Source organism: Artemia franciscana, chromosome 5 (assembly GCF_032884065.1).
Source record: "Artemia franciscana chromosome 5, ASM3288406v1, whole genome shotgun sequence".
In the NCBI taxonomy this organism is placed as follows: Eukaryota; Metazoa; Arthropoda; class Branchiopoda; order Anostraca; family Artemiidae; genus Artemia; species Artemia franciscana.
The window spans coordinates 33287708-33576065 of NC_088867.1; the positions used below are offsets into that span (position 1 = coordinate 33287708).

The 288358-nt window shown below is 34.4% G+C and overlaps 4 protein-coding genes and 1 long non-coding RNA gene across 14 annotated transcripts in view; 2 read left to right on the forward strand and 3 right to left on the reverse strand.

Moving 5' to 3' along the window:
• Positions 1–12474: 12474 nt before the first annotated feature.
• LOC136027294 (uncharacterized) lies at positions 12475–35154 on the reverse strand. Of its 2 annotated transcripts, none has more exons than XM_065704396.1 (6): positions 34842–35154; positions 31214–31457; positions 28126–28294; positions 22245–22405; positions 17267–17530; positions 12475–13976 (listed from the first exon to the last, which is right to left on the reverse strand). In XM_065704396.1, the coding sequence occupies exons 1-6, from the start codon at positions 34998–35000 to the stop codon at positions 13765–13767; spliced, it is 1209 nt and encodes a 402-aa protein (XP_065560468.1). In that variant the 5' UTR covers positions 35001–35154; the 3' UTR covers positions 12475–13764. The 2 variants fall into 2 exon arrangements, with proteins under 2 accessions (XP_065560468.1, XP_065560469.1); XM_065704397.1 differs by having other exon boundaries at positions 34869–35146.
• A 21239-nt stretch (positions 35155–56393) lies between these two features.
• LOC136027295 (protein trachealess-like) lies at positions 56394–223291 on the forward strand. 5 transcript variants are annotated; one of them, XM_065704399.1, is made up of 13 exons: positions 56394–56575; positions 71763–71970; positions 106313–106360; positions 182690–182928; positions 189846–190009; positions 199051–199216; positions 201424–201551; positions 203778–203977; positions 207091–207345; positions 208551–208660; positions 213158–213285; positions 216479–216850; positions 220824–223291. In XM_065704399.1, exons 2-13 carry the CDS (start codon positions 71864–71866, stop codon positions 221223–221225), a joined length of 2319 nt encoding a protein of 772 aa, XP_065560471.1. In that variant the 5' UTR covers positions 56394–56575; positions 71763–71863; the 3' UTR covers positions 221226–223291. The 5 variants fall into 5 exon arrangements, with proteins under 5 accessions (XP_065560471.1, XP_065560473.1, XP_065560472.1 ...); XM_065704401.1 differs by lacking the exons at positions 56394–56575; positions 71763–71970 and adding an exon at positions 101642–101714; XM_065704400.1 differs by lacking the exons at positions 56394–56575; positions 71763–71970 and adding an exon at positions 101792–101948.
• LOC136027297 (uncharacterized) lies at positions 146366–173916 on the reverse strand. 2 transcript variants are annotated; one of them, XR_010617563.1, is made up of 5 exons: positions 173852–173916; positions 170165–170379; positions 164929–164999; positions 153541–153743; positions 146366–146753 (listed from the first exon to the last, which is right to left on the reverse strand). It is a non-coding gene; the product is annotated as an uncharacterized LOC136027297 (long non-coding RNA). The 2 variants fall into 2 exon arrangements; XR_010617564.1 differs by lacking the exon at positions 170165–170379 and having other exon boundaries at positions 173852–173907.
• Positions 223292–235360: 12069 nt separating the features above from the next.
• The window catches only part of LOC136027298 (angiogenic factor with G patch and FHA domains 1-like), an 88664-nt gene continuing 35666 nt past the window's right edge, over positions 235361–288358 (forward strand). For 2 of the 4 annotated variants that reach the window (XR_010617566.1, XR_010617565.1), the window contains exons 1-11: positions 235361–235462; positions 254185–254346; positions 256405–256623; positions 261653–261736; positions 263884–264145; positions 266246–266406; positions 271054–271194; positions 274750–274861; positions 277397–277583; positions 283096–283192; positions 285418–285602. Coding sequence is in view for 2 of the 4 variants with exons in the window: in XM_065704403.1 (XP_065560475.1) it covers positions 235430–235462; positions 254185–254346; positions 256405–256623; positions 261653–261736; positions 263884–264145; positions 266246–266406; positions 271054–271194; positions 274750–274861; positions 277397–277583; positions 283096–283192; positions 285418–285588 (1629 nt within the window). In the remaining 2 variants the exon portion in view is untranslated. Of the gene's footprint in view, positions 235463–254175; positions 254347–256404; positions 256624–261652; positions 261737–263883; positions 264146–266245; positions 266407–271053; positions 271195–274749; positions 274862–277396; positions 277584–283095; positions 283193–285417; positions 285921–288358 lie in introns of those variants that run through there. The other 2 variants (XM_065704403.1, XM_065704404.1) reach the window with 2 other exon arrangements.
• LOC136027299 (endochitinase-like) overlaps positions 286093–288358 on the reverse strand; it is a 37206-nt gene continuing 34940 nt past the window's right edge. The window contains exon 11 of the mRNA XM_065704406.1: positions 286093–286278. Coding sequence (XP_065560478.1) covers positions 286156–286278 — 123 coding nt within the window. The 3' untranslated portion in view covers positions 286093–286155. The remainder of the gene's footprint in view (positions 286279–288358) is intronic.

Consider the following 288358-nt stretch of genomic DNA (forward strand, 5'->3'; position numbering starts at 1 on the left):
AAACAGTCAATATAGACACAACAGAATGGAATTTCCGTGCAAAAAATTAGTAAATTTTAAAGATAAATTAGTGAAACATTCCTAGAAAGCCGTACACACTTGATCAGAGCTTGAATTTCCATTTCTAATCCAGATTTTTATTTTTTGAGCATTTCATATATTACAATTGTGATGGTTTTACACGATGATCGTCATGGTTTTATAGGTTTTTGCGTTAACCTAGTGTGAAAGGTTATACTTAACGCAAAGTAGCTTAACCAACTAATCATAGAAAATTACGTATGTAGGCCTAATGTGAAAGCTCCTTAAAAAACATCATTAAAGAAAAACGCTCCTTGAAAACACAGCTCAAGAAATAAAAGTCAGTTGAAACTTCTCTTTAGTAGAACATTATACACGACTTAAACTGTAAAAACAGCTCTTGTTATTTTTTGACGGCATTCCCTTATTTTTACGCAACGGGTTGGATTCCGTAGTTACGTAATGAAGTTATAAAAGGCTTGATTTTAACGTAAGCCAAAATTTTTTTGAGATGATATTTATAAAGTTGATTAGTGGGTTCAAAAAGACGACTACAAAAATTCGAACAATTTAACAGAATGGCCAGAAAAGACCCCTGATAGGTTGGTAAGTAAAAAAAGCGAAATGAATCTTTTTTTTTATGTAGGTTGATATTTCATCTTATTTGACCTACTGTTGCCAACAAGCTTTACTACAGTGTAGAAATAACATCCACTACCAATAAGACATTTAAAAAAGAAAAAAGTGATTAGGCCTAGAGAAAATGACTTCAGTAAAACACATTGCACCAAATGTTGAAAAGTATCTTGACTACCTCCCCTTAAACTTAGAAGAAAAGCAAACTATATAGTACGTCAGAACAAAGATGTACAGCTTCTAAGCTGAATTAAGCTAATTCCGTTTCCAAAACGAGCTTTTTAAATCTAACTACGAGTAGTTTCAATGATAGACAGTTTATTTCAAAATAGTTCAATAAACAACAGTTTATTTAAAAATCTAAATTAATCAAATTTTGGGCAGAACTCACAAAGATTTAATTTCCAAATATTTTACAGCGTGACATGAGCGCAATAGCAACATTATTTTTAAAAAGGGATGAGCATTTAAAATGTACATGAACATTGTCGAAGTAGCGTGAGCTACAAAGATTACGGTGCACTATCTTCATGTCAGAAAATTCTCTAATGAACTAAACTAACAGAATGCTCCTTTGGAAATTAAAAAGGGGATATGTAGGGTTGCAACAAATTTTACAGGGGATTGTATATTGGAAAAATAAGGGTACCTATCGGTTATATAATAGACACTCGGAAGTGAAGTTCGATTAATGCTAATGAAATGAAACAAAATATGATGAGTATATAATAGTTTAGAAACAAATGTGGGCTATATATTTTCACATTAGGGGGGTTTGGGGGGAGAAAAGTATAGCATATATTAAATGCGTAAACTAACCACTGCTGTGTTTAATATATGCTATACTTTACCCCCAACCCTCCTAATATGTATATAGCCAAAACTTTTGATAAAGCTAATGAAATAAAACAAAATATAATGAAACTATAATACTTTATTAGGAAAATTGTAAAATTACAACTTAGATTTATGTATCAAGAACGCAGAAACGTTGCCAGTTTTGCATCCATTTTTACCCAAATTGCCATCCAAATGATCGACAGTATAAGGAAGTTACTTGACCAGTTTCTTGTGTCAAAATTTTAGTGTCTATTATATAACCGAAATAAGTTTCAGGCTTTTCCTAGACTATTAATACCAGTAACGAGTTGTATATATATGGAAGGTCTTTCAAGCTTTCAAGAATCAGTGAAAATGTATATCAAAAGCTCTGCCTTTCAAATTTTTCTGCAAGCGAGAAAACGAGATTCATTTTATCCGATGTTTCAAACTTTTAACCATCTTACGTAAAACAGATCCAGCATATCCGTCGAGCCTGTGGAAACGAGAAAACGAAATTCATTTTACCCCATGTTTCAAACTTTCAACCCTCTTACGTAAAACGGATCCAGCATATTTGTCGAACCTGTGGAAACGAGAAAACGAGATTCATTTTACCCCATGTTTCAAACTTTCAACCCTCTTACGTAAAACGGATCCAGCATATTTGTCGAGCCTGTGGAAACGAGAAAACGAGATTCATTTTACCCCATGTTTCAAACTTTCAACCCTCTTACGTAAAACGGATCCAGTAAATCCGTCGAGCTAGTGGATTTTAACCGATTGGGCTAGTGTTAAAGTTACATAAAAACTAGATTTTTTATTTTGATCTTTTTTTACATAATAAAAAATTTATTATTATTCTGCTTCAAATAACTATGCTGTGTTCCCATGGGGTTTACCACCCAAAATAAATAAAAACAAGACAAATTTGTCGGAAAATCTCCTGTTTAAAGACATTGTCTATCGCAAATGATATCTCACTAATAATTCACAGTTTAATAAAAGCTTTATATTTTGAATTAGCATGAAGTAGCTGATTACAACTTTAAGTAAATTAGTCTCACAAAATAAAAAATAAAAATATACATCGTAATGATATATAAAAAACTGGCCCTCTCCCTCAACTTAGAGTTACTTAACATTTTGCAACTTTTGTCCAAAAGAATAGAAAAACATCAAGGGAGGAGTATATATTTTAGAAAAAAGTTTTGTTTTTAGACCTGCAAAAATTCTCGTTTAAAACAATAATGGTTTGTCGCAGCGCCCCACAGTGTATTACTCTGGAGGTTTCAGATTTTCATCTGTTTTTCAGTTAAAAAAAATTAGGTCCTTTTTCATCTTTGCTTTTTAAAATAAATTGTGAGAGTCATGCTACCGCTATGGAATGATACAAGGAAGGAGACAAGGTGAATAATGTTTATTATTAATTCAATTTATTCATTCTTATTTTCAAATAGAAATATTTGTCCTTGTCCTTGCAAAATTTTCATTCATTACAACCGTTTTATGAATAGGCTACTACAGGAAACACTAAGTTAAAACAAATAAAGCAATAGAAGAACTATCATTGAAAACAATAAAAATAAATAATCGTGACTGATCAAAATGTTCTATTTACTCAAACACTATATTCAACGCGCCCGAGAAGCAGAAATGGAGCAAGAAATTGGAAAGTAAAAACAAACATCATTTTCAAAGGGATTCATACAAGCCCCTATGGGAGGTCCTTCCCTAGAATTACAGCGCTCTATCTTCGTGTTTTACTATCAAACAGTTCGTGGTAACGAACTGTAGTAAGGAGCGACCCGGCTCAATAGTAAACGAAACTCTAAAAAAAACGGAATTTTGATGCTAAAATATACATCAAAAGAATCAGATTTTCATGCTGATTTTAAATATATAAGTTTCATTAAATTTAGTCTTTGTCATCAAAAGTTACGAGCCTGGAAAAATTTGCCTTATTTTAGAAAATAGGGGAAAACACCCCCTGAAAGTCACAGAATCTTAACGAAAATCACACCATCGCATTCGGCGTATCAGAGAACCCTATAGCAAAATTTTCAAGCTCCTATCTACAAAAATGTGGAATTTAGTATTTTTTGCCAGAAGACAAATCACGGGTGCGTGTTTATTTGTTTGTTTTTTTTTCCCAGGGGTCATCGTATCGACCAAGTGGTCCTAGAATGTCGCAAGAGGGCTCATTCTAACGGAAATGAAAAGTTCTAGTGCCCTTTTTAAGTGACCAAAAAAATTGGAGGGCACCTACGCCCCCTCCCACGCTCATTTTTCTCCAAAGTCAACAGATCAAAATTTTGAGATAGCCATTTTGTTCCGAATAGTCAAAACCATAATAACTATGTCTTTGGGAATGACTTACTCCCCAACAGCCCCTGGTGGAGGGGCTGCAAGTTACAAACTTCGACCAGTGTTTACATATAATAATGGTTATTGGCAAGTGTACAGTCGTTTTCAGGGGATTTTTTTTTGGTTTTGGGGGTGGGGTTGAGGGGAGGGGGCTATGTGGGAGGATCTTTCCTTGGAAAAATATGTCATGAGGGAACAGAAATTCAATGAAAAGGGCGCAGAATTTTCTAAAATTACTATAAAAAACAATGAAAAAATAAATTTGGAAAAGTTTTTTCAATTGAAAGTAAAGAGTAGTATTGGAACTTAAAACGAACAGAGATTATTACGCATATGAGGGGTTCTAAAAATACTTTAGCATAAAGAGTGAGGTATTTAGGAGGAGATAATACAACAACAAAAGAGATAATAATGAGGACTTTTTTCCCAAGACAGTGAACCAACAAAACCTATTTGAATATTTCGGCCCTATATCTAAGGGCCGTCTTCAGCAAAGAAAAAACAATAAAACACTTACAATAAAAGTTCTCAGTTAAAAATCCATTTGTTTTTATTTTAAAATAGCCTTGGCATCATTACTTCTTAACGAACTTACTTGGCTGAACTTTTCGTTAAGAAGTAATGATGCCAAGGCTATTTTAAAATAAAAACAAATGGATTTTTAACTGAGAACTTTTATTGTAAGTGTTTTATTGTTTTTTATTTTTTATTTGCTGAAGACGGCCCTTAGATATAGGGCCGAAATATTCAAATAGGTTTTGTTGGTTCACTGTCTTGGGAAAAAAGTCCTCATTATTCTCTCTTTTGTTGTTGTATTATGGAAAGGCAGTGTGGTATTCGTCATTATTTAGGAGGAGATAAATACCTCGCTCTTTATGCTATAGTATTTTTAGTAATTTCAACTATTTATTCTACGGCCTTTCTGATTCAGGGGTCATTCTTAAAGAATTGGGACAAAACTTACGATTTAGTGTAAAGAACAAGGTATTAACGAGGGTACAAACCCCCTCATATACATAATAAAAATTAAAGAATATAAAAGTTTGTTACGTAAGTTAATTCTTAAGTTACGTATATTTTTTACTAATAAAAAAATTCGTTAAAAATTAAAATTTATAGTTGCCTTTTTATGTAACCGAAAAAAATTGCATGGCAACTAGGCTTCCTTCCCCATCCCTAATTTCTCAAAATCGTCTGATCAAAACTAAGAGAAAGCCATTTAGCCAAAAAAGGAATTATTATGCAAATTTAATTTTAATAATTTATGTGTGGAGAGCCAAAATCAAACATGCATTAATTCAAAAACGTTCAGAAATTACATAAAAAAAAACTAGTTTTTTAACTGAAAGTAAGGAGCGACGTTAAAACTTAAAACGAACAGAAATTACTCCGTATATGAAATGGGTTGTCCCCTCCGCAATCCCTCGCTCTTTACGCTAAAATTTGACTCTTTGCCACAATTCTGCTTTTTAAAACAATTAAAAGCTTTAGCGTAAAGAGCGAGGGATTGCGGAGGGGACAACCCATTTCATATACGGAGTAATTTCTGTTCGTTTTAAGTTTTAATGTCGCTCCTTACTTTCAGTTAAAAAAACTAGTTTTTTTTATGTAATTTTGAACCAAAGAGAACTGGCGAACACGCCTGGATGCGACTTTTGTCTGTCATGACATTCTAAGTAACTCAGTTTCTTTATTTTCAAGCAAACATATGTGTCTTTATCTTCGGAAAGTTTTCGGTTATATAGGCAGTTCTTCTTTCGGTGTACACGCAATACGAAACGCTGAGTTTAAGAAAAAGAAGTAACAGATAAGTTATTGTTGGAAACAATGAAAAAAAATGTTAATGATCGAATAGGATGGTATAATTTATTCAAAAACCAAACCTAACATGCCTCAGAACTAGAAAAGATGTTCAAATCAGAAAGCCGAAATACATTAATGGATTCCCATAAAATCTGTATTTTAAAACCCAAGAAAACTGTTTATTTTCATAGCTCCCACAAAATAATCGCTCACTTGCGTCAGTTATTCAAGTGGTGAAGTCACCGAGAGAACCTCTTTCAAGAATCACCTCTCTCATGTTAGTACGAAATCGTCTAGAAGCTTAGGACTTTTGAGGATACTAAAATTTTTCTATCTTTGGTAAGATAGATTTTCACTATTCTCATAATGCGGCGGATGGTTTGAATATTTGTGTGCCTAGAGTCAGTCAACCCGTTCTAGCTTTTATATATATATATATATATATATATATATATATATATATATATATATATATATATATATATATATATATATATATATATATATATATATATATATATATATATATATATGTTATTGACAATTGAGCCTAGATAGGATGGTTGCATTGCACCTGCAAAAAAATAGACAAAAAAAAAAACAAAGATAATGTTTTCCAAGGACCAATTTTCGATGAAGAATACGTTTTATTTTTAAAATAAAAAATAGTCCACGAAACGAAGAGACTTCGCTTACAAAAAGAAGGAAATAAAACGAATAAAACAATTATTGCAAAAAGGATTCTGTTTCAGATTTTTGATAGAATCTAGGATTCAGTTTCAGATGTTTAAGATTTCATTATACAGTAATAGAAAAAATCCTTTCTAAAAAAAAGTAGGCCATCATTAAAATATCAAGGTTCCACACTGTAAGTATTAAATTATTTCAACAATTTTCATGTACAAATTAAAATTTCAAATCACGCAAATAACACGCATGAGCATGATCTAATCTAGCTTTAAAAAAGTCCGGTAGTTGGCAGGCGCCAAAGTTTAAAATAAAGAATTTCCGACCACGCAGTTGCTACCGAAAAGAAAACTACTGATAATACTAATTTTATCACAACCGAAAGCTACAGAGTCAACCAACACTATCATTGAGTCCAGTGGCAAATTTAAGAGTCTTGGCTTCATTCACGCCTGGTAAACACACACTCAAGCCTGCGAAAAACGCTGCATAAATCCTATTCCGACAAAATACAATTACCCTCCGGTACCTTTAATAATCTCCATAGATGTAACATTACACCTATATAATTATTCAGAAACAGTTCCAACTTAAAAATGACTAGCGTAGTCTATATTCGACGACGGTGATTAGACGACGTTTAACATTATCCGTCGTCATGTAATCTCACTGCCGCTACAAAAAGAAGGTGATAAAACCCCGTAATTTTGAAATGTATCTCAATTAGTATCTATATGTAGAACCGCCACCAGACTAGTCACGCAAAGACAAATGAATAATAAGGACTTCCAAGATTCGTGATCACAATAGATAAAATAATCGACTACAATGTTATTAATCTTCTCTTTTTGGTCGATTACTTTTCCATGGAACCTTGCCGAGTTTTGCAAAAATAGTAGCCCCAATGAGGAAGATCTCTAATCTCTTGGCAATGTTTGAGCATACTTGGGTTGGCTTTGCACTCATGTGAAGAATGGGATTTCACCACTTATTTATAGGGTTGAAAGGGGAGAAGCGAGGCGATCTGGCTGGACAAGAATCTTTTCACTATTTAAAAATGGCTATTTTCAAAAGCATTCTTGACGCTTTTTGAAAGTTGGAGAGAATTGAGGCTGCCGATCTTCCAAAAACAGTTATCATTAGTAGTCTTGACATTGCTCCTTAATATGAGAATCATATTTAAAGAAAAAAAAAGCCTGGATTTAGAATCCTAAACTGACAAGTATATGCGTATCCAGAAGTAGACTAATTTATCAAGATGAGAAAAAACTGAAGCAGAAGAAAAAACGAGGATATTTCCACCCAGCGAAAAAGCAAGTCTTAATTATTTAAGAATAACTTACGTCATATACATCATAACAATAGTCATTGAATGGACAGGTTGATTTACTTTTTTTTTCACTGCCGCCAATATGTCCGATTTTTTTTAAAACTTATTTTTATCTATGGAGAGCCTGTGCGAAAATATGAGAAATTAAAGTAGATTTAATATTCTCAAGGTCCTATGACCTTGCTTCTTAATCGAACCGACTGGAAAGTTAAAAATAAACATGGCCAGTGTTTGACGTGCTCAAAGGTCCGTCTCTCTCTGTTGTCCAAGTGCCAGAACAGAGTATGCACAGGTTCACCAATTCTGAGTTTACTCTATAATTATGAAAACTCAAGATAGTAGTCTGATAATATTAGGTCTTATTCGAATATTTTCGTTTTCTTATATCCATAAAGAAAAGGCATGCTAGGAGATGAAAAATGTAGGCTACTAGAAAAGTAAGCAATTACCGTTTTCCTCCCAACAACACTTATAACTGGCCTAGGACAACAATGTGTACCTTAACGAGAACATCCTATTGCTATTTGTCACGAAATCCTAGAGGCCTAATAACGGGTAAATCCCCCATCGCTTTATATCAGCGGGATATCTAGCTGATTGTAGACACTCGAAAATGCATACCAATTATTTTTTTTACTCTGCAAAAATTACAGTTTAACAATAAGGTAGAATATTTTGTCGAACAATTGATGTAAAAACTCTTTCTTTGCGGTTTTTCAACACATTATTTTCATAGCGAAGTTCTGGTACAAATTATATTATTACATCGCTTAGCCGCGTCAAAATCGTATCTCGTGGGCGCCTTTACAAGCAGTATATTTCATTTGACTGTTCTTAAACTGTCTCGTATACAGACTATTAGTTACAACTCAGCGCGCTAAATGCTGGTCACTTGATAACTGTTGTTTAGCGGTCGTCGGTCGGCTAAACTTCTACAAAAACATCAAATAAAAACTGCACACCCTCCTATTCGCTAATAGTCTTTGTTACTTGTGTATACAGTGTTGAAAGTAGGATAAATTAATATAAATTGATTGGTGAAAAAAATTTAAAAAACCTTTTTTTAGCAAGGGATGGTATTTAAGCCCAAATATGAAAGGCAAATCTCACAATTTTTTGAAAAGATTGAGAGAGGGATAAAAAATAATATAGTAAATTTTTACCCACCAGAAAAATTGCCAGATAAGTATGTGCTTCACTGAGGCAGGGGAGATAACAATGATTAAAGCAAAATGTTTCAGTTCCTTTATCTAAAAAACTAATTAACATAACAGTCAGGGCCGTATCCAGGTTTTTTTTCAGGGAGGGATTTTTATGGAGGAGTATAAAAAACTTCGAAAAATGCATACAAAATTTGCTCATATTAATTTTTTTAGGTTTTTACAAGTGGGACAAACATTTCGGAGGGGGGGATCAAAGCCCCTAACCCCCTCCTAGATACGGCCTTGGTAACAGTATTCAGCCACAAATTGTATTCCTCCATATTCAAATAAAAAAAGCAGGTAACGCAAAAAGGTCAAAAATCTTATTATCGCACAAAAAGTGGAACTTGAGATATGTCTGTTCCTTTCGGGCCGAAGATATTCCAGTAACACCAATTAACTGCGTAATATTGTTTACAAAAGACAAAAAGGGGTAAGGACATGAAGTTGGAGGAAGAGCTTCCGATTTTCTCCAGGAATACTATTTTACAGACACCAGGGCGTTTTCTGGTAAATAAACAAGATCCCTAGGTCATAAAAAAAAGAATTTCAACCCTATTTTATACATTAAGTTAAATTTTTATTTCTTCAGAGTCTGAAGTCGTTTTTCAGGTGGGTGATAGATGCTCTTGAGATACGAAATATGAATTAGAAGCAGAGATACGACCCAATATCAATACGAATACGGAAGTAGGTATGTGGTGCAAAGACATTCTAAATGTCTAAAATAACATCATTCTTAAGAGAAAGTCGTGTAATTGTTCAAGTAGAAAGGTTGAAAAGCAGCAGAGGTATTCGGAGTCGTTTGTCTGGAGTTTGATTCTTACTCAAAATTAGCATTATGCCAAAACAAAGTCATTAGAACAGAAATTATGTCAATAGGTGACAGGAATCAGCAACGAAGATATGGAGCCAAGAACCTGGAATACAGGCGGGTACAGGGTTCAAATAAAACCCCCGGATTCAAACCCGGTTTGAACAGAGGGGTTCAAATAAAAAAATCCTTAAAACTGACTTTTTTTAAACGATATATGGAAAAAGCAATTAAGTCAATTCTAAATTAATTAATTTGATTTTGGCACAAGAATTGATCATCGTTTTTGTTTCATCGGCATTCGTCCATCACTAACAGTGTCACTTGTTTTTTTTCAAACAGAGTGGAATGTTACGAGAGGTATCATCCGCGGTGAGGTTTAACCTGAATTTATCGCGTTCGGATGAGTCATGATGCTAGTTTCTATAAAAAAAGGAAATAAATTGCTATTTGAAGTTTTAAAACTTTAAGGTTCAACAAACAAACTACTTTAAACCTAGATCATTCAAACTTCATATTTTTTTTTCTTTTCAGACTAAAAAGAAAGGAAAACTAGCCGGACTTTTCTAAAGAACCTTTTTTTTCTTTGTAGGATCCTTTTTATACGTACTGCGGTCAACCCATTTGAATAAACAAGAAGGAATCATTACAAAATCGTTTTGAAAAAAATGTCTTCTACATTAAACCATTTTCTTCAAGGCATTGTCTTGATCGAAAACAAAAGTCCGAAAGTAACACAGACTCAAATTTGAATTATTTTAAGCGTTCAGGTCCTTACCTAAATCAAAATACAACAAGAAGGTTAAGCTTATTCAAAAGGATCCTGAGATGAAATTGCCACCTAAAACTACGACCTCAAAGCTAAAGCAATCTCCAGAAGATGATCCTGTAACTTCTTTAAAAACAGAGAAACGATTATTGTTCAAAAGAGGGTACGTGTTAATTAAACGAAACACACTCAAGAATTACACTCTGCAAGATCTCAGAAAACCGGTTTTATAACCACAAAGACGGGTGACAGAATGCATTGGATTTATATAATTTGGACTATGTATTTGCACATTAGGGAGGGGGGGGGGGGTAAAAAATTTGGGCAGCGGGGAGTGACCAAGCAATTCTTACTTCATAATATGCAGAATTATTGCTGCTACTACGTTTTGCATGCACACCAGCTATGCTTTACCCCCACCCCTAATATACAAATATATAGCCCAAATTATATTAATGCAATGCATTCTGTCACCCGTGTTTGTGGCTATGAAACCGGTTTTACTAGCTCCTGCAGAGCGCAATTCTCGAGTGTATTTTGTTTAATTAACAAGTGCCAAAAAGAGATAATTTCAAAGACTATGGACGCCAAAATTTTTATACTTACAGAGAGGGCTGGAACTAGGCAGGTTTAGGTAGGTCTCAGTAAGCGAATGTAGAACATTATTAGGCCTTGCAAAATCTTTTTAAGCATTTCCTTTTGGTGGATTGGGCCCCTATAAGTAGCATTAAGTTGGTGGCTCCGGTTTCTCAAATACTCCCCATCCCGAAGTTCAGGCTTATGGCTAAAGGTACTGTGATTTTTTTTTTTTTTTCAGAAAACCTTAACCTTGCTATAAGAAATGAAGGTAAGGGTTCTAAACTAAAACTTTGAATGACTTTCAATGGTGTTAAAAGTTTCACTTTTCCTTAAAAGGAAGATAAAGATTAAATAAACGGCTTAAACATACTAACAAAATAAATACAATTTTAGAAAACGCAGTGCCAAACAACACGTCAAATAAATCTTTATAAGTAGTAAGCTAAGCGCTAATTCTTCGAACAGTCTATCACAATCCTGCTCCATGTCATCCTTAAAAATCTTACAGCCCCCCCCCCCTAAAAAAATGTCACATGCATATCCAGTTAGATGCGCATATCTAGCAACGTCCTCGGTCAGTCATTCGTATTTATGCATGGATATATAGCCAAACAAGCAGGTCAACACGGCCTAAGGCAATTTTTTTACGATGCCTTCACTAGTACGTTAAGCTGATGTATCAGCTCTTGCTGACAACCCAAACTGACAAAAAAAATACACAATTTACGACTAAAATAACATTAATTGAAAGATAAATCCAGAATAAATACGTGAGTTGTGTATGCAGGAAATGACGATGGGTGGTACAGACTCGAAAGACCGCTCAAAATGAGCTTTATATATATAGATAGGCTATAGAAAACCATAGAAAAACACTAAGATTATAAGAAACTATTTGTATACTTTCAATAATTGCAGGAAACGTGACAAAAAAGGGAGTACATACCCAAAAGCCCCACCTTCAGTGCGTGTCTATCAGACATCTAGATGTTATGGAAGCGCGAGTGCACAGCTTAAGCTTCCAAAATATTTAACAACTCTTAATAACACTTTTAAGTAATCTTTGCATTCCTTCTTACTCAACATGACAGCTATCTACCTCGGCTGCCTTTACTGGATTTCTTAACCGATTCCTAAACTATCAATATTAATGTTGATCATGACCTATCGATGATCTGACCAATAATGTAGCCGGTTGCTACCATCTTGATTCCGTTCTAAAACCAACCTTTAATCATTCGACAAAAAAGTATGCATCCAGTGATAAACATTAGGCGAAAGGCAACCTGACATTGCGGTACTTACATCCATCAATGTTCTTTTTTTTCAAATTCGATGCTTTCTTACCCTCTACGACATAAGACCGCTTAGAAACAAAAATACTTCAGTTTTCATTTGAAATCATTTTCTGTAGATAAGCGATTAACTACACACAAAAACGTCACAATAGCAGAAAACAACAAATATTGCGGTACTAATCTCTACCACTTTTTTCCATTTGCTACTTTCTGGCCATCTATGTTGTAACGTTGCTAAGAAACGGCACTACTTCTATTTTCATTAGGAAATCATTTTCTGTGGATGAACTATAAACACCAAAAAACGCGTGAAAAAATTTATAACAACAACAACAAAAGTAGTATACAGACTAAAAGGATATTCCTTCCTCCTGCATGATAATTGACTATTATTATAATGGCAAAATAGTTGGCTTTTACAATAAACAAGGCCATTTTTTGGCTTGTAACAACATAACACAGCACCAGTTATTTCCTGCTTGAGACAAAAACAGCCTATGGCTGGTGATAAATAAATGAATTCACCAAGGCTTAAGTCAACTATTTGAGAACTAAATATTTTAAGTAGATTTCTCACAGATAAGATAAAAAAGAAGTTTTCAAAAGATTAAAAATTCTAAATATGAGAATTGGATCGTTAGTCTATGACAATAGCAAAATTCTATATTAAAAAGTATTGATTGTTGTACTTATGCTTTCTTACGTATACACTCATCTAAAATATTACGTATTAAAAGGGTGACTCTTGGAGTGAATCATTGATACAGCTTAGCACTTAAAGCCGCGTTTGGAATCAGGTGGCTTTGTAAAGCGACGATTTACTATTAGAAATTGTGGCAGTATATACCAGTTTTAATCACTTGTTCCGAGTTCAATGAGAGATATATAATCAATTCGACATTTTGAAAAGCCAGCAAAAAATATATGGGACTTATTTTTCTTATTACTGGAAACATTATGCATATTTTAACTCTAAGTGCCATCAATATTAGCGTTCATCTTGACAGGGAACGCGCACCAGATGATGTAAGCCTATATGAAACAAAAACAAAAGTAATTTTAGCAATTTCAAATTTTAGTAACTTTATTTGTCAATTCCCATTTGATTTTGATGTCCATTTTAGTAATTTAATTTTAAAGTAATTCCCATTCCCAACTCGTTGGCTAATTCTCTGCACGTCCTTATTCGATTTATGACTTTGTTATTTTATCATCAGTACTTCTAATGAATCAAAATAGTAATTCTTCCTCCGGTAAAAAAAAGACAGTCTAAAACACTCACTAAAAAGAAGTATCAGTAAAATTTTGTGTTGTTTCGAACAGCACATAATAACAGTTCAAGATCCTTTTCCCACAACTATATCAACTATTACCTAGTACCCTATACAATTTTGATTTTCTGCAAAAATGAAACTCAAATCCAGGATTCCTATTCCATTTCAAAATAGACCTCTCTTAACAAGATTAGACGGTGACTCTACAGGCACTCTTGACAGGACAGTGGATATTGTACCATTAGCAATATTTTTTGCACAGCTATACATGGTAGACGAAACAGCAGAGGCTCCGCCTTTTAATGCTCTTGAAACTATGTCTTTGACGGGAGTAGTACTAGAAGCTCGCTTTCTGGGTGCTGGAAGTGTGGGAGTTCCTGAAAAAGATTTTACCCTGGAGCAATTACTGAAGAAGAGAAACTCGAACAATTATTGCTCCAAATAACATAACGTTTCATGAATGAAACTTACATCTTTAGTCAACTTTGAAAATGAACGGATTTACCATTAGCGTGGCAGGCTAAAATTCAAACAAAATTATGTAATTCAAAAAAAAATCGTGCACTCAATAATAGAAAAGATTCTTACTCTATTTCTAAAAATAACTATTACCAGCATCAAATATGGGATATGAGAAATGTCAGTTTCCCCCAAAAAGAAAATAATATAACTAAGATGCTTGGAATTCAAGTACCATCAAGTAAAACGTTACATGTAAAGTCAATAAGAGTTGAATAAATTCTTGTAAAATTAGCTAGACACACTAAATCGTCCTGCTAGAAAACCCCATTCTTGTAATACAATGGATGGGCCTACACGTGACAAACAAGGGACAGGTCTTATGTGGAAATCCATTGTTCACACTTATCATATTATTATTACTACGTTAGTAACGTACAAGATATCATACATAAGCTGTGATAAGTCAATATCTAATAACTATAAATAGGAACATAAAAAATAAAAACTTTTTTTTTCATATGGTCTTGGGGAAGATAGTCGAAAAGCTTTACAAAGCATCCCCCTCCCTGAAGATCACTGAGGGATGACTTGAGAATTTAAAATTATACTACCAACAAAATGCAATATAATTTGGAATCTACATGGGAAAAAGATTAGGTTCTTTTCTGAAACTTCTTTGGAAAAAATTCCGAATGAATTTTTTTTAAGTATTCCGGAATGAAAAAATTTTATAATTGGAAGAAAGCTCGAGTAGCTTCCAATAAACTTTTCAACCATTTATTTATTAGAAAACCCTTCTACAACAACTGGCGATCCAGGGGTGCCGGTGTGGAGCCCTCCCCCCCCCCAAAGATTTTACCTGGAGTCCTCATTTCGTGTTTAATTCTGTTTTCACTCTTTTTTTTAATAAATTTGTCAATCTTGTCAATTATTACCGCCCTTGTCACATTACCCCTCCTCCCTTGAAAAAATATAATTCCAACTTTGAAGGGTGGAGCCTTAAAGAAAAAGAAAAAAATACACCAACAAGAACCTGAAACAACAACAGACACAACACCAAAAGATAAGAGTATAATGAAAGCAAATGGGACAAAAAAGAAAAGGATGTTAAGCTTATTGTAATGTCTTTTCAGCTAGTACAATTGTATCGAGATGGAAATAGAACACAAAAATTTCCACGATCGCTTTTATCTATAAATCATGAGTGGTCAATCAATGTGGGAAAATACATCTAGGTCACTGAATACAGAATTAGGATTATGGCCAAGTATAGGAACAACAGATATTACAATAAGACAAAAGATAATAAAATAAAAAAGAAAAGAAAAACAAAAACACATAACCAAAAAACAACAAACAAAAAAATGATGGAGATGAGTGAGACAAATTACTGCTTTAGTACTTGCACTCATTCAATTTGGCGAAATCCAACTTTGAGATAATGTTTATTGCAATCCGCCTAGGAACTGAGACCCCCGAGTCCCCTATTTTGAATTTACTAACGATTTTTGATTTCCTATACCACGGGGCAGGCGAAGCAGATACTTAGCAAATCGGAAAACAGCGATTTTATTTTGAGCTGATTAGTTTGTTGTTCTTTTTTTTTAACAAATTCCGAAAGGGAGTGGCATGTGAGGCAGTGCAATAGCATTAGCAAGAAGCTATATAAGGCTAGCGAGAAGCTATTCCCATCTACCTATGTCGCAGTGTAAGAGAGTGTGCACCCAGGGGCGTAATTTGCTATGGGGCAGGGGGCAACTGCCTCCTCCAGACCCAAGTTTGCCCTACAGCTGGAGTTTAGTTTCTGCATAAAAACTTATCAAAACTAAGAAAAGCCTGCATAATTCAAGCATCCAGAGAAAGAAGTCAGCTTCTTTAATACATCTTTGCCTTTGTGGTAATATATGGATAATTTTCAGTTTTCACTGTCATTTTCACTTGATTTGTGAAAACTGGCTCCAACTTTGCCCCCCCTCCCCCTCCCCTCAAAGATTTTGACGAAATTACCCCACTGTGTACACCTCCTGTTTATTGAAGAATTTTTTAGTGTCCATAATTTGTGGTGAGCAAATTTTTCAATTTAAAATGTGCTTAACCGATTTCCTTGTCTACTCGTTGAATTGACATGATAATTTACTCGTAAATTTGAATTATTCTACCTTTCAATATAGTTTATTCCGTTATTCAGCAATTTCTTTTCACAAAAAAATCCACTTTTGATTCCCTGTGCATTCTGATTGAATAACCTCTTATCGTGATTCTCGTTTGAAATTTGAAGCTACCCCCAACAACCTTTGGGGGAGGATGGGCGCTTTCATCAAATCGTATTATTACCCTTCCTTCTCAAACTAATCAGTTATAGAAGGACTTATGTTTATCCAGTACATGGTTTCTAACAGTTTAGTTGTTACCCTTTGTATGAGTCCCCTTGTATCAAGACAGTGCATAGTAGGCATGGAGTTGGAACACCAGAGATCCGCACACATCTTTTATACGAAGCACAGCAAAATATAAATCTAAACTTGCACGTGAGTACCTTCAGCCGATTTTCAAAATTAGTAGAAACCCTTTAAAACCGTAGACACATGACTTATTTGAGCTTCTAAAACATTCAGAGTATCTCATTCTTGAAAATTATGTAATTTTTATCCTTTAAACTCAGAATTTTCAACTTCATTACAAATTGTACGCATAAAACCAGCCTTTACTCACATTTACCTACTAATATATGTCTATGGGATAAAATTACAACCCAACACTGACGTTAAATTACAAATTGTGCATATAAAATTAGCTTTAATTCAAATTCTGGCCAGTTGGAAGCTATTTTTCTAAAGAAAAAACTGGCATTAGGAAAAGTTAAGTTCAAGTTAAGAAATTTATTGCCTTGGTTTAGGCAATAAATACGATTAAAAAATCGCTGTACTCTAAAATAAAAAAAAATGTTTCAGAGACATAAAAAATTTCTGCTGACTAAAAAAAACAATAAAAATAAAAAAGTACTACAGTTTTGCTAATACTACGTAAACATCTATTTATTACAGTAATAATAATTCTTGATATTAATAAATTGGAACAATAATAACTATTAATATCAGCCATCACAACGATAAAAATTTATATCATTAAAAAAAAATTAAAAACATAAATATGAAACGGGAACTTATTATTAAAAATAACGAACAAAAGCCAAATAAGACCTTACCAGACAAAAAGCTTGAAATCGCCATTCCAACCTGTTCGGCATACTGCCAATGAGGAAATCCTTTACAATTTTCTATGATTTTACAGTGAAACTTTTCAACGAACTGTCCAGAGTAGCAGACGTCTTCGAAACTAACAGTACCTTCACTGTCCCCAATTATGAATAGTACTGGGCATGATATCCTTCCAAAATCTAATCTGCTCTCTAGCTGCCTCAACGGATTAGATACGTTTCTGAGGTAATTGATAGTTGAATGATAATAGCCTAGAAAATTAATTGTCGTAGATACTAGTTTAAAGAAAAGAAAACCAAACGTTAACTTTCTTACAAACAGTATAAAAATCTTATCAAACTGTTAACTCTGGTTCAAATTCGTAAAATTGCAGTAGACAATATTTCTTGTTAAAGACTTATTTTCAGATATAACTGTTTTACTCGTTTGGAACCATCGGCAGACTTCTTTGAATGAGTTTCGGCTGCCTTTGAATACTTCGATAAACATTTAACATTTACACTGGAGAAATCTTCTTCCTTTCTTGAACGTCCCCATTGTAAAAAGTATTTCAAGACTTGAATTTACAATCTACCCAAAACCGACATACAATCAGCGTTATCCACACTTTCTACAGTAATAGGAGGTGCTGTTATTTTTTTTAGTTGAGTGAGTTTTAAGAATGTGGTAAGAATATCATTAAGTCACTAAACTGAATACGAAGCGGATAACAGAAAAAAGATTTAAACAGTAAAAAAAAAAAAATGGAAATGGAACTCATTCCCCTTTTCCCATGAATACTACTAGTAGTACTTACACCTAACCACAACAACGAGCCCTCTGATGCCAACACAGTTGCGCGTGGAGAAAAGAGAACTTCACTGTATTGTGCATATTTTGACACTCGGTTATAAACTTCAAATATTTCTGGAACCACAATTTTCTCGTATCTCTCACAAATGAGAATAAAATTGAACTTTATTTTCTAATCCAGGTAGGAACAGAACGCGTTGTATTCTTGGTAGGGATATATATCGGGCTCCATGTTCATTTGGTAAATTTTATGCAGGGCCACCAAGTTTTAGGAGAAATGCTACACGAACACAACGTCTCAATAGATAAATCTCTGAAGTTATACAGTAAACATTATAGTTTTGATTCGACCTTAGTCCTCCGTGCTTTAAATAACCCAAGTCATTTTATCCTTTTTAAGGAGGTAAATTTTTCTCCATAGGAAATGGCTCATCACAATCTATTGAGAAAGATGTTGACTTACTTGACTTAACTTTGACTTAAGTCTCCTGCCGGGCACTGCTCGGCGTAGAGAGTGACGTCTGCCTCCTCCACCCGCTTCGGTCCATGGCGAGTATTTGCTCTTCGCCCTGTCTGATGTTTGCCATCGCCAAGAACTCGGACAGGCTGTCGGACCAACGTTTCTTCGGTCGGTCGCGAGGTCGCTTCCAACCAACTTTGATAGGGTCGAAGTCATAGATCATCTTTGCGGGTAGATGTGGTGGTATTCGAAGCAGATGCCCGAACCATCGTAAGGTTCGCTCGGCTGCTTGAGTCGAAAACCAAGACTGTTTTGTGAGCCGCGGAAGCCTTTCATTGCTGACGAAGTCGGACCATCCTAGGCCCTCAATCCTCCTCAGGCTCTTGGAATGAAATGCGTCTATTTTCTTGAGGGTTGCAGCTGATGCTGGCCATGTCTCAGCTCCGTAAAGCATCACAGAGCCGACTAGAGCGTTGAAGATCCGCAGTTTCGTTGTGCGACTGATATTTGGTTTTCGCCAGAGGTGACGATTCAGTCTAACCATGACAGAAGACGCTTTAGATAATCTTGTCTGCAGCTCGGGAAGAAGTGAGCCATTTGAAGAAATTACGGAGCCCAGGTGCGGTCAAAATCATGATATAATAAAAGAAAATATCACTTTGCGTTCTCGCGATATATTAGATGGCAGCGGAGTTTCTTGAAAACGTATTCACTCAAGTTCCGTGTATTGTTATTACTCTGCGAAAGAATGCATTTCAGGCTTATCATCTTAAATCAAGTACTGAACTTTCCTTTTTGTTTTTCTTGACATTTTTCGTGAGTTTATCAAATTTGTGAGGTTCTCTCACTCTCTCAATAACAAATTTAGAAATTAATAAGTTTATAACATAACCAGGATGCATTTTGATAAACAGCACAAACTATAGAATCCACCCAAAAATAGTTGAAACTCAGGATAGGTAACGGGGACAAACATAAAAGTTGACTTTTATAGAGAACATAGGCGTCGCCACATGATTTCACTACAGCGGCGTATTTATTATTGTGTCTTTCTTGCAGTAATAAATACAAATTTTCAAAAGTCGAATCTTAGCCTTGAAAATTTCCACTTTCTAAGCTGGAGAATTTTACATGGCTCAACTGGCGTTTGCGGACGTTAAAAATCAATGGCAATTTTGTTTGGGTGTAGATAATATAATTTTAAGCAACATCAAATTTTTATGTTTGCTGCTTACATAGTATGTCTTTCGCGGTCCACCCTTTTTCAGGAGAAGACAGGCAAACTTCCATATATTTTGGCAATACATTTTAGTCCTATAAAAAGGAATTTAGAAGATATTGACACTTTAAATGTAAATGCTTCAGAATAAGTCAGACCTCAACACACTTTATGTGTCGATACATCAGATGAGTAAGGTCTGTAGAATATACAGCTCCTGAGCAACACCACTGTTCACGAAACCTTTTATTCAAGCATATAGCATATAGCATATACATATACATATAGCAATATAGCATAGACATATACTTGTATAAGCATATACAAGAATAAATCTAAAAATAAATCATGTTCTTTTTAGAGATAGTGTTTTACGAACAGGATATGAAAGAATCAAACATAAATATTTCCCAGGTGATCCTGAGTGATATGAAAGTAATTCTGTATTTATATAATCAATCAGACAAAAATACTTTCTCCTTTTGCATACTTGTTCACTTGCCAAAAGACTAGGCCAGGAAAAAAGCCTTTATGTTTTATACGCCAAGAGTTTATATATTTTAAAAGGCCAGAGTCTTCATGCCTCTGCCGTCCCCTGATAATTCCCGTGCCATATCATGATCCTGAAAAATCCTGTGCCATATCATGAGTCTGATAAATACATACACGAAGAAAAAGATTTTGGATTTACAATACACAGATCTTAAATAGCATATAATGTATTGCTCCTTATCACAAGATACAAAACTTATTTTTTTAAGATTTACGTCTTCATAATCAAAAAGTTTAGGGTAGCAAGTTCTTTACAAGTTTGTCCCTGGAAGATTAAAGAAAATCATTAATATTTTTTTAAATCTCTGCTTGAAGCATTCAAAGACAAATTCGTCCCTGCAATTTTTGGCTTAATTTGATTTTTGTATCTTTCAGGAATTTTTTTTCTATTTTCTACCTTCAATACATGAATTTCCAAAAATTAAATTTTCTCTCTTTATCACTTACTGTCTATATTCATTAAGAAAGACTTTGACCCGCTTAGTCATGTGAAGTGGCGGAAAGCATACACGATATAAGGGATATATGGGGCAAATAGCGATCAATTTTTCTTCTTTTTTTGTATATAGGCCTAAATGAAAGACAGCCATATTTTTTTCAAGTAACTTATAAGGTTATAAAAAAATAATGGTGTTTGTCATTATTTTTAGAGGGACTAGCTTTTAAAAATCAACCAGTTTTATTCTCTTTGACGCGAAATAAAGGTATTTTTAAGAATATATACCCTAACATTCAAAACAATTTTAAACATCAAGCGTCTATCATTTTCTTTAAATTTTACCGATCGTAGTTTTAACATGAGTGAAATATTGTTCAAATGGGGTATATCTACACTATCTCGACTTCAAAGCTTTTAACTATTTTCATGCCACTTAGATTATTTTATTCAGATGTACTCTATTTTAGTAAATTTTTGCTATGAAGTAAATTTCAGATGATTGAATACAACTTTAACGTCCTGGTTTTTTTGCTTTCAAATCCAACTCTTTTGAAAGCAGGGATAGCTTTTAAAAGAGAATATTTATAATAAAAGAGATCTTTACAAAAATAACATTTATAAATGTCAAAAATCTACTTACAAATTTAGTTTAGTTTTTATATATTATTATTGAAATCCATTGATTACAGTCAAAACATTGTGGTTTACTACTGTGAAGTAGAAATTTCATAAATGGATCACCAATTTAGTCCACAACAAAATAATACCAAAGAATAGCACAAAAGAATTGGTAAATTGCGAACAATATGGATATTGTAGGGGCTTTCAACAACCTGGGTCCCACTAAAATCCTTAAAGGGTTCCACAAACACAGTTGCACAACTTATTGGCAAGAATATATTCGGTGCGATAATTTAAGGTCTTTAATGGCAATTAACTAGATCCAAAAATAAAGCCCCAGCTAATTTATATAGTAGGATTTAAAACATGAAAAAATACGGAAAAGGGATAAGTTAAGAAAATAGAAATGTTAAATAAGAATGAAACTACTTCCTTTATTGGTATTGCATAACAAAAAAGCCCAAGCCAAACAGAACGTCGTTGATTGGGATAGCTGTTGAGAATACAATAAAACAGAAACTTAAATTTGGGAATATTAGCGCACAAAATGCAAGAGAATAATCCAATTGATCACAAATAAAACATAGAAACGGCAATGACACTACAAATAACAAAAAAGGCATAAAGATTAACGTGCTACCATCAGCCTTTATCAGAAGCAGCGCTTTTGCTTTCCTGCCCAAGTCTGGTGCCTAGCTTAGCAAAGATTTTTTGCCAGATTTTGGCAAACTTAAATTTCTACAATGCTACAACAAACAGTTATCTGAACATACAGTCGCTAGATAGTACAATATAAGCTGGTCCAATTCAAAAATTCTGAGGAGTGCAGTTCAACAAATTAAAGGTTAATTATAAAAATATTGCTGAAACAGAGAACACTACCTTTAGAGCCAAGTTGATTTTTCACTTCGACTAGTTGCTCTTCGTCCAGAGAACAATTGGAAATAGTGAGATCACGAAAATATTGCAGGTCCTCAGCAGATAGGAAAGGAAAAATGAAGTCTGAGAAATAAGGCAGGTAACTCAAACATCGATAACGTTGACTTAAACGAAAAGAGAAAATAAGTTGCGTCAAAATAAATAAAATAATCCCTAGATCCAAAAAACTAATCTTAGCTCTCAAAGAGAACATTTTATTGATGCTCTTAATGCTGAAGCAAGAAAAAAAAGGTAAACAGAAAAACACTATTCACGGCAGGCTTCTGTATCCCCAAACGTTATATGCAAAGAGATTCGCTTTAGTTTTCATTGCGCTACGGATTCACAATGACGATTGGTTGCGAGATGTGCTATAGGTTCTACCCGATCTAGATGAGGTCTCCTAGAGAGCTAGCAATCTTGCATTTCTGTATGGATTCTCTTTTCAGATATTTCATACAGAATCAAATTAGCTAATGGAAAGATTACAGATCTGTCTGTCACAAGTTTGATTTTTGGTGTGTGTCTTAATATCTTTTAACTTTGTCTGTATCGATTCATAATTTAATGATGCAGTTTTATATGCTTTACAGTCTAGACGAAGCAAAGCACTACTGCCTCAAGACAATGATTATTGTCCAGTGGTAATAATTATGTTTCCATTCCATTAGTTTACTAATAAAGGCAATTGAAAAAAACATAAATGACCATCATTACTCCAAAAAGCATAGAAAAAAGCTATTCAGGCACTACACTTAATTATGTTATCAAGTAATGTGAGTATTGTGAAATAGTTTTTTTGCTGTTACTAGAAGACAAGAGGAAAAACGAACATGTATCAATTTTCAAATACACAGAAAAGCACGTATCTGCAGTGATATCAATTTACTTAATATCAGCACTAATATGTGCATACCATACATAAAATAAGGCAGAGATTTTTGGCCACTCCCTCTCTCACACTTAGGAGACCAAAACTATTCAAACAGTATTTAAACAGAAAACATGTTACTCTTCTGATGGTCTTGCTTTGATAAATTAAGTTATAATTGAAGAGCTGCCCGAAATATTTTAGCTGCTGCTGAAATGTTATAAAAATATCTAGTCTTATAGCAAAAGAGAACCAAGTCATTTGACTTTCTTTGGGTTTATTGTTCTCAGCTTTAACCAGAGTTTCGTCACACCTTTTCCCGCAATTCGGTATTATATTCAATCACTGCCACTACAAAACTACAGCTAAAGTAAGGGATTCGTCATTAGTTGCACGACTTAAGGAGCCTGAATTAAAAATTAATTGTCCTCGACATTACTCATTTATATGATGGAAACTCCCTTCTTAAAGATCCCGAATAAAATAGATTACAAAAGAATTAAAATGGCTAGCATTACGGACAATATGGTATTACCAAGCTGTATTAGGCAACTGTCAAAAAAGCCAAGATTTCAATTTCTTAAAATTGTGAATCAAAGGACACGGGATCAAATCATTCAAACGTATCTTTTTGAAGACATTTCTATGAATGACTTTAAAATTATCCTGAAGCTTTAACTGGTGATACTCGATAGTGCTAGTGAGTTTTGTTCAAGACTAACTTAAGTTTCCAATCACTAGCTTAAACATTTGTAAGAGTTAGTGAAAGAGAAAAGTTTGATATAAACAAAACAAAAATGAATAACAATTTAGACTGATTGTTCTTCTTGGCTACCATTGTTTTGTTTGAGAATACTGATGAAAGACGTAATCAATTAGTTTGTTTTAAGCTTGATTTATTATATTAATTTATTTCCAGTTCATCATTTTAAGCTGCATTATTACTCTTCACTTTTGTTTGAAAAACTTGTTTTACGAAAACATTTTTGTAGATTAATTTTACTTGTTTTTAAATTGGCAGTTTTATTACGGGACAATTAGTTTTTTTTAGATTTTCTGCATAATAATATAGTAGAGTATAATCATTATTATAATTATATTATAATTATAATTAGAGTATAATTATATTTATATTATATTATGTTCATATTAGGGTATAATTATAGTAGAGTATAGTTGAAATTCTAGGCAAAATTTGAACATTCAGTCAAAATCGTCGATCAATTGAAGTTTTGTGCAATAATTTTTGTACTCTGAAATTTGGTCTGCATTCGACAGGGTACCTTCCCCCATGGAGATTGAAAACGTATACAGTTTCGTGTCATCTATGGGGCTAAAGCAATTCCTTGAAAATAAAGATATTTTAATCTATCGTTTATTAAAATAATCTATGTTCGGTTCGTTGTAACTACAATTGTCTCACTTTAAATGCATGTCTAGGTCATTTATAAAAAAAAATTCTTTAAAAATTTTCGTGAAAAAAATTCAGATATAGCAAACCAAAACAAACAATTTTTTTTCCACCTTTTGTTTTTTGTTTGTTTTTTGTTAAGATTACCCTCGCCTTTTCTACATAGCCAGTAAGTTTCAAGCCAATCAGCTTTAAAAAAAGGGGAAAAATCAAAATTATTGTGTCAGGGATCGATGTACTAAATTCTTTTTTTTTGGAAACTTGTTTGGTGTAGTCTACATACGGTAACCCAAAAGTTCCAAGCAGATTCAGAAAAGTAATTGTTAGCCCATTTATGTGGTGCCTAGAATCGATACAACCCATTACTTCTTTTTAGTGGTCTTTCCTCTTAATTCTGTTTTATCAAATAAGTTACAAGCTGATCAGAGACAACAGAAAATGGATCTATTTTGAACGTCACGAATCAATAAAGCCAAAAATTTATGCTAACTGCCTAGTAACGGTCAAGACAATCAGATTTTCTTATTTTTTCTTTAACATATCCTTGTCATGGCCTGATCAAACCAGTTTTTTATTTTTCTAAAAACGCTTTAGGCCCATTTTTTGGTGTCACGAATCAATACCGCCAAAACTAGTCTCAAATTCGTCTTTTCTGCATTGAGGTTCACTTGATCTGAAGACTTATCGATGCATTGTTAAGCCAATTAATAAAGCAAAATTTATGGGCATGTTTTTCGCGCGTTAAGAATTTTTTTTTCAGTTTTTTCGACATTTTGAGGTCACGTTGAACCAGGGACTCACGGATATAGGTTTCAAGTAGTCCAGACAAAATGATTTTCAAGCCCTTTTTTGGACATTAGGCGACAATTTAATGGCGTAAAAGAAGCACTGCTTCTCCTTGCTGAGGACCCAAGTGGTGCAAGACAAATGAAGTGGGCTGGTCATACTTGAGTCTTCAGTCGGGCACAATTCTTGGATTGCTATGAGGGGACCTCGTGCATTGAATCGTGAGAAAACTGGACGGAGTAGCACCTGCAAGGGACCCCAAGACATCGACTTATCCAAGGAGTTTTCAGGAAAACTATTTTTTTTTTATTTCTTTTCTGTGTACTAGGGTCATGATCCAAGACCTTGCAGGTATAAGTTTCAGACTGACAAGATTATTAATCAGCGTTATCCACACTTTCTACAATAATAGGAGGTGCTGTTATTTTTTTTAGTTGACAGAGTTTTAGAATGTGATAAGAATATCATTAAGTCACTAAACTGAATACGAAGCGGATAATAGAAAAAATTCTATTATACCTTGTAACCCATTTTTGGATCCCATTTTCAGTTAGGGAGATCGTGACCCTAAAACTGATTTTTTAGCCCTTAGACGACATTTTAATAGCTTCGGAGACGCACTGTTTCCCGCTATTGAGGACCAGCAGCGCAACACAAAGGAAGTGTCTTGGTCACACGTAAAAGTCCTCAGTTGGGCCCAAGTCTTGGAATGCTTCAAGAGGACCTCGAGCATTGAATCCCGAGAAAACTGGACCAAGCAGCACCTGCACGGGACCCCAAAACTTTGAATAATTCAAGAAGTTTTCAGGAAAATTATTTTCTTATTTCTTTTTTGTGCACTGGATCTTCATGACCCAAGGCCTTGTAGGTAGAAGTTTCAAACTGACCAGAAAATAACCTTGTAATCCATCTTTGGGTCCCATTTTCAGTAAGTGAGCTTGTGACCCCAAAACCAGAAGTTCTCCTGTACAATGGGATTATTTTGACTCTAAGACTTATGGATACAAGTTTCAAGCATATTGGAAGCAAAAGTTTTTTGGCCCGTTTCAAGGCCTAGACCCTTTTCCTATATTTGAGTCCTCTTAGCCCAAGGACAAAAGAATATAAGTTTCAGGCTAATCAGGGAAATAGTTCCATCATCCTTTTCCAATCCCATTTCTTCTTTTGGGGCGGGGGGGGGGGGAGATTTCATACAAACCAATGAGAAACAAAAACGTGTTTCGTCTATTTTCCTTTTCCCATTCCCGTTAAAATCTAAGGTCCCCCCATCCCAGGAAACAATTCCTGCAAGCTTAAATTTGATGAGAAAGTCTTTGGTCCACTCCGGGTCCAATTTTTGGGGCACCTATGTCCTCAACCTAAAATTCAGTTTCTACATTAGAGCCTCCTTGGGGCCGAGGCCTCCAGATGTACTCTTAAAGCTGTTAGTTAAAAGCATTTTTTGGACGTTTCTCGGATCTTTCACAGGGCGAACCAATATCTTTTTCAGCTTTGTGTTTTATGCTCCCTTTCGCCCAAGGAGTTATAGACACTAGTTTCAAGCCCACAGGAAGAAAACAAGTTTAGGATCCTATTACCGTTGCCTCAGCCTATTTTTTTTTTTTTTTCCTGCATTATACAATCCCATAGGAATTGCAGTGGTCCCCGAGGGGGAAAAAGTCCTGTTCTTGCTCTTTTGATTTCAGTTAGTTTCCCAAATTGGAAAACAGGGTTATAACTCCTATCAAAAACAAAGGTGAAAACAAATGGTTTTAAGGTGGTCGTCCGAATTCTCCGAGTCAGGGTACTATCAAAGACTGCAAGAAACCTTCCTTATTGAGCGGCTTAAGGGAAAAATCCTATCTCCTATTGACCTAAGACAAGGCAGGAATTTCTGATCAACTTCTACATCCCATTACCTTGTCTATCTTCTGACTCCATCAGACAAATATTAGCAAAACCGAGTATTTGACTTGTACCATTTGAAACAATCTTTAAAAGCTTTCAATTCCGTCATTTTTTTAATGATATATTATAACTAAAACAGGTTAACAAATTCAACGTCGACTTGTTCCTTGTTAAGCGGGTTGCCTCGTTCCTATCAAATAGATCACAAGCGGCTAAATATTTGAATTATTAACCCAGTCTCCTCTTTTTCCACAATGGTTTAGACCCGAGGAACCCTACTAGGTCCCTTCCTTTTCTTAAAAATTACGATCAACAGCCTCTTGGGGGATTTCCACTATAGTTTAAAATTTTTTGAAGACTTAATAGTCGAAAAAGCCTGCAATAAAAATGGCAATGAGGAGCCCTATGAGCACCCTTAGTGACACTGCAAGTGATGCTTCAGCTTTAGAGATGAGAATGAAACCATCCAAATACTCTATAAGGCAAATTCATTTTCTTCTCCCAGGATATTCCACAGAAAAAATTAACACTCATCATCATACCCCCATTATTACTTTGTTTCCATCCCTTATCCCTCATTTGAATTATTTTCATCCTTTTTCTAATATTAATACTTATTTTTTGTAAACTCGTTTTTTAAGATTTTTCTATCGTTATATTGATTGATTTGTTCGTTTTAGTTCTTGACATTGCCTTATTTATGTTCACGGACTGTTATTTAAATGTTTTTTTTTATTCATTGTAAATCAAAATTCAAAGTTAGGGCTTGTAATTTCATGCGATGAATCACATTTCGTAAACCGTTTTGTCCTTATAAGAAATAAAATATTGATGAACCTTTCAAAGAGAAAAGAAACTAAGGAGAACTCAGTCACAACTATCAAACTGACCTAGAAAACATAATTCCTTTCCAAGTTAAATCTTGAACTTCTTCGGATAATGAGGGATGCGAAGCAGATATTATAATTAATTTCTGAACTCTTTTTGGATATAACTGTTGAACTTTCCATGCCATATGTATCCCCATGCCATGTGCGACGATGCTGAAGTCTTTAACACCTGTGGATTTTTCATATGTTAGGCGCTTACTATACTTTGATTCAACAATATTACAACTGAACGAGATAGCTATGATTTCAGACTACATCTAATTAATATTACAATAAATCCCAAAATAGATGGAGAGCAAATATAGTAATCCCTCCGAAACTGGATATAAGTACCTCTCTGAAAACTGAATAAAAGGAGTCTAAGAATGCATTTTTCCGATTTCGACACCAATTTGAGCTATCATTGCTCAATCATCCTGTTTGCCAGATTGATTTGTATACAGTTGTTCAGGGTCGGACCTATTTACACCAAATCTTCGATATAAATTTGAATCTTCCGCTGGAAATTAATTGATTCTAGATTTAATATGTTTTAAATATATAAAATCTTGCTGTTTATTTTTGAAATAGGGACACAAAGAAATTACAGCTCAAAGGTCTATTTTGATACAAAATTTTGCCCACTGAAAGAGCCAGCCATTCACCCCTGTTTGAAGTAAAATGAAAATACCTATTCAAATTTAAATATGGTGAATACAAAACAAGGAAATCTTTTGGAGAGACATCTCCAAAAAAAAGGAACCTCCGGCCCACAATATACTCCCGTTCCACTCCGATTTATCGGTATTTTTACCATTGTACCAATATTTTTTTTTGCACTGTAACTTTCTCTCTGTACTGATATACGGAGATTAATCTTGACTGTTAACTAAGCAGTAAGAAAACTGAATCCAAGGGCTTTGAGAACAATTCCCTCAGACACATCCTTAAAATCCATTGGACTGAGAAAATTAAAAACACTTTCAGCCAAGAAAAAAAAAACAGTCACTTGTGACCAATAAAGTTGCAAGTAGTTTCTGGCAATACATGGTGCGCATGTCCAAAGGTTGCCTTCCTCATGACGTGTGGTGCTGTGTTCCCCTGGTATCAGAAGGCGAGGGCGGTAAAAAGCTACAGTATGATTATAATTGGAGAAGGATGCTGCACTGATCAGAACGTCAATTGAAGATCTTTGGTCTACAGCACTCCAGAGGTCATCTTATTCGACAGTCAGCGTGGAAATACCTAAGATAAGCTATTTTTCGTATAATTCCCCCATTTTTTTGCTTTCCGGAGTTGACCCCCTAAAAACATCCTGCGTATATTGCTGATTTGTAATAGCCGTGCATAGAAATTTCAATGTACAGGCAAGGACGTCTCAAGGGCAATTGACACAAACATTAAAATGCATATGAATGTTGATTTCAGTCTCAAAAACATGTTTTTTAAGCATTATATATTTAACAAAATACGGTTCAAAGGACGGGCACAAAACAGAATAATATACGAAAATAGAATTGAAGGATTCTACTGTGAAAAACAATAAATATTTGACAGTTCTTTTGAAAAAAAATTTAACTGAATTAAAAAGTTCTGATATGTCTTTTTGTTATATCTTTCTGAGCTGAGTGTATTGCAATTGCTTTTCAGATCTTTCAATAAATTTCAGAAAAGAAATACAAAGGATATTTCAAGGAAAAGTCGGAACTCAAATAATAAAACGGAACTGGAACTAAAATAACACCACTGATGCATAAAATGTTTCACAATAAATTATTTTTTATACTTTTATCTTAACTGAGTAGGCTACAGTAATGAAGTTGCACCGCCAGTTATCAAACTTAGGTTTTAAAATATCTTTTAAGTAACTTACAATAATCGAAGCTGGTAAAGTTCTTTATCTAAATTAAGTTATTCATATAACCTATGTTCAATCCCTACATCTATCAGAACAATTCATGCAGAGTAAGAAACAAAATATTCTAAATTTGAAAGAAAGACTGCCATAAAAACTGTTAATTTTTTTATTATGCTAAATGTTGGGAAATATAATCTTATCTCAAGCTGCTTTATATTTGGTTCCAAATTCCCCTTCTCTAGAGATATGTTATAATAATACCTTGAGAATCGAAAGAATCTGTAACTATGTTTCTCTGCAAACATTCAAGAGTGGCATAATTCTCCCACAGGAACTGTGGCAAAAATGCTGCTGGGGAAAAAATGCTAATTTGTTCAAAAAACTAGTTTCTCAGATCTATTAAATATATTGTTTTTAATAAAAAAATAAAAAATAAAACATAAATAAGGGATAGAAGTTTAACACTAAAAAAGGGACATAAACACAGGACCAAAAGATAACAAATTGACGAAAGGGGTGTGCTCACTGAGCAATATTGCTGGACGTCCAAGATTAGATTAGTTGAACTTTAGCATTGATTATGCTTTATAACTTGAAAACCGCAATCTTTTCGGGCTATCAGGGTTAAGGATAAGCACCTCTGTACTTTGGACCATCTTGACTTTAAGACTAAAATGTAAACACAAGATAAACAGCCTCTCTCTAAGAGTAGAAATATAAGACTTTTTCAGTTAATACATGTGGAGCAGATGACCCTTTTTAAAAATAATTTTCATGGCTCTTTTTTCAATCGACTCAATTTGATCACTAAGTTCCTCAGGGACGAAGCCCTTAGTGCCAGAATAGTAAGAATAATCTAAAAAGAGGCGTAAAATTGGTGTATAAGCATCCAGGATACCATATTTGAGGCAATTAAACTTGGCATTAACTTCAATTTAGCTGAAAGCAGTATTTGGTTTATTTAGTAATAGTACAAAAGTGTTCATTTGATTTGAGCTTAGATGAAAGAGTAGCACATACATATCAATGATATCAATTTGAAAAATTGATAGATAATAGTCCAAAAGAGAACAGAGTAACAACGAGAAGGTCCATTGTTTAGGAAGTTAACCGTGAGGATTTTGGATTAATTGTCGCCACCTTTAAAAATTCCATTCATTTTATCTGCTGAGGTACTCTTAAAATTATTTTTTAAAAGCTTTAACGCGGTAAAATCATCAACATACAAAACCAAACTAACAAAGATTTTACCCAGAGAAGCTGCAACATCAACACAGTAGTTGGCCAGAGTCTTCAGTTGAAAATTCGTTCTGCTGCTATTTTGATTCCAATGCTTTTCGAAAGTCACAGGAACTACATTGAAGCTATGTGATATAGACTGTTCTAATCTTGACCAGAGTAAAGGAGCATCAGGGCCAACAGATATACATAGGAGCAAAGGCTTTGAGTCAGTCCAGTGAAAATCATACTCGTGAGAGTGTGCCACAAGACTGTCCTGGAAAAAGATTGTACAATTATTTCATGACTTACATTAATTATTAGAATAAGTAGATTCTTCAAAAAGTAGTGAATGCTTATACAAATGGTGTTATCTAAGCATGATCCAAATTAAATACAGATCATTGTGTTCTTTAGGGGGAAGGGTATAAGAAGAATTTTGGCTATCATGTTCTGAATTATTCTTGAAGAATCTAAAGCTTTGAAATAAGAGCTCTCTAGCATTTTCTTCTTTTTTTACAAAAATACAAATAAATACAAATCTCTTGATTTATAGCCCCCCTCCCTACCCAAATTGGTTCGAGGACCCCACCTTTATAAGGGAAATTATGGTATATTGTAGGGCAAGAAATTAAAAGTTTAGTCTAGGCTTATGAATCCTAATTTTCATTCCCTCATTTACTTTCCACTTTATTAGTTTTATGGGTGTTTTTGCCTTTATTTCCTTCCTCTTCATTAGGTACATTATGTTTAATAATATTTAAACCCTACGTTTTTAATTTCATTTTTGGTCATTTGTATCTTTATTCCTGTCTTTATCATTGGGATCTCACAACACAAAAAAGGCCCTAGAAACGCGTTTCTTAAATAAAGAAAAATACTCATATTTTCTTCATTTTTTAATTACTTGCTAGTCAGTGTTGTACCAAGCTCACCTTACATTAACACCATCCATCCTCATATGAGTTCTTGCACTACTAATTTTGATAGCGCATGAAGGAATGTCAGTTATGATAATCTGCTAATCACAGTATCTTTTGTTGAACAATGCACTGGTGTTGTTTGTTGCCATATGCGTTGGTATTACTCAATTATTCTGTACCTTCTGTAATCACTAGCTTGCTTAGTGTCAATGCATTGGTGATCTGGGTTTCCCATCCATCTTTTTCTTCTACTTGGCGTTGACTAATGATTCCTTCAAGTGAGAAGCTGAGACACTATTTGGGTTCATTCTTTTAACATTTTCAATCTTTGTTACATTTAAGATCTTAGAAATTGATTATATTTGAACATAAAACTAGTTGATTGCTTGACTAATTTACCAAGGGAGGATTTTCATACTCTTGAATATATATTGCCACCATTTTGATGCTGTTGGCGTTAATTTGGATGCCAAAAGGTTTTGTTACTCAGCAAATATAATCCACCAGTATTTCCACATCAGCAGTTGTGGGCAGCAGATCTATGTTCTCTATATAGACAAGCTTGGGAATCAGGAATAAATTTTCTCCTATCCATTTCTTTTTTAAAAGTGCATTCTTATGTTTATACCAGTTTATGCAACATTTGCAATATATTACTCTTATCTGAACAATATAATGCAAAATATGATTTCCCATAACTAAACATACTGTGAATGTATAAGAATGTTAAATATTAATGTATAAATGAATGTAAAAAAAAAACAGAAATAGTTGTTTTTACATGAGGAAACATAGATTGCTTTTAAGCAACTAGTCTGAAATTGTTTGAAATTCCTGAATACCTTTTATCACTAAAAAATTAAGTATCAGGAAAAACAGGTAAGAAACAGAACACCTGTTATATATATATATATATATATATATATATATATATATATATATATATATATATATATATATATATATATATATATATATATATATATATATATACAGAACAGGTACTTTAAAAATAAAACAGAAAAAGTGCTGATGCTTACTTGAGACAGCATTGATAATTAGGCTATACTTGGAAAGAGCAGGTTCTGCAATTTGATACATTTTATGTTAGCATAGCCTTGTGAACTAATCAATTTCATAAAACATGGTTGTAATAAATCTGTGCATGTGGAATAGATGACTGTGAACTATCAACTTAGGATGGGATTTTGAGTTGAATGGTGTGTTTTTATCTTTGATTGATTAAACAAAAAATAAGGAACAAATTGTCAATTTAAGTGTCTTTTTTAGAGCTCAATATAGAATTCGCAATGGAAACAATTATTATATTTGGAAAAAGTGTTCAGAGACACATCAAAACATATATTCACCTTCTAGCTATCAAATTAAAAAAAAATTGAATGACTGCTGTCTGTCTCTGTAGTGAAACAAATCTCTAAAAGGTCTTATCAGGGTTGTCATTTGCTATGAGGCAGGTGGGGGGGGCAACTGCTCCCTTCAGACCCAAGTTTGCCACCCTCAGAGCTCAGTTTTCTCCTAGCTGAAATTTAATTTTTGCAAAAGATCTTGTCAAAACTAATATAAGCCTGCATTATTCAAGAATCCAGAGAAACAGATCAATTTTCTTTTGTATATTTTTGCCCTTATGGTAATATATGGATCATTTTTCAGTTGCCACTGTCATTTTCACTTGATTTGGGAAATTGGCTCCAACTTTGCCCCCCCCCCCTGGGATTTTGAAAAAATAATGCCCCTGGGCCTTATCACCTCTAAATTTTTAAAACCACCATATTATTTATATCCTGATTGGATACCCTCCCCTGTTTTGCTAGGTCTGCCACTTTAGACCTTTCTGAATACTGCAGGGTACAAGCTAATGAGGAGAACTGACTAGTCTATGGAAAAATGGCTCTGATACTTCTTGTAAGGCACTGCATTTTCCTTCTAATAAAGGCAGTTTAAGGAAGACATTCAATTTGACTGAATTAGAAATACTATTTTATGGCTTGGATTGAAAAGCAAACAGCATTAGCTACTCAGAGAATGTACAACTATCTATCATACTCTACCTTCTCTGCAAAAAAAAAATAAATACAGAAATATAGTAGTAGCCCTAAATTAAAAACAAAGGTGAAGTTTGTGTGGCTGACTACTTTTAAAGCAATTATGTTAAAAAATAAAATAAAAGTAGCATAATTACATTCCTTATTTTATGCTCTTTCTAGATATCATGGTAACTTTTGCAACAATGCTACCCTACACCACCTCTATAATGGTTCTAGATAGGCTATAGCCTTAAATGATAAACTTATTCTTTGTTTTGATCTCATGATGCACTATGCTTTTTTTGCAAACATTTTTTGTGGATTATTGACTAAATAAAAATCCTTTTGCCTGAGTGATTGCAATAGAATTGTTAAATAGAAATATTATTTGAAATTGAATCAAAATATTGAGCAACATTTGAAAGAAACATGATAATCAAATTAATAGAAGCATGGTCTACCTATGGTAAATATAATTGAGCTGTGGTTTATGACCTAACTGTTTTCTTTCAGTTTTTGCAAATCCTATGGCTGCTTTTGGGATCATCAAAGGGAGGGAGATGCTAAAAAATGACTACAGTACTTGGAAAGAATACAAAATAAGAAATCCAATGGTAGCCTACTACTTGTATTCATTTAACATGTTTCCTGAAGTGATAAGCCACTATAAGTTTACCCAAACAAAATTTAAACCTGGTAATTAGAAGTCTCATTTTTCACCTCTTTGCTCCTTGCATCTCTACCAGCATATTGCTTCCAAACACAATGAAATATTATTAAAGAAGTTTCTGCAAAAAGTGAGATAACAAAAATGCATATTGTCTCTATGTACTTCACAAACTTGTGCATCATAGAAACTTCAAGGAAACGATTATAATATCTCTGCTTGATGTGGACCCAGGTATTCGAAATTCAGGGATGAATTCAATCAAATGGAGTGAATTCCCCTCTGAGACATACACCTTTGGAAACTGGGTCAAAAAATAAAATTTGTAATTGTTGCTTTAAACGCGGTATCTATAATAAAATAAGCTGATCTATTAATGCCATCTTTACAAGAATAGCCATGCAACTCGTAGACCCTGGGCTAAAACTTTTCAATGGGGCCTTAGGTTTTGTGAAATCCGACATATTTCAATATTATATATATATATATATATATATATATATATATATATATATATATATATATATATATATATATATATATATATATATATATATATATATATATATATATATATATATATATATATATATATATATATATATATATATATATATATATATATATATATATATATATATATATATCACCGTGAGCACGGCGACTTCATCGCCGGGCTTCGGCACGTGCCAGGCTTCTATATATGGATTTTCATTCAATGAGAACCTTTCATTTAGAAACCATATAGCCATGATTAGGGTTAAGGTCTCACGGAGTTTGGGTATCACTCGAAAACTTAAGCACACATTTGCTGGATCTATTCTGAAGCTTCGTTTTTTTCTGCCTTGTCCAGTTATAAGTTTCTTATTACCCCATTTTATGGATTTCTGCTTTTTCGTCTTTACTGTGGTCACTTTCTGTCATGCATAATAAAGCAAGGCGTCTGGTTATGGACACCCACCGTTTTTCATCAATACCGCTATTAAGTCTACAGTTTATTTACATTACTTCTTATGCTTCTTTTGTCTTTCTTCAGCTTCACGGCAATCTTCCAAAATCTCTTCAAAAAAAATCCTGTGTTTATTTCTGATTCAGCTCCATATAGCCTTTGTTCTTCATATAATATCTGCATTCCGCACACCCCTACTATTCGATCAGATTTCAATCCCCTCATTGCTTGTCCACAGGTCTGGAATTCACTACCTTCTTCAGTACAGAGATACCACTCGTTTGGGATTTTTAAAAGGATTCTTAACGATCATTTAGTAAAGAATCAAACAGAATAGCATTTTGTTTTTGTTTGTTTTTTTTTATTTTCCTTTTCCTCTGAAGAGTTGATGTCCCCTGATTGTTTATTTATGGTGTATGGTTGTCTACTCTGCGCTTTGACTTCAAACTTCAAGTATGTTCTCTTTTTCATCTTATATGTTGTTTGGCTATTGTTCTCTTTTTTAGGTTGTTGCTTATATTGCATTTTTTTGTATCCCCCTTGTATCCTGGTCATGGAGCCTTTCGAGGGGGAATAAGAGCATTATATTTCTATTCCATATTTATTGGTTAATAAAACTCTAAACTTTGAACTCATTGTTGCTTGTTTTCTAACCTTAGACAATTTGAGTCGTTTCCTAATGTCATGACTTCACCACATGTTCGTTTCAACCACCCCGGGAAAAATATGAGTTTTTCCGTACAGTCCTGATCTATTTAGATTGTTCTTGTGACCTGCAATGCTCTAATTCTCATTCCCATGCCATGCCATGCCATGTCATCCCTTGCCATGTAATCCATGCCATGTAAAAATCAATCGGTTAAAGTCAACTCAGCAAATCTCAACCGATGCAAAATTTAACAGGCGAAAAAATTGAGTCTAGCAAAGCTCACACAAAAGTATATTGGTCAAACTTAATCCCACAAACTCAATCCAATGGAATTCGGCTAAAGCAAAATCGGTAATAAGTAAAATTCAACCCATACAAAATTCAATCCAACAAAACTCAACCGCAACCAGCATCAAATGGACTTATGAAACTTTTATACAACAAGGCTTTGTTGGATCAAAATAAAAGTTGATACAACATAATAAAAAACGATGTCCATAACAAATTGACAATGATGATGAACTTAGAATTAAAAGTTGTTGCTTTAGTTACCAGCATCATCGTTGTCTTTTACACTGTCATTGTCGTCTTAAATGTTCCAAATTTATCTTCAGTACCAATATCATTGCTAGAATCAGCTAGGGCCTTAAAAATGCCCTTTTGAAGTGTTTGAAGTATCAAACAATTTTTTCTCCTTTTACCATTTCCTTCATGAATTTCTTATTACGAACCACACATGAAAAATTATGCGGCATCGAATTTTGTATTGCTTGATATTTGTGAAAGTTAAGTTTTTCTAAGGGTCTGTTTTATTGAAAAAGTCTCATGAAATTCCATTCCCCTTTTTCTACGATTTTTGTGTTTATTTAGTTCACTAAAAAGCAATACGCAAACTTCTCATGTTTTATTTAGGAATGCATTCTTTCTTGTCCGAAAGAGTTAAAAACGGTAAGAACTTCTTACTTTGGCAAACTCTTATCATTCCAAGAGCAGTTGAATATAAAACTGGAGAGTTTTGAAGTTGAAAATGTAAGAGATGGATAGATTTATTTTAGGACAATAGTTTGGTAAGTTAAAAAAGGCATCTCATGGTGGAAAGTTAGAAAGGCGGCTGATAATATTAGCGGAAACACTTCAGGCCTGGTGAAAAAGAGGAAGAGTTTTGACAAGAGTTTTCAGTGTTATATATCTTACTAGAATAAAAGCAAAGTAAGGGATGTAGAGAAGACACTAGAGTATGAATTAAGGATGTATGAAATGGAGGGCATGTTAAAGCAGTCAATTTGTACATTTCCCATTTAAATATAAGAATGGTACCTCAATTAGCAATAAAGAAAGCGACAAAAAGAGATATGCAGAAAATTTTGGCAATGTGTTAAGCCTTGATGCAGTTGTCAAAAAGTGACGTAGAAAAGAATAAAAAAAAATACAATTTGAGAGTTAAGGAAGATTCATTTTGCGAGGAGGGGTTAGGGACAGTGCTAATCAATCAAGGTTTTGATAGCGTGGTAGATGAGTTTTGAAATATGGTGGTTTTGAATTTGTGGTTTTGGTATGAGGGGAAATAGTTGGTGATTTCAGAAGAAATATAACTAAAATTTTTCATAAGAAATGTGATAAAAGTGAATATGACAGTTACTAAAATATTGTCTGGTTGTCTGCAGGAATCAAATTATTTCGAATGATGATGGTTTATTGTACTAAAAGATATTGTAGGTTAAGTAGGTTAGGTTTAAGAAAAGACAGTTGGTTTTAGAATAGGAAGAGGAAGCAGACTACAAAATTTTGGGCTCTTAGATCAATATTTGAGAAGTGTCTCAATTATCCGACCATTCTAGTTTTCAGTTCTATGCAAATCAAGCCTTGTAGATTACGAACAGGCATTTGATTCAACTGACGGTTGAATGCCGTTCTTGCATTATGTACCTGATAAGTATATCACAGTGATTAGTGCTGTATTCTAATATAGAATAATATAGCTTTGGTTTATGGGGAAAATGATGTTAATAGTTGATTCGGTGCAGAATCAGAAGTTAAGCAACACTCTGTCCTGCCCTATTTATATGGATTATTTAAAAGACTTTGTCCGAAGGACCATGGTTAAAGCAATAGGAGACAATTGGAAGGTTAAAATTGCTTTAAATAGGCTTTTATTTATAATATTTCTTTCGACCCGGTTGAACTTCATATTTTGAAAAAAAGGCTTCTGCAAAAAAGAATACATGGGCCTGACCAAAATGAAAAGTCCACAGCCAAAATACTTATGCATTCAGAAACAAAATGTCAGATTTAAAAAGTAAATAAGGCAATTTTTTCCTTTAATTTTTTTAACAAAAACAAAAAAAAGGTATTTTCAATTATAATTGTCAACAACTAGTTTTGAAAATCCAGAGGGAGGGGGGGAGGGAAATAATCTGATTGAGAAAAAATTAGTGTGTGTGGGTAAATAGCCCCTCCTCCCAATTTGCACCATTGAGAAAACCCATTATATATTGTTTCAATACAGATGTTTGCGAATAAACCAAATACATATTTGCAAAAAATTGACTCATTGGTGAGACTCATGCAATAGAGGAATTTTCGAGGAAAACACATAGAGGTCAAAAACACATAGTTTTTACTTTGCCTTAAAATTTTGCAGCAAGATAAGAGGATGGCTTTCGACTGACCTCAGGAACCTCTTACTTCATAAGCTCCCTTCCATGCGTATGTTTATACATTTGCTTTTTTAATGAAAAATTAGGGTTTGCGTGCAAATAGCCCCTCCCCCAGTTTACACCATTGAGGAAACATATTATTTGTTGTTTCGATACAGATTTTGTGTCAATAAACCAAGCACATATTTGCAAAAATTGACTCATTGGTGAGACCTCTGCAATATAGGAATTTCCAGGGAGCTGAGGTAGAGGTCAAATATACAGAGTTTTTACTTTGCCTTAAGATTTTATATCAATGATAAGAGGATGGCTTTCGACTGACCTCAGGAACCTCTTACTTCATAAGCTCCCTTCCATGCGTATGTTTATACATTTGCTTTTTTAATGAAAAATTAGGGTTTGCGTGCCAATAGCCCCTCCCCCAGTTTACACCATTGAGGAAACATATTATTTGTTGTTTCGATACAGATTTTGTGTCAATAAACCAAGCACATATTTGCAAAAATTGACTCATTGGTGAGACCTCTGCAATATAGGAATTTCCAGGGAGCTGAGGTAGAGGTCAAATATACAGAGTTTTTACTTTGCCTTAAGATTTTATATCAATGATAAGAGGATGGCTTTCAACTGGCCTCAGGAGCTCTTATATCCTAAAATCCCTCCCATGTGTATATAAATACATTTACTTTTTAATAAAAAATTTAGGGTGTGTCTAAATAACCCCTCCCCCAAATTTACACCACTGAGGAAACACATCATTTGTTGTTTCAATACAAATTATGTGAAAATAAACAAGCAAATATTTGCAAAAATTAACTCATTGTTGAGACCCATGCAACAAAGGAGTTTTCAGGGAACTGGTGGTAGAGGTCAAAGATACATAATCTTTACTTTGCCCTAAAATTGTGTATTAAGATAGGAGGATGGCTTTTGACTGGCCTAAGGAAATTCTTACACCCTAAAATTTCTCCCATGTGTATATTTATGTGTTTCCTTTTTAACTCACGGACAGTTGCCATATAAGGTTATAACACATTCGTTTGCTGACGGCTGACAGTGCTATTCATACAATAATTAAAAAGCGTGGAGATACGATCATGAAAAGATTTTCCCTAATTTGGCGCGTAGATCCACTCTTAAAATTTTGTTTTCACATAGTGTGGCAATGTTTGTATATAGTGGGAGCGATTATAGATAAAAAAAAATGTCGGCTCCCAAGGCACCCCCAGCTTTTTTTCTAAGCAATTTGGAGCTTAAAAGGATTTCCCAGGGAAAAGGCTAAGATTTGAAAGAAAAAAGGATTTTTACCAGTTCCGTGTACTGAAGAGATGGTGTCGAAGAGATTCAGCAGTGCAATAAATTTAGGTATACCCATCATGTTTTGTATTAAATAATATTGTTCTTGATTTTAACGATTTTCACTACTGATAAAACTTTGAGGAAAGTTATTGGCTTTTGGCTTGTCGCACTTAATTTGCAAGGTAATATAAGGTTCTTAGCTAATGGTTGGATTCCTTTGAATTTCATCATATGAGTAATATATCGTAACTTGTCCCTTTCTCCCTTGACTTTCTTCTGCTTTTACGTTTAGTTCCCTATTTATCCCTGTGGCGGATTTTCGATCCTGCAATTATTTATAATTCGATCATTTAAATTCGAAATGTAAGCAAAGACATTGATAAAAGCTTGTGTCATAGTAACAACAACTATACCTAACCGCATACTGCTTTGCTCCCAAATTTTAGGGCATCTTGACTTAACCTCAACTGTTGTTGCAATAGCATTGTAATTTTAAACCATATAGAACAAAGCTGGTGACCACAGTGGCGGCAATTGGAGAATAGCAGTGGTGTCAACTGGGGAGGGACATGTGCCCGATAGATATTTCCCTCCTTAAAAAGGGCGTCTCAAGATTTTTTTCGGTGTGAGGGCAAACTTGTTTTTTGGAGGGGGGAGGCTTGCACAAGAAAAACTTTACAAAACATATAAAAAATTTTATATGCATTTTTGTAACTTTTTACGAGTCAGAATTTTTTTTTTTTTTTTTGGGGGGGGGGCTCAAAACCAGTAAAACTCTCCTGGATACGGCCTTATCTTTTTGGGCTATTTAGTATACCATTAGGGTATACCTTTTTGAGGTATCTTCATTCAACAATGCGTTTTTTGGTGTTTTAGTTTAAAAAAGTGGAAAAAATGACAAATATACCCCCCTAATTTTCAATTGATATAGGTAGCTGGGTGCAATGGCCCTCAAGAACTTTTCCCCTCTCCCCTATATTTTGGAAATACTTTTTTATTGAAAAATATTGTTTTGGTACTTTTTTTTGAAAAAAAAACAACAATAAACCCCTTGATTTCGAAGAAAACATTCCCATTCTATAAATTTCTGTAAATTGACCCTACTAGGTTTACAGAACATTTTTACAAGGTACCGATCTGTTTCAAGGTTGCTTCGTGGCAGAAAGAAAGCCTGCTAGATGGATGAAGGTTTGATGTTTCTTTAATGTTTTGAACTTTCAGGTATTTTAATATTGGACCAATTATGTCACATCAACAAAGGTGTGACAACGTAGAAAAAAGTTTTCAGCCTTTGACTTCAAGTCTAATATTACAGCTGATTTAAGATTAGGACCGCACAACCACTGCTTAAAAAGGCAAAATAAAAGGTATTATATAATTATATGTATAATTATATATATACAAGTATTATTATATATCTCAATTACTTCTAAAGAGTTTCTGGCATGTCAAGTTCTGTCTTGATGTTGGCCTTGAACTCCATTGGCTAAAAGAAAGAAAAACTTTCCACTTTTCATATTCTATACTCTGATTATCCCCAGGAACCCCAAGTTTTAATTGTAATAATATTCAGCAATCACATTCAAAAAATTCAGCAGAAAAAAACAGGCATAGTAAATTACTTGCAAGCTCTAACTTAGATAATAATTGACAATCTGAGATGTCAAAATCATTTTATAGAGCTCGAACCGTAGTTCCATTTACATTATAAAGAGAAAATGTTTTACCGTTAGAATTTTAAAAACTTCATGAAAATGAGTTTACGCACCATATAAGGCAAAAATACCCCAAAAAGATATATAGATCAAGTACGTAAAACATAGTTATCAAAACCAGGTCTCTCTTGCCCAGACAGAAGCTGAAAGTTTTGGTGTCTAATTAGTGGATACTAATTAGATGCTATCTGGTCCGTTAAGGAATAATTGGACGGGTGAATCCAAACATAGTTATCTCGGCCATCTTCAAAAGTAGAATTAATTGGTAAAACTTTGAGATACCACAGTTAGCAGTATGGATTTGTTTTGATATTAATCTTGAAACCCAGCCTTGTCTATGACTTTGATTATTTGAAATCCAATTAACATTTGGTACAAATCTTTAAACAGGGTGTAATCCTGTATTGATAAGAACTATTTGCTAGTATCGTTCACCTTTAGTAAAATACCCTACTTTTCATTTGGTATTTCTTGTGAGATTTCTCAACATTTGAAATTAATCCTTGGTAAGGAGCTTGGCATTTTGTCAACTGACTACATATTTGTAGTGTCAACGTCAAGCGAAGTCCCACGAAGAACAGGATCAAAAATAGCACTAATTAAACATATACATGCGGAATGAATATTTAAAAAAGACAAAATATTAGATATATATTTGAATCTATGGGATATTCCCAAAAGTCCAGAAATTTCGGGACATGAGAGGGGGCACAGTCTAACAACCTCTACCTCTCTGCGTACGTGTTTTATTTTAGAAACTAAAAAAAACTTTTGGTCAAAGATATGTAGACGTTTTAGCCATACAGGTGCTATTCTAGCTCTAGAGTTATGATTTCACATTTGAACTGTTTTACTAGCATTCCATTGTTTTTTATTTACCACTTTGTAAGAAGGTATATGTCTGGAGCAAATTTTTAACCCTTTTACCATCTTCCGGTTCCTCCAAAATCTGAGCCCCAGCTCAAATCTGGCTAATGACTGAGGCTTAACAACTCTGGCGAGGGCCCTAAATAGCAATTACTTCCACCAATTTGACTCTGTGGTCTATGTTTTTGAAGATCTGCATGTTAGTTTTAACAACAAATGACAATCGTAATTGTAACATTACCCTAAGAAACGGTAATTTTAAGATTGCGTTAAGATTCACTCCAATGACTGAAATAGCATTTATCCTATAATCGGCGTGTTTTAAGTTTAAATAACCTGGCATTCACTGATTAATAAGGAAATGAGAAAAGAACTAAATGAAAAAAAAATAATATTTAAAAGCAATTTTAGAAACTAGCATTTTAACACTTTGCAAAATTACACGAAGAAAGACGTTTCAGTCACCAAGGACTCAACTGACAAAATATGACTATGGTCAAGCTATTGGTTCTAAAGAAAATACAAACTTATTTTTAAGCTCAATCTACAAAATTATGATGTAAAACCTCTATATAAACAGATGGGAATAAAAAAGGCTACATCTAAGCTGCGGGTAATAGAAAAACCAATGTAAATGTGACCATGTGAATCCAATGTAAAAAAAAAAAATTGTGCTAGTGAACTTTTCTTGAAGTTCTCTTGAAGCAAAAAAGCTATTTGCTGGCATTACTATTCTTTTTCATCACTAGGCAATGCAACTATATCAAAGTGAATTCCATGTAGGCTGATAAAAAGATCTTCTGACCCACCTGACCACGTCCTGAAAATTTGTTTGAAATCTAACGCCTCATTTCAATAGATGCTTTCTATGAAACAATTTAAACCCATTCACAGCTTTTGGTATGTGCCCTGATGACTATTATTTTGATGCCCTCTCTGCGCTCAACAGGTTGTAGTTGAGATCGGACAACAAATATTGGTAGATGGCTTGATGGCCAGAAACTAGAAGCCCCTCTCTTCTAAATGGCTTGGAGCACTTCCTCGCCATGAAAAGCAAAACAAGAGCTATGAGTTCGTATGACACTTGTGACGAGGCCGGAAGACCCAAGAGCCCATACGGCATGAGTTCTCGCAAAATTATAAGAATTAATAGATTGATTAAAAAAAAAATCAGAGGCTTAATGCCGGTTGGGATTTAGAATAAGAGTTCGTAGACACAAGGTCCTTCCAAATATAACATTTCATTAAGATCTGATCACCCATCGTAAGTTAAAAATACCTCATTTTTTCCGATTTTTTGTCTCCCTCCAGCCCAGCAGATGGTCGAATCTGGGAAACGACTTTTATCAAGTCAATTTGTGCAGGTCTCTGACATGCATACCAATTTTCATCGTCCTAGCACGTCCAAAAACACTGAACTCGCCAAAGCACTGGAGCGGATCCGTTCTGATTATGTCAATAACGTATTTAGGACTTGTGATTATTCTTCTCACCAAGTTTCATCCCGATCTTTCCACTCTAAGCGTTTTCCAAGATTTCCGGTCCCCCTCTCAACTCCTCCCAATGTCTCCAGATCCAGTCGGGATTTAAAATAAGCACTCTGAAGCACGAGATCATTCTAAATATAAAATTTCGTTAAGATACAATCACCCGTTCGAAAGATAAAAATTCCTCGTTTTTTCTAATTTTTCCGAATTAGCCGTTCTCCCAGCCCCCCCCCCAGATGGTCGAATCGGGGAAGAGACTATTTCTGATTTAATCTCGTCTGGTCTTTGCTAAATTTCATCGTTCTAGCTTATCTGCCCAAACTAGCAAAAGCGGGACCGACAGACAGACAGACCGACAAAAAATTGCGATCGCTATATGTCACTTGGTAAATACAGAGTGCCATGACTAGAACACAAAATATTTCTTCCCTTCGTGTTTGGTGAAGATAAAACGTCTCTTGCTAGAAAATGTACTGGTTGCAAGAATCTCTTTACCTGAACCCCACTGGTTAGAACGGGTTCAGACTCCCTAAAGGGAGTCTTTTACTCTCTTGGCTGAGATTCCTCATCCACGTCTGAAAGATGCTGTAATTACAAAAGTTAATTCAGTTTTCAGTCATTTTCCTTTTCAGTTGATTGAATGTCACGTTTTCAACCAAGTTTGGTTTAGCCCAGACACATCTTTCTGGTAGATATTCGGATAACAAGAATATGTTGACCTCTTCCCTTTCCCTTCCCCATTATAGTCGCATCGATCTAGTGCCGGAACGGCATGACTAAGAAATTAGCAGCAACCTTCGGCTGAGATGCAAAATTCTTTTTCTGTCAGATGTCCTGAAGAGTGAACAAATGCATTTAGCTTATATTCCCTCGTTCTATCTTGTGATTAAATAAAAAAAACAAGTTTTTTCAACTGAAAGTAAGGAGTGACATCAAAACTTAAAACGCACAGAAATTACTTCGTATATGAAAGAGGCTGCTTCCTCATCAACGCCCCGCTCTTTACGCTAAAGTTTGACTCTTTCTCTCAATTCTTCTTTCTAAAACAGTAAAAAACTTTAGCGTAAAGAGCGGGGCGTTGATGAGGAAGCAGCCTCTTTCATATACGAAGTAATTTCTGTGCGTTTTAAGTTTTGATGTCACTCCTTACTTTCAGTTGAAAAAACTTGTTTTTTTTATTTAATTTCTGAACGTTTTTGAATTAATGCCTGTTTTGATTTTGGTTCTCCGCAGAGGAATGATCAAAACGAAATTTGCATATTTTTTTTTTTGGCTCAATAGCTTTCTCATAATTTTGATCGAATGATTTTGAGAAAAAAAGAGCGGGGGACGAAGCCTAGTTGCCCCCCGATTTTTTGGTTAATTAAAAAGGCAACTAGAACTTTTAATTTTTTACGAATCTTTTTATTGGTAAAAGATTTACGTAACTTATAAATTAGCTTATGTAAAGAACTTTTGTATTCTCATGTTTTTATTACATACATGAGGGGATTCGCCCCATCGTCAGTACCTCGCTCTTTACACTAAAGCTTAAATTTTATCCCAATTCATTAAGAATGACCCCCTGAATCACAAAAGCCGTAGAATAAGTAGTTGAAATTACCGAAAATACTTTAGCGTAAAGAGCGAGGTATTAGAAGGAGGTGAGCCCCTCATATGGGTAATAATTTCTGTTTGTTTTCAGTTTTATTGCTGTTCCTTACTTCCAGCTGAAAAAGCTTTTTCACTTTTATTTTTTAATTGTTTTTTTTTTTTAATAATGCTAGTAAATCCTGCTCTCCCTTCATGGAAATTTTCTTCTCCCATTACAAATTCTCGAAGGAAAGTTCCCCCAGCATATACCCCTCTTCTCAACCCCTCCCCCAAACCAAAAAAATCCTCCTGAAAACGCCTGTATACTTCCCAATAACCATTACTATATGTAAGCACAGGTCAAAGTTTGTAACTTATTGCCCCTCCCACGGGGACTGTGGGGGAGTAAGTCGTCCCCAAAGACATAGTTATAAGGTTTTTCGACTACGCTGAATAAAATGGCTATCTCAGAATTTTGATCCGTTGACTTTGGGAAAATAATTAGCGTGGGAGGGGGCCTAGGTGCCCTCCAATTTTTTTGGTCACTTAAAAAGGGCACTAGAACTTTTCATTTCCGTTAGAATGAGCCCTCTTGCAACATTCTAGGACAACTGGGTCGATACGATCACCCCTGGGGAAAAAAAAACAAACAAAAAAACAAAAAAACAAATAAACACGCATCCGTGATCTGCCTTCTGGCAAAAAATGCAAAATTCCACATTTTTGTAGATAGGAGCTCGAAACTTCTACAGTAGGGTTCTCTGATACGCTGAATCTGATGGTGTGATTTTCGTTAAGATTCTATGACTTTTAGGGGGCGTTTCCCCCTATTTTCTAAAATAACGCAAATTTTCTCAGGCTCGTAACTTTTGATGGGTAAGACTAAACTTGATGAAACTTATATATTTAAAACCAGCATTAAAATGCGATTCTTTTGATGTAGCTATTGGTATCAAAATTCCATTTTTTAGAGTTTTGGTTACTATTGAGCCGGGTCGCTCCTTACTACAGTTCGTTACCACGAACTGTTTGAAGAACGAATAATGCTCAGCCACCCTCGAAAGCTAACGAGAGCTGTCTTATTTCCGATAGAAATTGACTCACAGTGTTTTCAGGTAGAAATCCTGATGACAAGAATTTAGGAAACCCTGTCCCTTGAAGAGGTCTAGCTGTACCAAGAATCTCCAAAAACAAAACAGAGACACCAGTTTCTGCTTCCTATCCATGTTGGTTAAAATTTAACAGCCTCTTTGGATGGATATTTAAATGACAGATACAAGACCCCCCCATCTACAAATTGGATCGTTGCTGGATTTTGTTTTAGTCTAGTCCTGGGCCCAAGCTTTATATGCATATGACACTTCGACCAAACAAAGAACATAAGAGAAAATTTTGGAAATCTAGTATATCCAGATTGGCTTGTTCCAAATTATATTGCATAAATCTCGAATTTTTAGTCTCAGATCAGTCCATGCCTTAAAGAGCCCGATAGTATATGATACATAAATAACTTACTTTCGGAGCCGTGACAGTTTTGTTTTGCTTCTTGTTTAAGCTCTTAAAACGGTTGGAAAAATTTTATATCTGTTTTTGCAGGATTGTTAAAAAGTTTTAAAACTAGAGGAATTTTTCTCTTCATTTCACGCATACCCCAATTCTCAGGATCAAGGGCAGGGCTCTAAAGCCTGATTCAATCTTGTACTCGAAGATAGGCTTAGAAACAAAGAAATTTCACTGCTGCTGAAGTTGAATTACGCCAAGTTGAATTCCTACGGGAAAAAAATGTAAAAAAATTTGTCCATTTCAAATTAGCACTCCCCCCTCCACCGTTAGCGTGACCATCCCAAATTCTTAGAATTGAATAAACAACCTCTAACAACTAGCTAAATCATTGATTTCAATTTGAAAAAAAAATCACAGATAAATTGAAATTTTAAAAGGATTAAAGATTAACCACATTTACCTAATTAATCACATGTCTTCTTCATCTTCAATTTGGATCAAAACATATGGAAAACTAGTTCCTTTTCAAGATTTGAATGCAATGTCGTATTCGATGCGATTTTAATGACAGCTGCACCAGTCACTATCACAGGATCTCTTACAACAACACGACGGTGAGAACTTTCTTTGAAGCTGCTGAAAGATGAGGATAGGGTACAGTATGCTGTTATTACGTCTCTATCCCCAATTATCAGGATCAAGGGCAGGTTTCTGAAGCCAAATTCAATCTTGTATTGGAAGATAGGTTTGGAAACAGATAAATTTCGTTGCTGCTGAAGCAGGAGGTAGATCTTGGGGATGGACGAAAGGTTTAGACGTTGCTATTTTATGCTGAGAGACTTGGTGTCGGTAACTGTCAAGATTGTCAGTAGATTTTCCACAGTACAATATAGAAAGGGCAACCTTTCCCGCTGCTTTAGTATCTTCGTTCGAAGCATCAATTCTGGAAAATACTTAAGTATTTTCCCTAAACTGTTCGTTGTCTCTCAGCTGTTTAAGTGTAATCGCCTTACCAATTCCATGTAGATGGGAATTTGTGTCGGAGCCAAGAATTACGTGAGCAAAAGGAAGCAGTTTGTAGGTTTCAGTCACAATCTTCTAAACAATGACTTCGATTTCCAAAGTTGGATCTGAAATGGTTGGTTTAGGCTCACTGTGCAGGTAGACCTTGTGGTGCTCAGGAATACAGTGGTAAAGTAACAACACCAATAAGTAGGTATCATGACCAATAGCTAAATTGTTCCAAGTCTTGAAAAACTCAACTGCTGTAAGCACAATAAGCAATTCAGCATCAGGATTTAACTTGGATGGTTCTGAGACCTTTGCCTCGTAAATGATCCGGAAGTAAATTGACGAAACAAGGTTTATTTTTTTTTTTGCGCGAAAGATATTCCTCTTTTTCGTTGGTCACTCTTATCCCTGTGCTAAACTGTAAATCCTGTCAAGCGACACGATTTTGCTTAAGGTGAGCGCAGCGATGTTGTAGCCATCAAAGACAATAACGGAGTCTGGATATTTGGCCGAAATGCAGTTCGAGTATCGGTCTAAGATGTCCAAATCTGTTTCTTTCTTTGCCCAGTGAATCCTATAAAGCAAAGAACCCCGTCTAAGACGAAGGTGCAATTTAGGTTGTGTTTTCCCAATAGTATCAATTTCCCTTGGTAGCTTTTGCTAGATCTGGTTTATTTGGCTTTGGGAACGTGCCAGAATCATCAAAAGTGACGCAGGATAGGAACACACTTCATATTTAAATGAAAACTCTCCGTCCATATTCAGTCTTTGGGGTATAGTTAGAAGACGCTGAAACAGCAATGAAGGGTCTGGATTTCTCCGCCATTTTTTCGCTTCATCGTCATAAGGATTGCCTGATCCTTCCGTTTAAACGAATGCTCCTTTAGAGATTTCCCTACCATTCAGTCAAGACTCTTCTTCCCGACATCCACTGTTTTGTCAGCGTTCACATTTACTGCAGCAGTTATGCCAGTGGCAAGGCTTGGAACCTTATGCTTCAGTAGTTAAATTAATTAATAATTAATTAATAATTAATAAATTAATAAAGTAATTTAATAAAATTAACTTTAAAGGAACCTTATGCTTCAGTAGTTACTCCCAACGAATTGGACATTAAAATTAACGTTGAAAATTTTCAAACTCATATGGAACTGTCGCACAGGATAACTGTCCCACATATAATGATAACAACAATATATGATATATATGATTATATATGATAAAAAAACAAAAACAAAACAAACAATATGTATAATTAAGCGTGCACAGATGATAATGGCAATAAGGCTATATCTAAAATTATGATTTCCAAATTATGTTTGAGTAATCTCGGGCCCCGGATATATCAACAGTTGACCTCAGTTGGCCATTATTAAGTGAATTGCAGTCACCCTGTGTTAGCCAAATAGAAGTTGCACCCTAGAAGTAGAGGTAAGTTTATAAACAACTAAGAAATCAGTTTAATTCAGCGAACTTTGCCGGAATGGAGTTAAACACTTTCGTTGATGAATTCGTAACATCCCCAAATAATGTAAAGGAGTAAATGTTGTTTTCACAACATTTTGTTGTGAACATTTTTCACAACTATTCAATGCTTTACAACTTCCCCATTTAAAAAATCATAATTTTATTTAAAATTAATGATTTAGGCCTCTTAAAAAAACAATTGAAAAGACTAACACATTAGAAACGTGTTAGAGAACCAAGTTTCACAGGTTGAAGCGGCCATTCACTCTGAATATGAAAATTCTCAATTTTAATGTGAATGCCCATATTTTCTCCATTATGTTCGATATTTGTGTAGCGAATTCAAAATTTATCTATTATTTAAAAAAGCTTAATTCCACGTGAAAACACTGGAGAACATACGCGCACCTGTTTGTGACTGATGAATAATATGTTCAACTCCATTCTGTTGCCCCTCCCCCGCCAACGAGGAGGTGCCGCTGATGGTGATCCTAATTTCATTTCAATTTCCAAATTAAAATTTGAAATGGAATGAATTAAGATGCACCGGGGGATTATTACAGAAATATCCTGTGGGAAAATGAAATTTTCCTCGGAGTGGGAGATGGGTTTAACAAACCCAAGTTTCACAGGTTGACGCGGCCGTTCACTCTGAATATGAAAATTCTAATATAGTAATAATAATTAGTATTATTATTACTATTATTGTGACAATAACTACAATATTACAAGTTTCTACAAGTTTCTTCGATTGCCAAGCAACTAAAGCTCATGGAGAATAGAGCTCCTCAGGAAGTTTAATTCACTCCAACATTATTTATGTAAACTGGATAAAAAAAAGCAGTTGAAATAAAGTGAGATATGTTTTCGATAATTTTTTTTTTCGGGTTGAATGATACCAAAATTAAGACTATTGCTATTTGTTTGAGTTAAACCTAAAACTAATTTAGATTGACCATACTATAGCTCAAAATAGGCCGAAATATCACACCAGACATCCAAAATCCCAAGTTTAACGCAAGTCAAACCCCAAAAGCATAAGAAAGCATCAACAAGTCAAAGCATGAAACTTGACAAATCCTATTTTTTCTGACAACACATCTACGAAAGGCTAAGAAATGTAGCTCATAAGCCCAAAATAGCGATCTTAATGTCCCAAATCCTAAATTTAACGCAAGGCAAAGTCAAACCACGAACAACTAGACAAACCATCTCACATAACAAGCTCGAGACAGCAATACCTACAAAGGCAAAGAAACTTAGCTCAGAATGGGCCAAAATAACAGAGTAAACATTTCAAATCCTAAATTTAACACAAGTCAAACCAAGTAACGTAAGAAAGTATTAATAAGCCAAAGTATGAAAAACAGAAACCAATAAATTTGACCAAAGCCATCTACGAAAACCTAAAGAAAAATAGCTCATAAAAGCCTAAATCATAACTTCCAAACAAGTAAAACCGGAAATATCAAACTAAACATCCCATATCTTAAGTTTCAGGAACCATGGAACTACAAAAGCCCAAGAAACTCAAACCTTTTTCTAAAAAAAAAATGCTCGCCTTTTCAGAGTGCTTACAACCCCTAGTAGGATCAAATAAACAGCAATTAATGGATTTTGGTCCAAAAAACCTAAATGAAGGGTTCAAGTCCTTATGTAGTGGAGGAAGGGACCTTATATGGGTATATAGACTCAGATGATTGTTCCTTAGAAATATAATAATGAAATTGGGCATGTTATACCCTCCTCATTGCGTTCACACTTTCCAAGACTCCTCTCATGCCGTCCATCATCCCCTATCCATTTAACTGATATTAAAAAAATGGAAATCTGAGAAGGAAAATAAAAACGCAAAAAAGGACCATGTATTTCTCTACGCGATGTTGCTGTATTCCTCATAGACACAAGAAAAAGTACCCAACTGTCCACATGCACCCGACAAAACATTAGAATCACGAAAAAGTTAAAAGTAATATAAGACTTGAAATAAAAAAAAACACATTAAAATCTTGAAATTACATTAAAAACACGCATTTATAATTAAGAGAATTCTAAAGTGCCGAATATTTAATATTGGGGGAGGGGGAGAAGCACCAAGTCCATAAGACTTTTCCAAAACTAAAACTTAGCTTTTCAAGCATCCCATAATGTTCCTATTACATAAACGCAACACGGTAATATCGCCCCTTCCACTCACATAACTAGTATTATCACTAGCTAAGAATTTAAAAGTGAATAATAATAAAAAAAAAAAAAAAAATAGGGCGAAGAGGTTTTTCAGGGTAAAGGAGCATATCATAAAATTTTCGGTTAAATAAATATATAATGACATTAAAATGTAAGTATTTTCTGCCTTATAAGGCACTTTTTTCTATATGGGTGTTAAATTTGAAAATAAAATTGGAGTTGAAAATAAGAATACAAAGATGAATAAAAGGAGACATTTTGCCTACTATTGGGGAAGAAACAAGATATCATTAATCTAATAAGTAAAAAGAAAAAGACTACCTACCTTTTTTTTGGGGGGGGGTGTCCAATTAGTGAAATAATTTCAAATTCTCTCACTCTCAAGAATTTCAAAAAGAATGAAAAAATTGGAGAGAGGGAATTTTACTGGGCAGCAAAATGCATCATAAAATTCTAGATGAATAAGTATCAACGAACATTAAAATATGAGTATTCTTTGAACAAAAAAAAAAAAAAAAACACAGTTTCTGGAGCCTTTGTCTAGAATAATGGCCTAATTACTACTGATTTTTGAATGGCCAAAATAAGTCGCAAATCTGAAAAATTCAGTGTTAGAGATTAGACTTCAAAAGGAAAACAGAGTTAAAAATGAGAATTTTCCAAAAGAAAACTCTTCCAAAAAGTAGGCCTGAAGCTCTTTTTTTCTAGCACCCTACATTTTTTTTTTATTATTTATTTTTTTTTACATGAACACAAGCAGGTAATATTTCGCTCCTACTCACGTGAATTATAATTAAATAAATAAGAATTTGAATTTGTATAAAAAATGGGGTAAGGGGATTTTTTGGGGGAAGGGAGCATAGACTACAATTCCAGCAGAAGAAATGTTAAAGGACATTAATATGTCAGTTTTATTGGCTGAAAAGCGCAATTTTCTCCGTACGTGCTTTTTTATGCGATAAAATAAAAATCAATTTTCTGAACAAGCATAAACAACATATCATATGCTGAAGTGGTAATTTTACACCACCAACAATTCTTATCAAAGGGAAACAAGAAATGTTTCACTCGGTGCCGGTTCTGATCTCTCTTCTGCTCGAGGCAAAATTTTGATTAACCCTCACCCCCTCCCCTTTGTTTCCCAAAAGTTTTCAGGCCAAATTAAAAAAAACTCTCTTTATTAACAAAATTTGAATTAAAAATATCCCAAAAACTTTAGGTTTCATTAAATTCGGTTCATTCACTTTTATTTTCAAGGAATGGTGATGAAATTATGGGAAAACGAAAATTTCGGATTCAACACTCTACTTTAGCCTATTATCAACAAAATTAAAATTTTAAAAATTATAAAATGATTATAACTGTTGGATTAATTATAAGAATTTTCGCACCCCTAAAATTTTCGCCTCTGGGGAATGCCTCCTCTGGCCACTAAAACCGCCTCTGGTTTCACTGCACCTGTCAGCTGAGTTTGGTATAAGTACGTGAACACGATGGCTTTAATGCAGGTTTCAGGTGGGCTAACAAGTGGGAATAGCCAATATGCTAGAAAGTGATGGACGCGACTCTTTCCTATAGCCGATGTGGTCGCAAATGACTCATTTTGTAGCAGTTTGTTGTTGGAAGTGACCTTTGTTTGGCATTTCATATAACCCAAGGTTTAATTAAATTAGGTCCCACCTTTCTACTTAAATGAAAGACAAAACAAACAGAAATTCAAATAAAAAAAAAAAATAAAAAATCATGTTAAACATATTGATGAAAGATACAACTACAGATTAATAAATGAATCCTAAAACGAACAGAAATTAAAATGATTGAGCCAACCAAACTTAGAACGAACAGAAATGACTGCAAACAGAAGTGGCGCTGCTTTCCTTTAAGTTTTGTGAAACCCATAGCTTCATTTTCACCTTAGTGAAAACAAAATGTATTTTAAATAAGTAATTATAACTCTGAGAGACTTAAAACTACTGAGATTGCAAGGAATTAATGTCAATATTATTAACCAGTTAGTAGTCTGCTTTCATTAGTTCTTTCCAGTGAATCTTTATCAGTATTTTTTTTTTGCTTATTTTATTAATTAAAACCACATTCCTCAGATTATATACTGTTTTCAATAAAAATAAAATGGTACTAAAGCAGTTTAGAGAGTTTGGGAGTGAGAATGAGTAGTAACACTACTCCTTCCCTCTACAAAAGCTAAATTTGATAACAGTAGACACATAAGAAGAATTGGCTGTTTATACTAATTCCAAATACGTGAAGCCCAGTAAGCTTAATATTACCCATCAAAAGCAACGAACCTGCGAAAATTTGCCTGATTTTCAAAAAGGGAGTAAATGCCCCCCAAAAAGTCAAGTGATCTTATCGAAAATCACATCTTCAGATTCAGAATATCAGAGAATCAAATTTTAGAGGTTTCAAGCTCCTATCTACGAAATGTGGAATTTTTTCAGGGGTGATCGTGTACAACCAATGGTTCTAGAATGTCGGAAGACAGCTCATTTGAACAGATATCAAAGGTTCTAGTAGCATTTTTAAGTGACCAAAAAGATTGGAGAACAACTAGCCCCCCTCCCACGCTCATTTTTCCCCAAAGATATCTGACAAAATTTTAATATAGCCGTTTAATTTAGCATAGTTAAAAGGTGATGACATGGCCCTCCATAGTCCCTGGGGAAAGTTCTGAAGTTACGCAATTTGCCCCATGTAGTATTTGTTATTGGGAAATATATGGAGGGGTAATTTTCTGCAGGAAGTGGGAATTTTCCACGGGAATAATTTTCCGTGGGGAAGAAAGTTTCTGGGGGAGTTTTCCAGGAGATATACTACACGGGGGGTGGTGGAATTTCCTGGCATGATCAGAAAAACAGTAAGAAATTAAGTAAAAAACCAGTTTTTTTCAACTGAAAATAAGGAGCAACAATAAACAAAAGGAACAAAAAATATTCTGCATATGAAGGGGTTATCCCTCCTTCAATCTCGCTTTTGCACAAAAGTTTGGCTTTCTGTCCTGATTCTTTAGGAAAGGCTACTCAAACACAAGGGCCCTTGATTATGAATGAGAAACATTTTTAAACAGCTTTAAGATTTTAGCGTAAAAAGTGAGAGTCGAGGAAGGGGCAATCCCCTCATGTAAAGAACTATTTCTCTTCGTTTTAAGTTTTAATGTTCCTCCTTACTTTCAGTTGAAAAGTTTTTTTTTTTTAATTTAGTTTTGGTCAAGATCCTATTAATGACAAAATTCTATAAAGTCGAAAGGAGAAAAAACTATCGCCAATGCATCTACAATCCAAATCAGGTCCAACCCAACCCTTATCAGAAAAATCTACTTTTTATGTTTATTTTAAATAACTAGAACTCGTTAGTTTCAAATGGTCCACCAAAAGTGTTGGTTACATTTACGCTCATCACATTTATTTATTGTGTACTCACTAGATCTTGATCAGTGTCGTCAACTCACGGAAATACTGTCACGGAGTAAGTTGTTAGTGGTAGTAGCAGTAGTAGTAATATATTGGGATATTCCACTTCTTGTTGTTTATTTAATTTTCTCTAACGGCCTATTATTCCCATAAAAATGCAATAGACTATGATATAAGAGGCGCATCAGTTCACTAAAAAGTAGTGGGGGGGGGGCAACAAGTATTTTTTTCAAAATCTGCGGGGGAAAGGCTAAGTTTATTGTTTTTCAGTATCTCCAATGGAAATACTAGCAAAGGAATTTCTGAAACAAAATACCAAAAAATATACTTTTCAAAACGGAGGAGGCAATTGCTCTCTCCCCTGAAAGTGGCTCCTCTTATTATAAAAACAATTTTAATAATCCTATTTCAGTTAACTAGAAGTAGGTTGCAGTGGGAGATCCAGGAACGCCAAGGAGACTCCATCCCTCTCCCTAAGATTTTTCTGGTGCCCTCATTCCTTGTTTTCCGCTCTTCTTTTAAAATGAATTTGTTAATTTGGTCAATTATTGGCGCTCTTGTCACATTGGACCCCCCTAAGGTTTTGCTTATTGGCGCCCTTGTTATATTGCCCCCTCCCCCAAAAAATTGCTCTACATCCGCCCCTGGTAGATTACTCCTCAATACTAATTTATAACTATCGTAGAATCCACGGAGCTGCAATTCCTGGTACCAATCAGTTTTCATAAGTTTCTTCGGATCCTCCGCAAAAAGGATACAAATACAACAATTAGATCCGTCAATTTCTGTGTTGAGAGATCAGCTACCGGGACCGCCTCTTTCAACAAGTGGTTTGAAGACCTCCCACTGAAGAATTATCTTCAGAAGTAGTGAAACACTTCTAAGTCATCTTTAGACACAGGATGTTAGAGTGCATAAGAAATACGGTGTGTTGATCGAGTTAATGGATGTTTATACCAAGTTCTTTGGGTAAGAATTTTTTTCTGAATATTTGCAACAATTAGTGTAACTTTCGTTCTTTAAAACTGTGATAATGATGCTGCAAATTTTAGGGAAAGTCCTCTTCCAACTAGTAGTACATATATCATTTTTTGCAAGATAAAGCCAGCTATACACCTTTAGTCCTGTCATTATTTTTGCTGCCATGGGGTATATATTTCTCTAAATAAATGATGACAATTGTCATATTTTAAGCCGTAGAATTATCCATGTCGACATTAAAACGTCATCCTAATCAGGTACGTAAATATAAGTTTTTTTACAGGGGAGGGGCAATAATGAGAACAATTTTACTTCATAATTTGAATAAAAAGGGCCCAGAAGAAGTGGTTATAGACCCCTAAACCCTCTCTTCAATAAGTCCCAAATTTGAATTACTAAGGTAAGAAAAAAGATAATTCTTTACCGTTTTGTTCTTATAAAACAGCAAATGACCTATACCCCTCCCTGATATACCTCATCCTAGTTACTTGCTTTTGATCCAATATCCGTTTCAAACTTCTAAAAAACAACTTGAATTCTAGTTTTTTATAGAGGGTTTTGTAAGGGCCTTCGCTATCTTTTGCCAACATTTATGTGTCTTTCTCACTTTTGCCCTGTTTACTCACTCCCATTTTTTAAGCGTAGAGACACGAGGAGCGAAAAACTATTTTCGGAGAGAAAAATTCGAAAAAAAGTGCGTTATAGTCTTCCACAAAATAAATTTGGTTTTGTTGAGTGAGCAAGCAAGGTAGTAAAATTGATAACTAACTAACAGAAACCAATATTATATCGTGGCTCATATAAGAGATTCTAATTCTCGCGATAAATATAAATTGTTTTGAAACTTTGTAAAAATGAAATTTAGGAGCATATTAGTTGAAGTGTAGGCTAAGAAAAAAACATATAACATAATCTTATTTGTATGAGGGCAAACTTGAAAGGAAATATCTCTAAAAGCACTAGCAAGTAACGATCTTAATTTGGCTGCAATCTGTTCTTTAAAACTGTCCGCTCTAACGTCCTTGTCAAATTAAGTATTCCAACCTACAATAGGTCGAGACCCCCTCCTCTTCAGACATGATGAAGGTCATGGAAACCTTAGCTCTTAAACTATCTAAAACAATTGTTTCTTATTTCTGATTCATAACCCAAAATCATAAGTGTCCTTTGACCGCTCACCTTCATTTGTACATCAATCAAATCTCCTTTTCTGAAACGATGTACTATTAGGTGCTTAGGGTGACCACTGCAAGTTTTACAATAATTATCATTTCACCGGCTCGATTGAATATTTGTTTAAAATGAATATACTTAAAATGTGTCTAAATCCAACATTTAAGGTAAGCAGAATTATTTTTAACATATACAGCTTTTTCTTATTGTTAATGCTTTAATATCAATACGAGTAAGTATTTGAAGGCTGCCTATGCACAATATATCAAAATTAATAAGCTTGGTAAAGAACAAATTGGAAAGAACAAATTGTTGAAAGATTGCCTTGTCTTTTTCGACACTTTTTAATCGGATTCTATGAAAGGTTAACGTGCTTTTGCAAATACAAGTGATACGCTGCGTCAAAAATAGAAAGAGTAAAAATTAAACTGAACAGAGAGGGATATCACTTTCTTGAATCTCTGACTCGTAAAGTTTGAGCAGTTACCGTCGTTTTGAAACTTTGAAAAAAACAAAGTTTCTGATATTTTCGTTTAGATCAATCAAATATTTTGTTTTGTGTATATCTAAAAACCTATTGGTACTTGTGTATTATTCAGAACACACTCGATAAGTGAAGTTAGGTTCTTTCGTGAAACAAACAACAATGCAGGTACATTTTATGTTAAAATCCGGTTTCATAGCCACAAAGACAAAACTCAATTTAGTTTGCTAGGCATAGTGATAGAAGATAGTGCTTGACCATGGATTTTGAAATGAAGATTTGGGATTTGCCAAAGAAGGAAACAGAGGCAATTATATTTTTCCAGTATAAGGGGCTGTTGCCCACAACAAAACAGTGCGTCAATGGACATAACATGACTTGACTATATATAACATATATATGACTATGTGTTGACTATATATAACAGTGTGTCAATGGACACCACATGACTATATATTTGCACATTAGGTGGGTGGGGTGCATTGTACCAAATACCTAACTTCTAACCACCTCTATATATAAACTATCTAATTAAAATGTACCTGCATCTTAGTTTGTTTCACGAAAGAACCCAACTTCACTTATTGAGTTTGTTCTGACTAATACACAAATACCAAAATATTTATAGCTACCAACTGGGATTTAATTATATGATAGTAAGCTTTCAGTAAAGGATAAGCAACGAATTGAACTCTTTACTTGTATTTGAAAACGCTTCGTTTTCTTACTTTTAATTAATTTTTTTTTTTAATTTTTAATGTAACTAGGAAATTTTTTTCCTCCCACAAAGAGATAAGTTATCATTTTTCATGGGGACCAATCCTTAAGTCTCAAACCTAATGCGTAATTTTTGCTTTAGTAAAAACAGGTAACAATCTCATCAATGCATTTCTTATATAATGTTTCATGTCAGGAACTTCAACAAGAAATACGACTCATTAGTTATTTTTTTTTATAACTGGAAAAAATGACTCCCTCCGATCAAAAATTCTGGATAGGGCCTTAATATATATATATATATATATATATATATATATATATATATATATATATATATATATATATATATATATATATATATATATATATATATATATATATATATAATATAATATATATTGAAATGTAATACATCAGTAAAAATCTGCAACTACTATTTGGGAATAACTGCTACGTTCTAAATAATTTTTCAGTAAATCGAAAGTTAAATTTTCAAACAGTTCGTAGTAACGAACTGTAGTAAGGAGCGACCCGGCTCAATAGTAACCAAAAGTCTAAAAAATGGAATTTTGATATCAATAGCTACATCAAAAGAATCGCATTTTAATGCTGATTTTAAATATACAAGTTTAATCATGTTTAGTCTTACACATCAAAAGTTACCTGAGAAAATTTGCTTTATTTTAGAAAATAGGAAGATACAACCCCTAAAAGTCATGGAATCTTAACGAAAATCACACCATCAGATTCAGCGTATCAGAGAATCCTTTTGTAGAATTTTCAAGCTCCTATCTACAAAAATGTGGAATTTTGTATTTTTTGCCAGAAGCCAGATCACGGATGCGTGTTTATTTGTTTGTTTTTTTTGTTTTGTTTTTTTTCCCCAGGGGTGATCGTATCGACCCAGTGGTCCTAGAATCTTGCGAGAGGGCTCATTCTAACGGAAATGAAAAGTTCTAGTGCCCTTTTTAAGTGACCAAAAAATTGGAGGACACCTAGGCCCCCTCCCACGCAAATTATTTTCCCAAAGTCACCAAATCAAAATTCTGAGACAGTCATTCTATTCAGCATAGTCAAAAAACCTTATAACTATGTCTGTGGGGACGACTTGCTCCCCCACAGTCCCCGTGGGAGGGGCCACTAGCTACAAACTTTGACCAGTGCTTACATATAGTAATGGTTATTTGGAAGTGTACAGACGTTTTCAGGGGGATTTTTAGGTTGTGGGGGGGGTTGATAAGAAGGGGATATGTTAGAGGAACTTCCCTTGGAGGGAAGGAATTTTGATTTTGAAATTAGAAAATTTTCTAGCATTATTTAAAAAAAAATAATGAAAAAATAAATATGAAAAAGTTTTTTTCAACTGAAAGTAAGTAGAAGCATTAAAGCTTAAAACGAACAGAAATTATTACGCATATGATGGGCTCACCCCCTCCTAATATCTCGCTCTTTACGCTAAATTATTTTTAAGTAATTTCAACTATTTATTCTACGGCTTTTGTGATTCAGGGGTCATTCTTAAGAAATTGGGAAAAATTTAAGCTTTAGTGTAAAGAGCCAGGTACTGACGAGGGGGTGAACCCCTTCATACACGTAATAAAAGCAAGAGAATACAGAAGTTCGTTACGTAAGCTAATTTGTTAGTTACGTATATCTTTTACTAATAAAAAAATTCGTAAAAAATTAAAGTTCTAGTTGCCTTTAAGTAACCGAAAAATCGGAGGGCAACTAGGCCTCCTCCCCCGCTCCTTTTTTTCTCAAAATCATTCTATCAAAACTATGAGAAAGCCACTTAGACAAAAAAATAAATATGCAAATTTTGTTTTAATTATTCATCTGCGGGGAGCCAAAATCAAAACATGCATTGATTCAAAAACGTCAGAAATTTAATAAAAAAAACAAGTTTTTTTCTAACGGGAACTAAGGAGCAACATTAAAACTTAAAACGAACAGAAATTAGTTCGTATATGAAAAGGGCTGCTTCCTCATCAACGCCCCGCTCTTTACGCTAAAGTTTTTTACTGTTTTAAAAAATTAGAGTTAAGAGAAAGAGTCAAACTTTAGCGTAAAGAGCGGGGCGTTGATGAGGGAGCAGCCCCTTTCATATACGAACTAATTTCTGTTCGTTTTAAGTTTTAATGTTGCTCCTTACTTTCCGTTAAAAAAACTTGTTTTTTTATTTAATTTTTTAAAAGACAGAGGGTTAAAGTAATTTATGGGTTTCGATTTTAAAGTCACTCCGTATGAAAACCCAGACTTATAAAATCTGTATTTAATGTGTTAGTGAAATAAGCAAATTAAAGACTGCAGAATCGTGTGCTTAAGACCAAATTACACCACCCACAAGGAGCGTATCTTTAGAAACTGGAAGATCCCCATAAAGTTTTTAATATTATGAAACAATGGTCTATTAAATTATTTGTGATCTAATGATATTTTGGTCCAACTGTAGCCTACAGTGCCGCTTCGGAGTACAAAATGGATTTAGCACTGCTTTATTTAGGCTTAAGTTCTTTTTTTGTTACAAAAAATGTATAAGCATTTAAAAATTTTGTTTATTGTTTTAGAAAATTTCGCTTAAGCTAGAAGTGTCCTTATGGTCTATTCCTGTGATTACCAGCTTGGGGTGCAGGCTCCGTTTGGATGAGAAGGACGTCACATTCATCTGCATTTCAAAAGCAAAAAAGATATACGATAGCATTGCAATGACGACATACATTGTATAAAAGATGTTGTTTTCAGGACAATATTTTTCATTAGTATAAAATGTGCATAGAGGATGACCCGAGAAACGAATAATTTATTGACCTTTTAAGCCCCCTTGAGGTGGATCCACGTAGAACTTCGAATAAAAAAATTTAGATGTCACGAGGGGGGCATGAGGATTTTTAAAATTGGCTTGGTGCAGCCTCAAATTGGCGGGTGCAGACTCCGTTTGGATGAGAAGGACGTCACATTCATCTGCATTTCAAAAGCAAAAAAGATATATGATAGCATTGCAATGACGACATACACTGTATAAAAGATGTTGTTTTCAGGACAATATTTTTCATTAGTATAAAATGTGCATAGAGGATGACCCGAGAAACGACTAATTTATTGGCCTTTTAAGCCCCCTTGAGGTGGATCCAAGTAGAACTTCGAATAACAAAATTTAGATGTCACGAGGGGGGACATGAGGATTTTAAAGATTGGCTTGGTGGGGCATGGCTGAAAATTGGTTGGGACCCATTGGTCTATTCAAACGAGGTTTTGTCGTAGTTATATTCGTGCCTAGGCTCCAGCCATGCATAATAAAAAAAAAAAAAAAAAAAAAATCAGCGGTCCGACTTTTTCAAAATTCAGGCAAATTTTCTCCTGCTCGTAGGTTTTGATGGATAACATTAAACTTAATGAATTCTATATATTTGGAATCAAACAGTTCGTGGTAACGAACTGTAGTAAGGAGCGACCCGGCTCAATAGTAAACGTAACTCTAAAAAACGGAATTTTGATGCTAAAAGATACATCAAAAGAATCGAATTTTTATGCTGATTCTAGATATATAAGTTTCATCTAATTTAATCTTTGTCATCAAAAGTTGACAAAATTTGCCTTATTTTGGAAAATAGGGAGAAACACCCCCTAAAAGTCATAGAATCTTAACGAAAATCACACCATCGTGTTCAGCGTATCAAGTGAACCCTATTGCAAAAATTTCAAGCTCCTATCTACAAAAACGTGGAATTTCGTATTTTTTGCCAGAAGACAGATTACGGGTGCGTGTTTATTTGTTTTTTTTATTTTTATTTTTTTTCCCAGGGGTCATCGTATCGACCAAGTGGTCCTAGAATCTCGCAAGAGGGCTCATTCTAACGGAAATGAAAAGTTCTAGTGCCCTTTTTAAGTGACCAAAAAATTGGAGGGCACCTAGCCCCCCTCCCGCGCTCATTTTCTCCCAAAGTCAACGGATCCAAATTTTGAGATAGCCATTTTGTTCCGCATAGTCGAAAACCATATTAACTATGTCTTGGGAATGACTCACTCCCCCATGGTTATTGGGAAGTGTACAGACGTTTTCAGGGGGATTTTTTTTGGTTTGGGGTGGGGTTGAGGGGAGGAGGCTATGTGGGAGGATCTTCTCTTGGAGGAACATGTAATGGGGGAAGAGAAATTCAATGCAAAGGGCGCGGGATTTTCTAGCATTACTATACACGAAAAAGTTTTTCAACTGAAAGTAAAGAGTAGCATTAAAACTTAAAACTAACAGAGATTATTACGCATATGAGGGGTTCTAAAAATACTTTAGCATAAAGAGCGAGGTATTTAGGAGGAGATAAATACCTTGCTCTTTATGCTAAGTGTTTTTAGTAATTTCAACTACTTATTCCACGGCCTTTCTGATTCAGGGGTCATTCTTAAAGAATTGGGACAAAACTTAAGATTTAGTGTAAAAGGCGAGGTATTAACGAGGGGACAAACCCCCTCATATACATAATAAAAAATATAAGAGCATAAAAGTTTGTTACGCAAGTTAATTCTTAAGTTACGTATATTTTTTACTAATAAAACCTTTCGTTAAAAATTAAAAGTTCTAGTTGCCTTTTTAAGTAACTGAAAAATTTGAGGGCAACTAGGCTTCCTTCCCCACCCCCTATTTCTCAAAATCGTCTGATCAAAACTAAGAGAAAGCCGTTTAGCCAAAAAAAATTAATATGCAAATTTCATTTTCCTAATTAATGTGCGGAGAGCCAAAATCAAAAATGCATTAATTCAAAAACGTTCAGAAATTAAATAAAAAAAACTAGTTTTTTAAACTGAAAGTAAGGAGCGATATTAAAACTTAAAACGGACAGAAATTACTCCGTATATGAAATGGGTTGTCCCCTCCGCAATCCCTTGCTCTTTACGCTAAAGTTTGATTCTTTGTCACAATTCTACTTTTTAAAACAATTAAAAACTTTAGCGTAAAGAGCAAGGGATTGCGGAGGGGACAACCCATTTCATATACGGAGTAATTTCTGTCCGTTTTAAGTTTTAATATCGCTCCTTACTTTCAGTTTAAAAAACTAGTTTTTTTTATTTAATCAGCATAATAAAGCCAATTTTCTTGTGGATGAATTATTACCAAAATACCACTTTTAGAGTTTTGGTCACTTTCGTTGCCATCAACTGTTTGATGAAGAAGTCTTAGGTCGTGTCGTAGGGTTATCGCTTCTCATGGATGAAGATTTCTTAACCTTAGGCGCAACTACAGGTACGATTAAACCACGAATGAATAGACACTAAAGGATAAAAAGACCTTAAAACTCACAAATATTCTTGGATGTAGGGGGAGGGTCGCCTATGGGCCCAAGTTCCCACGGTATCATGATTTTGCAATTTTTTACAAAATTTTCTAAGACCAGCTTATAATTAATCTGTTTAACTCTTTCTAGCAGTCTGTCTTTCCTCCAAAATATAATCGTGCTTATGAACCTTGCCTTCTCATAAACCAAACAATTTTTGAAACGGCAAATAATATTATTTGTTGGAACATCACTTTTTGAGATTCATTCTTAGATATAAAAATGTGCTAATCCCTAAATTAAATTGAGAAGTTCGAGGTGGTCGGCCTCTTTTGGCGGTCTCAAGTTTTCACAAAATTTCACACCATTATGTTAAGTGTAGTCTTGTACACTTTCTTGAGGTAACAAAAAAAAACTTGAGAATTTTAGCGCGTGTGATATCCTTGCTGCAGGAAGACTTGTTTTCTTCGTCTACTTGTTTCTTTTTTAATGAGACCTAATTGAGGCTTAATGAGGCGGAATACTGAATATTTTTAACTCAAGAACGAAAAACGAACTTTAATAGAAATTTAGTTCCGATGAAATATCCCAATCAAGTCAGTACCTTATAGTATACGAAACAGTTTTATTACATAAGGTTAGTCAAGGTTAGAAAAGTACCTTTTTGGACATAAGGTTAGTCGAGAAATTGCCCATCAAAAGTCTAGGTTCAATGACAACAGGTCCTATCAGGTAGCTAATCTTCAATTCCATAACCATCTGATGACCGGAGTTCCCAAGCTTATCATATTATCCTCACATCACATACTGTATCTGATTGGGGTTTTTGCCTTTATTAGTTCATTCTTTTTCTTTTAAAATAAACAATCAGGTTGAATAGATCATCCGTTCGAATAGATATAGCCTGATAAAATCCAACCATATTTCTGTTACAGATTGTTTCTGTTTCTTTTAAAGTAAATTTAGAAACTTACTTTCTTTTATATGAAAATTGTGTATTTATATGTGTATTTATAAATTGTGTATATAAGAATAAATATGTCTCGATAAGAAGCTTCTATACTAATACAACTTTGGAAAAATTTGTTTTCTGAATGTTTCTGTTATACAAGTCAAATATCCACCTGTTAAAAAAAAGCTAAGTTTGTATTCAAGAGCTCGATAATCACTGATGACTTTCCTGTTAGGTATTTGTAACTTCGTTTGAAGATAACCAATACAACAAAATTACAAGCAATTTGTATTACTACAGGTGCAACATGGACCAGTAACGTCAATTTATGGAAATATAAGAGACGGAACAAGAATAAATTTTTCAAAATTTATGACATGGGGGGGGGGGTAATATTTTCAACTCATACTTAATGAACTTCAAAGAATCGCCCCATTTCCTTCATTATAAACATTTGTAGTTTGTGCAGCCAAACTATCTAGATTTGTTCAGGTGGTCTTGCAAGGCTTGTATGAGAGATTTGAATAAACTACAGAAAACTCCCATTTTCTGCCGGAGATAGTAATGTTCAGATTTAATGAAACCTACGTCATTAGAAAGTGTAAGTTTGTTTGCCGATTAAACTGAGTAGTTTAAAGTTCAGGAAAGGGCAGTACCTAAAAAGACTCTGCTAGAATACGTGCTAGAAAATGTTAGAAATTGGCTCAACGGAAATATTATTTAGGCCATTCAACAGCTTTATGCTACCAGTTTTGACTAATAATATTGCCGACACATGGGACGAATTATTTATTCTGCAGGTACATTGTATAGAAATTACTTTACTTAGAAATTAATAAAAGATTATGTTTTTCTTTATTTTAAACTAACCTCACGTTACCTTTTCGAACTATTCAAACAGTTCGTGGGAACGAACTGTAAGGAGCGACCCGGATCAATACCAACAGAAACTCTAAAAATAGAATTTTGATACCAATAGCTACATCAAAAGGATTAGATTTTTATGCTGATTTCAAATAATCGAGTTTAGCCTTACCCATTAAAAGTTAGGAGCCTGAGAAAATTTGACTTTGTTTCGAAAAAAGGGGGAAACACCTATAGTCGTAAAATCTTACTGAGAATCATGTCATTAGATTCAGTGTATTAGAGAACCTTATTATAGAGGTTTCAAGCTCCTATCTGCAAAAATGTGGAATTTTGTATTTTTTGCCAGAAAAAGGATCACGGATGTGATTTTGTTTATTTGTTGTTTTTTTTTCTTCCTAGGGGTGATCGTTTTGACCCAGTGGTCCTAGAATATCACGAGAAAGCTCATTATAACAGAAACTAAAAGTTCTAGTGCCCTTTTTGAGTGACCAAAAAAAATTAATGGCAACTAGGTCCCCTCCCACGCTCATTTTTTTCCGAAGTCACTCGATCAAAATTTTATTCATTTTGTTGAGCATAGTCGAAAAAATCTAATAAATATGTCTTCGAGGATGACTTAATCCCCCGCAGTCCCCAGGGGAAGGGCTGCAAGATGTGAGCTTGGTCCATTGTTTACATATAGTATTGGTTATCGGGAAGCATAAAGACGTTTCCAGTGGATATTTATTCTGGTGGGAGGGGGTCGAGGGATAAAATTACGTGGGAGGATCTTTCCATGGAGGATTTTTCGTAGGGGAAGAGAATATACATGAAGGGGGTGTTGGAGTTTTCAGCATTATTTAAAAAACAATCGTAAATTAAACAAGAAAACTAGTTTTTTCAACTGATAGTAAGGAGCAACATTAAAACTTAAAACGAAAAAATTATTACATATATGACGGGGTTTGTCCCTTCCTTAATACCTCGCTCTTTACCACGAACTGTTTGATTTTTCAAGGCTTTTTTAGCACTACTATCATACACATGAAAATCAAAACAAGGCGAATTTCTATTTAGGTTTTTGTTTCTTCATAAAATTTTGATGCACTAATTGATTGATTCGCTTATTAGCAATAGTTTGCAGAATGTTTATTCTGTTGCTTATTTTAAATTAATTTAGACGAAATTGTAATTGTAGAGGTGCAACCCAATGGAGAGCAACTTTCAGCTCCTAGTAACTTAAAAGCAGTTTGAAAGAAATTATCGAATAAAAAAAGAATTGCAATTTAAATCTCTGAATCGAGACTGGCAGTTATTTTTCAGGTCATATGTAACAATAAAAAATAGTTACAAACAAAATTTTGAAATTCTCGAAAAAAGAACTCTGAACCCGCTTGGGTATTGATTAAAGAAGAACTCAAATTACCTGTGAGCGCTATCATTCTTCCATGCCGACAGTTTTAGTCTTTTAAGACGTGAATTGGAAAATGGAATAATGAACAAGATAAACTTAGCATAGAAGCACCGCTGACATCAGCCACTAACCCAACAAAATTTGTACTGAACAAATAAATTTTTCAAGTGTTTAAACTGACAAAGCTATTGAAGAACAGCTTATATCACTGCTATCCTATTTTTTCAACTAATGTAGATTTAGGTTGTGTTTACTGACTTAAAAATAACCATCCAGGGATTACTTATACGCATAATGGTACAAATTGCTAAAAAAAATACTACATACCGCTATATGTTTGCTGAAATATGATCACAATTCATAGGACAAGGAAGCCATTTTGCGAAGGCCCATCTCCCCCTTCTACACTTAGGTAAAAGGATACGGCATTAGACTTTAGAGTCCGTACCGGTGGTGGTGATCTCTGTTTCTTGGCTCTTCAGCCAGGAAGTGCAATGGGGGGTTGGGGGCTAACCATCCTGTGCTTTCGCACACCCTTCCTGTTTACCTTCCCCAGATTTCTCCAGGTACCCATTTAGAGCTGGGTCGACTCTGGCTAAGCTTACAGAGTCACGCCACTGACCCCCGTCCCAAACCGAAGAATTTGGTACACTGGGATTCGAACCCGCGTCCTCTCAGACAAGGGATCCCGAAGCCAGCGCACCAACCCACACGGCCAGGAACATAGGCCGAGTGGCCTATTCCTACACATAGGTGAGGAACGTCAAACCCTACATGGAAAAGGAGGGCAGCTAAGAGCAAACCTTGTCAGCAGACACAAAAATTGGTAAAAACAACAGAACTTTGACAACAATACATAAATCTAAAAAATCTACTTCTCATGCTGATTACAAACATGTCAAATCTACTAATCTTATATTTATCCATAAGAAATTATTCGCATAAGGAAATTGACATTACTGTCTAAAATAGGGAAACGCCACCAAACGAGGCGATATTGATGACAATTATGCCATATAATATATGGTGTTTAAGAACCCTGGAATTTTTAATGCATGCAAAATGCATAATGTCGAAGTTTAATGTCGAAGGATCATCGACACATATTTGGTCGTTTTTTCTTGTTTATTTTTGCGGGATGGTAATTGTAGCAAACCATGAACCTTAAAATATTAGAAGAAGGCTTATTTGGAAGGGAATTGAAGTTTTTACGTCTTTTTAGGTAGCAAAAAGACCGCCCCACATCAGAGGCGGAAATTATGACATTCTGTGGCACAGAACATCAACTTTGGCCGAAAAATGGTTAAATTGTTGATTTTATCTATTATTATTATCTAAACATTTTTTTTACTGAAAATGTAGAGAGACTCTTAAAACCTGAAATAAACAGAAATTATCTTGTTAATTTGTAACTAGAGGAGTAACGGGTTTGAACTCTTCCCCCTCAAAATTTCTGTACCATTCGTAAAAACGTAATACAATACATGTAACAAAAATTTTTAAACAAATTCCTTCAACTTCGCCACTAAATTACGTTAAAATGCTATATTGAGTTGAAATCGATCAAAAAAATCAGTATTGGTATAATCGGGTGTGTAAGCCATTTTTTTCTCTAAAAAGGAGGTCTCTGTATTTTCACTAATAAAAAACTTTTACTATTGTTGAAATAAGGGGTTTTGATTGTAGTTATCACAAAAGAATCTGATTATTTTGACATGAGAAATAAATCCTTTGGTACCCCAGGAGACCTGAGGTAACTTCTGGTGTATAATGAGCTTTGACTCAAACAAATTGCATGTACTAATGTCATAATCTACTAAAGGGAAGAGGATGTATTACTTGTAACTGTTGTGTGACATTTGTCCTTATGGCAAAATACAGCGACATCCCTTTCGAAGTTCGCAGGGGTTACGCATCACTTTTCAATATGACAAAAACAAAAATTAAGACTCAATTTCTTATTTTATCCGCCAGTGGAACATAAGGCAGATAAAAAAGAAAACAATTTTTCAAAGTCCAGACTATTGACGTGTTACTTTGTAATAATATTTTCTAGTGATTATTCCATCACTGGTTTGACATCATAGTTGTTTTTAACTCAGTTTTCCTGGTCAATTTCAAGACGAACTGGTTGTCCCTTGAAAGGACTCTCTTTGGCCCTTCCAAAGGCCTGATGCAGAACAGACTAACCACCACAAGAAAAACCACTTTCTTCAAACATCTTGAAATTGGAAGTCATGGCAGTGAAGTTGCGTGATATTCCGAATATTTCGCCTGTACAAGAAATTAAAAAGAATATTTTTTTTTTTTTTAATTGAAAGTAGAGACGAATATTAAAACTTAAAACGAAGACACTTTATCATTTATGTGAAGCAGACTCCAACCCTTCAACCCTCACTATTTACGCTAAAGCTTCACTGGTGTTTTCCTGAAAGTATTTAGAGAGCAACAAAGAGTTCATTAATTGTAAATCGTTATTTATCGATTACCTTTCGAAAAACTTGAACTGTAAATTTTGGCGTTTAAAACGAATCCGTATAAATCAGCCCTTTAGTTAAAAAAAACAACAACTGTGAATTAAAAAGCTTTAAACTTGTTCTTACATTACTCTTGTGTTATAAAATTCATTTTTAGACTTTGGGATAAAAGTCAATTCTTTCGCTTCTTAGGCTAAAGTTTATTCCAGCATATTTACCTAAAGGGTCTCTTATGGTAATTTTGGGTGTGAAAGTATATTTTCTAGGTCATTATCCTAGGTTGCTCCCCCCTCATAAAACATTTAATTGGTCCTTCCGAACCGTCTGGGGCTACACGGAAAGCAGGTCGTCCTTGTCTGGGTTGGGAGGATGTCATAAATAAAGATTTAAAGGAAATGGGAACTTCCTGGGAGGGTGTAGAGAGGGAAGCTTTAAACAGATTAGGTTGGAGGAGGAGCGTGCGTAGCTGTGTTGGACTCAGGCGGATTGGTGCTGCAGTGAGTTTATTAGTAGTAGTAGTAGTAGTAATATATCATCTGCACCCGTAGGATGATGTAGAATCGCTAGTATTGCTAGACAACGCTCTTTAACAACCGTTCTTTTTGTTTGAACTCTCTGTAGGTGTATGTTCTTTTTGGGTAATTAAAGACTAAATTCTGTTTCCCACCACTTCGTATCGTACATCTACAATTTTGGTACGGATAGAAACAAGTTGAAACCTAAGAATTTTTTTTATGAAATAGGTAATTGTTAAGAAATTATTAGAAGGCTTAACTTCATTCTCCAGCGAGGAGTTTCTTATGACCAAACTCGATGCGTTTTTTTTTCATTTCACGCGGGGATACTTTTGCGCATGTATTGTTTTAATATATATCAAATATAATTTTTCCATTTTTACAATAGTTTTAATTTTAAAAGGAAGTGGTTATTTGAGAAATTGGAGAATAAGTGAGTTTTGAAAAGAAAAAAGTAATATTTTTAAACATTTTAATTTAATATCTTCTGTTACGACATATTTTCTAATCAATAATTTTAGCCAGAATCCATAACCCAGTTGAACTGAAATCTTGCATGCGCATTGATTTCCGATAATGATGTATGTTCATGACTCCTCCAACATCGATAATCACTGACTCTTCGTAGAAAGGCAGACATGTTAAAAATTTTTGAACTAGGATTATACATGGATTTTCAATATGCATGATGGAAGGACCAGATCCCATCCATGACCCCTCCAACAACCTCAGTCTCCTGTTGTCAACCTTTCGGTGAAAGATATATTGTGGCTTGTTTGACCCAGAAGAAACAAGGATTTCTAATCCGTATGGTCAGGGACTTATGCGTGCCTGTGGGTTGTGACTTCAGTGGAGGGGATATAGGGTTGTTCCTCTGGATTTGGAAAAAATGCACTTTTTGTAGTATTCTCATTGAAAAATTTGAAACTAACGATAAATTTCCCCCTTCCCCTAGGAATGGAGAAACGCAGTCTCTTCCTCCCCTATTTTTTTTTCAATTGACGCCACTGCCTGTAGCCTTTCCTGCAAACCCAGCCTCCCTTTTCTACCAACTTTTGAGCCACAAAGTATGCATGTTGCATTTTGTTTTCACCAGAATCATGCAAAAACTTTCACTTTGTGTTTGCAGATGACCAGAGTTGGCCCTTCCATAACTTCTGTACCTGGGTTTGATATATATTTTGAGCAATAATTCTAAAAAAGGAAATTCTTATGAATAAGTAGGTTTAGGAGTCGTTGAAGGAATGAAAATATTAAATGTCATTGTTCCGTCATTGTATTGTGTTTTTCAGTATGTACTTTTTAATTATTTTTACTTCTTTTTCAGATACTATTAAAAAGTTTTGTGAAGAAAAGTGTTAAGTTTTTAGTGAGGATGGGACTTGTCTAATTGGTTTAGACTACTTTATTGCTGAATCTTGTGGAAGAATGCATCCTAATTTTTCTCAAGATGAGCCGTACTTTCATCAGAATATGATGTCCCACCAGAATTTTGACGTGCATTTTCAGTCGGCTGGATATTTCTACCCGCACAGGTAGTTTAACTTTCAATTGATTTCCATATTCTCATAAGAATGTTACTTTTACCAAATTATTTTCCATCTAAATTTGACGTGCATTTTCAATTAACAGAAAGTTTTTACCCACATATGCATTCTGTAGTGATCCTTCAAATTCTGAGAACTGATTTTTTTTTTTTTGATTAGTCACATATCTTATATATATATATATATATATATATATATATATATATATATATATATATATATATATATATATATATATATATATATATATATATATATATATATATATATATATATATATATATATATATATATATATATATATATATATATATATATATATATATATATATATATATATATATATATATATATATATATATATATATATATATATATATACATATATATATATATATATATATATATATATATATATATATATATATATATATATATATATATATATATATATATATATATATATATATATATATATATATATATATATATATATATATATATATTGTATTCACAGGGTATTTTTGCATAGTTGAGCCGTTCAGAAGCCAAACGATTTTAAATTTACTTTACAAAGAATTTTTTTCATCGAGTATCAAAATCTCTTATTTTCAAAATCTGGTTTAGCTAAACATTCATTCACAGTTACGTTTATTCCAAGATTTAACTGGCATTAACGTGAACCAATCAGATTCTCCATAGAATTTTCTTACAATGAAATATCCATGAAACATCCTGCTTCCCTCAAATTAGTGATAGATGCGGTAATAAAATCACAGTATCATGGTAAAAAAAAAATTCAGTGTGAATGGGCCTTAAGTTCATTCTGAAATGTAACTAAACATGTTCTCTGTGTTTAGGACTAAGAAACAAGAAGGATTTGATTTCATCAACCCAGCGTTTCTGAAGAGGGGGCAGAGCTTCACAAAAGTGCTGAAAACAAGCGTGTTATATAGAATATATAAGGAATTGTTGTAAAAATTATTAAAGCCCCTAAATACCAGGAAAAGGGTACCGCTATAATATGCAACCGTTTCTTTGGAGAGTATGGGAACGAAAAGAAACAATGAATTGAAGATTTCGAATAACTTGTTTTAATTTTTTTTCCGCAATACTGACAGAAAATGTAAAACAAAAGTGAAATTTTTTCATCAAGAAATTAAAAAAAAAAAAAATCAAGTTCAAAATCGCTCAAAATTTGGCTGTTAGTCGTAATTTTTTGGAACAGTAAGAAAAACAACGCTGGTTATGAATTACCATCGTCCTCCTTAACAAATACAGGTTAGACACACAATCATATAGAAAGCACAAAACCAGGATAAAAACAACTTTAAATGCTTGAACCTTTTACGTCCTAATTCAAAGTCCAAGCTCTTTGGACTGAACTACGAACTCGGTTAATCTAATTTAATCTATTGGATTTTGTAGGACCATAATTGTATAGCTTAAAACCCTTTTCCCAGGTAATATAGATTGTCAGGTCATAACCAAAAGTATGGTTATTGGACCTTTCAACTATGCTGAAAAAATTGCTATCTCATAATTCTAATCGGACGACTTTAGGGGAAGTGGGCCTTGGGGAGGGGGGGGGGGTTCTATCTACCCTCCAATATTTTTGGTCACTTTAAAAGGACACTAGCATTTTTAATTTCCGTTCGAATGAGCCATTAAATGTCTCTTTGTGTTGTTCTGGTAACTCGCTAGCCCTGGTTAAAAAAAGGAAAAAAGGACACATCTGTGCTACCCATGCAAAAAAGTAATTTTCTTTGCTGTTCAAGGTTGGGGACACTATTTACCCTATACAAGATTTTGATCATACTGATTCCAATGGTGTAACTTTGGTTTTGATCTGATGCCACTTTCTAGGGGTTTCAGGCTCTCTTTCGTAATTATCTAAAAAAAAATTCATATTTATTGGACCTTATGAACTATATTGAACAAAATAGCTATTTCAAAACTTTTATACGACGACTTTGTGGAGAAGGGGGCTAGCTGTCCTCCATTCTTTTTGGTCACTTAAGAAGGGCTCTAACAAATTTAATTGCCGTTACAATGAGCCATTAAACATCTATACGTGTTCACGGAAAAAATACTAAATAGCGGCATCTTACTTTGTATGCTTCAATTTCTTATCTTCTGCGAGTAAGTTATCATAGGTCTTGTAATAAATTGGTCATATAATTATTCATTGGGCATAGAAGAGTAACTGACAGTAAGAAATCTAGCACTGCTCATTTAACTTTGGGGTGGTGTTTCCACTCTTGTGGTTTTTTCCTTCCTCTTTTGTATGAATTATCGGATTTAAAATGTTTTTGTACTTCAATGTTTTTGAACTTGCAAATATGAAATATCAGTCTTATAACTATGAATCTAACCATCTTGATAGACAAAGAAATATACTAAGTGCCCGTTGTGCAAATTTTAGGGTAGTGGTTGAGGGGTAGAGGATGCGTAGAACGAGTTTTCACTCTTGGATTAATAATCGGAAAGTATCTGAGTAACTAAACTCCTTTAGTCATCAGTTTTATAGATTATGAGCAAGCACTTGATTCAGCTGATTGAAGAGCTCTAGCGAAGGTACTATCCTTGTGTGGTATACCAGACAAATACATTGAAATGATTAGTGTTGTGTACGAGAGTAACATTGCTGCGATAAAGGTAGGACATGAGGTTTGTAGTTGGGTTTTTATTAAGTCAGGAGTTAAACAGGAATGCACTGTGTCCCCGTTTATATGGATCGCTTTCATGGACTTTGTCCAAAGGAACACAGCAGAGGCAATGGGAGAACACAGAATCAAATGGAGAAGTAAAACTATCCTAGACTCAGATTAGGCTGATGTTACAAGCATCTTATATGAAAGTGTTAGCAAAATGAATGAATTCTTGGAGATTTCGGAGACTCAGGATCCAAGAATATGGCTAAAATTAATGTTAAGAAGACTAACTCGCTTATACTAGGAATAAGTGAAGGTGAAGAGGTGAAGCTGGGTTACGAGAAGATCGATCAAGTAGATAGCTTCACTTACCTAAATAGTATTATTAGGAAAGACGACAGGTCTTCCCAAAACCAAAATAAATTACAACATCATTGTTTATGTAAGGCTCCATGGCCCGGAAGTTCTTGATTATAATTCTTATTTGCAGGGAGCTATGCTTCGCAACAAAATTTATTTTGATCACATGATCTAGAAAAATTTTTCCCTTGTGAAAGCAATAAGTCTTTGCTTGGATAGGGGGCAGGGGGGCTAAGGCCTATTCACTAGAACGATGTTATTGAATTAGTTTCAGAATCCTGTTCGCCCTATATCTATGGATAGGACCCTTTCACTATCCTTCATCTCCAATATGTAGATTCTCCAAATAATAAAAACCTGAAAGTCTCGTAGCATTATCCAAATAATGCATAGTAAGACATGGCCTCAAGAACATAATGAACTGCTCTTATGAGATATTTCCTTCCTCTATTACTATTCAAAATACAAGCAATTGCTTTGGCTGGTAATGAGATAATATGAGGGAGTTCATTGTTGAGGAAGAAGTAACCCCCTGCTTGTTTATATATTTCCGTTCTGGATTATGACCTACACCTTTTGAAGACTGACGACTACACGGATTATTAACAATGCCTCCTCTTAATGGGATTTGCTTATCATTCATGATAACCGTGATTCTGGAAAGAAGGGAATTGAATGATGGAAATTGTAAGAAAACTTTAACATCTAAATGGCCCTCAATATGGAAAAGGCCCTACGTAGTTTTCGATGGTTTGGGTCCAGTACTAGAAATAGCGCTATTCTTTGTGTTCTTTTGACCAAAAGGCCTTGAAAAAAGGCCCTATATCTCCTTTCGCGATCCTTTAGTCATTCACCATAATAGGTAAAGCCTTGATAAAAAAAAAAAGTCGAATGTCGTCATAAGGACTCATATAACCAAAAAACTGGGATAAGATTCTATAATAAAAGGTTTACAATGTTTTTAAGGTTCTATTGTCTGGATTTTTATCTCCTTTACTAAAAACACCTAAAATTACCGACAAATTGTCCCATGTTTTCATTACCTTTCCAAAAATGAAAGAGATCTGAATAATTGCCGATTAACAGGTTTTATTGTTTTCCAGCTACTATTTCAAATTATAAATTATTGCTGATGATTATAGGCTTGATCTTTCTTTTATTATCCCAGGCGAAGCATTTACTACTTTGTTTCGGACAATGGGTGACTTTCCTCCGGCCGTAAAACACCATTGAAAAAAGAACTAGATAGATGAATATTCAGGCAACCTGTGATATTATTGAACTTATATTCTGTTGGAAGATTGATAAAAAGATCCTTCCGATTTCTGTCCTGTTAAAAATAACTAAGATAATTAGTGTTCTCAGAACATTTGTTTTTCAGTATTAAGCAAATAAACAAGAGCTAAGAGCTAATATGAGTAGCAAATATGAGTTCTAGAAATGTTGCTTATTGTATTTCCAAATTCAGCATAACAAGTTACCTGTGAAAATCCTTCCTAGACAACTAATTGTTTTGGTGATGACACTTAATTTTGACTTAAAAAATATTTGAACAGTTATACAGAAGTATGGGTAACAGAAATTTTTTCTGCATTTTACAAATCACCAGCAAAATGAAACATTAGGACCTGCACGTGCGGCTCACTAAAGGCAATTCTTTTCAGTTGTCCTCAATTATGGGCAGAAAAATATGAAGCCATATAAGCAGTCTGTAAGCCACAAATTTGAGATGCCTTCTCGATTTTGTAATAGCTCATTTAAATAAATGTTTAGTTTATTTGACTAGACTTCTATATTTGATGTTTGACCCAACGATGATAAGTAGTATTAGTTGTGTTGTGGACCAGCGCTAATCCTTTCGGAAGTTTTTTTCTCTCGTTATCAGGGGTTTGTAGGTTCCAAATGGTAAGAGGAGCAAACTAAAAATTTTGCTAGTTATGGGAATCATAAAATCGGTTATAAAAAGTTTCGATGAAAACTGTAAAATTTCCAGTGGTTTTCCCGAAAAAATAAGAACAATTCTTTTCCTTATGTTGTACATGGTGTTAAGACAAAACTATCCTAGCTAGCAACAACTAGCTCATGTCCTGTGGTGGTGCAGTGGGTTTGACCTTAGCTTGGTCATACGGGACCCAGAGATTGAATCATGCTGCAGCAATGCACTGCAGGGCCGACGCAGGGACCTTAGTAGTCAAGAAGCGTCGTTAATCTAATACAATACAATACTAGCTCTTGAGAACAACTTTATGACGTTTCCCTATAAAATTTTAAATTACCTCTCTGAAAATTGTAGAACAAGACAGTGAACGTTGAAAGAAAAAATAGAATTTTTGTATGCAGATCAAAAAGTTCGTAGTAACGAACTGTAGTAAGGAGTGACCCGGCTCAATAGTAACCAAAACTCTAAAAAATGGAATTTTAATATCAATAGCTACATCAAAAGAATCGAATTTTAATGCTGATTTTAAATATATAAGTTTAGTCAAGTTTAGTCTTACCCATCAAAAGCTACGAGCCTGAGAAAATTTGCATTATTTTAGAAAATAGGGGAAAACAACCCCTAAAAGTCATAGAATCTTAATGAAAATCACACCATCAGATTCAGCGTATCAGAGAACCCTATTGTAGAAGTTTCAAGCTCCTATCTACAAAAATGTGGAATTTTGTATTTTTCGCCAGAAGGCAGATCACGTTCAGAAAACGTTCAGAAATTAAATTAAAAGAAAAGTTTTTTAACGGAAAGTAAGGAGCGACAATAAAACTTAAAACGAACAGAAATTACATCGTATATGAAAGGGACTGCTTCCTCATCAACGCTCCGCTCTTTACGCTAAAGTTTTTTACTGTTTCAAGAAGTAGAGTTAAGAGAAAGAGTCAAACTTTATCGTAAAGAGTGGGGCGTTGATGAGGAAGCAGCCCTTTTATATACGAAGTAATTTCTGTTCGTTTTAAGTTTTAATGTCGCTCCTTACTTTCCGTTAAAAAACTTTTTTTTATTTAATAACTATAGAAGTCCCAATATTTGGGCTTCACAATATCAAAATATGCCTTTATTAAAACGACAGAAAAGAAAAAAAAAATAGATCATGCAAATCAACAAATTTATTTTTAAGGTAAAAGAGTTTAAAACTATTAGGCGTGATAATTTGTGCCAGAAGAGTGTCATCAGGTGCTGGTACATTGTGCCAAGCTGGCCTCAATTGCTAGGAGTCATCAGAAGATATGATAATGGGGATTTTCCCGTTAATTTTAAACGATTGATTCTAGTGTAAATGAATATTTTTGTGGGAAAATGCCCAGTAAATACCATATATATGATAATAGCTGCTAGAGTGTCTCTTGTGTTTGTCATTAAGTGCCACAGACTGGGAATTGAGAGAATTGGCTACTAAGGTTCCCACCTTTCTTTAATTCATGGTTCTTTTGGCTTACATTTTATCCTATGTCAGGTTTTTTCACTTTCTGTTTTTCCATTTATTTAAACTGCTTTTCCTGTGTTTTCATGATTTTATAATATTTTCTATTAACAAAATTTGTATGTAATTCATACAAGTTAATGTATGTAATTTGTATGTAATTAACAAAAAAGCCTTATTTCTTTAGATTACTTGTTCCAGGATAAAACTTCAATACGTAATCATTTACATAATGAAATATCTAAAGCAAATGCTCCCTCCTCGAAGGTCGTTTAATTAGAACGATAAGAAACTTTATCAAAAGTATTAAGAAACTTTGGTGTGAAGAACGAGGTGTTGTGGAGGGGGCAACACCCCTTATATACATAATAATATCTGTTTGTTTTAATTTTTAATGTTGCTCCTTACTTTCAGTTGAAAAAAACTAAAAATTTGTTTTTTTATTTAATTAGGAAAGAATTTAAAGGCAATGCATTCAGTCTGGCATTGAATGAGCTTTGTTGAAAGACTCATGTGGGCGATTCTTTATGCCTATCGGTGCCATAAATTTAAGAGAAGCCGAATCAATGATTAGCAAAATGGATTTCATATTAAGCAATTTCATCAGATGTCAGACACAGCCGAAATTTGGGATTTTAATGGCAAAGGTTAATTTTTCAAATTAAAACGTTTAGTCATCCTTTCATTTATAGTCGGAAGATTTCAAATAAACGTGTAAATTTTAGCAAGAAAACGATGAATATTTTTAGCGTGACTTATCTTTTATAGGGTTGATAAATCAGGAATGTCAGTTGATAAAAGAAGAGACACGAGACTAAACATTTTTGTAGTATCTACAATTTTTCCCAAAATACCGACAAACTGTTTATTATACTTCCCAAAGGACCAGTATTCCAACAGAAAAGTCGGAAAAAAAAATTTAACCAGAAAATAAAGTTATCAGGTTTAATTTGACTGAACATATCTGCATGACCACCTATAGAAACTTTTGCCAGATCAGGGCATGTTCAGACTGAGGCTTGAACTTGTAAACATTTTTTAAATTTATACCTTAAAAACTATGGCTGAGGTAGAACGTGCCAGGACCTTCCACGCCTTTCGAGAGTTGACACAAATCCTTTTTATACGTTATGCAAACTAGCCCTGTATGACGGATACATTTGCTTACTCAGGGCGTCATTCAGGGAGGGGAAGGGGGCAATTGCCTCTAGATTATTCTATTTCCTCCTAGATTTTGGAAAAGACTTTTTTGGTATTTTCATTGAAAAATTTCTTTTTTGTTACCATAATTGAGACAAGTGAAAAAACAACAAATTGACCCCCTCTCATTGTAGATTTTGAAAAATATATTTTGACTCCCCTCACTACGTTTTTATGAGCTAATGTTGCCACAAACAGGACGATTGAAAATAATTCAATCATAAAATCTCATTTTGACTTGAATTTACATATTCACATTTTTCTAATTTGTAATCGGATTCAATGATGCTGGTGCAAAAACACGACCATCTGATAAACTCAGATTTGAACGAAGCATAATCGTCATTAGAGGGGCTTGGCAACGACAGGAACGCCATTCAGCTAACAAAGACAAATCGAATGAAGTAAAAAAGGGGGTCGCCCCCTCCTCGACGCCTCACTCTTTACGCTAAAGTTTTTTTTATTGTTTTAAAAAGTTGAGTTGCGAGAAAGGGTCAGACTTTAGCGTAAAGAGCGAGACGTTGGGGAGGGGCCAACCTCTTTCATATACGGAACAGTTTCTGTTCGTTTTAAGTTTTAATGTCGCTCCTTACAGGCAGTTAAAAAAAACCTATTTTTCTATTTAATATACCTTTCGGGCCTGCTCCTACCATTGCCTAAAATATATTATAAGAAAGTCCCCTACCCTAACTGAAAGTTTGGCAGTAATACTCAAAATGCGTGTGTGTGCTTTTTTCTTCCAATGGATTGTTTATATAAACCAGATTTCTAGATAAGGCTACTCGCCACTGCATCTCGGTTGAGGGAGTGTCATGTTCGCATAAATGATGAATTACCTGATAGAATACATGTTTCTGCAAATTAAACGAAAGTGGGTACTCGTCATTAATCCTGACCAAACTCCAGTTCTTGATCAAACAATTCGTGGTAGCGAAGTGTAGTAGGGAGCGACCCGGCTCAGTAGTAACCAAAAGTCTAAAAAACGGAGATACCAATATATACATCAAAAGAATTGGATTTTTATGCTGATTTTTGATATATAAGTTTCATTAAGTTTAGTCTTAAGTATGAAAAGTTACGACCTTGAGAAAATTTGCCTTATTTTCGAAAAAAAGGGGAAGGACTCCCTAAAGTTCATAGAATCTTAATGAAAATCACACCGTCAGATTCAGCGTATGAGAGAACCGTACTGTAGAGGTTTCAAGCTCTTACCTGCAAAATCTGGAATTTTTTAGTTTTTGCCAAAAGAAAGATCACGGATGCGCGTTTATTTGTTTTTTTTTCCAGGAGTGATAGTATTGACCCAGTGGTCCTAAAATGTCATGAGAGAGTTCATTCTAACGGAATTTAAAGGTTCTAGTGCCTTTTTTAGGGGAACAAGAAAATTGGAGGGCAACTAGACCCCCTCCTTCGCTCATATTTCCCCAGAGTCACCGGATCAAAATTTTGAGATAGCCATTTTGTTTAGCATAGTCAAAAAATCTAATAGCTATGCATTTGAGGACGACTTAATCCCCCATAGTCCCTGGGGGAAGAGCTGCAAGTTATGAACCTTATTAGGAAGTATACAGACGTTTTCAGAGGGATTTTTCTGGTAGTGGAAGGTCGGGGTAAGGGGTGACGTGAAATAATCTGTCCACGGAGGAAATTATCATGGGGGAAGAGAATTTCCATGAAGCGGGTGCTGGATTTACCGGCATTATAAAAAAAAAACAATGAGAAATTGAATAAAAAACGAGTTTTTTTTTAACTGAAAGTAAGGAGCAACATTAAAACTTAAAACGAACAGAAATTATTATGTATGTGAGGGATTTTTCCCCTCCTCAATACCTCAATCTTTACGCTAAAGTATTTTTAGTAGTTTCAAAAGAGCTATTTAGTCCAATTAAACGACCTTTGTGATTCAGGGGTCATTCTTAAAAAAAATCGAACAATATTAAAACTTTAGTGTAAAGAGCGAGGTAATGACGAGGGAGCCAACTCACTCATATACGTAAAAAAATTGAATATAGAAGCTTGTTAGGTAAGTTAATTTGTAAGTTATGTATATTTATTACAAATAAAACCGTTCGTAAATAAAACTGGAAGCTCTAGCGGCCTTTTTAAGTAACCAAAAAACTGGAGGGCAACTATGCTTCCTGTCCGCTCTTTTTTTCTCAAAATTGTCTGATCTAAGACTTTGAGAAAGCCGTTAAGCCGAAAAAAGCCAAAATTTAGCCAAGGTTAGCCAAAATCAAAACCTGCATTAATTCAAAAACGTTCAGAAATTAAAAAAAGACAAGTTTTTTCAACTGAAAGTAAGGAGCAACAATAGAAACCTAAAACGAACATAAATTATTACGTATATCAGGCGGTTTATCCCCTCCTCAATACCTCGCTATTTACGCTAAAATGTTCTTAGTAATTTCAAAAGAACTGTTTATTCTAATCAAACATCATTCGTGATTCAGAGGTAATTCTTAAAGAATTGGAACAAAATTCGAACTTCAGTGTAAAGGGTGAGGTATTGGCGAGGGGGCAAACCCCCTCATATACATAATAAAAATATACGAATATAGAAGTTCGTTACGTAAGTTAATTTGTAAGTTATGTATTTTTATTACTAATAAAAACGTTCGTAAATAAAATTAAAAGTTCTAATGCCTTTTTAAGCAACCAAAACATGGAGGGCACTAGGCCCCCTCCCCCACCCTTTTTCCTCCAAATCGTCTGATGAAAACTTTGAGAAAGCCATTTAGCCAAAAAATAATAAAATTAATATACAAATTTCGTTTTAATTATTCATGTCCGGTAAGCCAAAATCAAAACCTGTTCAGAAATTAAATTGCGCAAAGACACTTTTTTTTCATGAAAGTAAGGAACAACATTAAAAATTGAAACGAACAGAAACAATTCTGTATATGCAAGGGGCTGTCGCCTTTTCAAAGCCCCCCTCTTTACGCTAAAGTTTTACTCTTTCTCACAACTCTACTTAAAAAAAAAACTTTAGCATAAAGGCAGGGGTGTTGAGGAGGGGACAGCCTCTATCATATACGGAATAATTTTTGGTTTTTTAAGTTTTAATATCGCTCCTTACTTTCAGTTAAAAAAGACTTTGAGTAAAACCGGTTTCGGTGTCTGCATTCGTAGATAAATAGCTTAGTTTCAGTGAGATAAACTACTTTACATATATATTTTAATTAAATATTACATATATATTCAGTTAGATTAGGTTAGGCATTTAATAGAATGCGTTCTGGGCAACATTTTTTCCACAATTCTCTGTTGTAGTTTTCATAATTTTGTTTCTAAAGTAATATATTTTCCTCATGTTTTGGTATATTTCTTTTTGAGTAATCTAACTTCATTTCTAGAGTGTGGTTGGGCTAACTGGCAAGTACTCAAAAAAGAAGTTGAGCTGAATTCTTTGAACAAGTTGCTCTCTCTCTAATTATATTTTAGTTATCAGAGCTTCGACACTGTACAGCGATTCAAGCTAATTAAAGGCCTAAAAGGATTGTCACTTCAATTCCTTCTTACACTTGCTTAAATACTTTTAAAACATTCTGTATTTTCTGTCTTAGTTTTAAGAATCATAAAAAGGAAATGCAAAAGCAGTTGAAATTTTCCACAGTTGAATCTGGAGAGGATTAAGGAATTTCAGCGTAAAATATGCATTTTCGTACAAGGAAAACAAAATAAGGAAACTGTTCAGACTTTGTAACGCTCTGATTTAGAAGTATTTGATCTGATTTAGGATGCATAAATTTAAAAAGGCTTGTTTTTACATTCAACTATCTCAATGTTTTAATGGCGGTTTAAGATGATATATTACAGCGTTGCATTCAATTAATGCCCAATTTGAATGACCATGAATATAGAATGACCATGATTCCGTTTTGGATGGGGGCAAACTTATATTAGAGAGAAGGCGTAACATGTTCATGGAAAGGGCCTTTTATTGGCATTTCACAATAAGAAAAGCTTACATCCTAGATTCTTCTTAACATCCCGAGGATACGGTCCACACTCTTCAAATCACTGGTTACGCCACTTTTAATTTTCCCTGGACAGGTAGTTCATCAGAATTATACTCGCTTCCTCTTAGAGCTAGAATACTTCCCCCACTAGCATCTTAGTTTCTTTCATTTGTGGAACCAAAGGTTTGGAATTCCCTATTGGAGGGTTAACAAATGGCACTAAATGTTAACCAGTTCAAGAGTAGGTTGAAAAATTACCTTTTTGGAAGTTAGTGATGATTACATTTTTTTCATAGAAGTTATGTTTTGACTATATACTAGATTGTTAGGATGGAAGCAACCTTAATTAAAAACCCATCGAATTACGTTAATCGTTGTTGAGAGGTTTTTTTTATTTATTTTTTTTGGGGGGGGGGTCATCTTATCCTAGTAGCCACCAATTAGAACACGTGACCTGTAGATATTCAACTCTCTTATTAGGGATTTTGTATTCTTTGTTTGTTTTTTATGTAGTAATTTCTAGCAACTTTTCTGAAAATCGTGTCGCTTAATTGTTGGCGTTTTCCTGAAATTATATTGTAAGTGCAACATTGAAAATAAAACATTTACAAAATGAATGAACTGTAAACAAAGGAAATACTCCTTTGGAAGAATTTTGTTCATTGAAAAAAATTAAAATTCACGGTTTTGCGATTCCAGTTGTCTAATAATCTTCCAAGTGGCATGAAGCATCTTCACTCTTGTGTTACAGTGTTGGTTTGGTGGTTTTGACAAAAAAAAAAAAAAAAAAAAAAAAAATAAAGGCAGAGCTTAGGAAGTTTGCATTTTTACTAGCCAGGTGATTATCGTGTTTCCTTTCCTGCCTTCCCCCAAAGAAAAATTTTATCCAATTTTACGGAATAATAACAACAAATATTTTCGTATAAAGTTTTAGTAATTCCTTAGTGTAATGGATCTTTATTTTCTTTATTGATAAAATGTTTAATATTTCAGTTTAAGTCTTACTTTATACAAATAAAGTTTTCAGCTAGGCAAATCAAACATAATTAATTCTCAGCAACATTTATTAGAACAAGCAATTTAATTTAATATCAAGCATGTTATATTTCTAACGGAACTTAGAAGGGAACAATTAAAAACAACCCTTGAAGTTCTTTTACTACCCTGGTCACGTCTAAAGACAAGGTTTGAAAAAATTAATCTCTCTCTCATCCAGCCTACCGTGTGAACAACGGATGGAGTTCTAAGAAACAGTGACAATCGAAATTGCATTTGCATACCCAGTAATAATTAGTCCCCTGTATTCGCTTCGTGAGACCTTTTTTCTAAGACCTGTCTCATCTGCATAAGGAATTGTTTTTTCATAACACCTACCACCATCTGCATATAGTTTGCATATGAGGAATACCATCACCTATTTAGTTCTATTTTATGCATATGCAAATCATGGGATATCCTAAATGAACAAAAGAGATCTTAACTATTTGCCGTATGATATTGTGGAGTTCTTGCTGGATCATTCTTATTTAAAGTGGAACACTTGGGTATCGACAGGGGAGACTATGGGAAAAAGATAAGAACATAAAAATTTGATCTATTTATTTAAGCATATACGTTTAAATATATTAGTATATTAAGTATACTATTTATTTAAGTATATTAATTACATTGTCTGCTTTAGGATTTTATCACAATTTTAGAACGGGTTCTGGGGAAAGAGGGGGTGTTATCCATTTACTCCGAGAGGGGTCCAACAATGGAAATATTGGTTTATTGCTATATTATAATAAAAAAGGACTGTGTTTAATAAGCTTTAAGTGTAATTAATTAAAAAATAATTCCAAAAAAGCAGTTGTTCAAAGAAAATTATAGAGCCACGTTAAACTTGAGGCCAGCCAAAATAAAATCCTATAATAATTCTAATTCAAAACGACCAGAAATTACAACTAAAAAATCAGTAAAACCCAAAACGAGCGGGAATTAAAATAAGTGTTTATATCAATCAAAAAGATAACATATGCAGATTTAGATGATTAAATACATCTAAAAATGAATAAAGACTAAATTAAATGTTCTAGTCAAACTTAAAACAAACAAAAATTACTTCAAGCAGGAGTTAAGATACTGCCCCCTTTCCTCTCCTTTAACTGTAGAAAGCCTATTGCGTCATTTGCGAATTATTGAAAACTATGTGTATTTTGAACTGTGTTCTTTGTTTTTCAAAACATCGACGACAAATAAAAAATCAATCACAATAATAATTAAGATGACTGGAAAGATAAAATGACAATAAACTGATTATTTAATGTACAATCATGTTAATCTCTAGAAACTTAGAAATTCAATGTTCTTGTTCACTTCAATTTTTTTCATTTTCAAGATTATAAATACAAAACAAAAGATGTGTACATTAAACCTTTTTTTTTTTAGTAAAGCACAAATTACGCATTAGCCTTTCGAACTTTTACGGTTAAAAAAGAGGGAAGGGGATAATAACTAAACTCCTGCTTGAAGTTCTTTTTTTTCGTTATAAGTTTTTTTCGTTATGACTAGAATATTCAAATTAATTTTTAATAAATTTAAGATTTATTTATTCATGTATATCAGTGTCTGTGATATCTATGTTTGAATTCTGTGTTATTTTAAATTCTGTTTCGTTTTGGGTTTCGTTTATTTTCCAATCGTAATTTCTGGTGGTTTTGAGTTTGACTACTTATAAGACTTTAATTTTTGCTGGCCTTAAGTTTAATATGACTCTTTACTTTTCTTTGAGAATCTTTGTTTTCTTAAGTTTTTTAAATTAATATATGTTCGTTTTTGGTTGCCAAAGTTATATAATGAATATGTCTCCAGTTTTCACGTCTTTGGCTTAAGAACTAAAAAATTGTAATCTAATTTATTATTTCTGATCAGTGGTTTTTAATACACTTCAATATTCCCTCAACGATCGCCTGAAAGTTTCAACAAAATGTCTTTTGCCAATCCTGAGATATTGTACATACATTCTTTTGACAACCAAAGTGTAGATGCTGTCCTTTAATCTAGTAGAACACCTACCTCAACATCCTCTGAAAGATACAACTTAATACCTTTAATGTCTCCTAAGAAATTTCACCCATTGCACACACCATTTTGTATAGATGCATGTATATAGTATCTTTTGATTTAGTTTAACACCCTTTAAAGCTTTAACTGAATATCATTAGCTGATCCTGATTTATTGAATCCACGCCTTTTCGACAACCGGGACGCACATAATTATATATTTATTAAGTTCAATATCGCCCTCAATATTCTCCCAAAGTTTCAACTTAATACCCCTCACTAGTCCTGAGACATTACAGACATGTCGTTTTAACACCCTGGATACATGTTGAGTCTTTCGATTTTGTTTAACATCCCCATTAAAATTATATGAAAGTTTCAAGTTAATATCCGTAGCCGTTCCCAAGATCAATATACGTCTAGATGCGCCCTTTTGAACATGTCTTGAAAGTTTCAACTTAATGCCCTCAGCCGTTCCTGAGGTATTGCTGATGAGCCCTTTGGACAATCACCATGCAAATAGTGCGTTTTGATTTTGTTCAACATTCTCCTCAGCATTCCCAAAAAAATGTTTGCTTATTTTCAAAATTGTTATTTGTGCTAGGGAGGGAGCATTTAAATACGGTAAGTTGGGTAGGGGATTGCAACCTTCGCATCGTCTTTCATCATCATCTTCACTGAACATGCCTTGAAAGTTTCAGCTTAATACACTGAGCAATCCTTGAGATATTACTGGTAACCCCAGTGGTTTTGGCAACCAGTACGCAAATGAAGTGTTTTTTTTTCAAAACCCCCCTCAAATTTTCCCTAAACAGTTGGAGATTTTGTGTTTTGATTTTGTTTAATATACCCCTTAGAAAATTCCAGAAAGTAATCGCATGTAAAAGTAGTCACAGTCCTCAGCAGTTGCAGTCGCAGTCACGAGTAGTCGCAGTTGCAGTCAGAGTAGCAGTTACAGCAGTAGTTGCCCTGAAAGATTCAAGTTAATACCCTTACCCGTTCCCAAGATATTTTAGATGTGGCTTTATAATAACTTGAATGCAGATAGTGTCTTTTGATTTAGTTCTACATACCCTTCTACGTTCCCTGAAATTTCGTACCCTAGCCTTTTTGGACACACCCAGGATCCAATATTCCTCCCTTTTTCAATTATAAAGTAAAAACAAATGTAAAAAAAATGAACAAATTGCACAATCCACATTCCTTGCCCCGGTTGCTGTGGGGGTATGGTATCCCTGGAGGCATAGTTGTTAGACCGTTTGACTATATTGAGTAAGATAAAATTTTAAAATTTCTATCAGTTCTAAGAGAGGCATGTAACAGAGAAAGAGGAGGAGCTGGTTGCCCTTTGATCTCTTTTCAACATCCCCTCAACATACACTTAAAGTTTCAACTTAATATTCGTAACCATTCCTCAGATATTGTTGTTGTGCCCCTTTGACAACCCTTCTGCATATAATGTTTGATATTCCTTGACGCCTCCTCAACGTTTTCCAAAAGTTTTACCTCCTTACCCTTAGCCTTTTTAGAGACTCGGGATCAAGCATAACCCCTTTTCCAAATAACCAATGGGTTTTATATATACATATATATATATATATATATATATATATATATATATATATATATATATATATATATATATATATATATATATATATATATATATATATATATATATATATATACCAAATTTTCGATCAGATGTCTTTGGGGAGAGGACAGCTGAAAAGGCAATTAGAAGGGGACTGGTTGCCCTTCGTCAGCTTTTTAAAGTCCTTCAACACGCCCTGAAAGTTTGAACTTAATACCCTCAGCCGTTCTTGAGATGTTGCAGGCACGCCTTTTTGATAAATTGTATATACATAGTATTTTTTGATTTAGTTCAATATACTCCTGAACACTCCAAAAGTTTCTCCTTAGTACCTTTTCCCTTTTCGACCACACCCAGAATCAAACATCCACCATTTTCCTAACGATGAATCCTGTATGTAAAAAAGCGCAAATTGAATATTCAACAACCCTTGCCATGGGGGCTTTAGGGGGTATCGCATCTCCGGATTCATAGTTACTAGACTCATAATATTTCTAAAAACTCGTTTTTTCAAAATGTTTATCAGTGTTGAGGGGAGGAGGCATCTAAATAGGGTAAGGGGTAGGGTAGCTGGTTGACCCCTGATAGATCTTTATCATCTTTCTCAACATACCCTCAAAGTTTCAACTTAATGCCCTGGGCCGTTCCTTAGATATTGCTAATACGCCCTTTTGACAACCAGCATGCACATGTGTGTTTTGATTGTATTTAGTATCCTTCTCAAAAGTTATGGGGCTTAGGTAATCTTCATTGGCATAGTTATTTGGCGTTTAGTTTATTTTAAACATGATGGATATTTCAAAACTTTGATTGAATGGTTTTGAAGGGAGGGCAGCGAAAGAGGGCATGGGAGGGGGACTGACAGTCCTCCAACCACTTTTAAATATCCCACTCAGCATGTGAAAGTTTCTAGTTACTCACATGAATGCCTCATTTGGACAGGGTTTATAGGTCTCCTCTTAACCTATTTTGTTTTCTAGAATAATTAGAAACATATCTTGTACATGCCCATGTCACAGATAAACAGACAAAATATCTTTATTAGTCTATTCTGAATGCAACGATATTTCGAACCATCTCAAATCAGTGTGATAAGTATGAGTCGTCAGTATTGCATCATTCTTCATAAGTGTAGGAGCCACTAAATTTATAAAGTATATGTGTTTTTTTTTACTTCTGTTTTTCTACTGTAATCTATTAACTTTGTCAGTGCAATTAAATTTTGACAAATTTGGATGTTTCATTTTGTTAATGAATGGATTGTGGTTTACTGTTGATAGGGATTTAGATATACCCACTTCAATCAGACATTAATTTTTCATTTTCATACTGTCAAACAAACACAAGTTAGAAATAATAGGGAGATTTTTCAAGACATTGGAATTCAATTCAGTGAATCATTAATGTTACATTTTTAATTTAAAAGACGATGTGGAAAGCAGCAAAAGAACATGCCACAGGTGGCATGCAGCCCCTGGGTAGTCGGTTCACCATAATCGCTAAATATTTTTTTATTTCACATTTTTATGACTGTAGATAGTTGCCAACTTTGACCACTACCATTACTATTCAAATAAAACAGGATTAAAAAATATGGCCCGTGCAAAAAAAAAAATTCCTTCTGTAGATCGACGACAAACCAACAAGAAAGATTCTACCGTTATAAATCAAAACTAAAGCAATATTTATCATACTTACGAGGTGTAATTAGGACTTTCATTTCCATATAGATGGTGGAGACGTAGGGTCATTTCTTAGGTCTGCTTATGGCATTATTTGAGTTTGAAGACTATCTATGTTCAGGATCTAGAATACCCACACTAACTAGTTGTTAATATTTTGTCTGTAAATTACTTGTTTCACAGGTTTATGTGATGCTTATTAATTTAAGATAATACCACCACTAAACTTGTTTCAGAAGCTTACCGTGATAAAAATCACGAATTTCTTTGGAAAAGTCGCTCATTTATAAGAGTCAACGCAATAACGTAGGGCTTAGTTAAGAGCGAAGGGCCTCCCGCATATTCTTGATTTCTCCCCGAGCCATTTCGTACAGAATGGTGGTCGTCGACACTTAGGAGGAAGCTCAATTGAATTGAAATAGAAAGTTCTGGTGTCTTGCTAAGGGGTCGAGAGTCATTGGCGGTTAACTAACACTTCTTTCGTACTCTTTTTTTTGTCTCTAGGTACTCGATTACTCTAAACGGCGTCGGATCGAAATCTCCGAATAGCGCAGAATTGTCGAAAGGTCCAATAAATACGCATCTAACGGAGGCATTGTCACGCATCCTCATGGGCAAGGGTCTAAATTATGCAACTTGATCTTCGTTTACAGATAGCTGGAAAAAGGTGGAAATGTTTGATCCTAGCTGTCCAATGAGCTTGAAACTCAAGGGATCGTTTCCTGGTCAAAAGAGGCCAACCTTTTTGGGGGACAGGAGAGGGTGTTAGGGGTCCAAAATTGACCAAAACATTTTTGTCTCTCAGTTTAAAATTTAGCTGTAAAACCCTGGCTCAATGGAACCCTAATACAAAATTATTTACAAAATTTTTGTCTAAAACATTTTTGGGCCCAAGTCACCAAAAATGGTTTCTTTTTTCAAACGACTTGAAACTTACATATGCCCAAATGGTGGCGACTGAATAGGAAGTCAAAACGCTTTTTGTCCAATTGGCTCAAAAATTGCATCCTTAAGTCCTCATCTCGGGGGACCCAAGTGCAAAAGAAGGATTAAAAAACTAGTTTCCCCAAAAAATACGGGCCAAAGGAGAAGCACAAACTGTTATTTTCTGGAACTAATTTTGTATTTTTTAGAACGACCTAAAAATGGACCAAAACATTTATTTGCAATCACCTGGAAACTTTTATCCTTAAATCCTTTGGTAGAGGAACCTCCCGAAAATGGGTCCCAAGAAAGAAAAAAAAATCTTTTTTTCGGGCGGCTTTAAACTTATATCCGCTGGCTATTTGGACAAAGGGACTGGAATGCACAAAAATCGAAAAATAATATTGGTTCACCAGAAAATGGGGCCAAAGAAAGGGCCAAAGATTTATTTTTTTGCCGAACAGCTTGAAACTTAAATCCACGAGTCCCATAGTCAAAAGAACTCGACTGCAGATAAAAAGAAAGAGAAAAATATTTTAGAAATCAACACTACACCCCTAGAAATGTGCTAAAAAAAATATCTAGTCAGCCAGGTCTCAGGACTAATTCAGACCTAACCCAAAGGAGCTACTGGGCTTGGGGAGTACATCCATACGTTCCTAGGTCAAGTAAATCCAGATGCAATTAAAAAAATGAATTAGTTTTACAGGTTTTACACCTTAACAGTTCTTAACACCTTTCACCTCTTTACGCCTTCAGGGCTGGAAAGGTTCTTTAAATCTGAACATGGGCCCAAAGAGTGGTCATCTTTCATCAGCTTAAGATTACAGAATGCTTTGATAGGCATATGTAAACCTCAAGAAATACAAACATTTAAAAGAAAATTCGGTGGGATCGATTTTTGACGCCGGGAACCGGCCTTATCTAGCGAAAAAATACAAAAAAAAAATGAAGCGAAAGTTGTTTGTATTAATTCATGACACAAGAATATTTGAAATTGAAATTTGTTCGATTGTTTTGAAACGTACGAGGCGTGTAAACAGGAACAAGAGAACCTAAATAAAGACAAATATATAAAAAACAAATATTCTGTTTCTGTTGTTACGCTCGAAGAAGGCCCAATTTTTGTCTCTCTCTTCGAGCAATTTGGAGCTTGCTAGATGCTTAAACTGCGCAAAATTAAACTAACAGGGCAAAATATATCAAACAAATTGTACTTTTGTGGGTGGTGCAGATTTATGAAGCCCCAAAATCGTCCGGAAATGTTTCCTTTAATCGGCTTGAAACTTTCAGTGTATGTTAGACTGGATCACGAGGACCTCACTTAGTACGACAAATTAAAAGGAAATTTTTATTGTATCGATTTGTGCCGTAAAAATTTGAACTTTTCTCGCAGACCCGCTTAAAATTTGATGCAGATATAGACAGAGCGAAAATAAACATTTTGAAAACAAAAATTAGTTGTGACTTCTGATTTTTTTTTCTTTTGAAGACAGCAAAACAGGACTATTTTTATAATTGGCCTAAACGAATGTGTATTCAACACATTACCAGTTACAGCAAAACAAGGTACAAAAAGGTTCTTTCAATTGGGTGATTAAGCTACGTTTATATTCAAGTTTGTCTACAGGTGGGAGGTCAGGATGGCATCACCTCCATACGAGACCAAAACTTATTTATATCTTCTATTCTTATGATTGAAAATCTCACTTGTGATTCACTCCGAATTTCAGAGTAAAGTACTAAAAAAAATATTTTGTAAAACTGCGATTGATCGTATATTTGGAACGAATATTCAAGTTTGGCCCTGAATTGAAATTACAACACAGTACCTTATTTCTTGAGTAGAAAAGCTGAGAAAAAACTACCAATATTCCTAAAATAACGCATATTAACACTATGTGAGGGGTAAACGAACAAATTTAGTTTAAAAAAAGAAGGAAAATATTCGAAGAAAAGTAAAGAACATTAATAAAACCTGAGACGAACAGAGATAAATCCATATATTAAATCAAATTTAAAATGAACAAAGATTACAATGATGAAATAAGTTAAACCTAAAATGAGCATAAACGAATAATCAAGTCAAACTCAAAAACAAGCACAAATTACTGCAAATAAAAGTGGAATTAATATCCCAAAAAAACTCTCCAATGTTTTTTTTTTTAATTAATTTATGCGTGGTTGCAAAAATTGAGATTCACTTTAACCTCATGCAAAGATGAGATTCCCCAAACAAACAAAATAATCAAGGAAGCTTTTTTTGTGGCTTATTTCTAAGAAGAGAAAAAAAATAGGTCCCTCTATCTCCAAGCTTCAGGTGTGGACTATGGGCCCCCTCTAATTGGTGTCACGACTCTGCGGTTTCACTACTGTTATGGATCCTTCGAGGACCCTCACAACTTCTGAATGCACACTTATCGATACACTATTTGAAGAGCCACAGAGTAGGCCCCTCCCCTGGGTCCAAAGTTAATTATTCTTGGGCTGTTATCAAAGCGCTACTTGCTTTCAAAGCGCTGTTGCAGTGAAATGAAACGAAACTGTTTTACTTTACCCAGCCCCGCTCACTAAAGTTACTGAGAAATGATAATCTTGAACAAAACTAAGATTTCGTCGCAGTTTAATTTAATTCAGGTCAATCCTAAGGGCAGAGCTATGCTATTACAATTGAGTGGGGGTACTTATATGGACAAGAGTTAAGTAAATCAATGAAATAGGCATTTGTCTCATTTGTATAATCAGGGATGCTTAAAAAAAGAAATAAAAAAAAATTATTTGATCATTTTGGTAAAGACTAATTAAGGTTAAATAATCTCTATTGAAGTGGTTGAGACTGAAATGAAGCTAATTTGACTTCAAATTGGAATGCTCAGCCCACTGCTCTTTGAAATTTGAAATTTTGCCGTTTATAATGCTAGAGCATAGCGTACTGAAGACATAATGTTGTTGTTTTTTCCTTTTTTTTTTGATTTTAGAATTATCATGGTAGACATAGTACAATTCTTTTTTTAGTGATGATTATTTGCTATGCATAAAACTCCAGGGTATGCAGTCTAAATAGTTCCAGGGATAAAAAACATCCCTGAGAATGGTAATTCACTTTAAAAAAATTTCATGTTCAGTCGTTATTTTTCTAAGGTATGTAAGCAGGTTCATTCCGAAGGCCGGTTTAAGGGGAATATCCTCATTTCTATGAAAAAAAGGATCTAGTGTCAGGAAGCTTGTACTTATCTGAAGACTTTATATTAATTATTGTACTCTTCAGTGGGGGATTACTCGGAAGAATTAATAGCGCTTATTATTCATGACCAATTTCTTACTGTTTTCATAGCCAGTTTTACAAATCCCCAAACTCTATGAAAATATCAAAACAGACACGCGACGCTACGTGTGCCACTTTTCCCCTTTTGATACAAACTCCTGTTATTCTTTTTGAGACTTTCCTGTTTTGTGTGAAGACTTTTCAAGCATAGTCAAAAGCATATCCCTTTTGACGGCAATTCATGCGGAAACCAATAGATGTCCGTGACCAACCGTTCTATTTACTTTATTTAGTCCTAAGGGTTGAACCACAATCCCTAATTTGAAATTAAATAGGACTATTTAACCTGAATATATATATTGTTTAATGCTATCATAGATATAGTAAGTCAGTGCCACAGTAAGTGGCACTCAGTCAATGATATTAATTAATAAATATACATAATTTGCTTGATGTCTTATGAACAGTTCTTTATAATTGCGCATTTCATCCATTATGGCCACACAACCATTATGGAGGAGGGCTGGAAGATAGTTGCTGAGGTTAAGGGAGTCTACTTGAAGCCTCAAAAAGTACGTTTTTATGCCCAAAATTTCTAACTCTCCATAATCCTTCGTATAAATACAGAAGAAGGTTTCTGGAGGGTGGTGAGGGGATAGATATTGATCTTTAATCACCCTCCGTTCCTTTAAATAGTTTTGAAATACGTCTGCAACTGCGAGTTGATAGCACCCCTCTTACTGTAGACAATCTTTTTCTGTGCAGCATAAAAAATCACACCTACATGATTACCGTTACAAAAGGTGGAGATGTGGGCAGCTGGGGCATCAGCAGCGCTGGAAGAACATTTGCAGGGGGGGGTGAATAAGTGCTGCCAGGAGCTTTGTTTTCACTGAGATCTCATTATCCTATGTGTATACATTATTTAATCCCCTGTAGTAAATATTTGTTCAAAAACTTGCCTTTTAAACTAGGAAAATGATGACCCTGCAATTAATTTTAATATTTCAGACCTTTTCCTCCAGATAAATATTTAGAGGGTAATTTCGTTAGAGGATGCATTTCCGTAGGGATGATTATCATTCTCAAGGAATTGTTATACGAATGTTAAAATTGAATGTAAAAACGGGGATCCGTATATGAGAGAGTTGTTTAAACTTTTTTTTTCCAAAATCATCCGATCAAAATTTTGAGATAGCTATTTTGTTCAACACAGCTGAAAGGCCCAATAACTATGCCTTTCGAGATAACTTGACCCCCCACAGCCCCTGGGAAAAGGTCTTTAAATTATAAAATCTGCCAATTGTTTACGTATAGTTCTTGTTACTAGAAATTGTGGATACATTTTTCGGGTGAATGGGGGTACATTTTCTGCTGGAGGGATTTTTCACGGGGAGGATTTTCCACGGAGGAAATGTTTTTTACGTCTGAAAATGTTAAGGTAATTGTCTGGGATAAATTTTCCCCGGGGTTGGATTTTCTAGAGGATCTTTCCTTTAGGGGGAGTAATTTTTCTATGGAGGTGGAGCCAAATTTCCAGGCATTATTTAAATAATAAGCCAGAAATTAAACATAAAAAACAAGCTTTTTCCACTCAAAGTAAGGGGCAACATTAAAACAAAACGAATAGAAATTATTACAAATATGTGGGGAGTTTTCCTCTCCTCAACACCTCGCTCTTTACGCTAAAGTTTGAACATTGTCCAAATTCTTTAATAGAGACTCATGAAACAAAAGGGTCGTTTAATTGGAACAGTGAGACGGTTTTCTAAAAGTACCAAAAAACTTTACCGTGAAGAACGAGGTGTTGAGGAGGGGACAACCTCCTTCATGCACGCAATAATCTCTGTTCGTTTTAAGTTTTAATGCTGCTCCTTACTTTGGGTTGTAAAGACTTGTTTTATATATTTAATTTCAAAAAGGGCTCGAACCAAAAAATTCAGTGTGTTTCTATTAGTGTTGATGGCTTCCCAAGCGTAGCGTACCTAAGACCATTGATTTAAAAATTCAACAATTACTCAAACGTTAGGAGGAGCTTTTAAATCAAACTAAAAATGTTCTGGCCTTACATGTGCTTTTACAACCTACCAATTTACCAAATGACGGTTTTTATGATTGCAAGTTTAATCATTTTGCACATTGCTAACGCCGCGCTGTGGAGACTAATTTAATGCAAATATTGAGCACAAGCTCAGTCTAAAATCTGTGCTTATTTTGGTGCATGTTAGCGTTAAGGATTCAATCACTTCGAATAATTGCTGTTTAACCAATTAGGCAATTAACGAACCACGAGGTATTTGCAAATGCAAATTGCGAAGTTACTCTGCGGGACTGGACAACGTGTTATAAAAAAAAACAAAAAACCCTCGCTTCTTCTTCCTTAAGGCCTAGCTTACTGGTATGTTTTATTTCTAAGAGATATAATGTTTCATTCTAGCGTTTAATAGGTTTGTACTCTGTCTATCTACTTTTGTACTTCCGGCTTTTTTGGTAAACATCTTTAAAACAAAAAGCTAAACATAAATTTTCCTCCCTAAGTTTTTTTTCCTAATCTTCTCTTCAGTTTATCGTAAGGACATTTCTTCTATTATGAGTGAGGTTCACTTTAAAAAGAAATTACCCCCATAGTGAAGCTAAATGCACCTTTTAAAAAAAAAAACACACTTTTTGTAACTTCTAGGACGAAAGCAATTTGTTATTTTTCTAGAAAACATCAAAAGCGTACTCAGAATTTTTGTCCAGGGAGAGGGGTATTTCAGGGGGGTACAAGAAAACTTGAAAACATGCCAAAATTTGATTTTACACATATTTATTAGTTTCTACGAGTCGGAAAAAATTGGGCGTTCAAACCATGAAATTCCCCCTGGATAAGGCCTTGGAAACAGAATATAAGTATAACCAAATCAATTGATCTTTAAATTTTAACTGATCTCTAACCTAAAAAAATATGAAGGTTTCATTCTAATATTGTGGATTTGAAGGAGGGACTTTTAACCCCCCATCCCTTCCAAATTTTTACGTTTTTGGAATTAATTCAATAATATTTTTTATTCTCCTTACATTTTGCCGAAGTATTATATTTTTATCTTGAGCACCCCCCTCTCCTCTAAATAAATTCCTATGAAGGATCTAGTATGAAATTTGCTTAAGAGTTGGAGTCAATAATCACAAAACTGAATTCAATCGAAATATTTTTATGGATTAAATATTCTGATTTACTTTATTGTCGTGACCAAAATCTAGGGGAGTATTTACAATTTTCAGAATTTGACAAGAGAGCAAAAATAAGGTTTCTTAGGTTTTCGTTGGAACAATTGTTGATATTCAAATAAGAAGAAGAATATCTAAGAGTTGTTAGGTTTGATTAATAGTCTGATTTCCTTTTGGCATTATGCTCGGCAGTGAGATACAACTTCAGAAATACAATAGATATTGAGATATTGAGAGAAAACGGAACTCAAAATCCTTGCATATATTAAAAACACAGTTCACGATAGTTGTGCAAACATCTCTTACCCTCTTAATTTCTGCCCATTGTTGTAAGAATCCAGAGTTTTATTTGTCACAGTTTCTTCTTCTTCTTCGGTGGTTCTGTAGAACATTAGGATTTGTTGGAAGGTCTCAGTCTCAATCTAACTTGGAGTTAGGTTAGGCTATCAGCTTTTAACTGGCTGCAATAATCCGTTCCAAAAATCCTCATTTAAGCGGTGGTTTTGAAGAAACTCAGTGAACTCGTCAGAGCATCTTTGTTCACAAAATTATTCTCTTGGTAAAATTTTTATTAAACGAAAACATTCGCTTTGGTATAGTCCTCCATCTGTCATTAGATTAAAAGAAAAATAATATTTATTTTTCTTCTTGAAATCCACTGTTTATTTCAATTAAATCCATAAGGGAGATCAGCACCATTGCCAAATCTGTTTGGATTAGTCCTATTCCCCACTTCTTCAGTATTACTAGTAGTCGCAAACTTTTGAAACGTAATTCTAAATTTAAAGCAAATAATCATGAAAAAAATTAGTCTTCACTAAAATGGTATATTCTAAAGTTTCACATGTCTAGTGTTTCCTTCGCTACATGAATCAGTAGCCAAATTATGGAGCAAGCCATGATGGTGATTAAAGGGGAGCTAAGGGGAATTATTCTTTCCTTTGGTGAACTGTAACGTGTTGAACTGTAATATAGTCAATTCAAATTTATGGAAAGGTCTGTTTTCTTTGACATACTATTGATATTTTTGGAGTTAAGTGTCCCGACGGCGATCTTTGCGGCTATTCAACGTCTATTCCCAGTTCTATCTAAAAAGTGCAATATCTTGTTATGCTTTCGTCTCTGATAGCAAGAGTCACATTACAATCAAAGAACTTAAATCGAAAACAAAACTGCCCAGCAATAAATTTTCCCTGTTGACTCCTATTGATAAAGACTCATAAACATCAACTGACAAAATGTTTTGCGGATGTACTGACAGGCAATTAACTGAAAAGATCTGAAACCATTATTGCTTGATAACGTGGGCAATTGGATATTGCCAGAACCACCCATAAATTATCTCATTTTGTCCATCCAAAAAACTGTTCGTTGGTTACTTTTCCCTTTTTGTAGCCCGTTGTATCAAATTTTGTTTGTAATATATTATAAATTTAAACTGCGCTGTAGTGTCAAGCTCACCGACAGAAGTTAGGTCACAAAACCTCCTAGCAATTGTATTTTACCCCTCCTTTTTCTTTTTTACCACTCCTAATTCAACCACCCCAAGAATGAGCATCACTAAATGCCGTGGAAATAAAATGTATTTGCAGGATATGATTCTCCTTTCACTTATTTCATCTGCACACTGAACAAATTTGTTTTGGATGGATAGCTTGTCTTACCCTTCCGTGCCTTAAAGGTTAAGCTGTACTATTGTTCTATGGTGCTAAATACGGGTATGAGGGCTCTGTAAGGAGCCATAACCCTCCTTGGCAGGTGGTAAATTATAGGTGGCAAATTGGCGTCAAAAAATAATTAATAATATAATTGCCATGCTCACTATTAGAAAGAAAACATAAGCCGAAAGCAAATGAACAGCAAAGACATGGTTTTCTTATGTTTTACAGTTCTGCATAAGAAGGAATAATTGAAAATAATATCTGATTCCTGCATTCACACGAAATACAAATGATAATTAGAGCCCACGAAGAGACCATGCTACCGAAGTAAAATATTTTTACTAATTACTACCTACTTCGGGTATAACTACCTACGATCCGAGACCTCAGAACTTTAGTTGGCTGCGCCAACTTTCAAATGCCATTAGTCACTCGCCTAGCTGTAGTTATCTACATATCTTCATTTTTATCATCAAGGCTTTTGGCTGCGGTAGTAAATTCGAAAAGAACTGGTCAGGGGTCATTATTATACACAAATTAAAATAATTGCCTTGATTCTTAGCATCCACCTTCGATGTTCTAGACTGAAAAACATGCTAATAATCAGCTCTGGAAGTAAAATAACCCATAAGGAAATTATATGTCGGTTGAAAGGTGAGAATAGGAGGGTGCTCAAAAATTGGGACAAAACATTTCATTATGGAAGACTATTGGGGCCTTCTCCATTGGTTTATTCTAGAAATACACAAATTTAGCAAATGGAAAGATCTCACATTAATGACAGGCTGTAATTTGGGGAGTGATTTTTTTTCTTGACGAAAACCATATGTGTTGAAAAAAATTCGCTTTTTTAGGCTTACTTAGATAATACTACAGTCAAATTGGCTTTTAGATTTATTTATTGGTAGTTTCCATATAGTTGCTGCCATTGTGATGGTAATTTAAAATTTGGCAAATTTTTTTTGATATCCATAGACAAAAATGACGATACATCAGTACTGGACTTCAATGAAAACACCGTCACATTTTATATTTTTCATATTTGAAAGCATAAATTGTAATTTATGTTTATCTGACCTCACGTCAGGTTTCTTTTCTGGACTTTCAATCAAACCCTGAGAAAATTGTTGGGAATAATTCTTAGGTTTGAATAAACTCTTGAAGATTTACGGTCGGAAATTGCTTTTCTGGGTCAAAAATGGACGAGAAGGAGCCTAATATTGCACCCTACTGGTTTCCATGGGGGATATCCCCATAAAACAGGTTTATTCGAAGAAATCGCCTTTTTCCCGAAGCCTTGCTGTGCACAAGTTAAATTTTGGCTTAAAGAGTCCTAAGGGTAAGTCTCCTCGCTCTTCTCAAATCAAAGTAAAGAGTGGCATTAAAACTGAAAAAAACAGAAATTAGTCGTATATAAGGGGGTGGGCTTCCTCAACACCCTACTGTTTTCGCCACTGGCTTTGAGGAGGGGACAGTCCCTTTCATATACGAAACAATTTCTGTTCGTTTTAAGCTTTAATATCGCTCCTTACTTTTGAGTTAAAAAAGAAACTTGTTTTTTTTTCAATTAAAAATAAAGTTTGTTCCTTTTATTTCATACTTTATTGTTCAATATCTTGAAGAGGCAAGAATGAAATCATGCTATATGCCCAGCTCTAATAGGTTTAAGAATCGCTTGTGCAATCGGGGTCGTATTGTATGTGTATGTAGTTGATTAAAAAATAAAATGGATCACAGGATTTGGGATGGTTTCAAGATATTTTCTTTATGCAAGCTTGGGAATTACAGCGTATAACAAGCCCAGTATAAATGACAGGGTGCAACATCTTAAAAGAGGAAAAAAACAGCTGTTAAAACAGCTGTTTTCTGTTTTCCAGAAAAAAACAGAAGAGAAGGTAGAAACTGGGCACCTGTTTTCGACAGACTTGTTTCTGTTTATGTTTTGTTTTATTATTATTATTATTATTATTATTATTATTATTATTATTATTATTATTATTATTCTATTAAGCTGAAAAAGAGAAACAGTGAAAAATAGAAAAATATTTAAAAAGATAATATTCTTGTGCTTGTATAATTTAATTCAACAAAGAGTCATGGCATAGGATCCAAATGTAGGTGGATTTTGCCCCGACGGGATGTTTATTCCGTTGGGGATGGAAACCAATTATCAAACTTGAAATTGACGATTTTTCAAATGATTAAATACATCAAATCCAAAACGAACAAAAATTCTAATGAATAATTAATTCAAAGTAAACTGAAAATAGTATATTACCTACATCGCCCGGATGTTCCTAATAAAGGCTAAAACCCTACATGCAAGTATTTGGAAAAATATTCCGGAAGATGCAACATCCTTTATGAATATCCAGGTATTAAGAACCAAGGTTAATAAAATTGACTCTGTAAAGAAATTATTAGTAAAAACTAAAATATTTAGAGCTTGAGATTACAAAAATGATTTTGATTGGTAGCAAAAAGATAATTCAGTAGAACAGCAAATGTATTATAATTGCTCGATTTATCTCAGGTATATTTTTTTGCTAAATGTTTTTTTGTTCAGTAGATACTTTGGTTTTGATATACGATAATATCAGAATCTTTAAAAACATTATTCTTAAATCCCGCCTTCCCAAGTCAGGTTTCGAAAACACGGTTATGATAGCAAACCTTAGGGGCAATGTCCAGTATTGTATAGCTACTGCAATAAGTTTGAAGTGTCTAATATATATTTTGATAGAAGATACTATACATTTGTAGTAAGTCGAAGGTTTAAGCGACTCGGCTTGTTCTTGATTTATTTAAGGGATCCATACTTTGTGTTTTCTTTCGGCGTTTATAGACCATTCTTGTTCAAACGATAAGTTTCTGATAGAACTACTAGCGCTGTTTTAGCAGTAATTTTAGATTAATGAAGTATGCATGCGCTTTGCGTGTCAGAACGTCTTCATCGGATATCTAAGCAGATTCAGTTGTGAGAAAGTTTGGTTTTGGTGAGTAGAACAATTAAAACAATCAGCGCAAGACAGCCTGAAAATTATCATTGACCCATAGTTATGTGGTAAATTTTTCGTTGTTAATATTATTGACTTACGAATAAAGTGAACATACCTCTCGATGCCTTCTTTTTTAGCTCTTTACGAATATAATAATTGCTTCTATCTCAAATTGAAATTCAAGCACTTTTTGAGCTCTTGGAAATGAACAAAATATTCCTAGTTTTGGGGTATAAAAGACTTAAAACATTAGTTTAAAAATTAAAACAAACAACCTAATAACCTTTAAAACAAACAAAATTTGCGATAGAAGCGATTGTTATATTCGCAAAGAGCTTAAAAAAGGGCATCGAGTGGTATATTCACTTTATTCTTAAGTCAATATTAACAACGAAGAATCTACCATTTATTTCTACCATTTCTAAGGCCCAAGGTTTTAATTGTTGTGGTTTTCCTATTATTTGCTTAAGGTTAATTTTGCTTATAAAACAGAATTCAGAGAGAGACAAAAAAGAAGGTTCTATTGGATTCACAATTCGATATTCCCCTGAAATATAATAATCCCTTCCTTCCAAGAACCTGATTCGAACAAGAGGTAACATTTCTACCTTCCACCTAAAAGAGGTTGGATGAAACGAGGGAATTGGGCTCTATCTAGATTTTCCCTTTCCATCTGTTAGATTATCCCGAGAATCTCGAATATCCGGGATTCTAATTTTCAACATAAAATGACATGTTCACCATTTTACCCAATGATAGCCTATTTGTAGAGGTCGCGACAAGTAGTCACAGAGGTAAGCCAACTGAGGCCGAAACCCTGGTATTTCTCATCCATGGTACCTCATTTAAAATTCTGCTCCCAAATCCAGAGAAATCACTGATCATTTTAAGTCAGTTTTTGAAAACTAATCTTTAAAACTGTCGTTAAATAATTTTTTAGACCACACTGGTTGAGCATGAAAAAAGAGAATATGTAACGGAGAAATAAACGTGGAAAATCACAGTCAGTCAAAAAAAGAAAGAACAACGCAAATACTTTGGTCGAGAGACGACTTTCTCTCAACAGTCTTTAGGGAAAAAATATAGAATAAAATTAAAACTTAAAAACAAACAGTGAAACAAAAAAGTCCTCTCTCAAATAGTTTGAGAAAAGTTTTTTTTTATTATATTGTTAATTTTCATGATTGTCTTTTTATATCATCATGTTGACTTTTATCTGTATTTTTTTATATTCTTTATTGGTCTGCGCTAAGGATGGTTGAGTGGAGGTGTCGACGGAAATAAATGTATTGTTCCCTCTTTTTTCACTGGCTGGGATTTTCCTCGTTTTCTTTTCTCTGTTGTGTTTTTACGTCTTATCAAACTATATTCTCATAATGAAAGGGAAGCTGTCAAATCCACAGCATTTACATTAAATCCTTAGTCCAATATGTTCTTCCGATTAATGTGAGGTAAGAGAATAGACCCATTCCATGTTGATTTGATGGTCATCTCATATAAATCTGAAAATTTGGGGCTAAAACTGTTTATTTTTTGTCGTTGTTGTCATTGCCGTTCACGCAATGACAGGCGAGCTGTCATTGCCTTAGCACACACATTGCACGCTCAGTCCAAGTGTTTTCCTCCGAATAATGTATGGCTTGTTGGGTATACCTCTCCATGTACATTCGACGAGCATCCAATGTATAGTTTAAAAAAAACATTTTTGGGAGAATGGGGTTTGGGTGGTTATGAGGAGCCCTCTTCCCCCCATAAAAGTTTACTTACCTCCTTCTGACAGTTACTAAACCGATTTCACTTAGTTAAACCGATGACAGTTGATTAAACTGATTTTGGGCCATGCCCCACCTAGGGATTTTTAAAATCCTGACCCCCCTCCTTGATATTTAAATTTAGTTTTCGACAATTTTATGAGTATTAACCTGAAGGAAGCTTAAAAGGCCTTTAACATGTCATTTCTTTTTTCGGGCTGTCCTATAGGCATATTTTATGCTTAAAAAATAGTGTCTGTACAAAGCCCCTTTTATATGACGTTATTGCAATACTGTCATGTGTCTTCTTTGCTCTTTAAATACATGCGAATGTGACTTTATTCATATGGAAAATGTTTTTGTTTTTCAAAACAAAGGCTCTAAAGTATGGTCAGCTTAAGGGTGCAAGTCCAACTCATGACCCACCAAAATATTGTCATGTCCCACCGGTGGAGCCTTCACCCCACGCTGGGAATCACGGGTCTGAACCGATTAATTTTTCCAGAAATATGCATTTTGCTGTAAAACGATTTCTTTTGCTATTAAAGAATGATACTATTTCTAATTATTTGCTCAAACGAGTGTTCTTGTGATAATCTACGACATCTTTCTCGATAATATTTCCCTTAAAAAAAAGACATCTATAACCATTAAATAAACAATATTACACCTATTCTTCAGTTATTTTTTTCATTAGTTTCGATTCAAAAATGGAAAGACAGAGTGGGTATTTTTGCACTTGCATGACACATAAATAACAGTTCAATTGTGACATTACGTTGAAAAAGATAAGAGCACTAAATGATATATATTTATTTTGTTTCATATAAATATCGATGTTTCAGCTTAATTGTATTATTTAAGTTGATCTGCTGAGGACGGTCACTGTGCATGTGACCGAAATATTCAGAGATTCTGAAATTGTTTTCACTGTCAACTGAAAGGATTTGTCCCTATTAAACTGTTATTTGTACGTATATGCAGTGTAATATAAGCAATTATTAACCATCTGTCCTGGGAAAATATAAAAATATAAGTCCTTGTTTGTATAGACTTGAAACCTCAACTCCGGGGTTCCAGGCCATTTTTAATTTTATCATGTAATTTTCAGTAGGATCAAGGTAAGTCTCTTTGTAGTGCGTTTTCCTTTTTTTCTAAAATAATTATCCAACTTTTCGTCCGCTGCTAAATCTAGGATGGGTTATTTAAGATTAAGGAAGTTTTAGGTCGTATTAAGAATTAGATCAGAAATCATAGCAGATTTTGAATTGTTTGTATGGCTATCAGAATTTTGTAATTGCAAGGATTGTCTTTACTTATCATTTGTGATCATGAACAGCTTTATGGCATTTTTAGTGTTTTTTACAACCAATTCAGAAAGTTTGCTGTCATTTTTTTATTTCTCCAAAATAGGTACAAAAAAACAAAGCTAGATCAAGTTTATATACTAAAGAGTAAAAAAATCACTATAAAATCATGAAAACAAAAAGTCAAAGCTATCTTTCAGATTTAAAGTTTTTTATGTGGCTATTGTGCAGAAAGACAGTGAAGTTCTGGTTATGCACAATACTATGGGGTACTTGTCTGTTTAACAGAACATCCTCAGGAAGTGAAGTTAGGTTAATCCTAATGAAGTATAACCAAAACATGATGATAATATAATACCTTAGAAACAAAATCATAGAAAATGTGACAAAGAAATGTTGAAAGCAGGGCGTGCAAAACGCATTATATTAAATACCTAACCTAACATTAACCTAACCTCTAACTGCCTCTGAATATTAAATGTTTAATTAAAATATAACTACATCGTAGTTTTCTCACTTAAAATGAGCAAATTATAACCGATTCAAACCGGTTTTGTTAGATCTAATACAGCGTAATTCTCGATGATGTTCTGTTAACAGACAAGTACCTAGTGTGATTAACATTTTTTGATATTATTATCCATAGAAAACGTTTCAAGAAACGTCTCAGTTACATTTTTCAAAAACGTTTATATAGCACATACCATATTCCTTTCAAATTTAATAATCCTCGTTCAATTTATTTCTTTGTAGTTCAACGCAGTTCCGTCTTTCTCGCTCAACCCCTTGGGATCTTTGTTGGAACCCTATGATTCTGGGGACCCCTAGCTAAAACTGATTTTGTAACATTTTCTTTTGTAAAAACGCTAAACCTACGTTAGTATTGTTATTCTTAGTTCGTTTTTCAGAAGCTTAAAAAAAAATCAATTTGTAAACATTTCCATCTGGAACTCCAATAAAAAGGATTCGCTGTATTTTTGAAAGTTTTCTGTTTTTGAAAGTGTCGTGAGAACTTGATTAAATATAGTATTTACACAAAGGTTATCTCATGTCGGATAATATGTATATAAAAGCGGAGCGAATCTTCCGCGTGTCAAGAATTTTAAGTTTCCCGGGGGGTCGCGAATTCATCATTAAAAATCTAGTCACGTAGTTAGCACTCTGGTTCGTGCTACTGATTACAGCTTGGCAATTTTTTTCCTTTTGACTCGCTCTATGAAAATCGCAGGGTTTATATTTTGTATTGTTATATTACATTCTAGTGTTCATTTGTGAGCATTTTTGGATACATATATTTTTATAGGAAACCGAGTGAAGAGTTATATCAACAAGTTGGACCTTACAATACAGGGTGAGTATCCTTATATTTGTTATATGGTTTTATCCCCTTATTAGAAAGCGCGGTCGCATATTTGTATGGCAAACTCATTGAATAACATTAGAGCTGGGGGATATCAAATAAATTATATTTACTCTTGGCGGGATTAATGTCACTGGGGAATAATTCGATTGCGTCTCCCTGTATCGTCCCGATCATCAGTCAGTACAAAATCTTTAGAATAAAATCGTAATGTTTTGCGGCAAATGACGATAAAAAGTAATTCTCTGTTTGTAGAAGGCCAATTTCGCATGTTTTGCTCGTCAAGTTTGTCTTTGATGACGCGATTTTCATATAAAAGCTGTGTAGGCCTAATCAGTGAAGATGGTGAGAAAAAGGTTGACTTACAGTAAATAATCCGTAAAATGGCATGAACGGTATCGGACGCTTTCTCAAGTCGTTTTATGTCTGAAACAAAGTCATCTGTAGGAATGAAAAGAGAAAGAAATCGAAGTTTATCAATGACTCCTCCAGCTGTTCACAACCATAACACGTAATGCGTATTTTTTTACTGTTAGGAACGCAAAGGGACAGTGAAAGATTAGAATTGCGACACACTATAGTAATTGCAATAAAGCCAATTATTGAGCCTAAACTATGACCAATGTATTGCTTCTTTTTATAGAAATACTAGCTGTTGGGGTGGCGCTTCGCGCCACCCCAACACCTAGTTGGTGGGGCGCTTCGCGCCCCCCCAAGCCCCCCCGCGCGCGTAAGTCGTTACGCGCCATATTAGTTACGCGCCATTGTAGTTGTGTCCCTGTGTCCCACCTGTGAATATAGATAGATTTATATATGTGTTTCAAACTACGTAAAAATTGCGAATATACAACATTCTTGGCTTTCCCATTGTCTGTCCATATACAAAGCCGTATGTACTAATAATGACGTCATATGCAAACGCTCTTTTTACAAACAAACAAACATGCATACACACAACTCGTTTTTATATAGATAGATAGATAGATAGATACAATACAAATTAACTACGTAAAACTTGTGAATATACAACAGTCTTCGCTGTCCCATTGTCTGTGTTGCAATCTTTTAAATTGAAAAAGCAGATCCGTTGGAATCATGGGAATGCAAGGAATAAGAACAGCCTCACCCTCATAAGGCCCTGTCAAGATTGTGGCCTCTATTAGGTTTTCCATTGTTTTTTTTTACGGCAAGTCGCGTGCCATTGCAAAGCTTTGGTGGGTTGATATTTCTTAAAAGTATTATTGGTACGCCTATTTTTAGTTGTAGCACGTGTGGTGGAAACCCTGAAGGATCTATGGAATTTAAAAATTCAGATGGATAATTAACCGCTTCATTTGGTTCCGAAATACAAATTAACTGCGTAAAACTTGCGAATATACAACATTCTTCGCTGTCCAATTCTCGCTGCATATAAATAGATTGTCAGGTTTACCGACCCTCGAACATGCAACGTACAATTGTCCATGGGAAAAACAATCAGTATTAAGATCAATACCACATTTTTTTAATGATTGACCTTGAGCTTTGTTAATGGTGATTGCAAATGCTAATCGAATTGGGAATTGCAATCTTTTAAATTGAAAAGGCAGATCCGTTGGAATCATGGGAATGCGAGGAATAAGAACAGCCTCACCCTCAAAAGGCCCTGTCAGGATTGTGGCCTCTATTAGGTTTTCCATTGTTTTTTTTACGGCAAGTCGAGTGCCATTGCAAAGCTTTGGTGGGTTTATATTTCTTAAAAGTATTATTGGTACGCCTATTTTTAGTTGTAGCACGTGTGGTGGAAACCCTGAAAGATCTATGGAATTTAAAAATTCAGATGGATAATTAACCGCTTCATTTGGTTCCAAAACTGTGTCGACTGACTTGTAAAGGACTGCCTGGTCTTGAATCTTGGTCAAAACAATATTGTTGATTTCGTGGACGTCTATATTTTTGGGTGCGAGAATCGCTCTTTCACTTAGCCATTTATTATTTTTATAATTTTTTAGAATATTCGGAAATACTTTTTCAATCAATTCATTTTTGGACGTCACTAAATTACAGAAATCAGCAGGTAGTTGTATACGTCCTGAAATTGAGTCTACTGGGAGCTTTCCGTTTCCCATTGCCAGCAATTGATCTGAAAATGTTTGACCAGAGTCATCGTTTTGCAATCGGACACGCATATTTGTAGTTAATTTTAATGTTTTTACGTGTGCCCATAGACTCTTTGAGCATCTTCATCAGTCATTGTAAACTTAAACATTAATAGATTTCTACGCGAACATATGTCTTATATAGCTTGAATGACGTCACCTTCAAAGCAAAAATGACGGCAACTAATTTCATGACGTCAGCCGAAACATGACGTCACCTGATCCACAGATCCACAGACAGACAGACAACTTATTTTTATATATATAGATTATAACTAGTTCGTAACCAATAATGCTAATCTGTGATTAAGGTGCTTTGAGTTAAAGAAGAAAGGGTACTTGTGTAATATAGTGACCACATTCAAGAAGTGAAGTTAGGTTAATCATCTATATATATATATATATTTATATATATATATATATATATATATATATATATATATATATATATATATATATATATATATATATATATATATATATATATATATATATATATATATATATATATATATATATATATATATATATATATATATATATATATATATATATATATATATATAGATAAATAAGTTGTATGCATGTTTGTTTTTTTGTATATTTTTTTTGTAAAAAGAGGGTTTGCATATGACGTCATTATAAGATGACGTTATAGACCGGGACACAAAATGACGATCGGGACACCGGGACACAAGGAAGATAAATGACGACCGGGACACTCAAAGAGAAATTACAGACCGGGACACAAATGACGACCGGGACACCGAGACACAGGGAATATAAATGACGACCGGGACACAGGGACACAACTACAATGGGGACGCCCGGGGGCACAAGGGGTATATATAAATGACGACAGGGAATATTCGATTAGCAATCACCATCAACAAAGCTCAAGGGCAATCATTAAAAAAATGCGGTATAGATCTGAATACGGATTGTTTTTCCCATGGACAATTATACGTTGCATATTCAAGAGTCGGTAAACCTGACAATCTATTACACAACTACAGTGGCGCATTAAAGTGATTTGCGCTATGTACGAGAATAATACTGCTGCGGTTTTGTACTAAACTGGTTTTGTATTATACTTTTATTGTACTTTTGTACAACTGGTTTTGTATTAAATCAGGAGTTAAGCAGGGTTGTGTTCTATCCCCCTTTATATGGATCATTTTGATGGACTTCGTCTTAAGGAGCACAGGAAAGGCAATTGGAGACCATGGAATCAAATGGGGAGGAAGAACGCTCCTGGACTTAGATTATGCTGATGATTTAAGCATATTAGATGAAAGTGTGAGCAAAATGAATGAATTTTTAGAGGTTTTACGAGTTCAGGGTGCTAAAATAGGCTTGAAAATTAATGTTAAGAAGACTAAGTCACTAAGGTTAGGAATAAGTGAAGATGAACAGGTGACCTTAGGTAACGAAAAGATTGATCAGGTTGGGAGCTTCAGTTACCTTGGTAGTATTATTAGTAAAGATGGTGGGAGCAGTGAAGATGTTAAAAGTAGAATAGCTAAAGCTCAGGGTGTTTTTTCACAGTTAAAAAAAGTTTGGAAGAATAGAAAGATAAGCCTACAAACCAAGATTAGAATATTGGAAGCTACAGTGATGACAGTGGTCAAATATGGCTCTGAAGCATGGACACTCCGAAAAGCAGATGAAAATTTACTAGATGTTTTCCAGAGAAATTGCCTACGGATTGTTCTGGGTACCCGGCTGACTGACCGTATTTCAAACAGTAGGTTGTACGAAAAGTGTGGTTCAATCCCGCTTTCTGGGGCTATAATGAAAGAAAGGTTGAGATGGCTAGGCCACGTTCTACGGATGAAGGATGACAGATTACCGAAGATTGTCCTTTTTGGCCAACCGTCTGGGGCTACACGGAAAGCAGGTCGTCCTTGTCTGGGTTGGGAGGATGTCATAAATAAGGATTTAAAGGAAATGGGAACTTCCTGGGAGGGTGTAAAGAGGGAGGCTTTAAATAGATTAGGTTGGAGGAGGAGCGTGCGTAGCTGTGTTGGCCTCAGGCGGCTTGGTGCTGCAGTGAGTTATTAGTAGTAGTAGTAGTAGTAGTGGCGCGTAACTAATACGGTGCGTAATGACTTACGCGCGGGGGAGGGGGGCTTGGGGGCGCGAAGCGCCACACCAACACCTAGTAATGAAATATAACAAAATATGATGAAAATATGATACTTATTTCAAAATTATGGAAACGACAATAGAGAGTTATGGAAAACAGGCCACCCAGAACGCATTATATTAAATACCTAACCTAACCAACTCTAATAATTGAAATTTAATTAAAATGTACCTGCATAGTAATTTATCTCACTCAGTCCAAGCGCACAAATTATCTCGAAGTGTGCACAAAGAAACCAGTTTTACAACAGATCAAGAACAACAGTGTGGTCACTATATTACACAAGTACCAAAAAAAGAAATCAACAATGTGCCCACAACAGGCGCATACAGAATAGTATTTCCGAAGGCCCAATAATAATGAAAAATCAATTAAAGAAAGCGTGATTAAGAAGTGCCCAAAAATTAAGAAAAATTAAGGGTTTTGGGAGTCCATCCCCTAAGTACTTCCCTTGTGTAATGACGCTAAATGGCAAAGATTTTGAATTTAGCCTCACCGATGAGACTGACTGCTACGGTTTCCTATTAAAATTGCAAAGAGTAAAAAGGATGGTATTCACCTACACGCAATGAAATCCGTCCTCTACCTGAACTATGGGTCCCTCTAGAGTTTCTGTATTTCGAATTTAAAATGAATGTAAATGAAAATTAAAAAAATTTGTATAAACCCTAGGAAAATATTGCTAGTTCATCTTGGCTTTTTATCTTTGTTTTCCTTCAGCATATTCCAATTTAACTTGTATTTGACTTAGTGGCGTCAATTGACGAAAATTCAAGGGAGAGGGATGGGCAAGATTTTTTCCCCAAATCTATGGGGAGGCCGAAATTGTAGTTTAAAAAAAAAATCAGTGAAATACCAACGGAAAGCCATGTACAATTTGAGTTATTTTTTTTAACCCAAAAAAAGTGTCTTTGACATCCAGGGTAAAAAAATAAGGGTGCAACGATAAATAATCAATATTTGATTTTACTCTACCGACAACACTGGCTGCTACGGTTTCCTATTAATTAAAATGATGTGATTCAGCGATGCGCAATGAAGTCCAACCCCTATGTGCTATGTTCCTCAAGATCAGAGGCTCCGAAACTTTTTTTTCATGTAGACCACTTTCAAAATTTTGGTGGCTCCAGTGGGCCCCCTGCAACTTAATTTCTACCATGTTCCCAAAACTCGATGAAAAATGTGAAGTTTATGTCTAACTATGGAATTTTTTCCATAGTTAGAGTCCCAACCACAAATTAACTGTATTCCGAAAATAAAATAAGAATAGATTAGTTCATTAATCAATTGATAGTTCTCTGAGTTGATGTAAATAAGCAAAGCTGGTCAATCAAAAAAAATTTCTGCCAAACTTTCCTTTTTTGACATCTACTCATAGCACAGGAAAACCAATCAATTCTCACTTATCTAAATTAGAAAACTTCCTATTGGGAGTGATAAAAATAACAATAAAAATAGTATCTTTTCTAGTGTTGTATTTATTCAAATACTTAGTTATTACTTAGTTACTACGCTATGCAGTTATTACAATTATTATTGTTTTCATATTACCTTGTAATGTGAAAACAGCCAAAATATAATTAAAATTAAACATCAATAACTTAGCATAGCTTCTTAAATGAATTATATAAAAAAACTAGTTTTTTAAACTGAAAGTAAGGAGCGACATTAAAACTTGAAACGAACAGAAATTACTCCGTATATGAAATGGGTTGTCCCCTCCGCAATCCCTCGCTCTTTACGCTAAAGCTTTTAATTGTTTTAAAAAGCAGAATTGTGGCAAAGAGTCAAACTTTAGCGTAAAGAGCGAGGGATTGCGGAGAGGACAAAAAAACAAACAAATAAACACGCACCCGTGATTTGTCTTCTGGCAAAAAATACGAAATTCCACATTTTTGTAGATAGAAGCTTGAAAATTTCGTTTTAGGGTTCTCTGATACGCCGAATATGGTAAATGTTTTCCCCTATTTTCTAAAATAAGGCAAATTTTTTCAGGCTCGTAACTTTTGAAGACAAAGACTAAATTTGACGAAACTTATATATTTAAAATCAGCATGAAAATCTGATTTTTTGATGTATATTTTAGCATCAAAGTTCCGTTTTTTAGAGTTTCGTTTACTATTGAGCCGGGTCGCTCCTTACTGCAGTTCGTTACCAGTTACCACGAACTGTTTGAAATCACAAAATAATCATAATTTTATTGGGTGAGATGTACTTTTGGATAGATAACGACTCATCAATATTTGGCTTCGGTTTTGTTAGAAATAACTGCAAACCTCCCCTTTTCTGGAATATTCAATCTGCTTGAATTCCACATCAAATACAAAATTCCACATTTTTGTAGATAGGAGCTTGAAACTTTTACAGTAGGGTTCTCTGATACGCTGAATCTGATGGTGTCATTTTCAATGGGGTGTTTCCCCCTATTTTCTTTTCAGGGGTGTTTCCCCCTATTTTCTTCACTTTTAAGGGGTGTTTCCCCCTATTTTCTTAAATAATGCAAATTTTCTCAGGCTCGTGACTTCTGATGGGTAAGACTAAACTTGATGAAACTTATATATTTAAAATCAGCATTAAAATGCTATTCTTTTGATGTAGCTATTGATATCAAAATTCAATTTTTTAGAGTTTTGATTACTATTGAGCCGGGTCGCTCCAGTTCGTTACCACGAACTGTTTGATAAACTTGTACGGGAGACTTTGTCTTAATGAGCACAGCAAAGGCTATGGGAGAGCACAGAATCAAATGGGGAAGTAAAAATCTCCAAGACTTAGGTTATGCTGATGACTTGAGCACTTCAGATAAATATACGACCAAAATGAATGAATATTTGGGGATTTTAAGAGTTCAAGGTGCGAGATAGGTGGAACAAGTGAAAGTGAGGAGTTGATGTTGGATAACGAGGATATCAATGAAGGGGACAGCTTCACTTACCTATGTCGTATCAAACGGTTCGTGTTAGAGCACTATAAGCAAGGAGCAACTTGGCTTAATAGTAACCGAAACTCTAAAAACCAAATTTTAATGTTAATTGATGCATTAAAAATAAGTGAATTTTTATGCAGATTCCAAATATATAGGCTTAATTAAGTTTAGTGTTACCCAAAACTGCGAGCCTCAGAAAATTTGGCTGATTTTTGTAAAAGGGAGGAAACTCCCCCATAAAGTCCAGGAGTGTAAATGACACCATCAGACTTGGTGTACAAGATAACCCTGCTCGAGAGGTTTCAAACTACCATCTGCAAAAGTGTTGCGTAGAGGTTTCATATCAAACCAATGGTCCTGGAATATCAATACAGAACTCATTCGAATGAAAATTACAAGTTCTAGTGCTTTTTAAACTTACCAAAAAGATTGGAGGGCAACTAGCCCCCCTCCCACACTCCCTTTTCCCCCAAAGTGATTCGATCCAAATTTTGAGATTGTCATATTGTTCAGCATAGTTCAAGTGTTACAATAAGTTTGCCTTCGGGGATAACATGATCCCCCAAACCCCCTGGGGAAAGGGCTTTAATATATGAAATTTGCCCTTTGTTTAAGTATAGTAATACTTAAACAAATTTTTGGACTATTATTATTTGGACTATAAGGCAATTTGCTGTTGGGGGGATTTTACACGGCGAGAATTTTCCTTAACGAGGGAAATTTTCGGGTTAACTTTCCTGGGAAATTTTTTTATGGGGGATCCCTATACAAAATTCTGTTTTTTGGCTTACTTTGTCTTTACCGATTAAATTTTAAGTGTAGATATATTCCAGGAGAGTTATTCAGAGAAAATTTTCAGCTGGATTTGAATGTCTGGAGGAGTTTTGCTTCGAGAAGGGGAGGGGGTCCGATTGATAAATTTCCATAAGAGAATTTTCAGTGGGAGAATTCTCCTTAGGAGAAATTCGCCATGAGGAATTTTTCCGCGGGAACAACTGTCTACTGAGAAAAGAGTTCGGGAAAACCTTTCAACGGAATTGGGATTTCCAGGGAAACTTTTCAACAGAGAGGGGGGACATATCTGGTATGATTTGAATAATGACCAGAAGTTAAAATTTTTCAAATAGAATTGTATTAAGGAGAATTTTTCAGGCTGAATCGTCCGGAAAAAAAAGTCCCAGGGGGAATTCTCAGCGAGGATGGAATTTTCCGGGGGAATTTTCAGTGGGAAGAAATTTCCATGGAGGTATTTTTCACGAGGGCAGGTAATTTTCCATGTTGGGGGCCTGATTTCCCGACATTATTTGGAAAATAATCAGAAATTAAATAAAAACAAGTTTTTTTTCCTTTTAAAGTAAGGAGTAACACTAAAACTTCAAACGAACGGAAACTATTATGTATATGAGGAGAATTGTTGCCCCCTCTTCAATACTTCAATCTTTACGATAGAGATTGGCTTTTTATCCCAATTCTTTAAGAACGACTCATAAAAAACAAGGGCGGTTAATTAGAATTAGAGGCTTTTTTTTAAAGTAGGAAACCTTAGCTAAAAAAAACTTTAGCGTGATTGAGGAGGAGGCAACCACCCTCACATACTTAGTATGTATGTTTCTCTAATTTTTGATGTTTCTCCTTACTTTCAGTTAAAATAACTTGTTTTTATATTTAATCATTTGTAATAACGGTGAGTGCAGAAAATATGTTAAAGGCTGAATAACCTAGGCCCAATGGGTTTTTTCATAATTGAAAAAAGTTTGGAAGATACGAAGATAAGTTTGTGAACCAGGATATTGGAAGCTATAGTGATGATAGTTGGCAAGTATGACTGAACAGTGGGCGCTCAAAGAACGGAGGAGGATTTACTAGATTTTTTCCAGAGAAATTGTCTACAAATTGCTTTTGGTACCCGTCAGACTGACTCTTTAGATGGCTAAAACACACTCAGCAGATAAAAAATGACAGATTGCCAAAGACCTTCCTTGTCAACCAACCATCTAGAGGGCCAGACAAAAACAAGGTCGTCCCCGAATGGGTTGGGAGGAGGTTGTCAGGAATAGTTTAAAGAAAAATAGAACTTCCTGGGAGGGCGTAAAAAGGAGGCTTTGACTAGATTGGGACGGAAAAAAGTGTGCCCGGCTGTGCTGTCGTGGGTGACTTGGTGCTGCAGTAAGTTTATAGTAGAAGTAGTTTTGAAAGGTGATTTTAAGCCAACATTTTAGTTCTTCACTATCTAAACCAGATAAATTTGTGTAGAACCCCGTTTGCGAATTACGAACCCCTATTTTTTGTTACGCCAATGTAGACTCCTGTCGAGTCTCCCTTGGACTCCTAGGGGTCCGCCTGGACCACTTTGTGAATCACTGCTCTTGATTAATCCGACTTAAATACCAACGTCTCTTTGTGTTCATTAATCTATGTATGTAGTAAATTAATCAATGAATAAGCTCTGAATTTTGAGGTTTAAGGGGTACTTGCGTGTTATAGTGACTGCACTTTGTTCTTTATCTTCAATTAAACCGGTTGTCTTTATCCGCTCGGAGATAATAATCAGCTTAGCCTGAGTAAGATAAACGTTATCTATGCAGGTATACTTTAACATTTAATATATAGAGGTGGTTAGGCATTTAATATAATGTGTTCTGGGTGGACCTACTTTCCATAATCTTCTATGGTATTTTTCCATAATTTTGGTACTAAAGTATTATTTTTTCTTTACATTTTGGGATGTTTTATTAGGTTAACCTAACCTCGCTTCTTTGATGTGGTCGCTATAGCACGCAAAGCATTGTTTAAGGTTTACTTCATTTTCTTGGCAGAAAATTCATTTGACATGATTTCGCCAACACATTTCTTAGCTACCGAAAGAACTTGTAATATTTGACTAATTCTTCCTAAATTAAACTTCTTTGCGCTTTTTTGTTTCTCCAAGTCCCCAACAGTTGAACCCGAAAATGATGGTTCAAAATAGCCTCGATTTTCATTTATATTACACAAGGCTCTTAACACCACGATTATTAATGCTTATTTCAATTCATTGCAATAACAGGCAACAATTCATTCTATTTAACCCAATTATTATTCCTTTTTGGGACAGTCAAATAGAAGTATGCAAATTACCTTTTAAACATTTACAACATTAAATTTAGATGGTTTTTGAAATATTGCTTGATAAAATTGACTGATTTTTATAAAATTAAAATTAATGTTTTTGGTTTAAGCAAAGAATCAGTAAGAGTGGTTCTTTGGGATAGCATAACTGGAGATATCCTGTTATTGCAGCCAGTCTTCTCCGTAAACCAAAAACAAGTAATGCGCTACTTTTCCAGCTGGCAGAATTTGTACTTTTCACCAGAGAAGTAAAGAGCTATTTGATGACAGCAAAACAGAAATAGCACGATCATCGATGAAGCAACCATTATTGTGTAATTATACATAATGCTCAGACAAAGGGAAAATTATTCAAGTCATAACTTGGACATTGTAAATAATATCCCTGTAACATTCATAATTAATGTGTATAGGGGTATCAAAGCCAAATGTGAAGCATTGTAAAGCAGAGTATATTCAATATCATCTTTATTGAATATTGATTATTTACAAAAATAATTAATATTCTGATGGTGTCCTCTGCTGGGCTGTATATTCAGTGGCTGGCCTAAAATAATATGTCCGTAATGGGAGGATATATTGATTGGAGAAAAGTACTGTTTATTAGTTAACAAATTTTAGCTTCCGGATGCAGTTTTTTCTCCCCTTTCTACGGTGTTAAGCTTAAATAAAACTTGTCGAGAAATTCACTCTTAGAAGACGAATTGCATTAACTCCAATTGTCTGCCCAGTTTTCAATAAGGCCAACCTGAAAGATCAAAGGATATTCATTTAAGTCACCTTCGTGAGGAATTCGAACTTGTGTTGTCGTATCATCAGTGAAATTGTAATATCTCATCCATAATATTTGCCGTCGAATCATTGATAAACGCCAATAAGCGGAGTGGGCTTAAAAAGCATCCTTGAGGCACTCCATCTAGCACTGGACGTCTCTTTGAGATAAAACGGTTGAGGACAACTATTAACGTCGGTTGACAGTAGATGCTATTCTACAGCTTTTTAAAGAGTTTTAACTGATTCTCCATATATTCTATGAACTTTTCAGCCCTATTTGGGCCGAATAGTTGTTTTGGGTCACCAAGTAGCAGAAATTGGTGCTAAGCTGTATCAAAACCCATTTTGTTACTTAAAACGTAAACTAGAAGTTGAAATTGTATTCCAAATGCCCTTCTTCCGTTATCTTACAACTACCTCCAATGAAACTAAAAACATCAAGAAAATATATCCTTATTTTTTCTTTTGTCGGAAAAAAGTGAAATCTATTGCGGAAAATTTTAACTAATAACTTTTGGTATGTAATAATGAATGTAATCAAGCTTACAAATTTGGGGTCTCATTGTAGTCCTAAGATTGGAAGCTCCAAAATTGGAATTTGGGCCATAAATCGTCTTTTTGAGTTGCCTCTGTAAGAATCGTTCTAGTTTTTTGGTCCTCCTAAGTAAAATCCTGGCTATGGCATTGTGTCCAGTATCTCTTTCTGGTCTTTTTCGTTTTTTTGTTTTTTTTAACTTACATCGTTTAGCAAAGATAAAGTAAAGCCGGCTAAATATTTTAAATGCTCGTGATGATAATGCCACCAGAAACGTTTGGAATATTCGGCATTAGGTCTAAAGTTTTGGTGGCCATACCACAGTCCTAATTTGCCTCGGTTCGCGACAGGGTGTCACGTTAATTGTGAATCATAAACAGGATTTCGCTACCTAACAAGACAAGATGATTGATGTACCGTGTAAGGAGCTACAATTAGAATGCTATCAAACTAAAATATTAAAGTAATCTAGACATTACTTTTCTATCAAGATGCCATTATACTATAAGTATAATGTAAGATAGTAATTATCAAATTTATTGCAGGGGATGGTAATTAGAAAAAAAGAGTGAGATTAATTGGAAATATCAGCATTTAGCTTGTTGATGATTTACGACTAATTTATTTATAATCAGTTTTTTATGAAAAGGAATTTGTGTATTACCTAAAGCGTATTGAACTTCGCAATAAAGGTGTTTAGTATATGTATTAGAAACAAAATCTATTTATTGATCATCCCCTATCTTCGCAATAAAGCAGCAAGACAAAAATACAAGTCGAGATTGAACCTATATCTTTTTGATCCTGGGCATTGGTTGTTCTGGCCTCTTTTACGCCCCTAGACCCTAAATCTTGATTAGACTCCCCTCCCCCCGTCTCCCGAATTTTCCTACCAAATTTTGACTAAATTTTGATTTATTAACAAAACTGTTTTGAATTCATTTATGAAGTAATAATACATTTTTAATTAGTTCTTAATTTATTATTTAAATTTTTCATTACTATTTTGAAAAAAATCATGCTATCAATTAATTAATATTTTATTAATTATTTTCGTATATTATCTGCGCTGTCTAATTTATTTTAATATAAATTAAATTTCAAAAATTACAAAATGATTATCATAATCAGATTATTTATTTGAAATTTCTGTGCCAGGGGCGACTGCCTCCCCTGTCCCCTCCCCTAAAAACACCTCGATCCTTAGCAATTAACATGGGAAGATAGGTAGTAGAAATTGCTAGCGGCACACAGAATTGGGTCTGGTATTTTCATTACAAAAGAGGAAAATTTCAGAGAAAATTTGATTTTAGATATAATAAATCTGCAATGATGTAGGATTAAAGCTTAATTCTCTCTGTAAGTGATGATTAACCAGTATTTTTGACAATTCTATTATCTATAAAGTAGGCCTAGATGAGCTAGGAAGAATTTGGATATGTTAAGTCAGATAGTTTGAATATAGACTGATAGGCCTAATGGTAACATATGTATGGTCTCTACTCTCTCCAAAGACTCTTAAAAGACATGCAGACAGGTAGTTTAGGGTAGGCTAAAAAAGGGAACAAAATTGCCTGGGATTTTCCTTTTCGAAACTAGTGTATCGAAAAAAAAAATAATGATTTTAGTTCAAAACTTTGCTTTATCAATATGATTTTTGAATAAGCTTGTTTTCTTTTTATTTCTTTTATGTTTTATTCCGCTGGTGACCTCTGTTGAATTCATAACCAAAGTATCTTCATATATTTTATTATTGTGTTATTCACTGTTTTCACAAATTTCCTTGTTATCTCCTCTTGTGTGTATAATATGTATCTCCAACTCTTGGGCCTGTCCACAATGAGAATTTAGTAATAATCAGCTACCACTAATTTTAGGGATCAGCTAATTCTAAGATTTATAATTAAGATTAGCTATAATCAACGCTGAATTTAGCCAAAGTCCAAGTTGGATTTATTGGAATATGTCAGGGGCATTGGTATAAATTTACAAAAAAATCTTGCAGGGGGCTAGCGCATTTCGATGAAACAGCCTGAAGTGGTGTGAACTGGTAAAAATCCGATAGGCGGTAGAATCAAGCCAAATTGAATGACAATTAGCAGTAGGCATCTATCAGACTTTGATATTCTTATTTATTCTAATTTTATATCCTATGCTTCAATGCTGTAGTAAAGCCACTAAAAATTTCACAGAACTTTTCGCAGTCATTTACTGTTAGCTAAACATACATTTTATTAGTAACTATGTAGAAATGTAAGCTATAGAATGAAATTACTATATTTAATATTAAGAGACTCTCGATAGCGCAAATTAGATTTGAAACTCTACTCTGCTAAAAATATAATTATAATTTCTTGTCTTCTGAGAAAATTGTATATGCTCCTATCCTTAGAAAAAGACAAGTAGCCCAAATTAAACCTCAATTTCTCCGAAAAAGCAAGCTAGGATTTCTGGAACACTTAAAAATTTATATTTTCCCTTTAGAGACTTTAGAAAACCAGAGATGCTCGTTAGTGAGTTATTTGATATTTTTTCTCTAATTTTAACAGGTGCGTAATTTCTTATGATGCAGGGGGTGGAAACTGCCCTCCCAGACCCAAGTTTTCCCAACAGACCTCAGTTTCTCCCCTCTCTCATCTGAAATCTGGTTTCTTCAAAAAATCTTATTAATACTAAGATAAGTCTGCATAATTCAGGTATCCAGAGAAAGAGGTCAGTTTTCCTTAGTATATCTTTCCTTTATGGTAATATATGGATCATTTTTAGTTTCCACTGTCATTTTTACTTAATTTGGGAAAATTGGCTCCAACTTTATCCTCCCCCATAATTTGACGAAATTACGTAACTGTGTATTAACTGCTTCTTTTCAAAGTACCTTATGAAATATTGTAACTGAGAAAACAAGGTCTCTTACAAAACTTGAATCTAACAGTTCGTGGTAACGAACTGTAGTAAGGAGCGACCCGGCTCAATAGTAACTGAAACTCTAAAAAATGGAATTTTGATACCAATAGTTACATCAAAAGAACCGCATTTTAATGCTGATTTTGAATATATAAGTTTTATCAAGTTTAGTCTTATCCATCAAAAGTTACGAGCCTGAGAAAATTTGCCTCATTTTAGAAAATAGAGAAAGACACCTCCTAAAAGTAATGGAATCTTAAAGAAATCACACCATCAAATTCAGCGTATCAGAGAACCCTACTAAAGAAGTTTCAAGCTCCTATCTACAAAAATGTAGAATTTTGCATTTTTTGCCAGAAGACCAGATCACGGATGCGTGTTTATTTGTTTGTTTGTTATTTTTTTCCCCAGGGGTGATTGTATCGACCCAGTGGTCCTAGAATGTCGCTAGAGGGCTCATTCTGACGGAAATTAAAAGTTCTAGTGCCCTTTTTAAGTGATCAAAAAATTGATCCCACCCTCATTTTTTCCCCAAAGTCACCGGATCAAAATTCTGAGATAGCCATTTTATTCAGTATAGTTGAAAAATCTAATAACCAAGTCTTTGGGGACGACTTACTCCCCCACAGTTCCCGTGCAAGGGGCTGCAAGTTACATACTTTGACCAGTGTTTACATATAGTAATGGTTGTTGGGAAGCGTACAGACGTTTTCAGAAGGATTTTTTTGGTTGGGGAAGGAGGGGTCTAGGGGAGGGGGTTACACTGGGGGATCTTTCCAGGAAGGAATTTTTCATGATGGAAGAGAATTCCCATGAAGGAAGCGCAGGATTTTCTAGCATTATTTAAAAAAAGGATAAGAAAATAAATAAAAAAAGTTTTTTTCAACTGGAAATAAGGAGCAGCATTAAAACTTAAAACGAAGAGATATTATTACGTACATAATGGTGTTAGTCCTCCTCCTTAATACCTTGCTCTTTACGCTAAAGTATTTTTAGCATTTCAACTATTTTTTTCTACGGCCTTTGTGATTCAGAGGTCATTCTTAAGGAATCGGGACAAAATTTAAGCTTTAGTGTAAAGAGCGAGGTATTGACGAGGGGTCAAATCTCCTCATATACGTAATAAAAACATACGAATATATAAGTTTGTTACGTAAGTCAATTCGTAACTTATGTATATTTTTTACTAATAAAAACGCTCGTAAAAAATTTAAAGTTGTAGTTGCGTTTTTAAGTAACCAAAAAATTGGAGGTCAACTGGGCCTCCTCCCTTGTTCCTTTTTTCTCAAAATTATCCGATCAAAACTATGAGAAAGCCATTTAGCCAAAAAGATAATACTATGCAGATTTCGTTTTAATTATTCATGTGCGGATATCCAAAATCAAAACATGTAACATGTATTAATTCAAAAACGTTCAGAAATTAATTTAAGAAAAACAAGTTTTTTGAAATGAAAATAAGGAGTGACAATAAAGCTTAAAACGAACAGAAATTAATCCGTATATGAAAGGGGCTGTTCCCTCCTCAACGCCCCACTCTTCACGCTAAAGTTTTTTTTTGTTTTTTTTTTAAGTAGAGTTGAGAGGAAGAGTCGAACTTCAGTGTATAGTGCGGGGCCTTGAGGAGGAAACAGCCCCTTTCATATACGGATTAATTTCTGTTCGTTTTAAGTTTTAATGTTGCTCCTCATTTTCAGTTAAAAAATTAGTTTTTTATTTAATTCGTAAAAAAGAAAAAAAGGGTGTGCAAATGAAAATAATTTGAAAAGGAAAAGAAATGATATAAGCAGCTATCAGCTTGATGATTTTGCTCCTTTATTTCTTTAAACTCGGAACCATGAAACATTTCCACCCTGAATTTTCTTTTTCGGTGACCTTCCAAACAAAAATAATAGATGTCTCTTTATACATGAATAAATCTCTCGTAACTTACACAACATTCACGATTAATGTATGCAAGAAAAAACAAATTTCATGTCTTAAACATAATAGATTGAGTTTTGGCCAAATAAAAATGAGTTTTCTTCTCATTATCTGCTGCGAAGTATTTAATCTTATTCAAAATATTTTACAATTTTTGGTGGCAGTGGCGAAATGGGAGACTAATCCAAACTTGTAGCTTTGTGGGGCTGAATATAGACATTTAAATGGAACTCTTATGTATACATTTTTTGCTTAATGAGATTCTGTTCTGCACAGAATTACTAAATGCAGATTTTGTTTTCATAGAAATATGATATCAGTGATTGAATCTGTTATAAACAGCATATCAAGAATAAAAGAACATTGACCAGGCCTGGTGGCCGTGCGATTAGAAGTTCATTTAATTGAAGTACTTTTTTTTAAAGTAAATAATTTTTTTTACTGACAACATTTCGTTGCTAAAATCAAATACAATACGAATTGTATCGGTCTAGCCATTTAGAACACACCGGAATCACTATAAAAGGGGAATACAGTGGTTGCAAAACCAGAGAGAGAAAAGTAATGTAAGGAAAACATAGGACTCTTAATGCCGATAAAAGTATTGTCTGTAAAAATAATACCCAAAAGGGGATTTTCAAAGTCTATAGGGGGGTAAACATTCCGGAGGCGGGCAAAAGCCCTTATATTCCTTCCCCAATTGACCCCGCTGTAATAAAGTTATAAACAACTGAAGACATTAATTGATTCTAGGCAAGATCGGTGCCAATACCCGATTAATTATGATTGGTCCGCTTATTTTTTCACAATCATCAACAATTTACAATATTCAAAATATCATCTTGCCCTTCACACCTTACCATGTAAGAGTATTTTGATACGGCTACAAGATTCCAGTTTTAAGAGCGACTTTGGGAATTTCGGCTTAGAAAATCACAGAAGAATTTTACTAGTAGGAAAATTAAGGGAAAGGATACATGTCCATTTCATATTGGATGGAAATTTCAGAGTCTAATTTAGAAAGAAAACAGGTCATAAAATAGACCTGACCTTCGTTCTTAATTTCAAATTAAATAAAAAAAACATGTTTTTTTAACGGAAAGTAAGGAGCGACATTAAAACTTAAAACGCACAGAAATAACTAAAGTTTGACTCTTTCTCTTAACTCTACCTTTTAAAACAGTAAAATACTTTAGCGTAAAGAGCGGGGCGTTGATGAGGAAGCAGTCCCTTTCATATACGAAGTAATTTCTGTTCGTTTTAAGTTTTAATGTCGCTCCTTACTTTCCATTAAAAAAATTGTTTTATTTAATTTCTGAACGTTTTGAATTAACGCATGTTTTGATTTTGGCTCTGCAGATGAATAATTAAAACAAAATTTGCATATTTTTTTTTGGCTAAATGGCTTTCTCATAGTTTTGATCGAATGATTTTGAGAAAAAAAGGAGCGGGGAGAAGGCCTAGTTGCCCTCCGATTTTTTGGTTACTTAAAAAGGCAACTAGAACTTTTGATTTTTTGAGAATGTTTTTATTAGTCAAAGATATACGTAACTTACCAATTAGCTTACGTAACGAACTTCTGTATTCTCATGTTTTTATTACGTATACGTATATTACGTATATTTAAGCTTTAGTGTAAAGAGCGAGGTACTGACAAGGGGTTACCCCCTTGTCTGTACCTCGCTCTTTACACTTTCCTTCATTTCCTTGTTTGTAGTTTTGTTAATTCTTGTTATATTACAGAATCTACCAAGGATTAAAAAAGCATCAATTTAGGCTGATAATTCCCTTTTTATTTTTTTTCCACAAAAAACAAGTATTTTCAAATTTCTACACTTAAAGTATTTTCCTTTGCCAAAACCTATCCTATTAATAAACTTTGTAGTAGTAGGTACGTTTCTATTTTTTATTGTTCAGTTGGTTGAAATTTGGACACAATGCGTATTCCTTTTGCAGAGGAGAAGAATGTCTTAATTAATATACTAGTTGAAAAAAGGATAGATCGCCCTACCATACCTGAATGGTCACAAATTTGTATTCAAAATTTTCTATTTATCCTCTGGTCGTTTTGCGTCAATATGCCTTTTAATTAACCGGTCTTGTACATAGAACCTCTTCTATTTTCTATTCTGGCGAATTCAGTCTTTGCACTGTATACTACGGTGAAGGTACATTTTTCCTGAAGAAGACAAATCGAACTTCCGGTTCAGTCAAGGGTTTATTTCTTGGGGGGAATATCAACAATCTTCATAGTCACTTTTTAAGTGGTATTCGAAATGCACGAGCTCCAAGAGGACTTGCTGTGTCAAGGAAAATAAAATATTTGCGAATAGGAACATTGTAGATAAACTAAGTGTTCCCTTTAACTCTCATCTGGACAATGAAGAATCAAAGCTGATACTTGACAAATCAAACGAAGAAACTGAATTAATGTTCTATGATTTGAAACCGGCGTCCCACTATTTACGGGCTTAAATAGGTTCGTGTGCATTAATTCATTTCAGAGGAGGCCAATTATTCTAGAGAGGGATACATTTAAAACGAACCGCGGATAAATGAGCTACACAGAAAATATAGAAAACTAACTGAAAACTTCAAGGTTTCTTGGAGAGATAGACCCAAGTCCCCTCGACCCTCGGTTTATTTCCTCCATAGATAGTTGAGCGTTTTGTGCCTCCGTTTGTGCAACCTAAGTATATATATATATATATATATATATATATATATATATATATATATATATATATATTGCTTAGGAATAAACTGTCCTCTTACTGCATAGCCACTCGTAGTTGGCTATGAGATAGACGTCAGCCTATGATTGTTCATCATAGGTTCAGAGTGTTATTAAATAAAAAAAAAAGGCAAGTTTTTTCAACTGAAAGTAAGGATCAACAATGAAAGCGAAAAGAACAAAAATTATTTTTTATATTAGGGGGGCTGCCCCCCTCTCGACCCTTCGCTCATTACAATAAACTTTCTTAGTGTTTTAAAAAACTTCTTGTTCCAATTTAACGACACTTGTCTTTCAAGAGTCGTTCTTACAGAGTTGGGCCAAAAATTCAAATTTTAGCATAAGGAGCGGGATTCAGGAAGGGGTAGTCCCCTCGAATACAAAACATTTTCTGTTCATTGTAAGTTTTCATGTTCATATTCTTGTAGAGAGGAGTTTGAAGCCTTTAAAATAGGGTTCTCTTATGTGCTGGATCTGATGGTGTAAGTCTCACTAAAATTATTTGACTTTTCGGGGGTGTCTCTCCTCTTTTTCAAAATCAGGTGAATTTTTTCAGGCTCGTGATGGGTAACATTAAATTTAATGAATTTCATATATTTGGAATCTACATAAAAGTCCAATTATTTTGATGTATTAATTGTTATCAAAATTCCTTTTTTTTGGAGCTTCGATTACTGTTTGGCTGAGTCACTCCTTTACAGCTTGTTACTATGAACTGCTTGATGGACTCGTGAAAGAGTCATAGTTTTTATTTTTCAGAAGTATAATTTTACAGAAGTGCGAAACTTTACTTTGATGGCATTTTTTTAAGGTCATAATGAGCCTTTTAATAAGGAAAATGAAGCATAGCATAATTTTTCTAGGTTATAGCAGCAAATGTCGAGTCAACTGAAAAAGAATCAAACAGTCAAAAATATACTATATCAGACTGAAGGAATGTTCAATTCATTCCTCTTTGAAGATAGTGACATGTAACCGAAGAAATATAGACAACTGACAATCAATTTATCATAAAACATTTGCATCAAATTGCAAATTTATATATATATATATATATATATATATATATATATATATATATATATATATATATATATAGATACAGTTTCTTTTTAGTTTTTTTTCTTTTTTAGTTTTTTCTTTTCCTAGTTTTTTTCTTTTTTACTTTTTCTTTTTATAGTTTCTTCTTTTTATTGATTTTTTTTCTTCAATTTGTCAATGTTCATTCTAACATTGACACTTGGAAAAATCTTTACGTGCCATGCATGCTAAAGCTCCAGCAATTTATAATAAACCTCAAAATTTTGGGTTTCTGTTTTAAGGTTTTCGAATTACTTTAATCTATTGTCAAAATATATTGAAATATTTGTGCAATTCCCAGTTTTTTTTTAGTTTTTTCTTTTTTTTAGTTTTTTAGCTTTTTTTAGTTTTTTTTTCTTTTTTGTTTTTTACCTTTTTTATTTTTTTTACATTTTTTATTTTTAGGTTTTTTCTTTTTTTAATTTTTTAATTTTTTAGTTTTTTTTAGTTTTTTTTTTAATTTTTTACCATTTTTCTTTTTTCAGTTTTCTTTTTCTTCTTTATTTTTCAGCGTCACTATGAAATACATATCGCCGAACCTTTGTTTTTTTAACTAAAATCTGGTAGGCATTGATGACCTTATCCAAGTCAAAATCCCAAACCCAATCATCATCGCTATCATTTTCAGTTTTGATACGTTTTGACTCTCGCTGTCCAGGTGGATTTTCATCTAACTGCGCGGTTTTGCGTTCTTTAGCCGCAAGCCTTTTGGCATTAACTCTTTGAGCAGATTCCTCTGCTGTTTCTTCTGCCATTGAAGGATTTATACTAAAATTTCTCTTTGAATTAACTATTTGAGCAGCTTCCTCGGCTGTTTCTTCTGTCATTTTAAGATCTATACTAAAAATTCCTCTTCACGTGCCAAGCTTGCTGAAGGTCAACAATTTATAATAAACCTCAATATTTAAGTATCTGTTTCAAGGTTTTCGAATTACTTTAATCTATTGTCAAAATATTTCGAAATATTTATGCAATTCCCAGTTTTTACATTTTAGTTCGTTTTCTTTTTCTTCTTTATTTTTCAGACGTCATATGCAAACCCTCAACACAAAAATAAATACAACTTATTTTTATATATATAGAAGATATAATCTGGCGTAACAGACATTGTGTAACAGACATAACACACAAACAACTTATTTTTATATAGATATAGATATATATACTAGTTGTTGGGTGGTGCTTCGCGCCACCCCAACACCTAGTTGGTGGGGGCGCTTCGCGCCCACCCCCCAAGCCCCCCCGCGCGCGTAAGTCGTTACGCGCCATATTAGTTACGCGCCATAGTAGTTGTGTCCCTGTGTCCCACCTGTGAATATATATATATATATATATATATATATATATATATATATATATATATATATATATATATATATATATATATATATATATATATATATATGTTTTTAACTACATAAAACTTGAGAATATACAACATTCTTCGCTGTCCCATTGTCTGTGCACATAAATAGATTGTCAGGTTTACCGACTCTTGAACATGCAACATATAATTGTCCATGGGAAAAACAATCTGTATTCAGATCTATACCTCATGATTCTAATGATTGCCCTTGAGCTTTGTTGATGGTGATTGCTAATCAAACATTCCCTGTGTCTCCGTCGTCATTTATATATCCCCCTGTGCCCCCCGGCGTCCCCGTTGTAGTTGTGTCCCTGTGTCCCGGTCGTCATTTGTGTCCCGGTGTCCCGGTCTGTATATACATTCGTTTTTGAATTGGTATATGGTGAAATAAATTTTTGTGTTGTTCTCCTTTTTTTTCTTTTTAGTTTTTTTTTTGGTTTTTACCTTATTTTTTAGTTTTCTTAGTTTTTTTTTCTTTTTTCTTTTTAGTTTTTTTTGTAGTTTTTACCTTTTTAGTTTTTTTTATTTTTATTTTTATTTTTTTTAGTTTTATTTTTCTCCTTTATTTTTCAGTTTTTTTCCTTTTTTATTTTTCATTCTTTTTTAGTTTTTTTTTTTAGTTTTTTAGCTTTTTTGGTTTTTTTATTAGTTTTTAGTTTTTTTTTTCTTTTTAGTTTTTTTTTGTAGTTTTTACCTTTTTTTTAGTTTTTTTATTTTTTTTTTTTAGATTTTTCTTTTTAGATTTTTTTCGTAGTTTTTACCTAGCCAAGGTTCGAACCATACCTTTAATGACGTCATCGTCATAACAAACATGACGACAACTAACTTCATGACGACATGATGACATGACGTCACTCGACAGACCCACAGACAACTTATATATATATATATACTAGCTGTTGGGGTGGCGCTTCGCGCCACCCCAACACCTAGTTGGTGGGGGCGCTTCGCGCCCCCCCAAGCCCCCCCGCGCGCTTAAGTCGTTACGCGCCATAATAGTTACGCGCCATTGTAGTTGTGTCCCTATGTCCCACCTGTGAATATAGATATATATATATATATATATATATATATATATATATATATATATATATATATATATATATATATATATATATATATATATATATATATATATATATATATATATATATATATATATATATATATATATATATATATATATATATATATATATATATATATATATATATATATATATATATATATATATATATATATATATATATATATATATATATATATATATGGTTTTAACTACGTAAAACTTGCGAATATACAACATTCTTTGCTGTCCCATTGTCTTTGCATATAAATAGATTGTCAGGTTTACCGACTCTTGAACATGCAACATATAATGGTCCATGGGAAAACAATCTGTATTCAGATCTATACCTCATGATTCTAATGATTGCCCATGAGCTTTGTTGATGGTGATTGCTAATCGACCATTCCCTGTCCCGGTGTCCCGGTCGTCATTTATATCCCCCTGTTTCCCCCGGTGTCCCCGTTGTAGTTGTGTCCCTGTGTCCCGGTCGTCATTTATATTCCCTGTGTCCCGGTCGTCATTTGTATCCCGGTGTCCCGGTCTGTATATACATTCGTTTTTTAGTTTTGTTTTTCTCCTTTATTTTTTTCCTTTTTTTTCTTTTTTAGTTTATTTAGATTTTTAGATTTTTTAGTTTTTTTATTAGTTTTTAGTTTTTTTTCTTTTTTTTGTAGTTTTTTACCTTCTTTTTAGTTTTGTTAGTTTTTTTTTTTACTTATGTCCTGGTCGTCATTTATACTCCCTGTGTCCCGGTGCTTTGTTGATTGCTAATCGAACATTCCTTTTGTCCTGGTCGCTTTCTCTTTGAGTGTCGTCATTTATTTTTTTCTTTTTTAGTTCTTTTAGTTTTTACCTTTTTTAGTTTTTTTTAGTTTTTTAGATGAAAATTTTTTTTAGTTTTTTCCTTTTTTTCTTTTTAGTTTTTTATTGGTTTTTACCTTTATTTTAGCTTATTTTTCAGTTTTTTCCTTTTTTTATTTTTTTTTATTTTTTATTTTTTTTAGTTTTTTACCTTTTTTTAGTTTTTTTAGTTTTTTTAGCTTTTTAGCTTTTTTACTTTTTTTATTAGTTTTTAGTTTTTTTTGTAGTTTTTGCCTTTTTTTAGTTTTTTCAGTTTTTTTTTAGTTTTTTATTGGTTTTTACCTTTATTTTAGCTTATTTTTCAGTTTTTTCCTTTTTTTTAGTTTTTTTAGTTTTTAGTTTTTTTAGTTTTTTACCTTTTTTTAGTTTTTTTAGTTTTTTTAGTTTTTTAGCTTTTTTATTTTTTTTATTAGTTTTTAGTTTTTTTGTAGTTTTTGCCTTTTTTTAGTTTTTTTAGTTTATTAGCTTTTTTATTAGTTTTTAGTTTTTTTTGTAGTTTTTGCCTTTTTTAGTTTTTTTAGTTTTTTAGCTTTTTTATTTTTTTTATTAGTTTTTAGTTTTTTTTGTAGTTTTTGCCTTTTTTTAGTTTTTTTCAGTTTTCAGTTTTGTCACCTGATCCAGTTTTTTCAGGTGACGTCACCTGATCCATCCACAGATCCACACACAGACAACTTATTTTTATATATATAGATATATATATATATATATATATATATATATATATATATATATATATATATATATATATATATATATATATATATATACATGCACACTTTTAAAAAATACATGCTTTAACTTTTATGCTCTGTGGAAAAATATATGAATACTGTTATTAAACTGGATATTTAGTATGTAAAACAGTACTTTATCCATAGCATAAAGTTCCAAGCCATAAGAGTTCTATATTGTACATCTTTTGTTAAAAAGTACTAAATGTCTTACGAAGAATTTGTGAGAAAGTACTAAATCTCTGGAATAATTTTACTTCTTATATTTATTATAGTTTGTACACAGTTTTTGAGGCCTTTCCGTCAAGGTTTTGGGAGATGTGTTTTTTATGCTAATTTTACAATTAGAGGGCCAATTCAGCTTAGGTAGACTATAATTACTACTTAAGATAAAACAAAGACAGGATAATATACTCCTCCCGTGGCAAATTACACTAAAACACAGAGATAGTCATCCACAGGTTTGTTATCATTAGGAGACCTTCGCTCATTAGCTGTAAAATCTGAGGAAAACTTGATTTAACTATTGAATGAGGAAATTTAATAGAACTTTCCTCTTCCTAATTACGCTTATTAATATCTATATTTGGTTAATGCAATAGGGAAAAGTAAATACTTTTGAATAAGAAAACTCCATATAAGCAAACGAACTAAAGCTATGTATTTTATTTTTAAGGGGGTCTCATACTGTAGTGCCAGGAAAGCCCTTGAGAGAAAAAAAAAGACGATTTAGTGTCCTAGAGTAGTACGAGCAAGGCTGTATCCAGGATGGGTGTTTCCGGGTTGGAACCCCCTCCCCAAAAATTTCGCTTAACTCGTAAAAAAGCAACAAAAATGCATATAAAAAATGTTGGTGTGTTTTGTAAAGATTTTTGCAAGACACCTCCCTAAATAAATGCCCCCCCCTGAACGCAATCTAGGATACGCCCTTGAGCACGAACCTTGTCCATTTTTAAAACTGGCGTTCCTGATGCTGATGCTAGGTCTCGCAAAAGATAAGTTGATAGTCTACTGATAATTTAAGAATTTTTTACAGAATAAGAAATGACTGATATCCATTCATTTACTTCCAATATTGCAGTTCGGTGCGAAGGAATCAGAACTTGAAAGAGATGAAAATATATTAATCGAACTATAGTTCTTAATTTTTCCTAAAAATCAAAATGCACTTTCTTGCGTTTTGATTTTTAGGAAGCATTAAAGAACACTTTTTCTTGAATCCTAGTTCTCTCCATTTTATATCGATAAGGGGACTGTCGCATTGACTAATGATATATCATCTGACCACTCAAACTAATAATCTACAATGACATCAGCTACAATATTATTAAAAACATCATGGTACATGAAATATATGAAAATTTCCAACATCCATTGGTTCACTAATTTAAAACAGGCTAAAGAATTTACACTTTACCTTCAACAGACTATAATAGTCGAATTATGTTAATACTGAATCCCTTCAACCTGTGATTAAGAATTATTAGCTCAGATCTTAATTCTTTTCAGCTTATGAATAGTAGCTGATATTTAGTTTAACATTAAAAAGCAGTCCATTTTTTAGAGTATGGTAATGAGACGGCTGACTTCTTCTAATCTAAATATGCACTTGTTTGCAATAATTAAGTTGATGTATCTTTCAACAATTCTATTGTGTATTCAATACTATGGAATGGTACATTTAGTAGTCATGGCTACTGGTTTCTGCTCACTTTCATTTAGCAAGGATGTAGAAACCTATTGAACTCAATGGTTGAAACATGTGATTCAATACTTCAAAAATTCCCAGTCTTTTGGAAAAAAAAATCCCTGAAAATTTACTATCTTCTCCAGAATAAGTCAATTTCCCTGAATTTCCAAAAGTTTCTCGAGTATCATCGCTTTTCACCCAAATCAAATTTGTATATCACCGAAATGTTCGTGAAAGTCGAAGTTCTTCTTAAAATTCCGCCAAAATTTCCTTGCTCTTGAACCAGATTTTTTCCCCTTTCTTGAAAATATTCCTCTGCTTATTTCAGCTTTTTGTAAAAAAGGAATAAGCACAAGGTTTTTTTTCTTGAATAAAGCCACAATGTATAATTGCCCCCTGTTGCTCTCTGATCCCAAAATAATATGATAATTTTGTACGAATATGAAATTTTTAGTACAGTACTAAAGACAGAGAATAGAAAAAGTTTTCAATTTAAATTATTTTTTTTACTGACATAATTGTTGCATTTTATTGATTAAACAAAAAATGATTTTGAATACAAGTATTCTTTAATGAATTACCGAAACATTTTGTTCTTGTGTGAGTCATATCGTTTGGGGGGATGGCGTTTTGCTTTTTTCAGCGAGACTTCCTGGTTCATGAAATAGGAACAGCCTACATGCTTGCTCTAATGTAAGAATTGGATGTTTGTCTTCTCACATTAACTTTTTTTTGTTGCTTTTGTATTTTTCGCATTGATGTGAACTACGAATACCTGTCAGACCTAATTCTTATTTTTCTTTGAGTGGCGTGTTCGCACTTACGAAAAATCTTCAATGTTTGATCTTATACAAAATTCGATATGTTCTTGTGTTAGTTAAGCCTTCGTGCTATACATTATCCTAACTGTGTAGAAATGAAAATTTGTCACTCGAGCATAAACCAAGGAAATAAAAAGAAAATGTTGGTAGTGGGTGTTAATTCTTTACGATCAGAACTTCAAAAGCTCTTAATTACCAACCTCGGTGGTAATCAAACAGCATATTAATCATGCAATTACCCTCTTTTGATTTTGGACTCTAAAACGATCAAATCCTTACGAGTGGACAAAAATTGCTTATAGCTGTATTTGAGTATTTGCGTCAGTTTTTTCCGAAGTTATTTTTCAGTTTTTTTTCGAAGTTATTTTTTAATACTTCTCGTTCAAATCAACGTCTCTTTTGTTTGAGTAATCTTTCCTAAAGAATCTGAACAAGAAGTCAAACTTTAGCGTAAAGGACGAGGAAAAAGGAAGGGGTGGCCCCCCTCATATAGAGAATCATTTCTGTTGGCTTTAAGTTTTAATGTTGCTTCTTATTTTCAGTTGAAAAAAACTAGTTGTTTTGTTTAATTTTTGAACTTTTTTCCAAATAATGCCGGGGGAAGGGGCAGGTTAGGTTGATGAACTTTATATATTTTGAATCAGCATAAAAATTCAATTCTTTGATGCATTTATTGTTATCAAAACTCTGTTTTTTAAAGTTTCGGTTACTATTGAGCTGTTTCACTCATTACTTACAGTTCGTTAATACGAACTGTTTGAAACACTAATATTTATTTTTCATGTATGGGAGGTGGTTAACCCCAGTGACTTCAATCAACCAAAAATTTGGGAGAGGATAAAATATATTTTTCAAATTCAAGGAGGAAGGAATTTGTTGCCTTTTCTTCAATTTTTCCAAAAAAGATACCAGAAAAAAGAGCATCTTTAATGGAAACATCTGAAAAATTGTAAAAAATCAGCAAAAAAAAAAACTAAAACACACGGTACCAAACAGCCTAAAGATTTATAAACAAATATTTGATGTGTTTTGTAAAGTTTTATATAACCACCACCCCCCAGACAAAAATCCCGGCAAAATATTTTCAAGTATCCCTACAGGCTAATAATGGTCTTTTGGAACTCTTGTTCTGGCTTTTCCTTAATTTTCCTCCAGGAAGGTGACACTAGCCTTTCGAGTAAATTTTATGATTAAACTAAAACAGTAACAGATGACTTACATGTCCCCAATGATTAGTTTCCCGTATAAAGAAAACATCTTTGATCCCCAGGCCTCCTTACTTATGCATAGAGTTTGGTTAAGTTTACAGAACAATCTGATCTAGGTCTGAAATAAATTCATTTCTCTGCGTACAGAACTATCATGTGTCAGGTTTTCAGTAATTTACATATCCACAAAAGGAAGCCCATTTTGAACTCTGTCTCTTTGTATCTTAGTTATTGCCTCTCCTTTGTGTACTTCTGACAAAGATTTACTTCTAATGGAATTCTTCAACTTTTCTTAGTTTTGAAAATAAATTATTTCGCAAAATTCTTTTAGAGTGAAAGTTGTATCTTTCAAATTTTGTGGTAATAGTAGTGTCCTTTCTTTTCCATCATCTAAATACCTTGAATTACCTTGTCACCCAAAAACTAGATTTCCCGCAATCAACCAAGATTTTCTTGGGAATTCAACTTTCTCAGTAGTGAATCAAGCTTTTTGAGAGAGGGAGGGGGCCTTAGCCCTATAAAGAGAATACTTACTTAAGCAAATGAATGAAACTTCCGAGATTCGCGAAACTAACATATGATGAATAAAATGGATGACGATTGTCCTTCCATTTTTAACGGAAAAAAGTGTTATAATTAATACCGTTCGGCAGAGTGGGGGAAGGGGCTCAGGGCCCACCACCCGAAATCCTAAATTTGTTGAATTTTTCGGTCACTTCATATTCAAATTATCGATTTTTTTCGGTGTTGCACTCCACCCTACAAAAAAAAATACGCGTACATACCTATCGTACAGCTAATAGTTAGGGTCCTTTTCAATATGTTACTGTAGTAGCCCTAAGAGTGGTGAACCAGAGGTTTCACCTATAAGTCTACTTATATGGTTACAAGCCAGACTGGGTAAGACTTTGCCGGTGCACCTTCTGCACTTGTTTGAAGTACGGAAGAGTACATTTGAGCAAGTAGGGACATGGAGCAGCTAGATAGACCAACACACACACGGCATATTCGGCGCTTTTGACAATATATGCCTCAAACCCTAAATTAAATTCCAGTAAAACCGACAAATGGACATAGCCTAATGAAATGCTTTGACGAAACACTAAATTAAATCATTTATCAAGAATGTTTGGACTTTGGTCACTTAATTTGGTCAGTTAAAGGCCGAACGGATGCAGCCAAGTATTCTCTAACCCTCGCTGCCACTTATATCTATCATTCAATCCAAAATAAACATTTTGTTTTATGTGGCACTATAGACTAAATTATGGTCAGGGTTGTCACCCCCTATTGATTTATCACTATTTCAAGTGATTTTTTACATTGCCTAAACAAAAAATCACTACATCAACACATAAATCACTAGGTTATTGAAGAAAATCACTAAATCAAACAGAAAAATCAATAAATTTCTAGTGATTTTTATTTTTACTCGGTGGCAACCCTGATCATGGTTTTTCAAAGGCAGCTTGCATCGTTTTGGTTTTACGTAATGATGAAGAACGCTTGGTATGGTCTACGAAACCGCTTAAAAAAAAAAAAAAAATGTCTTTTAGTTTGAGCGAAAAATTAATTGAACTCATTTTAGAGCTTGTTATCGGTAAACAGCTTTAATATTGTTGTCTGACAACAGTGCTCGTTTATTAATCCCCTTATTTACAAAATTGACACTTTTATTTATTACTGTGTCGAATTAGGATGATACCTTTAATTTGATCCGCAGTCAGCTGGGAGTACAACAGTGGCGTTAAAGGGTTACTGGAACAACCGCATGAAATGAATCCAATCTGAAACTTTTTCATTTTCTCCGTCTGGGGGCCCACTGAACTGGCCCATAATCGGGCAATATGTAAACACTACGGCCATTAGAAACACGTGCTTCAGAAAGTAAGTTTCTTGGTGACATTGCTTTTAAAATGAGGGGAAAACTGATTTACATCCAGAGTGAAAATAAAAAGATAAGCGAAGTATCTTTTGAGCAGAGAATAGTTTTTGCTGCTATAGCTTGAGTTAGGAATGCAATTTTTTACTTAACATTGTTTTTCATCCATTTTTTTCATCTAATTTACAATATTCAAGCTTCTGATGCATAAAAAAAAAAACAGATTTGAAGCTAAATTCTAGCTAAATTAAGTAGACAAGGATAATTTTAATATTCAAATAAAGTGGCCGAGGTAATTTTTGTGCTGAAAAACAGAAAGAAATCACAAGAAAAGCTGCAACCAGGGGGGGGGGCAGTTTGGCCTACCCCTTAAAATAAAAAATATTGTTTAAAAGCATTAAAACCCAAAGCGCAAAATATGTTCTGGTCTTGAGAAGGCATGTGGGTTTTCAGCCCTGCACACGTTAATTTTTGTTCCTTTTGAGTTTGACTTGGCTATTTATTGGAATTTCTGTTCGTTTTGAGTTTCATTTATTTATTGATAGGGATTTTTGGTAGTTTTTCGCTTGGAGGATTATTTGGTATTTCACTTTATTTCTGCTCACTCTCGCCTTAATTGAACTCTTACCCTTTCTTTGAAAAACTGGTTTTGTGGAAAAAGCTTTTTAAATAAATTTCTGCTTCGTTTTTTTATTTACATAGTCTTTTTCATGGAATAAATAATAATTTGGATCTTTTCCGTTTGTTTCTATAAATGTCAGGTTGCTATTTACATGTTGAATTCAAAACGAACTAAAATTATAATTGCACCCTTTTGACAATCCGTATTGATAACGTGTATATAACATATACTATGTGTAAACAATGAGCGACCACCCTAACTTACAGCCCTTGTCCTGAGGACTGTGGGGGGGCTGAAATCCCTATGGACATAATTAATTGACCTTTCAACAATGCTGAACAAAATAGCTCTCTTTAAATTTCGATCAGAAAAGTTTTGGGGAATGATAGGCTTGAGGAGGGGCTGAGTGCCGTACATTCACTTGTAACTCTTAAAAAGGGCACTAAAACTTCCAAATTCCAGTCAAATGAACTCTATCTGATCGAAAGCTTATACGACTACCCGTTCCATTAAAACTTTATATGCCACGGGCATAACTTACAACGCTTGTCAATAGGTTCTAAAGACATTTTTATATGATTTTTGGACTATTGATAACAAAATGGGTATCTCACAATTTCACTTGAATGCGTTTTGGAAAAAGAGGATGCCAGGGAGGGGGCTGGCTGCTCTCTATAATGTTTGACTCTTATCAAGGAACTAGACTTACACATTTCAAATCCAATGAGCTTCTTCTAAAGTTAACACGACCACCCCTTCCATAGAAACTTATATACCTTGAGGCATAACATACAATTTCTACCTTCGATTCTGGGAGATTCTGTCCATCCCAAAGTCCTTAATATATGATCTATGGACTCTTTGAACAAATGGCTATCTCAAAATTTTATTGGATAAATTTGTGGAAAATACGACGTAGGGGAGGCGATTGCCCCCGATCACTTTGACTCTTAAAAAAGAGCTTTAAAACACCTGATTTCCAATCCAATGATCCCCTTAAATATTAAAAAAGTCCCTTTCAATTTCCGATCAAATGAGTCTTTTTCGAAGTTTTTACGACAACAAATGGCTATCTCAAAATTTCTATCAGATGCATTTCGGGAAAATATAAGGTGGGAGTTGGGTATCCGCCCATCCCACCACTTTGAATCTTAAAAAGGGCAATAGAACTTCTGATTATCAATCCAATGAGTCCTTTTCAAAGTCTATACGACCGTCCTTTCTATAAAAATCTTATGTACTCCCAGGGCATAACTTACTACCCTTGCCCTGAGAGCTATGGAGGGGATTGTCATCCTCAAAGATAATATCCAGACCTATTAACTACGCCGAGTAAATTGACCACCTAAAATTTGAATTGGATGTGTTTGAGAAAATTGTGGGCTTGGTAGGGGGCTTTGTTGCCCTCTAATCATTTTTTACAATTAAGGGGCTTTAGCCCCTTCAATTTCCAATCGAATGAGCCTTCTTTGAAGTTTTTACGACAACAGGTGGCAATCTCCAAAGTTCTATCAGATACATTACGGGGAAATGCAAGGTGTGTGGGAGGGGGAGTATCCACCCTCCGATCGCTCTGAGTCTTATTTAAGATACTAGAACTTCTGGTTACCAATCCAATGAGCCCCCATCTGAAGTCCACACGATCACTCTTTCTATAAAAATCTTATATGTTCCAGGGTCATAACTTAAAACCCTTGCCCTGAGGGCTTTGGGGGGGGGATTGTCATCCTCAAAGACATAATTTCCGGAACTTTTAACTACGCTGAACAAAATGGCTATCTCAAAATTTTGATTGGATGTGTTTGGGGAAATGGTGAGCGTGGGAGGGGGTTAGTTGCCCTCCAATCATTTTCAACTCTTAAAAGGAGAACTAGCTTTTTAATTTCCAATCGAATGAACCCTTTTCAAGGTTTCTCCGACAACTCTTTTGATACTGCATTGTGCCGACATCGCTCTTTACTTAGTCAGCGCTATTGCGCTGCCTATGATGTTCGATCTTTCTAAATTGACATATCCTCCCTCCAAATTGTTGGTACTTTTGTGGCAGCGCTATTTAAATCACCAGTTTCCAATGTATTTTTCTTAAGTTTAAAACCATATTCCTCATGCTCAGTAGTAAGACAATGGTCATATATCGAAAATGTAAGGAAAGTACTAAATGTAAATGGTAAAGAGAAGAAAAACGAACATCCGTCTTTTAGTCAAAGTTATCCAGACCGTATATATAGACAAACCAAAATAGTTGTCGTTGCTTTTACAGTATTAATTTTTCTATCAATGTTAAACACTTCAACAAGATCTTGTCCTTTCATTGTTTGCTTTTCTGTACGCACATATCAGTGACAAAGCATATTCTATAAGAATATTTGTAGAATCATCCATCCAACTGTGTTAAAATCTTAAATGCTAGTTTTCAATATTGTTATGCTAATTGTGCATATTTGTCCGGTAATTTGATATACAACTAGGCCTTGAAGTGCCCCTTTCTTATTCTAAAACATTTTACTATAGATATAAGTAATGAATCTTGCTATCTATGGACGCTATCTTGGACACCGACGTGTTTCTTGGATTGCTGACTAAGTCTGCCGTTAGTAGGTGACGTTTGTTAACCATAATTGGACAGTTTCTTAGGTCAGTCGGATTCAGAAGGGTCAAGACTGTAATGAGCGGCTAATTTACGGGAGATTCGTCCTTCATTCTTCTTTTCTTTTTCTTTGTAGCGATTTTTAGTCAACTTATTAAATAATTACCTTTTCCATGAAGTCAGTGCGGGCAGGTTTTCTAAATGAACAAAAAAAGGCAGTTTAGCCTTGAAGCAAAATTTTATTTTTTAAATTTTATACGAATTGTGTTTTCTTTTTCGCTACGGGAATTCATATTGAACACATTTTTTTAATTCTTTACGGGCATATTTTGATGTATATTCTTATCTTTAATTAAAAAAGGAATAGAAATTTTTTAGCGCATATCCATTATAAGTGATAATTTTGTTTTGGCTGTTGAGTTTTCACTGTAATAAATTCATAACATCACTGTAACAAATTCATACATTCTGGGAAAAGTGTTAAAAACTTTAGAAATCAGCATAATAGACTATATTAGTAATTTGTCCTGGATAAATATTATTATTCTTTTTCAAAAATCTGGAACATTTTTAATCTTAGAATGTGTCTTTTCCAATTGTTTTCAGAAAGATTTACGTAATCTTTGGGAAAGATGGCTCTCCTAGTGCAAATAACTCTTGAAATAGATGATTTACACTTGTAAATAACTGTTATGTCGGTTTAACAAAAGCAGAAAATATAACCTACTTTCTGAATATTCCTTAACGACTATCTAAGATACATTTAACTCGAACTAAAATCAGAAATAATTACAACTGAATGAGAAAGATTAACGCTGACTCCTGGGGTATTTGCTTAAAAAAAAGAAAAGCTGTCTGCTCATAGAAAAAAAACTCAATTAAATTCCTTAATGATTAGCCAATGAATGGCACAAGCTATTTTTTTTAATTTTGTTTTCATTAATGCAAGAATGTGGAAAACTAGTAAGTACTATTAATTGGTAAAAAAAACTAATAGTGCAGTCTTTTTCAAATGGACATACTTAATTATTTTCTGACTTATGATGGAAAATTTTGTAATGAAAATTAGCAATATTAAAACAGCAAAAAAATACTCAAGAATAGATCTTTTACATTTTCATGCAATTTTTTCAAGAATAGATAAATACTTTTTAAAGAAAATTAATTTACACTGAAAGTCCGCCATGAATAAAAAACTTTTATTTTTAATGAAAGTTTTTTGATGATGGTTTTTCTGATTTTTGACGAATGTTTTGATGATAATAACAACATAAAAAAAAAATAATTAGGACTAGATTTTCCATATTAGAATTAATTTTTACACAAATAAACAAATAGGTTTTAAAGTATGTTAATTCAGACTAAGCCCGAGTTGCATCAAGTCATGACTAAAAAAAAATAAAAAAATAGTTCAATATTCCTGTTAGTATCTGAAAAGACAGAAATTATTCTAATACATGGTTTTCTATTCTTTTTAATAAATTAGTCATAGACATAAACTTGAATGGATAATGAAAACCAACTAACTATGCATATAGTCAAGTCGTTCTTCTGTATTTGTAAATTTTTCTTTTGTTCGAAAACTTGTGGCAAAATTTTGGTGGTACTAGTATGATAGACCCCCTACTGCTCAAGTTGTTTATTCACTGACGCATTATAGAACCGTTTTTTTTCGCTAGTTTATTTCAGCTTAGCGTGAGACATAACAAAGGGAGGTGACAGAATAGATGGAAAATATATAATTTGAACAACATATTTGCACATTAGGGGGGAGGGGAAAGTATTTGGATGGTGTAAAGTTGTAAAGCAATTCTTACTACTTAATATGCAGAATAATTGTACCTAACACATTAGGTATGCAGACCCGCTATACTTTATCCCCCTCCCCCCTAATGTGCAAATATATAGCCCAAATTTATTTTTAAAGTATTATTTTTTTTATCTTACTTTGGTATATTTCATTAGGATTGGACGTCAGGGAAATATATTAAAAAAATATTAGGTAGTGGGTATATTATACAAGCACCATTTTTGTAAATATCAATGTGGATGAAAACAATCGAGTAAAATCGACATTGATTTTTGTACCTAGGGTAAATAAATATTATGGTATTCTTGTCATCCAGTATGTAGTCCAAAAGTACAAAACATGCTATTAATACTACTAACAACTCATCTAACCACCAAGCCGCCTGAGGTCAACTCATGTGGTACAGAGTCTTCCTTAGCCCCAAGCAATTTAGGGTTTCACTACTTGCCTTTTCTCATGTAGTTCCAATTTTCTTCAAGTCCTTTCTTATGATGTATTCCCATTGTATGCATTGACAACCTGCCTTTGGCGAAAAACGCAATCTTCTGTGTCACGGTTATATTTCGGACCTTTTCTCATTTTTCTCTGCAGAAAACGGTGTAAAAAAAATCTTACTTGATGGTCTTTGAATACTTTGAATTGTGCTCCTATTGGTCTGTGAATAGCATGGAAGGCTTGGAACCTTTTCCTTCGGACGCACTGCTAAGAAGGGTTCTTATTGAATTTTTTTTTGTTAGTCATACGGATGCCTCCGTTAATTAAATTTAACCCCTTAGGGAAGACAAACGTGGGTTAAATGATCGAAGAAATGATCTATTACGAAAATTTTCTTTGTAGCATTGAAAGGAGGTGCACAAACCATTTAAGAATTCTTTTGGCAATTTGAGTAGAGAAACTCACTTGGGACGTTGGGAGTTCAGGCATTAACTAGTAATAAAATCATACCGGCAAAAACTGTCGTCTTGACAAAGACGTTTTGCCTGACAACGCTTTATTATATGTGATATGACGAAATTGATGCTTCTCGTATCTGCCAAATAAAGCAAAATAGAGCCTAAGCAACATTCGTAACCATGTAACTTGGTAGATGTTAGAATTGTATGTGAAAAATTTTATATTTGGGCCGAGGAGAACAATCGGATTTAGCCATTAAATGTTTTTTGAGAAATATTTCTGACGTTATTTTGTGGGTATTATTTGGTGTTTGGTAATATATTTATGGGATAGTCTTTCTCCTGTTTTTTCTCTATTAGCTGTTGATTCTGATTTGTTTTTACACGCCATCTATTCTATATAAAAAAAACAGATGACGTGGATTTATAAGGATCGAAAGTATTCTCTGCTATACTAGCTACAATGGGCAATTATTAAATAGTTTGTAGAAATAGTTTTAACACAACCGACTGTATTTGAAAGGAGTAGATTAAAAATCCATTGCTTTTCACATAGTTGCCTACTCAAACACCTGATGGTAATTCTTTTAGTAACTTATAAGTAAAAGTAATGTTTCTTAGTAATAGAATCATGTAAGTTTACATAATAAGTTTATAAGTTTGTTAATAAGTTTGCTGATTTTTGAAAGTGATACTTTAAGACACGGAGGGCAAATCTGGCATGAGTTTTTTTATTGTAAAAAAAAGATGTAATTTCACTTGTGAATAAAAAGGCATCAAGTGAAGCATTCACTTTCATCCTGCTACTTGGTAACTTAGACCAAATTTTTATTTCATAAACCAGCACTTTTTAAGTAGCTTTTTTTTTAATTGAGACACATATAATTATAGAAAAGTGCCTGTATTGTATAATTTTCACTAGAACCTTTCATGCTCTCTGTAATTGAAAATTCTTAGGTAGGGATATGGTGTTTATGGCACTTGGTATTAACCAATTGACATATAGCGACTGCGAATTCTGTCGGTTTGTCTTTCTGTCGGCGCCGGTTTTACTAGTTTAGGCCCTTCCAGATAAACTATGACGATGAGATTTGGCAGGCGTATCAGGGACCAGACCAGATTAAATTGGAAATAGTTGTTTCCCCAATTCGACCATCTGGGGGAGTGGGGGGACGGTTAATTCGGAAAAATTAGAAAAAATGATGTATTTTTAACTTATGAACAGGTGATCAAATCTTGATAAAATTTGATATTCAAAAGGGTATCGTGACTCAGAGCTCTTATTTTAAATCCTGATGGGATCCGGTGACTTGGAGGGAGAAACCTAAAATCTTTGAAAACACTTAGAGTGGAGGGATCGGGATGAAACTTGGTGTAAAACTAAGCACAAGTCCTATATACGTGATTGACATAAACGGAACGGATCAGCTCTCTTTTTAATTCTGAAAAATTAGAAAAAATGAGGTATTTTTAACTTATGAAGGAGTGATCAGATCCAAATGAAATTTCATATTTAGATGAACCTCGTAACTCAGATCTCTTTTTTTTTTAATCCCGACCGGATCAAGTCTCATTAGGGGGAGTTGGGGGGATCTTGGAAAAGGCTTAGAATGGAAAGATCAGGATGAGACTTGGTTGGAAGAATAAGCACAAGTCCAAGATGTGTGATCCGCTCACGGACCGAATCCGCTCTCTTTTGGGGAGTGGGGGGGGTTGTAATTCGGAAAAAATATAAAAAATGAGAGATTTGTAACTTACGAATGGGTAAGTTACAACAGAAATTTTGGAAACCGGAAATCTACTAAAACGCTTAAAGTGGAGAGATCGGGATGAAACTTGATGAGAAGAATAAGCACAAGTTCTAGATACGCGATTGACACAATTGGCAGGGATACGCTCTCTTTTGGAGAGTTGGGGAGGCTGTTAATTTGCAAAAATTAGAAATACTGAGGTATTTTTAACTTAAGAACGGGTGACCAGATCTTAATGAAATTTGATATCTAGAAGGAACTCATATTGTAGAGCTCTTATTTCAAATCCATATCAGATCTGTTTGGGGAGTTCTAGGGCGAGGGGGAGCTTGGGGGAGTTAGAGGGTCCAGTGCTTTGGCGAGTTTGGTGCTTCTGGATGTGCTAGGACGATAAAAATTTGTAGGCGTGTCAGGGACCTGCACAAATTGTCTTGATAAAGTTGTTTTCCCCGATTCGACCTTCTGTGGGGTTGAAAGAGAGGAAAAATTAGAAAAAATGAGGTATTTTTAACTTAGGAGTGGGTGATCGGATCTTAATGAATATTGATATTTAGAAGGACTTAGTGTCTCAGAGTTCTAATTTTAAATCGCGACCGGCATTAAGCCTCTGATTTTCCATTTTAAATAAGCCTATTGATTCATAGAACTTCGCTAGAGCTCATGCCATATGGGCTCTTGGCTCTTCCGACCTCGTCACAAGTGCCATATGAGCTCTTAGATCTTGTTTTTAGGGGAATTTGATGCCAAGATTGGTACAAACGGGGATAGAGGATATCTTAGCTTAGGTAAATTTGATGTAGGAAAGGAAAATAGCAACTGTACTAGACTGCTACAATTTTACAGATAAAGTAATCTAGTTGTAACCATACGGTATCTGGTCATAAAATGGCCCATAAATATAATTTGAAGCTCACGTGGTGGAAAGACGGTCAGATTTATGATTATATTTTAAATCGAAGACATACAGGATAGATTTGGGACACTTTGGTATATAGTAGCACTGTTGTTGACCTTAAAAGAAAATAACATCATCTTTTGGTTTTTAAAGTTAATTTATGATTGTGATCGATTCAACGATAGAGATTCCTGAGGAATTTTACAGAAACACTTGAATATGAAAGTAAAGAGTTGAGAATTTGACAATACAGAAGCTGGATGGAATAATTTTACAAAAATAGTTCACATAGTTGCAGAATTAGCCTTTGGAAGGAGAGTTAGAAAACCCAGCTTAGAGTGTTAGTGAAAAAACTTTAAGCATAGGAGAAGAGAAAAGGGGCTAGTACAAAAAATTTCTGAGTGATAGATTTTACGGAGATCAGAGGAAACTAAAGGAAGCAGAAAATTGCCCAGGATCCAGAAGATGCTGCCAGACGGCATAATAGTAAGACATTGTTTTGGCACAAAAAAATTAGATGAAGTAGTTAGTCTGGACTTATCTCAGTTAAAGATAGGTTAAGGAAAGTGACACCTTCTTCAATTGGTAATAAGGAAAGTATTAAAACATATCAATCAAAACATGATGACCGAGTATAGAGCTTTAGGACATTATATAGAAAAGAACGAACAAGTTTTTGACAACTTGGAAATGAAGAGAGTTTTTTCACATGTGAGGAGAAATTAATCACAGTACTAAAATGATCGAAAAATAATAAGGCCTCATTTGTTGATAGCGTAATAAATTAGTTCTTGTAATATAGTAAACTTACTGAAAATTATGAATATGCCTTTTTGAAAAAAGGAGAAGTTCCTAGTGTTTTAGAAAAACTTCAACCAAATCCTTTTATGGGAGAGATACAAGTGAATTACAGAGGCCTTAGCTTGATTTCTGTAGGAAAAATTACTTAGCATTATGATTCTTATTAGACCAAGATATGCTTTATTTAAATTTCTAAGAGACAAACAGTGTGTTTAAGGAAGGGGGGAGGATGCGTTGACCATATTTCCACCCTTAGATTAATGATTGAGAATTGTCTGAATCATACTACCTTTTAGTTCTCAGTTATATAGGTTATGAACACACATTTGATTCTGATGATAAAAAAGCTTTAGTGAAGGTCCTATCCTTGTATGGTATACAAAAGGATTAGTGATATAAAAGGGTTAGTACTATAAAAGGGACTAATATACTAAAAAAGGGACTAGAACTACTTCCTCTGGCTGATTGGCGCTGCCTTATATTTTTGTACTTTTGTTTTGGGATTTCTATTATACAGCATTGGGAGTGCCAATTAGACAAGATAAGCCAATCCCGAAAATTCAGTTTATGGGCGCCCACGAGACGATGTTGAAGTTGTATATGTAGACTAACATGTTTGTTCGTTCATCATTCCTTCTTTCCCTTTTACAATTGACGGTTATAGTTGGACTTGCTTCAGCAATTGTAGATGGCATTTTTGTATAAATATTTATTTTTCTCATTGGTGTAGCCGTACGCTTTTAAAAATACAATAGATGTAAATGACAAAATAAAGGAATAACAATTGCAATGCAGCGATGTTCTAGCCATAGCAGGATTGTTGGAAACGAAAAAGTGGATATATTCACCAAAGATGTGTTATCCTTAGAACTCTCAATGTCCCAGAATAGAACCTTCCAATCAAAAATGAAAAAAAGCAACTGTATAAAAACAGAGGAAAATGAAAATTCAAATAACAGATGTGTGTAATATTTACTTGACAAGCAATCTAGAAAAGGATTCATGCCTATAATAAGAGATGCTTCTAATATAATCTTCCACGTAAGAACAGGACATGCAAGGATTAATAACCCTTTGCCGAGGACAAATGAAACGGTAAGAGATCTATGTGTTTGTAGAAAGGGTCCTGAAATTATAAAAATATGACTATACTTCTCGACGAACATAACTGATGTGAAAATCTTTTGTCCCTTGCTGAACACTGAAAAAAATTAAAACAAATTAATATTAGGCTGCTTAGCCATGTTCAGCGTCTTTTGACATTGACGGAGTTGTGACACTGGAACTGAAGGAGTTGCAAAAACTGAGAACTATTTAGTAATACGAGGCAAATAATACAGAAATTTTGTACACAAAACAGATATTCATTTGGTGAGATGAACTTACGCCTTCCAATTGAGGAAATCGAGAAATAAATAGACATCAGTGAACAGATAATTTGTTTTATCTATGTCCCTTATGTGCGCGAAAGACTAGACAAAAAAAGTTGAACAATTGGGCTGTACCTTCCTCTTAAACTTCAGCTTTACAGCACTTACTTCATGCTGTGCCTAAAGTTCCAAGTTTGAACATAGATTTAATCACGCTTCCCTTGATTGATGGGGTAAGAACCAGATCCCAGTCTACTTCTTCGTTGTTTCAAAACACCTTAAAATAACGCTAGAGCTGGGTATTAATATGAAGAATATAGCTTGCTTTTGTCATTTAATCTAAAGTTCGAACTATAGGAGATTGTGATAGAATTTGTGATTTGAGTCAGAAATTCATTAAAAAGTATTCAATGGCTCTGAATCTAATGTTCTTTCCATTATAATTATCGTTTGATTTTTTCAATCATTACTACTACTACTACTACTAATAACTCACTGCAGCACCAAGCCGCCTGAGGCCAACACAGCTACGCACGCTCCTCCTCCAACCTAATCTATTTAAAGCCTCCCTCTTTACACCCTCCCAGGAAGTTCCCATTTCCTTTAAATCCTTATTTATGACATCCTCCCAACCCAGACAAGGACGACCTGCTTTCCGTGTAGCCCCAGACGGTTGGCCAAAAAGGACAATCTTCGGTAATCTGTCATCCTTCATCCGTAGAACGTGGCCTAGCCATCTCAACCTTTCTTTCATTATAGCCCCAGAAAGCGGGATTGAACCACACTTTTCGTACAACCTACTGTTTGAAATACGGTCAGTCAGCCGGGTACCCAGAACAATCCGTAGGCAATTTCTCTGGAAAACATCTAGTAAATTTTCATCTGCTTTTCGGAGTGTCCATGCTTCAGAGCCATATTTGACCACTGTCATCACTGTAGCTTCCAATATTCTAATCTTGGTTTGTAGGCTTATCTTTCTATTCTTCCAAACTTTTTTTAACTGTGAAAAAACACCCTAATTCAAATAACATTTTAGGAGGATAGTTTCTTTTCATAACAAGATTTTCAAAATAAATTAATAAAAAAATAAAGAAAATAATAGAATAAACCCAGACGTGAAATCTAATCTTAAGTACAAGGACTAATATGTCATGAATCTGGAGAGCTTACGGTTGAACTCCCACGTAACATCTGAATATCAGATGCCAGATGAGGTGGAACGCCTGGTCCTGATGCAAGGTTCAAGAACTATTAAACCTCCAAGAAACCTAAAAAACTAAAACTCAAAATATGATATAGGTCTCATCTTTTTCTTAAAATTACCCAATTAAATTGAATATTGGATCACAAGTTTTAACTAGACCCCTGGTACCAAGACCCATTGAAGTGTTGCAGCAACTATTACCCATTTGATCCAGCTGTGGAGCAACAAATGGACCAAGTTGCACGCGAAGCTTGTAACTTCTGGGTGACGTTTGCCGTAGAATTAGTCAATTCCAGAAATAAGTTATGTGTGCGCACAAAGCAACGACGAAACAGAGACGCTCGAGACAAAACAGATCTTTACATACAAACTTTCTGCTTTGAGTACATTTTTTACATCAAAGCGATTGGTTTATCTACGTGAAGATGCACCTTGACCAAGACAAATAAAAAAAAGACCCTAAAGTTCATGTGATGCTTGGTTCTTGGAGCAGATGCTGTGTAAGCATAGAGATTTCGATTCAAATCCCCCGACGGCCACTACAACCCTGAAAGTTTTGCCTACTACATTAAATTGAACTTTGACAAGTCATTCACATGAATTAGCATGACAAGAAGGCAGCCATTCTTTACGGAGACTTGATAGTACCGGGACGTCCATAAAATAACCATTACTATTGGCCAGGTTTGGTTAAGCTACACTAGTCCGCCTGGATAATAGGCTAATGACAAGCGGCTGTACCCTCGCCCCTCTTTTAATGTCGGATCGATACACGACCTAAAAATGCACAGCTATGTTTAAATCTTACTTCGTACGAAGTTTGGTTGGGAACTGAACTCCTCATCTGGTAGATGAAGCTCGAGAAAATAAACGATTTAGAGACCAATCCCAACTTTCCAATCCCCTCCCGCCAGAGTATAGATCAATTCTTTACCCCAAAAAGGCATAATCAACCCGCTGTTTCTCACTTCCGGTTAAGTGTGGCTAGGATTTGACGCCACCTCTTGGTAGATATGCGGATAGCAGGAATTTAGGGATCCCTAACCTATTGCTCCTAGGAGGTTGTTTTGGGCTCACTCTAACCATGATTACAAAGAACCTCTTTTTAAAGAACCCGCCTAATAAGTAGGCAAAATGGGTATTAGCTCTTACTTCTTATTAATTTAGTTTAGTCTCTCCACCACAGACGTGGAATCCAAGAATATATGGAATCCCAGGCTCCAAACAGGCTTAAGTAGGACATTAATGGCTACTACAGACTTATCCTACTTGCTTGAGATATATTAAAAGACCGTGGCAAATACCATGATGACAATAAGTTACGCACTCTCCTCTCCCGACAGTGGCGGAGTTGGACCCTGGGCCTTAAAAATCACAACGTGATAATTACTTCTCACTTTCACGTTTTAAATCGGGTTTCTGTTATAGTAGCTATTGCAATTACAAAGTCTAGGCTGTTGCTTCCCGAGAAGTTTAATCTAGTCCAGATCCAGAAAATGTATCCAAAAGTATCAAAAGACACTAGCTCATGCTTCCCATGAAGTTTTGTTGAACTCAGTTTTAGTAGTTTCGTTCGAGTAAATATTAGGATGAAAAGAATGTGGGGACCCTTCCCCCACCCTCCCCACCACCATAGAAGCTGTATTGGGAATGGAACCTTCAAGGGCACAATTAAAACGAAATTTTTTGTTTCGTACCAGATCTGGTTGAGATCTAAAACATATCTCGGATAGTTGTCACGATTACAAGTTATTTTTTCTTTTAGGTCAGATTGTATTCAGAAATCTTAAGGCAAAATTTTGACACTACCTCTAATTTTTCATGAAACTGGTTGGGATCTAACAATCCTTTCCGGTTGAAGGACTCAAGACAAGGTCACTTACTCTCCTCCCTCTCCATTCATGAGTCGGGTCGCAGTCGAACTTGTTTTAAGTCTAGCTCTTAGCTTGAACTTCATGTGCTTTTCGTATTACAAAAAAAAAAGGGTAAAAGAAATTCCATATAAATAAGTAAAAAAAATTGAAATTTTGGAGGGATTTTGAGATTGACTTTTCCAAAATAATTTCAGGAAATTTAGAAGAGATGAGTTATTTGAATTTTAGCCAATACAGTTTTTTTATACCATTTTATAGATTTGAAAAAAACTTTTTATTTAATATTTCTGGAAATTTTGCAAACTTCACTAGAACTTTTATTTTATCTGATGATCCCTGTATTAGAAAGAAGTTTTTGATTTATCTCATTCGTTTTTGTGCTGCAGACACTGGCCATAAGAAAAAACTTAATAACAACGTAGTAGTTTGTAGTAGCTTGCAATCAGCAGGGCTAATTTATAAAACAATAAAATTTCCCCGATAGAATTTGCCCATTATCAGAATTCAAATATCGTCTTATTAGAGATCACTAATCGGGAATGTGTTTTTAGAGAGAGGAAGAGGCGAATATATGCTTTATTATTCTTATTCATAACGAATGGTTCAGTTCTCGTGCTTCTTTTTGGAGCTGACTACGTCGCCAAAAGTAAACTATTGTAGAAGAATTTTGGGCATTCGGCATACCTTAAAAGGAACCTTGTCACAATCACGAAGCTTTTTTTGGGAGGGGGAGTGAATAAATTTATATTGGCCATGTTTGTAAGTTTCTACGTTTTGAAGTCAACAGGAGTACATCAATTGGGTTTAGCAAGTTCCCAACATACGGAAAATGAATATTGTTACGTTCTGTAGCATTTTATTTTTGTGGGGTTTGCACCCAAAAAGTTTATTTTGAGGTGTGACTGTTGCCTAAAATGTTCACGCCTATGATTTTAGCACCGAACTGTTACAGCTTACATTTTTATGCTCCTGGAGCTTATGATTAATGTAAATCAATCTCGAATCCGGTACGAAGGCCGGCCTGTTATCTACATTAGTTGTCATTATACGATACGCAATTTCCCCTAAAATATTAACATTATGCCCTAATCGTCAATTTACCCTCTCCCCCCCAAAAAAATCCTAGATTTTACGATATTTCCCATAATTTATGATTTTTTCATATAATTTAATTATTGTTTTTTTTTAATCCCCCATTACTTCAAACTGCCGGGCTACCTCTGAAATTGGTTCATTTTTATTTACCAGACTCTCACTAATAAGATAAACTATTGCGAATTGTACAAACTTTGAAGTCTAAACTTTTAGTAGGAAATTTAGTCATTGTCTTTTCTCGATTCGAACGTCATATCGAATGACATTGCTATGCACCCTGGACAAGTTTTCTGATTCTAGTGAATCAAGTCGGTTTGCGAATAAATTTTAGACTTGACCCATTGGTTCGTATAAAATTCATGTATTAATTTTTATTAATTGACAAAATTGGCTATCTCCTATGAGTATTAACTCTCAGTTATTGAATAACCAAAATTCTACCGTAGTAAGTGTAGAAGGTAGTTTTTTTTTGCATTTTTCGTTTTTTTTCAACATGGAGGTTTCAATAAGTCAGATAACTTCTACATGAAAAGAAAAAAACAACTTAGGAATGATGTAAAATTATCAACGCGTTTCTTTTTATTAATTTGAAAGTCATATTTCAGTTAGAAATTACCTAAAGCTACCACCTTAGGTTAAACCCTGAGTTTAGGTTAAACCCTGAGTTTGAAAAAAGAAAAAAACATGAAAATAGACTTGAAAAATCCATTCGTTTTATTCTGAAATTAAATAAAAATGCTTATTTTTCGATTAAAAGTAAGGAGCAACATTAAAACTTAAAACGAACAGAAATCATTACGTGTATGAGAGGAGTTACCCTGTCCTCAATACCTCGCTCTTCAGGCTAAAGTTTATTAGTACTTAAAAAAAAAACTTCTTATGGCTCTTATTAAACAAACCTTGTGTTTCAGGAGTCTTTCTTAAAGAATTGGGACACAATTCGAACTTTAATGTAAAGAGTGAGGTGTTGAGGAGGGAAACCCCCTAGAGTTACTTACAGGAAGTAATTCCTATTCGTTTTAATGTTCGTTTTAAGTTTTAATGTTGCTCCTTATATTCAGTCGAAAAAAACTTGTTTTTTTTTTAATTTAATTTCTGACCGTTTTTTCAATAGTACTAGAAAATCTGGCTTCACCTTAACCGAAAATACCCCCTCCCCACGGAAATATCTTCTAGACAATTTAATCCCGGTGACAATTTATACCGGACAAATATCCTTAACATACCCACGCGTAAAATTGAGTCAACAATGAAAAAGCAAGACAAATTCTTCCAGTGTAAAATTTCTCCTGAAAAGTTTACCCCCTGAAGACTTCCCTCCCCATGGAAAATATTCCCTATAGAAAATATGATAGTTCAAACTAGGATGAAACCTTTTAATTGACAGTGAAACAATACAATTTTCTAAGTTGATCAAAGCTATCTCCCCATAGAAAATCCCCCCAGCAGAAAACTTGCCCCTTCCCAACTCTAAAAGTGTATTCATACCACCCCTTAATAAATACTATATGTAAACAATGGACTTATTTTCATAACTTAAAGACCTTTCCTCAGCGGCTGTGGAGGATCATGTTATCTCCAAAGGAAAATATGTCTCGCCTTTCAACTATGCTGAACAAAATGACTATCCCAGAGGTATGATTGGACAATTTTGGGGAGAAGAGGGCGTGGGGATCCTAGTCATTCTCCAATCTTTATTGTCACTTAAAAAAGGCACTAGAACTTTTAACTTCCGTTCTAATGAGCCCTATTCCGTTATTTTAGGACCATTGGGTTGATACGAGCCTCCTGGAAAAAAAAAACAATCAAACAAATAAACACCCATCCGTGATCTTTCTTTTGGCAAAACGGACAAAATTCCAGTTTTTGCAGATAGGAGCTAGAAAACTCTATAGTACGATTCTCTGATACAGTAGAATTCATTAAGATTCCCTTGACATTTAGGGGCTTTTCCCCTTTTTTGAAAATCAGGGAAATTTTCTCAGACTCGTAGCCTGTGATGGAAAACGCTAAACCTAATGAAACTTATATATTTGGAATTAGCTAAATAAGATAATTCTATTGATGTATCTATTAGCATCAAAATTTGTTTTTTGAGTTTTTTGTCACTATTGAGTTGCATCGCTCCTTACTTACAGTTCGTTACCACAAACAGTTTGAAATATTATTTTTATTATTTCCGTTATTGAATTCTTCCCTGAAATTCCCATGATCGTATTTTAAGGCAAATTCTCATCACATAGGTCGGCACTTTTTTGAATTAAGTTAAAAATGGTCAAAAAGGTGATATGTTGAATAAGTCACTTTTTCCATATACACACTTTCAACTTAATCAAACTATCATAGATGTAGTCATTGAAAAAACATTACTTTCCTAATTTCGTGAATTTCCATTCTACGAGATATTTCTCTTAGAAAAGGCTTTCCATCCATTTCTAAGCCTCTCCGTCTTTTAATTTAGTCTACTTGGTAGGCAGAAGGTGTTCTGTCCAGCACTCAGTATTCAGCTGGGATACAACGTTCATCAAAACTTGCTCTGACCAAGGTCTCTCGACTAGATTAGGTTTGAATAGCTAGAAAGTGGACGGAAACTTAGAAAACGTCAAATAATACAAACTCACTAGTAATTTTCCTTGCAGTAGGTCCGTTCTGTAAATTGACTTTCTTTCGTTCTTACTAGTTAGAAATGGAAATAAGCCGTGTGTATTTTTTATGATGAGTGAAATAAAATTACCCAAACGACTTTTAGACATCTTATGTTTTCATCCATAGCTTCGCAGAGCAGCAATGAGTATTTTTTTTTAGATTCTGTTGTGTTTTTGGCAAAAGTAATTAAGCATTAGATTGTATACGTCTAAGCAATAGCCTGTATACGAAGTAATAAGCTTGATTGGTAGTTAATAAATAAAGGATAAGGTTAGTCCTAAAAACAAAGCGTATTTTGGGACCGTTTTTAACGGAATTTTAAATATTTTCCCCCGGTGAAATCCCCCCTGCAGAAATGTTCCCGTATTCCTCCCGCGGAAGATTCCTCATCACGGACGATCCTCCCATCTAAACCCCTCCCCCTGAAAAATCCTCTTGTGATCGAGAATGCGTCTACTAGGCATAAATCAGAAGGTTCTCCTATCAGTACCTTTAAGGGTTTTTTTTTCTTTTTATTTAATTTACATAGCATGGAGTCAAATTCCAAGTCAGAACCAAGAAAATTTAAGATTGACAGACATTTTTATTTAAATAAGCAAGGAAATTAATTTATTTAACCTTAATATTACCCCGCTATGAAAACTCAACCCTAAGCTCGCCAAAAATACGAAAAGAAGAGGTAAAAGAAACAAAATATAAAAGTAAATACTAAAGGATATTCTGCACCATATATTTTGCTTTCTTTTTTTCAATAGTAGATAGAATGTTCCAAAATCCCTTCTTTTCTTCATTCTTTTTATTTTTCATACTTTCTCTTTGACTGCTCAATTTTATACACGTGGGAAGAATTTTCCAGATGGAATTGTCTGGGAGGAAATTTTCACGGGTGAGGGGAGCTCTGGGGGGAAATATGCAGGACACCCTTTAACGGATATGTCACCATTTTTCTCTTTTTTTAAAGAAAAGAGAAGATTTATGGAACTTGGAACATACTATCTTAAAAGCTTTGAGGCACTTAAAACTACGACATTTAATGAATTGTAAAAGAAACAAATCAAAGTGTTGCTTCCACAAAGATTTTGTGGTTTGAAGCTGAGCAAAGGCTGCTGCTACAATTCACGTTGTTCCAACAATGCAAATTTAATTTACTTTATTATTGGCACCGCCCACCGACTGCTTAAATTCGAATTGGCAAAGCACCATTTTGTGAAAATTAACATAACAATATATATGGGACATCTAAAAAAGGACGCTGGATTTGAAAAGCCTGTTATTTTTATTTGATGGTGTTGGCAACATTGTTTTTGCATTTTTGTTAGCACTAATGATCAGGTTAATGATCATGTCAGGTTAATGGTTTACATTCGTAAATGTGGTTTAAATGTGTGGTAAATTCGATTTATGTTAGATACAAATCAAGCGTCCTTTTTGAGACATTCATTAAAATGCTTAAATTTAGGGGAGGTGAGTCTTTTTTCTCCCCCATTTGGAGTCCTGATATGTAGGCTCTCTAGATTTGAATTATATTGGATTGATTTATTGGAAGTTCGACTTAAATACAGAATAAGTCTTGGCTGTCCTCTGATGTGTTTCGTGCAGCTCTGAGCCTCAGGCTTTTCTTTAATGAAGTAAATGCCTAAGCAAAAAAATACATAATTTTAAGTATCTCCATGTTTCAGTCTCTGTATTATTAAGTAAAAAGTTTGAACGTTATCGCTCAGTGAAAAGCAATACAGGCAGCGAAAACGTATAAACTTACACAAAGTATAAATCAAAAGAAAATAGAAGCCTATAACCGTTGGAACATGTGCCTGCCCCAAAGAGTGATGAGCAAAGCATTAATCCTAAATTGGAGTGAGGATTTTTATCTATTTGTAATGTAAATTTTGTTAAAAAAATATACTAATGCTAAAAAAAACAAGAAAAAAATGTCCTTAACTGATTTGGCCCTTGATCCTTAACCCAGCATTTGGTCCAACCCGTAGTTTGAAACGCTCATTAGCCCCCCCCCTCTATTTAATATTTCTTATCATTGGAATCTTTCTCTTGGCTGTTGTTAACATTATGGTTACTAAGGGTCAAAGTGGTTGATTTTGTATGATTATTTGACTATTTGTTGCTGATTAGCCAATTTTTCTCTCTTGATTTCTAATACAGATATACTATTGTGGTGCTCTCCATTTTTGGTTTTTACCCTGGGAGTAGCTGAATCAAAGCTGGAGAAAGGTTCAGCTACAAGAGACTTTCATTTTTAATTTCCTTGGTCATTAGGCCTGGCATTTGCCTTGTACTTGGGATTATTGCATCATAAAGAGCTCGTAAATATACGCTCTAAAAGGGGACCTTAACAAATAGTAATAACTCCCAAGAAGCAATAAAAGAAATGTTTCTCTGTGTCATATGTTAATAGGTTGCAATAATCCGTGTTAAAGCAAATGACTATATTAGAAATAATATTGTTTCTTGATTCTTACTAGAAAACTGAAATATGTATTTTGCACAGTAGTTTTCTGCTAATGAAATAAATTGTTACAGTCTGAATTTTTTTACCCAAACATTCTACAGCATCGTAAGTAAAAGTTTAGATGAATGAGGTTGTCGTTCTTTGATAAGTGTTTTATGCATAGTTTTCTAGTCCTTAGTAAGATCTACTCAATTATCTTGAATACTTGAGTATTCAAGATAATAAAACAAGTAGTCTAGTCTTATTTGTAAGGGTCTCTGGGAGGTACCAAAGAAATTAACGAGAAGGAGGGGGTCGTTTAAGCCACACCATCAGTAACAATTAGGATACGTCACCACTATTGGCGTTTCATTTATTTACTTTGAAGTAAGTAAGTAAGTAAGACGGCACTAGACCCTTAAGGTCCAAACCGGTCGTGTTGATCTCTGTTTCACGGTCCTTCAGCCAGGAAGTGCAATGGTGGGGTGGTGGCCGACTATCCTCTGCTTTCAAGCACCCTTCCTGCTTATTTACTTTTACATTTACTTTCCTAATGTACAAAACGGTTGCAACCCATTTTAAAGATCTTAAATTTTAGTCTTCTGGGTAACTATTCTAAATGGTGTTTGGTCTCATGCAGAGGCTTTTTGAGAAAAATTTTATGCTTATAAGTTTCTTCGTAAGCTTTTGGTAAATATGTACGAGTTCTATAACTGAGGTCGAGACAAGGTGAACACACTTCAAATATAATAATCTTATCACTTGCAAATAAAGCCCCTTCACTTCTCTTATGGCCCCATGTATAGTCCTAGGTTTTAGGCTGGCACAAAACTTAAAATAAAAATAATGAAACAACAACATTCTTACTTTATGATAGGCCGTAGCATATACCATGTTTTTATTAATCACATTATCATTTTATTTTCATTGTTATCTGAATTCATAAACTATTTCTAATCAATATTCGATATCCAACAGATCGAAAATTCTTTTCGATTTACTTATAGGTCTGATGGTTTTGGTGAATCGAAAAACGCGTTCACAAAGAAAACGAAGCATCGCCAAAAATCGTCGAAAATGTCCGCACTAAAATACTTATTAATAGTTAACTGAATTTGATTGTTTTTAATCGATGCTTTTTCAATATATGACTAATAAAGAATTGTTTTATAATCGTTTGATGTATTTTAACCACTTTTCTTATCCCATTTCTTTTGTCGAAAGCAATGAATTAGATTTAACTTTAGGGCCCATTAAAGAGATTTGCTAAAGGGATATGGTATCTGCGAGTGAAACAATTATTATGTTTGGAAAGAGCTTATAAAGGCATCGTGTAGTGTTCTCGCCCCGTCCCTACCTCAATTATGAAATGTCGTACATATTTACCGAACTCTTTTTACATTTAGATAATACAACGGTCTAAATAAAAAAGTTTATTTATTTCAAGTTAATCATTATGAGCTCCGTTTTCTTTTTCTTGCGTGGTTATCTTTAACAAATGGGCGCAGAAAGTTGTGCACACACTTCTTCGACTTTTAGATTTTCTTTAGATTTTTTTTTCGATTTTTTATTTTTTAAATTTTTTTAGATTTTTTTTAGATTTTTTTAGATTTTTTAGATTTTTCTTAGATTTTATATTTTTTTAGACTTTAGAATTTTAGATTTTTTTTTCGACTTTCGCTCCTTACTACAGTTCGTTACCACGAACTGTTTGAAAATATATTTCTTTTATTACTAGAATGGGAATGGATCGTTTTGCAAGCATGAGCTCAAGGCTAACTCTCAACAAGGAAAGTGCTAAACAAATCTGCAAGTTTGTATAACAAAAGGAAAGCTGTTATTCAAAACAATATTTTAAAATGCTTATGAGCCTGATCGTATAAAAACTTGTAACTTCAAGAGAGTATGAACAAGGCCCTGAAAGGGGGCAATATTACCTAAGCCCTAATATTGAAAATAAGCCTAATAACCCTAATAATCTAAAAATAACCCTAAAATAACCCCAAAATAACCCTAATAACCCAAAATAACCCTAATATTGAAATAAGCCTAATATAGCTAAGCCCAAATATTGAAGAGTCAAAGTAGAAAGCAGAGTTTCATCTGAAATTTGAAGCAAGTGTTATATACATTCCTGTGAGCTTACTTTTTCAGCAATGGGTAGACCAACTTATATTTAAGTATAAAAAGAGGAGGGAGGTGCTCACTAGGATGAGATCTCCAGGTTTTGGCGTTTTTGTTTCTTTTTCCTTTGGTCCTCTGGCCAATATTCATTATTTTCAGTTTTTTCTGCAAGAATCCCTATTTTGATAATCTATTTGTATGTTGGAGAAACTTTTTTAAATTCTTTTAATCCTGACACAAATAGTATTGTTTAGTTTAATTTTATAGCCTACCTCCCCAAATTGACAAAAAAAATATAAAATTTGATATCATTCCCAAAATATTTCATGTATGCTCTTTGACAAACTGGATACACTTACACTTGATTTATTTAAATTGTAAGAGTAGAAGTAGTAATAATAGTAGCCCCTAAAGTTTCAACTAAATAAACTCTATCGTCCTCGACATATTTCTTATAAATTTGTTCGTTTAATCATTTTCTATTCTTTCCGGACAGGGCTGTGTTCCTCTCGCCAACCCTAAAATGATACCACCTAAAGTATCTAAAACAACAAAATTGCGGGAACTTCAGATGATATTTTCGTATTAGCAAAGTAAAAAAGTGGTTAACTTACCAAATCTATTAATTTAGTTGAGAAAAAAAAGAGAGAAAGTACATTGCTAGTTACGATTATATGTCATTTTTGGGCGTCAACTGTCGCTTTTTGTTCTGGATGAACTCCCCTACTAAGGGAACAGGTTATGTATTATTTTGAACAGCTACTTTTGAACAGCTTATGTATATTATTGTATTTAAATAAAATGTAATCTGAAGAAATGCCACACCCTGCTACAAAGGGGAATAAGCTTTTTGAACAGGGAGACGTGACAGAACCAAGCTTAATATTCAATTCAAAAATATGTTTTAAATTGTGCTCAAAATAAACGGAGAGGAGAGAGATGGCTACATAAAAAGCTATGATGTATATAAAAAGAAACGAAAGTAAAACAGTTCAAAATAGGGATGAAATCTTCCAATTGACAGTGAATATATATACAAATTATTTAACTGGATATTTCGAGCACATATACAAGTGTTCATCATCAGCAGTAAAACTTTTACTGTGTAAAACTGAGTAAAACTTTGCAGTGTGGTCTTCGAAGTTATCTAAAAAAAAAAGAAACAGAACATACCCTCAATGCAAACAGGTAAGTATTCTTCCAATGAATATCCGAAAGGAATGAACTGCTAGATCGTAAATCCTCTGGAAAAGGCAAAGAGTTCCAGACTAAGGACGAGGCCAAATGTGAGCCAAAATCTTATAGGATCCTTGGGTCTAGAGCGGTGGTTCCCAACCAATGTGAAAACATGCCCCACCTAGGTATTTCTAAAATCCTTATGCCCCTCGTTATATTTAAATTCTGTTATTCAAAATTTTACTTGTATTCACCTGAAAGAAGCTTAAAAACCACTAACTTGGTTACTTTTTTGGGTCGTTCTCTAGACATATTTTTATAAAAACGAAAAATATTGTCTGAATACAACACCTTTCACATAGTGTAAAATGTCATTGAAATACTATCATGTATCTTTTTTGCTTATTAAATGCATTTGAATGTGACGTCATTCACATGAAAAAGTTTTTTTTCAAAACATAGTGTAATGAATAGATAGACTTTCAACCAAGGTTAGTTAAAGCTTTAGAAGGATCAATTTTAACCAACAAATTTTTAGCTTTCAATAAAAAGCCGTAGGCTAGTAGATGCCAGATAAAAAAATTGTCCGCCCAAATCCTTCCGCAACAAAAGAGATAAGATTGTATTAATTAATGGGCATTGAAAGACAAATTTCCTAATACAAATTTGTTTTATTTTAGATTATTTTTCCTTTTCATGCTATAGCCCTTAACAACGCAAATTAGTTCATTAGAAAATACAATTCCTCATCCCCCTTCAAATTAAATTAACTTCTCAACTAAAACTAAGTCTATAGTCCATTTCGCCGGTAATACTAAATTTTGCGGAATATCAATTTGCTTTCAAATTAAATTGCAGAAACCTCCTGTCACTCTGTGAATGAACAATCTGTAGCGTGTCTTAATCCAGTTAAAGGGCGCCTCGTCCCCGAAACTCCTCCAAGCTTGCGGTTCTTTAGAGGAGATCCAATTCAATAAATGGACCTCTATATCTTAGCTTTGCTGTATTTGCTCAAACAATTTCTTCGCGCTTCGGCGTTCCTTCCTTTGTGTACCTTTGTCATTTATTTGTGTGTCGCATTTGTCTTTTGTCTGCTAATAAAAGGGAAACTTTATTCAAAGTTGGGCTTTCTAATTTGAAAGCTATTGAGATACTTTTGTGGGAGACTGCTGATTTTTTGTTCAAATCTGATTCATTTATCGCAGTAAACAATAATGTGTAATCAATTTTAAAACAAGGGAGTCTTTTTCTTCTTGAAGGTAAGCTGATTATAAAAATAGAGCCAAGAAAAAGTTGAGCGAGGCTTAAGATTTAATAAAAGACGGTTTAAAAAATCTTGTATCCGAACAAACTGTCGTTTTATGTTTATGACAAAAAACAATAAATAGACTACGGAACTTATTTATTTTGTTGGAGGGGCTAGTGAGAAAAAACATAAAAAGGCAGATTTTTACGAAAATTATGGAAAGTCTTGGGGGAAAACCATAAACATCTTGATTTTTTGGGGGGATGGGGTAAAGGAGGGTTTGGGTGGCGTATATCATTAGAAAGTGTCTGTCCTAATGAATTTTTAAAGTGGTTCCAAATTTAAAGAAGGGTACTTGTGTATTATTCAGAGCACACTCAATAAGTGAAGTTAGGTTCTTTCGTGAAACAAACTACGGTGCGAAAATCCGGTTTCATAGCCACAAGGACAGGACTCAATTTACTTTGCTACGTATAGTGTTAGAAGATAGTGTCTGAACATAGATTTTGAAATGAAGATTTGGGATTCACCAAAGACTGAAAAAGAGGCCATTATATTTTTCCAGGATAAGGGGTTGTTGCCCACAATAAAACAGTGCGTCAATGGACACAACATGACTTTACTCTTACGAGAAGGAACATTTTTGGAAGTGTAACAAGAGGCCATGTTTGAAAAAAAGTCAATTAGCGCGTAAATACGTGGATTGCTGACAGTAGAATACCATTTATTACTGCAGTTCGTTTCACTTATTGCGTTTAAAGGCAGAAGGAAGACCTCTTTTTAAGTAATGCGATTCTTAACGACATTTCTGCGTTCTGGGTACATAATTCTAAGTTGTAATTTCACAATTTTCCTAATAAAGTATTATATTTTCATCATATTTTGTTTTATTTCATTAGCTTTATCAAAAGTTTTTTATATATATTTGCACATTAATGGGTGGGGGTGGGGCGCATTATATTAAATATCTAACTTAACCTAATCTGACCATCTCTATATATATAATATTTAATTAAAATGTACCTGCATCGTAGTTTGTTTCACGAAAGAACCTAACTTCACTTATTGAGTGTGCTCTGAATAATATGCAAGTACCTAAAGAAGTTTAGAAACAGGTAGTGCTGCTCGAATCCTGTTAATTTTGGGTATGTTGAATGTCCTCGTTGTTGATGAATATTGGGGAAGCCGTTCAAATCCTTTCGTTTGTCCACAATTTGGTTTGTCCTTTCGTAGGTATTAAGTACATTATGAAAACAGAACAAACAGTCCTAAAACCAGAGCATTTTATCAGAGTGCCTCTGATACCTCCATTTCATCAGAGCCATGTATATGCCTCCACGGATAGTATGATTCCTACAGTCCCTTGGGCAAGTGCAGTTATTTATGCAAATTGTCAGTTGTTTACGTATAGGCCTTATGTTGAAAATGGTGAGCATGCTTGATCTTTGGTTTCTGATGGGCTCGAAAGTTTCAAGAATCGTTCCATGGGCGAAGAATAATAGCCTGCTCATTTTTATTTGGGACGGATAGGGTGTAAGGGGTCCTGGATTAAGGCCAAAATAATTTTTCCGACCTGCTCAAAGCGTATGTTCTCAAATCCTTAGACTAAGGGACTATATGAAGTGAAAATAAATGAATGTCCTTTCCATCGGAGACAGGGACCGAAATAGGCCAATACGCTTTTTAACGGTTTGAAGTCCCTGGGCCAAAGAGACCCTAATATGAAACAATATTATACAGGGGGCATGGGCCCAAAAATTTGGCTTCCATTTTTTCTGATAAGCTTGATACTTATGTCAAGAGCCGTTGAAAGGGGGGGGGCAACCGGGTCAGCTGACTCAGGTGTCGCTGCTGGGGTACACTGCATTCCAAGGATTTGAGTCAGGAGGGGGGGCTGTAACTAATATTTCCCCGGGCATCCCAACCCTAGCAACGGCTCTGCTCATATCCTTAAGTTCTTGGACCACAGGGACATAACCAGGGCTTCCGTTTCCTTACATTTTCCTGAGGTTTCCTGAATGTCCTCCAAGGAAAACTTGATTGTTCTAATTTCCTGGGAAATTAGCGTTCATAAATCCTCGAACGTTAAAACAAAATACGAATTGTCAATTCTAGTTACCGTATATGGGGCCCCAAAATAGTCCTTTTCTGATTGAGAACTTCAAGAATCTTTACCGGTCTAAGGGATCGATATATGTTTTTTTTTTTTTTTTTGGAAGCTAGAAGGGTGTTAGGGGCACGGAAATGGACCGAAAAATTGTCGTACTTGATTAGTTTGACATTTACTGCCATAATTCTCTTCTGTTAAGTTTTAAGTTTACGGTTTTTTCAACAGTTTTAAGTTTACACCTGTAAGTTCTGGCCCAAGGGAAACCTCATTGGAAAAACAGATTTAGGCTGGGGGGGGGGGCAGAGATTGCGGTCAGAGGATTTTTTTCTCCAGCTTCAACAGGGGATCCAGTTGAAAATTTCTGAATATTTGGGGAGGGGGCAAAGGGACTTCCAATTTTGTGTTTAGAGGAGGGGGATCAAGCAGGCCAAAAAATTTGTTTCTCCGATCCGACTATAAGTTTTTGAACTGCTAGCACACTGGATCTTACAGTACATTCATGGTTGAGGCAGTGAGATAAATCGATGGACAATTCTTTGACCCTGGTTATAAAACTAGCGTATCAGCAATACCTCACGGTTTGGCTTGGGAAGTTGATTTGACACTTTCAGGGAATTTTGAGGGCGCAAAGAAAGCTTAAATTTTGACCTGAGGAAGGGGGAAAAGATAAATCAAAAGACACTATTATTCATCTAATGTATCTAAATAGCACATCCGTAATACCTCAGGAGCGATTCGGGTGAGAGAGGTGAAACTGTAAAGGGAGTATCTGGGGAGCCATTGAACCCAAATTTGATGAGGGGTCAGAGGAGGGGACATTAAATTTTTCTGGTTCCCCTTAAAGTTTATTGCAATACAAACTCCTAGGAGACTTAAAATTTATTTATGGGTAGGTGGTGAAGTAAATTAAAGCACACTATGCGTATCCGAGTTATCAAAATAACGGATTGACAAAACCTTGAGAACAGCTTGGGGTATCGAGTTCAAACTTTCAGGAGTATTGAATGGATCTTAGATTCAGGGTTGAGGATGAGGCAAAATGTTCTGGCAGCAATTTTACTAAACGTTCCTTAATATGAGCCACCTGATGAACCTAGAATGCATGAACAGTGAAGTCACTACGTAAATTGAAAGAAATTATGTGAACCTTAAAGTAGCATATCTGCAATATCTTACGAACGGGTTTGTATCGTCCAAAAATGGACCTCAAACTGGATTCATCTCTAGTAGGCTTGAAACTTATATAGCTTGTCGATAGGGTCAGGTAGACCTCAATAAAGAGGATTTGTGGTTGCGATAGCCCTACCTTTATTTGTGGTAATTTCTGACGATTTCAGTTTGATTTGTTTATTAATTTCAATTTCATAGTTTTCTTTACTGTTCATTCAGTTTACCTGTTCAAAGTATTTTTTTCAAATTTTGGCCTCCCTTAATGACACCCCTTTCAAAATAAAACTCACTGCCTCCCACATTAAAAAAAACCTGTCTCACGCTTTCATCTCTGACTTTCTCAAACCTTTGAATTTACTTGTAATTAGGCAACTAAACGCACCAGCGATCAGTAATTCGTTTATTGAATTGCCCCAATCAAGGAAAATTCTCTATTGAATGGATAGCTGTAAGCGGCCTTGGAGGGACATGACTTGTTTGAGGAAATCTTACACAGATGGATAATTTTCTGTCCAGACAAAACGTGACCCTATTTTCTCTACCCATTTTTTCTTTCCCTTTTGTTAAAGCTATTCATTTCAGTACAGTTATGACATTAATTTGTAAACGTCATTCATTAATGCTTACTAATATGAATCTCGCTCTCAATAATCCCAGAAGTCAAGGCTTTCTTTATCCCCTTTATTGTCTCCTTCATATATGAATAAACGATCTGGAAATCAAATAAGAATATACAAGAAACATAGTTCGGTAGCAGAAAGAGGGAGTATAAGAATTTGAAAATGATTTAGAAGTAGAGAACTATAAATGGGAATTCAAATAAACTAGACCAGAAGTCCCTACCTGAAACTCCTTTTGTTACCAATTTTACTCCATTTAATAGTCTTCTCAGGTTAGAAGGTGACCGTTGATAACTGAAAAAGACTGTTGAAAACATACACAGAAGAAAATGAATATGATAAGTAACATTAAAAGTAAATTAATTTCAAAATGGGAAGAATACCAAACAAGGAAAAACTGCCTCCTTTATCGAGAAATGAAAAATCGATTTTTTTTTCGAGTGAAACTAAGGAGTGATGTTAAAACTTAGAAGTTATTGTGCATGAAAGGAGAGCTGCCACCTCCTCAACCCCTAGCTTTTACGCTAAAGTTTGTCTTTTTGTCCTAATCCTTTAAGAAAAACTGCTTAAACTTAAACGCTGTTTAAATAGAATTAAATATAAAAAAACAAGTTCTTTTAACAGAAAGTAAGGAGCGATATTAAGACTTAAAACGAACAGAAATTGCTCTGTATATGAAAGGAGCTGTTCCCTCCTCACCGCCTCGCTCTTTACGCTAAAGTTTGACTCTTTCTCTCAACTCTACTTTTTAAAACGGTAAAAAACTTTAGCGTCAAGAGCGGGGTGTTGAGGAGGAAACAGCCCCTTTCATGTACGGAGTAATTCCTGCACGTTTTGATTTTAATTGTCGCTCCTTACTTTCAGTTAAAAAAATACTTGTTTTTAAAATTTAATTTCTGAGCGTTTTTGAACTAATGCATGTTTTGATTTTGGCTCTCCGCACTTGAATAATTAAAACGAAATTTGCATGTTAATTTGTTTTTTGGGCTAAATGGCTTTCTTATAGTTTTGAACGGACAATTTTGAGAAAAAAAGCAGCGGGGGAGGAGACCTAGTTACCCTCCAATTTTTTGGTTACTTAAAAAGGCAACTAGAACTTTTAATTTTTTACGAATGTTTATTACGAATATTTATTTTTTCATTTTTTTTATGCTAGAAAATCCTGCGCCCCCTTCATGGAAATTCTCTCCCCCCATGACAAATTCCCCCATGGAAAGTTCCACCCACATAACCCCCTCCCCTCAAACCCTCCCCCCAACGCAAAAAATCCCCTTGAAAACGTCTGTACACTTCCTAATAACCATAACTACGTGTAAACACTGTTCAAAGTTTGTAACTTGCAGCCCTTCCCACGGGGACTGTGGGGGAGTAAGTCGTCCACAAAGAGATAGTTATTAGTTTTTCGATTGTGTTGAATAAAATGGTTATCTCAGAATTTTGACCCGGTGACTTTGGGAAAAAATAAGCGTGGGAGGGGGCCTAGTTCCCCTAGTTCCCCATTTTTTTGTCACTTTAAAAGGGCACTAAAACTTTTAACCTCCGTCAGAATGAGCCCTCTCGCGACATTCTAGGAGCACTGTGTCAATACGATCACCCCTGAAAAAAAAATAAAAAAATAATAAACACGCAAAAAAACTCTTCTGGCAAAAAACACAAAATTCCACTTTTTTGTAGATAGAAGCTTGAAACTTCTACCGTAGGGTTATCTGATACGCTGAATCTGATGGTGTGATTTTCGTTAAGATTCTATCACTTTTAAGGGGTGTTTACCCCTATTTTCTAAAATATGGCAAATTTTCTCAGGCTCGTAACTTTTGATGGGTAAGACTAAACTTGATGAAACTTATATATTTAAAATTAGTATTAAAATCAAATTCTTTTGATGCAACTGTTGGTATCAAAATTCCGTTTTTTAGAGTTTCGGTTATGCTACTATTGAGCCGTCAAAGGGTAGAGGAGGGGGTAACCCCCCTCTTATACGGACTAATTTCTGTTTATTTTAAGCTTTAGTATCACTCTGTGCTTTCATTTGAAACAAACTTTTTTTTTAATTTAACTTCTAATTGTTTTCAAGTAATGCCCAGGTCTATCGGGGATATGATGGGGCTACAGCCCCCATGAAACCCACACTGCTTGCTGTTAAATTGTATAGATCAGTATGTGTAAATCGATTGGTAGTGTCCATGGATGGTAGGGTAAAAAGTTGCCTGAAGATAAACACAACTTCTATGCCACCTTATCTTTTTAATGTAGAGACAAGTGACTATGCGATCGAATACATTTATAAAAAATGAATTGCAGAAGATCTGCTGGGAGAAGTTGAAACTGAGTTAAATTCGCGAAAGAAAGAATGTAGATGCGAAAGGTTGCCCAATTTTTTTTCCGAAAATGGAGAAAATATTCTCAGGCTTGTAAGTTTTGTTAGGTAATTTTAAACTTAACGTATTCTATATGTTCGAGATAACCATAAAATTTAACCCTTGGAATGTTTACGTTCCTATCAAAGCTTTTTCTCAAGCTGTGGCTGCCGCAAACACCAGTCGTTCCTTACTAACGGTTTGGTGCCACACATTTGTTTAATATGTAAGAAACAAATGTAAAAAATTACAAAATTACAAAATTTTTCAGACACATAGACATTGAAAGATACATTTCGCCCCTTCCCTAAATTAAGTGGATACCACTATGCTCTTATCTAAAATTGTAATCTTGTTAGGTTCTTGCAAATTGTTAGGATTTATATAATTGAAAAGTACGAACTCAAATAGTTCATGGCAACGAACTTCAAGTAAGGAGCAACTCGGCCCAATAGTAACCAAAAGAATTGGCCTTTTATGCTCAGTCCAAATATACAAAAGCCATTAACTATAATGTTACCCATCAAAAGTTACGAATCTAAAGAATTTTTCATGATTTTCAAAAAAAGGGGGAGGCATCCCCCAAAATTCAAGGAATACTATTGAAGATCGCACCATCAAATTTAACGTATCAGAGAACACTTCTGTAGAGTTTTCAAGTTCCCATCTTTGAAAATCTCGAATTTTTTGAGAAAAAAAGAAAGATTTTGGATGAGTGTTCATTTGTGTCTGTATTTTTGTTGTTGTTGTTTTTATTGTTCTTTCCAGAAATGACCGTAATGATTCAATAGTTGTAGACGATTGGTTCATTTGAATGGAAAACAAAAGTTCTAGTGCCCTCTTTAAGTGACCAAAATAATTGGAGGTCAAGTAGCTCCCCTCTCACACCCCTTTTCCCCAAGGTCCTCTGATCGAAGTTTTGAAATAGCTATTTTCTGCTGTATAGTTGAAAGGTCCAATAACTATGTCTTTGGGAATGACATGACCCTCCAGAGCCCCTAGACTAAGACCCGTAAATTATGAAATGTGCCGATTGCTTTCATATAGTATTTGTTATTGGGAAGTATATTGACATTTTTTTAGGAGGAGAGGATTTTCAGGGGATGAATTTTCTACGGGGAGAATTTCCCATAGGGATGGAAGTTTCCGGGGGTGGGGTAAACTTTCCAGACGAACTTTTACACAGGAAGAATTTGCCAGGATTCATACACGAAATTCGTTTTGTTTGTCTTGGTTTCTCGTTGGCGACCCTGGTTTACATGTGGAGATGCTCTGGTGAAATTATCCGGGGGAAATTTTCAGTGAAGTTAGAATTCTCTGGGGAATTTTTAAGTGGGAGGGGGATCTCTCATGGGATAAATCATCTATGGGGAATTATCACCAGGAGATACTCTCTATGGGGAAACTTTCTGCGGAAGAAGCTTTCCATTGTGGGGGAGATTTCTGGGAAATATTTACTACACAGGGTGGGGGATTCTTCCGTGACCTAAAAAGCGATCAGAAACTAAATAAAAAAGAATTCCTTCTTAAAATGAAAGCACGCTAAGGAGTATTTTCCATGCAGACTCAAAAGCAATATTTTTGGGGGGAGGAGGGGGAATTTGCAGCCAGAATGGAATCATCCAGGGATAATTTCCTGGGGGAAGAATTATACGTGGGAGGATTTTTCTATGGAGAAGTTTCCCTTAAAGGGAGTTTTCCATGTGGGGCGGATTTAATGGGATTATTTTAAAAACAGTCAGAAATTAAATGAAAAATAAGTTTTTTCTACTGAAAGTAAGGAGCAACATTGAAACTTAAAACGAACAGAAATTATTCCACATATGAGGGGGCTGCTCCCTCCTCAATTTCCCGCTCTTTAAGCTAAAATTCGACCTTTTGTTCCGATTCTTTAAAAACAATTCCTGAAACGCAAGGGCCATGTAATCAGAATCAGAGCCTTTTTTAAATGTACTTAAAAACTTCAGCGCGAAGAGATGGGTAGTGAGGAGGGGCAATCCCCCTCATACACAGAATAATTTCTTTCGTTTTAAGTTTCAATGCTGCTCCTTACTTCAGTAGAAAAAAATTGTTTTGTTTTATTATAAGTAAATAAGCTGTGCATTACACCACAATCTAACTAGACCCTCTAGAAACCGTGGCATTTTCTTTCAATGGAAATCTACTAACTTTATATTTCTGTTTTATTCAGTTCTCTATCTCCAAGTTCTTCTTAATTTGTAGCATGCAAAAACGGGACCAGCCAATCAGGAATAATGTACCTAACTTTGCCGATAAATGAAAAAGAAAGACATAAAACACTGCAAAACCACAGAAGAGGAAAAACGCTTTATAACTTTATTACGTAACTGAATTTCCTGTTCCTTTACCATGCGCAATTAAATTAAATCTGAGATCTTGCAGGTCTTGAAAAGGAGTACCGCCTATTGGGCGGAGATGTCTTGGCCATAGGGGTTATAGGAGAGTTTCTTATATGTATACTTTTTGCTTTTTTCTTGATTTTGGCGGGTAAATGCTGAAATTAAAACGTTTTCAAATAAAAATATTCTTTTACTTGAACTTAGAATGAGATGCCCACATCAAAATGTATTCCGTTTCACATGCACTAGCCTTAGCTTAAGATGTAATAAAAATGCACTAGTTAGCATTTAATGATTCGCCTACCTAGGGGGTTTTTTAAAGTTAAATTACCCCCCTCTCCCACCGCTAAAACAAAAATGGTTCAAATTGTAACATAGCAACTCGTTTTCATATGAGCCAGCTTTAGAATTTTGTTCAGATTATAACAGCTTGTAAATGATGATTCTTTTAATTTCAACCATCCTGCTAATTAGACTGACACTATTTGTGCTAACGTCCCCTACTCCAATCTCTCCGTAGGCAAGGCCATCTTTATTTTACAAAAGGTCTTTAGAAAAGGCAATGTACTGAGCTGTTACAGGGTTGCTCATCCATCTTTAAAATGCCAAATAAAAGTTGGCCTCTATACTTGTGAGGTGCTTCGGCTAGTGCTCACTGGTTCGATGAGCTAGGAAAGTCCTGGCCCAAAGAACAGTTATATTTTGGCACACCTCTTAAATAAGAACAATAATTAAAAAAAACCTGAATCATGAGTTACAAGTAAGTTATCACTCAGCTATAACCATCATCGCTCATATTTTTCATCCAGGCTTCTCCTTGTTTGTGATGATGCGAAGGCAACCCCCAGCTGTAGTTAACTTTGTTCCTATTTTACTTCCAAGTTTCTCCTTTTTGTGATGATAAAAAAGGCGACACCGTAGTAGGGCATGGGGGACTTCAGAACCTCCGGCCTCTCTCTGGAAGATCAGTGACATAGAGACAGTGACACAAATTTAATCTCCAATAAATATGACTCTTTTTGTACAAAAAAATCTTTTTTTCAGAGTTTAACCCCTGTTTCAAGACAAATACTTACCAGCTCGTCCTCTTCTCCTGAAAGTTATCAACGATTTCGTTTTTGATGACCAATGTCAACGGTTTTAATAATAAGACATGACTATAACTATAGGGCTTGTTTGCTGGGAAAGGGGCCTGGGTTCTCCCTTACCCTTGTCCTTGGTCTCAGCCCCTCCTAAGAAGCTTAGTGCTCTGCTCTGAAATTTTTTTTCGGTGCCAGTCCCCTATCTTCCAGGGAAAAATTGAAAGTCTTGGCTTAGGTCATTAGTTGACTATCTTATATAGTCCCTTATAGATAGAAAATATAATTCATCAAACTCTATACCCTGTTAGAGTGATAGGGGTTTAAAGCCGACTCCAAGGCAAAACATTTTGTAAATGCATCGTTTTTCCAACTTAAGCTTCTGTATTCCCATTTTTGTGAATCCTCTGGAAATCATCTCTTTGAAAAGGAAATTTTTTGAAATATCCTTGTTCCGAATTTTTTTTCAAATGTAGGAAAGGCCAACAGTTCTTTCCGCAAATAAATTGTTTGACATTTTTATTTTATAGGAATACTGTAGGGATGCACTTTGATAAAATGGTCAGAGGGCATGACTTTCTCTTAGTTTTTAGGAAATGATATGAAAGCCTTCGGGAACAGTTTTTTTTAGCAGAATAAATAGGACGGTTTTAGGCTGTCACACACATTCACCATAGGTTTTTGTTATATGGCTTTTGTAATAATTTGTAACTGAGGAGTCTATTGCCTGTTCTCTACTATGAAGTGTAATTTAAACTGTGGCGTTACATTTCAGCCTCTGATAAATTTATTTTATTAGACGATAGTTTCTTTATTAAAAGCCGCCATATGAGGGCATGGTAACTTGGCTATTATTAATATTGTTGTTTTTTGGGGGGAGGGGTATTCTATGGTACCCGTATTTATCCTTGAATAGAGGCAAATTAAAGGATTTGTCCCTGTTGAACTGTTATTAGTACTTCAAGGTACCCAAATCTTCCAAAAAAGGCCAACTAAAATGCAGGTTATATTAACACTTTAATCACTGGCTTTCAGTGGCGTCAAATGTGGGAAAAGGGTATGAGGGAGTCAGTGCTCCCTAGATTTCTAAAAGTTCCTTTTTTCGTTGAAAAATGTCTGTTTGGTATGTTTGGTATTCCATTGAAAAAATTAGAAAACTAATATTCCCCTCCCTCCAATACATTGATAAATACATTTTGCATCTCTGTCCCTAAATTTTGGTGAATTGACTCCAAAACTGTATTCAGGTAGGATTACCAGATTAGAACTCCTCTCGAAATTTTTATCCAACTCTTAAAAACGCAACAAAAATACATATAAACAAGCTGTATTTTTTAAAGTTTTTTTTTGTAAATCCCCCTTCCAGGAAAAAACTCCCTCCCCCCTAAACGAGAATCGTGGATACGGCCTTGATAAGTATCTGAGACACTCATACACTGGGTACCTGGGATAGAAGGCCTCGAAAACTCCTGCTCCTACAAACTTACCTGACATAAAGTTTGCATAATCTAGTTCGGAGGGTCGACAGACAACCCCTCAAGATAAACCTGCAAGTTGCATAGAAAGCATAATAAATGTGCCGTTTAAGCTCATTATCATAAGACGAATTTCCAAGCGCTATATGGTGTGGCACAATTCCCGTTGAAATTATTGCTTGAAAATCCATCTGATTGTCTGAAAATCCATAGACAATATGAGCAATGGTGGGCTAAACAAATTTTATTGTGGTGAATAACTGGACTTAAGATATCACAACAATGCCTATGAGTTACTATGGGTTCCATGGGTATTTTAAGCTGTAATTGGGAAATTAATTCACAGGGGTTTTGCTGGCGAAATTCCTAATTTAAACGCTATTTATGTTCAGATTGTGAGACTCGAATACTTTGCTTTTCTTGTTAAAAGAGTGTTTATGGTTAGAGGAGCGTCTTCTAAGGAGAAAGAAATGCCCAGTCCAATGTCCAGCTGGTGCTCATGTTTGAAACTTGGCATAATTGTTATTTGTTTTCATGAATACGGAGCAAGTATTTCGCTTGGCATTGATCCCTTTTAGCTCCTAGTTTTTTTTTTTTTTTTTTTTTTTTTTTTTTTTTTTTTTTTTTTTTTTTTTTTTTTTTTTTTTTTATTCGTTGTGTTGATTTAGCACGATAAGAATAAACATTCTTTATATATATTTTTTATTTCTTTACTTCTTACTTTGACCTCAATAAAATCCAATTCATTTACTTCTGTGTTTTATTTTCTTTTATATGATTTGCTGTTTCATAGATTTAATATTATTTGGATTCTATTTTTGTTAAGCTCGTAGGTTATCCTAACTAGCCATTGATATTGCTAGAGCTTAATGTATTCGTTGCATTACATGTTCAAGTGTTATATGTAGAATTAGATATAAATTTTGGGTTAACTTTGTATAAGCCTAGAATTCAGGAATATTGAGAAGGAAACATGTTAAGAAAACAATTCTTACTTCGTAATGTGCAGAAAAACTGTAGTTAGCAAATTTTAAAAGCGATTCCAATATGCTTTACCCCAAGCCCCCACACTCTTGTTTGCAAATGTGTAACACAAATTGTATATTTCCCATGCATTTCGCCATGCGTCACTTTTGTTTCAACATGTGTACCGTTAAATTGAATTAAACCTGACGAAATCAAGTTACGGAAAAACACATGGGAAATAAATAATTTGTTTCATATATTTTCACATTAACGGGGGGGGGGTAAAATAGATTGAAAGCACTTCAAAATTTGTTAAGTGCAATTTTTCTGTACATTACGAAGTAAGATAGTAAGAAGTAAGAAGGATGGCTGGTAGGTAGGTTTTATTTTTATCCACAATATAAACATAAACAAAAATGGCACCACTAATAAATTATTGCAGTAAAAAGAAAGTCCTAGGGACTTGTCCTAGGGATATTTCCTTCTCAATAGCCATAATTTTAGGCTTAGGCCTATACCATTAACTTAAATATAAGTTAAAGTGGGAATATTTTCATATGGTAAGATGGGAACTCATTTCATAAGTTAGACCTAAAGGTTTAAACTTAAAAAAACTTTGTTTTTCGTGTGATTGAAAGTTTCTAATTTAAAATACAACGTGACAATTTTTTGTATAGAATTTCTTCGTCAAGTTTTTAATTGTTTAGCGATTACAGGTATGATAGTCACTGACACCTTTCTTTTGATATCACTATCATTAGCGCATTTACGTAGATTGATCGCTATTATGAAAGAGCTCCAAGTTCGTGGTAGCGCTCATTTCAGTCTGATTTATAGCCAGCAGAAAAACCCGAAAGCACTATCGTTTATCTATTAGTGACGGGCAATCCAGTAATTTCAGCATCTTACTTTGAAACCACTCCCGAACTATTCCAGAATTGACGAATCACACAACTGATCCTAGGAAACTGACCGTTTACTAAGAAGATTCCTGAAATAATGGTAGCAGTCTCTTCTCATCTTCGAAACGTGATGGTCTCAACAGTCACACACAGAATGTGAATTTATTCTAATAGTGTATTACCTTGTTGGCGACACGTACTAGAGTGTGACCTCACGTTCATATGCCTAAACCTGAGGGAGTCATAACACGCACTGATCCCTGGAAGTGTGACCTGGAAGAGGATTAACTTGGAAGCAAATTCTGAACACATAACCTTTTGACTTAAAAGAAAGAGAATTCTAAATAAGTTTGAAAATATTCTTCGAGTGCAAAAGAAATGGCGGCAGGCTATACCCTTGGACTATGCGCCGGTAGAAGTCCCGCTGAAGAGGCATGGATGATGATACCTCACTATCCACCTCAATATCCTTCCATGACAATGGGCATGGCTATGCCACATGGCTCAGCAATGGGTCTACATCCTGGGGTTAGTGGTATGGGCGGACTCTCCTCTTTAAGTCCAGGAGACTACAATGCTCTTGCCTCTAGTTCTCTTCAAAGACGGTCACCTTTAGGTTCTGCAGCCTATACACATTCATGGTAAATAATTCAATTTACTATTTTTTCTATTTTTATATAGACTCTGGCTCAAATACGCTCAGGGGGTGTCTGTGCCCCTATTCCCTTCCCCGATTTTGAGATGTGTTGCGTACTCTCTATTTAGTTTGCTTATTTTTCATTTCTCCAAATGTGTATCCCCTCCGGTATTTCACCCCCCTCCCTTCGAAATAAGGTTTTTCTTCGGTACCTGTCCATTGTTGGTCCTTTTCTGTCCCCACATCTGTTTAGTATGTGTTCACCATATGTTGATCTATGAACGCTGCACCCATATAAAATTACAGAGAATTTAGCATAGACCATCCATTATTATATCCTATCCATAGTTTAGAAAATCTTTTGATGTATGGAATATTCTTGTTATTTATTCTAAGTAATTTATCTCAATTTTACAGTTGACTACTAAGCATTCCTTAATTGGTTTTGCACTAATTTAATTATATCCTCTTAGTCATATGCGAAAATATCACTATTTCTATATAGAACCAACCCTATCTGTTTTCAAACATACTAATATGCTTTACGTGACTGTCGATTTTGCCCAATCGTACATTTATCGAGACCGATTGCTTCCAACCTCTTTTATCATTTGACCCCACAAGCCTCAATATGGTTGACGGTTGTTACAATAGTGACGACCAGGCACATAGCGGTTTTATTGCTTGATCTTTATTCAGGGGTGGTATTTGCTGTTTCATTTCGTCAGAAACAAAAATGGTGACTATTTCTACTGTTAGAGCAAGCATTAATTGGTTATTCATTAGCTAAGATTTGTGTATAACTGATGTTTAACACCCATCTTTTGAATAATATCTTTAAATATGTTCATGGTTGACAAGATAATTATGCAGGAATTTCACTCTTTATCCCCACACTTGAACTGTATTTTCAACATGATCACATTTGGACTGTCGTGTGACTACATACCCTAATAGGTTTTCTCCAGTGCGAAAGTGTTTTTAGTTTATTTATTTATTTCTGAATGTGGAAATAAGAAATTTAGACGTCCCCGATTCGTTTTTTTTGCGTTTGGCTCTGCCTTCAGTGTTGCTGAAAACGGGCATGTTAACATGCGTCTTTTTTCTACTCTGGCCCTCGGCGAAATGAAGACTGCAGACCTGCATGCTTAGTAAGCAAATCAAGGGCTCAGTCATGAGCTGGGATAGTTCGAAGTCGAGACTTGATTTGAAGCTCGACTCAATTTCAAGTCAAGCTTCGAATTGAAACTAGTAGAGCTCAAACTTATGTGACTTACATAATTTTAAGCTAATTCTTGCGGTACATATGGCACTTAATGCTATTAGTGGTAAATGAAGTTGTCACATATTGGGAATAGTACCAAAATGAATAGGTTACAATCATATTGTCAGCCGAAACTTAACAATTAATGCGGTGTAGAAAGATCAATGCGAAAGTAGAAGAAAGGGGTATTTCTTCACGGTTGATTTTGGCCGATTTTAGATATGCTGTTAAGTAAAATTTTATGAAAATTTTAATGCTAAAAATATTTCTATTGCTCAAATACCGAGGTTTGGCCTTTTTTAAACGGCTCTTGTGTTTCGGTAGTCGTTTTCAAAGAACTGGGACAAAAAGTCAAACTTTAGAGTAAAGAGCGGAGTATTGAGGAGGGGCAACTCCTCTCGTATACGTAATAATTTTTGCCCATTTTAAGTTTCAATGTTGCTCCTTACTTTCATTTGATTTTTTAATCAATTCCTGGTCGTTTCCTAATAATGCTGGGAAACCCGTCTCTCTCTTCCGTGGAGAGATCCTCTGGATAATCTAATTCCGGTGAAAATTTACCCCGGAAAACTACTCTTAACGTCTCCACCGTGTAAAAATGAGTCGAAAATAGAATTTTGTCTAGGAATTCTAGAAAATTCCCCCAGCGTAAAATTTCACCCTCCAGGAACTTACCTCCTCATGGAAAACTCTCCCCGTAGAAAATCCCCTAGTAGAAAATGCACTGCCCCTCCAGTCGAAAGATGTATGCATAGTTCCCAATAACAAATACTATACGGAAACAACGGGCAAATTTCATAAATTTAAGACCTTTCCCCAAAGGCTATGGAGGGTCATTTTATCTGTAAAGTCATAGTCATCGGACTTTTTATTTCTACTGAAAATATGGCTACCACAAAATATTGATCGAATGACTTTGTGGGAATATGGGTGTGGTAGGGGGGCTGGCTACCCTCCAATCTTTCTAGTCATTTAAAGAGGGCACTAGAACTTTTAATTTCCGTTCGAAAGAGCTCTCGTTCGATATTTTAGGACCACGGTTTCGATACAATCACCCCTGGGGAAAAAACAAATAAACACATCCGTAATCTATCTTCTGAGAAAAATTTTTTGCCAGAAAAATTTCACACTTTTGGAGACGGGAAATTGAAACCTCTGCAATAGGGTTGTCTGATACCCTGAATCTGATGGTGCGGTTTTGATAAGATTACTTGACTTTTAGGGATGTTCCCCCCCTTTCGAAAATGAGGCAAATTTTCAAAGGCTCCTTGCTTTTCATTGGCACATAAAACGCAATGAATCTTACATATTTTGAATCAGCATAAATATTCTATTCTTTTGATATATCTTTTTGAAAATTTAGTTTTTTAGAGTTTCGGTTACTATTGAGCCACTTCGCTCTTGGGATATGGCTATGAGATAATTCCTTTATCAGACAAAAGCGCATTGGGGAAGGGGGCGGTAAATTTATGAAAGTGGTAGAAACTACGCATAGTTTGTCAAAACAGTGAAAGGAACAAAAAATATTTTGGTCTCTGAACATACAGCGTCCTGTCCCTTATTTAAACCACTGCTTCTCAGACAAACATGTTTCTATGTTTTCAAGAAAGTAGTAGAGCCTGGCGAATGAAACATTTCGGAAGTAGCCCAAATATTAATTCCCAAAAACCTCTTAAAGTTTTTGTTCCTATAGCGCTAGGGCTAAAAAAAAATTCTTTTTATTCGTTTTGAAGTATAATAAATAATGTATTTAGTTAGAGCATCAAATGTCTTGACTTTTTCTTTTACCTTTACTATCTTATACAACCACCCCCCCTAACAAAAGTCATTTGAATACGAATGTTAAATCTAAAATTAATAGAACCTATGAAATTCGTAAATATGTAAAAAAAAAACTCACAGTTTGTCCAAGTTGACTGATGTTCAGCACCACATGCAGGGGGAAGGGTTGGAGGTAGACACTTCAGAAAATTGAAGCGCAGATTGATAAGTATTGCATGGATCGCATATAGGATGACAAGTTATAGGAAAAAAACATGCAAGAAACTTTGGATTCAAGTAGGAGGATTTAGCAGAGGAAGTGTTTAGTCAGCTTGCTAACATAATTTTCTCTCATTGGCATTGTGGCAGTATTTTGCCAAAATTGTTGTCTTATGGGGGAAATTTGGCACTTCGTTGCGGCGTGATCCCTTTTGTGGCTTAAAAAAGGCGCTAGAAACATGCATTTCCATTAAAGGGAGCTCCTCATAAATATCTATGACCTTTGATTCAGTAAGATCAGCTTTGATTTAGTAAGCTAAAGAGGAGATGCAACAGTTATAATACCCACTCTAAAGTGTGATTTTTAACGATTTTCAAGATGGTGAACCGTAAACCTCCAGTTAAGGATTTTGGATCATAATAAATTGATTGGCTATCTTAGAAATTGTATTCCCTGGACTTTTGACCCCCTTGGGGCAGAATATGTTTTGCGGCACAAATGGCTGAAAACATAACTCTGCTGTGGCACTGTCTCTTTTCTTACATAAAAATGGTATCAGACATTTTTATTTTCGTTTAAGAGAACCCTCTTCCAATATTCTACGACCACTGGTTCTAAATGATCAACTGCGGAAAACCAAAAGACAGACATAGGAGACACTAAGTCCTACCCATGGAAAATGTGATTTTTTTTTGTTGAGAGGCCCTAAGTCTCCATATCAGGGGTTTTTGACAACGATGATTTTAATGGTGCACTTTTTATACTTATTTGACGTCACTATGGGGTGTTCAAGGCTATCTTGAAATTCTCAAAAATGTGTTACAATAATAACAAATTACTGCGAGTTTTTTTGCGCTAGGTTAAAAAAAAAACAGATTAAATCCATTAGACCTATTGTGTGAGCTGTGGCCCTGGAAGTAGAGAAATGGGCTTGCAGTCCAAATTAGAGTTCTGCTTCTTTTGTATAAAGGTAGTAGTACCTGTTACAAAACTTGTGAACCCCTACTGGCAAGGGTGCATCTATGATTTTTTTGGAGGGGGGGACTTTACAACAACAAAATTTAACCAAAATTTGTTCATTTGCATTTTGTTGCCTTTTCCGATTCAAACAAATCCTTCGAAGGGAATTTGAAACCCGGTGATCCCCTCCCCTGGATACGGTATTGTCTACTTGCACAGAAAACTAGGAAAAAGAAGCTTGAATCTTGAAAAAGAAAAGAATCTTTACATGTCCTAGCTTGGGTTATAGATTCGTTCTGAAGTTTTTTTTCACTAGCACAGCAACCTTCCAATTTTGCAACAGTTTCATCCCAATCGATTTTCTGCTTCAGAAAAAAAGTCTAAATTAGTAGCTTCAGCTATCTATCTCTAGGTGAAATATCCTAGCAAGTGTTAATTTCATATAGCTCCTTGTGTCTCAGTGGGAATAATGTACAATTGGTACGTGAAAAGTAGCATTGGGGACACTTAATCCCATTTTCACTTGTTCTATTTCTGATACATCTTTCTCTGATCTTTGACCGGTATTAGTCCTGAATAATTCGGAAAAGGCCATCTTAAGAAGGGTCTCAAATTATGTTTTGTTGGTTTTTTATTTTGTTTTTGCCTCTTTGTAAACTTGCTATCCAGCTCTTGCTAAAAAAAAACCCGGACGTCAGTAAATTTGAATGAGATGTTTTTCACGGAATAATATAGACTTAATTGAATTGCCAAATTCCACTAATTTTTGTAATAATTAAAATTTTGGTCTAAGTTGTCACGACTTTAAGAATTTCTCGGTATGAGGAAGATTTGAGGTATTGAAAAGTCTAAACCTTTTTTATGTTTTGCTTTTTTTCTGGGATATTTTCAAAAAGTAACCTCAAGTGGAGATTTTTCTGTGATAATTTCAAAAAGTAACCTCAACTGGAGATGGTGATAACAAGGAAAATGTATTAATCCTCTTTTTCTGTGTTTAGGTTAATAAGTTTTAAGATTTGAAACAGACGTTGAAGTATTGGGGCCGTGTTTAAATTTTGAACAGGAAAATGTTGGTTGTTGTCCTTGAAATTATCTTTTTTCTAATATTAATTTATTCAGTGCCAAAAAAAATTTAGACTTAGACAAATTGGAATTTTTATTACGCTGTTTTAAAGCAGATTTTATAGCATATACCTGGATCCCACCCTATTTCGTAATTTTTTTTTTTTTGGTCTCTAACATTTTTTTACTTTCTGCGATTGTTAGATTTCTGTTGCTGAACCAAAATCTTGCAATAGCATGAATTTGATCCTACGTTTCGACGTTGAATCTTCTTAACATTACCATTTTTGTTATATTTAATCCGAACTAATGCTGAGCATATCAATTGTATATCTTCCCTATTTGTTTATTTATTTTTATTATTTAAAAATTGAAAATTTGGGTGTCTCAAACCCCCTATGCATAACCTTTACCATTTGACCAGTATATATATATATATATATATATATATATATATATATATATATATATATATATATATATATATATATATATATATATATATATATATATATATATATATATATATATATACTACACTCTACAGGGCTTACCTTAAGTTCTATAATTATAATTAGTTTCAAATTAAAAGCTAAATGTATTTCTTTTTTGTTTTAGTTTGGCTAAAATCGTCTTTGATTTTTACCATGTATTATTTTACTATTAAATTAGTTTCACTCATAAAGCTTCCTCTTCAGAACTTGAAAAATAAGCAATGAAGATTGTTAATACAGGAAAAAGTAATGAAACAGCATTCCATGTTTTTGTTTCTTCTTTTCTTTTTTTTGTGCTTTTTAAGAAAGTATTTTCTTAAAAAGTTGCATCCCTGAACAGAGCAAACTTTTACAGAGAAAATCTTATCTCCAAGATCTCTCATGGAAATTTTGAAAGAAGTGTAGTTTTCAAGCGTCACTCCCCCATCTCTCACAAGAGATGCAGTGACCTCCTCCTTCGTAATTCTTGGGAGATGACTATGCCACAATGTTAAATAGATCGTGTTAGAATCTGTCTGAATGGTCCTGTGGAACCGTTGTTTTTATATGAACCACATATTCATATATTCGGAATGTATACATCACCATGCAGTAGCATTGCCTCGGAAAATGGAAAATTATGTAAATGGGTTTTCAATAGTTCTAAGCCTACTAACTATATTTGCAGTTTTACTTAATATCATTTTGCCCCATTCGAGCAAAAACTGTTCAGGAACTCTTAAGACCATTGTGATTCAATAGCTCACGATAGAAAAAAAAAACAGCATCTATGACCATCTTTCTCAAGGAAAAACTAAATTTCGTTTCCCATTATTATTACTTGTATTTAGTTGTTATGGTAGCCTGTAAAAGCTGGTAGTTCAATTTTCATTAACTTCGCCGATTTTTGGGGGAAGTTTCTTCCTTTTTCTTGTATTATCAAAGTTTTCTTTTATATAAGCCCTAACTATATGATTTCTATATATAAACCAAGAATGGTTTGATTATTTATACAATAATTTGAATGAATGTGAAAAGATCCGTCAGGACCCAGTATACACTTAGTATACCTCTTAATTCTGTGTTGACAAAGTTAATCTTAGGCATCCCAATTTTCTTTCGCAGAGTCTTTTTATGACATTTGTTTTCTTCCCATTTTGCTATCCACTGATATATCCCACCTGGGAGTTTAGATCTTTATTCGCAGTCTCATGTCACAATTTTTAGAGGTCAAACTTTTATAGTCCCTTTGGTTCCGTCTGTGGACAACCGTTGGAGTAAACTCATTTCACAATACTGTACCTTGGGGAAAGGTCACTTGCAAAGAAAAATATTAAAAAAATGGCTGATTCAGCTCTTGGTTACATTTTACATTTACTCCCTGTTTACATTTATATTTCGTACGTGGTGTATTGCTTTTGCGACCAAGAGATTTTTCCTAGGATTTCAAGTTCTGAAATTGAAAACAGTGACAACATTCTCCTTTGCCGATTTTAGTAACCAATTTTGTAACATTTTAGTAATTTAGTAACAGTTTTGCAAATTTAGTGAACGCTATTAGACTGGTTTTGTAATAGTGCAAACTTTTTTCGATGTCGCATAAAATAACACATTTTACTTTTTGAAAATAAAAATTTGGCCTGAATGCATTAACGTTTCTGCTTAGAAAATGACTTTTTTTTCTGCGAACTATTCTTCATAGTATTGACCTTTCGCCCTGGATTGTGAATTACCTTCAAAGGCAAGCTAATTTTATGTTTTGGCTTTTTGATTAAAGCGGCCACTTTGGAATTTTGACACTGCGTCATGTTTGGTAGCAAAAGGTGCCAGGAATGAAAAATGGCATGGAGGAGGCCTAGCAGGCCTTTGTCCTGTAGGGCTTTAAAATGGCACTAGTAATCTTGATTCCTCGATGTAAAATAACATTTTAATTTCAGTGTCAAAAAAGAGAGAAGAATAAAATCAAAGAAATGAAGAAAAATGTTATTTCGGAATCCTCTCTGCTCTCTCTACTCCCGAGCCAGACACGACCTTTTTCACTTCCCAGCTAATTTTTTGTGTTATGCAGGATTTTAATTTATAAAGCTCCTCGTGTTTTTGTCTGCTGATTAGTGTTATTACGTATAGAGTAAAGATTCTGTACTAATTTTTAAAGTTGAAATTGAAATTTCTGTGCAATAATAAACTTAACTGAATGATAAAAATCGGGGAGGGATAGCGTATGTTTGAAAACTGCATAACTGCATATGGAGGTCTCTCTCTTTCATTAAAAATGCGTTTTCCTCTTCTTTTTTTTTTTGTAAGACGTACATGATCGTTTAATTTTCATCTTAACTAATCTAAAGAATAAGATTTGTTTTTATCGTCCTTAGCACTCAATAAATTGATTGATTGCTTAAAAGAAAACAAGTTGTGGAACAATTTTCTTGCTATTATGTATTTTTTTTAAACTAATACTATTTTTTCAGTATTTTGGAAATGAGAAAGGAAAAATCAAGGGACGCAGCGAGATCAAGGCGTGGAAAAGAAAACTACGAGTTCTACGAATTGGCCAAAATGTTACCCCTTCCTCCTCAGATCACTAGCCAACTTGATAAAGCTTCTATCATTAGGTTGACAATAGCATTCCTGAAGTTAAAAGAATTCACCTCAAATGGGGATCCACCCTGGAATAATATGGGATCCGGTACTGGAAAAGGCTTAAAAAGTAAGATTTCCATTTAAAACTGAAATGAATCATCAATTGCAGTCCGTAGATATTTGTTTTTGTTTAAACTATGATATGTAGTAAAATGACAATATTTTTTACTTCTTTTATTATTTGTTTGTTCTATTTCAATAGAATTTTCAACTAGGATTATATATCGAAAGTTATAGATTAGCCCAATATAAATAACCTTTTTTTGTAGTATAGATAGATAAGTGTATTTTAAAGCCGAATATTCAGCCATAAACACAGTACAATAACATAAACAAAGGGCTAAAATAACATAAACTATCCGCGATCATCATAAAACACATAAATGAACCACTGCATTAACCTAATACGAGTACTTAATACTTTATAAAAAAAATAATTGTGAAAAATATAAATATATTCACTACTAATATCCTTTAATGTGATTAAAGGATATTGATTAAAGAACTAATATTGTTAGTCGACATTGAAATGTTGTTAGTTTTTTAAACAAATTAAAATCGTTTTATAGCAATTTAAAAAATAAATTTTAATTTGTTGTGTATTTAGTGGTGGTATTGTGCTATTTCCCCCCTTTTTCTTGTTGGGCTACAACTTTCAATCCATTATGAAATGCAAACAAAATATATTATCCGCAATCCATTAAATTGCAATTGAGAAAATAAATCTGATTATCAGCTGGTTGTCTTATTTTTTTCTTTTTCTTATGTATATGGTTTGACCCAATAAAATAAATTCCGGCTTGACAGCTAACTATCTATAACCCTCACTTTTTTCATTGAAATAAGTTTCTCTCAGACAAGACTAACTTCGAATTCGACTCATTTATCAAATGAAAGCTTTTTCTAACACCCTCGCGGACTTAGGGAAACTTAGAACACGTCTAAAGAAAACTCACTCAATGTCCAGCTAATGAAATCATTTCCACCCCACAGTCCCTTGGAAATAGATGGAGGGCTACAAAAGCCAGCAATAATGGGCTTTCAGCCTCATTTCACGTTACATGTTGTATCAATTGAGGTGCAAACATTATGGAGTCCGCCTTAATTCCTCATGAATATGGACAAAGTGACAAAATGCCACTTTGGACTTTCTAGATCTTTGGGGACTAGTAAAAATAAAAATGGAATATTTTAGTGTCGATTTACATTCGTATGGCAGTTAGTAATTGCATACGTTTCGAGAACAAAAACACTTTGAATTGCATAGGTTAATTTTAAAGGGAAAGGTTGAAGTATAGGATATCCAGGATCTGTAAGATGAGTGCACGAAAACAAAATGGATAGTTGATTGTTTGTGATATTAATTAGTTCCCTTATTTAAGTCTATGCGTCATTTGTTGAGCCAAGAGGAACAACTTGAAAATCTTCCGGGGGTGAAGCCTACAGTTTGAAAAGTATCTTCTTTTTAAGGAAAACATCACATTTTTCTAAATGTCATATCGTTTGTACTTTATATGGATTTTGGTTTTCTTGGAGTGGGGTTAGATGAGGCCACGACCCTCCTATATTGGTGCTCAAGTGCTGGGCCAAAATTCAAGCAAATTATTCTCGACCCTTATTATATTGGAAATGACTTAAGATGTTTTCTGGAATAAGTATTTTCTACAAAAGTAAAAAAACGAAAATTCGAAAATTTTTGAACCCTGGAAAATTGAAAGAAAAAAAAGACTGAAAATTAAATATATTGTATCGTCAAATGTTTTGGGTAATATCTGAGTTAAAAGCTATAAGTACACACGTGTAACTCTGAGTATAAGCCCGAGGTACAGAATGTGGGTGCCCCTCGGTAACTCTATAAAGTAAAAATAAAAAAAAAATCTTCTGTAAATTGTAAATCTTGAGCTGTAGTTTCAGATAACAACCAGATAATTAAATTACGCACCGGTATTTTCCAGATATAAGAAAGAAAGTATTTGTTTCTTATAGCCACCGCACTCAAGTTCTGACGAGAAGTGAAGTTTGGTTAATGCTAATGTAATAAAACAGAATATGAAAATATTATACTTTATGAACAAAATTACGAAAACTGCAACAAAGAAATATGGAGAGGGGGCCGCCCAGACTGCATTATATTAAATACATGACCTAAATTAACCTCACCTAACCAAAATACCAACTAAATATTTAATTAAAATATAGCTTCAATCTAGTTTCTCACCGAGCCGAAGCTAATATAGTCTGGTATAAAGACCATGAAAACCGGTTATTGTCTCATGTTCATGATACAAGGTCATAAGTGCGGTTGCTATAAGACAAAAGCACATATATATATATATATATATATATGTATATATATATATATATATATATATATATATATATATATATATATATATATATATATATATATATATATATATATATATATATATATATATATATATATATATATATATATATATATATATATATATATATATATATATATATATCAACACACTTAATCTGCTACTTTGGAGAAACTTGTAATAACGCATATTGTTTTCAGTAAGCGAAAGTTATATTTTAGAAGAGGGGAATAAATCTACTCTTTTTCTGAATAAATTTTATTTGTTATTTATTGTCTTGTTTATTCATTTTATCGGGCTGGATATTCTAGGAAAATCTGAAGACAGGCTTACGGACATCAGAAACAAGATTTCGAGGCAACGTTTAGAATACTATATAAAATGATCATATAAGTCGTATAAATAGTGGTCAATAAGTATAACTGACAAGTAATAATGATCATCCGGTGATAATACTAAATGTTGCACTGTTCATCAGGTTAACAGTGTCTTTTTCTTTCTAGGTCACCGTAACTCATCCATCGTGTCATTGCCTTTTGTTGTTTGATTAAACAAAAAAAACAAAAAAAAAACAAGTTTTTTCAACTGAAAGTAAGGAGGGCATTAAAACTTAAAACGAACAGAAATTGCTTCGTATATGAAAGGGGCTGCTTCCTCATCAACGCCCCACTCTTTACGCTAAAGTTTGACTCTTTCTCTCAACTCTTCTTTTTAAAACAGTAAAAAACTTCTTCAAATGAGGGTAAGGAGCAACATTAAAACATGAAACGAATATAAACTTATTCTGAATATGTAGGGAATCGCCCCCTCCTCAACTCCCCCCTCTTTGCGCTAAAGTTTGTTCCAATTCTTTAAAAACGACTGCTCAAACACAAGGGCCCTTGAATTGGAACAAGAAGCTTTTGTAGAGCACAAGAAAAACTTTAATGCTGCGAGTAAGGCATTGAGGAGGAGAAAGTCCCCTCATTCACGTATTATTTCCTGTTCTTTTAAGTTTAACTGTTGCTTCTTACTTTCATTTGAAAAAAAACTTGCCCTTGTTTTAATTTAATAACTGATCGTTTTTGTAACTCATACCTGAAATCCCCCCCACTGTGGAAAATTCCCCCGGAAAATCCCCCCTCGTGGAAAATTGCCTCTTCGCTGAAAATTCTCCCCAGTAAATTCACACCAGACGATGCCCCTTAGAATATTCTTCTCGTATGCATAAAATGAGCAGCTAAAGAGAAAGTAAGACAAATGATAATAATTCCGTACCCCATCCCCTCCCCATCCATGTAAAATTTTCACCAAGATATTCCCTTGGTAAAATTCACACACCCCAGACAGAAAATTCTCCATACGGAAAATTCCACCCAAAAAATTCCCCCCTCCCGGAAAATTCTGTCTTCGAAGAATCCTTCCTGGAAAAATCTTCTTGCACTTAAAATTGATAAGCCAAAGAGACTGTAAGACGAATAAAAATAAATCCGTGTACGAATTCCAGAAAATAATCCTGGAAAATTCCCCACCCCTTCCCCATCACGGAAAATTTCTCTTAGAGAATATCCCTCGGGCAATTTCCCCTGGAAAAATCTCTCAACATATAAAACCAAGTGAATCAACTTAGCTATATCAAACAGTTCGTGGTAACGAACTGTAGTAAGGAGCGACCCGGCTCAATAGTAACCAAAACTCTAAAAAATGGAATTTTGATACAAATAGCTATATCAAAAGAATCGCATTTTAATGCTGGTTTTAAATATATAAGTTTCATCAAGTTTAGTCTTACCCATCAAAAGTTATGAGCCTGAGAAAATTTGCGTTATTTTAGAAAATAGGGGGAAACACCCCCTAAAAGTCATAGAATCTTAACGAAAATCACACCATCAGATTCAGCGTATCAGAGAACCCTATTGTAGAAGTTTCGAGCTCCTATCTACAAAAATGTGGAATTTTGCATTTTTTGCCAGAAGGCAGATCACGGATGCGTGTTTATTTGTTTTTTTGTTTTTTTTTTTTCCCCAGGGGTGATCGTATCGACCCAGTTGTCCTAGAATGTTGCAAGAGGGCTCATTCTAACGGAAATGAAAAGTTCTAGTGCCCTTTTAAAGTGACCAAAAAAATTAGAGGGCACCTAGGCCCCCTCCCACGCTAATTATTTTCCCAAAGTCAACGGATCAAAATTCTGAGATAGCCATTTTATTCAGCGTAGTCGAAAAACCTTATAACTATGTCTTTGGGGACGACTTACTCCCCCACAGTCCCCGTGGGAGGGGCAACAAGTTACAAACTTTGACCTGTGCTTACATATAGTAATGGTTATTGGGAAGTATACAGGCGTTTTCAGGAGGATTTTTTTGGTTGGGGGAGGGGTTGAGAAGAGGGGGATATGCTGGGGGAACTTTCCATCGAGAATTTGTCATGGGAGAAGAAAACTTCCATGAAGGGAGAGCAGGATTTACTAGCATTATTTAAAAAAAAAAAAAAACAATTAAAAAATAAAAGTGAAAAAGCTTTTTCACCTGGAAGTAAGGAACAGCAATAAAACTTAAAACAAACAGAAATTATTACCCATATGAGGGGCTCACCTCCTTCTAATACCTCGCTCTTTACGCTAAAGTATTTTCGGTAATTTCAACTACTTATTCTACGGCTTTTGTGATTCAGGGGGTCATTCTTAATGAATTGGGATAAAATTTAAGCTTTAGTTGAAAGAGCGAGGTACTGACGATGGGGCGAATCCCCTCATATATGTAATAAAAACATGAGAATACAAAAGTTCTTTACGTAAGCTAATTTATAAGTTACGTAAATCTTTTACCAATAAAAAGATTCATAAAAAATTAAAAGTTCTAGTTGCCTTTTTAATTAACCAAAAAATCGAGGGGCAACTAGGCTTCGTCCCCCGCTCTTTTTTCTCAAAATCATTCGATCAAAGTTATGAGAAAGCCATTGAGCCAAAAAAAAAATATGCAAATTTCGTTTTGATTATTCCTCTGCGGAGAGCCAAAATCAAAACATGCATTGATTCAAAAACGTTCAGAAATTAAACAAAAAAACAAGTTTTTTCAACTGAAAGTAAGGAGTGACATCAAAACTTAAAACGCACAGAAATTACTTCGTATATGAAAGAGGCTGCTTCCTCATCAACGCCCCGCTCTTTACGCTAAAGTTTTTTACTGTTTTAGAAAGAAGAATTGAGAGAAAGAGTCAAACTTTAGCGTAAAGAGCGGGGCGTTGATGAGGAAGCAGCCTCTTTCATATACGAAGTAATTTCTGTGCGTTTTAAGTTTTGATGTCACTCCTTACTTTCAGTTGAAAAAACTTGTTTTTTTGTTTAATCAAGTACTAAGATAAATGTTTATATTGGCCATTTATCTTGTACGGACTAAGTGACTGCAACTGGGAAGCTCATTATATACTTTGCTCATAAATAGATTGGATGTATTATAATTATCAGTCGATTGTAACTAGGCCCTCTTTGGGGCAAAATTGTGGTTTGGTGCCACAAAATATCAGAGAACACCGCCTTCCTGTGCCATAGTTTTTTGGTCACTGAAAAAGAATATGTATAACTTTTAATTTTCCTTCTAATCAATCATCACCTGATTTTCTAGGACTGATGTCTCGATACGACTACCCCTGAAGAAAAAAAACACGACAAACAAATAAACACGCATTTGTTATCTTTCTTTTTGCAACAAATAGGAAAATCAATGTTTTTGTAGATAGGAGCTTAAAAGAGTTCTTTACGGTATAGTTTTCCAATTATAAATCTCACCGTGTGACTATCATTAAGACCCCTTAGCTCTTTTGGGGTATTTCCTCCCTTTTTCAAAAATCAGGCAAATTTTCTAAGGCTCGTAGCTTTCGATGGGTAACACTTAACTTATTAAGTTTTATACTTCCGAATTCAGCATAAACAGCCAATTCTTTTCATTTATTAATTGCTATCAAAGCTCATTTTTTTTTAGACTTTTGATTACAATTGGGCCTACTCACTGCTCAATTATAGCTCGTTAGTACAAACTGCTAGATTGTTCTCTTTTCGCTGTAAGAGAGGACTAAAGGGTACACATCAGCCATCTTTTAAAAAAACTGACAAACATTACAATACACCGGGTAATCTCAAGAACACTGTATCCCAGCAATTAACACTTGTAACCAGGGACGCTCCTTAAGGAAGAGAGCTAAACTTCCTCCCCGCTTAGGCGTCTTATATTGCAAACATATGTACTAATCATTGCATACAGATTAAAATTTGGCAATTTCAGTCGCCTATTATGATTTTGACAAATTGCGATTTCGGAGCTTTAAAATGCAGAGTTAAACAATTATTGTGAGTTTAAGGACGTTTTTTCTTTCTACCCCACGAGCCGTTTGCTTGGTCTTAGTCTGCTTCCCCGTCAAAACGAGTTTCTGGATGCTCCTTGCTGAGGACCATTAGATTTCCAAGGTAATTTTAACAAATTTTGTTTAATATCGGTAGATTTAAAATGAATTCAAGAGCTATGACATTCCATTGACTTGGCCGCTCATGGCTAGTAAACATAACTCTGCCAGATAACGTGTTAATTTTTTTTTCAGTCGACATCTGCATTTAAAAGAAACTACTCTATAAAAGTAGCTGTTAACTTTAAATGTTCTTTTGCAGTACATTCTTCCCTTCATCCTCCTGGCTTTTCTCCGGATCAGATCGAACAGTTTCAGGGAACACATATATTACAAAGCTTAGACGGGTTCGCATTTTCACTTGGTCATGATGGAAGGTTTCTATATATTTCGGAAACAGTTTCAATATACCTTGGCCTTTCACAGGTAACTATCCAAAATTCATTTTATCTTACTTTAAAGACCCGATATGCCGGTACCTGGTGTTCCGTTCCTCAGTATGTTATAGCACATGATAAGTAGTTATCCTTGTTGTGCTCTTAAGCTGAAAGGCAGCTTCATAGCACCCGGGGACATCAACTAACGACAATGTGGGGGGGGGTTTGAAAGGGTAAGGATCTTTTTGATTTTTCGATGAAGATATAAAAATAAGAAAAGTTAAACGGTATTGAGCAAATACACATAAAAAAGGAGGTAGGGACGACTTCGCTGCTTAGAGAAATCGTCAACTAAATTACTCAAATCCAACTTCTTCATATCCTCTGTTTAGACGCCTATGATTCTGAGATCACTGAGTCTGTCATTTCCCATCGTCGATCACTATTAACCCCTCACAAGCTCTATTGCTGAGAAGAATCGTTCATTGCTGGAAGTGGTCACAGGTAAAGTAGCATATAGCTTCGCCAATTTTAGCACTCCAAAAATAGGAAAATGGAAGGCCGGATAAAGTTTCGATAGCTCGTAGAAGCTCGGTAAGAAAAAGTACGGATTCTATGGCATAGACATCGTCACCGAGAATTATTTGGTATTGATACATAACTTTTTCAATTTTTAAAATTTGAGGAAATTTGAACTTAAGAGGTCGAAGGCAGATAAATATCCGAGCAGAGGTATAGTTTGCATGAAACCTTGGTTAATATCGCTCATGAAACGGTCTCTTATCTCAAATTTAAAATTTACTGGAGTCTGATTGAACTGGCTGACGGATGTTGCATTTACTGGTTGTTGAGTTTGAAAGAAAGTGTTTAAGGTGAATGGAAATGCCTTGACTTCTCTCGCATCGAACACTGGTTTTAGATTGTTGAGATTTTGACTCTTGGATATTATGCAATGCCAAGAATTTGGATACGTTTTGTTGAAGTTGTTCTATTCGTTACCATTTCTCAGATTTTGGATTATGTCTCATAAATCAGTGTAAGTGTCTTTAAATCAGCAAACTATATAATTGAAATACCTCTGATAAACAATTTTCAAAGACTAACACTTTTTTAATTGTGTGCAAAGTTGAGACAAAAGATGCTGAGTTGATTTTGTCCAGTAGTCCTTATGCTTCGCACGCTGCATCGCCGTGTGAAATATCAGAGACTCTGACTAGTAGGTTTAATTCTGGCCTTCACCTTGTAAATAGGGTGGACTACGTAAAACAGCGATTTTGGACAGTTCTGTCAACCTCCAAGAGTTTTGACCACTAATACACTGGGATTTCAAAAATAGTTCATGTCGGGTGCTGCTGCAAGATATAATTACGTAGTGTGCATGTGGGGCTCCCCTCCAGTTGGCGTGCCTGCTAGCACCAAGACTATCTCTTTTTGTACATAAAACCATATCTCTGACTAAGAGACTGTATGGGGAAAATTATACTTCAGGTCAATATAGTTTTTTTATACATAGGGTATATTTACATCTTAATAAGGTCTCTATCAGTAGGATTTTGAGTTCGTTCTTTTATTGGAAAGTTTGGGACATTTTAACAGTAATTTAACATCTTTTTTTACTGCTTTCTCATAGACCTATATTCATCTTCATCTACTAGAATTGGAAAATTCTAACTTGGTTTAAAAAAAATCTATACAACCAAATGGTTGTTTGGTCTTTGTAGAGAGTCTGTTGGCACGTTTTAAAAGGATTCAGTACCCAACTTTACTACCCTTATAGACGGAAATTTGACCTCCAAAGCTTATTCTAGAATTGGATCTAGTCATATGTAATGCATACTCAAAGTAATACAAATTGTGAATTCAATTTGTTAAACTACTTTCCATTGGTTTCTTTTTTTATTATTTTGTTGACCTTTTAGTACGTGTCAAGAATGAATGGAATAATTATTGGAAAATGGACTTCTCAACTCCGACAAAATTAACTTTCTGTATCTGCTACAGAGATGAGACTCGAATGCATAATTTCCGCTTTCTTTATCTGTGATACATGTCAGGAAATTTTATTTGCAATCTAAAACATCCCTTTTTCGTCTTTGATGTTTACTGGAAACGGAAGAAAGTCTAGTGGTTCTCTAATCCAGCAGTTGTCTTGCTGCACTATTGTCCTATCTCTGCCCCAATCTTCCACGAAAACACAACCACCTACATATTTGACAAACAAAAAAGAAAATAAAATATTATTTTGTACTTAAAATGTGTGATCTTGGTCGAAAAGGCTACCCTACTCGACAACTTTCATATTTTTATGAGCGGAAATAAGGGTTTTGATCGATTTTCGGAATGCATTTGTTTTAGAATTGAAGTATGAAAAATAAGTTAAGATTACGGTACGTAGCTAAATAAAGGATTTTTGGTACAGAGCATATAGAAATCCGTCATTTATTCGTGGAGTAAGAAGTACTGAGCTCTCTTCTGTTCCAATGAGAACTGGCTCTACTTGCCTTTCTTAGGATAAATGGGCCAAAACTAATTGATTCAGAGGAGAGAAAAGAAATTGAGTGCTCTTAAAGCCATAAAAGCTCATTAGAAAATGAATATTTTTCGAAAAATTACGACTGTCGCTTTCAGTTTTTGGGAAAAACTAAACTCGGTAGTTACTTAGAAAATCTAAAACCGTCCGTGTTAAGTGTAATTCGAGGGAACTTCAATTCGAGCACCAACAGTTGGAAAAAGGACGCTTGTGATCTGTTTTTTACTGCCAATAATCTCAAACAAAACGGTTGGCTGAAATCATTAGTAGCACATTCAGCCTAAACCAAGCACTAACGCGTTGATATCTAAATACCTACATGTCCAGTCATTAATGGTGCCAGCCATTGCTATAAATCATACTGACTTGCCTTCATGATGGTATTAAAATCTTAGGAACTGTGGAAACAAAGTGCTTTTGCTTTTACGAAATGATTCCTCACATATTGAAGGATTATTTATTGTACTGTTTTATCTCATTTACTGTTGTAGACAGATGAGTGTGCACAGATAGAAATTGTGAGTACTTTACTTTTACGTCTTGACTAGAAATTCTCGGACTTCCCAGTATTTTTCCCCAGTCAATGTCTCCATGTTTTCTGAGACTTGCTTACAGGCTCGCTTGCACAACGTTGGTAGTTAAGTTAAAAATCAACGAAGAGCAGCATTGCAAAAATGAATTTGAATTTGGCTCAAATCAGTAGAATTGAATTATTTTTTGCCTGTCCAAGTCGTCTATTTTTACTTTATAAAAATTGCTCGAACTTGAAATTGATAAAAGCAATAGTTACGATTGGCGTGGCTTCTTATTGACAATTTCCGTGGTCATGATACAATTCTTAAATAAAAGATTTAACGTTATACAGACTAAATGGCAATTTTCATGGTTCAATTTTAGGTAAAGATCAAGGCTGATGGTTCAATTCGAGCAAAAGTCCAATTGTTCTTTTATTTTACTACCGCTTATAAATAAAGTTAATAACGTTTTGGGTCTATTAAGTATTATCATTTGTTAATTTTCTTTTGTTAAAAAATTAAAGTTTTGTGAAGAGGGTAGAAGCAAAGTCAATATCAGTAGGGATTTTCGGCGATAATTACAATGGTCCTGATGTAATTTATGTATAGAAGATTGTAAGAAAAATGAGCTAATTACTCATTTACATGATTTAATTATGGATAATAGTCCTGCTTAACATTCAGTAAAACATAAAAATATGTTCCTTTTTGTTCTTGAGTTTTTACTTAGACTACCTTAGCAGTAAAACTCCGGATGGTTATCATACTTGGTCTTTTTTTCCTTTTTTTAATAAGTTCAAAATTATTGATAAAGAAAAGATCTCATCTTGTGGAAATAGTCTTTAAAAATGATTTAGGGCTGTTCATAATTCACACTGTAATATTGGATGGAATTTTGAGATCAAAATAGAATATAGTTACAATTTAAGCCCTAGATGTTTTTTGTTCATTTGAAACGCTTTCCTCAAGAAAGAAACTGTTTACATTAATGTAGAATACGACTGAAAAACTACCAGCTAAACTTTTCCTAGGGTGGCCAATCGCCTTTTCCAGTGTGTCCATTCTCCTCATTAAGGAAAAAGATATAACATGGTGTTACCAGTTATGCGGAAATCGTTCCAATTCAATCTGAAAAAGATGACATTTGGCTGATAATAATGATCGCCAGGTGGCATCAATTTGGAAAAATTTAATGCCTGTTGATAGCACAGACTTACAAATAGACTTAAATCAGGCTGTAATACTTGATAAGCGTATTTTGAGATCAAATGGCTATTTTTAAATAATAAAAATATTACCTTTCAGACGATTGAAAATGATAAATGGCTTTAGCCAGTATTAGGGGGATAAGTAGGCCCACTTGTACCCAGGCACAGGAATTGTTGAAGACCCATTTAGATAATATATATTTCTCATTTATCCCATGAAAGATAGACCCGTTTACGTTTCTAGGGGTAGGAGCTATTGAAATTTTGCTATTGATAAATATTTTATTTTTCACCTGAAGCTTCTTTTCATAAAACTATCCCTAATTTCATTCCGACCTTCCTAGTCTTGCGCAAATGTCTTACTCTTGCTGAAAATAACAAACACTTTTGATCGTATTAAAAGGAATTTAGCAATCCATGATAATAGAGCAATGATACAAACTACAAATTCAAATCAAACTATCAAATTAATATTCCCAATGCCTTCCTTTTTATGAAAAATCGTGCTGCCTATTTATCATCATCATTTAGCATGTTGATCTGCGAGTGCGCTCGTGCTTCGACTTCTTAAACGGTGCAAGGTTTAAAAGGATTTACTGAAGGATTTGTTAGGGAAGTACATAATTTGAAGCTTTGTTGGAACGTCTTGTGACAGGGTACATAAAAATGCTAATTCTAATGCTATTATTATGTTGATAACTTGTCAATAGGGAAAGACGTTGAGGAGAAATATTTTGGGCCAAGAACTTGGAAAACTACTTTATTTTTAGGCCTCTTCAACATAGTGACGGATATTAAAGTATTTACTGGCCCCTTTGATTAAGAGGCGTTCTTTACGAGAAATTTGTGTTGGCTGCACCAACGCCTTAGGATTCTTGCAGTGAAGCAGCTCATAAAAATATTAGCAATGATAATATTATTATATTAATACCTCGTCCATATGGAAATGCCTTAATAAATTCAGGAGAAATTTTTCAATCCAAGAACTAGCAAGACCAGCTGACAATAATTTATCTGTAAAAAGTTAGGTACCACCTTCAAAAAGTTTGATCTGTTTAAAATCATTTTTTTTTGTCTACATTCGGAGATAATCACATTAGGCTTAGTGAGATAATGTAGGTATATTTAAATCAAATATTTAATAAATAGAGTAGGTGTTTTTGCTAGGTTAGGTATTTGATATAATACGTTCTCGGTGGCCAGCTTTCCTTATTTTTCTGCTATAGTTTTCACGATCTTGTTAATAAAGTATTATATTTTCATCATATTTTGGTAATCAGGATTAATCTAATTTCAGAATTTGAGGCTGGTTGGGATATTTAACAAATCCGAAAAGTTTTTTAGCAACTGAAGTGTTGGAATTATAGCGCTTGATTATACTTTGTATATACCGACTCTAACATGACTTCACCATACCTAGCTTTTACGTGTTCCCAGAAGTGCAAAATAAACTGAAGAAACATATTCTCAGTCCAAAAAAAGTGGCGAAAGAAAAACCTATAAAATATCCTTTAGAGATGGGACAATTAATAGGCTGTAACACTAGAAGAGATCAGTGGAAGAGACGCTTACAATGATTTAAAGATTAATAAAAGTGGCGGGTTGAAACATGGTAAAAAATTAACGTGAGCCCGGTCATTTGGAGGTCGAATTTTAAAATTTCGATGAGGGTAGACTTTACCCAGAATGTGTCAGAGACATTAATGTATTTTACATGATGATTGTGCAAGGCGACTAGATACAACTGCCAAAAATTTCGGATAAAACTTGTGGCTTACACACAAATCTCGGTTGCATAAAAACTTTTACTTAATTGTCTTACTACTAAGAAAAACCAGCAGAAATATGTTGAAGTGAATCACCAACAGCTAGCTACCGGAACAAGTAAAATTGAATTGGTTACGTTCAGTTATAGTTTCGTAAGATCAATAGACAATAGTGAGATCAATTTGCAATAAGAAAAAAAAAAACTTTCTATTGAAAACTGGGAATAAGAATCCAAAAGAAAGCCAATGAGATATGGTTTCTGTTGAACTTGAATGAAATAAAAAATTTTAAGTACAGAGAGGCACTTTGAAGCAAGTAACACCTAAGCTTGAGAGTTAATTATAGTCAAATTTATTAATACACATAAGCAGGCACATACGAATAATTCTATTTCGAGGAGGTCTGCCATTTTTTTCGGTGGGAAGGGATAGCAAATTTGAAAATCGAGATGATTTGAAATATTTAATTCCAAACCTTATTAACTGTATAGTAGCATTTGGTGGTATCATTAAATGTTCCATACATTCTCTTGTCAAATCTTGGTGTAGTTTAATTAATAAATTTTCTCTATTAATTTAACTTTACTAGATTTGGTTTTCTGTAGCTGTTTTGCTACCAGTGTTAGTGTTATGTGTTTCAACTTTTTGTGCATTGCTTAAAAGCCTTGAAATGAGATATAATCGATATTAGTTTCATTCCTTCAAGTGTCTTAAGTGATATTAGTGTTTGACTGTCTTAAGTAACCTGACCTATTCTTAACCTTTGTACCTTTTATTTCAAATGCAGTTTTGATTCCTACTTAAAGTTAGAAACACATTTTATTAATGAACATAAATTAGTAGGGCACTGTATACTCAGTTATTTTTCTTTACTCATATGAAATTTTTCGCGATATTATGAAAAACCCTAACAATTTTGAAACTTTGGAGGATGGGAATGTGCCATACCTATGTATGTATTTAGTCTACTGAATATTTTTTTATTAGATTGATAAGATACAACGCCAAGAAAAAAGTACCTGTCCAATCATTACTCTTCTCACCTTGCTTGTAATCCATCCATAACCCTTCAGTTTTCAAATCGCTTTATACAAATGCTTTAAAAACCGTGAAAAACTTTTACTTTAATAATGGTTTTTAAATAGGATTAACGCATGTAATTGTGTTACTTACAAATTACTAAACAGTATTTAGGCCTAATCAATGACAATAAGGCTCCAGTCGACTTGATTGATTACTTTAAACAGTTAAAAGACATAATTTCAATAAGCATGAAAAACAAAGAATTCAACTTAACTTTCCAAAAAAGGAAACTCGCTGTTTTTTTTTTTTATATATATCTAAAACAGAGTTTTTTGACATGCTATTGAAAAGTATTGTTTAAACTTCTTTTCATGCTCAGCTCAGATTAGAAACCTTGGTAAAAATCTAGAAGAGTCCTTTGAAAAGTTGTTGTATTGGGCAATTTGTTCTTAACCTCTAGTATAGTATCAACTAAAGTCAGTCCTGTGACGACCTACTTATAATAGAAACAAAAAATTGAGTCTAATGGTTCGATTATCCTTTTATCAGTAATTATCTCATAGATTATTGATTGATATATGATGATTAATTTTTCTAAGCTTTGTTTTTCCAGCTGAATAAATTTTTGATTGAAATCTATTAATAATTAATGAAAAGGCTCTTTCATATATAAAAGTTAAATTCTGTTTTTTATCAACTATACCTATTATCTATGGTATCTCGACATCCAGGCTAAGAAAGGTTTTCTATGTGAATGAGATGTTCAATAAAATATTTCCAGTGTAAAATAGGGCCTAGGGAAGGTTTTCTAAATCTATTCCTTCTTGTGAGGTTTTGAGGATTACGTGAAGACAGGTTATATGCTTATGTTAATTTCAAAAAAAAAGTTCGTGTATGGATTAGGGCCAGCTTCTAATTAACTTTGGAGTTTGGCAGGGTAATTGCAGGATCTAAAACTGCTTTTCAAGTTATAATTTAACTATTTATACATTTCTGAGCCTTTTATTAAAATAAAACAACAACTACTAGCTTTAAAAGCTAGCTTTACACCTAGCTACATCTACTAAACATCACGAGTAAAATGCAAGGGGGGATCTTGGAGGGTAAAATAATGTAAAAAATGAAAGTTTTTTACCAGTATACCTCTTATAAGAGGATCTCTTTTGTTTGCCTATAAAACTTCACAGACTTTTACCAATTTCTAAATTGAAATAATTTTTTCTTTCAATGCCTCGTGCATCATTACTCAAATTTCCTTTCTGGAAGGTTCCAACTAAACATAAGGCCTTGTTTATTTTATGTGTTCAAATGGCAGATATCTTTTAAAATTGTACCTTTATTGTAACTTTTAGAGAATCCCTTCTCCACAGAGAAAGGTTTGCTCTTAGAAACCATTTCCAACTGCTTTTTATATTTTCTAAAAAATATGAAATGGAACAAGAAGCCCTTTAACGGTACCTACGGTCCCTTAAGACTACGAGGTTCTCTACTTTTTATTCAGATCTATTCCGCTCTGAGCAGAATATGAAGATCTTTAACCCCTCCTAGGCTACAAAGCTTTGCTGAAATAAAACCGCGATTATGAATCATATTAGGCATTTAAATAGTTACCCTTATTAACCCGAGAAATTCAACACAGAATCCCTAGGAACGACCGAATAGCCAGCTGTGCACCCATGTTTGAGGCTAAATTGTTGGTAACGTCGATTGGTGCAAGCAATTGAATCGGTGATGTCAAAATAATATATGTTCAATCTTAGCTTTTTTCACTTTTTTTGGTTAAGTTATTTAATTTTGTCTAATTTAACCTACATTACTTTAGTTTATTGTAACTTAAACAAAACACAAATAATAAGATAATATACCTCATATCCATCATCAATCATTAATGATTTTATTAATACTAAAACACTATTACAAACGTAAAAAAGTTATTCAGCCCAAGAAACTTTGCTTGTTATGGGCTAATATAACGATTACTTTCTTGTAATTCTGTGTTTGAACATATGAGAAGATTTAAAATATTTAATTTTTATACAATTTCCCAGGTAGAGTTGACAGGGAGCAGTGTGTTTGATTATATCCACACAGCGGACCATCAGGAGCTAGCTGACCAATTGGGGATAAATTTAAACCTCAGCAATAGCACTAGCTCCAATTTCCCCCCTTCGCCAGCGTCTGGAAGCGGAAATGGAGACGACCTCGGAAGTGAAAGTAAGAAATTGAGTTTCAATCCTTTTTGCACCAACTTCATCCTAATCTAATCAATCAATCAAAATCGTTTCTCGATTCTAAGCATCCACATTGCAAGCTTAATCTATAGGTCTTTTTGCAACCAAAGGGCGGTTATGTTGGTCTCTCACATACTTCTCTCGAAAAACTAAAAAATTTTGACTTAAAAGCACTCTTTGAGACCTTAGGCACACCTTCCCCCGCACCACGTCAAAAACAGGCTTAAAACATGGGAAATAAAGAAAAATTCCCCCCTTTTTTTACTAGTTTTCATTCTCCTCTAAGAAAAGTCTAAAAAGTAAATTAGTTTTGGGCTTTTGAATGGATAGATCTGAAATTAATGAATCCGATAATGTAAGTATATTGTCCCTCCGGTGCAAGTTGCAGCTGTAGGCTTGTCCCAATACTGCATGTTACACCGGGAACACAACTCTTGAGTTTGTTCTTTCCTAAGTTATGGTTCAATCTTGTGGTAAATCAAACAGTTCGTGGTAACGAACTGTAGTAAGGAATGACCCTGCTCAATAGTAACCAAAACTCTAAAAAACGGAATTTTGATACGGAATTTTGAATCGGATTTTTATGCTGATCTTTAATATGCAAGTTTCATCACCCATCAAAAGTTATGAGCCTGATAAAATTTGCTTTATTTTCAAAAAAAGTCACAGAAACTTCATGAAAATCACACCATCAGATTCGCCGTATCAGAAAACCCTATTGTAGACGTTTCAAGCTCCTATCTGCCAAAATGTGGAATTTGTATTTTTTGCCAGAGGAAGGATCACGGATGCGTGTTTATTGTTTATTTGTTGTTTTTTTTCCTGGGGTGATCGTATCGACGCAGTAGTCCTAGAATGTCGCGAAAGGGCTCATTTTAACAGAATTGAAAAGTTCTAGTGCCCTTTTTAAGTAAACAAAAAAATTAGAGGGCAACTAGGCTCCCCCCCCCACGCTCCTTTTTTCCCAAAGTCACCAAATCAAAATTTTGGGATAGCCATTTTTGTTCAGCTTAGTCGACAAATCTAATAACTATGTACTTGAGGGCGACTTAATCCCCCACAGTCCTCGGGAGAAGGGCTGCATGTCATGAACTTTGCCTATTGTTTACATATAGCATTAGTTATTGGGAAGTATACTGATGTTTTCAGGGGGATTTTTTCTGCTTGTAGGGGGGTCGGGGGGAGGGAGTTGCGTGAGAGGATATTTCCATGGAGGAGCTAATTATGGGGAAGAGAATTTCCATGAAGGAGGCAATGGATTCTCCAGCGTTATTTAATAGAAAAACACGAAATTAAATAGAAAAAAACAAGTTTTTTTCTACTGAAAGTAAAGAGCAAAATTGAAACTTGAAAATTGCAAGAGCAAAATTGAAAACACTACTGTGGTTTGCAATAGCTCTAGCAAATCTTTTTTGTTTTTACATTTTGTTCAAGGAAGAAACAGTTCAAATGAATATAAAAGCTGTATGGGTAAACAGTCAACTAGATCTCATGGGTAAAAAAAATGTCAACGTCAAAGTTTCCTTGGAAAAACAACCGTTTTCAGAGTGTTGTTCTAGTGTGTTTACACATGCTCCTTGACTGGGGGATTGTGCACGAAAGTATTAATGCTAAATACTAGCCTACTGTTTTTGCTGTTCAAGACAACTCTTGTGAAGACATTAACAACTAAATTGTTAATGTCTGAATTTTTACTGCCGAAAAGCGTTGTCAAAATTTGATTGATTTTTTTTTAGGCTGTTTATAGAACTTAAATCAAAAAGAATATTTTTTCTTAACAGTTTCTTGACACTGATATTCCATATAAGCACAAGATGAAAACTAGCAAAAGGACAACGTATATAATATAATATTTTATGTTATATAGATGTAATATTTTGGCCGATATTTTATTTTTTCAAATTTTGTCCAGCATATTAGTGATATCCCAAGATCATAACCAAATCGAAAAAATTATCTGTTGAATTTCTATTAATATATATTAAGTACTGCATACCAGTAGATTAGAACAGAATTAAATTCATCATTATGGTGACTTCCCTCAACCCCTTGGTGTTCCCCCGTCTCTTACCTTAGATTAAAATGATTATCATGTTCGTTATGCAACTCATATTCAAATTTCTTTTACTCACATGTACATTAAACGATAAAAGATGATTAAAAAATATTAATTTTTTTATATATCAACAGGCACAGGGATGTCGAACATGTCCATATCAAAGGATGCGGATTATAAGGGTTTTGATAGAGCATTTTGTCTGAGGATGAAGTCAACTCTGACCAAACGAGGTTGTCATATGAAATCATCTGGGTACAGGGTGAGTATATTTGTAATGTTAAACCTAGATAGATGACTTAATAATAATGTCTCTCTGAGATCTTCTTGCCATGGCAGTTGCTAAGTAGCAGTAGCGGTGGCTAAAAGGGCTGAAAGGTGACTCATATGCTCTTTAAATACACTTCTACTCAGGAAATAGTCTACAACAGTGGTCAGCAAGCTGTAGCTCCCGAGCCGCATGCGGATTTTTTTCCCTTAAGCGCAGCCTTGAGGACAATTACCTACGAGTAGTGACGCCAAAGGTGAGCAGCTTCAACAGGGGGTTACACGACGGAGACTTGAAAGTTTCAACAAACTCTGGATGTTATCGAACCTAAAACAATGGCAGGCAGGCAAGAAATAATGTGAATTTCATTTCATAAATTTTATCAAAGGGAACGGACTAAAAATATTACATTATTATATCGAGGAGGAACTAAGATAAGGAAAATCAACTTAACAGTGTGTACATAACACTTTATTTTAAGATGGTACTTCAGGTTTTACGTTGCACTACTATGAGAAGGGGTAAATGCCAGTGCTAAAGGGTTTACGTTTGGAAGATCTTGCCCGCCCCACCTCATATTTGCATTGCTGGTTTCATGTTTCATGTCTCCTTTCCTTTTCTGCATCTGTATTCCAAGGTATTCCTAAATGATCGCTTCCCGGGTTATTTTGGGAGAAAGGGGATGGGACTGTCGCTTGTGCACAGTCATGATCGATAATACACAACAAAACCTTTGTGTCTCAGTGGATGGCCATGTTTCCATCTATCTATATTGACATTTAGTTCTTGTTATTTTGTTACAGGTAAATGTCACAGGTAAGATCAAGGAAATTGTCGGACAAAATATTGGGGCTTAAGGAAGGAGTTCTTGCCTGAAGACTACAGCTGAGGCTGTGCATTTTTTAGAAAATCAATAAGTTGGAAATTAGTTTAATCGTTGCTTTGTTCGTATTTATCTTTTTTGTGAATAAGTTTACTGATGACTGATCTATGAAATTGGTTGTCAATATGCTGGCGAAGGCTAACAAAATTACCTTGTGCCAACCACTAAGGATCTTCCATGTTACCGAATTTAAATTACATGAATGAAAATAAATAGGAAAGTTTTCAAGGTTATCGACTCATTGTCCATATATCGCAACTTTTTATTCTTTTTCATCACAATAATAAATTGACGGACACAAGGGAGACGTTGAACTCACCATGGATTCTGGATAGGGTGTAGTTTAATTTTGGCAGTTTGCGCCTAAATCTGTATGAGTTTGTCGACTTTTCCCCCTTCCCTGTATTTTCTGCAACCTGATTTTGTATATTTTTCATCTACGTTTCTGGGATCTTGTAAAAAAACGGCTTGAAAGAGACCATTAAAATTACAGAATCCCTTCTTTGGCCTCCAATCCACGCTGGTCACAACATATTTTATTTAGAAAGTTATGTACTGCAACTGATCTTACTAGCTTTATTTTTTGTTTGTTTTGTGGAGAGAGCTATATAGATAAAGAAGCATTAATTCAACCAACAAAAAATTAAACAAGTTGAAACTCCTCCTTTTAGCTCCTATTGGCAACATTCGGCTCCTATTTTAGATTATTGACTGTCAAGGCTAGAGCTAAAAAAGAAGAAACAATGCCTTTTAGGGTACCAGCATAAAGTCATCAGGAAAGAACTACATGGCCCAAAACTATTCCAATATTACTTTGTTAGATTCAGCTTAGAATTCTTGACAAACTTAAAGTACTGAGAAGGATTCAACAAGGACGACGAGAGTTGGACCAACCTTATCATTTTTCTTGCATATTTATATTTCACTCTCCGTAGTTTCTGTCGACCCAAATCTTCTACTTTGCGGTGTTATTAGACTGATCCTCTTCAAGGAGATCACTCCCTCCCCCCTAGCCTGGGCTAGCCGTAGCAATACGTATAAGTATTGTCAAAGTCTCCTACTCGCCTCAGTCTTCTCAAATTTTACGTGGTAAGCACGAATAGGTTTTATAATGTTTATTTGGAATAAAAATAGATTTATTAGTCAGCATGTAAATTCATTTCAGCTGTCAAACTAGTTAACGTCCGTTTTATCATTTTATGGTCTCAAGCCTGTATTAGTAAGCAGGAAGGGATTTAAATTATTTAATTAAAACAAAGTTGACTCATTGATTCGATTTTTAAGAGTTGAAGTTTTTTAATGGTTATATTAATTAGCACCTATTTTATCATTTGAAGGTTATTTTAATCGTTGGAAGAATGCGTGCTCAACAAACTGGCGCCACGTCATCTGACGGAACTAAATCATCCAAGCTTCTTGGACTGGTTGCTCTCGCTTTGGCACTACCCCCTCCAGCGGCTCATGAGCTAAAACTTGAGTCAGATATGTTCGTGATGAGACTAAACTTTGAGTTTAAAGTTGTGCATTGTGAACCAAGGTAATTTTCTCGTTTTTTTTTTTAAAGTGAAGGTCAAACACATTTAGTTTCTAAATGCTTAAGAAAACAAACAAGACTGTGCAATAGCTACCACAAAAATACGCCAGAAGAAAAACCCAATGTACTTCTTCCAAAATAAGAATGTATACTAAATGAATTACTGCGAGGGAAGTAAATGAGTAATCTAATCAAAAAGTTCTAATTTACAATACAAAATTTAATATATTGACAACCAATGATGTATCGGACGGTCCAGCAAAGATGCTGTTTTGACTGCTGTGACGTTAATCGATGGGGGGAAGGAAGTATCTTTCCCTTTATATTTTATATCCCCTCCTAGATTTAGAAAAAAACCTTTTTGGGGGTTGTTTCCTTCAAAAAAGGCTATTTTCTGGCATTGTTATTGGAAAATTGAAAAAATAAAATTTACCCCCCCCTCTTGATTTCGAAATAAATATTTTGCATCTTCCATTTTTTTTTGAATTAACATCATTATTTGAAAAAAACTGTCTGAAACATACTGTTGCCGTGGTGATTTAAAAAAGATTAGCCGAAGAATGTGAATTTGCAGAAGAGCTGAAAATTGAAAAAAAAAAGTTCAGGATTGTCTAACTGTCATAAATAGTACTATTCTAACAAATTATTTTTATGGCAGACCTTCATGACACGTAAAACTGTTGAATATAACCGAATACATTTGTTTTAGTAGAATTTTGCAAAGGACATGAGGAAAGGTAAGGTGTTTTGTGATAGTTAAAACTTCCCAGTACGTATAAGAGCTTGAAAAAGCTTGGAACAGAACAATTTAAGGAGTTTTCAGTGTGCTCAGTTTAGGAGGTAGGGGCTAAATATCTCAATTTGAAAAGATGTCATATCTCGGCCTATGAATAACCAAAAGTGATTTGGCCAGGATTACAATTTGCTAAACCTTTTTACGCAATTGGCTGTTCAAATAATAGGAGATTTTTTCTCAAATAGATATTTAACCGTTGTCTGTGCAAGAGACATTTTACAGGAATTCATTTTATATTTAAGACATTCAAACATACAATGTAAACAATTAGAACAACAAAAAAAATGCAACATGGGTATGTGAAGTTAAACTGTTCGTGATAACGAACTTTAGTAAGGAATGACCCGGCTCAATAGTAACCAAAACTCTAGAAAATGGAATTTTGATACCAATAGTTACATCAAAAGTCAAAAGAAATTTGCCTTGTTTTATAAAATAGGGGGAAACATACCCTAAAAGTCATAGAATCTTAACGAATATCACACCATCAGATTCAGCGTATCAGAGAACCCTACTGTAGAAGTTTCAAGCTCCTATCTGCAAAAATGTGAAATTTTGTATTTTTTGCCAGAAGAGAGATCACAGGTGCGTGTTCATTTGTTTTCTTTTTCCCAGGGGTGATCGTATCGACCCAGTGGTGCTAGAATGTCACGAAAGGGCTCATTTTAACTGAAATTAAAAGTTCTAGTGCCCTTTTTAAGTGACCAAAAATTTGAGGGCACCTAGGCCCCCTCCCACGCACATTTTCCTCCAAAGTCACAGGATCAAAATTTTGAGCTAGCTCTTCTGTTCAACTTGGTCAAAAACCTAATAACTATGTCTTTTAGGACGACTTAATCCCCCACAATCCCCGGGGGAATGGCTGCAAGTTAAAAACTTTGACCATTGTTTACATATATTAATGGTTGTTATGAAGTGTACAGACGTTTTCAGGGGGACTTTTTCGCGTTGGGGTGGGGGTGAGATGGGGGAGGGGTTTCATGGGAGGATATTTCCATGGAGGAATTTATCAAGAGGGAAGAGAATTTCCGTGAAGGGGGCGCAGGATTTTCTAATATTATGTAATAAAAAACAATGAGAAAAAAAAATTCACCTGGAAGTAATAAATAGAATTAAAACCTAAAACGAACATAAAATATTACGTATATAAGGGGGTTCGTCTCCTCCACGATACCTTGGTCTTTACGCTAAAGTATTTTTAGTAATTTCAACTATTTATTCTACGGCCTTTGTGATTCAGGGGTCATTCATAAAGATTTGGGATAAAATTCAGGTGTTAGTGTAAAGAGCAGGGTATTGACGAGGGGGCAAACCCCCTTATATACGTAATAAAATACACAAATATAGAAGTTCGTTACGTAAGTTAATTCGTAAGGTAAGTATGTTTGTTACTAACAAAAACGTTCGTACAAAAAATAAAAAAATCTAGTTGTATTTTTAAATAACCAAAATTGGGGGGGAACTAGGCCTCCTCCCCACCCCTTTTTTTTATCAAAATCGTCCGATCAAAACTATGAGAAAACCATTTAGCAAAAAAAAAAATAATATGCAAATTTCGTTTTAATGATTCATGTGCGGTGAGCCAAAATCAAAACATGCATTAATTCAAAAACATTCAGAAAGGAAACAAAAAAGCAAGTTTTTTTTAACTGCAAGTAAGGAGCGACATTAAAACTTGAAACCAACAGAAATTTTTCCGTATATGAAAGGAGCTTCCCCCTCCGCAACGCCTCGCTCTTTACGCTAAAGTTTTTTTTATTGTTTTAAAAAGTAGAGTTGTGGCAAAGAGTCAAAGTTTAGCGTAAAGAGCGAGATGTTGCGAAGGGGAGAACCTCTTTCATATACGGAATAATTTCTGTTCGCTTTAAGTTTTAATGTCGCTCCTTACTTGAGTTAAAAAAAAAAACTTGTTTTCTTATTTATTTAAGAGAAGAAACCCACATCACCGTTCTCTCGCTTCCGCAATTAATGCTATATTTTTCAGCCGAAACAAAAAAGCACTAACAATAAAAAAAAGGGCTTATTTTCTTTTTAGAACTTCTCATGGCTTAAATTCCATTTCTTTTTTTATTCGTGTATTGTTCAAATTATGACATGGTCTTCCAGTTTGGCTTAAAATCTTCCATTGTAAGACATTCTCTCGAAAAACTTAATTTTCTGTAGCTTGGCCTAGACACGCAAAATAAAAAAATACTAAAAAAGCACACATACACAAAAACAGCAACAAACCCATCACTTTTTCTGCCACTTTAGAAATTATCTGTTCTGTTTATCTGAAATTATTAAAATAATTATCTTATTAACTGTTCTTCTCTTTTAGGATCTCAGATTTGATGGAGTTTACTTCTGAAGAATTAACAGGAAAGAGCTTATATAGTTTTAGCCATGGAGAAGATTTAGAAAAGCTAAGAAGATGTCACTGTGATCTCATCAATAAAGGACAGGCCATGAGTGGGTGTCTGCGAATGTTAAACCGGCATGGGGGATTTTCTTGGGTCCAGCTATGTGCAACTGTTGTTTGTTCGTCCAAAAACTCAGAAGAGCAAAGTATAGTCTGTGTTACCTACGTCCTTAGGTGAGAAGCTACATTTAATTTCTGAACGACGTCTAATAAGACACCCTAAGTCTAAGAAATAGGATGATTCTTTGAAATGGCAGATAAACACTAAAATAAATCAATACCATTAAAAAGAAAACCTCAAGGATAAAATGAAAAGGAAGAAGAGCTTATCCTTCAGTTGGCCTAAATGTACAGTAACTAATATCCTATTAGAAAATTTCAGTATTGTTAGTATTGCTAGTATTTAAAAAAAGAAAAAAAAATCTGATTTCAACAAAATCTTTAAAAATGTTATGGAAACCAGGGGATCTAAGCCATTTAGAATAGAATATGTTTATTTACGTAATATTCTTCAGCTGACATGACCGTATCAATATTTACCAAATGAAATAAACTGTGTAAGGATGTACAAAGAACAGCTTCAATAAAAACCCAAAGTAGCAAGTACTATTACAAGGTAAACACAATAATTTTTATTTTACTGAAAACGTCGAGTAATCAATCAACGGTTAATGTGACGAATAAAACATAGCACAAAACAATTACGATGTGTTTCTGTTCCAATAAAAGCAACAGCTCAAATAAAATCTGTTTGAAGTAAAAGTCTACCAACATTTCTTTTTAGTTTGGATGTTAAGTAATTAGTTGCTAAATAGGGACAAAGAATATGACGGTGAAAACCGGACTGGGGGCTTTTCACTCCCAATTCCATGTTAAGTTTATAAGCCATTTAACCTAAACAAAGAAATTACGAGTATCATATTAAAGTTTATCCTCAGTTTTTAACCTTAAATTTTGAAACATATGGAACAAGTTCTTCTACGTGAATATTACAAAGGCATTAGGAATCTCTAAATGGGTACCTGGAGGAATATGGGGAAGTTTAACAGGGAGAGTGTGCAAAAGCACAGAATGGCTGCCCCCTCCCCTCATTGAGCTTTCTGGATGAAGAGCCATGGAAAGGAGATCAGCACCGCCAGCAGGGACTGTAAAATCCAGTGCTGTATTCACCTTACCTTACCATTGGGAAAGATATAAGAAAGGAAACACAGGGACAAATGCCACCACGCAATCGAATCCTGATTGATTAAACATATAGGTGTCGAGCTGTATGACAGTTAGACATTAACATTACCTTTCCACCTTTCAAGTTTGGTTTTATTGCTTTACTTTACTGCAAAGAAAATTATGAAATTAAAGTTATACATTTTTCTTTTCAGTCGACCTGACTATGGAGGCTTTCCAATGGACACATCCCAGTTAGAGACAGATATCAAGGCAACAGATATCAAAGTCGAAACACCTATATCTGAAACATCAGCACCCACTGGTTAGTATTAAGGATAAATAATATAAAAAAAAACCTGCAAAAAAATAGATAAATAAAAATTTCCTTACAACATGGGAAATGTTATAAATTATAGGGCAAGTCTTTCAATTGTGAAATTTCGAGTAGAGGTTAGGCCCAAAGCTCGCATCTGTGAGGATATCTTTATAGAAGATCTTCGTGACTTGACTATTAATGCTTTAAGGTTCCTTACTCTAAGGAACCATATAACAAATACCATATGACAAGGTGAAGCACCATATGATAAGGTGCTAAAATACACCATACGACACATTCTAAGATGAACATCCTATAATCTTCTGCTGAACTTCTAAGGAAGAGCTATGTATACTAATAACATTAACAAAATGCATCATTGAAGTATCACGCTTTTGTTTATACATAGGCCCTTTCCAAAATTAGAGAGCGTCCGACCGTAGTTGTGAAAACGTCAACTGCCAACGTCAACTGCCAAACGTCTACTGCCAAACGTCAAAAGTCAACTGCTCTGACTTTGGGCTTTGAATTTCCTCAAATAACAGAAAAAGTGTTTACATAATTTCACCTTTGGAAGGCTATAATATTCCTTGCTATTTAACCTTTGCTGTAATTTCCGATTTCCTTCGTAATAGGCCACAAACCATCGAAATTAGATTAATATCTGAGTTTTCTGGATAGTTATTGACATCGCACTGATAAATTCAAGGCTTGGGATGGTAGCATAAGAATATCTTAATTTGGCCAGCTTTTCGGATGAGAAAAGAACCAAAGAAATTGGTGTAACGACCAGTAAGTTCAGAGCGACTCTTGTCAATAGAGATCAAAACACTAAAACACATAATCTGCTTTTTTGCATTTTCTAAGAAGGACTGTAATGATTGTGTTTTCTTCTTTTTTGTTTCCCTAAGAGTCAATGCATTGAATAAGTGATCAAGAAATATTTGATTGGTTCTCATTGAAACGGAAATCGAAATTTTAAGTGCCGTTTTTGAGTAACAAAGACATCATACATCGGAGTACCGATCTTTGCTATTTTGTGCCGCAAAATAAAAGTTAGACCCCAGAAGGGTCAAAAATCTATCTACTGAAATTTTTTAGATAGCCAATCGGCTTAGACGTCCGGAGAAGCTAATTTTTGAATCTACATTCAGTTGACGCACTCCTCCGTGGTGTGTGTTTGTCCTTAATTCGAATCCTCCATGCCAAATGAAGTCGCAAAAAGTGCAATTTTAGGTGACAATTTTCGATTTTCTTTGATAGGTCGTTCAGTTTGAAATGAGGGGACTCAACTCCTGGCCCGGCTTTATTTGAAAAAAAATATATGGACTAAATGAATTTGACACTGATTGAAACGCTGTGAATAGTAAAAGCTCCCCTCTTATTGTAAATTAAATAATAATAATAAAAACAAAATTCAACTGAAAGTAAGGAGCGACATTAGAACTTAAAACAAACAGACATTATTCGGTATACAAAATGGACCGTCCCCTCCTCAGCGTCCCATTCTTTACGCTAAAGTTTTTCATTGTATTAAAAAGTAGAACTGTGACAAAGAGTCAAACTTTAGCGTAAAGAGCGGGACGATGAGGAGTGGAAAGCCCCTTTCATGTACGGAATAATTCCTGTTTCTTTTAAATTTTAATGTCGCTTCTTACTTTCACTTGAAAATCGCTTTTTTTTCTTTAATTTCTGAGCGGTTTTGAATTAAAATATGTTTTGATTTTGGCTCACCGCAAATAAATAATTAAACAAAATTTCCATATTAATCTTTTTTTGGCAAAATGGCTTTCTCATAGTTTTGATCGGATGATTTTCACAAAAAGGGGTAGGGGAGGAGGCCTAGTTATCCTCCATTTTTTGTTACTTAAAAATGCAACTAGAACTTTTTATTTTTTTTTTACAAACGTTTTTATTAGTAACAAATATACTTAACTTACGAATTAACTTATGTAACGAACTTCTACATTTGTATAATTTTATTAGGCATATGAGGGGGCTTTTCCCCTCGTCAATTCCTCGCTCTTTACAATAAACCTTGAATTTTGTCCCAATTCCTTAAGAATGACCTCTGAATAACAAAATAATAAATAGTTGAAATTACTAAAAATACTTTAGCGTAAATAGCTAGGTATTGAGGAGGGGACGAACACCCTTATATTCGTATTAATTTCTGTTCGTTTTCGTTTTGTTTTTCATTCTTTTTTTAATACTGCTAGAAAATCCTGCGCTCCCTTCATGTAAATTCCCTTCCCTCATGATAAATTCCTCCATGGAAATATAAGTAAATACGCATCCGTGATCTGTCTTCTGGCAAAAAACACAAAATTCCACATTTTTATAGATAGAAGCTTGAAACTTCTATAATTGGTCCTCTAATGCGCTGAATCTAATGGGTTGATTTCCGTTAAAATTCTATGACTTTTAGGGGATCTCACCCCCCCTACTTTCTAAAATCAGGCAAATTTTCGCAGGCTCGTAACTTTCGAATGGGTAAGACCAAACTAATATATTTAAAATCAGCATAAAAATACGATTCTTTTGATGTAAATATTGGTATCAAAATTCCGGTTTTTAAAGTTCCGGTTACTATTTAGCCGGGTTGCTCCATACTACAGTTCGTTACCACGAACTGTTTGATTAAATGAAAAACAATTTTTCCCAAATGAAATAGAGGAGCAACATTAAAAGTGAAAACAAACAGATAACACTCTGTATACGAGGAGGATGCCCCTTCCTCAATCCCTCTTTCTATTTGCGCTAAAATCTTACAAGCAATTTAAAACTATTTTTTATTCAAATTCTGCTGCCCTTGTGTTTCAGGAGTCGTTTTCGAAGTACTGTTACAAAAGTCAAACTTGAGCGTAAAGAGTGAGGGATAAAGAAGGGGGCTCCCTCCCCTCATCGATGGAGCGATTTCTGTTCGTTCTAATATTTTAATGCTGCTCCTTGGTTTTAGTTGCTTTTCTTTATTTCATATCTTATCGTTTCTCAAATCATGCCGGGAAATCACCCTCTGATCCCCCGTTCAAAATACCCTCCGGATCCTTTCCTCCCCACTAAAACTTCTCCTCGTGTAAAATCCTCACCCAAAAATTTTGCATAATTTATAGCCCTTTCATTAGGGGCTGTGTGGGCCAAATAATCCCTAGAGATGTAGTTGTTGGACCTCTGAACTATACTGAGCCAAATAGCTATCTCAAAATTTTTGATTGGATTTCTATTATTTCCAAGAAAACACAAAAAATAACGGATATTGCAAGAAAAGTAGCCGAGATTTTTAGAAAAAAAGATCATATACATGCAGAAAAAATTGTGTCGGGAATCCCCAAATGGAGCTAAGAACGAAGGAATTGTCCACGAGAGTTTCAAGAAATATCCCTGAGAATGCAGAAAATGCAGCCAAGATTACAGGAATAGTAGCTAAAATGTTCAATAAGCCTTTTCTTGAAGAAAAAAAAATTACTCGACAATTTGTTGATTCTTAAGTAGGGGGGGGGGGGTGTGGAGTAATCTCACGAAAAGATTCCCGAGAATTCGGCTAATTAACGTCTAGAAAAGATTCGATCCCCGTCGGACCCTAGACTAACCGTCATATTGTTTTTCTAACTTTTTGACTCGAAAATTGTAATTTTACCGAGCAACAATTAAGATTTAAGATTATTTCAAATCCCCAAATGGCCTAAACCGTCGCCACTAACATATCAACTATTGAATGTGTAAACTGAAGATATTTGACTACAAATAGAGCTAAAATCGAGGTATTGACCAAGAATATGCAGAACACTTTAGAGATTCTTACGTGAATGTTTACCCCAAGAGGGGCCTTCCCCCGAAGTTTGAAGCCTGCCTTTAACCCTTGTTTGTGCTGGTTTCTGTCTAAGGCCGTAGGAAAAACAATGAGAGTTTAAAACAAAAATATGAGTCATAATTGAAGTTTCTTGAATTACTTCTGAAAAATACACAATTCGTTAGGACTATGAAATAAACTGCAGATAAATCTTCGTAAATACACTAATGTGTTGCATTGTAAATTTATTTAATGTTGATATTTCAAACGGTTTTCATATTTATAATTGCTAATTTATTTTACAATAATTAATATAACAATAATATAATATAATAATAATATAATATAATACGTTATAATATGATATAACATAATATAATACATTATAATATAATATAATATATTATAATATAATAGTAGTTTTTCCACTTTTTCTCTTTAGTCTTGCACCCTCATATTCGCCTTTCTTTACTTTTAGTGCTCTTGTTCTTTAAAAAAAAAGAAAAAAGAATATTTGGGCTTTCAACACACTGACTTCACTGTTGTGGCCATCCTAAACATTTTGAATATGACTTTGTGTTTAATGTTCATTTAATGAAGTTTTCTTTATTTACTGCTTTTGAATTAAACCTAGATTCTTTACTCCATCAAATCTTTAAATTCATCCGATTTCTTGTACACTTATATACTAATTATTTATATCTTTTTGCCAGCTGAAGTTATCAACATTTGTGATTCAGGAGTTACCGTGGAGATGCGTCCTCAGTTCAATCAGGTTCAAGATCTGGATTCAGTTGAGGTTCCTACTGAAGTGGCCAGGATCGGATCGTCGGAAAACGAGGTTTGTGAAATATTATGCTTGTATTTGCTAAAATAAAGTCGTCATTATCCCTGTTTTCTGAAGTTTGAAGTGCATCACAAAAAAAAAAGAGTTTTCGAATGGTTTTGCTTTGTCTCCAAACTTCAAGGCCTAAATAAACCAAAATGAAATGAGCTAAAGATTTTCATTCGTATTAAAATAAAAACGCCCTTCTTTTTTATCAAATGTACATAGTAACCTTACAATTCCTAAAATACCAACTTACGAAAATAAACCATCGAGTGTGAAATATGCACTTACTGCCTGTTGGATTAGGACACTAGCTTGATTAGCTAATACCATTTTCTGACTGCCCCTAAGTGGCCCTAATTTGAAAGAGCTGTGGTATGACTACATCTATGTAGCTGGGAAAGAAATGGCCTTGGACCTTTACATTATACTCCCTAAATTTTTCCAGGGCTATTGCAGGTCGAAAGAGCTGGGACACGTCTTTATTTATAATGTGGGAATGAAGAGGCCCGAATCAAGCTCTAGGCAATCCAATTACACAGACCAAAGACTCCTCCAATTCTTAAACTCACGCTCATGATCAAAACCTGATCATGATCAGGAGACTTAGACCCTGTGCCCTACAATTAAGTTGACCAGATTCAGAACAAAATCTGATTTTATAAAGAATTACATGCTCACATGCCCATCATCTACAAAAAATATTATCTATGAAGCCTTTGTTTTAAAATTTTTATTTACAAAAGTTCGGTAGTCTTCTCTCTAGAGCTGCAGGCTGAAAATGCAAGTCCCCTAACTGTATGTATTGACATCAAATACCCCTAGATATGAACTTTTTTGTAAGTCAGATGTTATGTGTGAAATAAGTAACTATCATTGGGACAGTCATCTAATTTTTTTAAGCCCCTCCCTTAATCACCTGCAAGAATTCACGATTAAAAAAGGTACGACATTTCTATACTGTCAAAAGGTTTTTGTGGGTGTAGGGGGGAAGAAGGGGGTGCTGTAGAGGAGGTCAGACCTCAGGGCTATGTACTTATAAAGACAAAAAATTTGTGCGTTTTTCTGATTTGAACAAAATGAAATATGTCACCGTTCTACTACAGAGCATCCATAAGATCTTTGTCTTAAAATGATCAATTTGCATTATTTGTTGTTGTTTTTTTGTCCAGGGGTTTGCAGACAAAAGTATGACAGAATTGTAAATTTTGTATTATAATTTTTATTAATGATTTCGAGATCCTTTAACAATAATTTTGATGGGAATCAAACGTTAAGTGTAAAATCTCAAACTCTCAAAAGGACCAGTGAGCAATCATGGGTCAAAAAGGTACAAATATCTGTATTATGAACCTAGGGGGGATTTGGACTGATCACCATCCCCTGAAAAGTCACAAGTCAAAAGATGTGCAACAAGTGAATACTTTAGAGGTTGGAAGAGGGGGATTCAGGCCCTATGGCCCTGCAATTAAGTAGACCAAAATCTGGACATGATTTTAGTTATTAAGCCTTTGTTTTAACCATTTAATAAGCCCTCAAAACAGAACAAGACACGGAAGAGCTAGCTCACTTTGGAGGGGTTGCGAGCACATATTATTAAGAAATAGGGTTATATGGGGTTAGAATCAGAGATAGCATGGGCCCATAAATTTAATTACGGCCAGATAGCCAATTAGGTTGAATGTCTTTGTACGACTTTTGATTTCAACAAGTTGATACCTTAATAAGTTAACACCAGGGTATTGTTCTGATTACAAATTATTACCCTCATTTTATTAAATAGTGAAATTGTGCCTTTTGCCTCATGAAAGGCTAAGGAGTAAATGAAGAGGGGCTAGAAATAAATTATCTCCCTTGACTTGAAGGACCTCTCTCATAGCTAGTAGTCTTGGCCTGCAAATGTATCTTTTGAGCAGCCCTCCCACAGAAAGATCTACTGAGCTCCGATCCAATATTCAAAAATCCAATATCCACTGGAATAGTTGTCAATAATACCGATTTTTCTTTGGTGACTTGGTATGGTATATGTTTTGGGGAAAATGCTCCGCCACACAACAGCATTTAACCTAACTATCTGTGATTATTGTCGATGGTTTCAGAGCAATTGTCTATTCCACATAGAGAATAACACTTTATTTCCGTGCCATCTCCTTTTGTGCTTGAAAATTACACTAGAGTTCAGGGGTGAATCTCCAGCATTTTTATTGGGGGGATGGGGTAAGAAGAATCCATATCCAGATATTAAAGGGGCATGGGATATAATAATACTCCCCCCTCCATTATTAGCGGGACAACTGCCCCTCCCACTCCAAACCATTGCCCCCCCCCCCGAACGAAGCTCCTGCTAGAACCTTAAACTTTCGTTCGGATGACCTCTCCTATGTTTTACGATCCCCTTTATTATTAAAGGAGAAAAACAACTGATCGACACGGACGTCTGACAATCTTTTTCAGGAAAGGTTTTTAAATTCTGTATTTTCTAATAGAAGACTGGAGCTCTATTATGGGGCTCTGAAATCTGTTGGATTTTATAGTGCTATTTACAGCAAGATTATAGTATTTTTATTTGGAGGGAGGGTGTCTTCCTTTTTAGAAAATTAATCGATTTTTATTCTAATTAAATTTGTAAGTAAGTTTAAAATTAATATAGAATCAACAAAAACTCTAGATTTGTTTATGTATAGGCTATATTGATTTCCAACTTCTGCTTTTGAAAGTTTCAGTTGCCATTGATGGAGGGTCAGTCTGTGCTTAGCGTTTATTCCTATAGCGACTGAATATTATCTGCTGCCCTTCTTACTTAACTTTTCTGAATTTTCCGTATAATTTTTATTTTATTTTTTTTTATAGGAAATAATCAATTATTTTCCGAGAGATCTTTCATTTTTGGTCTTCTTAAAGAACCTTAAAACTAACGGCTTACATCTTAAAAGTAAAATCACAGGTTTCTTGAGAAAATAAGTAGTTCTGAGCTGAATAGTACATGGCTGAAACAGAACAGATACTCCTGACAAATTTTATTTTGTCGAATTTTCTTTTAACTTTAGAAAATTTTACTCAGAAACATAGAGCTCGATTCTCACAGCTAAATTCTGCTGAAGCAGTACTGGTAAATTCAAAAGATATCTTGAAAAATCTACCAAAGAAATCATTCTATGATGAATGTTCTGCGAGACAACAGTTAAAATTGTTTCTTATTTTAAAGGAAACATATGCTGCCCGACCTGACCCAGCAAGGGAATCAGAAATAGTACGATCTCCATCTGGGGTATCCCGCCGTGGTAGAAAACGAAAAAATCAAAGCGAACAATTGGACAAGGAGGACAACAAGCATGGTGATGAACCTGATATGGAGCGGTGGAAACGTAATTTTAACAACAACGCAGAGACAGATATACGTGAACTGGAAAGACTTGATGGACATGTTGATTTCAGCACTGAAGCACTTCTTGGAAAACATCGTCCTACAATCCAATGGATTGGTTCCCCTCCAGATGCATCTACGCCACTTGCAGTGCCGTCACTTTTAAGAAGACTATACGCTAGTCGTGAAAGTGTAATTCGGCCAAATGTACAGGTAACGCAGAAATAATATATTTCTTTCGATTTTTATCAATTTTCACAACTTACGAAGCTCAGCAGCTAGTGTAGGAACAAAAACAGCATAAGTGGGTAAAAGAAAAAGAAAAAACAAACTAAGAAAAGACGAGGTTAAGATTATATATATATATATATATATATATATATATATATATATATATATATATATATATATATATATATATATATATATATATAAATATAATATATATATAATATATATATATATATATATATTATATATATATATATATATATTATATATATATCAAACAGTTCGTGGTAACGAACTGTAGTAAGGAACGAACCGGCTCAATAGTAACCAAAACTCTAAAAAATTTAATTTTGATAGCAATAGCTACATCAAAAGAATCGAATTTTAACGCTGATTTTAAATATATAAGTTTAATCAACTTCAGTCTTACCAATCAAAAGTTACGGGCCTCAGAAAATTTGCCTTATTTTAGAAAATAGGAGGAAACATCCCCTAAAAGTCATAGAATCTTAACGAAAATCACACCATCAGATTCAGCGTATCAGAGAACCCTACTGTGAAAGTTTCAAGCTCCTATCTAAAAAATGTGGAATTTTGTATTTTTCAAACAGTTCGTAGTAACGAACTGTAGTAAGGAGCGACCCGGCTCAATAGTAACCAAAACTCTAAAAAATTGAATTTTGATATCAATAGCTACATCAAAAGAATCGCATTTTAATTCTGATTTTAAATATATAAGTTTCATTAGGTTTAGTCTTACCCATCAGAAGTCACGAGCCTGAGAAAATTTGCATTATTTAAGAAAATAGGGGGAAACACCCCCTAAAAGTCGTAGAATCTTAATGAAAATGACACCATCAAATTCAGCGTATCAGAGAACCCTACTGTAGAAGCTCCTATCTACAAAAATGTGGAATTTTGTATTTTTTGCCAGAAGACAAATCACGGGTGCGTATTTATTTGTTGTTTTTTTTCCCAGGGGTCATCGTATCGACCAAGTGGTCCTAGAATGTTGCAAGAGGACTCATTCTAACGGAAATGAAAAGTTCTAGTGCCCTTTTTAAGTTACCAAAAAAAATTGGAGGGCACCTAGGCCCCCTCCCACGCTAATTATTTTCCCAAAGTCAACGGATCAAAATTCTGAGATAGCCATTTTATTCAAAGTAGTCGAAAAACTTTATAACTATGTCTTTGGGGACGACTTACTCCCCCCACAGCCCCCGTGGGAGGGGCAACAAGTTACAAACTTTGACCAGTGCTTACATATAGTAATGGTTATTGGGAAGTGTACAGGCGTTTTCAGGAGGATTTTTTTTTGGTTGGGGGAGGGGTTGAGAAGAGGAGGATATGCTGGGGGAACTTTCCATCGAGAATTTGCCATGGAGGAAGAAAATTTCCATGAAGGGAGCGCAGGATTTACTAGCATTATTTAAAAAAAAACAATGAAAAAATAAATATGAAAAAGTTTTTTTCAGCTGGAAGTAAGAAACAGCATTAAAACTTAAAACAAACAGATACTACCCATACGAGGGGCTCACCTCCTCCTAATACTTCGCTCTTCACGCTAAAGTATTTTTAGTAATTTCAGCTATTTATTCTACGACTTTTGTGATTCAGGGGTCATTCTTAATGAACTGGGACAAAATTTAAATTTTAGTGTAAAGAGCGAGGTACTGACGAGGGGGAGAACCCCCTCATATCTTTAATAAAAACATGAGAATACAGAAGTTCTTCACGTAAGCTAATTTATAAGTTACGTAAATCGTTTACTAATAAAAAGATTCGTAAAAAATTAAAAGTTCTAGTTGCCTTTTTAATTAACCAAAAAATCGGAGGGCAACTAGGCTTCCTCCCCCGCTCTTTTTTCTCAAAATCATTCGATCAAAATTATGAGAAAGTCATTTAGCCAAAAAAAAAAAATATGCAAATTTCGTTTTAATTATTCCTCTGCGGAGAGCCAAAATCAAAACGTGCATTGATTCAAAAACGTTCAGAAATTAAATAAAAAAACAAGTGTTTTTAACTGAAAGTAAGGAGCGACATTAAAACTTAAAACGAACAAAAATTACTTCGTATATGAAAGAGGCTGCTTCCTCATCAACGTCCCGCTCTTTACGCTAAAGTTTTTTACTCTTTTAAAAAGAAGAATTGAGAGAAAGAGTCAAATATAAACAGAAATTATTACGCATATGAGGGGTTTACCTCCTCGTAATACCTCGCTCTTTACGCTAAAGTATTTTTAGTAATTTCAACTATTTATTCTACGGCCTTTGTGATTCAGGGGTCATTCTTAAGGAATTGGGACAAAATTTAAGCTTTAGTGTAAAGAGCGAGGTATCGACGAGGGTTGAGCCCCCTCATATACGCAATAAAACATACGAATATAGAAGTTCGCTACGTAAGTTAATTCGTAAGTTACGTATATTTTTTACTTATGAAAACGTTCGTAAAAAATTAAAAGTTATAGTTGCCTTTTTAAGTAATCAAAAAATTGGAAGGCAACTATTCCTCCTCTATCGCTCCTTTTTCTCAAAATCTTCCGATCAAAACTATGAAAATGCCATTTAGCCCCAAAAAAAACTAACATGCAAATTTCGTTATAATTATTTATGCGTGGACTGCCAAGATAAAAAAATGCATTAATTAAAAAACGTCCTGAAATTAAAAAAAAAACAAGTTTTTTAAATGAAAGTAAGGAGCGACATTAAAACTTAAAACAAACAAAAATTACTCCGTATATGAAAGGGGCTTTTCCTCCTCAACGCCGCGATCTTTACGCTAAAGTTTTTTACTGTTTTAAAATGTAGAGTTAAGAGAAAGAGTCAAACTTTAGCGTAAAAAGCGGGGCGTTGAGAAGGAAAAGCCCCTTTCATATACGGAGTAATTTTTTTTCGTTTTAAGTTTTAATGTCGCCCCTTACTTTCATTTAAAAAAACTTGGTTTTTTTGTTTAATATATAGTTTATGTGTCTTGTTGGTGTGATTTTTTTTAATCAGGCACAAGACAGCTTGTTCATCCCTATTTTTGAAAAAATTACTAGAGAACCTTTTGGTAAGGATTGTTTTGGCTCAACTACAGATCATTTTAAAAATGGAAATCATTCCCCTCACCACCTGGAGTAAATGTACTTCAGCTGGAAATCCCTCTATTAAACCAATTTAATCTCTCACAAAATAGTAGGCAAGTATTTGCGAATACGAGCCTAGCCCAGCCAAGATTTCATAGTTTTCATGATTTAATCTTTAATACCTGCAATGCTTATTAAATGAAATTTTTTGCAGTTTTGATTCGTTTGCCCTCTTTCCCGTTTGCTCTCCTTTCTCAAAAGGAGAAAAAAAAAATAAAATGTATAATTCCACATGCAAAGTGATTTATTTAAAAAAATAAAATGAAAAAACAAATGATCTTGTGACCCTAAACAGGGCTCATCAGATAATGAACCCTCTTTAACAGGAGTGCCCACTAGTCAATTTTGAAAAGAATTTCTTAGACGACATTGCCTTTTCATGTACAAATTAAACAAATGAAAATATAGAAAAAACGGGTATAATATTTTGAATATGACTTAGAAAACATCTTTAATAATGATGAATTGATTTAACAAAAGAGGGTTTCGTTTAACAATGGTTTGACAAATGGTTTGATTTAATAATATGAGTCCCAGAATATTTCGATTTCACGTCCGTAAATTTCGATCAATTATTAATGTGAGTTCTTTGTCTGTATTTTTGCCTTTTATTCAGTTTCTTTTATATATAGATCTTCTATAAATTAATAAAGGGTTCTGGACGTTAAGTCGAAATATTTGGACCTTTCTCATCATTTAAAGGTTCTTTTATGTTAACTTTTTTTCACTGTCTTGCTTAAATTATTATACCTGTTTTTCTTACATTTTCATTTGTTTAATATGTCAATTTTAATAACAACCGCCAATTAATGAACCTTCTTTTTAAAGGTCCAGCATACTTACACAAGTCCAACAACCGGCATTGATGGCACTAATTACGACCCTTTTGTCAGCCCGTACACTCCAAGCTATCTACCTGACTATCTACCTTCTATGACACCACCTAGTTCCGTTTCACCGAGAGAGAGTCATCCTACAATGTTTAGTGACACGTTGCGTTCTCAGTATCAGCTATCTGATGGCTCTGGTTTTGGTACATCTTCACAGTCGTTGCCTCTGAAACATTTGTACAGTGGTGTTCCCGGTTTAGATACAGGTTTAGTTTCAAATGATGCATCACAATTTTATTCCCATACGGCAGCGTCTAGTTTTCATTTGTATCACCCCCAAGTAGGAAAAAATCAAACGTATACGGATTTGTTAAAACCAAACCAGTGGTACAGTTCATAGTGAAGTGATAAATTTGTGCATATCAGAAGTTTTAGAACTAAAATTAAAAATTACTTAAAAATTAATACAAACTCTCTCAGCTGTGATTTTAAAACAAGCATATCTGTATTATACAGAAATAGTTTTGTGCTTTTTTTTTATTTCTAAGCTAGAACCAGTGCTTTGCTTAAAGTTGAATTGTTAAACATCTTGTTAAACCAACCCTTAACAAGAGCTTTGAAAAATTGAGATTCTATGGGAAAAGATCTCAAGACATATAATAGATATCAAACACCAATTAAGAGATTTGTAGGCTATTGTCTTAAGTTCATCCTAGTCAGTGTAGTGTCTTTTATATTTTTAATACCAAATTTAAACTCCAGACTTGTCTATATATCAAGTTTTTCAAGTTTTGTGTTTGCTTTTGTTTTCTTGGCTTTTCATTTTTGTCTTTCTATTCATTAATTTTTTTGGCCAAGTAAGCAATCTTCGGAGAGACTATTTGTGACAAAGAAAGATTATTTTTACCCTTCGAATTTGACTCATGGTATTGTCCTGCCTCTTTCTTTATTGATTTTGAAATATCTTGTTAATCCCAATAGTAATTTCATTTACTAGTCTCAGGGGATTTAAGGTAAAGCATGTTTTTACCTTGAAAGATTGGATTGCAATGATACCTGTTCATGACATTACAGTTCAATAACATATAGTTCCCAATTGCCTAACTACAGGAAGAGTTCTAAGGCTCTGATATTTGAAAAATGCTCTTGCAACGACGAATACAGACACTCCGTGCCAGAAAATGACTTATATGGTAGAAAAATAAACATTCAACACTAGCTGTGTGTCATTGCCTTTGTTCTTCTGACAGTTAGATTTAAATGCCTTAATTTTTCTAAAACAGACATTGAGCTGGGAACTATTTAACAAAAACTTATGAGAGCAGACATTTATATACCCAGGAATTTATATGCATGGGGGCAGCTGTTAAGTCGTCTAAATAAGAAATGGTTAGATTTCATAAAGATATTGAAACATTTTGACGTTCTGGAAGGCTACTGGGCCTGAAAAGAGGTCAAGGCTAATATTACAATCTAAAATAGTTACATATTTTGTAAATAGTCCCTTTTTAAATAGCTCTTTCTCCCCCTACCTGAAAAATTTGGAGGGACGCGAAACTGCTGATCATCCTTAAATATAAAAAACAACAACAAAGGAACACATGGGCAAAATCCCACGGCATTAAGTTTTTTTTTTTTAAAGATGATTTTCTAATTGCTCAAAGTTATTTTTTAAACAGTTACCAGCATAATTTCTTGCTTTTCAATATAAATTACCTTGTAATTTCCTATAGATGTCATGCAATTCGTTTCTATGAACTTGTTCCCTTTCCCGCAAAAATTCAGGTTCCTGCCTAACTGATGCTATTTTTTGTATTTATTTTATTAACGAGTTCAAAATGGAAATTACTTATTTCTCTAATAATTGATTTTTCGTTATATCTGAATGTTTGAATGTCATTCCTTAACAACTGTTTGCTTGTTGATCAGTGCAATAGTGAAGTTTAAAAGGAACCTTTGCTCGGAAAGTAATAATTCAAATTGCAAATTTTTAAAATCGTGGTGCACACATTCACAAGAAGGGCTTATCCAACATGCTATTAAGTTTGTTTGTTTTTATGTCACACTTCTTAACTTGGATTTTTTTTTCTCTCTTCTTGCTTCCAAAGATTCGAGTTTGGGTATGAGTCGAGCCAATTTTTCTTTAGGTGTTGAAAAGGGGTGGTTCAATAAGGGAAATGACATTTCTGGTCTAATTTGACCTAACCTAAAACAGATTATGCTTATGTAACTTTTCGCGTGTTGGAGCAGGGTGACCTTGAGTGTTGAATAATTTTTTCTTTGACTTGTTGTTACTATTTTGAAGAAAACTGTTGATAAGCTTAGTAGTACGTGTTACACATAGGATGTTATCTGCTTTGAATGCCTATTTTAGTTATTTTCTTGTTACTATCACAGTTTCTTTGTTGTTTTTTAGCAGTTTTATGTGCATAATATGAGAGTAAAAATAAAATAAGATACATTCCATTACCTGACTTTTGCGTAGTTTTTTGTTGCATTTAGCCTTAGTATTTTATTGAGTTTCCACATAGAAAATGCACTTAAAACTTGAAAAATGAGTCGGATTGATGAACATAACACATAGTTAATGGTTTCAAAATACTGATCCACTGATCCATAAGCGTTACTTTACCTGTAAATAAATATATATATATATATATATATATAATATATATATATATATATATATATATATATATATATATATATATATATATATATATATATATATATATATATATATATATATATATTATATATTTATATATATATATATAATATATTATATATATATATATATATATATATATATATATATAAAGGGAATCCTGGCACTCGGCACACGGCAGGCGTCTATATATGAATTCTCATCGTCACGTATTTTCTAACCGTATATATATATATATATATATATATATATATATATATATATATATATATATATGACAGGCTTCTATATATGAATTTTCATCTTCTGTTTTTTTTTCTTCAGCACTGATGTTTGCCTTTATTATGTTGTTGCATAGTTCAGTAGCAATAAAGCGAATTAACTTAAATTAGCATTAGCGAACTAAAAGAGAAATTTTCCTAAAACTAGCGTAAAAAGTGGGGTATTCAGGAGGGGTTTTTGCTCTCGTATACAGAATAATTTCTGTTTGTATCAAGTTTTAATATTGCTCCTTACTTTTAATTGAAAAAATATTTTTTTATTTAGTTTCTGATTGATTTTTAAATAATAACAGAAAGTCCGCCTTTTCGCTCCATGGGAAATCCCTCCCAAGAAAATTCCCCCTTGGAGAGTTCCTTCAGCGTAAGATCTCTCATCCTCAGACAAATTCATTCCCTGCTGAACATTCCCCAAAAAGAGCCATATTTTTAAGCCTACTTTTGTTTGAAAAGAGACCAGTTTTTCTTTTAATTTTTAATCGGTTTTCAAATCATGCCGAAAATCCTCCCTCCCCTCCCAACGTCTTAATGGAAGGTTTCTCCCACATGAAATTCATCCACGAGGAATTTCTTCCACAGAAGATACCCTCCTCGCCCACGGAAAATCTCCTGGACAATCACAACTCCTTTGAAAATTTTCTCTGAGCAATTTTCTCACAATATTTCTACGCGTAAAATTTATTTTTCAAAGAGAAAATAAATCAAATAAAAAGAATTTTGCATCAGAATTATGGTATATAACCCCGTTTATAGTTTCCCTTTGAAATTTTTCCCCCAGAAACTTCCCTCCCCACGGAAATTCTTCCCATAGAAATCCCCCCACAGAACATTCTCCTGCAAAAAATTCACTCTCTCCCAAAAATGTCTGTTTACTTCCCAATATCAGATACTAAATGTAAACACTAGACAAATTTCATAACTTACAACAGTTTTTCCAGGGACTTTCAGGGTCGCGTTATCCCCAGAGGTATGATACTAGACCTTTCAACTATGCTGATCAACTGGCAACCTAAAAATTTGATCGGATGACTTTGGGACAAAAGGAGCAGGGGAAAAGAGGGGGAATCTAGTTGCCCTCCAATCGTTTCGGTCATGAAATGGGAAACTAGAACCGTAATTTCCGATCGAAGGAGCCCTCTCCCGATCTTATATGATCTTTGGTTCGATACGATCATCCTGGCACTTGTCCGTTGGCCAAGTGTCATTTAGTGATCGCAATTTCTGTCCGTCCGTCGGTCCGATGGTCGGTCTGTCGGTCCCGTTTTGCTAGTTCGGGCACTTTTGCAAGTTAGCAGGTGTTTCAGGGACCGGACCAAATTAAATTAGAAGTAGTTGCTTCCCCGATTTGACCCTATGGGGGGGGGAGGAGTGAAGGGACGGTTAATTCGAAAAAATTAGAAAAAATGAGGTTTTTTTTTAACTTACGAACAGGTGACTGGATTTTAATGAAATTTGATGTTTAGAAGGACTATGCGTTTGGAGCTCTTATTTTAAGTCCCGACCGGATCTCGTTACATTGGGGGGGGGGGGGGAGTTGGAAGGGCAAACCGGAAATTTGGGAAAACGCTTAGAGTGGAAAGATCGGGATGAAACTGGGTGGGAAGAATAATCATAAGTCCTAGATACGTGATTTGCATAACCAGATCGGATACGCTCTATTTGACGTGTTGGGGGGGGGGGTTTCCATTGCTTTGGCAATGTCGGTGCTTCTGGACGTCATAGGACGATGAGAATTGGTAGGTGTGTCAGGGACCTGCACAAATTGACTTAATACAAGTCGTTTCCTGGATCCGAACATCATGGGGGGGGGTTGGAGGGAGAGTAAATCCAGAAAATTGAGGTATGTCCATCTTAAGAATGGGTGATTGAGTCTTAGTGAAACTTGATATATAGACAGATCTCATGTCTCAGATGCTCCATTTTCATTTCGGATCATATCCAGGGACATTGGAAGGTGGAGGGGGAAGCAAAAATCTTGGGAACAGGAAATCTTGGAAAACGCTTAGAGTGGAGGGATCGGGATCTTTAAAATAATTTCCAATAAACAAACAACAGCAAAATTAATAACTCTAGTGCCGAGACTAATTTTAGGTTCCGACTTCGTCACAAGTGCCATATGAGCTCTTGGCTCTTGTTTAGAGCTTTTGATGCTACTTGACCGACTTGCTCCTTACTTACAGTTTGTTTCCACAAACTATTTGATTAACTAATCAGGCTTGGAATCCACTCTCAGCAAGGATATTGGTGGCAGGTATGGATATTAATTTTATATAATAAGTTCGTATAATTATTTCTTAGACCCATATTATAAGACATCCATGCCTTAAAGTGGATCAGTTTTTCTTGAAACTATAGACTCTGTACTGAAAATCTAGAGAGCCGTGACAGATACAGCTGCTGGCGAAGCTTGCCTGACATTGACTACTGAAAATTCATCTGGTGATGCCAAAAATCTGGCTTGATTCAGTAGTGGCTGAATAACAAGGACTGCCAAAGGACTTGCATCTACTGATACAGATTTCAGAAAGGCCCAATCCATGTATCTTGCTATTTTACTCACAACTTGGAGAAGATCGTCAAGGGTAATAATACAGTTTCAAGAAACGCGGATTGAGGTACTTGGCAATTTTGACGAGTGTGATCTAAACAAGGCCTATAAGTCTAGGAAGTATTCTATCTATCCAAGTCTTTTGGACGTTCACAACCTTCTAAAGGCCTGAGCATCATTTACGCTTTATTGAAAAAAGATTTGTAATTCGTTCAGTATATTTTTGTAGTGGCGATTCCTGTAGTGGCACAGTAGGTTTGAACTTAGCTGGGTAATACCAAGCTCGGGACCTGGAGATGAAACCTTACTCTAGCAACATACTGCAGGGCCAACACAGGGATCATAGTAGTCAAGAAGGCGTCGTTAATCCGATTACTTACTCCTAATAGTCAACTAAAGTTTATCACCAATTGCTTGATTGACCTCAACTTAGTTCTTTACTTACTTCTTAGCTGAAATGGAACGTCTCAAATGACATTGTTAAAATACAAAAAGGAACTTTGGGGTGAAAAGCAAGGTATTAAGGATGGAATATCTGCCTTATATACGGACCAATTTCTTTTCTTTTAAGTCTTAGTGTTGCTCCTTACTTTCAGTTGAAATTGTTTTTCAATTTAATCCTGAAAGGCCAAAAATACTCTTAAATTACAAATTTTGTCATTAAATTTAGCCAAGACCTAAAATTAATCTGAGCAAAAAAAACGATCAGAAATATCAAAATCGGTATATCGATTATCGAATATCGAAAGTATAAATATTGATATATCGATATATCGCTTAATCAAATTATCGCCCAATATACAGGACGCAGCTAACTATTGGTGTTAGCTTTATTTAACTAAAAAAAAGATTAATACGCAAATTTCGTTTTAATTATTCATTTGCAGAGCTAAAATGAAACTTGCATTAATTCCAAAACGTTCAGAAATTTAATAAAAGAAACAAGTTTTTTTTTTAACTGAAAGTTAGGAGCGACATTAAAACTTAAAACGAACAGAAATTACTCCGTGTATGAAAGGGGCTGTTCCTCCCTCAACGTCCCGCTGTTTACGCTAAAGTTTTACTCTTTCTCTCGATTCTACTTTATTAAACAGTAAATAACTTTAGCATAAAGAGCGGGACGTTGAGGGAGGAACAGCCCCTTTCATACACAGAGTAATTTCTGTTCGTTTTAAGTTTTAATGTCGCTCCTTATTTTATATATATATATATATATATATATATATATATATATATATATATATATATATATATATATATATATATATATATATATATATATATATATATATATATATATATATATATATATATATATATATATATATATATATATATATATATATATATATATATATATATATATATATATATATATATATATATATATATATATATATATATATATATATATATATATATATATAAAATCACTTATATATTTAAAATCAGCATAAAAATCCGATTCTTTTGATATATCTATTTGTAGTAAAATTCTGTTTTTTAGAGTTTCGTTTACTATTGAGCCGGGTCGCTCCTTACTACAGTTTGTTACCACGAACTGTTTGATTGGTGTTTGTAACATAGTTCTGAAAATGGCCCACAAATGACACTGCTTTTGTGCTGCTATTGTTTGCCCACCTAGCTGCTGAAACCGGTGCCGGAAAAAAATTAGCCGTGTCCGGCCCTTAACAAGTTAAATCGCTGGGAAATACTCGTGGCTTTGGAAAATAAGCTAGACTACATATACTTTTTACAATAAAGTCAACAAAACGATCGATTTTTTAAGCGATTTGAGCATAAATTTCTATATTAGGAAAAACCTGGAATTATGAAGCAAAATAATTAATCATGTCTTCGGTCAGAGAAATATGAACAAATTGTAAAGAATCAATTGAATAGGAGACATAATTTTGTAGGTTCTAAAATTTTATATATGCCAGTGAGCAATCATTTCTCTAGCAAAGGTTAGAAAACAGATTTTTATTCATGTTTCCACTGGGTAAAGAAATAAATAAAGCTGCTCTTTCCCGAATTTCAAAATGTGCTTCATATCTTCCTTAAAATATATATATATATATATATATATATATATATATATATATATATATATATATATATATATATATATATATATATATATATATATATATATATATATTCATATATATATATATATATTCTATAATATATATATATATATATATATATATATATATATATATATATATATATATATATATATATATATATATATATATATATATATATATATATATATATATATTCTTCTATATATATATAAAAATGTAGTGTCTGTCCGTCTGTCCGTCCCTCTGTCTCTCACTAAGTATGACGTTAACATATAAAAAACCAACTAAAAAAAAACTTAAAAGAATCAAAAACTATCTTCTATAAAAAAACGAAAAAAAAAAAAATAAAACAACTAAAAAAGAAAAAAATATAAAAGAAAAAAAACTAAAAATAGGGAAAAAATAAAAAAATAGAAAAAAGGAAAAACTGAAGAAGAAAAAAAAAAAAAACTAATAACAAAAGACAAAAAGACAAAAACTAAAGAAAAAGGAAAAAACAAACAAGGTAAAAAACTAAAGAGAAAAATAAGAAAAAACAAAAAAAAGAAAAAAGAAAAAAAAACTAAAAAGGAAAAAAACTAAAAAAAAAACTAAGAAAAGAAAAAACTTTAAACCTAAATTAGGTAAAAAACTAAAAAAAAGAACGGAAAAAAGATAAAAATCTATAAATGACGTCATTTTTGCGGCGCCAAACCAGGCTTGCGGCCGATAGAGATAGTAAAAAAAAGGCGTGTCGCTGTATTACAAACGCAATGCGTGTAAAATTATCCTACAATGTCACCAAAAAGGGAACACCAATAATACTGTTGCGAAATATTAACCCACCAAAGCTTTGCAACGGCACGCGACTTGCCATAAAAAAATTGGCGTAATAGAGGCAACAATCTTGACAGGGCCTTCCGAAGGTGAGGCTGTTCTTATTCCTCCCATTCCCATGATTCCAACGGATCTGCCTTTTCAATTTAATAGATTAGCATTTGCAATCACCATTAACAAAGCTCAAGGGCGATCATTAGAAAAATGCGGTATAGATCTTAATACGGATTGTTTCTCCCATGGACAATTATATGGTGCATGTTCCAGAGTCGGTGAACCGGACGATCTATTTATATGCACAGACTATGGGACTGGGAAGAATTTGTATGTCCACAAGTTTTACGCAGTTGAAAATTAGCACCTTGCATGCGTGATACTTTAGGGGGGGGGGCTTGCGGCTCAGAGAGAAATTACCAAAAGGAAGCGTGTCGATGGGTTACAAGACCAACGCGAAACCTGGTTTGCGGCTGAAAGAGAAAGTAAAAGAGGAATTTGTGTCCCCCTAAAAGTCATAAAATCTTAATAAAAATTAAAAACCCTGCTGTAGAGTTCAGAGAATCCTGCTGTAGAAGTTTCAAGCTCCAATCTGCAAAAATGTGGAACTTTGTATTTTTTGCCGGAATAAGATCACAGATTCGTGTCTATTTTTTTGTTCCAGGGGTGATCGTATCGACCCAGTCGGCCTTGAACTTCAGAAGAGGGCTCATTCTAACGGATATTAAAAGTTCTAGTGCTCTTTTTAAGTGACCACAAAATTAGAGTTCCCAAAATATTCCGATAAAAATTCCCACACCACTTTTTACCCAAAATATGCTGAAAAAAATTCCGAGATTGCTATTATGTTCAGCATAGTTGAAAGACTTAATAGCCATGTCTTTGGATATAGTATGACCCCTCACGGCCCATGGGAAAAGGTTTTTTAAGTCATAAAATGTGCCCATTGTTTACGTATAGTTTTTGTTATTGGGAAGTGTGCATACATTTTTCGGGTGGTAAGAGGAGGACGAATTTTCGTTTGGGGGACTTTGCACGGGGTGAATTTTCCATGGAGAGGGAAGTTTCCAGGGGGTAAACTTTTCAGGGGAGATTGTACACTGAGTTCCTATATGAAATTTCTTTGTACGTCTTGCTTACTCTTTACTGACTCAATTTTACGCGTGGAGTTGTTAAGTGTAATTGTCCGGGGTAGATTTTCACCAGGATTGAATTGTCCAGAGGATATCTCCTTGGCAAAGGATATTTTTCAGCGGAGGTGGAGCCAGATTTCCTTGCGTTATCTAAAAATCGATCAGAAACTAAATAAAAAAAACAAGTCTTTTCAATTAAAAGTAGGGAGCAACATCAAAAAGTTAAAACGAACAGAAATTATTAGGTATATGAGGGGGCTACCCCCTTCTCAATGCCTCGCTCTTTACGTTAAAGTTTTTTTTTTTGTCCCCATTCTTTAAAAACAACTCCTGGAACACAAAGGACGTTTAATTTGAACAATAAGTAGCCTTTTTAAAAGAAACATAAAACTTTAGCGTGAAGACCGAGGTGTTGAGGAGCGGGAAACCCTATATACCTAATAATTTCTGTTCGTTTTAAATTTTAATATTTTTTGTTGTTTTGTTGTTGTTATTATTATGATGAATTGAAAATATACTGATCGAATAACAAATCTTTTTCAATAAAGCACAAATGACGCTCAGGTCTTTAGAAGATTGTTCCACTCCAACAGTGGCAGACACAGGGAGCCCCAGCCCCACCCTCCCCCTCCAAGATTTTTTTTTGATGGCCTTTTTGCTTTTTTTGCTTTGTTTACTTTTTTTTAGAATACTTTTTTGTAGAATACACTTTGTCAGTTTGGTCAATTATTGGCACCTTTGTCACGTTAGGCCCCCCAACATTTTGCTCAATGACACCCTTGTCAGATTTGGCCTCCTCCAAGATTTCGCTGTAGATCTAACCCTGAACTCCATTTTGTAGTAATTTTGTTTGTTTTAAGTTTAACTTGATTATTCACATTTTGATATCAGTTTTGTTTGGGTTTTATTTTTATTGATATTAATTCCTGTTCGGTTTGGGTTTCCTTTGTTAATGTAAAAGATTTTCTTTTCGTTTTAAGCATGGAAATTTAAACAAAAAAAAACAAGTTTTTTAACGGAAAGTAAGGAGCGGCATTAAAACTTAAAACGAACAGAAATTAATTCGTCTATGAAAGGGGCTGCTTCCTCATCAACGCCCCGCTCTATACGCTAACGTTTGACTCTTTCTCTTAACTCTACTTTTTAAAACAGTAAAATAGTAAAAACTTGGTATAAAAACGGTTACTATTAAGCCGGGTCGCTCCTTACTACAGTTCGTTACCACGAATTGTTTGATGTTAGATGACTTTATTTTGCTCGTCTTAGCTTTTGGTGTATTTTTTTTAATTTTTTTATTTTTTTGATTAATAGAAAGATGGCCACGTAGGACCTTGTTGAAATCAGAGTGTTGAAATACCACGTTTTTCAATCCGTATGATTGAAGGGTACAACGTGACATTGCAATATCAAAATAAAACATAGTAATGCGAAATAAAAGTTCAAACTTGAAAAGCAGTACGAATATATTCCGCTCCTAGTGAACAGGACATGCCTTGTTGAAAATCAGAGTTGTTCAAGGGAGTTCAATCTATGTGCCAGTTGGGCTAAGAGCAGGACCCTTGAACCAGAGCCCCTCCGACACCTTCAGCAGAAAAATCAACAGAACTAAGTTGAGGTCAATCATGCAACTAATGATAAACTGTAATTGGCTATTAGTAGAAAATAATCGGATTGACGACTCTTCTTGACTACTATGGTCTACACCATCAGCTTTGGCATATTAGAGAAACATACCGTAATGTTTTCTAGCTTCCAACTGTAAAAATGTGAAATTTTGCAATTTTTGCCAGATGAAAGATCATCGATGCGTGTTTATTTGTTCCATCTTTTTTTCTTTTTTTTCATATGTGTATTTTTTTTTTTTTGCAAGGGTGATTGTATCAAACCAATGGTCATTTAAGATCGGGTGAGGGCTCGTTCGAACGAAAGTTGTTGCTCTAGTTCCCTATTCCGTGACCAAAACGATTGGAGGCTAATTAGATTCCCCTCCCTCCCATGCTCCTTTTTTCCCAAAGTTGTCTGATTAAAATTTTGAGATAGCTATTTTGATCAGCATAGTTGAAAGATCTAGTATAATACCTCTGGGTGAGTGAATTTTATGAAGGAGAGTCATCTGTGGAGAGGAAGTTTTCCATGGGAAGAACTTTCCGTGGGGAGGGAAGTTTCTGGTGAAGAACTTTCAAAGGGAAACTATACACGGGGACGGGGGAATTTACCAGAGATATTATATAAAATTCTTTTTATTTGATTTACTTTCTCTTTAACAAATAAATTTTACACGGGGTAATATTCCGAGAAAATCGCCTGGATAAAACTTTCAAAGGAGTTGAGACTGTGTTGGGGATTTTCCGTAAATAGCGACTAAGACCACATTGCCTTCCCATAACAAACACCAAAAACAAGAAGAACAACAGGAAATTTCTCAAGACAGTGTGAAACAAATTAGAATAAATATTCCGGCCCCATGTCTAAGAGCCGTCCTCAGCAATACTAAAACATATAAGAAGAAAAAACTTGCAACAGGACAAAATCAATAAATCTAAAATGACAAATTTTTCAAAACAGTCCAAGCATCCTTACCTCAACGACTTTCAACCAGGACTCTACTCTTTTCAATTAATTTTCATTCTAAATTATATTGTCAGCTGCAAACATATCTTAATAAATCCTCATATGTGCTATAGGCTGCACTAAAAAGCGATTATACGTCAGCCATTAAAATTCTACTGTTTAAAATAAGTGAATGAGCTTATAGAAAAATTATAATGACTGTCATCTTGTGATAGGGCAATAACTGAATTTTTGCATCTTAAGCGAAGGTTGTCAGGCTCAATCCCACGCGTTGCAAAGAATTCTTTGTTATTACGGCTTTATGACTAATTTTTTGTTTGATTTATGTCCTAATGTCACTTTTTGCTTTTATTTAAAGAAGGGTCTTTTTTTTATTTAAATTCTGTTTGTTTTTAACATTAAATCACGGTTTATCCTTAACGTTAGGATAAGTCTTGAGAGTGTGCTACTTCTTTTTTCATGAAAATTTGTTGGTCTTAAGAATTTTTTGAACAAATTTTGCCCCACAAAATCAATAAATAAAACTTTACAATTGTTAAAAAGACCTTTTTAATACAAAAGTGGCTTTAACCTGTAAGGTTTTCTATAGTAAATTGTAATGCTCGAAAATGTGTTATTTTGACAGTAACCCTAATTTTATTGTATTTTTCTCGTCTTTTGTGAGTGTTCCTCCTTCGTACTGTAAGTTCTGTTTCTTTCTTAATCAAAAATAGAACATTTTGAATTAATATTTTGTTCAACCTTGTGCTCCAACGCTAAGGAATTAACATTAGGAAGTTTAAAACAAGAAACATGAGGCTTTGACTGAAAGGATTTGTATTATTTCATTATTGTCCAATTTCGGGACCTAAATTCGGTTGTCAAGCTATTGGAAAATTTACAACATGACGTAAGGTTTTCTGACCAATGAATTTCTTCTTAGAAAGATAATCTACAGCCATGTCTTTGAAGTTAAAGTACCTTCTACCAGCCTGCTACCTTTTACCGACGTTATTATTGTCGTGATACCTAAGGTAAGTGGAACATTTCTGCTATCCAATCCCAAAACAATGCATCATAATTTTTTTGAAATTTTACAGGAGAGCTTTGACAATTTTGCGTAAGGCCGGACTTACCATCCTAGGATGAATTAAATGAAAAAAAAGTATTTTTTTCAACTGAAAGTAAGGAACGTCATTAAATAAAAACGAACAGAAATTTATTTGTATATGCAAGGGGCTGCTCCCTCCTCAACGCCCCACTCTTTACGATAAATTTTTTTACTGTTTTAAAAAGAAGAGTTGAGAGAAAGAGTCAAACTTTAGCGTAAAGAGTGGGGCGTTGAGGAGGGAGCAGCCCCTTTCATATACAAATAAATTTCTGTTCGTTTTAAGTTTAAATGTCGCTCCTTACTTTCAGTTAAAAAAACTTGTTTTTTTAATTTACTTTCTGAACGTTTTTGAATGAATGTTAAATATGAATAATTAAAACGAAATTAATTTTTTTTTCTTTTGGCTAAATGGCTTTCTCATAGTTTTGATAGAATGATTTTGAGAAAAAAAGGAGCGGAGGCGGAGGCCTAGTTGCCCTCCAATGTTTTGGCTACTGAAAAAGGCAATTAGAACTTTTAAATTTTTACGAGCGTTTTTATTAGTAAACGATATACTTAACTTACGAGTTAGCTTAAGTATCGAACTATTGTATCCGTATGTTTATATTGCGTATATGAGGAGTTTCACCCCCTCGGCAGTACCTCGCTCTTTACACTAAAACTTAAATTTTGTGCCTATTCCTCAAGAATGACTCATGAATCACAAAGGCCGTAGAATAAATAGTTGAAATTACTAAAAATACTTTAGCATAAAGAGCGAGGTATAAAGAGGGGGGTGAACCCCCCATTGCGTAATAATTTCTGTCCGTTTTAAGTTTTAATACTGCTCCTTACTTTCAGTTGAAAAAACATTTTCATATTTATTTTTTCGTTGTTTTGTTTTTAAATAATGCTAGAAAATCCTACGCTCCCTTCATGGAAATTCAATTACTCACTCTAGGCTAAGCCATCTCTACAAAACAATTTACCACTGACTTTAAATAGGCTAGCAACTGTCCAAGGATTATAGGAATTTAATTAGGAGCTTCCTAGAGCAAGGCCTGAAGACTTTACCCCCAACATAGTCTTCAAACTAGCCATCATAAAAGTTTTATATATTATTGTAATTGTAGTGATGATAATGATGTTAAGTTACTTCACTACATTTTTGGTAAAGATGGTAAAGATGCTCGTTCTGAAAAAGTTACTTTGAAGTAACTTTTCTGTCATTCCAGCTACTAAATAGCGTCAGCTGGAACGGAAATGTTACTTTTAGTAACTTTAGTTACTTTTTGTCAAATCTGGAACGAACCCAAAGTTGGGCTCGCTTATTTGTTCAAAAAGTACTACGAAAACACAACTTAGGAAATTTCGCCAAATCCTTCCAAATTATTTCGTTTGCAACGCAAAGGCAAAGAATTTGAGAATATCAAAATGCTCTTTCAGTCTTTGAATTTGAAGAAAAAAGTATTTTTAAGATATTTTCTTTCTTTTGCAATTCTTCTGCATTGCCAGTAATAACTGAGCCTCTATTAGGCTCTATAAATTAAACTGTTTGGGTAAAAAACAGATAAATTTTTCAAATTTGGTTAACAGTCTAGAGTTACCCCTCAACAGTCTCTTCTGAAGAAAACACTCTGCCTATGTACACTTGGGCTGCCTATTGCGTTTTATTAATAATAGAGGAACAGAATTAGGAATTTACGTTATTTTAGAGATAGTGCTGCATAAGTAAAGGGATATGTTCCTCACATTTATTGTAGGCCTAGTCTCCTTTTTTTCCAGCCTGTGGAAAGGGTAGTCTTTGGAACTTTAAATGGGATGTTTTAGTTCAGAGCACATAGAAATGCTAATTCTAGAAGCAGATCCATTTGTGGTTGAACCTCGTTCTTGATAAGACAAACTAAAAATATATAAAGTGGGCTTACTTACAGGTAACATTACCTGCAGAGCAAATTGTATTAGTCCATGGGCCTTGTTGGCAGCAAGGTGAGGTCTATATTCCATATTTATTTAATAAATCTTGTTTGACATTTTTTTTTGGTTTTATCACTCTTTGTTGAATAAATATAGACCTCAACCTGCTGCCTATAGGGCTCATGGACTAATATGCTTTGCTCTGTAGGTAATTTTACCTATACAAAAGCCCACTTTATCCATTTTTAGTTTGCCCATAGAGGAGGAGGGTCAACCAGAAATAGATACGTCTCTCTAATAACAACAAGGAAACAATATGTGATTATCAAAATCTTGCTAGGCTATGTGCAGTAATACACACTTTAGATCACTGGGAATAATGATAACTGGCTTACAGGTTTTTGTTTCCAAATGTTTAAAAGTCAGGTTTTGATGCAAAAGGTCTAAGGGCTGCTAAAAGGACATTTTTAGTGCAGTTTTGACACTTTTTCCCTATGGATAAGACTTTGAAGTTTGAAAATGACACTTACAATAATTTCTTGTCAAACATTTAAACAAGAAATTACTATTGGTATTACAGTCCTAAAACCTTGCAGTTAAAAAAAATGCTCTATAGCAATCTATATTTCCCTGTGAAAAACCAACTGTCTATGGTTTAGTTCATATAGGCATTTCATTTGCCCAGCATTGGTAATAGGCCCATACATTCATAGTATTGTCAGTTATGAGAATTTATCAGTATAAGGATGAGTATAGTATTTTCATTTGCTGAATTCTCATTTGTAATGCTTAGAAAACAAACAGAACTTACAGTATTTTATATTTTGTTAGGTCACACATTATGCAACCAAAACTGAAAAAATAGGAAAAAAAAGGCAATATGAAAATGAAAAAAACATGGAAAAAAAGGCAAATATCATTGTTCAAAATTTTGGTAAACATTTTTAGAAGTGAGTTTTTAAGTATGAGATTATAAGACAAGCAACGCCATTTGGATGACAGAAGGTTTGTTTCCTCTTGGCTGTAAACACTACTAATGAAATTACTAGTGCATTAAATTCAGAAAAATGGTTTTCTTGACACTTACCTTTTATTAGATTTTCTTAATACTTACCAGGTTTACTGTTAACTTCCTCTTGCCATAATTCTTGGGTTCATTTTTGCCCACCCCCTCACTACCACTACTAGTGAATTGTGTCCTCTTGGCTGCAAACACTACTAATGAAATTACTAGTGCATTAAATTCAGAAAATGGTTTTTTTGACACTTACCTTTTATTAGATTTTCTTAATCCTTACCAGGTTTACTGCTAACTACCCCCTGCCATAATTCTTGGGTTCATTTTTGCCCCCCCCCCCCCCTCACTACCACTACCAAAATATCAGTAACATCATAGTAATGTCAAGAAAACTTCAGTTTGGCCCCTCTGAGGCTTGACTCCTTAGAAATGTTGTTCAAAATTATTTTTTAAATATGAGATTATGAGATGAGCAATGTATTGTTATTTGGGCAACAGAAGGTTTGTGTCCTCTTGGTTGCAAACACTACTAACAAAATTATTGCTACATTAATATGTAAAACTTGTGAATATACAACATTCTTCACTGTCCCATTGTCTGTGCATATAAATAGATTGTCAGATTTACTGACTCTTGAACATTACCTTAATTACCTTAATTTGCACTTTGGAGCAAATTAAGATCTGTAGATCTGTTGAATGCTCCTGAGTTGAATCGGTGATGTCTCATAGCAGGTATGAGCAGGACAGAATGTCCCACTCATACTTCCAGTCTTTCGTGGCCCACTCTTTATCCAGTGCCTTCTTGAATGCTTCAGGGGTGGGGGCTGAGACTGTTGCTTCACACAGTTCATTCCAGGGGTTGACGACTCTGTTGGTGAAGAAACTTTTTCTGGCCCTGGTTCTGACTGACTGCTTGAACAGCTTCTTTGAGTGTCCTCTGGTGCACTGTGGGGGGCCTGGGTGGATGGGCAGGATCTTGGCATATGATGAATTCAGCAATTTGCAGGTCATCATCATGTCGCTACGGTTGCACCTGTACACAAGGGTAGGGAGGTTGAGAGCCCGTAAACGATCTTGATAAGGTTTGTCTCCAAGGTTTGTGATGGCCTTGGTTGCTCTCCTCTGGACTCCCTCAATTAGCCTGACATCTCCTTTATATGTTGGGAAGGCAGCGCACATGCTAAAATCCAAAACGGGTCTGACTAGTGCCTTGTAAAGTTTCAGGAAAACTAGTGGGGATCTGCTGGTAACTGTTCTTTTGATCAGACCTAAGTTTGTGTTAGCCTGGGACACGCTCTTGATGGTGTTGGCATGGAACTTGAAAAGGCTGTCAACGATGACCCCAAGGTCGCGTTCCTCTGTGCTGGTCTTGATGGGTGAATCGGGGTTGGAGGCATGTTCATGCATATGGTATTGGGTGCATGGGTTTGAGGATCCAAAGTGTAGCGTCCTGCACTTGCTTATATTGAACGATAAGAGCCATTTGTCTGCCCACAGCTGGATTTTCTGGACATCTGTTTGCAGGGATTTTACATTCACTGCTCCAAATAGCTTTGAGTCGTCAGCATAGAGAGACAAGTTGTTTTCCACCTTGCTGAATATATCATTGATGTAGATGTTGAACAGTGTAGGACCAAGAACAGTTCCCTGCGGTACTCCACTGATGACATCACAGGGCTCGGAAAAGACCTTTTCACCTCCAACACCAAATAGCCTGACACTCTGGGTTCGTCCTGACAGGAAGTCTATAAGCCAATCAACCAGGTTGGGGTGTAACTGGGCAGCAGCAAGCTTTTCTCTTAGCCTTTTGTGTGGGACTTTATCAAAGGCCTTAGCAAAGTCTAGTAAAACTAGGTCCACTGGCAATCCTTTGTCAAGCAAATCTGTAATGATGTCATATGTTTCCAGTAAGTTTGTTTCAACTGACTTTCCTGGTTGAAACCCATGCTGATTAGGGGATAGGATATTGTTGACTTTCAGATGTTCCAGTATTGCATCATTGACCGCTCTTTCAAGGATTTTTGCGACTACTGATGTGAGACTTATAGGTCTGTAGTTTTCTGCTTTAAGTCTGCTGCCTTTTTTGAATATTGGGGTCACAAAAGCGGTTTTCCAATCAGATGGGACAGATTTGGCATTAATAGACTTTTGGAATAGGTCAGACAGTGGTCCTGCGATGATGGTTGCCAGTTCCTTCAGCAGTCTTGGGTGTAAGTGATCTGGTCCAGCCGATTTATTTGTGTCAAGATTTTGAAGCTGTTTGAGGATGTTGGAGGGGTTGATGTTGACTTGCTCCATCGTTGTGGGGGCTTCATAGCCCCGGCAGTTTGGCAGGGGGCCTTCCAGTTCACAAGTGAAAACTGAAGCAAAGTGCCTATTTAGTTCGTTTGCTACATCAGTTATGTTGGTTACGGTAGTGCCACAGGGTTTCACCAGTCTGGAGATAGTTCGACGGGAGTGGTTCTTGCTAGAGACATAATTCCAGAATTTTTTAGGATTTGTCTTACTTTCTTTGGCAAGATTGGACTCCAGATTTTCGTAGAGTTTTCTGGTGAGGTTTCTCAGCTTGTTTCGTGCCTTGGTGAATTTTGTGTGTTGCTGCAGGTCTCCTGACTGCCTGAACTTTTTCCATGACCTCTTTTTCCTGTTTAATTCTCTTTTGATGTCTTTTGTCATGTAGGGGAGGGATCTAGGTTTTGGTTTGAAACTGGTCTTTGTGTGGGCATCCTGAGCTTTCAGCAAAACACCCTTGAATTTGGTCCATTGTTCGTCAACTGTGCCACTTAGTACATTCGGCCAGTCTGTAGTGGATAATTCATTTCGAATAGCAATGTAGTCGATAAACACTTTTTTGACTAGCTTGTTCTTAAGTACCTTCACTTTCAGCATGAGCTCTATAGTTAGGTGATCGTTTTTACCAAGGGGTGGTGAGTAATCAATACTTTGAACTAAGCTTTTGTCATTCAAGATAACCTGGTCAAGTGTTGTTGGGTGCTGAAGCAATCTGTATCTAGTTGGTTGGTCAACTATCTGGTGTAGGGACAATTCACTGAGGCAATTTAGGAAAGGCTGTTGCTTGTCTTGTTTGGTTGGAGTGGCACCACATCCAAAACCGTTTATCCAGTTTATAGATGGAAGGTTGAAATCGCCGGCAATAAGCAGATGTCCTTTGAGGTTCGAATTTAGTGTGCATATTATTTCTGCTATTGCTTGTTCGGTCACAACTTGGGATGGGGCTGAGGGACTTTTGTAGATACATCCGATTCTGACTGTCTCTGACTCATGGCTCCCTGGCACACATAGATCAAAGCAAACTGCCTCAACAAAGGGGCAAAGGAGAGGAACATCAATTATCTTTGTATTGTATCCTGCTTTAGCAAGGGCTAGTGTTCCTCTTTTGCAACCCTGGGACGACAGATTTGAGAGAACTTGGTAACCTGGGATTTTCACATGTGAATCGTGAAGTTTGTTACTACTGTTTTTAGGGCAGACTTCAGTCAGTAAGATCACATCGAACTTTTTTGAGTCAATTAGGGTTTTTAGTTCATCAATTTTGTTGGGCAACTGGTCAACATTAGTAACACATACACTAAAGTCAGAACTTACGGTTGCTGGTTCTGGTTGGCTTCTGTCCAGTATGGTTTGTCTGTTGTTATTTTCACCAGAGTCACTTTCTTCCTCAACAGAAACAAAGCTCAAGTCTTCTTCTTCTTCCTGGGAAGCATCCGCAGTTACAGTAGTACTTGAAAAACTTGAATCTGCTGAATTCTGACATGACACGAGCGAATTATTAGATATAACATTTGAATTAACATTAGCAGAAATAGCTCTTAAATCGACATGGGAAATATTCGGAGAAGGATTGGATGAAGCTTCACAAGAAATATCAACTGATGATTTATCAAAACGAAGCACTGGGGAAACAAAACTATTTACATGAGGATGCGATGATATAACTAGGTTTCCATCGTGGATTGCTTTGGAGCACATGAAGCACATAATTGTCCATGGGAAAAACAATCCGTATTCAGATCTACACCTCATGATTCTAATGATTGCCCTTGAGCTTTGTTGATGGTGATTGCTAATCAAACAATCGGTGATTGCCTCCCGGTCTGTATATACATTCGTTTTTGAATTGGTCTTTTTTTTTTTAGTTTTTAGTTTTTTACCTTTTTTTTTAGTTTTTTTAGTTATACCTCATGATTCTAATGACTGCCCTTGAGCTTTGTTGATAGTGATTGCTAATCAAACATTCCCTGTGTCCCCGTCGTCATTTATATATCCCCCTGTGCCCCCCGGCGTCCCCGTTGTAGTTGTGTCCCTGTGTCCCGGTCGTTATTTATATTCCCGGTGTCCCGGTCTGTATATACATTCGTTTTTGAATTGGTATATGATGAAATAAATTTTTGTGTTTTTCTCCTTTTTTTTCTTTTTAGTTTTTTTTGTTTTTACCTTTTTTTTAGTCTTTTTAGTTTTTTTTCTTTTTAGTTTTTTTGGAGTTTTTACCTTTTTAGTTTTTTTTTTTTTTTTTTAGTTTTGTTTTTCTCCTTTATTTTTCATTTTTTTTTACTTTTTTTATTTTTTCCTCTGCATGCTTTCTTTTCTTACTTTCTCTATCAGCTGCAAGTTTTTTGGCATTGAATCTTTGAGCAGCTTCCTTGGCTGTTGCCATTGTAGGTTCTTCAGTCATTTTACAATTAAACATTTTCCGTCCACGATCTTCTTACAATTAAACATTTTTCCGTGAACGAATGTCTTAAATACCTTTAATGACGTCATCGTCATAATGACGACATGACGACCTGATGACATGACGTCACTCGACACACAGACAACTTATTTTTATATATATAGATAGATATTCAGACAGACACACCAGACATAATATATATATATATATATATATATATATATATATATATATATATATATATATATATATATATATATATATATATATATATATATATATATATATATATATATATATATATATATATATATATATATATATATATATATAGTTTCAAAAAAGGCTATATCCAGCCATCAATGACAAAAATTGGGGAGAGGAGTTCCCCCCAGATTCTTTGTCCTCTTAGATTTTTAAAAAAGCCTGTCTTCTTGGGGGATGGTTTTTTTTAGTTTAGGAAAGTTTTTTTTAGTATTTTCATTGGAAATACTGCAACACAGCAAATCTTTCCCCCCTAAACTCTAAAAAAATATATTTTGTGTCCCCCTGTATTGTTGTGACATTGGGGGGGGGGCTGTTGAGCTGGAAGTGACCTTAAAACAGTAATGCATAGAAATTTTTTGAATGTTAAAGTATTTAATTTTTTTTGAAAAAAAAACACAACAACAAATAAGCTAGGATTTGTTTGAGACAAGTGCAGGGGGGAGGGCTTTGGTTATAACCCAAACATTTTTGAATTTTTGAGCATAACTTAATCAGATTATCAGACATTTCTGTTCTGAAATCCCCCCATCCTTCTGGAAACAGAAGTTATTCTTTTTTTCAATTTTGTTTTTTCTTATGGTTTAGCCCATTCACTTCTTGACTATTTAATTTTTTCAGCTACAATTATAAAAAAAAAAATATTTGAAAATAATATCCTTTTATTTATTGTTGCTAATTAAATACAAAAAACTAGTTTTTTCAATTAAAAGTAAGGAGCAACATTAAATAGAAAAAAAGGAAATCAAAACAGACTTGTGACATCCTTCTGTTCTATTCTGAAATTAAATAAAAAACGATTTTTTTTTTGTACTGAAAGTAAGGAGCACCATTAAAACTTAGATTGAACAGGACTTATTACATATATGATGGAGGTTGCCCCCTCCTCAACACCTTGCTTTTCATGCTAAAATCTTTTAGTACTTTTAAAAAAGCTTATTATTGTTCTAATTAAACAACCTTTGTGTTTCAGGAGTTGTTCCTAATGATTTGGGACAAAATTCAAACTTTAGTATAAAGGCCAAATTGTTGAGGAGGGGGCAAACCTCCCTCATGTACATAATAATTTATGTTTGTTTTAAGTTTTAATTTTGCTCCTTACTTTCAATTGAAAAATTTGTTTTTTATATATTTAATTTCTTATCATTTTTGTTTAATAATGCCATGAAATCTAGCACATTTACACTGGAAAAATACCCCCTCCCCTTGGAAGTATTCTCTAGAAAATTCAATTCCGGTGAAAATTTTCCCCAGACACTTACACAACATCTCCATGCATAAAATTTTTTCAGCAAAGAGAAAGCAAGACATGTAAAAATAATTTTGTATAAGAATTCCGGCAGATTCCTCCAGTGTCAAACTTCCCCTAAAAATTTCTATCCCTTGAAACTTCCCTTCTTATGGAAAATTTCCCTGTAAAAAATCCCTCCCCCCCCCCAACCCAAAAATTGTATATATATTTTCCTATAAGAAATATTATACATAAGCAATGGCCAAATTTTATAACATAAAGAACTTTTCCCAGAGGCTATGTGGGGGTCATGTTATCTCCAAAGGCATAGTTATTGGGCCTTCCAAATATGCTGAACAAAATGGCTATCTTAAGAATTTTGATTGGACAATTTTGGAAAAAAGGAGGGCGTGGGAGGGGCCTAGTTACCCTCCAATCTTTTTTTCACTCAAAAAGTGCACTAGAACTTTTAATGTTCAGTCAAATCAGCCCTATCCCAATATTCTAGAACCATTGGGTTGATATGATCACCCCTTGGAGAAAAACCCAACAAACGAGCAAAAAGCCTGCATTCATGATCTTGTGAATCATCTGTGAGCATGCATCTGTCTTCTGGCAAAAAATGCAAAATTCCACATTTTTGCAGTTAAAATCTTTAAACCCCTACAGTAGAGTTTTTGCATATGCTAAATCAGGCAAATTTTCTCAGGCTTGTATCCTCTGATGGGTAACACTAAGCTTAATGAAATTTATGTATTTAGAATCAGCATAATAAGCCAATTCTTTTGATATATTTAATGTTATAAAAACTTCCATTTTTAGAGTTTTGGTTACTATTGAGCCATGCTGCTATTTACTTACAGTTTGCCACACAAACTGTTTGATAGCATGATAATAACTGATAGCTTAATGCTCTAAGCAAACATTGAATAAGTTGATTGGTAATTTTTGAAGTAATCCCTGTAGTGATTGGTAATATTTGTTTTTCGCAATATCTAAATTGTCAATTTAGAATTGAGGGACTTTGAGAAAGCAAGTAAATGAACAGTTTTTTGACTATTTCTGTCCAGATGAGGTTTGAACTGCATGTAAACTTTAATTCTGTCTCTTTTAGGTTTGATAATAATTTATTTTTGTTTGACCTGAGTATTTGTTTTTCCAGAATGCTGGTTAATCAATCTTCGTTTTATTTTTCATTTATCCATTCACTCCAATTTGTTTTTGGATATGTTATAATCATTGTTTGGTTCTGTTTTTGTTGGTTTTAGCGTTGGAAATACCCTTTACTAATCTTTCAAAAGCTGTTTTGTGTTTTCAAGCAGTGTTGCAACAAGTACTCCAAACTTTTACTTAAGTATCAAGTATTAAGTACTCATTGTTTTTTTTTTTTACTTAAATATCAAGTAATAAGTACTTTCCAAATTCTTACTTAAGTATTAAATATCAAGTACTTGCCAAAATTGTACTTCAGTATTACTTCAAGTATTTATTCTATATATATATATATATATATATATATATATATATATATATATATATATATATATATATATATATATATATATATATATGTATATATATATATATATATATATATATATAAAATATCCCATGTCATTCCTCTCTTGGAAATCTTAATCAAGAACCAGAATTTCCGTTTTATCGTTTTTAACCGTTTCCCTTGTTTGGCTAGTATACATCCAATGAGGTCCAAGAAAATAATCTTAACCAATTTTCAACACAACGACTTGAAAGGAAAAGACTATCAAAATAATTAATTGAGTCAAAAAACTCTTGATTTGATCAGACATATAACATGACAGGATTAACACAGTGCACGTAGAGTTGAACTTCTGGCGATTAGTGGCGTTGAGTCAAATCTGGCACATTTGAAAAAATACAGGGTTATTCTGAAACATGTGGGAATGATGGAAAAGATATTGAAAGTATTGTTTTCCATTGTTTGGCTGGTACACACCCAACGAAGTCCAAAAAATAATCTGAACCAATTTTTCAACACAACGGCTTGAAAGCAAAAGACTTTCAAAACAATATTGTGCAGCCAAAAAACTCCTGATTGGATCAGACAGATCACGTGACAGGATTAACACAGTGCACGTAGAGTTGAACTTCTGGTGATTAGTGTTCAGTCAAACCTGGCACGTTTGAAAAAATACACGGTTATTCTGAAACATGTGGGAATGATAAAAAAAAATTTGAAAATATTTTTTTCCCTTGTTTGGCTGGTAGACACCTAACGAAGTCCAAAAAATAATCTGAACCAATTTTCAACACAACAGCTTGAAAGAAAAAGACTACCAAAACAATTAAGTGCAGTCAAAAAAGGTAATAAAGTAGTTCATTCTCTGATTCAATAAGTAAAAACCTTAGTAACAAAAAAACTCAAATTTAAAAGTAAGGAGCCAAGTGAGTCAGTTGTAGACTTTTTTAATAAGAGAAATCAAAGCTCAATAATCAAAAATCAATTGATAACATGTCTCGCCCTCGGCACCTTTACAAGGAAACTGCCTCAAGTTTTCAAGTTAATTTTCAGACACGTTATGAAAATGTATGGCATCTATATCCTTTGGCTGGTTTTCACTCAAGCCGCATACTGTGTAGTCAATTCAGATGGTCGGTAAAACTCCCTACAAACATATATTATAAAATTACGGGCCTGCAGCAAGCCCGCTGATTCAGACGCATTCCATACGCCCGGTTAAACTGCAGAATGAATGAATGAATCAATGAATGAACTTTATTATATGTAAAAGTATAAAAAAACACAAAGTACGGAATATTATAAATAAACAAAAACGATAAACAGCAAGAAAAAATTCAAACAAAAGACAACATTGACTAATTAACCAGTATCAATATGAAAAAAAGGCTGCAGAGGGTCGTCAACGTGAATAAAGTAGATAGTCTTTTTACACAAATCATCAATGGAAGACTGAATCCAAGAAGGAATATTTATTAAACCAAATCGAGCAGTTATTTTTCTGTTTTGGTGCCATCTAGGAAGCCGGAGGAGGAATTTGCAATATATGAAATAAGCCGCACGTAAAGTATGGGGATTTTTCTTACGAAACAGATGAGCCATGCCTGATAAAAACAAAAGCACAGGGGCGCAATAAGCGTTTTAAATCATGCACGAACCGTTGCGGTTGTAACGGCTTTTGTTTGGGGATATTTTTCCGTAAGCGACGGGTAGGTTTTTCACGGCTTGATTCACTACGCATGAAAAGGTAGTGGAAAGTGTTGGACCGAAACACAGACCAAGCCAAATAACTAAAGAAGAACATGGCAGAATTGCAGTCCCAGCAACGAATGGAGCGACCACATAAGGGCTATTAAAACAAATAAACTCGCATTTAGATGCATTAACTGACATTCCAATCTTAGATAGTTCATTGGTTGATATAGTAAAATTGGAAAGCAATCCACGGCGAGTCCGGGCAACAAGAAAAACGTTGTCTGCATATGCGACAGAAGACAAACCAATATTACCGAAGAAACAGAACTTTTAAGGGGACGCAGGAACGATGCAAGCATACATTAAATATACTAGAAGACAATACGGCAGAAGTTGCAACCTATCTATTTCTAGCTGCAGTTTTGACACCATGAAGTGGCAAAAACCATGAGACTAAGTCGAAAATCTTCTGAGAAAAAAGGAATAAAACACGAGCTAAGAGCTCATATGGCACTTGTGACGAGGTCAGAAGATCCAAGAGCTCATATGGCATGAGCTCTAGGAAAATTATAAGAATCAATAGATTAATTTAAAAGAAAAATCATAGGCTCAATGCTGGTCGGCATTTAAAATAAGAGCTCTGAGACACAAGGTCCTTTTAAATATCAAAATTCATTAAGATCCGATCACCCACTCGCAAGTTAAAAATACCTCGTTTTTCTAATTTTTCCTCTCCCTTCAGCCCCCCCCCAGATGGTTGAATCGGGATAATCAACTTTAACAAGTCAATTTGTGCAGGTCCCTGACACACCTACCAATTTTATTGTCCTAGCACGTCCAGAAGTACCGAACTCGCCAAAGCACTGGACCCCCTAACTACCCCAAAGACAGCGGATCCAGTCCGGTTTCGTCAATCACGTATCTACGACATTTGCTTATTCTACCCACCAAGTTTCATCCCGATCTCTCCACTCTAAGCGTTTTCCAAGATTCCCGGTTTCCCCCTCCAACTCTCTCCCAACGTCACCAGAACTGGTCGGGGTTTAAAATAAGAGATCTGAGACATGAGTTCCTTCTTAATATCAAATTCAAAAATACCTCACGAACGCTCACCCGCTCTTAAGTTTAAAACACCTCAATTTTTGTAATTTTTCCGAATTAACACCCCCTCCAACTCCCCCAAAGAGAGCGAATCCATTTCGGTTATGTCAATCACGTATCTAGGACTTGTGCTTATTCTTCCCACCAAGTTTTATCCTGATCACTCCACTCTAAGCGTTTTCCAAGATTTCCGGTCCCCCTCAAATCCCCGCAATGACACTGGATCCGGTCGGGATTTAAAACATTAGATCCAAGTTACGAGGTCCTTCTAATATGAAATTTCATCCGATAAAATTCAAGATCCGATCACTCATTCGTAGGTTAAAAATACCTCATTTTTTCTAATTTTTCAGAATTAAATCTCCCCCCAACTCCCCAAAAGAGAGTGAATTCGTTCTGTTTATGTCAATCACGTATCTAGGACTTGTGCTTATTTTTCCCACTAGGTTTCATCCCGATCTCTCCACTCTTAAGCATTTTCCAAGATTTTAGGTTTCCCCCTCCAATGTCACCTGATCCGGTCGGAATTTAAAGTAAGAGCTCTGAGAAATGCTATCCTTCTAAATATCAAATATAATTAAGATCCAATCTAATTTTTCCAAATTAACCGTCCTCCCACTCCCCCCCCCCCTGATGGTCGAATCAGGGAAACAACTATTTCAAATTTAATCTGATCTGGTCTCTGAAAATAAAAAAAAAAACTTTTTTTAACTGAAAGTACGGAGCCAAATTAAAACTTAAAACGAACAGAAATTACTCCGTGTATGAAAGGGCCTGCTCCCTTCTCAACGCCCCGCTCTTTACGCTAAAGTTTGACTCTTTCTCTCAATTCTACTTTATTAAACAGTAAAAACTTTAGCGTAAAGAGAAGGAGAGGGGGGAGGGCGCTGAAGTTTGACTCTTTGCCACAATTCTACTTTTTAAAACAATTAAAAGCTTTAGCGTAAAGAGCGAGGGATTGCGGAGGGGACAACCCATTTCATATACGGAGTAATTTCTGTTCGTTTTAAGTTTTAATGTCGCTCCTTACTTTCAGCTAAAAAAATTAGTTTTTTTTTTATTTAATTCCTTCCAGAGTTTTAGTTGCATAATGTATGACCAAACAAAATATAAATACTGCAAGATCTGTTTGTTTACCCATAGGAACTTTAAATAAAATGTTTGATGGAGAAAATATCAAAGGGGCAATTTTCAATCTTCAAAGTTTTTTCCACTGCAAAAAAATAGTGTCAACAAAGCTTTAATGTTCTTTTAGCACTAATGTTCTTATCAGCACTTTTTGCATTAAAACCTAACTTACAACATTTTGCTCCAAAAACCTGTAAGCCTGTTACCACAAAAAAAACCTATGATATTTCACACCTGTGATGGTCGCAACACTGTTAATATTTCCCCTAGAAGCAAATATTGAACTATGAAAGAGCATAAAAAAGACATCAAGTGACGTATTCACTTTCATCTTAGAAAATTATGTTGACAATAGCAAATGTTCTTAATTTCATAGAAAATGAACCCAATTGAAAGTTGCCAAGACCAACCTTTCCACATGAAGTGGCTGGAATCAAAGGAGACTATAATACACAGAAGGCACACATCCCTTTACTTAGACAGCACTATCTCTGAAACAACATCAATTCCTATTTTGACTCATGTATTATTAGTAGTAGGCAATACGTAGCCCAAGTGTAAACAGGCAGAGTTTTTTTTTTCAGAGGAGTCGTAACCTTGGGCTGTTACCAACATTAATCCCGGATTCAGAAAATTTATCTGTTTTTTTTTCCAAACGGCTGTAGTAATGACATGTCCATTTTGCTGGATTGTATGAAAGTTTTATCAGGGTAACAACCATCTCTACTCATCTACTGTACCAAGAAGAAAGTCACTTAAAAGTACATGCTATTATTGTTTGAGCTTAGTGTCTCTCAGTTAATCTGTATTAAACATAACCAATGTCTGAAAGGTTGTAGTTACTAATTAGTTACTATCATCTATTACATAAGACGATAAATGTTCCTTTCCCCAATACCATATTTTATATGTAAACAATGGGAAAATTCCCTGACCCAGGGCTTTAGGGGTCAAGTCATCCCTAGAGGCATAGTTATTTTATCTTTCAACTATGCACAACAAAATCTCTACCTCCAAATTTTGATTGGATGTCTTTGGGGAGAAAGAAATAACATTTTGATTGGATGTCTTTGGGGAGAAAGAAATAACATAAAGACATATCTGGGGACTTGGTTGGCCTCCATTCACTTGTAACTTATGAAAAGAGCACTATAACATTTGATTTCCAACAAAATGAGCCCCTTCTGAAGTTTCTATGGTAACTTCTTCCATACAAATTGGCTCAATGAAAAGTTATTAAATGAATGAAATTATGGTTCCTCTGATGGCTCCAATGGTTCTATCTGATGATTTTGATGCCTTTTTCCAATATTTTTTGGCAGCCTTGAAAGGCTCCTAATATGATCTAATATTCTGCTAAAGGTTGAATTCTGTAGAATCTACTTTTTCATATATGTATTTTTTGTTGGTCACTAATCTGTATCTTACCCTATCTTGGATGACGAAGATAGGTAGAAGTGTAGGGACTGACATTTTGATCACACCTATTAGGTGATTTTCCATGGTCCTGGTAGCACAATAGTGTTGCCTAAGTAAATAGTAGCGTTGGCTGTACATATTTATCATTTGTTTAATTAAATTTTCACTGAGCAACTTTATATGGAAGAAGTTGCCATAGAAACTTCAGAATGGATTTGTTTGGCTGGTAGTTGAGAACAACTGTTGCTATTATGTTTAGTGGTTATTTTATTGGCGTTCAACAATCTGTCGTTTCTGCAGAAATATATTTTTCTTCTCACAGGGAGCATAAATATTCTCTCCCTCTGAAGGTACGAGCATATATCTGACCCCAGTCAATATTACAGAATTCCATAAGGTTATTAAGAATTTAAAAAGTGGTAATTCAGTGGGCTATGATGGACTATCAATGAAGTTATTAAAAAATATTGCTGGAGTGATTTTTGAACCACTTATTCATATTTTTGTTTAGATGATTCTTTTATGATTGTTTAGATGATGATTTCCGTTTTTGATACTGTTTTCTATAATCTAAAGAAAGCATTTGACACATTAAACCATGAAATTCTTTCTGACAAAACGGAAAATGCAGGTAATACGGGGATAGGACTAGACTTAGTAAAATCATACCTGTGTGGACGTAAAATTGCAGGAGATGCTGATGGAAAACTGTCTAATCTAAATCCTTAGTGATATTGGTGTCCCTCAAGGTTCAGTATTACGTCCGCTCTTATTTTTGATTTAAATTAACGATCTTTCGCGAAGTTTGCAGGGGAATATATATCTGTTAAAATGAGGGATTCATCTACATTAATTGAAAATTTGATTATAACTGTTGTTTCAGTTAATCAGTGGTTTGCTTCTAATAATCTATTGCCAAATTTTACTAAATTCGAATTTATGGCTTATGGTCGTTCAAAATGCGCCAATCAATTGATTTCTTGCCAGGAGCTTCAGGTTGTTGAGAGTAAAATTTTTAGGGTTCAGTCATATCATTGTTGGGGCAGTAAGAATACTTTTTACATTCAAATTTTTTACATCAGCCATCAAAACTTGAAAATGCATATGAAACAAAACGATGTTCTTTTTCCTAAATTTGTCAGATTTAAAATGTATACGTGATTAAATATTTCCTTATGGCACTTTCAAATTCAAAATCCTAATAGTTATTTCAACAGTAAATATCTATTGATTTTACCCCCTGATTCAGCTCGTCACTGGCTGGAATTATACGAATTCCTTTTGCAAGATGTGAAAGGTCAGGGTTTTACTTAGGACATAATGTCATTCACTGCAAATAAATATAAGCTGAATAATAAAGTTCAGATTGACCCGTCACAAAAATCTCAGCTATATTTAAAGAAGCTATTATTAACGATTTTTTTAATGTTCGTTTATTTACCTTTAGTAATGGAACTTAAAAATTTATGATATTTTTTTATGTCTTTTGTTTTAAATCCACGATGGGATGGCCTCCCACTACCCTCTTGCCCAGCTTTTTTCTTTCACTTCCTTTCTTTTATGCTTGGTTTTCTAGGTATTTGCTGTTATTGTATTTTTGTTAATTAAGTTAATTTTACTATTATTCCTATTTTTATGACGAAATGTTTTGTTTTGTGTATGTCCTATTATTTATTATTATTAGAGCCTTACGAGTTCTGCTCTCTGTTGAGGGTTAATTTTTCTTTTGTATTTTTAAGTATATTAAATTAAGTATCTGTTTATCTATCTAACTGGTAGTAACTAAACAGTAACTACAATCATTTAAACGTGGTTAGCAGGCTTCCACTAGACTTGTCATGGTTCTTAATGCTCTTGTTGATTTATCTTTTCTTCTGCCTCTCTAGCTATTCTATCGCCCTCTTCTTTTTGTTCTTCACCTATTCTTTTTTCTCTTTCTTTTATAGCGGCCTCACGACGGGCTTCTTCTCTTTCTATCCATTCCTGTATAAACTTTTCAACATTTGACATCTGTTTACTATGGCTTGAGTTGGAGCTCCCACTCTTTCAGCTAGTTCGTCGCTTCGATTCTGGAAGATGGACATTTTCTTTCTTAATTGGTATTAGCTCTCTTCAATAATATAGTCAAATTTTCAACTTCTACGGACATACGCACGATATTTGTCAGTAATATCACTTAATCAATTAATCAACCACTTGTAGCGTACTCAATAGTTGCCTCATAGCGAAATTGATGATACGCCCTAAAATATTTCAAATTATCAGCAACGAGTAGTGATTTTAAATACGTAGTCTTGTGAAAAATTTCTTCCTTTCAATCAGCGGGCTGTGTTCCTCAAGCTATTCCGTTGCATTTTATGTTGATTCGTTTATCTAGCTAGACTACGCATATCCAGATAATAATCTGCAATTTTTAAATATTAAACTATTATTTTAACTATTAACTATTAAAATGTTGCAGATTTCAAAAACGCGGATTCTTTTAGCTATCTCCTGATAGCTTTCCTCAACTGGCTGCCACTACTATTTGATGGGGAAAGCTTGTGAGCCACCACTATTTGTACTGGATGCATTGGGGCCACCAGCTATTTGATATGGCATACTATAGGCTACCACTCTTTGATCTCTAACAGTACACCAGTGCCACTGGTTGTGCTGATAAAGTATAGTAACGTGATTGAGCGATTAAAATGGTTCTACAGTTTCTTCGCGCACTGGTGTTGCAAGTGTGTATGTGAAACAAGTACTATTTTTTCAAGGCCGAAACTTTTGCCCAAGGGTGCTCTCAAAACGGACTTTGCAGTCTAGAAACAAAAAAAAAAAAAAAAAAAAAAAATCACTATATTAGCACAAAGAAAGCTCGTGTTGGGCGTGTCCCCAGAATGCAAACCGCTTATCTTTTTTTTAGTAATATTATCTATTAATGGCCTAGGTCAGACAGACAGAAATAAATTTTAGCCCGAAAGTTTGCTTCTTATGAGATTAAATATAAAAAAAACACGTTTTTTTTTAACTGCAAGTAAGGAGTGACATTTAAACTTGAAACGTTTTAAGCCTCGCTCTTTACGCTAAAGTTTGACTCTTTCTCGCCACTCTACTTTTTAAAACAATACAAAACTTTAGCGTAAAGAGCGAGGCGTTGACAACCCCTTTCATATATGGAATAATTTCTGTTCGTTTTAAGTTTTAATGTTGCTCCTTATTTGCGGTTAAAGAAACTTGTTTTTTTATTTAATTTCTGAATGTTTTTCAATTAATCCATGTTTTGATTTTGGCTCACCGCACATGAATATTTAAAACGAAATTTGCATATTATTATTTTTTTTTGGGGGGGGGGTGGCTAAATGGCCTTCTCATAGTTTTGATCAGACGGTTGATCGGAAGAATAATTTTGTATTTAAATGAAAGTTATGCCTAGTCCTCATTAGAGAGTTATTGGACGTTATCCCAGCAGTTCCCATGCTAGGTAGCTAGGAAGAAGAAAACTGGTAACAATTAAGAAACAAAATAGCCTATTTCCATTCATCAAGTTATTCGAAAAATATCTAAACTAAGCCTTCTTTTGATTACATGCATTATTTTAGTCAAGAAGAAAGTTTTTCGATTTAGATTTTCGGAAATTTTTCCCTTCATCAAGGGAAAATTGAGGATAGTGTGGGCTGTATATAAATCAAATACAAGTTTGTGTAAAAAAGAATCGTGGTGAACGAACCTTACGACGTTATCCCATCAGTTTCCGTACCGGGTACCGATGAAGAAGAAAACGGATAACAATTGAGCAACAAATTAGCCTATTTCCATTCATCGAGTTATCCGAAGAATGTTTAAGCTAAGTCTTCTTCTCTAGACAAGTAGGAAAGACCATTCAAGAGAAAATTGAGGATATTGCGGGTTGTTTATAAATGAAATACTAGTTTTTGCAAAAAAAAAACGAAAAAAAACGTGGTGTACGAATCTTACATTGATTCGACCTTATGAGAATGCTGGTAGTATCTTGAAAAGAAATTTAAAATTAGTTTGGTCAAAGATTATCTCCCAGCAAGGGAGATAACAAACAGTCATCTAACTCACACTGAAAATGAATCCAAATGCAAGAAAACACATCTTTTAGTTAGGCCGGCTCTGGGTTGACTAGCCACCCCTCCTAATCCCCTTCTCTGTTATTTGTGTTCATTTCTGAAAAGAATTTGTTGCTTATTAACCTATTTAGTCATTATAGGCAAATAATCTGAGCTGCTGTTTCAAAATGGATTGTGAGTTTGAAGTAAATGAAGAACTATTAGATTTCATTGGCAGCTCCCACATGTTAGTGCAACTCTACATTTCCTGTCTAGAGAAGAAAGTGTCAGAACAACATAAACGGATTTCTTACCTTATTGAGGCATGTTAATTTTTGGTGTACGAAGTTTAATTCAAGTCAAGTGTTAATAGTGGCTTTGCTTGCTATAATCTAAGGAATCCGTAGTCTGTGTCCATATACTAATAAATGTATTAACTCCTGAGCTAAGAATTATGGCACAAAAGTTAATAAAATTCTAATTGCAAATACTCGTGGTAAAACTACATTCAATATTCTATAGACTACATTACATTAGAATTCATAATAGCTTGTTTAAGTCTTGGTTTGAATAAGGAATGATTACTTATTTTCGCTTCGTGGGGTGTAGCCCCAATAAAAAATATAAGGAACCTGATTTTCCTATACTTAGTTGTTTATCACAAAAAAAAGTACCAATAGCAATTCGATGTCAGATATTCTATGGAAATTTTATTCCTTTGGAACTTATTATATTTCATTGAAGTTCAACTTTCAGCAAAAATTAATTAATTATTTACTCATCTTGGAGTATAAACAAAACACTGGCAGGACTAGATTTTCTTACTGTTTGATGATGTGAGACCAGTCTTATCATGTAAATTATTTTTTATTCTTTAAAATAAAATTTTCTTTATTCTAACATAAGCTTATTCTTTAGATATATTTGCTTTTTGTTATTATAGATAAGCTTTATGATTAGAAACAAGTTAAAACTATTTCATTCTTCTCTTTTTGCCTTGTAGATTTTAGGCTCATACTTCCATCTTGATTCTAATTCAGAGACAATATTAACCCTCTAACATTGTATAACTAAATCAGAATTGCGTCGAATAGTGTTGAACTGTCTGGGCTTGTTTTACCTTGGAAACGTCTACATAAAAGCTACGATCTAAGTTTTGCTGATTCAGTGTTCCTTACCAAAATTAACAAAATAAAAGTGAGATATTCTGCTCTATTATTATTGAAATAAATAGAGAGAAAATCTCAAGATGAAGAAACAAATAATATTAGTATAATAAATCTTCTTTTTTTGCAAAACGTCCTGAAAAATTTTCTCTGAAACATTTCCAAAAACGGGATAATTTCCAGTCTCTGATCTTACTGCTTTTTTAAGAATTATTTTGGCAGAGTCTGTCACTGTTTTTTTTTTTTCATTTATATCAATGTTTGTATATATATTTTTTTGAAATTCTGATTTTTTTTAAATTCAATGAAAAAATGAATCATATTAAGTGGTAAAAAGGGGTTTAAGATTGGACGTTTGCCCTAGCTTTTAAATTGTCATTTTAACCCTTGGTTTATGCAAAAATAATGTCTGCTTGTCGCACCAATCTAGTTGCCAACTTAAGCAATTTCATCCTAAGTCAAGCTATTTTAAGTCAAACAAATTCAACTTTTATTGTGCAAGAAGGGAAAATCTTGTTTGAACATAGTGGCAACTCAAATTGATCGTAAGTGCAGTTGATAAATATTACCTACCTAAAAATTCTTTCTGTTTGAGTCTAGAGTAAATTCTTTTTTCGTGTATTGAATGTTCATTCCAGGATTGGAAAGGAAAGAAAGTATAGTTTTCTAACATTCGAATTTTATCTTTCACCGCCTGGACAGTTTCAAAAGAGTTTTTTTTTCTTTGCCCTAATTCAGTGGGAAGTTTAATCAACTTCATTAATTTGGTCGAAAGATAGCTTAAAATGAGCTAGTATTAAATAATGCGCCAATGCTAAACTAAAAACTTGTCTGTCTTTGTCCTTCTTTATTCATGAAATTAGTCTTTGCGAAAGCTAAGTATACCAAGTAAAATTAGACCGGTGATATGACCACTTGAAAATTAACTTGACAAATATTGCCTACATTAAAGGAATAGAAATGAAAATATGTGGAAAAATTTCATTTTAGGTCATAATTAATCGGAAAGTCATGGGAAAGAAAAAAAGTTGGCCGTGAGTATTTTTAGACTAGAGGTCTTTAGCACAATTCATTATTATTAGCTTTTCATTATAAGAAGCAGTTAATTAGTCTGAGCTAAACATTGTACGGTCAGAATCAATGAAATCATCATCAACTATATTGGTGAAAATTGGTTAATATATATATATATATATGTCGCTTTTTCATTTCCAGGATAGAAACAAAACTTTGAAAGATGCTAGTGTCCAAACAGGGGAAGAAGAGGTATTGGCTAATACCCCTGTATTTGAAAGCACAGATGAGAGCCCCGCTTCCCTTATAGAAGAACTGAAAGAGCAATCAAATAGCACGACCAAGATAGGGGAAAGATTTGTATTTGAACAAACAACTGGACTTTACTATGACACTTTATCTGGGTATTATTATGACGCTGTGAGTGTTGGACAGCTGCTTACAAGTGGCTCTTCCAAGTATTTTTTATCTTGGTAGTATCGGTTAGAAATTTGTAGTCAAAATTTATCTTTACTATATTCTAATGAAATATAATAATTTTAACAGCAAATCATTCATACTAATAAGATGTTTGAGTAGAGTTCAAGGGTGTAATTAATTCTGTTGCTGTCCAGTGTAGACCTACTCGCTTTAATATTTAATTTCATTTGCGGCAACTGATCATACTTAATGCAGGATAATGTTATCAGATTTTCATCCCTGTTCCCTTAAAATTTTTCTTAATTTATATTTGAAGCATTTTTGCTAACTATATTTTTGAATTGTATGTAAGGTTATAGTTAATATGTGCTGGAGCCCTAGGAAACTCTTTTGTTTTGTCAGTAAGCCTATGCTGGCAACATTTAATGGTAATTTATTTGTGGCCGAAAAGGGGGAGGAAATCGCGCAAACGTGACGTTTATTTTCTGGATCAACGATTGGTAAACCCTCGAAATTCAGTACTGATTTTCTTTCGGGGTTTGTTTGAGTCCTATTGAGACACATCATTATTAAAATACTAATAATTAAAAGCAGTTTAAACTAGGCCGTAATAAACTATTTAATATTTTCACTATAAAGCTTTTACCTCAATTTTATACTTTGAAACTGAGTAAAATATCAAGTTTAAATAGGCATTTCCTGCATATTTTTTAAAGGATTGCTGAAGGTATTTTGGATCCTATCACATTAAGGTCTATCCGATCCCAGATCTATAAATATATCTTGTAGAATTTCGGATTTTGACTAGAGATATAGAAATATACTACTAAGCTTGGGGGCGAAAATCTCTCCCCATGGGCAGTGCTGTTGAAAGTGATCGGTCAGGTCTTCTGCGGCTAGGGTTGGAGGACGTCATAAAGAAAGATTTAACGTAAATCGGAACTTCCTGGGAGGGTGTAAAGAGGAAGGCTTTGAACGGATCGAGATGGAGGAGGAGCGTGCGTAGCTGTGTTGATCCCAGGCGGTTGGGCGCTGCGGTAAGTTGTTAGTAGTTGTAGCTATCAACTTGTGAGAAGCTTCCGCTTGTTGTTGTTGATATATAAATTCTATACTTATACTGTATATATTAATTCTATATGTATATAAAATATACACTTATATTAAAATGATATATATATATATATATATATATATATATATATATATATATATATATATATATATATATATATATATATATATATATATACTTATATTAAAATGTGGGAATTAAAAATAATAATTTTCTTAAAAACTTCTTAAAACAGCCCCAGCATCCCTACTTAAACGAAGTTCAACAAGGACTGATAAATGAAACGAAGTGAGATGATAAATTTATTCAAACAAAACAGAACAAAATGATCAAATGCAAGTTTTCAAAGCTAATCTTGATTTTTTGGCAGCTTCCCTCAAAGGTCTTTTTGTAACTGGTTCAATACTATTTTAAATTGGTTTAGTAAAATATTTTGTTATATCATTTTTATTTAAATTTGAACATAAGGAATTTAGTGAGTACTCACCCAAGTCTTTATTCAAAGAAATATTATTATTTATTTTGAGACTAATTTCGATTGATTTCTGAACCACCTGTCTTATCCCCAAATCATTGCTAATGAGTGAAGATTTTTCAAAAAGTATCGTGTGGGAGGGATAGGAAACCTTTTTAGAAGGATCAGTCAGACTATACTGTGTTTTTATATTTATCCCTGTTTTGTTATGTTATATTTAGTTGACTATTATGCATAATAGGGACTTGGGGGAGTACTCACTGAATTTTTTATATTCAATTTTATATTCAACCTAAGTCGAGGTTTTAGGTCTGCTCTCCCCCCTCCGAAAAAAATCTCTGAAATTCTCAATCTGATCCCCCAGAAGCTTGTCCCATGTTATTACAGATACGCCGTTTTTATTACCTGGCAACGTATGTCTTTTTATTTACCTCACTTCTTAACCGTTCACAGATTATATAGTTCCCATTGGAGCTTATAGTGAACCATATTTTGGAAAAAAAAATTATCCCTTACCCGTCTGCCTCCTCCCAAAAACTAAAATTCAAGGTTCACTTGCCTGTAACATTTCAACTTGACACATTAAACTTTATACCCCCCACCATTCCAGACACAATACAATTATTTTGGTAACCTGATGACACATAAGTGTTTTCTAGTTTGCCTCACTCTTCCATGGGGATAAATCAATTCCAATTGGCTTTTATAGCGAAAAACGTTTAAGTGGACCAAAGACATAAAATTTCAACCACGCAAAATTCGAAGTCCCCTTGCCTCCCAGTACTACAAGAAAATTTCGACTACATACCGCCGGCTGTTTCTGAGACATTTGGGATATGATATTCTAGTAGCCCAAATATGCAGAGTGCCCTCCCTTTGGAGTCAAATTTCGAGTTTTACTTCAGGCTCCCGACGCACCCGGGCAGTTTCAAATCAATCTCTCAAGCCCTTCGTGAGATATTGCAGATACCCCATTTTATATCTTTTGATTTACAGCTCTGCTTTGCTGTGGTTAGATTCTAGTCCCACATGGGCTTAAAGTGCCATAACTTTTAGGCAGGCTTGAAACAAAATATGTTTAGCCTTCATATACCCACTTCCTCAAGTTAAAATTTGGGGTCCACATGTCCCGCATAAAAAATAATTACCTGTAAATTTCAGTTTGATCTCTAAGACATTCTCAAATTATAGTTGATATGCTCGCTGGACAAACTTCCAGCGTAGGGCTATGCGGCCATGGTCCTACAGGTATTTTTTGTCAAGTGTATTCACATACACGCACATATTGTCTTTTGATTTACCTTGCTACTTAACTGTAAATATATTTCATGTCCCATAGCGGTTTATAGACGTTTAGTGTCATCAGAGACAAAACATAATTACCCCCCTCCGCTGGAAATACAACAAAATACGGTGTCTTTATGGCTCTCTCCCATTCCTTCTATAACACCATCTGGAAGTTTCAACTTCATCCCACAAGCCTTCACAGAGATATTACAGAAATAGTGTTTTGATAACCTGGATGTATTTAGTGTTTTTTGATTGATTTGCACTCTCACCTTTCAAGTCGTAATTTCACGTTCGCTTGCCGACTCCCCTCCATCAATACTCCCCGAAAATTTCAACTTGATACATACACGCACTTATTGTCTTTTGATTTACCTTGCTATTTAACTGTAAATATATTTCATGTCCCATAGCGGTTTATAAACGTTTAGCGTCATCAGAGACAAAACATAATTACCCCCCCCCCTCCGCTGGAAATACAACAAAATACGGTGTCTTTATGGCTCTCTCCCATTCCTTCTATAACATTATCTGGAAGTTTCAACTTCATCCCACAAGCCTTCACAGAGATATTACAGAAATAGTGTTTTGATAACCTGGATGTATTTAGTGTCTTTTGATTGATTTGCACTCTCACCTTTCAAATCTTAATTTCACGTTCACTTGCCGACTCCCCTCCATCAATACTCCCCGAAAGTTTCAACTTCATACCCTGCTTTGTTCCCGAGATGTTAGAGATACGGTAATTTTATAACCTGGCAACACATCGTTCTTTTCATTTACCTCGCCATTTAACTATGCATAGATTATTACGCCCATTGAAACCTGTAGTGCAAAAGTGTCGTGGTGGATCAGAGACAATATTATTTAGCCCAATATCCTCTCCTGACAAGAAGTTTGAAGTCCTCTTCTCTTACGTTCCCCTTTTCCTTTACCTAACAGTACCTGAAACGTTCAATTCCATCCTATAAGGGGTTCCAGAGATATCGCTAATGTGCTATTTTTAATGAACTGGATACACATAATGTCTTACCTCTGTCCCCACCCCCAAGACAAAATTTGGTATATATTTGACTTTCTGTCCCCAACACTCGCTGAGAGTTTTACGTCGATCCTCCTAGCTATTCCCGATATATCACGGATAATTTGAAAACTCGGATGCACATAGCGTCTTTTGGTTTACAAAGGAATGCGTGTCATTTTTAAATTGTAATCTTGGGAAGCCCTAAGGATCTTGCCCTAGAGAATGATCCCTAAGAGCTCCTAGCTGTTCGGAAACCCAAGACCGAGGCTCTCCTTTCTAATAGTAAAACCTATCTTCGAACAATACAGAATTAAAATAATTTAGGGTCATTTTCGCTGGGGCTGCGGGGGAAATTTAGACCTGGTAAAATATTTATTAGGCTTTCTGACGCTCTTAGGATGTGCGACGCAGGCTTATTGCTCTCCAATCACTTTCAGCCCTTAAAAAGGGCCCTACAACTTTTAATTTCCAGTCTAAGTAGCCCGCTTCCAATTTGCTGTGATCATCCTTTGTGTGCTAAGTAGCCTTGGACAAGAAGTTTATTGGCCATTTTTGATTCTTTAGTAAGATCCCCTAGCCCAAAGGCTTAAAAATATAACTACCTGTACTATCTGTAAGTATCTTTAACAACTAGCAAATTGTATAATCTTTGGCCCTCGTCCCAAGGGCTGTTGCAGTATTGTCATCCCCAGAGGCAAATTTAATAGACCTTTTGAATATCCTGAACAAAATTGTTACTTCAAAATTTTTATCAGATATATTATGGGATTATGGGGGCTGGGTTGCGAAAAGGACGTAAGGGGGGACAGATTGCCCTCCAATCACTTTAGACTCTTAAAAAGGCCATTAGAATTTCAGTTTCCAGTCGAATGATGTAATTTCCAAGTTTCAACCCCCTCCCCCTCCTTCCCTACAAAGAGGCTGGAGAAAAAAAAATGATAATGATACGCGGCAGGCACACGACTCTTCATTTTGTTAGTGCTACTGCGCTACCCATGATCACCAGTCTTTGTTGTTTTTTTTTCTCGCTAAAACGCACATAAACATACATTTTTTTTGGCATATCGAAAGCTGCTAAAATATTTTGGCCAATGTTCTAGCTAGAACTTAGTTTTTAAAGCACTGCCAAAATTTTCAGTTTCAGCGTCTGACCTTTAATTTTTTTTTTCAGTCTCGTGAGCTGTATTATGATGGTACGACTGGTACGTATCTTTCATACAACTATGATACTCAGAACTATGAAGTTGTCAACCAGGTTTGTATAAATTTTACATTTTTTTTTTTGTAGATCTTAACTCTGTTCATTGACCACTAGAGTGTATCATTTTAATGCACATTGCTTATAAGCAGTAAGTTAATTAGTAATATTTTCCATTTCAAACAGTTCGTGGTAACGAACCGTAGTAAGAAGTGAATCTGCTCAATAGTAACCAAAACTCTAAAAACGGAATTTTGATACCAATAGTTACATCAAAAGGATCACATTTTAATGCTTATTTTAAATATATCAGTTTCTTCAAGTTTAGTCTTACTCATCAAAAGTCACGAGCCTGAGAAAATTTGCCTTATTTTAGAAAATAGTGGGAAACAGTCCCTAAAAGTAATTGAATCTTAATGAAAATAACACTGTATGATTCAGCGTATAAGAAAACCCTACTGTAGAAGTTTCAAGTTCCTATTTACAAAAATGTGGGGTTTTGTATTTTTTGCCAGAAGACAGATCACGGATGCGTGTTTATTTGTTTTTTTTTGTTGTTTTTTTCCGCGGGGGTGATCGTATCAACCCAGTGGGATCGATTCAGGGGGACTTTTTCTCGTTGGGGTGGGGTTAAGTCGGGGGAAGGGGTTACGTGGGAGGATCTATCCATGGAGAAATTTATCATGAGAGAAGAGAATTTCCATGAAGGAAGTGCAGGATTTTCTAGCATTATATAAAAAAAAAAATGAGAAAACAAATACATTTTTTTTTCAACTGGAAGTAATGAGCAGCATTAAAACTAAAAATGAACATAAAATATTACATATATAAGGGGCTTCGTCTCCTCCACAATACCTTGCTCTTTACACTAAAGTATTTCTAGTAATTTTAACTATTTATTCTACGGCCTTTGTTATTCGGGGGTCATTCTTAAAGATTTGGTACAAAATTCAAGCTTTAATGCAAAGAGTCCTCAAATGTCGTATTGACGATATTTAAATTTCGTTTAATTTATTCATGTGCGATGAGCCAAAAACAAAACGTTCAGAAACTAAATAAAAAAACAAGTTTTCTTAACTGCAAGTAAGGAGCGACGTTAAAACATAAAACGAACAGAAATTATTTTGTATATGAAAGGGGTTGTCCCCTCCTCAACGCCTCACTCTTTACGCTAAAGTATTTTTATTGTTTTAAACATTAGAGTTGTGACAAAGAGTCAAACTTTAGCGTAAAGAACGGGGCGTTGAGGAGGGGACAACCCCTTTCATAACCGGAATAATTTCTGTTCGTTTTAAGTTTTAATGTCGCTCCCTACTTGCAGTTAAAAAAAACTTTTTTTACATTTAATATGAATAAAGAAACGTAATTGCTTATGGAGTAGAGAAATTCTTTAGATAAAAATAATAGTTCTCATGTGTCTTATTTTGGAAGCATGGTTCTCTGAACCAACATCAAAAAAATTAATTTAGGAACAGTTTTCGAGACTTTTTTTTTGCCTAGATTACTGACGTGTACTCAGAAAAAAAAAGTTGCAACGGCATAGCCAAGTTCACTGTTTAGTCATTTAGTCGGAGTTTATCTATAATGCACTTGAAGTTTTTTTGAGGGCTTTTAGCACCTCACCGTGGGGGGTCGTACTTGACTTAGACACCCAATATGCCGCGTTTTTCTACCCATTTAGATGGGTTTAATTAATTTTTCAAAATTTTGAGTGAATCTTTGCGTGCAATCTTTTAGTGTACTTCTAGGTGCTTGCAAAAGAGAATAGCTTACCTTTGGAGGTAATAGAATGACATAATACTGCTTGTATTGTAGGTTCACTAAATAAGAGGAGAAGTACCTTGTTAGGTAGCGGAATCGGTAAGTTTCTATTTCAGTTTTTTAATCTCTCTTTGTTTTCGTTTCTTTATCAGTCTGTCTGTCTGTCGGTTTCTCTCTTTGCAGCTCTGTCTCTCTTTCCTAGTCTCTCCTTTCCTTCTCTCTGTATCTCTCTTGTTATTCCTTTCGCTATCTTTCTCTTTTTCATTTCTCTCTCTCTCCCTCTCTCTCTCTCATTCTCTCCCCCTCTCTCTCATTCTCTCTCTCCCTCTCTCTCTCCGTTTCAATAATTTTTTTCTGGCCCTCGGAGTTTTACAAGGGGCATTGTGTTGTATTTATATTGCATAACAGTAGTTTAGTATTAAATTTAACTAATTATTTTATAGGTATATGTTCAGGCTGAAAACGAAAGGCCAAAAATAAAAGCTAGAAAGCGAAAAAAGAATGTATCCCACGTGGGTAGTGAATTTCCTGGGTCATCAGATATTAAGAATGAAATTGAGGAAGTAGAAGAACAGAAAGAAGAAGGAGAAATAACTGATGACGAAAGTGGGGAAGAAACCCGTAATTTAACGCCAGTGGCACTACCGTACGATGATCAAAATGGAGACGAAATACCAAGTGACATTCAAACTGTTGACTTTTATAGTGAGTAATGCTGTTTTGGCCAGGCATAGCACAAAATATTTCTACTTTAGATTTTTGCTTTCTTTTTTTGTGCGGTGACTAGTTTGTGAGTATAGTGAATAGTAAATTTATTGTTCTTTAAGGAACAATTATTTACCCGCTTTGACATTTCTTCCAAAACAAATCCAAAAAACATCCTGATAAAAATTATTATTGCAAGGGTTTTTCATAAATTTATCATTAATAACTAGGTTTACAATCTAAATTAACCTGGCATTGTTTATGAAATAAAAATTATATTTTAGTCGATAACTTTTTTAGTATTATTCTGGTTTCATCAGAATATTCTCCTATGAAATTATATTCTCTGATAAGACTAAAATTATATTTTAGTCGGTCACTTTTTTAGTATTATACCTAGTGACATTCAAACTGTTGACTTTTATAGTGAGCAATGCCGTTTCGGTCAGGCATAGCACAAAATCTATCTACTTGAGGTTTCTGTTTTCTTTTTTTTGTGCGTTGGCTTATTTTTGAGTTTAGTGAATGTTAAATTTATTGTTCTTTAAGGAACAATTTATTTTCATTTGCGGAACAAGAATAATTTATTTAGCCGCTTTGACAATCTCTCCAAAACAAGTCCAAAAAGAATCCTGATAAAAAATTTTATCGCAAGAGTTTATCATAAATTCATCATTGATAACTAGGTTTACGAAGTAAATTAACTTGGCATTCTTTATGAAATAAAAATTATATTTTAGGCGGTCATTTTTTTTAGTATTCTTCTTATAAAATATAAAAAATCAGTATGTTCAGTGTATTAAATTGGTATATCAAATACTCTATATTTTAGTCTATTATAGCTACAGCTCACAAATGAATTATAACTCGCCTTTGAGTCCTTGACTTTGTTTATACCTTCTTGAAATCGAAAGTTGTGTTTGATTTTTCGATAAAGAATTGTTTACTATCTCTTTTTACTAAACACAGTAAACAGTAGTACAGTGATACAGTATCAATCCTGCTTTTGAACTACAGTACTAAGCAAAAGAAGTATATACAACCCTTAGAGCCTTCTATGGTGCCAGATGTATGCCAGATGTATGAATTGTATTTTTTTTTTTTAATATTATTTATTCTTTTATTATTTTGTGGAATGTATAAGGGTATGAGAAACACCTTTTTGATTTGGCAATACTATACTGGGAGAAATAAGTTACATTATGCAATATTATATAGAGAGAATAGATTTATATTATGTTGTATAGCTGATTGCCTTGACTATGGATTTACTACACAGTTTGATACCAGATATTATAGAAATAAAATACAGTAGCAAAGCAGCAGTCATCTAGCATGTATAATGTTTTTTTTTATGAAATCTTATATAAGCGTTTAGCCAAAAAGCTTATGGACCTTTAAATGGAAACCGGTCCTTTCTTTCATTTATATTCCATGTTTCTATATATCAAAGACTATTAAGATTTGTACCTGTCGTTTGCCATTTGTTGCTTAAAGTATGAAGTAGAAACTATTCTGCTAAAAATGTTTTTTTTAATTAAAGCTGAGATGAAAAATCGTTTCATCACAAATTACTTGTATAATTTTTCACAAGGTTCACACCATTTATCCAGTTTCCAAGAGATTTTTATCGCTCTGATTTTCTCTTTTCTCTAATTATTTTGTTGTTGCAGAGAAGTGGTTGTTTTCAAGGGATGATAATGTAGTCATTTTTCTAACAGCCAAAATTGAACCTGCTAATAAAAAGTCAAATTTTGTCAAGAAATGAACTCCAATAAAATGAAATTGCAAACATGTAAATTTCAAAATAAGTAATGGCTGTTAAGGAACATTAGTTGGATAAAAAACCGTATTTCTTTTCTAATCTTTTCAACAAGCTTTTGTTTTATTAAAGAGAAAGAATAGGAAGAAAAATGGCGTACTTGGAATACAAACTCTACATTAGAGTAAAATTATCAGAGGTTTGTCAAGGCTACGAAAAGAGATGGAAATCTGAATTTTGGATAATCCAGCCTCCTTGTCTTGTAAAAACAAGAAGAAATCAATAAAGCTTTTCTTTTTTACATGTTATTTATAGTAAGGCTTCTGTTTCTATTTCAGAACTTTCGATTGACCAGCCCCCTTGTATGAGACTGATACTACAGAGCTGTCAATCCAACCAGGACATTTGTGGGATGTTCTTTATTATTCCCTACACTGGAGGATCTATTGGGAAAAGCGATGCAAACTTAGTGTCTCTACAAGATGATGAATTAGATGAGGTTCGGATTTTATAATATGCTGCCATACTAAAGAAACGGATTGATTTTTTTTTTGTCGATGCGCTTTAGCCCCTTAATCAGAGCCAACGCATTAGCGTCGGCGTAGTAAAGAGCTGAGTATTTCTCATATTTTGTATTTCTTCCCTAGCCACTTGAAAACTGAGGAGTTTTCAGCCGTCATGTCAGTTTAACGGCCGTCAAATTAAAAACAACAAAAAAGAAGCGGAAAATCGAGTGAAAAATAAGAAAAAAAGAGCAAAAAATATGTAGCATCAAATAGCTCATGAAGATATAGCTGTCTTTGGGTTCACCAGATTGATATTGATTCATGAGCGCCTTCAAATTAAACGGATTAATTTGCTTATATATTCTAATCGCTCAACATGGCAATACTGAAGAAAATGTGATACTGGCCGATAGACTTCATAATTTGGGACAAGTAAAAGCAGAATTTTCGAAAACTGCAGTTTCCATTTATGAATAGGCCTAAGAATTGCTAAGGGTACATTGTTTTTAGGTTGATGTCATTGTTACATTAAGTGCTTGTACCAAAGGTACCGCAATGCACAAGAAATAATAAAAATAAAAATTGGGGACCCAAAATGGGCAAGCAAACGTTTATTTCTGAACAAATGGAAACATAAACTCTTAAGCTTTTGGGCCAAAGGGAACTTGATGCACAAAAACTTGATGCACAAAATAAAATGTTTGGGGCCAACCCCCATCAGACAGGGCCATAAATTTCCTTCCTTATCGGCTTGAAAATCATAGCCTTATGCTATTGACCTAAGCAGACCTTAATGCCTAAAAAATAAATTGCAAAAAGATCAATGATTGGAGGGTAATCAGTTGCCCTCTCGTGCCCTTCCTCGCCCCCTAACCCCCGTGACACCGGATCAACATTTTCAGGGAGCTATTATTTTTTTTTAATATCTTCCCTTAAGTAATAAATTTCCTGCTTATTGACTTGAAACTCATATCCCTGCGTTTTTGGGTCAAGGACACCCAAATGGACTAAAACTCTAGATTGTTGCTCATAGTCTCCTTCCCCTAAAATGGGCCAAACAACTCAATCAAATTATGTTATACTTAAAAATCTTTGGGCAAAGGAAACCCTAAATAGCGACGAAGACCACACTGCCTTTCCATATTAAACAAACACAAATTAGAAACAATAGGAGATTTTTTTTTCAGACATAAGAATTCAATTCAGTGAATATTTCACTGAATTTATGAAGGGGACCCTCGTCCCAAAATTAAAAAATAAAATATTGGTTTGGTTAAAAACAAGCCCAAGAAATGGATCGAAAGCTGTTCTTGTTAAATGGCTCAAAACTTGGATAAAGGAAACCCAAATGTGCAGAAAAAAAACTTGTTACGTAGGGGAAACAGCCCCCCTCACAATAGAGGGCCTAAATGTGCCAAAAGCTGTATCATTTGATCAGCTCAAAAATTATTCTCTGGGGTAAGGGGACCTCAAATTTTGATTAGAAGGAGAGAGGATCTTGGATAAACAGTCCAATAAATTAATCAACAAACTTTTGCTTCCAAAGGATTTGAAACCTCACCCCGTAAGCCCCTAGCCCAAGGAGAGCCTAATATACAAAACAATTTTCGGTTGAAGGTATGGGCTCCAAAAAATGGCTAAATAAAGCCTTTGGCCAAAGGAACCTCATTGCACAAGAAAATGTTCGTTCACCTAAAAATGCGACCATTAAACGGGCCAAAAAATTTTTTTCATGAAAGGCTTGAGAACTGTATCCGTAAACACCCAGGCTAAGGTGACCTTTAGTAGGTGACCGTTTAAGGAAAATACGTGGCCCAAAAATACGGCAAAACCTTAGTTTCTGATCAGCTTGAAATATTCAGAGATCGTTTCCTGAACAAGAGGCTTTTGACCCACATATTTCTTTCAGGGTATGCTGTTAATGAAATTTTCATTTCTGATTCGTTTGAGACTTACATCTGCACGTTACTGGTGACAAGGGGCCACTACCGAACAAAAATGAATTTAGATGGGGGGCACTAACCTCCCTAAATATCTGGCCCAAAAGACCTGGTAGTTTTTTTTCCCATCGGTTAAAAAATTTGTATCCCTAAGTTCTTGGGTCAGGTAAACCCTATTGCAACACATTAAATGAAAAAAAAAATTGTTCGTCTGAAAATGGAGCTCAGTGAAGGACAAGAACTTTTTTTCTAAAGTTCAAAATTCTCAAAATGGGTGATTTGCTTCCTAAGCTCAAAATGGGGGATTGTTTTTGTGATCAGCTTGACAATTTGCCGTAAATCCTTTGCCCCCCCCCCAAAAAAAAAGCAATGCATAAAAATATGGAAAAGAATGATATTGGTTTGCCTGAAATGGGGCCTTAAAACCAGCCTACAATTTTTTTTTCTGAATAGCTTGAAACTTATAACCGTAAATCTCAGGGTGAAGGGGAGCTGAAAAAGAGTTCTCAATCTAGTTTTTCTGAGCAACTTGGGACCCCAAGCCACAGAAAAAAAAAACTTAAACAGTAAATTTTTAAATGCCCAGGAATGCATCAAAATACTTTTTTCACTTGAAAAAAAAAATGTGTTTTATGGCCAGGGCTCTCATTGGTACAATAGTCACGTCAAACTAAAAAATAGTAGATATTATTATGGATGAATAAATGAACCCTAAAACAGACATAAATTTGTATGAACAACCAAGTTAAACTCAAAACGTTCAAAAGCAAGGGTAATATAAATAACAGTAACGCTATCCATCACTTTAAGGGTCACGGGCTAATTTTAAACCCCATAAAGGCTACGGGGTCGCGTGCTTTAATGAATATGATTTGAATTTCCAACATTTCGTATTTTTTTCTGTCTAATATCATTTATTTTCCCACAGTAATACCTGTTAATGTTGAGTTTGACGTGACTACTCATTTTATTTTTATTTCAGGTGTTGTTTATTTATTCATAGTCTGTACTGTTCAAGTTTGGCTTATTGCGCGACTCTATTTTTTGTCGTTTTAGTATAACTTATTACTTTTGTTGAATTGTTTTCCGGAGATTTTTTTTGAATCAATCTTAAATTGATGAAAAAGCTGATTTTTTCTATTTTCGAAGACTAAAAAAAGATCCCGGAAATATTAACCTGCTGAGGAAACAACAGTGTCTAAGGAAAAAAGCTTTTCAGGTTGTCGATAGGTGGTACCCAACCCCACAACATCTTTTATAAGTCTTAAAATTTACTGTGTTTTTTCACTCTTAGAAAGATCTGTTGATTATTGCTTGTAATACATAATAAAAAATTGTAAACTTGAAAATAAAGAGCAACCTTAAATCATAAAATGAAAAGAGATACCCTAAATAAGAAATTATTCTAATTTCTAACCGTTATGTTAATTCAAATCAACAACTTTTTCATCCGTTTTCCTATCAAAATAACCTTTTTTATTTCTTCTTATTTCATTTGTTGTCGAAAATACTCCGTCAAATATTTTGTAGGTGTTGTATATAAGTGAAAGACTTGGTTTGATTAGAAACAGAACAATTGGCCTGTAAGCCCTCTGCTAAAGTAAACCGAACCCGGAAAGGCTCCCAGAGAAAGGAGATTTATGTTTCTGATAATAAATGACTAAAATTAAATCTCGTATATTTAGTTAGAATTTTGCTGCAACAAAATGTAATGCTAGAAGGTATTCAATATAAAAAATCCACCGAAAGTAAGTAGCAACATTAGAAGTTAAAACTAATAGAAATGAGTTCGCATGTGAAAGAGGCTACCCCTTCGCAAAATGTAATGCTAGAAGGTATTCAATTAAAAAAAAATCCACCAAAAGTAAGGAGCAATATTAGAAGTTAAAACCAATATAAATGAGTCTGTATGTGAAAGGGACTACCCCTTCCCAAAATGTAAAGCTAGAAGGTATTCAGTTAAAAATGGGTCCGGATATGAAAGGGGCCACCCCTTCCCAAAATGTAATGCTAGGTGGAAGTAAGCTTTTGAAGTGATTCTTTTGATGTATTAATTGTGTTCGTGTTTTTTTATTTTTGGTTGCTATTGGCCTGAGTTGCTCCTACAAAGTGACCTTTTGAAGTGATTCTTTCGGTGTGTTAATTGTGCTTGTTTTTAGTTTTGGTTGCTACTGACCCGAGTCGCTCCTACAAAGTGACTTTTTGAAGTGATGCTTTTGATGTATTAATTGTGCTTGTTTTTTTGTTAGTTTTGGTTGCTATTGACCCGAGTCACTCCTACAAAGTGACCTTTTGAAGTGATTCTTTTGATGTATTAACTGTGCTTGTTTTTTTGTTAGTTTTGGTTGTTATTGACCCGAGTCACTCCTTACTCAGAATTCGTTAGTGTTAACTGTTTGACTATTATTTTTGGTAAAAGCTAATAACAGTGAATAAAAACAAAACCTAATTGACTTGGGCTTGCTGTTAAACTCTAAGAAAAAGATGTACTTTCCGGCCACAACAGTGTCTCCTGGAATATCTCTGTAATATGGGAATTAAAATTTAGTTTTTGAATGTTTCTAAAAAATATCAAAGTATTGGTACTTCGAAAATGGCATAATAGATCATTCTGATCTTGAACCCTCCCGCTGTCACTGCAGTTTCCCGTCCAAAGAGAGCTAATAAATATCAAAGAAATGATTTGTCTCTGATTTATAGGTATGTGTGGAAATAAAGTTTGACGAATCCGAAAAGGTTTTTAAAGCTGTAATTGTTGGCTCTACATCTGTAACAGTAAATACAAAGGAACTTACTTCTCCTGGGTCGGAAAGTGAAGTTGTCCATGGCTCTATCATAAAAGTAAGAAATATATTGTTTTATTTTAATTTCAAATTCAGTGAAATTTGTGGACCTGAGATTATTTGCTTTCATAGCTTGGTCAGTAAAATCTTTTTTAAGTTCCATAGAATAAAGGGTAAATGGAAAAGTCGCTTGTCTGTAGAACATAAAGTTGAAATAAATTATTTAAAAAAAAAAAAATCACTGTGATATTTCCTTTGGTTATTAATGGGAAGAGGTAATTTCAAAACTGTATATCTTTAATTATTTTGGTCTTTACCCCTGTAAAGAAGGATGTAAAACATATATAGAAGATTAAAATTGTCCTGCAGTTGTAACTTGAAAGCTGTTGTGGACGATTTTACAAAGTTTATTTTACCTGGTTTGCCTGCAATGAAAACGAGTACTCAGTCACAATTAGTTATAGCTTTGTTTTCAATAGTTTTCATTATAATTCGGGTTAAATTTCCGAGATTCGTATTCCATTTTTAGTAGTAGTAGTAGTAGTAGTAGAACAATTTTATTAGAAATAAACATTTCTTAATCAATAGCACAACCTAAACGAAGCTTGCGAGGCTGTGCTAAATTCAAAGAAAATAAAGAAACAATATGGAGAATAAGAAAATATGGAAAATGAGACCATATACCGAAATCAACAAAAAAAAAAAAAAAAAACATAAACAATACACTACCTTGCGTGACCCCAAGACAAAGAAAAAAAACAAAAAAAAAACATAAATATTACAAATTAAAAACCTATGTAAAATTTATTTTAGTTAATCTGTTTCAAAAGCATACCTACCGAGCAACTCCATACGTAAATCAGACTTAAACTGGCCAAGGCTACCTATTTCCTTGATATCTACACTCAGTTTATTCCAAAGTTTTAAGCTCTGTATATAAGTGAAAAAGAAGACCTACTTGAAACTAATCGAGGAACCTCAGTATTACCTCGTATCCGAGTAATGTGGTGGTGAACATCAGGCCTCTCACAAAATATTCCTGTAAAACAATCAGGAAGGCTATCACTGTAACACTTATATATAAAAATCAACGTATAAGAATCACGTAATCCAGCTGCAGGGATTATATTTAAATCTCTATACACAGACCTCAAAGACTCCTGGTTCCCACAACCAAAAAACTCGGATAGCATTATTCTGGATCACACGGATTGGACGAACTATCGAAGGGAAAGTACCAAGCCAAATCGACGAGCAATACAAAACGTAAGGGTGAATCAGGGAAAAATATAACAAGCGTAGAACATTTGGGGGAAAAATATGTTTTAATTTGCGCATGATGCCTAAGTTACGTGACAATATTTTCGAAACTGACTTCACATGATCTTTAAATGATAGGGTTTCATCAACATTGATTCCGAGGTATTCGGTGAATCTTGTTCGTTTAATAATTCCCCGCTCCGAAATCATTTCCGTAAACCAAGGGTAAAAATTCGGAGATCGAGAGAAAATAACAAAATTTGACTTATCTGTATTCAGGTCAAGGTAGTTTATTTTAAGCCATGTACATATCCTGCTCATTGCTGCATTTATCGTTGACATGAGCAGTTGTTCTGTAGGGGCAACACACACCAAGGTTGTATCATCAGCAAATAAGGGCATAGTAAGCTGGGACTTACTCTGACCATTGTCAACAAAGTCGTCAATTCTGATCAGAGATTTCACAACATGCGGTAGATCATTAATAAAAATTAAAAACAGAGTCGGACCCAGTACGGATCCTTGGGGCACCCCCCAATTAACAACATTTTTACTAGACAAAAATCCTTGTAAATTGACATAAATTGACATTGACATCAGAAATTTATTGTCGTAATCAAACAAAAAAGGAAAACAGATTGCTGTGAAAATGTACTTGGTCTTGGTTAGTTATAGTTTTGTTTTCAGTAGTTTTCATTATAATTACGATAAAATTTCCGAGATTCTTATTCCGTTTTTGGAAAGTTATTGTCGTTATCAATCAAGAAAGAAAAACAGATTGCCATGAAAACAAGTACTCAGTCTTTGGTAGCTGCAGTTTTGTTTTCAGTAGCTTTCATTACAATTCTGGTTAAATTTCCGAGATTCATATTTAGTTTCTAGAAAGACATTGTTGTGACCAAACAAGAAAGAAAACGGGATTGCTGTAAAAAAAAGAGAGAGACGAGCTAACATAAAGCTAACATAAAGCCTTAGAGAGTGCCCGTATCAAGTAAAACAGTCAAAGGTCAGAACAATATCTGAAGAATAACTGAGCACAGGCTTCATCCTGATTTATAAGCATGGTAAAACAGAATAGCATTCAACTCAATAAAAGAGATTACGATTGTATACAGAGTCGGGCATCTGCCTAGGATTAAAACAAAGCAAACAAAGATATTAACTGAATCATATCATTTATAACTTATCAGTTAGATACAACTAGTTTTTTTGGCATTTTGTTTGTATCAAGATCTTATTAGAATATACGAAATCTCTAGCTAAGAATTTGAGACAAATAATATTGACTTTTAACATGGGTCAAGAACGCTTGTGTATCCCTTTACTAGCTTGAGTTTGTAAAGACGAATCTCAAGTACATATTAGTTATGGTCCTCGGGGCTGAGACACTACGCAATGAAAATTTTTCAAATCGAAATAATTTCAAATTATTTCTAAATTAATTGTTTATATTAAGCCTAAATTAAGTCTGAAATAATTTCAAACCGCATTTTCAATTTCAGTTTAATTCAGGGTCCATCTTTTCTTGACACCAATGTACCATGGTGAGCAGTGGTAGCGAGAATCCTAAGAAAATGATTCTTCCTAAGATTTTAAAAATATACTGCATATGTTTGTAGCAGACTGACGTGCTTCTCCTTTGAAATATACAAAATATTACTTAGGGGAAAATCTATGCTATTGTTCCTGAAAAGAAGAACTCTATTATCAAAAAACCTCTATCATCGTCTCATATCATCATCACATCGTATCTCTATCATATCATAAAACTCCATACTTAAAATCTTTAACATTATTTGCACACCTGCTTTTGTATATTACTTTTAATTTCAAATTTCATGTAATTTTTATATTGATAATTTTGTAAATAATACATTTTGTTTTTAAATCGTTGTTAAGGTTTGCTTGTTTTTGTTGTTCTCTATTGTTTTTTTTTTTTTTTTTTACTTACCTTAATAACGATTTTGGCTCTATTAGAGCTTGTGATTGAGTATTATTCAGAAAATAAATATTATATTATTTTCAGAGATCCTCTCTACTTATCATCCATCTACCTTAAATCCTCTCTACCTTGAATTAAAATCAAGTTACCATTAAGGCAGGGCTACTTGGAGAAAAAGCCAAGGCAGATAGTCTGAGAGAGGCAAAGCTGGCCTAAGCCTTTTTCAGGATTGTGTAAAAATGATGTCATTTTGCTTGTTGATAGAAATTATCCTGTCATCTGATTGAAACCATTTCTATCATCCATCCATCTATCCTTGGGAAGAACTAATGTAGATAGTCATAGAATTAACATCTATTAACATTTATGTTAATTTTTAATAAAAAAAACCTTATTTTAATCTGTTTTTAGTTGGGCACTTGTAAGCTATTGGCACACATACACAAGGGTGCAGAAAGTTGTGGTCACTGTGAACCAGGTCTCTTGCATATAGAAAGAAAGGAAGAAAAACATGAATTTAAAGGTATGTGTTGGTATATTCATATTATACCAATTTCTCTATAGCCTGAAACTAAAAGCATTAATTTAAATTCAAAGATTTTAATTGAAACCGTCCACTGTAGAAAAGGACTAAGGTTCCAAAGATTATAGGATTTACTGAAAAAACGTTTAATGTCTGTATGTTTCTATTTGGTAGGATTGTTGCATTTACTTACCAGGATTTAGGTTCTGCTAGATGCATCGCAAGTGTCCTTTACTTCTTTTACTTATCTTATTTATTTCATTAGCTACATTTCACAATTTGTTTTGCAGAGAAAGACTCCTTCTTTTACAGTTTTTTTTTTTTACCGTTATCAGTTTATTATTTACTAAATATGGGAAAAAGAAAAGAAGCCCGAAACTGTCCTGGCTCATTATAACCCTAAGACCTGAGTAGAGCACAAAAGTATTTTTCTGAGTTCCAAGATCAGAACCATTTTTCTCTTCCAGATTTCTAAGATGTAATTCCGACAAAGAGGACCCGAACTCTCAAATTTTCTTGTTTTCTTTTTTAAAATTTTTAATTTTAATTCATTTTCATAAAATGTTGGATGCAAGTAAAGCTTCAGCCCTGCCCATGAGTAGACTGACACAAGTAAAGCAGGAATCCATAGATGGGGAGAGGATGAGTTTTCCATAATCTTGTTGTCAGCATAAACACTAGTTGGGGTTGTTGGATTCTAACTAAATATGAATTAAAAGAAAGAGCTAGTGTTTTAATTGTACCTTTAAAGTACTATGACACATTTTAGACACTGGGGAGGGAGGCGGGTGTGATTGTTTTTATGAGGGTACCTACCAGAAGAGGTTTCTGGATCTCAATAAAAACTAGTTGGATGCTAGAACTAGTGTCCTATTTATTGTGTGAGGGATCATGATATGATTCAACTTTTCTAAAGAAAGTAAGGTAGAGTGACCATTTCGTTCTTATTACCGGGACATTGGTGGCTATCAAGTATCAACCTAGCTTTGGGGAAAGTAAGAGTGATTTTTTTAGAACTTTTTTCAAGACCTTTTTCTAATACCTTTTGAACGATTGGATACAACCTGACTCAGGTGGTGCAAGGAAAAGGGTATCCCTTATTTTTTTTTTTTTTTGCATTAGTACATCTGCCAAAAAAGGTAGTCAGACCCTAGCCAAATCTGCCGGGAAGAAAGAGCTGTCGTCTTAGTTATGCGTTAGCGATCTAGACCCTATTTTGGGTGCTTTGTAGAAGGAAGGGAAGTGGGTCTGCAAATTCTTATCACTGTAGCATCCATCAGAACAGGTCGTAGGAGTTATGCCTTTAGGGGTTTCAAAGCTGACTGCCCTCCGTGGGAAGTAAAAAAAGTAGGGGGGTCCCCAACTTTTGGTATCAATAGATCTAAGAAAAGAATGGCGGGATCTCAAGCGAATCTGTTGAGAAGTAAGAGTAAGTTTCTTAGTTCTACTTTTTTGGGGGTCGATACTCTTTTCAACCTTTTTTCTTTCAACCTCAGATAAACGCCTCCAAGATGTCTATCTGAAGCATTTTCAGGGTTCAACAAAACTTCTGAAATTTCATGGATAAGTGTCTTAATTGTGCCATTTTAGTCTGGCCTAATACACTCTCCTTCCTCAATCTACTCATAGAAAGTGGAGTTCTTTTTCACCACTGGCCAAAAGTCTTGTCATCATGACATTAGATTTATTGTTAATGTCCTATTTTTGACATTTCACAGGAGTTCAAAACTAGTCCAACCTCTAATGGGAATAGGTGTAGTAAATTATTATAATCATAACATCTCTCAGTGTAGTTGTTGTCTTTGAATCAAACTTGATAGAAGGTAAGAGTAAATGTAGCAAATCCGTACCTATTTGACCTTTGAGGGAAAGGGGGAAAGAGGGCTCCTAATTTCTTATCATCAGCGTATATCGAGGCTTAACCAGTAAGATCCAGGCTTATAGTCATGCTTTTCAAGTATTCATGCCTAATCTAACCTGTTTTCTATGGGGAGGGTAGCAGTTTTAAAATCTCACGTCATCAACCTAATAACACTTTATGGGCTAACAAAATGATCCCAAACGTGGTCAATAATTTTAGTTTTGGAAGTCCATGTTCGATCTAACCTCTATTAGGGAAGGGCTAAATTGTTTACATCTACACCTGTCAGGTTTCATTCAAGCTGGTTGTGAGTAGCAGCTAGGATGTTGGTTGCACTTTTGGAGGAGGAGAGTTCGTTTGATCTAGTTACTTGTAGAGTGCTTGTTGCTAGAAGCAAGTGCCAAATGAGCTTTAAGGCTCTATTTTGTGTGTTTTTTTTTAAGAAGTATGCACATATTCCAAAAATATACGGATGGTTCATAGCTGTAAATGAGTGGTTTAGGGCTCTTCCATCGGTAGTCAAAATAAACTTTGCTTATAAAGAGACCTGTAAAATGGGTATTTTTTACTGGCCGATTTTCTTTTTCGTATCAGATCCACGTACATTGCCTTTTTAGTATGCAGTTGGAATTGGTAGCATTTATTTTTTATTTCCAATTACGTGTTTTCTTTAGACGGGAAGAAGTCATCTGAAAAACAGCGAAGAAAAGAAATGAAACGCCTGAAAGAAAAATATGGGATTCAAAAACCAATAGAAAATGTACAGATAAAAGAAGGATACGAAGACAGAGCTGAAGCCAGGCGAAAAGAGAAAGGAGTCGATTATGTCAACGCGAAAGTGGAAACTGCTTCAATTGATGCGTAAGTTTATTTGATGTTTGATTGTCTTTTGTTGTCTTTTTTCTATCCCTTCCATTTAACTTTTCAAAATTCTTTTTATTCTCCTCTGATTTATGGCGCTATATATCCTACTTGTAAAACATAGCCTAACTATATGAGGTTTATGACTCAAAATTTACTTTTCTGTTGTTCAGAATTTTCGAAAGAATTTACGAATTCAAAAAACGTGGCCCTGGCTTGATAAAGGTAAAATATGTGATGCTTAAACACACAGTATTGTAGTTCGCTCAGGTATACTTTTTTCTTTATATTGAATCTGTTCTTAAGTATTGTTAACAATTTCTCACAAAGTTAGACTGACAAACTCAACCTAAATATAGATGAGCCCACGCTAAATTTGACCTAGCAAGATCTTAACTTGGAGCTCAATCCAGTAGAACTCCACCCACGAAAAATTCAATCTGCACAGAGACACATTATTATGGTCAATCTTTGCATAAAGCCTTGTAAATTTGTTAACTTAAACTAAATCCTTAATGTGATTGTAAATTAAGTTTGCCCAAAAAAAACTCAAAGACCAAAATATTAACCCAAGCAAAAGCAAACCTACATAAGATTTAACCTTGTGTAAAAGTAAGTCAAAGCAAAAATCGAACCTATAAAATAACCCCTGAAAAATTCAGCCGGATCCACATCGATCCACGAACTATTCAAGTGGTTAAACATGATCCATAGTAAAATTCAGAAAGGACTTTCCAGAGAATCCTGATTCGATAGGACCTTTCAGGGAATCCTGATTCGTTAGAGATATAATGTATCTGTTATGGTGACGGACTATTTAGGGTCTCATTTGGGCTCGAAAGTGTGAGTTGGAAGGATTTCTCCCCTTCTCTAGATCATCTCAAATCCAAAGTTGTATATAACATACAGTTCTGGAGGTAGGGGCAATGGGACAAGCATGAGCTAACGTTATGACCTCCAAGTAGATACATTAGATAAATTAAGTCTATAATTAGTAGATAAGTAGACAAATTAAGTCTAGTTCCTGTTAATATGGCTGCTAGTAATTAATATTTTTACGAATGTTTTGTTAAATTTACATGTGAAAAGCGTTGCTGGGTCCAAGGATACGAATCACAAAACAAAGCTAACGTGGTAAAACCCCAAAACAAAGCAAAATTTAAGATACAATGACTTTCAGTCATTTTATACCAACCGGTGCTCATCAAAGCAATGTACAAAAAATTAAGACACTTTTTGCAGGGGTTTTATCTATATTATTTATTCGGGGAACCATTTCACACATTTTGGGTTATATTGTTCGGGGACTGTGTATTGTATGTTTTGAAATTTTGCTTGTACTTTCTTCGTCTTATAGAGGTTGAGTATTTTGGTTGATTGATATACCTTCGACAATATTGTGATTTCAGTTTGTTTTGTCTGAGCCCTACTTATGTAAGTTTTAATCGGTTAAAGTTTAGCTCTAATGTTGCGTCCTGATTTGAGTTTTTGGATCATTTTTTGTGAGTTCATATTTTTTGACTGAATCCTTGATCTCTCCGGACTGAGTAGATTGACTTCTGATGTGTTAAATTTTAGAAATTGAGTTTTAACCGTATTGAAATTAGCTGGATGGATTTTATGGCACTTGCCCGTCGGCCAAGTGCAATATAGCGATCGCAATTTCTGTCCGTCGGTCCTGCTTTTGCTAGTTCAGGCACTTCATATAAGCTAGGACGATGAAAGTTGGCAGGCATATCAGGGACCGGACTAGATTAAAGTAGAAATTGTCGCTTCCCCGTTTCGACCATCTGGGGGGAGTGGAGGGACGGTTAATTCGAAAAAATTATTTTAAAAATGTCTCCTTGGAAGACTACATAGTGTAGTGGATATGGCGTCGGTATTTCACTCCGAAGGTCGTAGGTTCATTTCCTGACAGAAATAATTGCTATTATAAGTTTTTATTTCTTGCTCTGCCATTTTTAGTATTTATTTTTAGTTTAATTTCAAATTTTTTTTTAAATGTCTGATAAATGTCACGTTTAAATGTCTGTTTTTTAAACGTGATTGGATCACGTTTTATGGTGATTAAATCTGGAATTTGATGTAGTATGGGCCAGCAAGCGTAGGAGGAGCTAAACAAGTGATGGATTTAAAGCGATCAAAAATTATAGAAAAAGCTATTCAGCTCCAGAGGCAGAAATCCCCCGCAATGGTGCTTATCATGGTAGCCTAAAAAAATAAAAAATATCACCGCGGTAAAATTGCGGAATGCTGGCTCTTCCGACTTCGTCACAAGTGCCATATGAGTTCTTCGCTCTTGTTCTTTTTAGGCCTAGTTTTGCTACGTAGGGCTGCTTTGGTAGAATTGGGCTTGTGTTAATTTTGCTTGGTTTAGTTTTGCGTATGTTGACATTTCCGTGACTTGCGCTTTGTTCGGCTGAGATTTCTCATATTGAAACTTGCCTGTTTGACTTTTGTGTGCGTAGGCTTTTGCTAGGTAAAGCAAGTTGCTAGTTAAATTGGGCGCAGCTTGTATTTCCTTTTATTAAACACTACTTTTAACTGAAACACCGAAGATTTTGACGTTCTAAATGGGAGAGCTAGGACTCTTTCTTCTAACCAGGAGATTAATTCTCGCTTTCCATTAGATGAATTTCAGACTGGTCCCTTCAGTTAGATGTCTTAATACCAAGAATTTAGAGCCCGCTTCCCTACTCTTCCCTACCCTAAATAGGTAGCGCCAGATATGCTTTTCAAAAGCACTAAGCAGAACATCATGTCTTGATTTAGGGACCCTTGCCAGTTCCCTAGCAGAGGCGTGGCTGTGTCCAAACACCCCAAATAAACACCGAGGACTAGCTCTTACTTCCCACCAAATTTGGTTGAAATATGACAAGCCCGACTTGTAGAAGTGCAAATGAAAAGGTTCCAGGAAACCTGCTCCTTTTTCCGACCTTCGGGACGGATCGCAGCTGGTCTTGTTCCAGCCGTTTCAGATTCAAGTCTCCTATGCACTTGAAAGTACAAAAATCGAGAATAATTGAAAATTTCATTAAAAGGATTGACAAATTTATGATTAGGAATTTCCAGGTTCATGTTCCCAGAATTAAACCCTGAAAACTAGAAGGAATGAATTGTTTTCGAACGCTGCTCCAGAAGAGATAATTTCAGACCAGCCATATTGCAGATAATTCCAGAGACATTGCACGGTTTCTTAAGAATGTACTTTAGGAGCTAAGATAGTTTTTTCTTGCTAACTGTTTATACTACTTAGCTAGTCTATTTTATTTTCTGGAAAATTGATGTTTTAAGACTTTTTTTGTGCTTTTAGTTAAAACATTGCATACTCCATAAGAAAAATACATTTAGAAGTGAAACAGTTTTGTTTCGCTACTTTTGTATGCTATTTAGTAGGCTAGAATCTTTTTTTGTGAACATTAAAAGAAAATTAGTAAGCTTGTATCCTCTGTTTCACTATCTCTATACCTGAATTTTGTTTGTAGGAATGGTATTTTATTTTCACCGTTAGGTCCAAAGCTTTACTTGTGAATAATTGAGGTTCTTGGACAGTTTTAGTCTGCTTATGTTCTTTTGGTTAGATGAAATAATTTCTAGAAAGCATTTATTTGCGCTGAATTGGGAAGTGCAGCCATGATTTTTTCTTCCCTCACAGTTTTTGTGGAGTAATTTTTATGTTGTCGATGCAAAATTTGACCCATTAACTTAAACACAAATTCATTTCTCTTGAAACCTGTTCTGTTTACCATTTTTATGCATTATTCAAATAAGTAACTATGAATTATTCGTTCTAGCGCTTGCTGTTTTTCTGTAATGACTGTTTAAAGCTTTTTCTTGTGTAGTTCTTGGTGTTAAAAAAGAAAAACTGCATAATGCTAAACCTTTGAGCAGTGTAAAAAAATGGGCAAAAGTTGACTTTTTATCCAGCATACTTGTATGTGCTAGGTAAAGTATCCTGGAAATTAGAAGCTTGATAAACAAAAATATTTAGCCGACCCAAATTTTAGAAAAAAATATAAAACTGTTTTTAAAAACTTAACACAAAACATCTGAAAAGTTTTAATGATTTAATTTTCTCAAAACAATGAAAAGTTTCTGATTAAATTTTGAACTCTGCTTAAAAATTAGCATCAGGGTCACAATGAAACTTCCTTGCAATGATAACGTCAAGTTTATATGCTTAAAGGTGTAGGTCACTAAAATAGTCTGTGACATTCACCTGCTATTTAGTTTTTTCTATCGTAATTAGTCTTGATGTGCTCGATTTTGCTGCTCTCTGTTTTCAGTATTCTTAACTTGCTTAGCCAATTTCGTAATTCAGGGTGTCCACTACTTGGTCTAGGATAAATAGAAGAAAATACTGATTAATCTATTTTTACCAACATAGGATAAAAGAAAGGGGAACCTAACCCTAGCTTCGAGCGCTGATATTCAAGTTCCTATGGACTTGACTGCTAATGTTAGACTATGCTGCTAAAGATTATTAAGAAGCTAAATTTTTGCCTCGTATTGGAAAAAAAAATACAAAAGGAAGGAAATAACGAACTTGACATAAAATTGGTAGTAAAGACTATCAAAAATCAATAATAAAAAAAGGTTAAGAGAGGAAGCGAAATAAAAAAAGACAAATACAGGTGTAAGAAAGCTTTGGTTTAGATACAATAAGATTTCTCTAAGTAAAAAAACAACAGGAGAATAAGAATCGATTCTGGCTGAAAATTTGTCGCTGATGAGTTTTTGCTAAATGGGAACGAGGAAAATTTGTCATTGTGGACATAGTGAAATGATGGTGAAGGGGACATAAGCCTGTGACACATTGGGCCAAATACTGTGGAAATTACTCTTCATAGATCGTAAACTTGTAGTAGCCATACTGGTCGTAGCTGTGGTATCATTACAGCAAAAATACTGGCAGGGGAAGTGTTCGTAGAATCTGTTGCCTGTCACAGATAGTCCACAAGGGACCACGGCCGTGTGGTACTCACACCAGTGTCAGCACTGGTCCTGTGCTACTTACATTGCCTGTCATTTAGACATTGTTTAAAGGAGTGCTTTCCCGCAAGTTTTAAGTGTTAAATTATAAATCATTATCTGAATCTTTCTACAGGCTACTGGTTTTGCCATTTTAGTTTGAAGTGATTTTTCTGTAAAAAAAAAAGAAGAAAAAACAACTAGATATTCATCTTATAACAACTCTAAGTAATTACAACGTTTAAAAACTGTAAGAAGAAAAAAATATTGCACCGTCAAATTTAGCATGTAAGTGTAATTAAGGGAAGTTTTCCTAAATGTTAAAACGTTTTTATTTTTACTTTAAATCCCCACATTTTTGGAAAAAGAAGAAGAAAATATTTTGGTGATGAAGTTTGTATTGGAAATCATGTATGTTAGTTCCCATACGATAGATTAAGTTTCATTTTGTTCCTCTATAATATTGCTCTCCGAGGTGGAAGTTGGTTGTCTCTGTGTTGTTGTTTTTTGTATTCCTTGGGTGCTGATTTTTCCATTCTAGGAGCATAAAAGAAAGCAATAAAGGATTCAAGATGCTCTCCCAAATGGGATGGTCAAAAGGAGAAGGAATCGGGAAAACGAAGGGAATAGCTGAGCCAGTAAGGAATCCAATTTTTTCCCCCTCTGTTTCTGACTGTCCAACTGTTTGTCTGGGTTTCTCTCTCTCTCCTTCCCCCCCCCCTCTCTCTCTCTCTCTCTCTCTCTCTCTCTCTCTCTCTCTCTCTCTCTCTCCCTCCCTCCCTCCCTCCCTCCCTTCCCGCATCCTTCGCCTCCTAGTATATTGATATTTTATTTGCAAATGTGTTGATGGTTGACTCCTGCCAGATGATTTTTTAAAAGCTGTCAATGCTGCTATCTTGCGAAATATTATCGCACATGCTGGGAGTTGGGCCCGTGGAACACTGTATTCTTGTTTCTCATAAAATCATACCAGAATGGTGAATTAATATTTCGATATGTTCGTTTTAAGTATATTTATTTATCACAGTAATTCCTGTTCGTTTTTAGTTTGACGGGTTTTATGACTTTATTTCTGCTCGTCTTAGTTTCTAACTTTACTTTTCTGTGGTTAACCTTTCTTTGTAAAGATGTTTTTATCTTTAAATTATTATTTTAAAAAATCCTGGTTGTTTTTTTTTCCACCAGGTAATTGCTTCATTGATGTTTTGATGTATTTAGCCTATATTTTGTTACTCCGATAAATGGAGACATTTGTAATGCAAGCAATACATCGAAAGGAAAAAAAAACTCTTAGTAAGGGCACTGAATACAGCTCATTTTCCTCTTGGACAGCAGCCAATTGGGTTGCTGCATCATATGGCCTAGATAGAGCATTATCGCTTAATCTCTCGTTATACAGTATCGCCCTTTGTAAAAAAAAATATATATTAATATTGCTTCACGGTACGAAACATGACCAAAAAGATGCGAGAACAACCAGCTACGGGGGCTAGAATGTTACAGTTAAACCCAAGCTTTAACCAAGGTACGTTAGGATGTACCATGTGCTCCCCAAGAGAGACTGTATCTGGATTGTGGCTTTGGGGGTTAATAACGAGGATTTTGTGTCGAGCATTAAACCATTACGGTTATAATATACAGGAATTATTTCAATGACGGCCTACGTTGGTCTTATATTCAGTATGTTGTTGTCATAGGTTGCTAAAGACATGTGAGCGTGTAGGTCATTTTAAAATTCTACTTTGGCTTAACAACGTCAATATTGGCTCAACACCCAATCCTTTGAATATTTTTTTTTTAATTCTGCTCGTTTTAGGGCTCGATGCTACTTTTTATTTCTGTAATAAACTAGTAAAATTCCCGGTAATAAAGAGGGGCTAAATATAAATTTACCTCCCCAGCCTTTCTTAGAACTAATTCTATATTTATCTGAAGGCTCAATGAGAGTGAAAATTTTTTGGCATTAAAATGCACTTTTTGGGTTCTGCATACCCCGCCTACAAAATGATACCACCACCCCTCGTTCACAGTAGCTGATGTGCACTTCCAAATGATGGTATATAGTCTTGTGTAATATGAAAAAAATTAGTTTAGTTAAAAGAAGCTTTAAAATAAATGTCAGATATATTTTTTTGCAATAAGAAGAGAGGAATCACCATGCAGCACCCTTATTCAGGCTTAGTCTAAATAAAGGGAGACGAGAGATCAATTCCTAAACCCCAACCTCCATACCCCATCCTATATTTATCTGAAGGCTCGTGGAGAATTGGATAATTTGGACATTGAAATCTGCTCCTTTACGCATCTGGCACCCCACCCCCTGCCTACATACTAAACTACGGCTTTTCCCTCATAAAAGCTGATTTACAATCGTACATTTTCCTTGCTTTTTTTTATTTGTCTTATTTTCCCTTTGGCTGCTCAACTTACATCTGGGGAGAATTTTCAAGAGGCGAATTGTCGAGAGATTTTCCGGGGAGTGAAATTTCTGCGCTGAGAATTTCCCTGGGAGAATTTTACGCAAGGAAATTTTCTGGGGGGAATCTTCTGGTGGAGAATTAGACTGTCTCCCTAGAAACATCCAAAATGGTAAAAAGAATGGCAAAAATTTAACAGAAAATTTTCAACAGTATGGAGGGACAGGCGGGTGATGAGCATGATCACGTCCAACATTTCTCTTCAAGACAAATTGGTTATCAGCGAACAACATTTGCTAGTCATGTTGTCAAATGTTATAAGCATCTCAAATAGAATGTTTTTTTTTTACACTTAATCAAAATAGTTGTTGAATGCTCATCTAGGAAACATTTGACAAAAATTTGCCTCTGTCGCCATCGACCGAACTTTTTTTTTTCTATTTCAGATAAGGTTAGAAGCCCGCTCCGGCACTGCTGGTCTTGGTGCTGAAGAAATTAATATGCCTCCTTTGACGTTGAAACAAAAACACAAACGAGCAGCTCTTCTGAAGACAAAGCAAAGGTTTGAAAAGCTCCCTGAGAAAATAAAAGACACCAAGACCGAAGAACTATTTTAAGCTGAAAGCATCAAGTGAGTCTAATTGCAAATTTGAGGATAGTAGACTGAAGGATGTCACAGGGACATCTCTTCACGCTTTAACCCTTGATAATACCGAAAGTCTATTAGTTTTAAATTGTTTACTGTGTAGCCTGCTACCATAGTGATCTTTCTTTGCGGTAAAAAAAACTTTAGGCAACGTGAGAGGACAGGAAATTGTCTTTAGTCTTATGCTCAAAAGCAAACATTCCGCGACTCTTATGTCTCAATATTTAATTTTATGGTTATGCCCATGTATTGGTTCTATTTATTGAATTTGTAAGTGAATTAAATCAATTATTTCCCCTGAAACTTTTTTAACCCTAGTGAATCGACATGCCAAACATGAAGATTTAACTGCAAAACTTTGGCAATACCTACTCTGTATTAAATACTACGACAAGCTTTAAAACACATAAACTAAGACACACAGATAGCTTGTTAGATTGGAGGAAGTGAAAAATACACGAGTTACAGGCCAAAATTAACAGTGTTATACATATATTCACACTGATGAAAGAACGAAACAAAATCACATAATCCATATTTAGATACTGCAGTTGGCAGTGTTTGAACTGTTTGGCCAATCACAGGCGAGGATGCTTTGATCCCATACAAGGTCACCGGAACATGTCTGCTCCTCTGGAACACCTTCAATACACCAATAGTACTAAAAGACAAAAACAATGCTCAACATGGAAATTTATCTGTAAATTTAAACTGTATTAAGAAACAGACAATGGCAATAGATTACTGATCTTAATTAGTTTCTTAGGACACAGTACCTTTCTATTTGTAAATGAAATAAATTGCAGAGATATGCAGAGAATGGGCAACAATTTTAGAAAGAGAGCCTAAACTAAATTAGAATGCGCCTAAGTATTTTAGACTCCTGTTTGGAAGCCTGTCTCTCTCAGATTAAGGACTTTTGGATATTTTTTTAAGTTTGCATTTTATGGATTTCTATAGCCCTTGTCCATTCTTGTGGTTTCAAAATTGTGATGCATAAATTTTTTACATTTGTAGCTTGATTAATTTAACTGACTTTTCAATGCATATAACTCCTTTGACACACAAACAAAACCAGACGCACACAAAAACTTAAATTTCTGTATGTAAATATAGGGGTATATCCTGCTATATGGTCGGGGAAGGGGAAGAATCTAAACCGTTAAAGAGAATTAGTGTAATTATTAAGAACAATCATTTAACAACTAAAGAATTATAAAAAATTGAAAGGATTAGATTGATTTTGCCTTCAGCATAACCTCTGGCCTTCAGATGCCTCGCGATGTTTCTTCGCTTGAACCAGGAGCGGATCCAGGATTTTTTTTAGCGGGGAGCGCAACATATTTTACTCCGATAAACTTACGAACAAAGAAATGCCACCAATTTAAAGGGAACCTCAACGTAGATAACTTCGAAGACCACATTGCCTTTCCATGACGAAAGTAAAACAGTTCAAAATAGGGATGAAACCTTTTAATTGACAGTGAACAGATATAAAATTATTTAACTGGATTTTGAGTTTTACTGCTGATGATGAACACTGTATATGTGTTCGAAATATCCAGTTAAATAATTTTATATCTGTTCACTGTCAATTAAAAGGTTTTATCCCTATTTTGAACTGTTTTACTTTCGTCATGGAAAGGCAGTGTGGTCATCGAAGTTATCTACGTCGAGTATATGGGGATAATGTGACCAAGGAGGTGTCTAAATATATTAACACCCATAAGAGACACGCAAATGTTATAAATCAACAAGATTTTTTTCATCAATGTAAGAAGAAAAGGATTTTGTCACCTTCAATAAAATTCAATCTATATTTAGCCACTTTTAAAGGAAAAAAGTTCGAACGAGGTCTACAATTCAAGACTTTAAATCATCTGATTAAAGATAAAAGGAGAAAAACAGCTTTATTAGTAAAAAAAAAGAGTTTTACTGCTGATGATGAACACTGTATATGTATTCGAAATATCCAGTTAAATAATTTTTTATCTGTTCACTGTCAATTAAAAGGTTTCATCCCTATTTTGAACTGTTTTACTTTCGGAACCTCAATGATTATACGCCGTTGGTAGGTTGTGAAAATGGTCGTAAGTTTAATCTAAAATTTGCTCAGGATTAAAGTTCTAATAAATCTCTTGAAATTTAAATGATGTAAAAATATTGATACAAAAAACAGTAAGTTATAGAAACCACCCGGCCATAAAAAATTAAAAGCTGTTCACCCCCGTTTAATACATTACGGGATCCCGATTAAAATTGTAAATATAATTAAAGCGCTATACCTCGATATTATGTGTGCAGTACAAACCGAGGGTGGCCTAACGGACTGGTTTACCGTTCAGTCGGGTGTAAGGCAGGGCTGCATTCTATCGCCACTGTTATTTGCCATAGTTATAGATTTTGTGCTTCGTGGATGTAGCTTCAGTGGGGGTCTACAATTAAACCCACTAAGAACCCTTCATGATGGTGTTTTTGCGGACGATATTGCACTCTTCGCTCACGAATCAGAAGATATACAACACAATATAAATGAACTTGAGCGTGTGGCAAATGCTGTTGGACTCTCCATAAACGCTAACAAGACTAAATCAATGTCAAATGCAGTCATTCCTGACTTAGCTGAGGGACTTTTGGTCAACAATGAGGAAATTGAAGTGGTGAGAGAGTTCAAATCTCTATGCAGCATTCTTACGCAAGATGCCAATCCTGAAAGAGAAATTTTGTGCCGAATAGCATTG

Excerpts from the sequence above, each read along its gene's own strand:
- LOC136027295 (XM_065704398.1), top strand. The coding sequence starts at position 174,223 with ATGGCGGCAGGCTATACCCTTGGACTATGCGCCGGTAGAAGTCCCGCT. Across the intron at positions 201,552-203,777 it reads TGAAATCATCTGGGTACAGG|GTTATTTTAATCGTTGGAAG; the intron begins GTGAGTATATTT and ends TATCATTTGAAG. Across the intron at positions 216,851-220,823 it reads TAATTCGGCCAAATGTACAG|GTCCAGCATACTTACACAAG; the intron begins GTAACGCAGAAA and ends TTCTTTTTAAAG.
- LOC136027294 (XM_065704396.1), bottom strand. The coding sequence starts at position 35,000 with ATGATGCACAAGTTTGTGAAGTACATAGAGACAATATGCATTTTTGTT. Across the intron at positions 22,406-28,125 it reads AAAGGAATTATGTTTTCTAG|TCAACGTTATCGATGTTTGA; the intron begins GTCAGTTTGATA and ends TTTTCGTTTAAG. Across the intron at positions 13,977-17,266 it reads GATTTCAAGCTTTTTGTCTG|GAACTCCCACACTTCCAGCA; the intron begins GTAAGGTCTTAT and ends AATCTTTTTCAG.